The sequence below is a fragment of the Acomys russatus genome, chromosome 10, assembly GCF_903995435.1.
Source record: "Acomys russatus chromosome 10, mAcoRus1.1, whole genome shotgun sequence".
Lineage (NCBI taxonomy): Eukaryota > Metazoa > Chordata > Mammalia > Rodentia > Muridae > Acomys > Acomys russatus.
Window position 1 is genome coordinate 13088462 of NC_067146.1, and position 280830 is coordinate 13369291.

The following is a 280830-nucleotide window of genomic DNA, read 5'->3' on the forward strand; positions in this document are numbered from 1 at the left end:
CACCTGGCTGCTTTTTTGTAATGGGTCAGGGGACCCAAAGTTGGGTCCTCTTGAGCACTTTACTGATGGCCATCTCTCTAGCCCCATAAACTGGATATTTGATTAAAAACAATTCAGTGGTAAATCATATCCTTAGTGCATCCCCTGGGGAGGAAATGTTTTTAGGAGAATATATGCTGAATATGTATATGTGGAATGCTGTTTCTACTATTAAATAACTACAGTAGGGAGCCTGGATGGGAGTGACAATGAGAAAGATACTAAATTCAATTGATATAATCTTTAAAACTGATCCAAGGGTTTTCATACCATATTTTTTTATTTTCACAAGTGTTTAAAGTCTTCTATTGTAAAAACAGAAAATGAGCCAGCATGGTGGTGTACACCTTTAAATCCCATCACTGGAGGCAGAGGCAGGTGGATTGAATTCAAAGCCAGCCTGGTCTACAGAACAAGTTTGAGGACATTCAGAAGTGCAGTAGACTGTGTCCCCAAAAGATAAAACAGTTGTTCGGGCTAGGTAATTATTCCAGATTCCACTGATGAGCCACCAATTTGCATATAACACCCTAATATTAGCATATGTTTCACTCTTGTAGCTGACTGTTGTGGGCTGGCTTTGAACCATTGAGTTTTCCTGTTTTAGCCTCCCTAGTGCTGAGATTATACGTATGAGCCACCACACCCAGCTAAACCTTTTTCGTTTTGAATGTGTGTTATAGGCTCTACCACTGAGCTACATCCCCAGCTCTTAGACTAATGGATTAATCCAGTATTTAGGAGACAGAGGCAGGAATAGAGGACCAGAAATTCAAAGACAGCTTTCATTAATACACGTTTAAGGCCAGTCTGGTCTCCCCCACCCCACCCCAAAAAAAATCTCAGAATTTTGTGGCCTGAAGTATGGCTAGAATACCAATTATTCTTTTCTCTCTTCTTCTAGGAAGGCTTGGACACTTTTTAAGTAGCACGCATTCAAAATTACACATTTGTCTAGGTCTGCTTCCTCCTTGAAAGCAAAGCCAGCCAGGTGTTCTGACCTAACTGACAGGAAGGCAAGGCCTCTCCAATCCTGCCAGAGAGCAGATACTGGAGCAAGGTGGACCGGCAATTGAACAGGCTGGTAAAACAGTGAAGCTACTGGTACTGGAAACAGAACAGTGAAGAAACAGGTAAATCCACCTTTAACATTTATTAGTCCAAAAATATATTAAATTCTACTTTCTACCCCAGCTTCTTAGCTCTGGAGCAGAGTAAGTACCAGCCCCAAGTGCCTGGTGACTTCCTTGTCAGAAGGATGTCTCAAACTAGGGAACCTCCAAATCAGGCCCACAACACTCTTTGGCACTCTTTACTAAAGAATTGGGGCAGCCATCAAAATTGGCTACCCTGGGGTAATTGGACCTGTGTATCGAAGGCCCCAGGCTAGTGGTGTTCCCTCCCTCCCACTGGGGCTGCTAGCTGCATTTCTTCAGAACCAGGCAGGTAAGAGAAAGCACCAGAAGACAGTGCTCACATCAAAGACATTTAGGGAGGTGACCTCAGGCCTCTCTTCTATGTCCTGACTATGCAGCCAGCCAGGCCTGCTGGGGCTTCCACATAGCTATACCGGTCTACACAGCTGCACCAGTCCAGGTCAGCCACTATCTGTGGCCTCGTTATTGCATGCTGACTGGATGCATGGGCCAGGGCCCCTGGCCAGTGTCAAGGCCTGCCACAGGAGGGGCCTGGACCATAGGCTGCAACCGCTGCTGGGACTGCCAGATGTGATGCAACTCTTTGAACTGCTCCACCATGTGGTCCTTGAGATCAGGGTTTGAGATCTGTAGCCGTATACTGTCTGCTGACCAAGAGAGCTCCCCCGAGAACATCTCCAGCAGCAACCGGGCTGCAACAGGTACCACCTGGGGAGCAAAGGGGAGACAAGGCATGGAGAAATGTGGCAGGGCTGTTCAATACAGCTGGGCATAAAGACATCCAGAAGCAGATGGTAGACAGTCTCCAGCCTTAACAACCAAGTCCTAGTGCTTGGAGGGCCCCACCTCTACCCTGGGCCAAGGGCCCAGCCCCATGTCTCCTAATAGTCAAGCTACAGCAGAGTTGGCTAGGGACACACCTGTACAGTAATAAGCTTCTTCTCTCGGGGTTTGAGGTCAGGCCATTCTTCTCCAAAGCAAAAAAAGATCTCAAAAGGTGGTGGGGTATTGGTTTGGCCCTTCTGGAACAGGATGAGTTCTGCATCAAAATTAAGGCCTCTGGTTAGAGGTTAGAACCTATCCTGAATGAAGAACAGAGAAGCATAGGATAGACCTCACCATTGAGAAACTGCTCTAGGCTGAAGAGCTTTGTCTTGACTTCCCGTTGGATGGGGTTGGGGCGTGAGACATTGGCTAAGGCGCAGGGCCCACTCCAGAACACCTTACACTGGCATAGACGGATGGCGTACAGGTCCTGGCCCTGCAGCTGGAGGATGAGTCCACGGTCCAGGACATCTAGCAGCTGGTTTGTATAGAAACGCTGCTTATCACTGGGGATGTCCTCTGGGCTAGGGAAGCGCACTTGCTCCAGGCTCACGGGGCCAAAGAGTTCCACTTGCTCCTGGGTGGCCTCTAGTTGGCTATAGAAGAGCCTACAGCCTTGTGGGTTGCTGATGGTGAGGGCACGGGGTGGTCGGCCCCGGTACTGGAACTTGATCTCTAGGTCAGTCACTGTGGAGTAGAGGATCAGGTTGCTCTGGTTGTGGGCCCCATGGCTCTTCTTAGGCAGCCAGGTGGTAAGCCCAACCTTACCAGCCTCCCCAGTTTATCCCTGACTCAGGAAGACTGGCCTAAAAGCTTATTTTCTTTCCCTTCTTGTGTGTCAACCCTGCTCCAGCCCCACTGCTGCTCTGCCCTGCCAGCCCACCTGGCCCATCTAAATCCTTACAAGGCAGCATGTGAGGGCTGATCAGCAGGTCAGGCAAGAGTTGTTCTGTAGGGGGCTGGCTGGGAGCCAGAGGTCCAGTCTCCAGGACCTCTGGAAGAAGCTGCCCAAAGCCAGCAGGATTTCCGGAGGGAGGGGCCAGCAGATTTGGATCTGGGGCTGGGGGACCCAGCCCTACAGGTGGCTGGAGAGCAGATGGCCACTTGATGTCTTCTTTGGGTAAGGAATAGGGTGCTATGGGAGGCCCAGGCAGTACGGGTTCTGCAGAGGATAGAGTGAACACAGCTGTTAGTTCCCCCTCTAAGAGCTATCACCCATGCCTGAGTCCCAGACTTGCCTCCTCAGCTTCTCTCAGTGCCCTCCCAACCACTTGGTTTGGTTTGGTTTGGTTTGGTTTGGTTTGGTTTGGTTTGGCTTTTCCAGACAGGGTTTCTCTGTGTAGCCTTGGCTGTCCAGGACTTGCTTTGTAGACCAAGCTGGCCTAGAACTCAGAGATCGGCCTGCCTCTTGCCTCCCAAGTGCTGGGATTAAAGGCGTGTGCCAGTACAGCCTGGCACCTTTCACTTCTTACGCTAGACACCCCGCCCCCAACCACACCACCTCCCAGCCCCACCTGTGATGCTCAGGCCTGGTAACATTCTCTGGAGCTGAAGGAAAGACACACACAAAGGAGGAAGGAAGGGAAGATGGGTTATTATGTTGGTCAGAGGCTGAAGGAACAGTGCTCAACAAATTCAAGGCAATCAATCCCCCAGCTTCAGCTCAGTGGAGGCCAGACACTGCTGCTGGTCCCAGATCTGCCATCCTCAGTGGGTTGTGAGGATATCCCCGTCTCCAAGTGTGCATTCTGCAGGCAGTAGTCCCTGCCAAGCCCAGCTGTTGTGGGGGTCAGGCAAACAACATGTAACACCATATTAAGAACAAAGCTCTAGGAGGGACAAGGTGAGCACTCTGTTCTTCTCCTTTAGGATCATCAAATGACAACCCAAAAGGGGCTGGAGAGGACAGTGGGCTGCAGGGGAAAGGGGTGCTCAACTATAAAGTAGGGCAGGGCAGCAGAAGCTTGGTGAGCACATCCCCTTCTCACCACTTGGCCCTACACACCTCTTCCTCTTCCTCCTCCTCCTCCTCTCCCAGAGGGTAATCATCAGTGGGCTGGGATTCTGTATGGCGAGGGAGAGAAAGCAAAGCAGCAAATCAGTGACAAAACAGGAGCCAGGGCAGGCCTTGGCTCTACCTGAGCAGCAAGAGGTTGCCCAAACTCCTGGGATTCCAAGTCATTCATGAAGTTGCTCAAATGTGAATGAGTCACGGGAGATAGCATAAAGAAGCACCAAAGGCCTCCCCTGAAGCCAAGAGCCCAGAACAAGGGCAGCAGTAAGGAAGAAGAAGCACCAGGGGCCCTTGGAATATGACCTAGCACAGCCCGTCCAGCACACCCTGGAGCACTCGGCTGGAAGGTCCTTAGGCTTTCTTGCACCAAGCAGTCACGGCTTTCCAGGTGGTCACACAGGGCCAGGCATTATACCTGTGGGAGCAGGGCCATTGGAGCAGACCTCGTAGATCTTGTAGGGCTGTGGTGGCATGTCTCGAGGGCCATCATAGAACAGACGAAAGTCACGACTTTTGTTAAGGGCACAGCGCAGGTTGGCCTTCCACTTGGCTGGGTCAGCCTCATCCACCCCCTCTGTGTACTTCCCTGTCTCTTTAGCCCAGGCCTGTGAAAGGAAAGGCGGACTGCAGATTACAGGAGACCTTACCTGTCACTGCTGAGCATTTCGGCCACCAGGCTAAGCCTTGCCAAACTGAAGGCCTTGCCTGTGTTAGGTGGATATAACCAGGCCTTGTCCAGCCCTCGGGGTTCAAACTCAATGAATTCCATGTGCCTCACTGTTGCTAGGAGGGCAAGCGCTACCATCACAAAGTAACATAAGAAAACATGGTCAGTAAGAGCTTGTGACTTGGATCCAGGCTGGGTTGGAAGCCAGGCAGGCCAAATCAAGCTGCCTCTGTTTTGGATCCTCTTTGATGGTTCCAGAGAAGACTCAAGGAGTCAGCACCTTTAAGGCATTCCAAACTGCGTCTACATGTAGGGTATACTTCAATGATCAGGGTTGCTATTCTTGTTTTTCTTTTGAGACAGGGCCTCATGTAGCCTAGGCTGGTTGCAAACTTGCTAAATAGCTGAGGATGATCTTGAACTTTTGATCCACAAGTCTCCATCTCCCAAGTGCTGGTATTATCGGCCTGCACCACCAGCCCAGATATCATCAACATTATTGTTATTATTGTTTGTTTGTTTTTTGGTGTTTTGAGACAGGGTTTCTCTGTGTAACAGCCCTGACTGTCCTGGACTCTGTAGACCAGACTGGCCTTAAACTCACAGAGATCCACCTGCCTCTGCCTCCCAAGTACTGGGATTAAAAGCATGCGCCACCACGCCTTGCTTTTTGTTACTATTGTTGTTGTTGCTGTTAAGAATGGAACAGAGCCTCACACTTACTAAGCACATCCTCATAACCACTGACCCTCACCCATAATTGATCTTATTATTCTTCATGGCAATTTGGTGATGTCAGGCTTACAAGTGTTTCTTTTCTTTAACCTAGCAACTTAATCATGATAGATTACATAGAATATAGAAATATCCACATAAGTTGCAGTAAGGATCACGTATAACGGCTAAAAATATGGTTTTAAAGTTTTTTTGGGTTTTTTTGTTTGTTTGGTTGGTTGGTTGGTTTTTCCAGCAGGGTTTCTCTGTGTAGCCTTAGCTGTCCTAGACTCACTTTGTAGATCAGGCTGGCCTCGAACTCACAGCAATCCTCCTGCCTCTGCCTCCTAAGTGCTGGGATTGAAGGCATGTGCCACCACACCCAGTGATTTCAAAGTTTTTAAAACCAGCATATCTTTGATCTAACAATTTTTAACTCTGGACTCTAGATCTTATCTGACCATTCATAGAAAACAGTGTGAAGAATCCAAAAACTGGGACCAGGTGACTGAGTTATACTGAACTCTTCCCATAGGCTATTCAATGGTCATGAAGAGTAATGCAGACGTATATTGGAAAGGAAAGTTAATCCTGACATTGGGTGAAAAAATACAGGTTATAAATCAGTATGTGTGGGCCACCAAAATGGCTCTCCACACAAAGATACTTGCCACCACGCCTAACAACATGATTTTGATCCCTGGAATCCACATGGTTGAAGGAGAGAATCAACTCTTGTAAATTGTCCTCTGACCTACACACACACATACTGTGGTACCTGCACACTCCCCATAAATAAGTAAATAAGAAAAATTAACCATATGTGTGGGTTGAATGCCTTGGTGCATGTCTGTAATACAAGCACTTCAGATCGGGGGCAGAAGAATCAGCTACATCAAATCAAGCTCTGAAAGAGGAGCACTCCTTCCTTGCTGTGGGAGTACAAACTTGTACGGCCACTTTGGGAATCTATCTGGCACTTTCTCAGAAAACTGAGAATAGGGCTTCCTCAAGACCCAGATCCCACTCCTTGGAATATACCCAGAAGATGCTCCACCACACAACAAGGACATATGCTCAGCCATGTTCATATCAACCTTATTCAGAATAGCCAGAACCTGGAAACAGCCTAAGTGTCCCTCAGTAGAAGAATGGATAAAGAAACTGTGGTACATTTACACTATGGAATACTACTTAGCTATTAAAAACAAGGAAATCCCGAAATTTGTGGACAAATGGATGGAACTAGAAATGATCGATCATACTGAGTGAGTTAACCCAGAAGCAGAAAGACTCACATGGTATATACTCACTTATAATTGGGCACTAGCCCAAAAGGGATATCCCATGAAAGTCTTCACTACCAGGAGATTGGGACATCATATTAGGTGAGAGAAGTAAGGGAGAATGGGAAAATAGAAGGATCCAAAGGGTTCTAGAAACCTACAAGAAGAGCATCATGATGGGTGGATCTGGGCCCAGTAGGGTCTGCTCAAACTGCTGCACCAACCAAGGACAATACATGCAGTAAACATTGAACCCCTACTCAGATCTAGCCAATGGATAGGACAGTCTCCACAGTTGTGTGGAGAGCAGAGACAGACACTGACATGAATTCTGGTGCCCCATATTTGACCACTTCCCCATGGTGGCACTCAGAGAAAGGATAAGCAGGCTAATAAGATGAGACTTGATACCCTATGACCATATAGTGGGGGAGGAGGTCCCCCTCGGTCACAGACCTAGGGGAGGGGAATAGGGTGAAAGTGGGAAGGAGGGAGGAACGGGTGGATACAAGTGAGGGGAAACATTTGAGATGTAATCTGAATAAATTAATTAAATAAAAAATTAAAAAAAAATCAAGCTTTGAGGCCAGCCTGGGTTATATAAGAATATTTCAAGAAATATAAAACAATAAATAAAGTATGGGGATGGGGCTGCCCCTGAGTATCAGTCAGAATGTGTCATAGCATGAGCTAGGATGGCCTTGATCCAAAGATTTCTCTGAAAAGTTAGCTAGGCATGGTGGCACATGTGTGCAATCTCAACACTCTGGAGACAGAGGTAGGTGGACTGACACAAGTTTAAAGCTATTCTAATCTAAATAGTGAGTTCCAGGCCAACCAAGACTGCATAGAGAGACCCTATCTCAAAACATATTAAAACATTCTTAGATGTGATTAGATTCCAAGTCTGCTTATCACATACCTATACAAAAACCTTAAACATTAAACTGTATGTTCTATTGTAAAACTATTGTAGTAGGGCCTGTGCAGGCATAGGAGTTGTTGGGCATGGTGGTACATGTCTATAATCTCAGCATTTGGGAGGTTAAGGCAGGAAGATGACAAAGCAAGCCAGCCTTGACTACACAAGGGAGTCTGACCAGCAGGGCATTATATAGTGAGACCCTGACTCAAAATCCAGACCAAAACTAAAAGATTTGGTGTTTAAGAGATGAGTTGGGCCAGGCAGTGGTGACACACACACACATGCATGTACTAAATGTGTAGTCCTGCGTAACCATAAATTAAGAGCAAGGAGTGATACAAGAGTTATAGGGTGGCCTCAACCCTAATCCTAACCTTAACCCTGTCCCCACCTTGCTCTAGGCTACAAATTAGAAAAGCTGATCTTGTGTCCCTAAGTCTAGGTGTGTGATCATCTGAGCACTGTAGATGGCAGAGTGGACAGGTTCCAGGAGATGATAGAGCACCTCCCTACTGGAGGAGGGTTCTGTACTAGGGAGGTGATGCTGCAGAGATCCAGGAAGCACCTTATCCAAGGCTTACCTTGAAGATGGTGTTGTCTCCATCCTGGCTGGGACCGTGCCGTGTGGCATGACGCCAGGGGATATAGAAGAGTCTCCTTTCCCCGTTGACCCACTGAAGTCCTGGGTACTGGCAGCTGTTCACCTGGGCCACCAGCCAGGGCTTCAACCTCACACGGCGGGGTGGTGGGGGAACTCCTGGGGCTGCCTGGTTCATGGCAAAGGGCTCTGCAGGAGAAAGCAAAGCGTAACTGTAAATTGACAGCAAGATGCTGCTATCTATGGAGGTGTTTGAGGTCAAGGTTGCTTTCCAGACACAGCGTGATTTCTGTTGTGGGGAGGGAGATTTCTCTGACACCTTCATTTGGTAGACCACCCATTCTTTCTTTCTTTCTTTCTTTTTCAGACAGGGTTTCTCTGTGTAGCCTTGGTTGTCCTGGACTCAAATTGTAGACCAGGCTGGCTTCGAACTCACAGCAGTATGTCTGCCTCTGCCTCCCTGAGTGCTGGGATTAAGACATGCACCACTACACCGGAAGGACCACCCATTCTTTTTTTGTTTTGTTTTGGTTTTGGTTTTGTCTTTCAAGACAGGGTCTCTCTGTTAGCCTTGGCTGTCCTGGACTCGCTTTGTAGACCAGGCTGGCCTTGAACTCAAAGCAATCTGCCTGCCTCTGCCTCTGGAGTGCTGGGATTAAAGGCGTGTGCCACCTGGCTAGGACCACCCATTCTTGAGGTGCCATCAGTACCCAGCTTCTGCTTCACAAGAGAATTGTCCAGTTGCCTTATTTCCCAGGTCAGGCCACCCATCGCTGCGGAGGCTCCCTTGCATGACCGTGGGCTTCCAGGGGCAACGTGCACTTTGCTGGGATGGGCTATTCACAATGCTTTATCTGTCCTGTCCCTGCTCGGCCTTTCCCTCTGCTTTTACTCAACTTCCTTTCCTGAAACTGCCCTTCCCCATCCTCTAAACGAGAATCCCATCTCAGGCTTCTAACAAAAGCCAGCCGTGGACAGGAGCAGAGTGTGTGAATGCAGTTAGAGGTGAGTTCATACCTCGCTCTTAGCCATGGTTTGGCTTTTTGGCTAAGATCGTGTTTAGCTCTGGTGTCTCTCCTTAGTTCTCTCAGGGATGAAGCATTCCTCCACCTTGACCTCTTCATAGAAATCCCACTAATCCACTCAGATAATACGGGCACCCAGCTTATATGGCACCATTCTGAAACCATCAGTGTCCTTGCTTTTGGTCCCTGCTTTTTCTCTCACATCCCACTCAGTGCATAGAAAGCCTGAAGTGGTTGGGCAGTGGTGGTGTATGCCTTTAATCCCAGTACTTGGGAGGCAGAGGCAGGAGGATCACTGTGAGTTCGAGGCCAGCCTGGTCTACAAAGTGAGTCCAGGACAGGCAAGTCTCCACAGAGAAACCCTGTCTCAAAAAACAAAAAACAAAAAACAAAAAAGCAAAACAAACAAACAGACAAAAAAAAAAAAAAAAAAAAGCCTGTAGTGTTTACAGACCTGTGCTGCACACATGGTGGCAGGAAGTGCAGACCAAAGCCATCCCCTCTCAACAGAGCCTGCAGGTCTAGAGCTCCCTCGTCACCACCTTCACTCCTGGGGAGCTCTCACCTTCCCTTACCCATGTTCTTGATCTTGAACTCATGGACTGTGGAGCTCAGAGACAGAAAAGAGGGAGGCCACTGTGCTGGCAGCTCCTTAGAAGACACTCTCTCTCTCTCTCTTTATTATGTATACAGTGCTCTGCCTGTATGTACACTGTAGGCCAGAAGAGGGCACTAGATCTCATTATAGATGGTTGTGAGCCACCGTATGATTGATGGGAATTTGAACTCATGACTTTTGGAAGAGCAGACAGTGCTCTTAACTTCTGAGCCATCTCCCCAGTCCCTCAAGACAATCTTTTATTCAGCAGGTTAAGGAACAAAATCCACCAGGCTTACTCAGATTTTGCATCATGGAGCCTAAATTTCCCCTGAAATTCCCACCTAGTATCTTTTGGGTTGTGGCTACTACATGCCACATCCAGGCTAGCAAAATGTCCCTCTACAGAAGTCAGAATAGTGCATAATTCAGCTGTCAGTGACCCGTGAATGGTAATGCCAGCTTCCGGTGAAGACAGTGGAAAGGCTTCTAGCCCTGCCCCCAAGCTTAAGAAGACAGTGGCTTAGTTCCTCTTTCTACACCAGCCTCCACCCTGCCCTAAGGGAAATGAAAGTGGCCTGTGGGACAACTCAGAAATCTGACTCACTGAGAGGACTTGTGGGCTGATGGAGGGAGGGGACATAGAGAAAATTTTTAAGAGTCCCTGCACACCCCACCCCCATTGTCTAGATCATTCCCTGTCTATCAAGCCCACTGACAACACCTATGTCTTTATTTGTAGCTCCCAAGAAGCTTTGATCCTAGAATGAAGGGTGATGTTGACCAATAGCTGTCAATTCTGACCCTAGAAAGGTGGACATGAGGACAGGCAAGTTACCCTGACCCCCACACAAGTCAGGCCTGTACCTGGCCAAGGTTGGTATGAATAGAGAGACCAGGAGACTCAACGCCCGCCCCCCGGCCCCCATGCTCCACGCTTCAGGGAATAAGAAGCCATGGGCCAGTGCAGCTCTCTGTCCCTGATGTTTAATTCAGAGAAAGGCTTTGAAATTGTGACTCTGGCCTCAGTGTTAGGATGTGGCAATCCCTTCAGGTGGAATAGGGACATAAAGGAAGGATCCCCAGAGCAAGCTAGACCACCCAGGCCAAGAGAGGGTGTATTCATCTTGCCACAGAAAACTCCACCGCAGCTAGGTCCACAGGATCCTGCACCTGAGCAGGACTAAGTTCAGCCTCCATCTGACAGAAGCTCCCACCTGCCCAAAGAAAGGCTTAGATCTGAGTTAGATCCTGGGCCTTCCAGTTCTCAATTGCAGTGTCTAATATCGGCTGCTCCGATCTGAGTCTAGAGGTTTGGAGTAAGATGGATGCAAAGCCCAGGCTGAGATCTTTGGCTTTGAGCCCGGTAAAGAAGAAACCAACAGAGCCCCCACCATCTTCGCTGTCAAAATGGGTATAGACTGCTGAAGACCCGAGGACGTATCCTACCTATGATTAGGACCAGAAGCAGCCCTCGAATCCCTGCTGGCACGGAGAGTCCCCACAGCTCACCCCAGAGGTGAAGTTCCAACAGAGGCTGCCTCAACAGTGAGATCACTGAGAGCTCCCGAGGGCTATTGGGGAGATGCTACCATAACGGAACTAACTAATAGAGGCAGAACTTGCAACTCCTCCTGTTTTTCGAATTGTCTGGCTCTAAACCCCACACCCAGTTCAAGGAAAACTCAAGAGGTTACCTGCACCAGGTATGAGCATAAACCCCGCCCTCTCCAGGTGAGCGACAAGCCCAGGGCCCTACCCCCTTCAGAGCGCAGACAGGCTGAGATTCTGGGGCAGCAGGTGCGGCAGGAAGAACCCCTCTCAGCTTCCTCCCAGGGGCAAATTGGGGGAAGGCCAGAGCGCAAGGGAAAGCCCCGAAGTAGGACTTTTAGTTAAAAGGGATGGTCTCCTTCCTACCTCTTCCCTAGTCTTTAGCCAGAAGCTTAAGAAGTAGCGACCCATACCGTGCCACAGATCCTCATCTGAGGACCTTCAGCTTCTCCAGCCTCTATCGGCCCATCCCACATCCTTTCTGGTCCTGTTCCTTTATCCTCATATTGGAGTCCAGGCCAGGCTGGTCCCTCGTGATCATCCTTGAAGGCTCTACCCGGGGCATAACGCCGGGGGACCCTGGGTCAGTAGTCCCTGGCATCACCGCGGGGACGCGGGGCTTAGTGTCCGTCTGTACCTGATCCGCTCTTCCCCTGTTGTGGCAGGAGGAGGCCAGGAAAGCCTCCTAAGCACCCGCTCGGGGTTCTTTAGGGGGCCGAGAGACACCTTGGGTCTAGGAGACACCTGCACCGAGGTCGGATGCTAGCCCAGGGCATCTCCTTGCTTTAGTTTCGGTCACATTACTAACACTTTTCCTCCACTGTCAGATTCTCAGTTGTTTCCTTCTTAAGTTTAGCGGCTGGCCTTCAAGAAACTAGACCAAGAATTACGCCCCCCCCCCCCAATTCGGAGTCCTTTTTGAGTCCAGAGGCTGTGCTTCTATTTGACACCGTCTCCCCCAAACTATTCCCACAAGTTCCTGTCGTTGGCTTTAAGATCCGTGGGAGGGAGACTGCTTTAAATCTCTACCTCTTTAGTGATGTGTAGCCGGCGAGGAGAGAAAGGCTGTGAGCCCAAAGGGTCGGGGTAGGAACCTCGCTCCTCGGTGGTCCCTGCCAGACTGTGGCCCCGCACCAGAGCGCTTTACATCCTTAACCCTGGCGAGGCGCGAGGAGGATGTCCACTCGGCCCTCGAGGCTTTCCCCGCGTCGGCCAAACGATGGCGGCCGGAACCGGCACTCAGAGCTGTCTGGGCGTGGAGCGCCTTGGCGACCTTCGCGTTGGCCTGGCGCTCCCTGCCGTGGAGTCCACCTGGGAGGAGCGGGATCCCGACTCCGCCGGTCCTCCTGGCAGGCGCCCAGGGGGCGCAGGCCGCCGTGGGTTGGAGCAGTAGCTTGGCAGTAGCCCCGAAGGTTTCCCACCGCCCTCGGAGCGCGGAGCCCAGCACAGCTCACAACTCCGGGACCTACCTGTCTGCCGTACGCCCGCGGGGAGCCAGGAGCCCTGGCCCGGGGCTGCGGCCAAGCTGAGCCCTGGCCGAGCTGCGCCTCCCGCTGGTAGTCCAGCCCGCCCCTCACTTCCGTATCGTGCTGCCTCCGCCCCGCCCTGCCCCACCCCACTCCTTGCAACCACCCCGGACCCCCCACGCCGACCCAGCCACCGCCCAGCGCGAGGAGCACCCGGCCACGGCCAGGACTAGACCGCAGACAGCTCGACGCCCCTCACGGGTCTGCTCCGGAAATTCGGAGAGAAAAAGTCACCCATCACCGGGTCCCTAGGCACGCCATAGCCTGTCACCACCCAGTCTGCGCCCGCCTGGAGCTGGAGATCCGCTGTGCACAGGCGTCAATGGAGCCGCACTCCAGGGCGTTTTAAGGCGACGGAGAGCCCCCTGGCCCTCCGCTTCCCATGGCCGCAGGCTGCAGAACCCAGAGCTCCCTTTCAGCATACCTTGGGCCACTCTGTCTCCTCCGTCTTACCACACATCTGGCCGCTGCCTCCGACTCACCATGACTCTGCCAATCCAGCCTCTACCTTCACTCTGGACTTGCCATTTGAGCGGTTCTTCTTCTTCTTCTTCTTCTTCTTCTTCTTCTTCTTCTTCTTCTTCTTCTTCTTCTTCTTCTTCTTCTTCTTCTTTCTTCTTCTTCGTCTTCTTTCTTCTTCTTCTTCTTTCTTCTTCTTCTTTTTCTTCTTCTTCTTCTTCTTCTTCTTCTTCTTCTTCTTCTTCTTCTTCTTCTTCTTCTTCTCTTCCTCCTCCTCCTCTTCTGTTCCAAAAACGCTGCCAATGCCTGCCTCAACTTTTTTTTTTTTTTTGCAGAATTTATTCCCGTGCTATCAATTTTTGTTTTTTCAGTTTCTTCTGGGATATCTTCTTCTTCTATGCCACCTCCTCCTCTGGCTTTGGAACAATCTGTTCCTTTTCAGTAAGGATCATCCGGATGTGGCAGGGGGAGCTCATGTGGGTTAATCCGGCCATGGTCTCTGTAAATTCGTCGGCGCATTTTAGGCGCCTTGTTCACCTGGACATGTTCAATGACCAGGAAATCTACATCTAAACCCTTAAGTTCAGCATTACTTTCTGCATTTTTCAGCATGTGCAGCAGAAATCCAGCTTTTTTTGGCCACCGACCCTGAGTCCCGCCCCACTGTTTGGCCTGGGCGCACCTCCCAATTCCACCATTATACCACCGGAATGGCACACACTGCTTCTTTAAAGTGACATCTTTCAGGGTGGCTTTACGGATATGCATACCCTTGATGGCGTGGACAGTTTCCCCGGGTGTTCTTAAAGTGAACACGAAGATTTGAACCTCTTGATTTGCATGATTTTGTAGGGTTTTCTGGGTCAAGTGAGTAGCGAACCATCTTCGCAGGCCACCTCTGGCCGCTTACAGGAAGAGAGTGCCTGCCTCAACTTTCATACATCCTGTTCACGCAGGAACAATCTTCACTCTCTGACTTCCACTCTTCAACTTTTGGGTTAGCATCACATTACTGGGTACTCTAGGCGGTTCTTCAGGAAAGTTCTTCTTCTTGAGTCAGCTTCTGGTTTGTTGTGTTTTAGTATTGTTTGTTGGTTGGGAGGGGGGCATGGCTATCAAGGGACAACTTCCCCCGAGCCATATTCTCTCTCTCCATTATGTGTGTCCTGGGGATCAAGCTCAGGTTGCCTTGCTCTGTGGCAAGTGCCCTTATCTAACCAATGACCCATTTCAGTTTGTGATTTTAATGTCTAATTTCCACTGAAATTCAGCTCAGTCGAGGACCAGTTCTGTGTTGTATCATTCATGATCTATAGTGATTTTTATCCTTATATTTATTTGTTACTGATGATGATGGGACCCAGTACCTTGCACACGCTTGGCAAGTGCTCTGCGTCTACCTGCTCTGCCCTATCTTAATTATGAAGAGTTATTGTTTGTTTGTTGGATTTTTAATTTTTTAATTTATTTTTAGGATTTAAAAAGTTTTATTTTGTTTTGTTTTTTCGAGACAGGGTTTCTCTGTCTAGCCTTGGCTGTCCTAGACTCACTCTGTAGACCAGGCTGGCCTCGAACTCAGAGTTCCAGCTGCCTCTGTGTCCCTAGGATTTAAAAAAAAATTTTTAAAGATTTATTTATTCATTATGTATACAGTATTCTGCCTGCAAGCCAGAAGAGGGCATCAGATCTCATTATAGATGGCTGTGAGAGACCGTGTAGTTGCTGGGAATTGAACTCATGACCTTTGGAAGAGTAGTCAGTGCTCTTAACCTCTGAGCCATCTCTCCAGCCCCCTAGGATTTTAAATTTTTTAAAGGAAAAGGTTATGTGGCCTATGCTGGTCTCCAACTCCTGGAATCAAGCAATTTTCCTGACTTTGATTCTTTGAACAGCTGAGATTTGGTGTTGCATCACAAGCAGCTTAAATATATATAATTTTACCATCTTAATTATTTTAATGATTTTTTTATGTGTATAAGTAGCTTGTCTGTATGTATGCCCACCATGAACATGCAGTGCCTGCAGAGACCAGAAGAGGGCGTTGGATCCTCTGGAACTGGGGTTACAGACTGTTAGGAGTGGATTTGTGATTACTGGCAACTGAACCCAGGTCTTTTACAAGAACAGCAGGCTCTTAACCACTGAGCCCTCTCTCCAGCCCTAGAGATATTTTTAATAAAGAGATATTGAGTTGATTGTTAAATTAAAATTTTTACTATTTATTTTGTCTGTGTATATGTGGGCGTACATAGGCATGTGTGGGCCGAAAGACAATTTGTAGTCAGTTCTCTCCTTCACCATGTGGGGCCCAGGGCTTGAACTCAGGTCATCAGGCTTGTCAGCAATCTCCTTTGCCTGCTGAGCCATCTTACTCGGCCCCCATTGTTCACTTTTAGATAGCAAATAAAACACATTCTAGACACACTGTTTACCCTCCACACTTTAGAACCTTGAATTTCTGAAAGATACAGTGGCATTACCTAGCTGATCACAGTTTTGGCTTCTCCCGTCACCTCTGCTGCCTTCCCAGGGATGTCTGGGTTGGACTTCTATGAGGGAGAGAAGCCTACAGGCTGGTTTTGTGTTTCCTTCTCTCTGTATATCTCCCCCTCCCCTCGTTGTAGCCTGAATATAAAATGGAGATATATATTATTTGTATCTACCGAATACATCACCATCTCATGATGCTAAGCACTCTACCACAAAGCCACATCTCTTTCTTTTTCATATTTTAAAACTGTAAATCAGGGGTGGATCCAGCCATGGCAGCATGTGTCTAGCGCTGCAGCAACTGAGGCCTCAACATACTGAACTGCAAGCCACCCTGGACTGCATAGAGACAAAAGGGAAATAAACAGTAGGAAGGGATGTGGTGAGCCAGGTGTGGTGGTGCACACTTTTAATTCCAGCACTTGGGAGGCAAAGGCAGGCTGATCGGATCCCTGTGAGTTCGAAGCCAACCTGGTGCTACAAAACTACTCTAGGACAGCCAAGGCTAACACAGAAAGACACCCGTCTTGAAAACCAAAAAAGAAAAAGAAAAGAAAGAGGTATGTGAGAATTGGTTGGTTTTCTCTTTTCTTCTTCTTCTTCTTCTTCTTCTTCTTTTTTTTTTTTTTTTTTTTTTTTTTTTTTTTTTTTTGTCTTTGTGTTTGTTTTGTTTTTGGAGACAGGGTTTCTCTGTGTAGCCCTGGCTGTCCTGGTTTTGTAGACCAGGCGGGCCTTGAACTCTCAGAGATCCACCTGTCTCTGCCTCCCTGAGTGCTGGGATTATAGGCATGCGCCACCACAACTGGCTTCACTCATTCTTTTAGATTTTTTTTTTCAAATTACATTTATTTGTGTGTGTGTGTGCATGCTTGTGCATGTATGTGTATAGGAACACAAACATGCATGCTGCAGTGCAAGTGTGAAGGTTGGAGGACAGCTTTCAGGTGTTGGTTCTCTCCTTCCATCATGTGCATCCAGAAGATGTGGCGCATGCCTATGATCCCAGTTGTCAGGCCCGGGAGCCAGCGACCTTACCTGCTGAGCCATCTCTCCAACCACCACCCACACTTCCTCCTCCTCCTCCTCTTTCATTCTAATGAGACAGAAAGTTACTCTCAAGCTAATGTTGAACTTGCAATCAATTCTCTTATCTCAGCCTCAAGAATGCTAGGATTACAGATGGCTTGTTTCTTTTTCTTCTCTTTCTTTCATTATGTTGTTGGTTGGTTGGTTGTTTCAAGACAAGGTTTCTCTGTGTAGCTCTGGCAGTCCTGGAACTTGCTTTGTATCCTGGGCTGGCCTCATACTCAGAGATTTTTCAGGGCCTGTGCCTCCCAAGTGCTGGGATTAAAGGCATGTGTCACCACTGCCCAGTTTATTCCCTTAAAACAGAGAACATCTTAGTCAGCCCTGCTGGTCCATAGCTGAAATCCCAGGTATAAGAAAGGGCATCAGAAGTTCACAATCACCCCTGCCTCTGCAGTGAGTTGGTGGCCAGCTTAAGCTACAGGAAACCCTGGCTCAAGACAAAACAACCAGCAGGCTTCCAGTGGGGGCACATACCTGAGATCTGAACACTTGGAGCACTCAAGCTAGAGGATGACTGAGAGACTAAGAACAGAAAAACTTCTACAGAATTGAACGCTGTCCTGCTTTCATCAGAGGCTGGTTACATTTTTGCTGTGGTGAGGACCTGAGCCCAGGACTTTGTTCATGGTGAGTGTGAACATCCCCTTGTCTCCAGAAGGAAGACAATATTTTACTGTGCTAGCAGCACCGGCAGCAGGGCTCTGGTTAGACTCCACTCCATTCAGATCCCATCTTCCCTCGCCGAGGAGCTCCGTAGCCAAACACTGCCTCAAACAAGACATGCTTTGGGAGGAAGGGAGGGTAGTGTTCATCCAGTGACCAGAACGAAGGGTCCTCCGGACTCCCTGCAATGTCACCAGCAAAGGGGAAGTGAGGCCCCATTCTGCTGCTTCAAATTAATCTCAGTTCTCCTTGATCAGTCAGGGGCCCAGGAGGGTGCAAAGAGAGTGCAAAGAGACATGGCCGCCACAGACCCAGGAGCTCATCCAAAGTCCCGGTGACTTCCCACCAGTGACATGGCCCTGTCACTCACTTCCTCTGAGCGTTATGATAAGAGATACCTTTGTTTTGGGCAGAGCTATGGTATGAGTAGAGGCACAAAGAGAGTTAGAGGAAGTCATGCCAGCAGAAGGAACCGAAAGAACCCAGTGTGTGAATAACGGAAGGAGGACCGAAGCACAAGGAGAAGTTAAACAGCTCCCACTACCTCGAGGCCAGCCGGCTTTAGACAGGGTCTGGGAGATGCCAGATGCCTTTGCCGCCCAACCCCATTTTCTCTGGCCTGCGGTTTGCAGGTTCTCTGGGCTGGCCTGTTTGTCAGACACACCAGATCCCTGAGAACTTGTGAGCTGGACCTCAGGCTGTGAGTCCACATGGGGAATCAAATCCCAGGAATTGTGCTGGGGCCCGCTGCACATCTGTGAAGTGAGAACGTCCCATCCCTGTCACAGATGGAGGGTGTAGATTATCAGGCACCTTGTACCCACTAGGATAAAGCGATAAACAGATCTTGGAGCTTCGTCTTGGAGCTTCTAGTCTGGTGTGAGACGACTGGGCTCCAACCCTATCCGGTAGCACACTGCGTGGAGCTTGGCTTGGTGTCAGTGGAGAACTCAGCGCTGAGGCAGATGCGCCCCAGCTGCTCTGTGTTGGAACTTTCCAGTGTGCTGTGGACACTGCAGTCGGAACTTCCTCTCTGTTTCTTACTGACTGCCACCTCCCCAGAACCCTCTGAGGTATTATTTGGAAGTCCCCCCACTCAGCCAGTACTGTCACATGGGCCCCCCAGACCTCAAGTCCTCACCTTTGCCAAACCCACACTCAGTCAGTCTCTCTTTCCACAACCTAGGGCCTAGGAAGCTGTGCAGATACCCACTCCCATCCCAGGCACTGTCTCTCTGCTCTGTGTCTCACTAAACAAGCTACTTCCCTTTCCCTTGCTGGCTACCTCTTCTCTTCCTGGTGTCCTGCGTGGCCTCCATTTTGACTGAGCCTTGGGTTTGCCAGGTCAAGCTGGTGCTAAGCCTTCAGGAATGCCCCCACCTACCCTAACTCCAGCATTTCCTGACCTCTTGTGCCAGGGCTTTCAGTAAGGCCTGCTTTTCTCATCATTCCCTTTAAACAGCTGAGGTGAACACACCTCACTCTCCCGTGGGGTTCCTCTCCTGTCACCCTTCCCTGGGCCTGTTGTAGTGTGAGCACCCTCCCCACCTTTGGTCTGGTTAGAAAGGCCAGCCCTCCCACACTCCCTGGTCTTAGAGTCTGCTAAACTCAGCATAAGAGTCACCCCCAAACAACTTCCCTCCCCACCGCTGGACCTTGTCGTTGAAGGGCCAGGGCCTCTCTGTTGCCTCCAGTCTAGCAATCTGGCTCATGAAGCAGGCACGTGGCAAGGAGGGAAAGGAAACGGAGGAAGTCTGGCTGTACATGTTGGCCTTCTGGGACTCCTGCAGCGTTCATGGTCCCCACAGGAACCAGCTGAGGGCCCTGGGGAGCTCTCAGGCCAGGCCCACTCCTTTCTTTGGCACTTACAAGGAATAGGAGGGTGCCAGATCTCACTAAAGTAGACCTAGAGCTGAGTTCTTTGATGGCCAATGTCCTGCATTCTCGATGATCTTTGCAGTTCTCCAAGCTGAGGGCCCCACGACTGTAGTGTTGGACACACTAGAGCCTCGGAGGAGCTGAAGGGCTTAGAGATAGGAAAGGAAAGCGCTCTGCCCCTATGGGACAGTCCTTCTGACATATCCTTCCCTGTTTCCCAGCCTCCTTTTCCTCAACAGCACTTCCAAAGCAGGCGTGGTCCTGCCACCTTCCCTGCACCCCAAACCTACACCCTCACCAGGGGTAAGGAGGACACTGATGAAATTAGATGCTGGGTTTTGAAGTCAACTGAACCCTGAGTGACATTTTTATCACTTTAGAGTCAGACAGATACAAGATTATACTGAGATCATATGCCAGACACCTGTTAAGCACATCTGACATCGTAATGTGTTTAATTGTGGTCAGTCAGTCACTAGGCAGTAGAGCTTTATTTGTGGCCCCTTTACTGAAAAAGTAAACTGAGTTCCTTGTGAATTACCTGCATGAACTTTGGCACCCTCCTCACCTTACTGCTCTCTCTATGTGGGGTTAAATTTTATTTATTTATTTAAAATTAATTAGATGGTATTTTTTTAAACTCATCAATTCACAGTAGATTTTATTTTATTTAGTTTGAGGTGAGGGGAGAAAGTGTCACTATGTAGCTCTGTCTATCTGGAGCTACCTATGTAGACCAGGTTAACCTCAAATTCACAGAGACGTGTCTCCCTCTACTTCCTGAATGTTGGGATTAAAGGCATACACCACTACTATTATTTTTGCTTTTTGAGACAGGGTCTCTCTTCATGGTTCTGGCTATCTTGAAACTTACTCTGTAGACCACACTTGAATTCATCAAGATCTACTTGCTTCTGCCTCTTGAGTGCTAGGATTAAAGGCCCAGTTAAAATAATTTTTAAAAGTTTATTTACTATTACTGTTATGTGTGTTGAATGTGGGACAAATCGAATCAGAGTTCACCTGAAAGAGGGAGTGGGGATTGAAAGTAGGGTACAGAGAAATAAAGTCAAGTCAGGAAATTTCTGATCAAGACTCTCTTTAATACCGACGAGTAAGACTTTTTTCTTTTTTTAATTATGTATACAGTGTTATACCTACAGGCCAGAAGAGGGCACCAGATTTCATTATAGATGGTTATGAGCCACCATATAGTTGCTGGGAATTGAACTCAGGACCTCTGGAAGAACAGCCACTACTCTTAACTGCTGAGCCACCTCTCCAGCCCCCAGAGTAAGACTTTTTATAGCAAGGTCAATAGGATCTATTCTGATCCCTGTCTCCCTAGGTCCCAGGCAAGAAGAACACAATAACCTGAGTAGCTCTCTGTAGGAACTTCCTTAATCCTCAGGTGTCTCTCGGTAGGGATTTCCCTACTTCTTTCAAAGGTAAATAGTCCAAGGATAGCTGGAACACAAAGACCTGGTGCGGCAAAGCTCAGCAACTGGAAGGTCACAGAGTGCAGCCTAAGCATGGGATTTCTGACATGGCAGAATTTAGCACGGCTCCCCACAGAATGTGTGTATGATTGTGTATGTGAGTGTGTGTGAGTGTCTGTGTGAATGTGTCTGTGTGTGTGAATGTGTATGTGAGTGTGTGTGTAAATGTGGGTGTGAGTGTGTGTTAGTATGTGTGAGTATGTATGTGAGTGTGTATGAGTGTGTGAGTGGGTGTGAGTGTGTATGTGAGTGTGTGTGTGTGAGTGGGTGTGAATGTGTGTGAGTGTGTATGAGTGTGTGAATGTATATGTGTGTGAGTGTGTGTGTATGATATGTATGTGGGGAACTGCAGGTGTGCTTGAGGTCAGAGGACATCTTTCAGGATCTAGCTCTCTTCTTCCAGCATCGATTCCAGGCATCACACTCAGCCCTCAGGTTGCTCTGCATGTATGTGCTGAGATTTCCTCAAGCTTTTGTAGCAAGTATTTTTATCCCCTGATGCCCTTCGATAGCCACCCAGGGCCTTCTATACCCACAAAAACCCAGGGCCTGACATGTATTAGACACCACTACATGAAGCTTCCCACCCCACCCTGTGCATTCTCATTACTGTCTTTGATGACCTACTGCTTGTAGAAATGTCACCCAGACCTTTGCCTTCATCTTCAAAGCCAAGGTGTCCTCTCTGTGGATACACCTCTGGCCTAAGTTCAGTACTGGGGATCAAACCCAGGCCCTTGTGGATAATATGCAAGCATTGTACCACTGAGCTAAGCCCTCAGCCCCCAGAATGTGCCCTTCTATAGTTATATTGAGTAAGGACCCTCTAATGACTTTAACTTAACTGATTACATATGCAGTGACCCCATTTCAAAAGATGGTCATATTCTGAGGTGCTGGAGGCTAGAACTTTGACGTGAATTTGGGGGATGTGGGCACAACCCGACCTATGGCAATATTCTACACATCCTGCTGTCACTACACCTGAGGCCATATTTCATTCTCATGCACAGAGCAGGTAGGCATCTGCTTGCCCTTCACCTGAAGACGCTGAGACTCAGAAAGAGGCAGTAGTTCACCAGAAGGTGCCCAGCAACGGGGAAATGAGACACTGTACCTAAAGCCAAGTGCGCTGTAAGTGTCGGCTCTCACTGCAGTTATCTGATGCTAGCTGCTTAGTCTTAGCTATTTTCCAGTCTCTCTGCATCTCAGAGTTATCATTTGGAAAGTGGAATTGAAAGACTGTCAGCAACAATACACACTTCCTGGGATGAAGACCAGGCAGGCCCAGTGCCTTGTACACCGCAGGCACGCCCACGTTCTGTAGGTTCTCAGCTGCTTTAGTAATCACCCTTCCTGGATGTCTTTGTCAGTGTTCTATTGCTGTGAAGAGACACCATGGCCATGGCAACTCGTATAAAGGAAAACATTTAACTGGAGCTGGTTTACAGTTCAGAGGTTTAGCCCATCATTGACATGGCAGCAACCACATGGTGGCTTACAACAATCTATACCCTCTAATGCCCTCTTCTGGCATGTAGGTGTACATGTAGATAGAGCACTCATTTAAAAAAAAAATCTTTGTTTAAAAAAATCCAAAAATAAATAAATAAAGGAAAAAAATTCCTCCAGCGGTTTCTGCTGGATGTGTCTGAGTTGATGATGTGCCCTTTCTGCTCTCATTAGAGAAACATTCACTTGAAGGCCTCACCAGAGAGGGGACACCTTGTTCTGCCCGAGATCCTATTTATCAGGAACTACAGCTGGCTGCCTCAACAGCACCTCTCTGGCTGATTTCTGCTGAGTGTTTTTCTATCCATCAGCTGGACTGATCTATTTATATACTTAATAAACTTACTCATTCACGATGGCTATACCGGAACATAGCTGACATAGTTGATATGCTCTACAAGATGCCATTAAAGGCGTGGTGGTACACGCCTTTAATCCCAGCACTCAAGAGGCAGAGGCAGGTGGATCTCTGTGAGTTCGAGGCCAGCCTGATCTACAAAGGGAGTCCTGGACAGCCAAAACTACAAGAGAAACCTTGTCTCAAAAAACCAAGAAAGAAAGAAAGAAGAGAGAGAGAGAGGGAGAGATGACTTACTTATAGGACAATGGTAAGACTGGTGGTGGAGGGAATGCCCTATGACACTCTGAGCATCAACAACTGGCTTAACAAGGGGAATCTGTGTCTTGTGCATCTACAGTTCTGCAGTTATTGAGTTAATGTGCAGAGATTTTGGGATCTCTGTGCGCTTTCTTCTCTGCTTTTTCTTGCTTACAAAGACCATTCATAGCCAGGCATGGTGGTAAACACCTTTAATCCCAGCACTCGGGAGGCAAAGGCAGGCGGATTGCTGTGAGTTCAAGGGAGGCCAGCCTGGTCTACAAAGCGAGTCCAGGACAGCCAAGGATACAGAGACCCTGTCTTGGGAAAAAAAAAGGGGGGGGAGGGGAAGGGCACAGATCCAAGCAATGAGGAGATCTGCCTGAGACCTGCATCAGGGAAAAAAGTAAAAAAGCTTGGTAGTTTCTCTTGTTTCTTTTGTTTGGTTTTCAAGACGAGGTTTCTCTGTGTAGCCTTAGCTGTCCTGGACTCACTTTGTACACCAGGCTGGCCTTGAACTCACAACGATCCACCTGCCTCTGCCTCTCTGAGTGCTGGGATTACAAGTGTGTGCCATTGTGCTTGGCTGTAATTTAACTCATTTTGAGAAATGAAATTAAAAAAAAAAAAAAATAGTAGAGGCTGGAGAGATAGCTCATCAGTTAGGAGAACTGGCTGCTCTTTGATTCCCAGCATCCGTACCGCAGCTAACTCCAGTTCCAGAGATCCAGCTTCTGGCCTTCTAGAGTACCGGGCACTCTCATGGGTACAGACATACATGCAGTTAAAGCACACACACACACAGAATAAAAATAAATAAATTTCAAAAATTAATTTAACAAAGAAGCAGTACATAGGTGCGTGTGTGTGTTTGTGTGTGTGTGTGTGAGAGAGAGAGAGAGAGAAGAGAGACAGACAGACAGACAAAGACAGATAGAGAGGCTGAGAGGGAGATAATATGAAGCTACATTTTTTTTTTATAGAAAGAGGAAAAAAGAAAAATAGTTTATAGTAACGAAGATTTTTTTTATGGTAAAAGGTAAAAAGAGCAACTTTTTTTTCAAAATGGAAAAGGAACGATAAAAAGAAAAACAAAAAATGTAAAGCCAAGTTACAGGAAGTTTGAGTACATTACACAAGGTCTATGGGGGATGGGATGGAAGATGATATATATTTGATGATTAAAGGTTACTAAAATGCCTAAGGTTAGCTAATCAATCAAGTTAATATTTATAAAAACTGGCTTAAAAGAATAAATATGTCTAATAAATAGCTATTTGGGGAAACTGAGTCATAACAAAACTCAAGGCTGCTTTAAAACTGTTTTTGTTTTGTTTTGTTTTGTTGTTTTTTGTCTAAGGTTTATCTAATAGTTATGCTGCTGTTCCAGTTACAAGTCAGATGAAGTTAACCTAGATGTTGAACACAAAGCTTGAGGCTATACCATTAAGGTTAAGGGGATCAAAAGTGGAGCCAGTATCTGTCAGTTAGGGCCCAGATTGTGAGGGGACCCCTCTGACAAGTCACCTGTCCTCTTAATCAGAGAGTCCAGGAGGTCATGGGAGACTGGACTCTAACCAGTGTGTGGCTCTTCTGGAAAGATCAGAGTATGGCGTATCTGGATAGCCAACTGAGCTCAGTCTGTTATGAAGGACTCCATTCTCTCTTCCCCTGATCTAGGGAACCTCAGATCTCATAAGGAGGGTCCTAGAAGTACCCTACCCTAAGAACATCCTAGCCTTCAGCAAATGACCTAGAAGTTATTCCCCCACTCTAGGATAATTCAGTACTGTGTTTTTCTTCTTGTGATAGGACCCCATGTTACTGCCTGTAAATGAGTTATTGTACAACTGCATGTAGATGAAAAATCCTGGCCCCCCTGGCCCCCACCAATCAGATACATTCATCCTCAAACCCATGCCCACTGCCTTGCTAGCTGGTGTTGGTGCCATTCCCCCACCATGACCATCTGAGACTCCATTTATTCTAAGTAAGAATCACTGCTATATGCTCAGGGCTTGACCACCGGTCAAGGCATCAATGGTGAAGCTAGCTTGGCAGCCGCCGAAAACCATCTCATCTCTGCAAGCTTGGTGCTGACCGCTGGTGAAGCACCCACTGGGCTTGCCTTATAGCTGGTTTCTGATGTCAGCTGCCATCCTCTGCCATGCTTAGCACAGCAGCTAACCAAAGAGCTGTAACACTTTTGGTATCATCAAGGGATTGTGGAGCTCCAGAGTCTCCATAGCTGTCTGATACAGCAATTTCATTCTAAAGGAGATAAACTGTAACACTCCATGGGAGACAAAACAAAACAAAACTCTTTCCACACCCTGGCCTAGTGCATAGGCCTCACCCTGAAGCACTCTGGCAGTTCCTGAGGGAACCAGACCTTTGATCTTGAGGTCTTTTTGTTCTCCTCTGGGAGCAAGCAGCTCCTGGACCAGTCCACCAGATGTGGAAGCCAGGCCACCCGCCTGATGCTGAACAGCACCAGTGCACATCCTGTCAGGAGGAGAATCAGTGGAGACTGGCATGTTCCCTATGCCTCTGAAGGAAGTCACATGATCAGCAGGACCCTCACCCACCCCTGCTGATGGCACAACTGGTATAGGGAGGCTAGGGAGCTAAGGGGCTTATAACTCACTGAGGCTAACCCCAAAAGGATCTCAGCTGACTTTGAAACATTAAAAAAAAAAAAAAAAAAAAAAAAAAAAAAAAAAAAAAAAAAGTCTATCTGTAGCCACTTACATGGCTTTAAATATCCAAAAGGAAAGTATAACCAATATAAAGACACATAACAGGCTTTAGCCAAAAGTCTGTCAAATCCCTGAAAGGAACTAATTAGGTTCACTTATCAAGATTAGGCCCTGTTTTCCAGGAAGCATTAAAAAATGAGAAACAAAGGGGCTGAAGAGATGGCTCAGAGGATAAAAACACTGTCTGCTCTTCCAGAGGTCCTGAGTTCAATTCCTAGAAACCACATGGTGGCTCACGACCATCTATACTGGAATCTGATGCCCTCTTCTGGCCTGCAGGTGTATATGCAGATGGAGCACTCATACATAAAATAAATCAAATCTTTTTGAGAGACAGAGAGAGAGAGAGAGAGAGAGAGAGAGAGAGAGAGAGAGAGAGAGAGAGAGAGAGAGAGAGAAATTTGAGACAATAAACCAATTGACGACTTACATCCCCAACAAAAGATACCCCAAACTACCTGTGTCCCCCAGGAAAAGCCTTCCTCAACCATTCCTGCCTCCATAAATAGTTAACCAGGGTTGTTTCTTCCAGAATTCAACAAATTGTTCCTAAGACATCATACCCCACATTGGGCTGCTTTAAATTTGTTTTGTGCCTGTGGTCCTTGCAACCTTGTGACCAATGTCCTCTGGACTGTAGACTCTGCGACCTGAAACACTGCTGATTAAGGAATGTCAACCCTTGACCATATGACCACCTGCCTCTACCCAGGGCTGCTGGCTCACCTAAAGTAACACCATACGTCCTACATCTCCTACATGAGTCGTGGGGAGGGGATCTATCTAGTCCTTTCATGGATGTCCCTATTCAGCTCCAAAGCAGCCAAGAGCAGTTACAACCCCAAATTAGGTCTCAGATCTTTGAGGGGATGATGTTATGATTAAACAAACAAAAAAACCCAAACATGCCAGGTGGTGGTGCACACCTTTAATCCCAGTGCTCAGGAGGCAGAGGCAGGAGGATCTCTGTGAGTTCAAGGCCAGCCTGGTCTACAAAGTGAGTCCAGGATCGCCAGGGCTGTTACACAGAGAAACCCTGTCTTGAAAAACAAAAACAAAACAAAACAAGACAAGACAAGAGTTCTAAAAGGCAACAAATTATTAATTCATAATTAACTAACTTATGTTTGTATTTGTCCCCAAAGGGATTAAACCAATAGACTAGAATGCCTTATAATAACATCACATCAACAACTTAAGGTCCGAATTAAATGTATGCTACACAGGCGAGCTGTGGTGTGTTGTTTGATGGCTCTGGAAACAGGCTTGTGTTGATCCTCCCAAGACCTGGTTCCCAACACAAGCAAGTTTCTGTCAGGTGTCTTTTAAAGCCCCTTGTCTGGTGATGGGGCTGCCTCACCCGTACCTTGGTGACATGGAGGAAAGAGAAAAGCAAAACAGGCCCAGAGTTAAAAACCCTGTGCGTGTGAGAACACCTAGGGGTAAGCCCTGTCCAACAGAGGTTGCTCACCATCGTTTGTCCCACAGCATAAAGGCGTCTGCTCTGGGGAAGAGAAGCTGAAAGGCAGATGTGTGGTGCTCATCCACTAAGGCAAGCTTAATGCAGAACTCCTGGTGATTGCCTCAACTTCCCCAGCAATTCCTGCCAGATGTATGTCTGTAAGCCCCTGCTTGAATGATGTTTCTCCCTGTCATTCGTTCCTTTACATGGCAGCTTCATGTGTGGGGACACTCTGCCTGCTCTGGACTCTGTCAGGAACTCTAGCTTGCTGCTTCAACAGCAGTTCCCTGGTACATTTCTGCTGGATGCTTTGAATACTCGGTCTGATATTTTGCTCTTTCTCTATATATCATGTGTTTATGTATTTAATAAACTTGCTTATTCAAAACCAAAAGACTCCGTTGTAGATGATTCTCTGGACCACACAGACCACGGATAAGGCATTGATAACAACCATGGATGAGGGCTTATATGTTCTGCCCAGCCGTCCTGTGTGATTGGATGATCATCGGCCGGTCTCTAATGCAACCTGTCTGGCTCCCTGGGATCACAATCCAAAATACATTTGTTTGTGGGCCTTTCTCTTGGTCTCTGCCTTCCGAGGATGCAGGCTAAGACAACACTTACAACCACACTGACAGAGGCTCTAGTTATTTATTTAAAAACTGGGTCTCACAATGTAGCCCTGGCTGACCTAGAAATTGCTCTGGGGACTGGGCTGTCCAAAACTCAGAGATCCACCTACCTCTTGCCTCCCAAATCCTGGGATTAAAGGTACGCGTCACCAATCTGGTCAGACAAACTACTTTTATATTTCTATTTCACAGAGGAGAAACCTGAGAGGAGATGTTTCAGCATCTACCAACAGCACTTAGGAGGTCAGGACAGGACCACTGGGCACAGGAAAGGCTTCTGTGCAGAAGTCAGGGAATGAAGCACTAGGGACCTAGCATTCAGTCAAGTTCTGTGGCTCACACTTGATTGGGCTTTGAACAGCTTACCCAGGATGCCTCTGATGGTTCATGGGTGAAATGGGGCCAGAGGCACCCCACCCTGCATGGTCGGAGTACAGATTAGAGATCATGAAAAAAGAGGCACAGGCCAGGGCCTATTTCATCATGGGTGATGCTTCCAGATGGAATCTTATCATCATCATCATTATTATTACTATTAAATTTTGGCTTTTTGAGACAGAGTTTCTTTGTGTAGCCTGGCTGTCCTGGAACTCACTCTGTAGACCAGGCTGGCCTTGAACTCAGGGAGATCTGATGGCCTCTGCCTCCCTAGTGCTGAGATTACAGGGATGCTCCACCAAGACCTGGCTGGGATTAATATTGTCAATGTGCACAGATAACTTCTGTGGAAGTCAATTAGAAGTTAGGGCCAAAGACAAGAAAGACTGGGTTCAGCAGGTTAAAGTGCTCACAATAAAAACCTGATGATCTAAATTGGGTCCCCAGTGGAGGAAGCAAACAGATTCCCACAATCACCCTCTTAGGTCCACACATATACTGTGATGCTGTGCCTCACACACACCTACCCCTCACCCCCCCACACACATAAATACATCTTTAAAAAAGACAGAAACCAGTCACTGAAAGTGATATGCCTTGTCTGAGAGCACACAGAGTTAAGCAGGAGGCTTAGGCCTGGTATGAGCTCTGGCACCCCTGTTCCTGGGGGGTCTGTGACCCTCATCCCATTACTCTCCCAGCACATGCTAAGAGGCACCCAGTACACAGAAACAATTTTCCTGCTGGCGATATGACTCGGTTGAAAGCATACTTCCTTGCACTCATGAAGCCCAGGGGTTCCGTCTGCAACACTAAATGTAAACTTCCTGGTTTCCAGTCCCTGTGACCTCTGCTCCCAGAGGATGCAGGAGAATCAGAAGTTCAAGGTCAGCCTTGGCTACATACGGAGTTTGAGGTTAGCCTAGACTGGACACGCCTCAAAGATTTTCTTTTCTTTTTTTCTTCCCTGCTCCTCCCCCCTCCCTCTGCCCCTCCCTCCCTCTGTCTTTATTACTTCCGGGGATGGACAAGAGCTGCTAGTTCTTAGTCCTTTGGCTTCCATTGACTGGCTTTTCCTTTGCTGTGTGACCCTAACTCCAGGTCACAGGCTCGAGGTTGAGTCACAGTCTCCCTCCCCTCTGCTGCAAACTGCTTAGCCCCAAGAGGACCCCACATATCTGAGGAAGAGACCCTGCCCTCTTTTTCACTCAAGCCTTGACTCCTATGGGAGACCCTCAGTTCCCGCCCTGTCCCAGTGCGTGTGTGTGTGTGTGTGTGTGTGTGTGTGTGTGTGTGTGTCGGGGAGAGGGTGGCTTCACATTCCAGGTCTTCAAGGCCAAGAAAGGGACTTCTTTGGCTGGATTCACAGCTCCACCCTCAATGTCCCTGTGCCTGTGAATGTGGGCCCCATCCTGCCTTCCCAGCTGCATGGAGTTGTTTCCCAGTCCTAGCTCTGTGGACAGTTTCTCTTATTTCCCCACTTTGGTATCCTCCCTTGAAGTATGCCCAGGGACCAACTCTGCTGCTTATTGAGGCTGAGCTGTGAGGCCTGCCTGAGTTCAGTTCCTGGAACAAGAGCTCATTTGGCCAGAGAAGGGAGGCCTAGGCATTTGGGGGGCATGCTTGGGTCTGGGGTAGAAGTGGTGAGGGGGTCCAGGAAATAAGTGAAGAAAGGGCACCCCCACACTCCCCCCCACCCCCAAGACAGGGTTTCTCTGTATAGCCCTGGCTGTCCTGGACTCACTTTATAGACCAAGTTGGCCTGCCTCTGCCTCCCGAGTGCTGGGATCAAAGGTGTGTGCCACCGTGCCCAGCTGCCCAGCTTGATTGACACTAACCGTCTGACAACCACTCTTCCTGCGGGGGGGGGGGGGGGGAGAGGAGAGAGAGAGAGAGAGAGCACTGTTTATTAGACAGGGTCTCATTCATGTATCACAGGCTGGTCTCAAACCTGCTACGTAGCCTATGATGGTCTTGAAACTTCTGATCTTCTTGCTTTACCTGGGAAAGCTGGGATTGCGGGTGTGTGCCACCACACCGGTTCACACTCATTTCAGCCCCCTGGAGGCTTCCTTCAGTGGCTTCACTTGCTCTTCACTGGACTGTTCTAAAGTGGATGAATATAAACAGGAAAGCAGGGACCCTGAGGGGAGCACTTGGAATTGATTGCATAGGGATTGGGATTTATTTTATTTTATATGTTTGAGTGTTTTGCTTGCATGTACGTATCACACCACGTGGGTGCCTGTTGCTGGAGAGGTCAGGCATGGGCATTGGACTTCCTGAAATTATTACAATATAGACTATAGTGAGCAGCCACGTGGGTGCTGGGAACTGAACTCTATCAAGTTCTCTACAAAAGTATCAAGTCCTCTTAATCACCGAACCATCTCTCTAGCTCGTTGCAGAGGGTTTTGAACCTAGCTCAGCCTGCTGTTCTATAAACCCATGAAGTGGAGGAAAAGTCACTGGGGTCCCCTGGAAGATGAGCAGTCTCGGTCACCCACCCTGAGCCCAGCTTCCTGCGTAGCTTGGAAGATTGCAGTGGGTCAGGACCCGCAGGGCTCTGAAGGGCGAGAAGCCCACGGTAGGATAGGGGAGCAGACACCAAGGGGCGGAGAGCCGCCAAACCCTCCCTGAACAAAGACTAGGTGGGCGGTGGCTTGAGCCTCCGCACCCCGCCTCCCGCAGCGCCCGGGCTGAGCAGGGACGCACAGCAAGGCCGGCGGAGCGAGCATGGCGGGGGCCCGGACAGCCGTGCTACCGCTGCTCATGCAGCTCGGGAGCCTGGCGCTGGCCGCGTGCGGTGAGTCGGGCGTCCTGGGTGTGCCCCCATTTCTGGCTTAGCCCAGCAGACGGTTAGACAGGGCCAGACCACTCTCCAGCTCTGCCTGGGCTGCGCGTCCCTGGCCGGCCTTGGTGCTTTCTCTCCGTCCTCCCCGTCGGTGGGCGAGTAGGGTGGGGGAGGGACGGTTAGCTAGGGGTTCCTGGACTGGGCCACGTCCTCCTGCCATCCGGCAAGAAGTCCGGAGCAGCGGTGAAGCAGAGGCTGTCTTGGCATCTGGGTGTCTGAAGTTAATTATTTGTATTGAGAAGGGGATGGGGAGGGGAGGGGGGAATGCTCTCCATGGGAACTGACTTTGTCTTGTCAGACTGTAGTCTCTGGAGTTTGCACGAATAGATGGTCTCTGCAGGAACAGGGTAGGAGGAGGCTGGGGGGCTGGGGTGGGCGAAAACAGTTTCTGGGGAACAACGAGGTTTCCAGGATGACTTTCTGCAGATCTTCCAGGGAAAGGGACCGGGACCCTGTCTTCATTTGGAGGACACCCTAACTGTCCTTGCCAGGCCCCCCATGCCTGCTTAAGCAGAACTGGAGGAGCTGGTTGGGGTGCTGGGGCTTTGGGGATAGGGCAGAGGAGGGACATGCTTGGGTGGAGGGTTTCAGATACTGAGATCCTGTCCGTGAGCGTCCTTTGGATGGAAGTTGGGCAGAGGGACCATGTCAAGACTGTCAATTTCTGGGCACAGGTTCTCCTGTACAAGGCAAGAGATGAGAACAGGCTGGGTGGGATGCTGATAGTGTAAAGGTAGGGGGGCCAGGACCGCTGCTGGGGAGAGATGTAGGGCAGGATAGAAAGCTGTGGTGACCGATGGAATCTTAACTTGCTGCTGGGAGCCTTGTTCTGTGTGTGAAAGAGGCAACTGAAGACTCCTCTTCAGGAGGGAGAATTTTCTTCAGCCTTTGTGAAGACTGTGGGGAAAGGGGAGGAGGGGGTGGATTTTGAGACAACTGAGAGACACCAGAGACTGGTGGGAACTAAATGGGGTACAGAAGAGTAACACTGAGCCCCAGATTTATGCCTCGGGTAACTGAGTTGGGGTGGTGGGAATGGCCCCTCCCTGTGGTGGCAGTAAAGAACAGAAGGTGAAATCCCCCTGCCTCGCAGGCCTACCGTCCCTGGGAGAAAGACTTTCAGCTATCCCAGCTTGTTTGTCCTGATGAGTTGCCACTGTGGGCCACTGTGGGAAAGAAAGGTCTGCCATCTCCTTCAGCCTCTTCCTTGGTCACCCCCTTTGCCGAGCCTCCTCTGCCCTCCCACGCCCTGGGTGTCTGTGGGAAGCAGCCTTTGCCTCCGTCTTCCTGACTTAGGAGTGAGCGTGAGGGGGAATGTAGCTGTGCCCCACCCTACGGCTAAGCTTAGAGACACATGCTTGCTTCCTGGACATATGTTATCTAGAACCAGGGACAGGCTATCTTCACTGTGCCTGGAGCGTTGTGTCCACTGGAGGCCATGCCAGCACAGCACAGCTGGATTCTGCTTTCCAGAGCCCACGTCATCCAATATGGGGGTTCCTGGCTTTAGCCACACACTGTAAACAGTGGGATGGGGAGCACCTTTCCTCCAAACAGTTCTTGTACTGACAGGTATGGATGAGTGGACACTTGTGTGTGTACATCCCCAGATCCCCAGCTGTTTAAAGAGCCCTCCCCTGCATTTCAGCCTGTGCTGGTTTCTTGATACTACCTTAACATCTCAGATCCCTACGCTATCTCTCTGATCCACAGTGGATGGATGGTCTGGGCACCCCATCTCCATGACAAAAGATCCCCACAGAGTCAGAGCAGGCTGCAGGGGGGCCTTGGTCTGAATAATGCTCTGTATCCCTTGGGAAAAATCGCCCCCCCCATAGTGGAATAGATTGACAGGATGGGGCCCAGGAGACCCTTGTCCCCTGTACGGTTCAGAGAACAGAACCTAGGAGACCTTACCAACCTTTGCCTACAGGCCAAGATGGGTTCTTGTGCCTTTTAGGTGGAGAGGTCTCCAGAGAGCACCCTAGGCTTGCTGACATTCTTGCCGATCAGCAGCAGGCACCCTCGCACTCCTTGGTTCCTGCTGAGGCCCACCAACAGCAGCGGTGCCCCCTGGAAGAGAGGCTGGAACGGCTGGAGTCCGAGGTGACAGACCTCAGAAAGCAGGTATGTGGAGGAAGGCTGGCAGGGGTGGAAGAAAGAGAGGGGCTTGGGTTTGGAGGTTCTGGGGACACTAAAATAGAGGATTTGGTTGTTTGTTTGTTTGTTTTGTCTTGTTCGAGACAGGGTCTTTGTACATAGCCCCGGCTGTCCAGGAACTCACTATGTAGACAAGGCTAGCCTTGAACTCACAGAGATCCACCTGCCTATCCCTCAAGTGCAGGAATTAAAGGCATGCACCACCATGACCAACCTTTGTTGTTGTTGTTGTTTTTAGATTTATTTTTAATTTACATGTATGGGTGTTTGTGTGTATATACTTACAATGTGTGTATGCCTGCTGCTTGTCAAGGCCAGAAGCTGGCATTGGGTCTCTCGGAACTGGAGTTACAGACTGTGACAGCCACCACATAGGTGCTGGGAACCAAACCCATAAACAATTGTTCTCGTAGCCACTGAGCCATCTCCCCGGCACTTGTTTTGTTTGTTCGTTTATTGTTTTGACAGTGCTTGATACTGAACCTGGGTCCTCACACATGCTAGGCAAGGACTGCACCAGTAAGGTAGAGCCCTTAGGCTTTTGTTGTAAAAACACATAGAGAGGTTATTCTCTGAACTGGTCCTAATGCCTCTTTTTTCCGAAATGTAGAGCCTCCAGGGTATGTAGTGTTGGCCCAGGCTTACACAGTCTTTCATGTCTTTGGCAAAGAGAATGGAAAACTGCCTAAGCATAAGACACTACTAGGAAATGTTACATCTTTAAAAGCTGAGCAGAGTGATGCAAGCCTAAAAGACTGAGGCAGGGGGATTGGCATGAGTTTAAGACCTGAGTGAGCTTTATAACAAGTAACTTCCAGCCAGGGTTTCACTCCTGACTCCAAATTACTCTTTAATTATTGGGGCAGGGGAACAACTCCTGAGTTTCTGTGTTCAAGGAATAGTTTTACGTTCCCTGAAATATGCTGATGGGAGGGGCACCCACCTCTGCTCAGGAATCCCTCTCATCCTGCCTCAGTTTCTCCATCTCACAACTGTCCACGAAGGAAGCTGAGCTGAGCCTGCCACCTCCCTCCCTTTCCCCAGAACAGGGACTTGCAAGCCAGGCTGTTGCGGATGGAGTCTTGTGGGTGCTGCTCAACTTCCCCCCAGTGCTGGGGGCTGGCACGCACCTGTCCTGAGGGAGCTCGCTGGGAGCCTGATGCCTGTATGGCCTGCGTGTGCCGTGATGGGACCGCACACTGTGGCCCCCAGCCCAACGTGCCCCACTGCCATGGTCAGTATCATACCACCCACCCACTGGGGCTGTTTTAGGGCCTAGAGAAGGCACTAGGGTCCCAGATGACATCACTGTCTCCACCTCAGGCTGCAATCACAATGGCCAGTCTTATGGTCATGGGGAGACCTTCTCCCCAGATTCCTGCACCACTTGCCGCTGTCTGGTGAGTACTCAAGACCAACCTGGGTATCACATACCTGTCCCTGTTACCTGTCTGCCTCTCTCTAGCCACCTGTCACTGACATGCTGTACTGGTTATATTATGGAGTCTAACTGCCCAGACTTTCATCCGTGACATGGGCATTTCAACTGGCTCTACTTTCTGGGGCTCAATCTTCACATACTTCTTGGGCTCCCAAAGCTTCTTGGTAGAATTGCACTAGAAAGAAGGTGGTCTGTATTCAGGTACAGAAGTGGGGAGAGACATGTGGCAGGAGTCAGTCTAAAAAGGCCAGAAGAGACAGGGTACTGGCAGCCATGCAGTTGGGATTTCCTTCTGTGGACCGTCGGATACTGCCGAAGTCCAAGAGAACCAAAGCGTGGCATGCCTAAAGAAGAGTGTTAGGAGTATCCACCTGGAATGACATAGATGCAGGGACCTGTTGGAAGGCTGCTACAGCTGTTGTCTAGGCACAGGGCCAGAAAGGGCAGGGGATTACAGGCAGGGTGTGTTTCTATAGAAACAGGCAGGGGACGGAGACTACTTAGATCCTAGGGAATAACAGAGCTCAGAATTGGGAAGATAGAAACACGGCCGTGTCAGTGACTTGATTGGGTGGAGGGAAGGCAGTGGCTCCCTAGGAAGTTGGTTGGTTGGTTAGTTGGTTTTTGGGTGTTCCAGACAGAGTTTCTCTGTGTAACAGCCCTGGCTGTCCTGGACTCACCTTGTAGACCAGGCCGGACTCGAGCTCAGAGATCCCCTTGCCTCTGCTTGGATTAAAGGCCTGTGCCACCACCGCCTGGCCATCTATAAAATTAATATGCCCAAGCTGGACTCAACATGTAGCCGTCTTTTTGTCTCCACCTACTGAGTGCTGGGATTACAAGCATGAGCCGCTGTGTGTGTGTGTGTGTGTGTGTGTGTGTGTGTGTGTGTGTGTGTTGGCACATGCAAGGGGACTCACCTTTTTAAAAAAATATATTTTATTAATTTATTCATATTACATCTCAATTGTTATCCCATCCCTTGTATCCTCCCGTTCCTCCCTCCTTCCCATTTTCCCCTTACTCCCCTCCCCTATGACTGTGAGTGAGGGGGACCTACTCCCCCTGTATATGCTCATAGGGTATCAAGTCTCTTCTTGGGCTCACCTTTTAAGATGCTTCTCTCTCACTGTTGTAAATAAAGGCGGGTTGTACACTGTCTCAGAGTTAGACCCTTGACTGTCACTTGCTGGAAAGATGAAGGAAATGTAAAAACAGGCTGTCTAGCCCTTTGATGTAGTCCCAGGCTTCTGGGTCTCTTACTTGAGGACGCAGGCCTGGTTTTGAAGGCTGCTCGGGGTCCATGGGGCTGTTGAAACGTGACACCAGAAACCTGTGTCATCTTCACCTGCCACGTAAGAGACTTAGGGTCTAGCCTCTGCCACTGTCAATGCCCACCTCTGCTTGGCATTACCCGAGGCCTGGCCATGCCTCTGGGCATCTGGGTCTGGAGCCTGCTGGACCTTTAACGCCTACAGAATACCCCAGCATGGATGATGGAGCAAGTTCAAGGGAGGGCTTGGTGTCTGCTCTGCAGGCAGGAACTGTGCAGTGCCAGGGGCCTTCATGCTCTGAGCTCCACTGTCTGGAGAGCTTCACCCCACCTGGAGAATGCTGCCCCATCTGCCGGCCAGGTGACCTCCCATTTTTACCCACCTATCCCCACAGCCTCAGTGGGTCCACACCTACTAGGGCCATGCATTCCTCTGGGTAATGTCCACCCATCCTGATCTCTGGTGACCCCTTGTCATCCCTTCAGGCTGTGAGTATGAAGGGCAGCTTCATGAAGAAGGGGCCAGCTTCTTGTCCAGTTCCAACCCGTGCCTCCAATGTTCCTGCCTGGTGAGTTGATGCAACCTCTGCCCAGGCATGCTTCCTTGGACCCTCTAGTCTCCTCCTCAATGTCAGTCTCTGTTAGCCCTGCATATGCCTTCTGGGCCTGGTGCCATTGAAATTCTCCCTCCATCCCTGACGGATACCTGCCTGCCTCGAACCCGCTGAAACTCACACCCAAAGGTGTTACAGACTTTGTCCATTCTAGAGGAGCCTGGTTCAATGTGTGCCTGTGAAGTGCCCGCCAAGCCCTTGCCCTGAGCCAGTCCCGAGGCCTGGCCACTGTTGCCTAGTCTGCCAAGGTGAGGTTGCCCAGCCTGACCCTTTCACTTGTTCATTCATCTCTTTAATGTGTATGAGCATTTTGCCTGCATGCACGTCTGTGCACCATTGTGTATGCAGTGCCTGTAGAGGGTGGGTGCTGAGGATTGAGCTCAGGTCCTCTGGAAGAGAAATGAGTGATCTTAAACACTAAGCCATCTTTCCAGTGCCTGTCAATTTTTTTGTACTGTCCCCAGCAGGCTGTCAGAGCCTCCAGAGCCATCCATTTCATACTGATGTTTGACCAGTGGGCAGCAATGATAGTCCAAGAACAATCTGGAGTTACAGTACCTGAATTCATGTTTTCCCACTGTCTTATCACTTAGTGATTACCTGACTCTGAGTCACTGTGCCTTAGTTTCTCCATAAGGTACATGTGATATACCTCCTAGTATGTGCTTTGGGCTCCCAGACACAGAATCTGCCTTCAGGGATTACCATTTGATGGTGACCCTGAGTGAAATCAACACTATACAGTAGTGCTGCAGAAGCAGGGACAAGGTCAAACCTAAGAGAGGAAAGAGACTAAGTCCATCTGGGTACAAAAGGAAAGCAAGCATTCCAGGGGTATCCTCGCTGGAGTGACACTTCAGATAAAGCTGGGGGAGAGAGGGAAAGGAGACAGGGGCATTTGAGAAAAGGATGGACTCAGCTTTGGGTGTATTTGTTAGTGGAGTCCTATAATAGGAATGATGACCAACGTTTAAAGGGAAGGTGAAGAGGGGCCTCCACAGTGGGGCAAGTGGGTTGCTATGCATCTAGACAGGACATAGAAGAGCAGGCTGAGGAGCAGGAGGACCTCACCCTGCCTGGGGCATTGAGAGTCCCTGGGAGTCTAGACTCTAGACAAAGGTAGGAGCATGAGAGGAGTGGGGAGAGTAAGGCAAGATGGGGCCCAAGATAATTCCCTTTAGGCTTGTTCTCTGTCCTTAGCCCCAGGCTGCACAGAAGGTAACTCTCACAGGAACCATGGCCAAGAGTGGACCACTCCTGGAGACCCCTGCCGGATCTGCCAGTGCCTGGTGAGTCCTGGGGCTGCCCTTGGACCATCCCTCACCCTGCTCTGCCATTAGGCCTGCTGGATGCTTGATTTAATTCCATGGGCCACACCCATGGGCACTGAGAGGAGACAGAGTTACAATCAACTTCACGGTAGGTCCTGTGAGCATGCAGCTTGGTGGGCTTGCCTGTTTGCCTGCTCTGTTCAACAGGCTGGTAATTTTAGCTCAAGAAGCTCATGGATGCGTGGAGAAGCTGATAGGGCAGGACACACTGAGTGGCCAGAGCTCCAGAGAGAGGGATATAGTTGGCCTTGCAATGTCCAATCTGGTGACACCGGATCTCTTAAAATGTGGCTGGCCAGAACTGCTTAGGGCTAGATGTGCAGGCAAATGCCTTTAAACTCAGAGATAGGAAATTCATGAATATGAAGCTAGCCTGGGCTATATAGTAAGACCTTATCTAAAAAAGAATGGAGGACGGAGGGAAGGAAGGAAGGAGGGAAGGAAGGAAGGAAGGAAGGAAGGAAGGAAGGAAGGAAGGGATAAACTGGATGAGCTTACACGTGCCTGTGATCCCAGATCTTGGCAGGTTGAAGCGGGAAGCCCATGAATGCAAGGACAGCATGAATTATACAGTGGCACCCACTCACAACTAGCCTCCCTCAAAACAAGTACAAACAAGCTCAAAACAAACAAAACCCCAACAAAATGAAGAGAGGGGCAGTAGGATAAAAAGAAATGCAAAATAGCTCATTAGTAATCTGTGCTAATTGTATGTAGAGATAATAGTTTGCATGTGATAGGTAATAGATTACAATGTTAACTTTTAATTTTCTCTGTTTCCTTTTACATTTCAAAAGTTGGCCTTGAAAAAAAAATGGACGAGGCCTATGTGGCTTGTGCTCTCTTGTTCTTCAGCAGCTTGGATCTAGAACTCCGTGGGTGGGGTGGAGTGGTGTTCCCCAAAGTCATGAAGGGTGAGTGAAGGGGAAGTAGGGAAAGATGCCCTAGGAATGGGCAAAGGGGAAAATTGGAACAAGTTTTAAGGGCCAGCTTTCTAAAACAGATGCCGTGCCTACACTTTCCACTCCAGTCCCACAAGCCAAGGAGCATGGGACTTCTCTTGTCTATTTTTCCAGATAGGTGAACTGAGTCACAGATAGCTAAGAAACATATGAGGTTGTAGCTTTCTAAGGCTTCTGTAACTAAGAACTAAGTGATTCAGAACAATACTAATACATTCCACGGTTCTGGAAGCCCAAAGGTCAAGACCAAGGAGTGGCAGGTTTGGTTTACTTAGAGGGCTGTGCCTTTCCTGGCTTCTGGTCATGGTTGGCATTCTTTGGCTTCCACAGCCTCCATATTTTTTAATATAGTTTATTAATTTATTCATATTATATCTCAATTGTTATCCCATCCCTTGTATCCTCCCACAGTCTCCATATTTTTAATTTTTATTTTTCATTTATTAAAAAAAATTTTTGAGGCAGAGTCTCATTATAGGGATCAGATTGGCCTTATCCTCACAGAGATCTGCCTGCCTCTGTCTCCCAAGTGCTGAGATTAAAGATATTCCCCATTACAGCTGGCATTGCTTTTCTTTAATTATGTGAATATACATGTGTCTGGGTGTAGATTTGTGCATGTGAGTACAGTACCCACAGGGACCAGCGACAAAAGTTTTCTGGAGCTGGGGCTCCCGGTGGTTGGGGGCCTCCCGCTTAGCCACCCCCCACCCCAGCATCCAAATCTGAATTCGTCTTGTGACATTCTCCCTTTGAGTGTGTCTGAGTCTGAGTTACCCTTGTTATAGGGACATTAAGACCCAATGGGCTTTCTATGCCCGCCAGCTTTGGATAATGACACAGAGACTCACATTTGTTCACAGTAGCCTTAGACCTTAGCTTACTCTTGCTCCTAACTAGCTCTTGCACCCTGTGTTAACTCCTTTATGTTAATCTATGTCCTGCTCGTGACTCGCTACCTCTCCTCAGTTTCATATGTCTTACTTTCTCCGTGTGTCTCACGGAGAGACACCTTGAGAATCCTTGAGCCTTTTCTTTCTCAGAGTCCCTGTCTCTACAGGAAGTTCTGCCTGTTCTCTCTTGCCTCAGCTATTGGCCATTCAGCTCTTTATTTAACCAATCAGAAGGTGTCGGAGAACAATGTTTACAAAAGACTGAGGGAGGTGATGCTGAAGTCAGTCCTGTGCTCAGCACTCTGCTGGGACAGAAATCAGCATTTGAATATACAAGGACAATCTTTACACAGTGCACAAAAAGATCACCCAACAGGACACCAAGTAGGGGGACCACCTACTCCAGCAATACCTCATTAAGAAACCAACTTTTTTCCAACTCTGTTTCCCATTCCGAGCTGCCAGGTGAGGGGGGGGGGGCAGGAATAGCCCCTTCAACCTACAAATTGGGAGGGTTGTGCATTGCATTCCATAAGAACACCCAGTGAGTGCTTGGCTTGGAGCCTAACACCATTTCTCTCTCTTGGCTGCCTCCCTTTGCCAGGAGGGCCACATCCAGTGCCGCCAGCGGGAGTGTGCCAGCCTGTGTCCATATCCTGCCAGGCCCCTTCCTGGCACCTGCTGCCCAGTGTGTGATGGTGAGTCAGGAGTGGAACAGTCTCCAGAGAGGCCAGAAGTGCTCGTGGCCTGGACTGGGGTACCTCTGAGCACCTTTCCTCAACAGGCTGTTTCCTAAATGGACGGGAGCACAGCAGTGGGGAGCCTGTGAGTTCCCAGGACCCCTGCTCCAGCTGCCGCTGTGCTGTGAGTATGGCTGACTAGCAGGGGGAGCGGGGGCGCTGGCTTTCAGGACTTGCCTGTTCCCTGCTGACTGGGCCCTGTTGGCAGAATGGGAGTGTCCAGTGTGAGCCTCTGCCTTGCCCACCTGCACCCTGCAGATATCCGGGCAGGATCCCTGGGCAATGCTGCCCTGTCTGTGATGGTGAGTGGGGGCGGGGTCACTGTTCGCCATGCAGGGGGCAGACACCATTCAGGGACAGGCTCTGAAGGAGCCAGTGAGCTTTGCTTTCCTTGTAGCTATGCTCCTACCCCATAGCTGAGTCCTCACCTCACCTCTCATGGCCCACATCTCCGTGGTGGGATGCAGGCAGAACCTCTTAGGCGATCTTCCTCAAGACAGGAATATAGGCCTTGGAGTGGTATGATGCTTCCTGCTGAGCATCACTAGTCCTGTCCCCCAGTCTCCTGTCCTCCTGTCCAGGCTGTAAATACCAGGGACATGAATATCGGAGCCAGGAGACCTTTACCCTCCAAGAGAATGGCCGCTGCCTTCGATGCCTCTGCCAGGTGAGCAAGCCTACCTTCTGCCGAGTTCTGCGTTGGTTCTTAAGGACCTCTCACTTGGCCTTCTTCCTAGGCGGGTGAAGTATCCTGTGAAGAACAGGACTGCCCTGTTGCCCCCTGTGCCTGGTCTGCCTCTGGCCCCCAGCTCTGCTCAGGTGCGTATGTGTGTATGTAGGGGAGCAACTGCCACAGGCACTACTTCCATGGAGTGGGGTTCAGGGGAGAACTTTACTCCAGTGACGAGGGTCTACTAAGTATTTCAGAGTTTGTTCAGAGGCTATGAAGCAGGGCTCCCACATGCCCCCACGCACACCACCCCCCCCCCGCCCCATAGGCTGGGAAGGACAAGGATGGATGAAGGTATTTAGGTTGCCATGGTGACAGACCTACTTGCTGTAGCCTGTGTGCTCAATGGTGAAGAGTTTGCAGAAGGGATCCAGTGGGAGCCGGATGGACAGCCGTGTACTGCCTGTTCCTGCCAAGATGGAGTGCCTATATGCAGGGCTGTGCTTTGCTCGCCAGTACCCTGCCAGCACCCTACCCAGCCACCTGGTGAGTGCTCAGCCCCATCTTGTCTTTCTTCTCTGGCTTTGACCAGCCCACCCTGACCAGCCTGCCCCACCTAGGTGCCTGCTGCCCCAGCTGTGAGAGCTGCACCTACCATGGTCTGGTGTATGCCAATGGGCAGAACTTCACAGATGTGGACAGCCCTTGTCACTCCTGCCGCTGTGAGGTACATTCCCTGCCTACAGCTGTCCTCAGAGCCCCGCCTGGGCCCATTCCATAGCCTCTTCCCACTTCCCAGGATGGGACTGTGAGGTGTTCGTTGATCAACTGTCCTTCCACAACCTGTGCCAAGCCCCAGAATGGACCAGGCCAGTGCTGCCCCAAATGTCCAGGTGTGTGTTTACTGTGTGTTTTGTCTGACTGGCCTTAGGGCTCAGACCCTGTTGTGGAGCCAACAGATATCTTCCAAAGCGATGGCTTTTTCAGAAGTGTCTGTGGTCCCACACAGCTAAAATCTCTCTGGAACTCACAAGGGTGTGGGTGGGAAGAAACTCAGGATTTGTTCTCTTTCTGTGTTACCAGACCACCCTTCCCTGTCAACCTACATTTCCTCTCAGGTGCACCCGTGTAACACAGGTTCCTGCAACGGGGGTGCGATGGGACACAGTCCCTGTGTGCATGGCACACACTTGCATAAGCTTTTCTTCTTAGCACCTCAGAGACACACGTCCATCTCCATCTGCAAGTAAAAGAACTCAAGATTTTTTTCTTTCTTTCTTTTCTTTTTTGTTTTTTGTTTTTTGTTTTTTGTTTTTTTTTTTCGAGACAGGTTTTCTCTGTGTAGCTTTGGCTGTCCTGGACTTGCCTTGTAGACCAGGCTGGCCTCAAACTCACAGGGATCCGCCTGCCTCTGCCTCCCGAGTGGTGAGATTAAAAGCATGCGCCACCACACCTGGCCTGGACTCAAAACTTTTATACCTGTGAAAGCAATATATATTGCACAGCCCCTCCCTCCTCTCCCTGCTTGGAGACAGCCTCCAAACTGACTTTGCTCCATTGTTCTGGTGGCTCTGGATTCTGGGACACCTAGCACTGTCTGTCTGCCTGACCACCTTCCTGTCTTCACTGTCTGCTACCCAGACTGCATCTTGGAGACCCAGGTGTTTTTGGATGGGGAGCGCTTTCCTCATCCAAGAGACCCCTGTAAGGAGTGTCAGTGTCAGGAAGGCCAAGCTCACTGCCAGCCTCGTGCCTGCCCCAGCGCCCCCTGTGCTCACCCCCTGCCCAGCGCCTGCTGCAGGACTGACTGCAAAGGTGAGGTGGCACGACTGGGGAAGGAGTGGACCTGGCTTGGCGGACTCCCCTACAGGTAGCTACCCCTAGGGACAGAGGCCCATAGCTGCCCCTCTTCAGGCTGTGCCTTTGGAGGGAAAGAGTACCCCAATGGAGCTGACTTCCCACATCCTACTGACCCGTGTCGCTTGTGTCGCTGTCTGGTGAGTTTGTGACCCAGAGGAGAGGGGAGATGCATAAAGGGTGAAGGTCACTTCATACTAACTCGACTTGGCTCCACCTGTCTGTCCATCTGCAGACCGGCAACATACAGTGCCTGGCGCGTCGCTGTCCACCTCTGTCCTGTCTGAAGCCAGTCCTGCCTCCTGGAGACTGCTGCCTGCAGTGCCGAGGTAGGCACCGGATCCCCAGGGCGCTCCTCCACTTGCCTTTTCCTGCCCTGCGTGACCTGACTCACTCTCTGCAGATGCCCCCGCTGACTGCCCACGGTCAGAGGATATGGTCCCCGCCCGCCACCAGGAGCACTTTTTCCCATCGGGAGACCCCTGCAGCCGCTGCCTCTGCCTGGACGGCTCCGTGTCCTGCCAGCGATTGCCTTGTCCTCCTGTGCCCTGCGCCCACCCGCGCCAGGGTCCCTGCTGCCCCTCCTGCGACGGTACCTCCTTTGTGGCACCCTTGGAGATGGGAGTGGCAACCCTCCTCTCTGCAATTCCCTGTCCCTCTCCCAGCCTTAATACCCCTGCTCCCCACTTACGATGTGCTTTCACAGGGGTCTTCCTTCCTCCAGGAGGGCAGGAGGGCGGGAAGGCGGTCTCTCCCTCCTGGGTACTTTAGTAAGAATGTCCACTAGCATGGTCTGGCCACCAGCCACCACGGTCCCCCAGTCACTGCCCTTCCCCCTAGGCTGCCTGTATCAGGGGAAGGAGTTTGCCAGTGGGGAACGCTTCCCAGCACCAAGCCTCCCGTGCCTCGTGTGCCTTTGCTGGGAGGGCAACGTCAACTGTGAGCCCAAAGCTTGTGCCCCTGCACAGTGTCCCTTTCCCGCCAGGGAAGACTGCTGCCCTGCCTGTGATAGTGAGTGGGGAACTGGGGTGGGGGTCGGGATGGGGAACCCTGCTGGGTCTAGGAGGGGTGCTGACGACAGAGCCCAGCCAGCCTCCTCTTCACTGCTCCAAAGTAGATCAAACTAGTAAAATAAATTTAACACTAAGAAAAAGGGGGGGAGGGGTGGTGGCGGCACACACCTTTAATCCCAACACCTGGGAAGCAGAGGCAGACAGATCTCCGAGTTCGAGGCCAGCCTGATTTACAGAGTAAGTTTCAGAACAGCCAGGGTTACTCAGAGAAACACTGTCTCTAAAAACCAAAAAGAAAGCAAAGGAATGCAGGGCACGGTGGCGCACACCTTTAATCCCAGCGCTTTGGAGACAGAGGCAGGTGGATTGCTGTGAGACCCTGTCTGGAAACCACACTCCTGCCCCGGGAAAAAGAAAGAAAGAAAGAAAGAAAGAAAGAAAGAAAGAAAGAAAGAAAGAAAGAAAGAAAGAAAAGGAAAAGAGTGCTGGTGCCTGTATTTTCTCCTGTCCTTGAAACAATCTGGGTATGTGAACTCGAGCAGATTACCGAATGCCATCAAGCCTAATTTTTAACTTCTGTGTAGAGTTCTCCATTCCCTGTGGCCCATGTAATCTTTATTTGTGAGACAGGGTCTCCTGTAGCCCACACTGGCCTCCAACTTGCTGTGTAGCAGAGGACAGCCATCGTCCTGTTCTTCTATCTCCCAAATGCTGGGATTTCAGGCTTCAATCAGCAAACCCAACTTATTCTTTAAAAAAAAAAAAAAATCTATTACATGTGAATGTGTGTCAGATTCTAAACAATTTTATGTATATGAGTGAGTGTGCTTTATGAGAGCTATCATTTGGAGTTTAAGAGCCAGCAAGCCCTAGTGACCTTCTGGTCTCTGTTTCCACCTGCTAGGCTTGCAGGTGTGAGGGAAGTCCTCTTTGGCTTTCTGCTTGGGAACTGGGAGCTGAAGTTAGGTCCTTGTGCTTGCTGCAGATACATTCTTTTTTCTTCTTTCTTTCTTTCTTTTTTTTTCTTTTGGTTTTTTGAGACAGGGGTTCTCTGTGTAGCCTTGACTATCCTGGACTTGCTCTGTGGACCGGGCTGGCCTTGAACTCACAGCGATCTGCCTGCCTCTGCCTCCCAAGTGCTCGGATTAAAGGCGTGCGCCACCACTGCCCAGCTGCAGATATATTCTTAGCCACTGAACCACTTCTCTTGCTTCTCGTCCACTGTGTAGCTGAGGCTGGCCTTGAACTCCTGGTCATCCTGTCTGCACTTTGCAAGTGCTTGGATTATTAGATGTGTGCTACTATAGGCTGTTCACCTGGCTGGTTGTATGTTGCTGTCATTGCTTGTTTGTTTTTTAGATCTATTATTTTAGATTGTGTGAATGAGTGTTTTGCCTGCATGTATGTCTCTGTACCATGTATATTGCCTAATGTCCTCAGAAGTCAGAACTGGGTGTCAGACTCTGTATAACTGGAGTTATAGGTGATCATGAGTCATCATGTGGGTGCTGGGAATTGAACTCAGGTCCCCTGAAAGAGCAACAAGTGCTGTTAACTGCTGAGCCATTTTTTTTTTTAAAAAGGGATTCAAGCAAAGTGTCATAGAGGAGTATAGGACAGACTGTTGCCCTCCTTAATCATCCTGGGTTTGACAGCGTATTTGGAAAGGGGTTACCCTAACCCTGCACCACTGTATCCCCAACTCTAGTCTGTGAGACTTGGTGCCTTCTGTGAGTGGCTGACTGAGCATCTAACTTTTTGGGCAGAGTCATGTGGGTTTTCCCTATAGATGGACACTAGGAACTCTAGCAGGGTACAAAGGAGAAAGCCCACCCTTTGGCCAGTCCTAACTTCAAACCCCACCCTACTAAGGCTCTTTTACTAGAGCCTGGACCCAGCCTCACTCTAAGACCCCCAAGGTGCCAGGTCTTTTTTTTTTTTTTGGTTTTTCGAGACAGGGTCTCTCTGTGTAGCCTTGGCCATCCTGGACTCACTTTGTAGACCAGGCTGGCCTCGAACTCACAGCGATTCGCCTGCCTCTGCCTCCCGAGTGCTGGGATTAAAGGCGTGCGCCACCACGCCCGGCTTTGTGCCAGGTCTTTTGAGGCCTTGGCCTCCTGCCAGGTCAAGTTGGGGTGGAGGTAGGGAGATGACTGCTTCCTCTCTCCCTTTTCTGCCCTCTTCTTTGGCTCCCCTCTCTGACAGACTGTGAGTATCTGGGGGTACCCTACCTGAGCAGCCAGGAGTTCCCAGATCCCCGGGAACCCTGCAACCTGTGCACCTGCCTTGGAGGCTTTGTGACTTGCACCCGCCAGCTTTGTGAGCGCCCAGCCTGCAGCCATCCACGTATCCTACCTGAGCACTGCTGTCCAACCTGCCAGGGTAGGAGGGCACCTGCCTCATCCCCAGGGCCTAGGTACAGGAGGTTTGATACGACTGAACACCACAACTCAGCCCTGAGCTAGATACACACACACACACACACACACACACACACACACTCTCTCTCTCTCTCTCTCTCTTGCCCCTCCTTAACTCCCACATGTATGCTCTGCCCTCTTCTCTGTCCCTGCTGTCACCTCACACATCGGTCCTTTGTATTCTAAAATTTCTTTCTCCTCTTAAATTGTCTTGCTGGCTTCTTCAAATGCTACCTTCTTGAAAACTGTCCTGTGGCTCCCATTGCCCTTTGGGTCACCAACCAGGAGGGGCAGCATCTCCTGCCCACTCTCTCTGACCCAGCCCACCAGGCAGGACATTCTCCTCGGTCTTCCTTCCCCATTCCACACCCACTGTGTCTTCCAGTCTCTTCATACATGCAAATCTCTGCAAAATCCTGTAGCCTGAGTGACATCCTTCCTCCCTCCCCTCCCCTTCCCTGTCCCCCTCTGCTGTACTACGTCTAGCTAGATTGTGTGTGTGTGTGTGTGTGTGTGTGTGTGTGTGTGTGTTCATGCATGTGACAGGGGAGGCTCAGATGATAGTGGCCCTCCCACACGCACACACATGCACAAACACACTTCATTTTAAGGAGCATGGCTATCATGCATGTGTTATGCTCATTCCCATTGTTATCACATTTATTCACCTATTTATTGGTTAGGGAGCACAGCACAGCCTGCATGTGGAGCTCAGAGGACAACTTACAGGATTCCATTTTCTCCCTTCAACGTGTGGGTCCTGGGGATCCAATTCAAATGCACTTGGTGGCAAAGGCATTTACTGGCTAAGCCATCTCCCTGGTCCCCTTCTTCCCATTTTTTTTTTTTGAAGGATGAGAAAAAGGAGACCCAAAGAGGTAACATACCTTGGCTGGCCACTCAGCTAGTAAGTAGCAGGGTCAAGATGTACATCCTGGCATTTGGCTCCAGGACCACAGACTTTCCTAGCCAGCCTGCTGCCCCTTACCCCACCCTGTGTAGTTAACCCAGGACTGGCTCAACATCTCTTGCCTTGTAAACAAGGCAGGACACATAAACAATCCCTGCCAAATACGGGAGAAGAATGAGGCTTGGAGAGATAGCTGGGGCATGTGGGTAATAATGGGGCAATTTGTTCATTCCATGTGCATCTATTATATGCCTGCTGCATACAGTGTTGCACGATGGGCCCCCATAGACAGTGCCTACTGCTTGAAACTTGATCAAACAAGCAAGTGGCTCCCTAAACCTCCACACACATGAGTCCTGCCCTCACCCATATCCGTGACAAACACCTGCAGAACCCCCACAGGTGGGGTTGCGGTATGTGTGCAGAAGACCAGATCTCAGACTCAAAGCTTACACATCTGTCTGTCTGGGACACAGGCTGCCTCGCTCATGGGGAGGAGCACCCCGAAGGTAGTAGCTGGGTGCCTGCCAGCAGCCCCTGTTCCTCCTGCATGTGTCACATGGGCATCGTCACTTGTGCCCAAATCCAGTGTGTCAGCGCCTGCATCTGGCCCCAGCAGGGGCCCAGTGACTGCTGCCCACGGTGCTCTGGTACTAGGAACCTGGGGTGGGAGGGAGCCCTGGGTGGGAGATGGGCAGCCACACGTCCCTGCTTTTATTCTGAGATGAGTGGCAGGGGTAGGTGTGTAGGGGCTCCAGGAAAAATGGCCTTCATTTAAGAGCTGGAGGGTGGAGGAACCCACCCACTTGGCATTGCTGCCGGCCTGAAGGCTCCTTGTTCTGTTGTCTCACTTCAAGGCTGTGAGCATGCGGGCAGAAAGTATGAGCCTGGGGAGAGCTTCCAGCCTGGAACAGACCCATGTGAAGTGTGCATCTGTGAGGTAGGAGAGGGCAGAGTTTGGGGCTGGAAGTTTAGGGCTCCAAACTTCATGGAACAAGACCACAGGGCACGATTGAGACTCAACTTGGTCAGTGGGACCAGGCCTGCATTTAGACAGGGCACAAGCCTGAGTAGGGAGGCTGTGGGTGGACCCCTGGCTGGTCTTTGGGGTGATGGTGTTCAGGGGTAATGAGCAACTCACATGGAAAGTGTGTAATGATGAGGGCTGGGAATGTAGTTCAGCTGGCAAAGTGCTTGCTTAGCATGAACAAACCCCTGGGTTCAGTCATCAGTACCACAAACACAGCGTATGTGGCATATGTTTATAACTCTAGCACTGGGAAGGTAGCGGCAGATGGGCCAAGAGTTCAAGGCCAGCCTTGGCTATGTATCATGTTTGAGGCCAGCCTGGACTACAGGAGACCTTATCAAAACCAAAAGTAGCCAGGCGTGGTGGCACACAGAATTTGGGAGGCAGAGGCAGGCAGATCGCTGTGAGTTCAAGGCCAGCCTGGTCTACAAAATGAGTCAAGGACAGCCAAGGCTACACAGAGAGACCCTGCCTAAAAAAAAAACAAAAACAAAACAAGACAAAACAAAACAAAAAAACAAAAGTAATGTGAACAGTGTTATAGGTTAGGAGACTGACAGTGGAGTGGGGAGGATGGTATGAAGAGTGACAAAGGGTTAGAGGTCACATGACTGTTCCAACCCCAGTAACTTGAAAAAGTAAGGGAAAGCATCTTGGGATTAAGGGACATTCACGTAGCATCCGAAGACAAGGGCGCAGCAGACGGGGACCCTGGTGCCTGAGAGCAGCTCAGTTTCCATGGCCTTTGACTCACCCCTGCTCATTCATTCATGTTATAGCTGCAGCCTGAGAGGCCTCCCAGCCTTCACTGTCACCGGCGGCAGTGTCCCAGTCTGGTGGGCTGCCCACCAAGCCAGCTTCTACCCCCTGGTCCCCAGCACTGCTGTCCCACCTGTGCCCGTAAGTCCTAGGATACGGGGTAAACTAGGAGGGCAGGGCTGCACCCCCAAAGAAATACTGGAAGAGTCAGCTAGCTCTCCTCCCACAGCCCTTTCCTGACTCAGACAGACAGTTGTGGAAGCTCTTGCCTGAGTGGGTGAAGCTTGTTCCACTCCAAAGTGAGAGCTGCTGGCTGGGGCTGCTGGCCTCTGCAGCCGGGTGCAGGTTGTGGAACATTCTGGCCAGCAGGGGGCACTGCAGGGTAGCAGTTATCTGCTGGCTCTTTGACCTTAGGGACATTGAATGGCTCAGCTGTGGGAACAGAGAGAGCCAGCAGTTTTTCTTGCAATAGATTTTTTTTGTTTTGTTTTCGTTTTTGAGACAGGGTTTTTCTCTGTATCACCTTGGCTTCCCTGGACTCACTTTGTAGACCAGGCTGACCTCGAACTCATAGAGATCCACCTGCCTCTGCCTCCCAAGTGCTGGGATTAAAGGCAAGCACCACCACCGTCTGGAATAAGAATTTTATAAAGATGCCTCGTAGGTGGTACACACCTTTAAGCTCAGCACTCAGGAGGGAAAAGCAGGTGCATCTCTGGGTCCCAGGACAGCCAGGGCTACACAGAGAAACCCTGTCTCGGAAAAACAAACAAACAAACAAAAACAGAAAAAGAATTGACGAAGACATATGAGAGTAAAGGGAGTTACACTTTCGTTACAAATACTGTAAAACAGCGTGGATGTTTCCTAGATATAAGGCTTGGAGTTTGCTCAACCCAGCCATCCATCTTTGTTGTGGAAGCCAGGTGTCATCTGTGGAAGTACAACATCATAGGAGTAATGGCTCGCCTTCACTATGCACACTCACGCCTTCCTACATAGACAGGGCTCACACTAGTGGAGATTGCCTGCCCCTCTGCTCTCTTCTCAAGTTCTTATTGTAAAGACACTCAGCTCTGTGGTGACATACAGTTTACCATCTAAGCCATGTTTAACTTACAGCTCAGGAGTATTCAGTACATTCATAGAGTAAAGCCATGAAGAAGATGTGTCTTTATAGCACTTGCTAGGATGAGCGGCAAGGGGTAAGAGGAAGACTCCTTTATTAAGTGCCTAATGCATACATACTACACACTACTTGGTGTGTCTAATAAACTGCATCTCATTGAATTTTCACAACGACCCAGTCAGATGAAGTGGTATTGTTTCTTTTCACACACATGGGGGGGGGGGAACTCAGAGTAAATTAATTTGCTCATCCATTGATGGAGCCATGACTGGAACCTGGAATGCCTCATTACGTCTCCATTTGGCCAGATGATATGAAGGGCCATGCTCCACGCACAGTGGCAGCTGCTGAGCTGTCTGTTTCCAGCCCCACCCCACCCACGTTAGTAGGATAGCAATGTTCTCCCAAGAGGCTATCGGTGCTTTGGCAGCACATGTACTAAAATTGGCTTGGTGAGGAGCAAATATCGTTGTTCTGAAGATTATCATGGCCTCTGTGCAGGGATGACATGCAAATTAATCAATCAGTCACATTGAGCTAACCTTTAAAAAAAAAGTTCAAACTTTTCTTTTCGGGTCCTGGGGATGGTCTGTCTGGGCCCAAGACTTCTGAGGACAGAGCTGAGACTGCAGTTCCTGTCCCCTGACCCCCTGACCCCCTGACCCCCACACTGGGTTCTTGCCTTCACAGAGGCACTGAGTAACTGCACAGAGGATCTGCTGGGGTCTGAGCTGGTGCCACCGGACCCCTGCTACACATGCCAGTGTCAGGTGAGTCCCTCCCGCTGCAGGGACTCTCAGGGCCCCCCTTTACCGCTCTGTGAGCTGAGGCTGAACCTCTTTCCTTCAGCAGCTCCTGAGCTCTTCCTCATTCTGACATTTGACCTGAATGTCATCTCCTGCCTACACCCTATTCCCAACCCTGACCCCACAACTCCATGTCATGTTTATTATGACCACAATAGGATCTGACATGGCTCTGTACTCACCGGACCTGTCCTGAGCTCAGCTGTCCCCCGTGGGAGCGCCACACACCCCCTGGCAGCTGCTGCCCCTTGTGTAAGGGTAAGTGGCCAGACTTGGTCTCTCCATCAGGGAGAATCCTGGGATGGAGGAGAGAGGGGAAGGCGTTTGTGGATGCCCAGAGGTCTGCAGTCAGAATGCAGCTTCCATCCCTTTGTGGATATAGAGCAGCTATCCACTGGGGTGGAGAGAGGACCCACGAGGCAGAAGGGATAGGAATGAGCTTGCATCCTCAAGCCAGGCCCACTGTAGGCACTGCACTCTGCAATTGGGAGTTGGCCCAGTGGAGGGTTCCAAGGACTGGCATTTTGGTTCTCCAAGACTATAAACAACCAGTCTAAGTGCAAGGCCCAGTACCCACCAGACCTACCAGGTTTTTCCTGATGCTTGCTGAAGAACTTAACACCCTCAGGGTGCTGGTGGGATGGGACTGTGAGTTCCAAGAAGAGAGAGCACTGCTGGAAGGACATCCACTTCTCTTTCTTAGACTGTGGCAGAGACTCTCAGCAGCAGAGTGGTGGATGGAGAATTGGCAGGCCCCGAGCCACACATGTATTACCTGAACCTGTCATGTGACCTGGGGCCAAGTGGGTGGGTATAGGGTGACAGGTCTAACACACCAGCAAATATGGGTTGTTTTAAAGCAACACCATGACTATGGCAACATGGGGAGGTTTTTGTTTGTTTGTTTGTTTTTTGGTTTGGTTTTTGTTTTTTCGAGACAGGGTTTCTCTGTGTAACCTTGGCTGTCCTGGACTCACTTTGTAGACCAGGCTGGCCTTGAGCTCACAGAGATCCGCCTGCCTCTGCTTCCCGAGTGCTGGCATTACATGCATGCACTACCATGCCCAGCTTGACTATGACAACTCTTATAAAGGAAAAACACTTAACTGGGGCTTGCTTACAGTTTCAGGGGTTTAGTCCATTTTTGTTATGGTGAGAAGCATGGCACCATGCAGGCAGACATGGTGCTGGAGAGGTAGCTAAGATTTTTACATCTGGATCCTCAGAGAGCGTGAAGAGTCAGAGTCACTGGGGCCTGGTTTGAGCTTCTGAAACCTCAACCCCCACCCCCCTGTGATACACTTCCTCCAATAAGGCCACGCCTCCAATAACACCACTTCCTGGGTCCCTGGTGGCCATTTTTGCTTAAAGCATCACAGCCTGGTTTCTGCATATCTGTCTTTAGTGGGGCCCTGTGGAGTGTCACCTCAAGGAGGGCCAAGAGCTCTCCTGTCCGAATTACTGGCTAACGGCGCCTAAAGCTGGCACCTGCCATGAGCAAAGCCGGGGTGAGGGATGTGATGGTGGGAGGAGGGCAAGTGAGGAAGGGTAAGATAGGTAATTCCCTGCCTCATGAGCACACCCACAACAGTGCAGATGGGAATGAAGCCCAGGCCTCAACTCCTTGCCACCACAACAATGCCTCTGCCACTCACATGGCCAATATTTCCTGGGGGATGTTAGACCTGACTCCCCACTCACTTTCCCCCAGATCATGTGACAAGGGCAGGTAATGCAAGTGTTGTTGGGATCCTACCAACTCTCCATCCGCCACTCTCCTGCTGAGAGCCTCCACTACGCAGGACTTCCTGCAGCACTGGTTTGTTTGAGTAGGGCACTGAAACTCTCTCTCGTTTCCCCTCAGCTTCTACCCAGCCGTGCATGCATCAGGGTCGCCAGATGGCCTCTGGGGAACACTGGGTAGTGGACGCCTGCACCAGCTGCTCCTGCTTGGCTGGTACTGTGCACTGTCAGAGCCAGCGCTGCAGGAAGCTCGCATGTGGCCGGGTGAGTTCTTTGGTTCAAGGTGGTAGGTCGGGGGCACACAGGGCACTGCCATCCCACAGCAAGGAGAGGCTTCTGGTGCTAGCAGAGCCAGAAATGATGCTGTTCCTGAAGTCACCACCAGATGGTGCCCTGACCCGCTCTCAGTGAATCTGGGTTCAAGGGGTCAGAGGGAAGTTGGGAGGACAAAGACTTGACAGGGGAGTGTCCTGTGACTGACCATCGTGTTTGGGTCTGCGGCCAGGACGAAGTCCCTGCCCTGAGTCCCGGCAGCTGCTGTCCCCGCTGTTTGCCCCGGCCAGCTTCCTGCATGGCCTTCGGAGACCCCCATTACCGCACCTTCGATGGCCGCCTGCTGCACTTCCAGGGCAGCTGCAGCTACGTGCTGGCCAAGGACTGCCAGGGCGAGGACTTCAGGTATGATCCTCTCTCCCTTCTCCTTGACACCTAAACCTGGCGCCTCTGGTCTCTGGCACCTGGGCCCTTTCTCCCCATAGTGTGCACGTGACTAATGATGACCGGGGCCGGAGGGGTGTGGCCTGGACCCAAGAGGTAGCAGTGCTACTGGGAACCTTGGCTGTGAAGTTGCTGCAGGGCAGGACAGTCATGGTGAGTCAAGGACCCAGGGAAGGTGAGTGCTGCACAGTCCACCTGTCTGGCCCAACACAGCCCTCCCTTCTCCCTCTCTTTCCCAGGTGAACCAGCACACGGTGGCCTTGCCCTTCCTTCAGGAGCCACTGCTGTACATTGAGCTTCGTGGTCACACTGTGATCCTGCATGCCCAGCCTGGGCTTCAGGTGTGGCCGGAGGACACGACGGTGGGGGGAGGGGGTGTTCTGGAGCCTTAGCACTCTTCTGCTTCTATAACTACCAAGACAGGTGTCTCTCCTGCCTGGTGGAAAGAGGAGGCAGAAGTGAAAGAATGCAGCTACAGCCTCAAAAAGGAGTCAGGGTCAGAGAGACTTCAGTATTGAGCCTCTTTCCAGTCTTGGCTCAGCCACTGGTATACTGAGACTCTGGGCCACCATCAGCCTTAATTTGCTTGTGTATAAAGTGGGAAGTTGGTAGGGATCCAAAAGCTATCAAGTAAGGTCTTCTGGGTGGCCTCTGAGGGCTCGCCCAACTCCCATATGGAAAAGCGACTTCAGCCAGAGCCATAACTTACACACCCATGCTGTGTGCACTTGATCCAGACTCTAAATGTGTTGTACCTTCCTTAAGGCCACAAGACAGTGATTCTCAGAGTGTGGGTTTTGTTCTACCTGGAGCCCAGTTGAAAGATGCCCAGGAGTCGTGGGAGGCTCTCTCTTTGCCATCAGTGCTACGGCAGGCTGCAGAGCAATGGATACAGGCTAGGGACGTGGCCCTTCAACAGGCAGTGTGCACACATCCGTCCTGCAGCAAAGGGACTATTCAGTTAGCACATGAGCTCCTCGTGGTCTCTCCCGACCCTTCCCTAGTCCCAGGCCTCTCGACAGGTGCTGTGGGATGGGCAGTCTCAGGTGGAGGTGAGAGTTCCCAGCTCCTATCGAGGCCAGACTTGTGGTCTGTGTGGGAACTTCAATGGCTTTGCCCAGGACGACCTGCAGGGTCCAGACGGGAGGCTCCTGCCCACAGAGGCTGCCTTTGGGAACAGCTGGAAGGTGAGTGGCTTGGGAGCAAGAAGCTGGAACAGGCTAGAGGAACTGGGCACAGAGCCCTGCTGTGGCAAGGGACCCAAGATAGATTTTTGGATTTTCCTGGAAGTTGGGGGTTTAAAGCTTCTCTTGATTAATAGAAGAGGCAGGATGGCCTGTTGGAAGCCTGGTCACCTGAATCCCTAAAGTCCATTCTGTCACTCACTGGTTGCGGGAACTATTCCAGCCTTAGTTTATCTATAAAAAGAAGATAAGGTGACCATAGATGGTGCTTTTCTTTGATGTTCTATTGGGGTTTTTGTTTGTTTTTGATTTTGTTTTTTATACAGGTCTTGCTAGGTAGGCCATACTGGGCTCCAACCTGTGACCTCTTAGCCCATCTTCATTAGAAGCGGGAGTACAGGCTTGAGCCACCATGACGGCCATTTTTGCTTTTTTCTGTTTTGTTTTGAGACAGGGTCTCATGTAACCCAGAATGTCCTTGAACTCTCTTTGTGGCCAGGAATAACCTTGAATTGCCAATCCTCTTGCCTCTGTCTCCCAAGCACTGAGATTATAGGCATGTGCCACCATTTCCAGTGTTTCATGCAGAGGACCAAAGCCAGGCCTTTGTGTGCATAGACAAGCACTCCGATGGTGCTGCCAGCAGCCCTTGCTGTTCTTGAAGGGGCAGCTTTGATTCCTTTTCTTTTCTTTTCTTTTTTTTTATGAAAAGTCTCACTATGCTGTAGGTTGGCCTGGACCTTCTATCTATCCCACAATCCTCTGCACCAGCCTTCTAGTGCTTGGGCTATAGGTGTGTGTGTACTACCATGCCTTGCTCTTTAAAAAAAAAGTTTTCATTAGCACATATTAATTATACATAATGGACTGCTTTGACATTTTCATAGATGTATATAATGTATTTTGATCACCTCCCCCATCACCCTCTCTAGATTTCTCCTATTCCCACTAATCCCCCTCCTCTTCCCAGTTGGCATCTCACTTCTACTTTCTTGTCTTATTGATATTTTTCTCTGACCCAATGAGTTTCATTTGTTGTTTACAGGAGCATGACATGTCCTGCTCAGAGGGAGATTTTGCCAGTGATATTTTCACATCATGGTTGTTCTCCCCATGTAGGTCCCCGAGGGCCTGGGTCCTGGCCGGCCTTGTTCTGCAGGCCGAGAGGTGGACCCGTGCCAGGCAGCAGGCTACCGTGCCAGGCGTGAGGCCAATGTCCGATGTGGGGTCCTGAAGACCTCACCATTTAGTCACTGCCATGCCGTGGTACCACCCGAACCCTTCTTCGCTGCCTGTGTATATGACCTGTGTGCTTGTGGGCCAGGCTCCTCAGCTGACACCTGTCTCTGCGATGCCCTGGACGCCTACGCTAGCCACTGTCGCCAGGCAGGGGTGACTCCTGTCTGGAGGGGCCCTACGCTCTGTGGTAAGGGGGCGGGGTGATACCAGTTTGCACTGAAGGAGGGCACAGTACAGAAAGGAGGGGAAGCACAAGAGACTCTAGTCTCAAGGGAGAGAGAGGGCACAGGGAGCCTGTAAAGTATGGCTGAATAGCTAGAGAGATGCTGGGGACCTCTGTGACATCGCTTTCCCCTCTGCCTGCAGTGGTGGGCTGCCCTGTGGACCGCGGCTTTGTGTTTGATGAGTGTGGACCACCGTGTCCCCGTACCTGTTTCAACCAGCACATACCCCTAGGGGAGCTGGCAGCCCACTGTGTGAGGCCCTGCGTTCCAGGCTGCCAGTGTCCTGCAGGTCTCATGGAGCACGAAGGCCACTGCATCCCACCTGAGGCCTGCCCACCAGTCCTGCTTACTGGGGACTAACCAGCTCCACAATGTCCAGTCCCAACCAGGAGTACCCTCTGGTCGCACACTGAGTTAAGGATACCCTCAGCCAGGACTTATCTGGCCAGAAGTCACCCCTCGGTGAGCAGAGACCTCCAGGCCAAGCCCTGGAGACAGTGCCTCGCTCAGGCAATGGAACCCTGGGCCTGTCCTCCAGGCGGCCACAGTGTCAAAACACAAGAATAAACTCCACACTTGCCCATGACCTCCTTGTGTGTGTACTTCTTCCTGACACTGGTGTCAGTGACTGGGATCCTTGGAACATGGGGCCCAGCGGTCAGAACCCTTGATCCATCCTTATGCCTGTGTCCCTGGGCCTCCCCAGCTGGCCTCTTCCTGGTGGTGTCTGGGAAGGTTTGAAGTGAAAAGGATGACCCAGGTGTCTTGGTCCCTGCCCTGTGCTCAGTCTGTGTGGTAGGCATGGCCTGTGACTCTTATCTGATACCCTTTCTGGATCCATGTGGGATCTTGCAAGGGCCTTACAGTAGAAGTGCAGCTTCCTGTGCATTTGTGCACAAACATGAGTGTCTAGAAACACATCGTGTTCATGCACAGCTATGTGTGTCACAGCCCCAGCATCAGGTGGACATGTAGACAGTAAAAACAGCCTACCAAGATGTCATTGTAAGGGAGGGCACATGGGTTTTGGAATAGAAAAGGTCCCGAATTTGAGTTCTCTTTGCCATATATGAGCTGTGTGACATTTTAAGAGTTTTAGGAATCTCGCCAGATGGTGGTGGCACTCAGGAGGCAGAGGCAAGGGGAAATCTTTGAGTTCAAGGCCATTCTGGTCTACAAAGTGAGTTCCAGGACAGCCAGAGCTACACAGAGAAACCCTGTCATAAAAAACAAAACTAAAACAAATAAAATCCCTCAAACAAAAAAACCAAAAAAACGTTTTAGGGGGCCGGACATGGTGACACACACCTTTAATCCCAGCACTCCGGAAGTAGAGGCAGGCAGATCGCTGTGAGTTCGAGGTCAACCTGGTCTACAAACGAAGTCCAGGACAGCCAAGGCTACACAGAGAAACCCTGTCTCGAAAAACCAAAAAAACTAAAAATAAAAAATTAATAAAAATTTAAAAAGTTTTAGGAATCTTGATTCTAAGATCAGGGGACTCTTGTTACTAATGGCTCTAATATTCTAATAAAGGTAAGTGAGGGCTCAGTGCCCCAGGAGAGATGCAGCCAGGCCCTTCATTATTTATTTAGGCAACAGAGCACTGAGTTGAATTGGAAGCTACTCACCCTTCCAGTTCAGGCTGGCTGCTTCTCACCCCACCCTCACCCCCGCTCTCCCTCTCTCCTTCCATTCTTTCCTTCCTTCCTTTCTCCCTTCCTTCCTTACTTCTTTCTCTTGTGTTTTTGAGACAGCGTTTCACTGTGTAGCCCTGGCTTTCCTGGAATTCACTCTAGACTAGGCTGGCTAGAACTCAGAGATCCATCTGCCTCTGCCTCTTGTGCTGGGTTTGAATGTGCATGCCACCATTGCCTGGCAACCTAAGGATTTCCTGTAATACTTCTCAATACTTCTCTCTTTGTGTTTTTGAGACAGAGTTTCTCTGTTTAGCCTTGGCTGTCCTGGACTTGCTGTGTAGACCAGGCTGGCCTCAAATTCACAACGATCCACCTGCCTCTGCGTTCCAAGTGCTGAAATTAAAGGCCTGTGCCACCATGCCCGGCCCAATACTTCGTTTCTTAAAAGAACTTGTCATCTCCCAGTAGTGCCAGCCTGGGGCCCAAACCTTTTACACGTGGGTCCATGGGGCCTAGTTGCCAGAACTTCATCTGTATTTGCCTCTTTCCCTTACTTACTATAGTTTGCCTCTGTCACATGACTACAGCAACAGCACCCATCTGCATCTGCACGGAAGAGGAGTGGGTGGGAGGACCCTGGACAGGGCTTAGCAGGTGGGCGGAGCCTGTACCACCACTGAGCTCCCACCCTCACACTCACTCGCATGTTCACACCCACCTCTTACTGAGTGTCCTTGGTCCATGCTTTTCCAGAGTGTGTTGTCATGTCTCTCCCAGTGAGGGAAGCATTGTCATGAATTAGAAGCTCCCTAGAGCCAGTCCCATGATGTGTGAATGAGGATGATCACATCAGCTACTACACGGAGCTGTGAGGAGGACCCACATGCAGAGGTGTGTAGGTGCTGACACATGTTCTGCTGCCAGAAGCTGCTGCTGTTACCGTGACAAAGCATGCTTACATGGTGACCATCTTACACAGCTGGAAAATCCTTGTAAGGATGTACTCCAGTCAGTTCTAAGAGTTCTAAGTCTCAGCTTGACACAGCCTACAGTCACCTGGGAGGAGCGTCTCAATGAGGGATCATCCTCATCAGGTGGCCCCGTGGCATGCCTGCGGGAAGACACAGCCTGAAAGTGGACGGTGCTGTATTTCTTTTCTGTGCTATTGACTTCAGATGTGGTGTGACTCAATGTCTTAAGCCCCTGCTACTGTGACTTCCCCACGGTGATTGGACGTAACTTGGAATTGAGAGCTAAATTGAATCCTTTCTCCCCTGTTTTTAAAAGATGTATTTATTTTTATTTTATGTGTATATGTTTGCCTGCATGCACATAAGGACACTGTGTGTGTCCCTGAAGCCCACAGAGGTTAGAAGAGGGTGCAGGCTCCTTTGGAATTGGTTTTACAGATGGTTGTGAGCTGCCATGTGGATGCTGGCGACTCAACTTGTGTCCTCTGCAAGGACAGCAAGTTCTCTTAGCTACTGAGTCAACTCTGTAGTCCCCTTAAGTTGCTTTCGTCAGGCCATTTCACCACAGCAACATAAATGAGGCTAGGGCGATGTGTACGTAAGACCAACATTCACTAGGGCTGCAAACAGGCGCACGTACTGAGGTCTCTTGTGTCAGGCTCTGCATTCCACCTCTGGTCCAAGAAACCGATCCTGGAGCGATCCCAGTGACTCCAGCCACTCCTGCATGAGCCTGGCCCTGCTCGGGTGTCAGGGTCCTGCATTATTGAGAGCAGAGCTTTTGTTCCTTGTCCTCTGCCTCTCTCCAGCCCCCTGTAGCAGATGCAGATGTTGAGAAAGAACACCTGTCCTGTTCTCTTCCCCATGGCACAGGCAACCTCTCCTGGGCACCCGAGACTCCCCTGCAGCCCCAAGCAAGCCTTGACCCTGTACCAACTTCTCTTCCAGCGTCCTGCAGATCAAGGCCAGCTCCAAACTGCATTACAGCAGGTGAGGAAGGCCAAGTGCTGCTTCCGAGAGCACAGACAGGGGCCTGACTCCACCCTCGATCCCCACTCCAGGTTCATGAGGCCTGGGACTGTCCCCCAGGGCTGGAACTACCCATGCTGCTGCTGGAGATGGAGCAGAGCCTGCGGGCCCAGGAGAAGGTAGGGGCTGGAGCAGAGGGAAGCAGGCGCAGAGGGCAGAGGGAGCTATCCCCTATGCCCTCGTTTTCTGTCCTCCTACAGCTCCTCTGGGACTTGGAGCTGCTGACCGGGGTAGGGCTGGGCCTCTTCTGGCCCCCGTGGGCCGGGTTCTGCAGCCAGAGGGACCAGACTCAGCACGCACGGAACCAGTGCAGCCAGTCCTGGCACAGGACTCTATATGGGGACTGTGAACGGCTGGTGAGCGGGGTGAGTAGAGGTACCATGTGACACCAAGGTACTCAAGGGGGTGAGAAGCAGAAGGGGCATTTGAGGACTTAGAGGCTCAAATGCATGCTTTGTGTTTCCTGTCAACTCTAAGATTCTGATTGCTCAGCTATAAATGTGAATGGTTACAGAGCCTTCTAGATCTTTCTTCAAAGGCCGTTAGGAGAGCCATTGGAGTCACTGGAACAAAAGGGTTCCTGCCATGCCCAATAAACACCATTTTCTCTTAACTTGAAGACTGCACATCTAAGAACTGGCTGGTGAAGTCAACTGTGGGCGGAGTGAAAGCCTTCCCACATGGCTTCCCAGAGGAAAGGATGCCACCTGGCAGGTCCAAGAGGGCAGAGGCACTGGTGCCCAGCATAGTCCTGAGCCAGAGATGCAGATCAGCCTTTGACATGGGCTCCCCCATGCAGGGCTCAAGCTGGGCTCTCCTTTGGAGAGGTGACTGGCACCAAAGCAGAGCTGGGAATTAGGAATGGCACCTCAGTCTTGTCACTGAGGTCAGGTCAGTGGCTTCTCAGGGCTGAGGCATCCTGTCATAACAGAAGGTATGTCAGTAGTGACCACTAAGAAAGAGAGTTCAGGCAGCCTTGAGGAAGAGGTGTCATAAAAAACATGAATGCCAGGAAGCAGGAAACATGAGGGCCTGCTCAGAGCTTCCTTCCACACTGGGGGAAATGCTACCCTGTGGGTCTGGGCTCACTTGATCCTTGCAGAGTTCCAAGCTGAACCCTCCACCCCAGGTTGGGGAAGCCCTGTGTGAGAACCATCATCTTCTAAAGAGGTAAGTCTTGCTCCCCGGGGACTCCACATTCTCAATATCGCCTCACAGTGACAGAGAACCCATTTTCCATCACAGTCCTCCTATTGTCCCTCCTCCTACCTCCGATTCCGCCTAGACCCTTACTCAGCTGTACCCACAGTTGCCCTGCATTCAATTCAAGGGAAGATAATCCAGCTCCCAGGGCCTACTGAGCGCAGGATTTAGGGGAGGCTCCCCTGGATTCAGAGTTGGGTTACCTGAAGGGACTAGGGAGACTAGCAATCAGGCTGCCTCCCCACTGCAGCCGCTGAACTCCTGCAGGAAGCAGGCCATCTCAGATCTGAATGAAGCCAGGAGTAATGAGGGCCCGAGGCTGGAGGGCCCCATTATACCTACAGAAGCTACACCTGGTGCACCAACAGGAGACAGTCAAGAAGCCAAGGGAGCCGCCGCCCCTGGAGCTGGTAAGCCAGACTAGCCTGGGAGGCAGGGACAGCCTCATGCTAGCTCACTCTTCACCTGATACCTTTTCACTGGGTGTCAGAGTCAAATGGGAATGGCAAATAGGGTTTTATTTGCATTGTCTTTTTTTCCCCCTGAGACAGGGTCTTGCTGTATAGACCATCTTAACCCAGAACTTGCTGTATAACCCAGCCTGTACTTGAATTCACAGTCCTCCTGCCTCAGCCTCATAAGTGCAAGAATTACAGGTGCACCACTGTGCTTAATGGAAGAAGGTTTTATTGCCAACTTCCCTGTCAGCATGAGCTGTCTCAGACACTGTGTCCAATGGGATTCTGAATTGAATTGGGGCTCAGGAGCAGCAGGAAGAACCAGCAGTTGGCGTGCAGGGAAGAAGGGACAGAATTGCAACCCTAGGCTATCCACTTGCCACCCTGTGCCAAGCACAGGGGCTACACAGAGGCACAGGAGGACTTGGTCTAGTCTTTGAGACCACAGCCTTGTAGAGAGCAAGACGGCAAGCAGGCAGATAGGATTTGGTGGGATGGACTCCAGCCTGCTGTAAAGGGAATTGATTCTCAAATTGTGTTAAATGACACACCTACCAAAGCTATATACTTCCAATTGTTTTTATCACGTCAAATAATGCTTTTTTTGATTGACAGAGTTTTTTTACAAGTATGTTATCTCTTGGGAAGACAGATACAAATTACACTATATTACCTGGGGTTGGAGGTGGGATGGGGCTTTCTAATAAGTCCGCAGCTTGGCAGGAAGAGGGTAGGAGGTTGTTTCTCCACTTTTTGACAATGATTTCTAAAGCTTGAGAATTGTATAAACCTCCTTCTGCTCAAAAGCCCCTTGAAAGCTGCATGTATTGCCATAGAAAACAAATGCCTGCAGTTACTGTTGTGAATATTCAGTTTGTTTTCTTTGCAAGAGAAAGATGTGATGGTCTTGGCTGGGCGTGGTGGTACACGCCTTTAATCCCAGCACTTGGGAGGCAGAGGCAGGTGGATCACTGTGAATTCAAGGCCAACCTGGTCTATAGCCAAGGCTACACAGAGAAACGCTGTCTCAGAAAACCAACCCTCCCCCCAAAAGTGTGTGTGTGTGTGTGTGTGTGTGTGTGTGATGGTCTTGCAAAGGAACTTGATTTAGTAGCTATGAAGTGGGGAGCCTTGAACCAGCTCTGTGTGTACAGAGGGGCTCTCCTTTCCACAGCTGCAGGGAGCAGTGGCAACGCTTCTCTTAGATTTCTTTTGTTAATTATTAAGACTTGGAAGTTTTAAAGCCAGACTCTGGCTTAAATTTTCTTTGTCTCTTTTGATTTTGTTGTCAGAAACAAAGAACTAAGTAGAGTTTTCCTTCATAACAGGGAGAGTACTGCCCAAAGGGAGGGCTCTTCTGTGAGTCTGGGCCGCCCACACCAGGACTCAGTTGTGGAGGGTCCTTATGCAAGAGACCGCAGCAAACAAATGGGCCCTTCTTGTGGTGTTCTTGGGGGAGGAAGTGTGCAGGTTCCTTAGGTCTCTTTGGCCTAAGAAAACAAGGAAGCTGGGGATGGCTGTTTGCAGACACAGGTGACACATGCATGGTAAGGCATGGGAATGTAGGTGCACGGATTACGACAACTTGAGGCTCAAGCACCATCTTTGGGACTTCTCTCTTCGGGTCCACCCAGGCATCCTCATTCTTTGGTTCGTGTTGTTGTTGTTTTGTTTTTTTAGAAAGAGGGTTTCACTGTATAGTCTGTACAGCTACTGGAACTTGTGCTGTAGACCAGGTTGCCCTCAAACTCACAGATCCACCTGCGTCTGCCTCTGCTGGGATAAAAGGCCTGTGTATCACGCTGCCCAGCTTCAAGCATCCTCATTCTAATTTGGATGTAAGAAGCTACACACCAGTAGCTATCAGTCAGTGTCTGGCTTTTCACCCTCAGGTTGCTTACACCCCACCAGCAGCAGTAGCTTGAAGGAGCCAGGAAACGCAGAATTTAAGGTGAAAGGGTCAAAGGTTCTCTCAAGGCGAGTCGGGGGGGGGGGGGAGCAGAGGTGGGGGGAGTCTGCCTGGGAGAAGGCTGCCAGGGTGAGGTGGGGGGGCCTCCTACAGCCAGGTAAAAGGGGAAGCCATTGCTGAGACCTTTTACACCGCAAAAAATGGGTTTGGCACACTCGGGGATCAGCAAGAGTGGGTGGGTAGTGGTGGTGAGAGTGGTGTGACGTGGACACCACTGGAGGAAGAGCACTCATGGAGCTCTCACACAAACTTTTTTGTGTCCAAAATGTTTTTCCTTCCTAGGACCCCGGGGACCCCGGCAAGGTGGAAGAAAGGAGTCAAGCAGAACCAAGCATTCAGAGTTCTGATGGACAGGGACTCAGAAGCCCACAGGAGGAAAAGCCAGACCAGGAAGGCCCAGAGCCCTTGTGCCTGGCTTCCCATGGCTTGCCAGCGCTCCAAGATCGCTCCAAGGGGCCTGGCTCTGGCTTGAGCGAGGAGAGACCAGCACCTCAGATACTGCTGACCAAGTCTCCTCAGAGTCACCCAGAGGAGACATCACAGGTTCAGCGTGGGCAGTCGCCTCAGGGTTATAAAGGAGAGTCAATCGGGGGACAAGAGGAAGCAGCTCTTCAGAGTCAAAGAGAAAGGAAGCGGGCTCAGCAGGGCCCGGAGTTAAAGACCCCTTGGTTTAGGGAATGCAGTAAATCAGAATTCTCAGGGGAAGTTCAGGGAGAAGCCACAGAATGGCGCCAGAAAGAGGGCAATCCTCAGGGTCATTCCAGGGACCTCTGCAGGTCCCCAGGAAAGCCTATTCCCCAGTGTGTGGAAAAGAGGATACCAGGACCACAGCTGACACAGACAGTGACCACCCAGGAAGGGGTGTGGGCTCCTCTCCCTGTCGAGCCTCCCGCTCTGCCAAGGCTCCACCACAGCCCAGAAGGCGGGATACTAGCCTCTGGGGTGCATGAGAGGCAGCGGAGGTTCCCTGGTGCGCCCAGGGAGCAGAGCGGGCCTGGGGACCCTAAACCCTCAAAGGCCCTGCGGCCAGTGCCCGGGAGCAAGGGGGAGGTACTGGTCAGTGCTGAGCAGGAGGCTATGCGGCGACTGCTAGATCTATACAGCGCGGCCAGACAGCGGCGACGGCGGGACCAAGAGCAGCAGCGGCTCCGGGTGCGTCGTACGAGCAATAGGGCTGCGGGGCGGTGGAGGCATGAGAGGGGGTCGCCTAGGCAGAGCCCGGCTAACTGCTGCCTCCCAGGTCCTGGAACGACTCCGAATCGTTGGGAACCACCACCGCCGAGTTCACCCGTTGGGGTTCCCTTCCAATGCGGCTCAGATACCACCACAGGCAAGAACCTGGGCAAATGCAGCGTGGCCATCATGGTTCTGTCCTCGGAGGGGAAGGCAGCATCCAGATGCTTCTGGAGGGGCTCAGTGAGGGAAGGGCGGGTGCCGGGCGGCACCTTGCTGGCCTCATCCGGCTACTCAGAGCTCTTGCCAACCTAGGATGTCACTGGGCGGCGACGAATCTTGCGGGAGCTTCTGGAACAAGTGCGCCGTGGCAGGACTCAGCAGCTGCGGGCACTCGGGTCCAGGTGAGGTATGGGCAGGGAATGGTTGGCGGCCCTTTGTCCTGACATCTGATTGACAAGCCACTGTCCTCTAGGAACATCCAGAACTTTCAGGATCTACTGTCCCCTGACGCGGAGAAGCCTCCTCCTGGAGAATAGCACCTACCCCACCCACCCTGCTCATGCCCTTGCTGGTCCCAATGGAGAGATATGGAGCTGATGGTTAAAGAAAAGGCTAAAGGGTGGTCCCAGGCAAGAGGCAATTTCAGAACGACCCAGAAGGAAGCATTAAGGCCAGGGAGAACAGAAACACCCACTCGTGTGTGTACACACACACACACACACATGAGAGGGGGGAAGAGGGAGAGAGAGGGAGAGAGGGAGAGAGGAGGGGGGGGAGAGAGAGAGAGAGAGAGAGAGAGAGAGAGAGAGAGAGAGAGAGAGAGAGAGAGAGCGCAATGAATGAGGCTAGACCAAGAATCCTGTTATTTCCTCTTTCTGCCCCTAAATCACTGCCAGGCCCAAGGTCAGAGGGCCAGATCTCGGGGGTCCAGTAATGCAAAGGCCCCATTCTTACGGAAGAATGACTCAATGCGGCACATCTTGCAGGAGACCAATTCTTGCTTTGTTGCAGGGCCTGGGAAAAGATGTCAGATACTAGGAATGGGTTTCTGAGGGTCTCAGAGCACAGGAGTCCCCATAAAGCCCTAGGACTCTGTTGTATCTACTTTGCATAAACAAACAAACAAACAAACGAAAGGGCTTCTGAGGAGTGAGGACTACAGGAAAATACATGTGGGTGCTGGCCAACTGGACTTGGGAGTGATGCTGGGGGCCCCTAGCTGTTTGTCACGGTCACCCAGTTCTAAGATGTTCCACCAGGGCCTTTTTTTTTTTTTTTTTTTTTTTGCATCTAGTTGACAGACCACTCTCTCCCCTGGGCCACCAGATCAGAGGGTGCCTCTAGCTATGTTTGTCACAGGGACAGACTGTGGAGACATGGGACTCCCTTCTACCTCCACCCCACTTCTGGGACTTCCTCTCGCTTTTGTTGGAAAGCTGCCCTGCCCGCTTACTTTTCTCTCAAGGGAAAATGAGGGAACTGTTGCTCTCAACCACCCACCTTTTCTGCACACAGTCAGGCACTAGGACACACTCCCTAGAAATTCCTGACACTCAAGATCCCTCATCAACCCAGTGACCCTTACAGTCTTACAGTCTTCCCCATACTTTTGAACCAGCTGTCTCTGTCCTAGCTGATGACCTAATTCAGCTTCACAGAAGAACAAGCTCGGGCACTTGCCTTCCTGCCAATGCTAGCCCTACCATCTGGCCCACCTTCACCCCTCCCCTTCAGGTTAGAGCCCACCTTTGCTTTAAATACCTCTTACACTCTAATGACTCCCTCTGACCTGGCTCCTGAGGGTTATGCTTCCACACTCTGCTGCCTCAGTGACAGCTAACCTCCTGTGGCCAACAGCCCTGTCCCCACACTCCAGCCCAATCCTTATCTTACAGCAACTACAACAAAACCTGTGGGTTGCCATTGGTTGCCCTTCCTGTCATATTTGAACCAACAATAAGCTCCATTGAGTCTTGTCCAAAACACCCTTGATTTCAGCTCTGCTAATTTGAATTGCATCTTGCCAAGATAACACAAATGTCTAACTCACTTGCTAGAAGCTTCAATTTCCTACATCCGGTATCACTCACCTGCTTAAACCCTCACTAGTGCCCCCTCAGATTAGGATAGAATCCAAACCCCTCCCCCACATCATTTAGCCCTTCAGCCTTAAAAGCCTCAAGAAAGGCTAACAATCCGACCTGAAGTATATGCCCCTGCCTACCACCGCCCCTTTGTTTCACAGGGCTCATCTCTCTTAGATCCATTTCCTTGCCCACGGTCCCCCAGAATGTCTGCTCTCCAGCATATGGCAGGAGCCCCATGTTTGTGAGGTGACTCATTTATGGGAAGTTGGGGCTCACCGAGCTGCCAGCCATATGTGAAGTTGGTGGTGATGGGGAACAGGTACCGCCTCTCCGGCAGGTCCAGCTTTCGCGTGTTGAGATACTGGAAACGGCCCTGCAAGTCATGGGAGATGCCTTCATACAGCAGGGCTTTGGTGTCAGACGGAACCGGGTACATTTCTGACTGGAAAAGAGGCTGAGGGGCAGGGCTGGGGGCCTTAGAAGGGGCTACTTTGGAGACAGCTGGTGGTGAGACTGGGGCCTTTGGCATCAGGGTGGGTAGTTTGAGGGGCAGACGGGCTGCAGCCTTAGCCTTCTGCTTGGCCTTCACCATCGTCCCGTACTTGCGGTGCCATTCGCAGCGCACCTTCATCTCTTTGAGGTATTCCTCCTTCCAGAAGTTTTGTCGCAGGGTGTCCATGTTGAGCTGCCTCGACATGGTGAAAAGGGGTAAGAACTTTGAGGTGCCGACCACTGAGTGAGCACAGCAAGCAGGCAGCACGTGGCTGCCCTGGGACACTCACCTGGCAACCAGGCCTCACCTCACACAGGGCCAGGATTCTACCTGCCATGGCCCTCTGCAGATGCCCCATGCCACCCTTTCTGAGGCAGCGTAGGGGCTCACTAACACCTTGATCCCCTCACTCTGTCTAGATCAGTGGCTCTCAACCTTCCTAATGCTGTGGCCCTTTTATACAGTTCCTCATGCTGTGGTGGCTCCCAACCATAAAGTTATTTTTATTGCTACTTCGTAACTGTAATTTCCCTGTGGTTATCAATCATACTGTAAGTGTTTTCTGATTGGTCTTAGGCAGCCCCTGTGAAAGGGTCACGACACACAGGTTGCTGATCTAGAATGACAACCCTACCCAACTGCTTCTGGGCTCAAGCTCCATCCTTCATCCCCAAAGCCAGTTCCTTGATCCAGGTGACCAGTCCTCGAATCAGGCCTCCTGGCTTTATTAGTCGTCACCTGGCTCACTGGTAGGGTTCCCATATTTGCCTCTAATATCCCTCAACATTGCACCCTTCATGTATCCATGCCAGTACCCATTTGGAGAGAAGAATATTCCTTTAATATCAACAATGACACTGCTTAACAGCGCAAGGAGGAGGTAGTGGAGAGAGAAGACAGTTGGACTTCCTTTCCTTACCCACCCTGGACCTGAACAGCAGAAGCCCCACAGGGTAGGAGCCACTCAGTGAAGAGGAAGGGAGGGGCTGGAAACCAAGGCTGGAAACTTAAATAGAGGATGGCAAACTGGGAGAGGTCTGGTAGTGAGAGGTGGGCTGAGGGCTGAGGAGCTCTAGCGCAGGTCTTCAGCAGTGAACATGCCCTTGGCCCTACGCAGGATGGAGTCTTTGGCTGCATCATAGGGATGCTCCTTGGATGGGATCTCCAGGACAGCGGGAATGGACCGCTGGTGGGCGTCCAGGGCATGTCGAACCATCTCTGCAATGTACTGGTTGATGAGAATGATGCCGATGTCATCCCTGTTTAGAAACTGCCTGTTGGGGGAGGAGAAGAGAATGAAGTGACTTGGGGGCATAAGGGCTGGAACCTTCCTTCCTTGGATGAAGCAATTGCACGCAGCAGCTCAGGACCACACTGATCAGGGTGCATGTCAGTGTGTTCTATGTGCCGCCTCTGTGCAGGAAAGGGGAGGCAGAGGGAAATAGGTATGCGCCTCTTTTCCTTTGTTTACATGAGAAGACTCTAGAAACATGAGAACCTTTCGACTATTATTAAATTTTAAGACAGGGGGTTGAAGTCCTCAAGACTTATGCTGGTGAGGGCAAGAGGTGGGCCAGGAGGCCATCTGCCACAAGCCAAGGACAAGATGGGAAGAGGAAACCCAGCAATGGAGGAATCACAAATTCCTCTCACATGATCACCCCCCCCCCCATACACACACACACATATACAGACAGGCACATTCATTCAGCTGTTAACTCACTAAGAATAATTTACTGGGCACTTACTTTGTGCCAAGCATGGAATAGGTCTGACTTGGTGATCTTAGGATCCCTTCCTGTTGGAAACATGAAAAATTCTTGGAAGTAAAATCTGTCTTCCAGTGACAACGAAGGTCACTTTACCATACTGCTTAGCGATCAGCTGATGGCAGTCTCCCAAGTCAGAGCCTGCCACATGTCATGCAGTGGGAACCAGTCTCAGCCAGCATCCCTGGGCTGGGCTAGTTAGGGAAAACAGGTGAGGATAGTTTATTCCTGAGACCTGGCCTTGAAAACGAGTGAGGGAATTCTGGTCAACAGGACACTTCCTAGCTTAGAAGGAATGCTTGCACCCACTTTTTGAAATTATGATCTTTGACCCAGGCATGAAGTTAGGGCTTGAAGTACAAGGTGTTTGTGGAAGGCCACACTTCCCAGATGTTTTGCCCAATGTGCTCAAGACAAATGGAAACCCCAAAGCAGACTGTAGACAGCTGCATAAACAGAGCAGGTACTAGGTTTAAAAATGCAAAAGGGAGCTATCAAGACAGCTTGGTGGGTACAGATGCTCGCTACGCAAGCCTGGCTACTTGAGTTCTATTCTGGAAGCCCATGGAAAGAGAAAACTGATTCCACAAAATTGTCTTCTGCCCTCCATATGTGAGCACTGACAAACACACGGACACATACCACATACACAAACTCAGTAATTAAACAAAAAGATAGAGTTGACTTGGGTTCTGCCTCTTATGGCTGATGTGCCCTAACCTATCCCCCCTTTATTTTTCTCACCAGTAAGTGGGAATAAACACAACTTTACAGGACGATTGTGAGCCTCTAAGATTAATGAAGCGTGTACCCGTACACACACACACACACACACACACACACACACACACACACACACACACACACACACACACGAGCCCACTGTACAGACCTACTTGGATGTGGTTTGTTTAGGGGACGACTCGAAAAGACTGTAAGGTCCCGAGAATGCGCCAAAGGTGAGCGTCAGGGACCCCGGAAGAGGCTGAGCCTGCGGGTCCCCACCGACTGGAGGCTTCAGGCGTCCAATTACCGCAGGGACAGATCACAAGCTCCGCTCCCCTTCTACCCTGACACACAGTCATGTGACAGGGAGTTCGTGGGCCTGCCGCAGGCCGGGCCCCACTGAGCCCTAAAAGGGAACTTAGGCGGCGGAGGACCCCCGCTCCGGATGGCTGACGGCTTCCGACACCATCCCGATCCCCATCACCCGCCCGACACCCGGGTTAACAGCCGCCAAGTCTCCTTGGCCTTGTAACAAGCGGAAGGACCCCTTTAGGCCTCACAGGCTACCGTACCTGAAAGTGTCTTCGATCTCATTGATGGTGGTATCCTTCTCCACTACCAGGAAATTAGGGTGACGGTTCTTGTTAAGCTCCCCTATGCCACCCAGGAGGAAACCGGTCACCGTGTCCTCGTCTCCAATCACCGCGATTAGTTTTCCCCTGCCCGCCATTCCGTCGGCCAGGCAGCCAGCTTCCCAAGCACCTGTGATGCCCCACCCCCGCAGCGGCCCCTCTTTCCTGTCATGCGCAGGTCCCCGCCTCCCGGGCATGCGCAGTAGCAGAAACACGACTCACGCAGACCACTCCTGCGCCATAAAGGCCAGAACCATGGAACTACGACTCCCAGGAGGCACAGGCCTCTTACCGGCATTCTGTCCTTTATTTCTTCCTTCTTGGAAGAAAAGTTTTTTGAACCTAGAGTTATTAGAGACTGAGACTTCAGGAGACATTCCCTAACCCCCTTTCTCTTCTCTCTGTTTTGAGACAGGGTTTCTCCTTGTAGCCTTGGCTGTCCTTGGACTCGCTTTGTAGACAAGGCTGGCCTCGAACTCACAGTCATCCGCTGGCCTTTGCTGGGATTAAAGGTGTGCACCACCATGCCCAGCTATATACTCTCTTTTTTGTGTATGTTGTTTTGTTTTGGCTTTAAAAAATATTTTACTTATTATTATGTATACAGTGCTCTGACTGCATGTACATCTGCATGCCAGAAGAGGACATCGGATCTCATTATAGATGGTTGGGGACCACCATGTGGTTGCTGGACCTCTGGAAGAACAGTCAGTGCTCTTAACCTCTGAGCCATCTCTCCAGCCCTTGTTTTTGGCTTTTTGAGGCAGGTGTTCATGTAGCTCAGACTGGTCTCGAACTTGCAGTGTAGGAAAGAGTGGCCTTGAATTCCTGGTCCCATTACTTCTGCTTTCTGAATGCTGAAACTATAGGCCTGCACCACCCCATAAAACAGTGTATGTACAATTTGTTTGGTTTAACTTTTTTGTTGTTACATTTGTTATTTTGAAGGTGGGTGCAGGGCAGCTGGAGTAGCGTAGGGCCATGTGTGGAAAGTCAGAATACACTTTGTGGGAGTCACTTCTTCCACTATCTGTACCTTGGGGTCATCTGGTCAACCCAGGGCTTTTGTTTTGTTTTGTTTTTTTATAGGTTTTCACTATTTAGCCTAGCCTAAATCTCAAGTGCTAGGATTTAAAGTTTGTGCCACCATGTCATACCACTCTCCCTTTGTTTTGGTTTTGCTTGGTAGTTTTGTTTTTTTTGAAATCTGCTATATGTAGCCTTTGCTGGCCTGGAACTCAGAATGTAGACCAGGCTGGCCTTGAACTTGTGGTGAATGATCCTACTGCCTCGTCCTCCTGAATCCTGGGATTCCAGGGATGCACCACTATTTCCTGCCCCTCCTTCATTTGTTTTACACAGTCAGGCCTCCAACTCCCCAGTGCTCGCCTCAATCTGGGATTAAGGTAACTTCCTAGCCAAGGTCAGAATCTGTATGCACACACATTGACTATGACATGGTTAACAATTATTTGATGTATATTTAATTACTAAAGAAATGGACAAATTAGTGATGGCACCGCAGTGCTGTAGAGAACCAAACAAGCCCTCACGTTAGCTTCTAACTTCAGAGACCTACATAGAAGCAGCCATAGCTGCTTAGGAGGTGGAAGCGAGAAGATGCCACAAGCTCAGGCACAGCTTGCACTATAGAGTAAGACTGTCCCAGGGCTAGTGAGATGGCTCAGTGAGTGAGGGCACTGGCCACACAGCTGAGTTCAACTGTAGAAGCCATGTGGTAGAAGGAGAGAAGCAAGTTCTGCAAGCTGTCCTCCGACCTCTCTACATTTGTGTTATGGAACATACAGACACACATACAGGCACACTACATAACTAAATAAACATACTAAACAATTGTTTTTAAAAACCCACCTCGAAAAATAAAAAACAAGCCATGTAGTGATGGCACACACCTTTAATCCAGCACTTGGGAGGCACAGGCAAAGGGATCTCTGTGAGTTCAAGGCCAGCCTGGTCTACAGAGCTAGTTCTAGGACAGCTAGGGCTACATAGACAAACAAAAAGAGTGACATTCTTGAGGGCATGAACTCTGATATGAGCAGGTTGGAGGGAAAGGGCCACTGTTGTAACACACAAACACAGGCTGACAGGCAGACAGACAGACAGACAGACAGAGAAGGGCTTGGATTTAGAGTGCCTGACACATCCTCATGCTCTATCTAGTTGTTGTGTATATGTACGTCAGTCAGTTTGGGTTGTCAACTTGATTGAACTGAGGAACACTGGTCCTAAGCGTCAGTGAGACATACCTTTGGTCTCCCAACTCACACACTGAATGTGGGTGGCACCATCACATAGGATGGGGTCCAATCCCCTGCAGGGATAAGGGGAGGGTGAGAAAACGCTGTGAAAGAACAGAGACGCAATAAAGAAAAGTCCAGGAGGGGCCTTGAGGGCAGATCCAGAGCGAGGAAAGTACTTCTGGTCACCTACAGTGTGACGGGGACAGGAGACACAGTTCTATCCCGCCATCTGCAGGAAAGGATAGGATGCATTCAGGCACCGGTGTAGGCTTCTCAGGAGAGAACGAAGTGTTTTAAGCATAGCCATAAGCATTATTTTGGTGTTCTGTAGTCACATCTCAAAGGGTCACTGAGGAGCTTAAATGATATCATAGGGTGGCTCCTGATGTGCACAGGGTAGGCTTGCATCTGAAAAGCGAAATCCTAAACCACGAGAGGAGCCTGAGGAAGTGAAGATGTTTTTACTGTCAACATCAGTTTAGTCTTCATTGCTATTTTAGCATTTTTGTTTGAAATAGCGCTACATAAAAGGAGTCTTGCCTCTATGTTGGCAATCTTCACAAAAAATGTTAATAGTGCTGGGATTCTTGACTCCCAGACTTCAGCCAGACTCTGGGGGTGTGGAGGCTCCTTTCTCTTCCCACACCCCATGAGTCTTTCCATCCTGCCTCATTTTTAGGACAGGAAGGGAGGGACGAAACCTGGAGAGAGGATGCGGAAGCAGACAGGCCCCTGAATGAAGTCTTGGGTCTTGGTGGCAGCACTGTGGGAAGACTGGGGACGGCTCTATTATGGGAATCCAGCTGGTGAGGTGAGCTTCTGGCCTGCTTGGTTTGCAACTTGTTCACGTCTCGTTCATGCCTGTTTTAGAATTCTCAGGGTTGATGGGCTTAGGCTGGCTGTGGAGGTCAATGGTATCTGGTCACAGAGCAGGTAGTAACTCAGGCAGAAGCGTGCCCCAGGGAAGTGAGGAAATCGGTAGCTGTGACTCAGGAGAGGCCAGAGAAGGATCAGGAAAGCCTCCCGTGTGTGGGAATGAGAAATGAGTGTGGAAGGGCAAAGGTGTTCCAGGCAGGGGCCAGAACAGAAGCACAGGTACCCGGGAAACCATAGAGGGGGCTTGAGCAGAGAATTTAAGTGGGGATTGGGTACACTGCCCAACGACATGTGGGGAACATAGGTATCTGGACTCAGGGGAGCATGGGAACGACCAGAGCCGCAGGGCCCTGGCTCAACACCAGAGGGCCATGAGGCCCTTAGTGGGGCCCTTTCTAGCAGTATGGAACATGGAGGGCAGTTCAGGGCCAAGAGATTAGCTCAGAAGCTGCTATGAAGTCTGGGAGGGGATCTGAGCTAGGTCAAGACTTGCAATGAGGGGATCATTGGCCCAAGTCCTACCTAGGGTCTGGAGTGAGGTTCAGAATCTTTATTTGGTTTCTGGTAAAGAGCATTACTGCTTGACTCAGTGGTCACAGTTCTTCACTTGTTTTTTGAGACAGGGCCTCTCTACATAGCTCTGGCTATCCTGGAACTCATTATGTAGAAGAGGCTGGTGTCGAACTCACAGAGATCCACCTCCCTCTGCCTCCCAAGTGCTGGGATTAAAGGCATGCGTCACCATCACCTGGCCTTGTGGTCACAGTTCTAAGAATCTAATTTGAAGACCATCTTTCAGGTTGGGCTCAATATAAGTGGCCTTCCAACCACACTTAATACTGTCCACTCCCATCTGCCATCTACCAACCTTCCAGCTAGTGGGAGATAGTCTCCACTGGGTCCTCTTCCAGCCAATGTCCCAGACCTTCTGTCTTCCACAGGCCTTTACCCTCAGCCTGGGGTCAGGCCATCTCACCTCTGTGTGTCCCTCTACTTAGGGTCAGGAGGCAACGAGGGGCAAACACACACACACACACACACACACACACACACACACAACTTATAAAGAACAGCCAAGCCTCTGCAACAGCTACACTTTATTTGGTGTTTTCCATATGTGCAAAAGTTTCCCAGAAAGTTGGGCCCCACAATGTGTGTAAAAAAAAAAAAAAAAAAAAAGACAATGGGGCAGAGCTGTGCAACCATAAAAAAAAAATAATAATAATAATAATAAGAGAAATCAGTCCCCTGGGAAGCCTGGCTTGGGCAGAGTATGGCACTCAGGGCCAGTCCACATGCCACGTGTTGCTTTTCCTGGGTTTGCTTTTCCTCTGGTTACTCTTTCTTTTCCAAGTCCCTATCTCTAGGGTTGTGGCCACCAGACAGGCCTGACAGAGTCCTCAGGTGTGGCAGTTTGGGAGAGCGATTTCTCTCATGCACAGATACCCCAAGTCAGTGCTTGCCCAGTGGCTTCAGCCCACTATGATCCCCAGGGCTACCATGGGCCTCCCAATACCTGTCTAACCCCTTACGTCACAGTCTCTGCCCTGAGCCTCACTCCAGCATGCCCTCAGGCCACATATGAGGGACACTGATCTGAGACAGGTAAAGCCCCCTCCACCCCTCAAGTGCACAGTGGGGTGGGGATTGTGCCACTCACATCACATCTAAGGCAGATGTTTTAGTGTCTAATTCTGTGAGTGTGCATAGGTGTATGGCACATTTGTGTAGGTGAGAGTTTGACAGGAAGTAGGGGCCTGGGCTGGGGGAGGCACTTCTGGGGCTCAGGGCACATTGACCTTGAAGGGGCTTCCAGGGACACTTTCATCTCCCCATTTGACAATGAGGATGTAGTCTCCTTTCTCCTTGACAGTGTAGGTGACGTTGTATACCCGGTTGCCCATGTGCTTCACGTACACCTCTTCACAGGGGGTCTTGGGCCCATGCACACCCACCATCATCATGTTGGTGCCTGGAGAGGGAGGCAGAGATGGATGGCTCACACCAGGGCCACGAGCGATCCACATCCCACTCCCTGGACAACTTCCTGGCCCCTCCCTGCTCCCCCAGACAAGCCTCTTCCACAGAACATGCCTGCTTTGCTACAGTCCACAGTGAATGAGTTCTTCTGACCCACAAAGGCCTGGGACAGACCGGGGCCCCTTGTCACCACCTTGCTGGCATCTGAGGAGAACTTGGGGACGGAACTATAGCTGGCGCCGCGGCTCGAGGAGGACTTTGTCACGGTCTCCACCAGAACTGTGGATGTTTCGTGAAGGCTGTGGCCTCCAGACAACCGAGGACCTGAAGGGTAGAATAGGCGGCCCAGGGCCTGGTCAGAAGGGCTTCCTGTCCTTTCCCAGGACACTGACAACTCTTTGGGATGGGTATTGGGCAACACTGCGTGCGCTAGGCCCCCTCCTGCCTTCAGCTGCAGCCTTTGAAAAATGCAGCCGATTTCAAACAGGCAGCAGCTGACCAGCTCCAATTCCTGTAATCCCTGGGCCTGAACCACCTCTGGCTCCACTTCACTCTTCCCAAGTTTCCTCTGGGAAGTCACAGGGCAAAAGCCTGTCTTTAAAACAGGGCAAGATGGGGATACAGCTCAGTGGTAGAGCACTTGCCCAGCATGAAAAAGGCTTTGGGTTCAAACCCCAGCATTGAAAAACAATTGTTTGTTTTGTTTTTTGAGACAGGGTTTCTCTGTGTAGCCTAGGCTAGCCTGGAACTCACTCTGTAGACCAGGCTGGCTTCGAACCCAGAGATCCACCTGCCTCTGCCTTCTGAGCACTGGGATTAAAGGCGCGCACCATTACTGCCTGTCAAGATTTGTATTTTTAAAGATGCACGACTCCACAGAATGGGATGCTGCCTAGCCAGGCCCACCTCCATTACAGTAACTTGTCTGTAACCGAGGGCAGACTACAGCCAAATGTGAATGACCATTGAGGCCAGCCAGGATGGGCTCCATGACCCCCCTCCACTCAGAGTACTCACCTGTGACCTTTGCTTTGAAGGGGCTGCCCACAATGTGCTGAGGGCCCCCATACTTGATGGCAATGAGGTAGTTACCAGGGGCCATGGGAGTGTAAGTGACCACATGGCCCTCAGCACACTCCCGACAGTCCAGCTGCACCTTGGAAGGGCCGTCAATGGTGACTGACAAGGCCCCCGAGCCTGCATTCTGGGTGTTCACAATGAACTCTGATGACACACCTGAAGGGCAGAGGGAGCGAGGCCAAAAGTAAGAAAGAACGCTGGCAGCCCAGGGTGAGGCACTGCAGGCCACTACTGCAGGCACTCCTCCCACCCAAATCTAACCCTGCTTCAATTGCTCACCAGTAGTGCCTCCTTCAAGCCCGGGCCCGTAGGCTGACACTAAGCCTGGGTCCCCAGCTTGGCTCTGCTCCCCAACACGGATCTTGAAGGGGCTTCCAGGGATGTGGGCACCATTGAACTTGACATCAATTGAGTGAACGCCATTCTCGTGGGGGATGAAGCGGATGGTATGCTTATCTGTGAGGCGGGAGGTTGGTGAGTGAGCCTCTGCCTTTCTCTACCCCTTCCCCAGAGATCCTGGCCTGGCAGGAGATGTCAGGAGAAGGGCCAGCTCACCGCTGTCCAGTTCGGAGACATAGCACTCCTCCACAGCTCCTGAGGGTGTGTGGACCCGAGCATCAATCACGCCACGTGCCCCGTTAAGCTGAACTGCGAAAGATGCCGGCTGGTTCACCTTAAGCCCTGTTTCCTGCAAAAACCACGGAGCATATTCAGAGTCCTGGGAAGCTGAGGCTATACCAATCCTCTCTGCTGCTCTTTACTGCATGGCCAGCCCAGTGCCCCCACCTCTCCAGCCTAGCCCCTGCCTGCCAGCCCAGAGCGAAGGGAGGACTGAGAAGGCGAAGGCTGCCATTCTCTGCATCCACCTGCAGTGTGCTAGGCACTATCCTAGCCATGCTGGGTACCACAGGGGATGAGAAGTGATGTATCCCTGTCTCAGCTGAGGAAGCACAGGCCAGACACTGTGTGATACAGGCCTTGTAGCGGAGCATGACAGTGTTGGGAGGGCTGCAGGTACATAAGAGCTTGGGTGTGGCAGGCTGAGTGTAGATTGCCTCAAGAACATTTCTTTAGGTGGGGTGAGCATGGGGGGGCCACTGGAGAGAGCACAAGAAGGACTTTGCAGGTAGGAGAATGGAAGCCTGGGCTAGTGTGGAGGGGTTCACCGATGCCTGATAGGACTGCCTTATAGGGAAGCTAAAAGGATGTGGGGCAAGGCCCTCCCCTTGTCCATACATAACAGCTCTTTGACAGCATGTCCATTTGCCACCATGGCTCGCTGAAAGCCTGCATGGTATACATTCCGTGTGGCAGAAGGAAGGAGACCTTTCTAGATGTCACATCAGGAAAAAGTACAGCTGGTCACAGCGGTCAGGAGAGGTGCAGCCCCAGGTCCTGTGGCTACATGTGCCTGCTCAGGAGTCCTCTGCAAACTGGCTTCCATTAATTTTGTATTGATTTTATGTACTTAGAAGTCATTAGTTACAAACGTTCAGAAGAAGGTGTAACAAATGCCGTGACAAGAAATGCCAGCTCTCAGGAAGGACGGGGAGACAATGCTTGTGAAAAGCACAAACGGCATGGAGCCAAAATAGTGGCATTCACTGGGGTGCAGACATACTCCCCAAAGGGCCCTGGCCCATGCTGTATACAGTGGGAGAAGGGACTGCAGCCAACTCATCTGTCAAGGTCACTGCTAAGTAACTGGCATGTGGGCCTGCCCACCTAGACTCCTAACTGTCTCTCAGGCCCCGCCCCTGGCACAGACCTGGAGGCTGGTGACGGTGAGACGGCGAGCGTCATCTGAGAGGGAGGCCACAGGCACCACAAAGGGGCTGTCTGGGATGTGCTCATCATTGAACTTGATGGAGACCTCATAGTCACCTGGGGAAGGAGGCCAGTCAGCAGAAGGGGCAAACTTCCCCCAGCCCAGCCTCATCCCAGGGCAAACTCATTGGATCAGGGCTCAGCTCTGAGTGGGTGAAGGGACTTGGGGTGGAAAGGGAGTCCCACAGCCCATTGGTCAGCAAGGAGAAACCTGGGAGAGATGAGGGCGGTGGGGGCAGCCCAGTCCCCACCTGAGTATGAACATCTACCTGGCTCCTGGACAACGTAGGAGACACCACAAGAACCGTCTTTGCGGTCTTCAAATGCAATCTCTGCCTTGCTGGGACCTTCCACAGCAATAGACAGGCCCCCAGCACCAGCTTCTCGGGTCCAGATGCTAAACTCAGCTGGGAGACAGCAGGGTAGGGGTGGCATCTGAGTGCTGTTGCTTGTCACATTGGCTGCCATGGCATCAAGCTCCCCCTGGCTTCTGCCCCTTACCTGGCACACCAGCTACACCTCGCTCCAGCCCTGTGCCTCCAGCTCGCACCTTGTGGGCACCACCTTCACCCAGTGGACCCACGGTGAACTGAAAAGGGCTTCCAGGCACGTGTTGGCCACGGTATTTGACCGTGACTGTGTGGGGACCCATCTCCTGGGGCACAAAACGCACACTGTATGCGCTGTCCTCTCCCTCAACAATCTCTGCAGCTTCCGTCTTGCCAGATGGGCTGGTCACCTGCGCTGTCATGTCCTGAGAGCTGGCCTCACCTGAAGGGTTGGAGTGATGTTAGGCCAACGGGAGGCTGTACCTGGGCTCCACGATCCCCTCCCTCCTCAGTGAACTCCCTTCCCTGCTCAGACCTGTCTTGGCCATCTAGGCCAAGGTGGACAGGGATGAGGCCCCAGTCTCCCCGTGAGGACCCCAGGTCCCGGTGCTCTCTGCTCACCTTCTTGCTGTCGGGTGATGCTGCCGAAGGAGCCTAGGCGTTCCCGGCCCAGGAAGTCACCAAAAACAGCAGGGAAAGGGTCTCCGCCAACCTGGGTGGACTCCTCCACCCGGACTTCGCGCTTGGTCTCCCCACCCCGTGTCTTACTGATCTCTGTCCTCTCTGTGCGGGTGTATGTGTGACTGCTGCGTGTGAAGGTGCGCGTCAGGCGCTCCTGGGCAGACACCATCTGAAACCAGTTTCCTATAGAAAGTGCAGAGCCAGGTGACAGGAGGTGAGGAGAGAGGCAAGCAGTAGAGAGGCCCCAGGGTAGGCTCCTCATGGCTGACCCTGCTCCATTCCGGCCTTTCTCTTCCTCTGCAGGGTCTACCTGGGATCTTGAGGTTGAGGTCACAGGTGCTACCAATGGTGGCAATGGAAGGTGCCTGTCTGCGCCGGGTGATGCTTTCCTTCATGCGTCCCTCGCCAGTCACCTTCACAGTGAAGGGGCTGCCTGTAAGTGAGAAAGGGAGAATCAGGTCCACGGGTCACCTGCTTGGTCACCAGGTTTGTCCCCACTAAGCCCCACAGGGCCTTACCAGGCACATGTTTGTCAGCAAACTTGATGTTGATGATGTAGGTGCCCGGTTCGGTAGGGCAGTAGGTGACTTTGCACGTACCGTCCTCCATGTCCTCACAGTTAATGTCCACCTTGCTAGGACCTTCAATGCTTAGCCCCAGACCTCCATATCCTAAGGGGAAGAAAATGAGGAAAATGTCTCCTCGAGCCTAGTACACCCATACCCACCCTGCTCCCCTGCCCCATACAGAAGACTGCCTAGAACAGACGTCAAACGAGTCTAGTGACCACTGAGGAAAGCGGCTCCATGAGAGGCAGAGACGTGAGCTGGGGGTTTGTCATCATCAAGGCCCACTAAAGAGGCATTCTGGAAAATGCCATACTGCAGTCCTCTTGGATTCTAGTGAGTGGGGACTAAGAAGCTCAGGAGAGCAGAGCTTTCTCTTAAGTCTGACAGAGCTGACTGGAGACATTCACTTTCCCCCAGTGGGCTCCAGACTGAGTCCCAACAGGTCCAAGAAGCCCAGGGGAGGAGGGTGTGGAAAGAGGGACAAGGATCTGTGGAGTGCTAACTGGATAGGGGACTCTGGGGTGAGACGCACCTGCATTGCGAGTGTCCACAATGAACTCTGCCACCTGGAAGGTGTGCCCCTCCGAAAGGCCCTTGCCCCAGACGCGAACTTTGCTGGCATCGCCGATCTCTGAAGGCCCCACCAAAATCTTAAAGGGGCTGTTGGTGACATGCTTGCCACTCTTGCGTACACTCACGACATGTTCACCAACCTCCTTGGGGGTAAAGGAGATCCCTGTGGAGAGAGGACAGTAGGCAGAATATTCCTGAGCCCTCCCCCACGCAAGCACCCCCATGAGTCTCCGTGCTCACCAATGTGTCTGTTGGGCAGGCGCTTTAGCAGGCATGGCTCCTCATTGCCCGAAGGAGCACGGATACTGGCTGTCAGCTGGCTGAGGTCACTCTCAGTGATCTTCAGTGACACATCCGTGGAGGTGCCCACGTTAAGCTGAGATGTTCTCATTGAGTCGTCACCTGTGAGGTGGTTGGGATAGGTCAGGCTGTTGGTCCCAGACAGGCTCTAGCACCCGTGGTCCACATTCATCTTAAGTACTAACGACCTCCGAAGGACCAGCATCCCTGCTCGCTGTGCCTGCCTCAGTCCTAGAAGAGCTAAGACCCTCCTGGGGCCCTAATGTATTTAATCCTGAGTCACATGGCGTGACAAAACAAAACACCAGACTAGACTCTCACTATATATGGCTCTAGTCACACTGCTAATCTGTCTCTGAGTTGTCTCAAGGTATCAAAAGAGTGTCAGCATTCTATTTTTGTTTGTTTTTGTTTTTGGAGACAAGGTTTCTCTGTGTAGCCCTGGCTGCTCTGGACTCGCTTTGTAGACCAGGATCTGCCTGTCTCTGCCTCTGGAGGGCTGGGATTAAAAGGTGTGTGCCTGGCTATTCCCTACCTTTTTAAGAGTAAGTTGAAAACTGAATGATGTGTTTTGTGGGTTTATTTTTTTGTTTTTGTTTTTGTTTGTGTGGGTGTATGTGTGTGTGTGTGCGTGTGCGCACACTTTTATTTTGAGATAGGCTTTCTCTATGTTGCTGTGACTGTCCTTGGTTCCTTTTGTAGACCAGGCTGGCCTTGAACTCACAGAGATCCTCCTGCCTCTGCCTTCCAGTGCTGGGATTACAGTCATGTGCCACCAAGCCCAAATGATGATAGTGTCTTTTAAAGCATGGGGTGGTGAATGTTCCTTGCCTGTTGTGGAGTGCAGCGTCCTTACATTTATCCCAAGATGTTTTCCACCCTCCCCAGCAGTCTCTGTCCAAATGTCCCAAGTGAACTGACTTGAGCACGTGTGTGGCAGGTCGTATGCCCCTGAATGTCCACCTCACCTGTGATCTTGGCTGTGAAGGGGCTCCCTGGGATGTGCTTGTCATCGAAACGCACAATGATGCTATAGTCTCCAGGTGCTGTGGGTAGGTAGGACACGGTGCAGGTGCCATCCTTGTTGTCCTTGCAGGTGATCTCTGCCTTGGATGGGCCCTCCACAGCCAGTGACAGTCCCCCTGTTGGTGACAGTGGGCTGAGATCAGAGGGTCTGCCCTTGTGCCTGCTCCTAGCAAGCCCCTTCAACTCTCTTGACATCTCTCCTCACCTTCTCCAGCATCCTTGGTGACAATTGTGAAGGTGGCAGGCTTGTTGACCATGCCATGGCTCAGACCTGGTCCATAGGCACTGACATGGCGGCTGTTGATGGCATCCACATAGAACTGCAGAGGACTCCCTGGGTAGTGACAGATGGAGCTGCATCAGCACAGGGACAGGGGCTTCCTGTACCCACATCAGCCCCCAGCATCTTCAATGGCCTTGGCTGCCGAGCCCTGTGTCACTGCCATATGGACCTGGCTCTTAGAAGCCCATCACCCACCAGAACACACATTCCCCCCACCCAGGACCCCCTTGGTGCCTGTGCATGGCAGGTGCTTATATATTTATTTAAAGGAGGAAGGCAAAACCAACAAACATGGTGTCAGCTCCTCTTGGCATGGTCTCATTCTCCTGCTCCCAACTCACCAGGGATGTGGTTGCCATCGTATTTGATCCCCATCTGGTGCAGACCTTTCTCTGTGGGTGCATATCTCACCGTGATGGTACCATCCTTGTTGTCAGTGATGTTGGGGCGTGCTGTTTTACCAGAGGGCATCCGGACCTCGCCTGAAAGGCAGACACACATGCAGGACTCTGGTTTCTCCCACCACACGCCCCAGCTGTCTCAGGGCCTGCTCTTGTGTGGCTCTCCTTCCCCATTACCTGTGAGCTCCCCTTTCTGCACAGTGAAGGGGATGACCAAGTTGAAGGGCCTCAGCATGGACTCCAGTGGCTCCACGGGCACCACGGGCTCCTCTGTGGCCTGTAGTGGGTAAGAGGAGGGAGCATTGGCAGGGAAGGCTTGGGAGTGCGGCCTGCTTTGTGCCTGAGGTCAGAGCGAGGAAAGAGTAAGAAGGTTCATAGTGAAACCCGAGTGCCAGGAGAGGTGCATCAGCTGCAAAAGAGGGGTGCCATCAAAAGACGGGGTGCCATACCCAGATCTGCCCATCCTATGCCTATTCCCTGAGAGGCCCCACCACGGCCCAAGCCTGCAGAAGAATAGAAGCGCAGAATGAAGTGGGGAGCAGGAGGATGGCGAGGCCTGCGCAGAAGCTCTAGTACCCAGTGTGTGGGGCAAGCGCCAGGCCGGAGCGGGGCATAGGGCTGGTGTGGCTGCAGCACTTCCGCGGGCTCCTCCACATGAGGCAGGGGGTCACATGCCTGGGGAGCAAGGCACAGGGCACATAATGTGGTGGGACCTAGATCCCAGAACTGACTCAGAGTGGCCCAGGACTGAAGAAGACAGTGAGCGCCTCCAGAGAGCAAGGACACCTCTGAGGTCAGAGGTGGAGCAGGGCCACCTCCCTGCACTTTGGGAGGTCACAGGGACTACAGAGCGTCAATTCTAGGTAGAGTACGCCGGCTTCAGACATTCATCAGCCATGGGGACAAGTTCTCTGATTCCTTGAGGATCGCTCCTGGGATCTCCTGCAGCTACTAAGAGGCATACTGTGCTCGCTCCCATCCCCATCCTCCAGCCCATCATGACCATAAGCTTACCAGCACGTGGAAGGGGCTGTTGGGGATGTGTTCACCCCCAAAGCGGATGGTGATGACATATTTGCCCGGCTCGGGTGCCGTGTAGTAGATATCGAAGGTACCATCGTGGTTCTCAACCACATCCACATCAAGTTCGGCCCCGTCAGGCGTGGACACCGTGCAGGTCACCTTCCCCTTGCCTGCTGCCTTGGCGTCCACTGTAATCACAGTCTCCTCTCCAATCTGGATTCTGGGGCCCAGGCAGGCACCTACCACATGAAATAAAACAGCCAGATGAGGGGCTGTGAGGCTGTGTCCAGCTCCCCTTCTCCAGCTGTTCCCACAGCCTCCAGCCCTAGCAAAGGAAGAGACAGAACAGCACTCACCCAGGCCATGGCCTCCAATGGACACTGGAAATAGACATGAAAGTTAGGTCATGAAGGCTCAAGATGAGCTGGTTGGGGCAGGGGCTGGGGCTGGGTGCTGGGGCTGGGGGCTGGGGGCTGAGGCTGGGGGCTGGGGCTGGGGAGCGGGGCTGGGAAGCAGGGCTGGGGGCTGGGGAGCGGGGCTGGGTGTCGGATGGGCAAGTGGGATAGGCCCTTTGCCAGCATTACCCTGGGTATGGGCTCGGGGTCTGAATGTATTCTGAGGGGGTTGGTTCATGAGAAGGGATGCAGAGTTGGTGCTGACCTGTAACAAGGCACTTGCTGGCATCCCCTGTAGGCAGGGCATGGATACGGAAGGGTGAGTATGGGATCTCATCGCCGCCATACTTGATGGTGATGGTATAGCGACCACTCATGTCTGGCAGGTAGGACACAGTGTACGTGCCGTCCCCATTGTCCCGGATGTTGGCCTTCTTTGGTTTACCCTCAGGATCCTAGAGGAAATGGAGATGTCAAGTCTGCCTATGTCCACACAGTCCAGCTGGGAGGCGGGCTGTGCTTAGACTCACCAGGATCTGGACAGTGAGCAGCCCCTCCCCAGCATCCCGAGCATCAATGGTGAACTCCACAGGAAGGCTGGCAGGGATGCCGGAGGCGTTGAGGCCGGGGCCGCTGGCCCGCACCTTGCTGGCATCATGGGCTGGAAGCACTTTGATCTTGAAAGGGCTTGGAAGACAGAAGGAATGGATAGTTGTCAGGGAGTTGGCACTTGGGAATTGGGAGCCTTCCTACACATGAGCAGAAGGAATGACTCTGCAGGGCAGCATAAAGGGGCTGGTTCCCAGGGCCAGGTGACATCTTGAGTCTTGGAGAAGGTCACAGAAGGACCCACGGAACATAGCATTTTCCCCCAAAGGAAGCTGCTGTTGCTTGTTTTGTTTTTGTTTTTTGTTTTTTCAAGGCAGGGTTTCTCTGTGTAGCTTTGGCTGTCCTGGACTTTGTAGACCAGGCTGGCCTCGAACTCACAGAGATCACCTGCCTCTGCCCCCCAGGTGCTGGGATTAAAGGCTTACACCACCATGGCCCAGCCTGCTGTTGTTTGTTTAAAGAGGAGAGTCTGTAGGCTTTCTAGCCTCTTTTCCTAGATGCTGATTTGGTGCTGAAGCTCCTGGGGTGATAATATCTTCAGGGCAGGATGAGCAGTCCCAGGAAGGAGGGTTAGATAAACAAGGATGACTCTGCCCAAGGCCTAGCCCCAAGAGAAGCTCTCCAGAGCTCAGCATGGATTGTCCAAGTCTGGTCCTCACCTGCGTGGCACCTCCTGGTCAGCATATTTGACAGCTACTGTATAGGGCCCATCCGTAGCAGGTGTGTAGTGGACAGTGTGGGTGCCATCCCCATTGTCACGCACCTCCACGGGCTCAGCTACACCTGGGTAAAGGCGTGTGTCAATAGGGCCTCCTGGAACCTCGCTCCACTTTCCCCTCTCCGCTCAGACATTCCATACCTGTGGGGCCCAGCACAGCCACCTGCAGAGGAGCCCGGCCAGCTTGACTGCAGTCCACTGTGAAGGTCTGAGGTACCCGAGCCCTGACGCCGGTCCCTAGCCCTGGTCCTGAGCACTTCACCTTCCCAAGGTCTACCACGTCCTTCACAGGGACTCGGAATGGGCTTCCTAGGAGGATGAGAGTACAGAGGAGGAGGAGATGGTGGTGGTGGCTAACCTCTACCCATGACCTGGCCAAGTCGGCCTTCCTGTGCTGAGGGTCTATGGAGAGGGCAACCGAGAGAGGCCAACATGGGAAAGCAGTTTTGAATGTGCTAAGAAATAAAAACAAGAGCAAGCAAATTTGACTGCAGATGAGTTGGGACAGACTTCACGTCCTTAGACTCAGGCTGGGAAGAAAGCTCTCCTAAATCATTAAAATGTTAAAAACAGAATATTTTAAAAACAGCTTGTGTCTTTCGACATCGTGGCTGAAATATGAAGAAGATATGCAAAAGTAATAAGGAGAAAACAGTGTCTTGTTTTATCAGAGCCAGTTCCTACAATAATGGAAAAGGACATGGCACATGCAAGCAGCTAGGCTGTAGGACAGCAAGTCTAGTCAGTGGGTCTGTATGACCAAAGTCTGGTGCAAGGGCCTCTGGGGATGAATTGGAGGGTTAGCACATCCTGGCCCCTCTGCAAATCTCCACCTCCACTTTCACTCCCAGTTTTCCTCGTGACCTCAGCATCCTAGCACCTTCTTCCCAGATTCCACCCCACCCTCTTTGCCCACCTGGGATGGGCTGTCCCCCAAAGGTGATGTTGACATCGTAGTCTCCAGGGGTGAAGGGGATGTACTCCACTGTGCAACTACCATCCTTGTTGTCCTTGCATGACATCTTAGCTTCTGAGGGGCCCTCAATGGCTAGGCCAAGGCCTCCTGTGCCAGCACCCCTAAAAAGAACACTCCTGTCAGCTGTTCCAGAGCCAGGGAAAGGTATGGAAGGGGTTGGGAGACAGGGAGGAAAAGAGAGGGTTGGGCTGCTGGGCGCCCAATACAGGGAGAGGAATGATCTTGGGTCACCTCTGAAATAGAATGAAGTGGGGTGACAGACACATGGGAAGGGCAGACCGAAGAGATCAAGATGGACATGACTCTGGGTCAGTTAGGCAAAGAGAAGAATACCTTGTTTCCACAGTGAAGCGGTTAGCCTTGTTGACCGAGCCGCCCTCCAGGCCTGGACCGAAGGCCCGGACTCTGGTGGGGTCACAGCCTTCAGTCACACCCACTCGGAAGGGGCTCTTGGGCACAGCTATGTCATCGTACAGCACGTCCACCACATGCACACCTGGAAGCCGGTCACAGAGTCAGTCAAGAAGAGCAGACCCCGCCCCACCTGAGCGCCCTGCAATCCGCTCCTCCTCACACACACTCCTTACCCTCCTCGTAGGCTGTGTACTGCACTCGGTAGGTGCCGTCCCCATTATCTGTCACATAGGTGTCTGTCTTAGCGCCCGAGGGGTTGAGCACACGGGCTGTCACATGGTTGCCACCTGTGGCTGTTAGAGACCTCGCATCCACAGTAAACTCAGTGGTCACCTCCCGCAGGACACCTAGATCCAGGGAGGCATGCTCAGCCTTCATGCAGCCCCTCCTCATCCCACAGCTGTTCCTTCAAGTGGAGCCTTGTGAGTCTCAGGCCTTTCCTTCTGCCTTTGCTCCCTTCACTAGTTAGTACCACCCTCTGCCCTCAGTAGTGCTCTGCCAGGCTGAGGGCCATGCCCTCAGCTCAGTCCTAGCTGAGCTGGGCTCTCACAAGCAGGCCACTCGTGTAACCAAGCCCTGATTCTTGATGCCCCCTAAGACACAGCTGTCCTGCTGTGCCCTTTTATGCACTCTCAGCTTTATTGGGTCTGAGATGCCTTAAACTGACTAGTTCAAAGCTCCAGGTGCCATTTTGTCACAAGAGCAGAGACTAATCTTCTTCCTGGCCTGTTGGATCCCCTTGTTCCTTTTCTGGGGGGTGTTGAGCCCCTGAAACATCCATATTCCCATCCCCTCCCCCAGCTCTCCTCCCTTCTTCCAGACCTAGCCCCATAACTTGACATGGTGTGCTGCTCCTCTCTTACCATGTGGCTCCACACCAGGCCCAAAGACCTTGACGCCACTGGTATCAACTGCAGGCTGCACATGGACACGGGTAGGGAACTTGGGTATGGGGTGGCCGCCATACTTGATGGTGATGGTGTAGGTGCCAGGGAAGGCAGGGCTGTAGGTGATATGGTAGGTGCCATCCGCGTTGTTTTGAATCAGCACCTCAGCTTTGACACCAGCATCTGACAGGATCTCGATGGTGAGCTCAGCCTCACCCGCTTCGGAGCAGTCCACGGTGAAGGTGGCTGCCTCTCCAGCCTTGCCACGCTCCAGGCCTGGCCCACTGGCCCTCACCTTGCTTGGGTCGAACACAGGCTGGATGGTGGCTTTGAAAGGTGAGCCGGGGATGTGGGCTTCAGCAAACAGGATATTGATGGTGTACTCGCCTGGCTCTGTGGGCAGGTAGCTGACAGCACAGGATCCATCACCATTGTCTTGGCACTCAATCTTGGCTTCACAGGGGCCCTCAACGGTCAGCCCCAGGCCTCCAGTGCCGGCCCCTTTGGTGTCAATGGAGAATGGTGCAGGAGTGCCTACAAGCCCACCCTTGAGACCAGGCCCGTAAGCGCAGACCTAGGAAGATGAGCACATATGTTAGTTCCCTGAACTTAGCTTCTCCTAAGCTCCCAGCCTCTGTGTCTGCCAAGGGCTTTACAACTCCAGGAAAACACAGTGACAAAGAGATGAAGTAACAGTGGGACTCAGCTCAGGTCAGATTCCAAGGCCAGGATCTTAACAGCCAGGCTGTCTTGAAGGCAGGTCCTTCATAAAGGATGTCCCTGGCCCTGGGTGTGCCTACTCTAGGCATGTGTGTCCTTCTGGCCTCTGCCTATAACTCATCCATCTTTTCTACCAGCCCCCAACTCCTGGATCCCACCAGCCCCCATACATTTACCTTGGAGGGGTCAGGGGGCAGGACACCTTCCACAGCAAAGGGGCTACCAGGCACTGGGTGACCATCATAGGTGATGTCCACCTTGTATGGTCCTTCTTCAGGGGGCATGTACCGCACAGCCTGGGCTTCTGCTCCACCACCAGGCTCCAGTTTGCAGGGGATGGGCCTTCGGGACGGTGAGGTCATCCGCACATCTAGTTGGCCCTGACCACCAGCGCCTCTTGTATTCACTGAGAATGCCTGTTCCTGTCCAACAGCTACCTCTGTACAGAAGGCAAAGGAGAGCGTGAGTCAACTCCTGCCAGTCACCCACATACCCCTCAACCACAAGGTGGCTCTTCACATACTGCTGTTAAGGCCTTGAACTTTGACTTTGCTGAGGTCCAATGGGGGTGCCACATTCACCACAAAGGGACTTTTGGGGACAGGGTCCCCACCATAGGTCACTGTTACTGCCATGTTGCCCTATTGAGGAAAAGAGAAAGTCAGAATGGGGTGACTTAGACACAGCTTAGTAACAGCCCCATGGACACTGCAGCTCATTGATCTAGAACAAGAGTGGACAGGAGGTAGGAGATGACTAAGGGTCCTCAATGGGTCTGATGAGGCTGAGGATGTTTTAGTCAGGCCCCACCAGCAGCACAGAGGGAGGCACGAGGGGATTAGACATACCTGCTGGACAGCAGTGTACTTGACTGTGTATGAATAGTCATGGTTGTCAATAATTTCAAAGTCCCGCACGGCCTCGCCCTTGGCTGCCCCAGCAAAGTGCACATCCAGCTTGGCCTTGCCGGCCCCCTTGGTCAGCACAGTAAAGTGAGTTGGCTTTCCAACTTCCACACCTGGAAGACCCCAAGAGATGGCAGTGAGGGCCTGGAAACCAATAAACCACAACCCCAACTTATACCAGCTCCATATTTGCCCAGACACCTACCTGTGCGGCTCAGCCCAGGGCCCTCAGCCTTGACCTTGCTAGCATCATGGGATGGGTCCACCTTGATGTGGAAGGGACTGGCAGGGATTTCCTGGATGTGGAAAAGGCTTGGTCAAGTTTGTCAGGGGACAGTATTAAGCTAGATGCTGGTCAAGAAAGCACCATCTGTGTTGGCACACACACAAAGGACTCACTCCACAGCTTTGATGTGACTGCATTCTGTGCCAGAAACAACTCATTTCCTTCCCAGATCTTTAGCATGCAAGCCCATGGCTACCAACAGCTGAGGGCTGTAGTACCTGGTTGGCAAACAGCACCATGATGGTGTAGTGGCCAGCCCCTGGAGGTGTGTACTTGACTGTGAAAGTGTCATTGTCATTCTTGATGATGTCAAAGTCGATGTCGGCTTCCACAGGCCCCACCACGCCAGGTGCGCACTTGATGCCAATGCTTACATCACCTGAGGTGGGGGAGGGGAAGGAGGAGAGGGAGAGGGAGGGTGGGAGGGCATGAGCAAGGCTCGAGAACTTCTCCCATTAGAATCTCCTGGAACTGTGTTCAGACAACTGGCTCCAGTGGATCCAAGCCCTTTCCATCCAGAACGTGGCCAGAAGGAGTTGCGTACCTTGCCCGGCTTCACTGCAGTCCACTGTGAAATAGGTGGGTTCGTTGGCCTTAAGGCCTGTCTTCTCCACTCCAGGGCCATATACCTTTACCCGCTCAGGATGGCTGCCTTCTCCCACATTCACCTGCGGGTAGGGGTTTCGTGCTCAGTGAGTGAGCCTTGGTCAAGGCTAACCTTTCCCCACAACTCCCCACCCCCCGCCCCAGCTTGGCCAGTCTTAGCCTCTTTGTGGGGACCTCGGAGACAGAAAGGTGCAGAGGGTCTAGGAGAGCCAATATGTGCTGCATGGGGCCCACACTCCTCTGGGACCCCTGGTAGTGTGCAAGGGACAGGGCTGGTAGACATACCCTGAAGGGGCTCTTGGGCACGTTGACACCTCCCCAGGAGATGATGATAGTATGCTTGATGGGCTTGGTAGGCACGTAGGAGCAGCGGAAGGTGCCATCTCCATTGGGGATCACCTTGATGTCGATGGGGCAGCCATCTGCATCCTGTGGGCATGAGGCAAGAACCCGTCAGGGAGCAGAGGAGGCCACAGGGTCTCTCAGTGCGCCCTCTGCTGGAGCAGGCAGACTCTGCGCTCCTCCCTTCCCATCCAGCCCACTCAAGGTCCAGGCACTGGTATCAGGCCGTGGGTCTAGCGTCATATGCTTTGGTGGCCGGTATCTACCCCGGAGGCCAAAGGCTTGGCACGAGACCACCTGTCACAGGCCTGTTTCCCGGCTTATGTGTTAGTCAGAGAGAGGCTGGGCTAAATCAATGTTCCTAAAATTGATTAATATGCTTTTTAAAGAACAACTTTCTCCTTGGAGCTTCAAGACCTTTAGGGGGCAGTGGGCACTGATTTGTTAAACTGACTTGAAGTCAGTGTCATCTATGGTAAAATCATCTTTCAATTTCAAATTGTTGATTCAAAGATGAATTTTGGGGTAACGTGTTTTTAAGATTATCGTCTGTAAGAAAATATGGTTTTAATTTTCCATAGAACTACATGTGATTCCATCCTGCCTTTCTGGGGTGCTACAATCTCCCCTCTGGGGCCCCTGTCTGGGGTAGTAGAGCACGGGGGCGGGCAGTGATGACCCACCTGGGCATACAGCTTTAGATCTCCTTTGCCGGCAGCACGGGCATCAATGGTGAACTCGGCAGGCTTGTCCACGATGCAGCCAGTGGGCTCCAGGCCAGGTCCAAATGCTTTTACCTGTTCCGGGCAAGAGAGGAGGGCTGGGTTGGGGACAGTGCACCCGAGCCCAGTCCAGACAGAGTGTGGGAGCTAGGACCCCACCTTGTCTGGGAAGCAGTCTGGTGGGGCTGGCTGAATGTGGGCTATGAAGGGTGAGTCACGGATGTCCTCGTCATCACAGATGACATGCACGGCATACTCCCCGGGCTCAGTGGGCCAGTACCGCACGTCACAGGAACCGTCACCCTTGTCATCACACTCTATCTTGGCTTGTGAGGGCCCCTCGATGGAGAAGCCTGGGGAGAGGTGGGACGAGTCAGAGAGAGCACAAGAGGCAGCTAGGCCTCTCAGGCAGGTCCTCCATGTTTCCTTCTGCCCCCACCTGAGTTACCCCTCTGCCCCCACTCTGTGTATATCCTGACACCCTTCAGGGTTTTCACTGTCTTCCCCAGTTACTCTCAGGATTGGTTCTTTATCACATCCCTTATGCTACCCGGCCACTTACCCAGAGTCCCCACTTCTGTGCCAATGGCTTCCACCACAAAGTCAGCTGACTTGCCCACCTGGCCAGTCTCCAAACCAGGACCCCATGCTCGCACTTTCTGGGTTCCAGCCTCAGGGCTCACCTGGACCTCAAAAGGACTAGGAAAAGGAAAGAGTCGACATCAATATCAGTAAGTACTACTGCAAGAGGCATCCCTCTTCTTTCAAATCTCCAGGGAGCAACTTCCTTTCCTTGTAGCTGATGACCCAGGCAGGAAGACCCAGACAGGGAGGGGGCATTGTGCTTACCTGCGGGGAATGGCATAGCCACCCCAGGTGATGGTCACCACATACTTTCCAGGCACTACTGGGTAGTACTCGCACTCGAACACACCGTCCCCAGCCTCCCGGACTTTCACTGGCTCCTCTGTGCCCTCTGAGGAAATGAGGGTCCAGGAGTACAGGTCAGACATCTGGGAGTCCCAGGTTCTTAGGCTTCTCAAGGAACCCTTGGGGCCTAGGCCCATCTGAGGGAGGTGCTACTAGAAGGCAGAGCTAAAACTTATGGTGGGACCATGCGTCATTCCTGAGCACAAGAGCGCAGTGTAGCACACAACTGGCTCCAATTTTCAGACTGGGAAACTGAGGAAGAGAGGAGAGTCCATGGGCCTCTAGTCACTGTGTCTCTCAGGATGGGGTTGTGTGTCCTGGCTGTTACTGCCCTCAGGTCACTGTCCAGTCCCCGAACCCTGGGCCCTGGCACTCACTTGGACCCTTGACTGTGACCTTGAGTTCTCCACTGCCAGCACCCTTGGTGAACACCTTGAAGTCAGCCACTTCTTTCACGCGGACACCTTTGGGCTGCAGGCCCCGCCCAGAGGCACGGCAGGCATTGGGATTACAGGCTGGGGAGAGGAAGAGATGGAAGGATTGGGTGCTGAAGGGCTCTGAGCGAAGGCCAAGTGCCTCATCAGTGACCACCTTACCTGGCATGGATCTCCTAACTCCTCCCCAGCACTGGGCATGGCCTCATGCAACCCTGCCCCATGCTTTCTGTGTCCACCACAGAACTGGGACTGCTGGGAGCAATGCTTGGCACTGGGCAGAGATCTGGCTGCAGGCCCAGGTCAGAGCCTTTCCTCAGAGCCACTTGAGACAAAGACATGGCAGATTCCACACTGAGTGGGCTAAGAGACAAGCTCTCAATCCACACTTAAGGCTTTCCACCTACAGCCCTAGGACTTCTCAGTACCACCATAGCTGCCTCACAAACTGTGGCATGCCACAAAACATCCAGCACTGCCATGGAACAAGACGTGTTCCATGTAGCATCAAGCCTTCCACTGTGCATGGGCACTGCATGGAAATCAGTCTGGTACAATACAGAAAATGGCACGGAGCACATGGGGTACCACAAAACTAACAGTGACACATAATCTAGGCCTGCCAGAGAACACAGCTAGTGGCACGTAACTCAGACTCTACCACAGAGTACAGAGTGGCTCAGCCACCAGGGCCAGGTACAGGACACTGATAGACAGTGGGACAGAATCTAAGTTTTATGACAGAAACTACCAGGCAAACAGAAAAACAAAACTAAACCTGCCAGAGAACACACAATGGCTTGGCACGCCAGCCTGTCACAGAATGTCACAGAATGGGAGCGATCCACACCATGTGGGCATGCCACAAGCACAGGTGAGGCCAGCCAGCGATGGACATGCCTGGCCCCACCTCCACTGGCGAGTACTAACGTGGTGCCACTCTCTTGACTTGGTGGATGATGGGTACAGAGGGGGTGGGTGGCAGCAAGGGTACTGAGTATAGGGAGAGAAGCAGTTGGGGGTAGGTTCACCAACCAAGGGCCTCACATGGGTGAGAGCATGCCCTGTGTGCTTGCCAGTGTAGCCCTGTGACTCCTCTCCCAACCTTGCTGTATGGCCCACACTCTGGTCTCTTTCCCTGTGTTCTCTGACCTTCCTCTTACCCAAACCAGCCTCCTTGGGGTGGATGGAAGATAAGGGAGATTTCCCACCCCCGGCAACCAAGTCCTACCTAGTTGCTCCTGCCTGTCTCAAGCCCACAGCTAGCTGTCAGCCCCACCTCTACCCCTGTGGATTAAATGCTGCATTTCTCATCAATCCTCAGACCTGTAGTTTGGTGGTAAGCTTTCTGGGTCTGGCTTTGGTGAGGCAAAGCACCCTTACCTTCTGCCACGTGGACAGGGAAAGGACTTCGAGTGATAGGTGCACCAGCAAACGCCACATGCACTGTGTGTGGCCCCTCCATCACAGGCCTGTACGTGCAGCGGAACGTGTTGTCACCCTTGTCCTCCAGCGCCACCTCTACTGTATCCCGCCTCCCCTGCGGGTCCACGATCACCACGGCAACATCACCAGTGCCAGCCCCTGCAAAGGACAGGCTGTCAGTACCCACTCTGGACACACACATTTTCAGGCTCCCTCATCCTGGAACCACCCCACAGCCACCCAGGACCTCTGTCTCAGCCTTGCACCCGTGCACTATCAGAGGCTACCTCTCAGCCCACCCTGGGCTAATGCTTACCTGCAGTATATATGTCAAAGTAGGTGGGTTTGTTGGCTACATTGCCCACAGGCTCCAGGCCAGGGCCATGGGCTGATACTTTGTTGGCATCCCCGAGAGCCATGCCCACATTCACCTCGAAGGGACTACGCTCAATGTTCTGGCCAGCAAAGAGCACAGTCACCTGAGGGCAGGGGCAGGAGAGGGGGTTAAAGGTTAGCTTCTAGGAGAGAATAGTTCTGAGGGAGTGAAGAGGCAAAATGAGTGTGAGAGGTGGATAGTGGCAGTGGGGTGTGGACTGAGAGGGACAGCAGTGAATAGCCAGAAAGCCAGGAGGGAAGCTAGGGAGCTACCTTGTGTAACCCAGCAACCTTGGGCACATAGGAGACAGCATATGTGCGGTCCTTGTCATTGTTGGGAACCACTTTGGCCTGTTGGGAAAGAGATAGAAAAACCACACGACTGTAACCCTTACTGATCCCACACTCCCAGGACTCCCCCCAAGTCGTCTCTGGCTGCGATCCCCTACTAATCCCCTCACCCCAGCACTCCGCTATACCTCCTCAGTGTGCCCCTCGGGGTCCTCGATGTAGACCAGCACCTCGCCCACACCAGCATCTACTGTCTGCACGGTGAAGTGGGCAGGCTGCAGCACGGTGTTACCCTGGGGCTCGATGCCTGCACGCAGAAGCAGAGCCCAGATCACTCAAACATCCTCCACCTGCCCAGATGCCTCGGGAAGGGCCATTAGGCTCAAGACCTACCAGGACCATAGGCAATGGCTTTCTTGGGGTTCAGCTGCTTAGAACGAACAGGGGCACCAGGTTTGAGCTTGGCTTTAGGAAACTGGGACAGATAGGTCATGACAGAATGCTCATCCACGTTGGGGTCCACGATTTCTTCAGGGGCAATCACCTGACGTTAGGAAGAAAGGATGCTTGCACAGTGCCCTCCCAGCTCCCACCAGCGTCCTTGCCAGGTGCTCTCAGGGTTGTTACCCCTCCCACCCTACATCCCACTATGCCATCTGCCAGGGTACCTGGGGCACCCCGAGCCAGTCGTCTGCTTGCTGCATGGCCTCTCTGGCATTCTGCACAGGTTGGTTGGGGTCCCAGGCTTCCCAGTCAGGGCAGAGACCTCAAGAGATGGTGGAAGAACATAACAGGGTAAACCAAAGACTTAGCACAGAGTGTTTCTTCAGCCAACAGTCCCAGAGGCCATGGCTTCGATCCTTTCTGGCCAGCTCTAGGCCCTTCCCCAGCCAGGTTCCCGCTATCCCCTGACGTTGCAACCCATCGCCAACAATGAGGCCTTTCTCTCTTCCGATGATGCAGCCTGGCACCAGCCCTACCAGCCAGCCTCCTGCTGGCTGATCTAGCAAAGACCCTGAGCACCAAACCCCAACAAAGACCTCTCCCCTTCATGCCAGCTGCCTCAGGGTGGACAGGCAGTGAGAGCCCTATTTCCCACAATTCCATGATGTATCTTTTTACAGGTACCCAAAAGTCCTACCTCTCTAAGCTATTTCACACTAGCCTTAGGGATAACTTCTCTCTTCCCCAACTGCCTTTTGGGGAAACTGAGGCATGGGGCAGCTGCTGGAAGATAGATTTGTTCGGTATGGACATTGAGGGGCCAGCCTCCCAGCAGGGAGAGTGCTGACGGAATCCCAGATGCCCCTGTGAAGGGCTGGTGTAGGTCAGGGGTAGCTTGGTTCAAGGCAGAGATAGAAGGGTTGACAGCACTGGTGAAGAGGGGGCTGTGCGCGCGCATGCACGTGTGCAGGCTGAAATCCATGACTGGCTGGAACAGCTGAGCTCACTGCTGGCAGCCACACCAGCTTTGGGCAATGGCTCAGCAGCTGGGAATGCATCCCAGGCTACATGCCCCCGCCTCCCATCCCTGCTCCCCAGCTGACCCCAGGGCGGGGGAGGATTCCCCCAAGGGGCTGACGCTCCTCAGGCCAACTGCCCCCTCGGTAGATGACAGTCAGAAAGGAGTTGGTTGGGTGCGGCTCTGGCCTGTGCCTTTCGGTCCTTTAATGGCTCTGATCTGCTTAGGCCTAACCAGAAGGGCAGGCCAGGGTCACCTGCCACTGAACAACACAATGACACCATTCTGGGCCTCAAACCTTTCTCAAAGCCATCCCAAGGGTCATACAAAGGGTCGCTTCTGGCTCTAGCTTGCGATTTCTTGCTGTCAAGTCCCACCGATTTCCTTTCTTTCTGCTCGAATAAAGGAATGAATGGTGTCCCGGTGACAAAGCAGAGCCCTGGGCTCTGGGGCCACTTCTGGAGTGTGTTCTTGGACAAATTACTAGCCCTCTCTGGGCTTCTAGGCTTGCCTATAACATTTTATAGGTTTGGAACTGGTCTGAAACCTTTTCTTGTGCCTACTGAATCTAGCCCAGCAACCAGGACCGGCTTGACCCCAGCAGTGACTTCAGAGCGAGGAGCAAAGCCCACAGGTGATCCTGACCCATTGGACCCTGGGGCAGGCCTCAGTGTCTACAAACTGTCTCCCACTCTCCCACAGGACTAACGGATCTGTGGTATGCCCAGTGTCCTACTCACCAGGGGCACAGTTGTCCACCAGGGCACCCAGAGCCTTGCCATCCTGCCAGTCTCGGTTAAAGTTGGTGATGGGCAGCTGGGGGACCTTGTTCTGGATCCAGCCTAGGAGACGCTGCTTGGGTGTCTGTTTGCGGGCATCCTCATCATCTTCATCCTCCCACATGGGCATGGAAATGGAGTAGTGAAGGATCAGGGTCCAGATCAGGCCCAGGATCAGCTTCAGGTTCCCATCCACGATAGCCTTGCTGTCTGCAGAGCGGAGGGAACAAGCCAGCTCAGAAGGGCACCTTATGGTGGTACTGTCCCTCAGTCACCTACACCTCCCGTTTCTCCTCCCTCTGGGACCTCTCTTCTCTTTCACTTACTCCCGTGGACCTCCCAGATGCCAGGTCTCCTTCTTCTGGTCTCATCTTCGGAAACAGGCTGCTTTCTTCTCTGGTATCCCCCACTTCCTCTACCCCAAGACCAGCCTCAGCACTGGGGTCTGCTCCCCACCTAAGCAAGTGTCCTACTAAAATGCAGGCCTCTTAGGGCCAGACACTGGTTTTGAGTCAGGGTCTTATGTAGCCTGGACTGTGGGCTTGGATCCCTGATCCTCTGGCCTCTGAGTCCTGGCAGGTATGAGCACCGTACTTGTTTTATACAGCAAGTGGGAATCAATTCAGGGTACCCTGCATGTCAGGTAAGCACACTACCAGCTAAGCCATATCCCTGGGCTTCTTGTTTTGTTAGAACTGTTTTATTGACAAATAGGCTGTGCATATTAGAGAATACAATCTGATAAACTTTGGCAATAAGCATGCTTTTTTTTTTTTAGTTTTATATAGATAAGATCAACTGATACATTTATCTTTTTGTTCTAGCTTCCTTAACTCTAAACTCTTTTAGTGTGTATGTGTGTACCAGAAATCAATGTCAGGTGTCTTCCTTAATCACTCTCTACCTCAGTTTTGCCAGACAGGACCTCTCACTGAACTTACCAATTTGGCTAGACTTGTTGGCCAGGATTCCCCAGGGAATCTTCTGTCTCCACCTCCCAGTGTTGGGATTGCAGGTGTACCAGCATTTTACGTGGGCATCTGGGATCTGAATTCAGGTCCTCAGGCTTGCCTGGCAAGCACTTTATTGACTGACCCATCTCCCCTGGATTTTATTTCTCCAATGGTGCTTGAACTTTACAGGGCCTCGGTATAAGTGGACGGCTATTTTGAAAACTTAAGTTAAAGTTGAGTAGGACCAGCTCAATCCTGCCTATTGAAAGCTAAACGAGCTTCTGAAACATACAGCGTCTGTCTGGGAAGAGAGAAGTTCGGTGCTTGCTCAGCTAAAACTTGGGAGTCATGTCATCGCCTAACACTGAGGGTCAACGGCATTTCACAGAAGGTAGGGGAGACATCACAACATCAGAACTCAGTTTGCACTTTGGACACTTTGGAGCACTTCTGACAGACTATAGATTTTGGAAACCAGCTTCTTTATATAGGGTAGTGGAGGTCTGAGATCTATCAGCTTGTCCCTGAGGCCTGCTTGTGGGAGGCTAGAAGGTGATGGGAGGCTCTGTCTTGTTTACTGATGTTTCCTGAGAGACAGAGAGGGTGAGCCCGGTGGAGGCTCCCTCTTACGCATTGTTTTCTGTTCTCTTCCTCGGATCTTGGGGCACTTGCTAGGGGACAAGGGCCTGGGGAGCCCAGTCATCCTCCACTCCACCCCCACCCCACCCCCACCTACCCCCAGGGCAGAGGAATCTGTCCCCCAGGCCCCACTGCCACTGATTCATTCTTCCTTCCCCCCTGCACTCCCCACAAAGCCCAGCCCCTTCCCCTGGCTTCACTGCTGCACAATGGTTTGGCAGCTTTCAGATTCCATGACACACCGCCTCCCTCCCGGTGCTTTCCCTCTCTCAAACACAGGCTCACAACACTTTCACACAGTCTGGACACCCAGGGAACCCTCAGCCTCTCTCACAGCTGCCCAAGCCCACACCAGGCTCCCAGACTCAGAAGGCTTCTTCACAAACTGGAGCCAGACCCTTGGGAGGGAGACCTTGAAGCTGCAGTGTTGGGAGGGGATGGAGCTACAGAGGGAGGTCATTCATGTTTGCTGAAGAGAGAGGTTTCTCCCTAGCAACTGGCCCTGGGCCAGACAGCAAGTGGTCCCCAGCTTGGGGCAGAAGGGGGTGGGGCAGCAGGCCCAGAGCTACACCCTGGAAGCTGTGACCTCCTTCTGCTTCCACCCTCTTAGGAGGCCAGGCAGGGGAGAGGGCAGTGCAGCGCAACTCAACCCAGGTTTCTCCCGCTACAGCACCCAGCCACCCAGCCAGCCCCCGGGGATTACACCAAGGGGCAGGAGGAGCCAGACAGCTAGCTTGTGACCCTCTACCCCTAGCCTAGAATAGAGGGGAGGAGACAGGGCTGGCCAAGGGAGGGGCTGGGACAGCTGCTGTCCCCTCCAGCCCCTCCCTCAGCTATTGGCTCTAAGAGAAGGAATAGCAACTGGAGAACAGCTGTGGGACAGAGCTGCCTCCTAGGCCTCTTTGTTTGGAGGGGCTGAGAGGGTGGTGGGGGTTGTACCCCGTGATGGGGTAAGAAGGGCATCCAGCTCTTTCAACCCAAGCCAGGCCTAGAACTCTTCTTCCAGGTGAACTTCTCAGTTGTCAGCAACCTTTCCTGGCCCTGCTTTTCCTTCTAGTGAGAAGTGGGGAGTCTCTGTGCACCCCACCCTCAGGCACCCAGATGTTCATTCAGTCCTGAGACAGTATCTGGCGGAGACCCCTTGCCACTTCTTGATAGGCTGGGGAAGCCGAGTAAGAAGGAAGACCCCCCCCCCTCTTGTGGCATGCCCATTCTCCTAAAGATCTCTAGCTGGCCTGTAAGAGCCCTTTCCCTCCAGCCTCAGGCCCAACCCCAGCTCCGGTGCTGAATTGCTGACAGCTTATCTCATCAGCACAGGGTGAGCCACTAGGCCCAAACAGGGCTCTATTCCCCTTCCTCTCAGCGGGAACCCTGGAGCTTCCCTCCCACCCCCAAACCAGAGCTGATTTCTTCCCCCTCTACTCAGAGCCGGCCCCTTCGCAACAGAGCCAACAGGGCTGGAGCCAGGCACCGCCACTGGGGGAGGGGAGAGGTGTGCAGGGGAAGGATGAGGCCTGGAGAGGGGCCCACCGCCCCCGCAGCCAGCAGGGAAGGGAGGCTCAGCCATTTCCTATGATGTCTTACAGAGGCTGCAGACTTTCCCCTGAGACCCCACCTGGGACAGTCGGTACTGCCTTTTCAAACCTCGGCGTGAAGGGAGGTGGAGGGGGTGGCAGTCCCAGGACTGGTTTGTCTTAAGTCCGCCCCTCCCCTCCACACCCACCCAACACTCTCCTAATTCTTAGCTCCATCCACCTCACACACCAAGGCCCCCTCCCCCACCCCTTGTCCTCAGGCTTGTCCTTCTGGAAAGCTCAGAGACATCTGCTGTGTCACGGAGACAGGGCTATTTCCAGGCCAGAGCAGGAGGGTGGGGTGTGTGTGGGGGTGGGGTGGGGTGTAGTACTGGGGCTGGAAGAGGTAAGGCCCTGGGAGAAGCCTGGACAGGGCAAAGGGCCCCAGACTGATCTCAGCTGCTAATTCCGGAGGCCTGGAGATGGTCCTGTGGGAGCCTAGTGAGTAGGCAGTCATCTAGTTAAGTAGTGAAGTCTCTTGGGGGCAGCCTGTAGTGGTGGACAACAACACCTGGCAGGCACCATGTCCAGTTCCCCTTCTAGGGTCAGGGGTGCACCCTTCCAGCCTCTCCGTATATCCTAGCACTGGCTTAGAGTTCACCCAAGGTCCAAATTGGAAAGCTCCGTCCTAGCAGGGCAAGGCTGTGAGGTGTGGGGCAGCCTCTTGCCTCTCAAAACCCACCCTGGGCTTCTGGACTTCCCAGGACTTGTGTGTCTCCCCAACCCCCACTCAAAACTGACACACCTTCCAAATCTGGTTACACTCAATGACTTCCTCTCTTCTTCAGCCTTCCCCTCCCTCTAGGGCAGCTTGACCCTTAGCTGCAGCCAATCCCTGGCCAGGAGGTGGGTTGGAACAGGGCAGGACAGGCAGGAGTCCCCCTACCAAGCGACGGAAGCAGGGCAATCAATGGTTAAAGCTTCCAGCCCGTTGCTCAGCGCCTTTTTAGGTTTCTGAGGCTGGGCCCTCTTTGCCTTAGTCAGGCCTGATCCCAAACGGGTAGCTCACGCCTGCGAACAGCCTCGGTGGAGCTTCGGGCCACCAGTCTCCCTGGCCTCAGGGGGCCCAGAGAACCCAGAGGTGGTTAGGACCTGTCTTAAGTCTTCTTTACCCAGCGGCAGCGAAGGGGATAGGAAGCCATTTACTTTCATTGGGAGCGGCGGGAGACGCCCCCAAGGAATTAACAATGGCACCAGCTCTGTTCCTTGCAAGCATGTGTAAGGGTTGCCCAGTGGAAGGAAAAGGAGATACTGAGCAGGTTGGTAAAAGTGTGCGTAGGGAGGCTGAAGCTGAGAGCTTCGGAAAACTTCGCAAGGGGACTTCTCAGGGGTGCCAGCTGTCCCTAGAGAGGTGTCTAGGGCTGCAGCCTGTACTGGTGAGGAAGAAACTCGACCAGGGTGCTCTTGTGACAAGGGAATCACTCTCTGTCGGGGCTCTCAGTACCCGCACCTGTGTGCCCTGTCCCTACCCCAGCTGTGACCGTTCCCTGTAGCCCGCACTGACCGATGGACACGAGCTTGATGTGTTCGCGCTCCAGGAACTCCAGGGCCACAGACACGTTCTCCAGCTTCATCTGGCGGAAGTTGGGGCGCGGGTGGAACTTGCGGTACATGCGCTTCTGGCTGAGCACTTCGAGGAGCGCGATGAGGCGCAGCCCGTCGCTGAGGTCGCGCTGCAGGTCGGTCAGGCGTTTGCCCACACACTTCAGGTGCTCGTTGCACCACCGAGTGAACGTGTTTTGCTGGATCTTCTTCCACGGCGCGTCCTCCGCTAAGTCCTTTTCGGTGGACGGCATCTCGTCCGCCTCGTCGGCTAGGCCGAGGCCGGAGGCATCGGAGTAGCTGCTATTGTTCATCATGCTGGCGGGTGCGGGGCTGGGGTCCTGCGGCCTGAGGTTGGGCTGTAGGTGCTGTTGGGGCGCTGTCGGGGCGGGACAGCAGGACACTGCGCTTGGAAACTTCTCTAGCGCTCTGGCTGGCGGGGCTCGCGGGCCTCCTAGGCTGGCTGAGCAGCTGGGCTGTCGGGCTAGGACTCTCTCTCCCTCCTGGGGCGGAGCAGTGCTCGGGAAATGCAGGCTGGGCCCGGGCAGGGGGTTTAAGAAGCCCCCGGGCTGCCGACCCCCCCGCCGCGCCCGCGGCCCCGGGGTCCACGTCAGAGCGCCGGCCTCCCAGGAATGCCGCCCGGCCCGCGGGTGGGGGCCTCGCTGAGCCCCACGGCCCCGCCTCCTCCCGCCCCTCCTCCACGCAGTCTGCAGCAGGAGAGGGATGGGGTGGGGGTGCTGGCCCTGAGCTTCCCCAGGCACACTCTGTACCCCAAATCTAGTCTCAGTCATTTAGGGATGAAGTACATATATTACACACCCAGACTGGATTAAAGAAATTAATGGGGAAACTGAGGCAGTGGTTAGGCCTAAACATACTGATCTGGTGTTGACAGAATTTTCTAGAGTTGGTGACAGGGCTGTTGACTCAGCCTAGGAGTCCTGGCTTCTAGCCTGGTGTATTGTCCACCTGTGAACTCAGAAAGGAAGTGTGTGTGTGTGTGTGTGTGTGTGTGTGTGTGTGTGTGTGTGGAGAGAGAGAGAGAGAGAGAGAGAGAGAGAGAGAGAGAGGCGGGGGAGGGGGAGAAGGAGGAAGCAGGGACGCTCACCAGGAGAGACTTAGTTCAAGGGGGCTTCCTTTACATTTTACAAGTAGAAAGCCCTTAAACCCTTACTTGGAACGCAAACCCAGGGGCACAGGGGAAAGATCAAGATTCCTGACCCTGACTCAGTGTCCCTGTCACTAGCCCACTTAGACTCACCCACCCAGAATGAAGCTGAGCTCAGGAAAAGGGTACCCAGTGAGTCACATTGTGTGCTGCCCGCCCCCCACCTCTGACTCAACCAAGCTGATGGAGGAAGGGAAAGGCTGCCCAGGTAGTACTAGGGAGCCCCCTGGGCAACAAGCCCATAAGGGCCACCCGGCAGACCCTCCCAGGGAAAGTAGGATTATGCCAAATAGCAGGAAGAGCCTGGCAGAGCAACCAAAGGAAATGTGACTGGGGCAAGTGGGCAGGGCCAGGGGCACAGTGGGCAGGAAAGGAAGGAAGGTAGGAGGCTCAAGAGGGTCAAGCCCACTAAGGCATGGGGGATGCTGACAACAGAAACTGAGACAATCATAACAACCTGCCTGCCACACACAAGGGACAGAGCTACACATGCATTGCGTATTAAGGAGGTGTCAGATGTCCTCTGCTTTCCCACCCTTCAAAATGAAGGAAGTGTGGCTTTGAAGGGGGACAGTCCTTAATTCAAAGCACATGATAGCTGAGGCTTGGGATGATTCTTCGACCTTATAGGTAAATCGTTTAACCTTATTCCTCTCCTCCCAGTCCTAGGGAAAAGGAAGGGGTTAATAAATGTCTTTAGGGTATCTTTCCCCAAGGGCAGAGCGAAAGCACTGCCCATTATGGACTTCAAAAGGAGTTTAGGGGCGTTGAGGGAGGTGCTTATGATTATGTCTCCATTTTTTTTCCCCCTCCTTACCTAATGAGGAGGCCTGGTCCTTAGGTAGGGGGAGGGGAGGAGAAGAGGAGTGAACAGAGAAGAGGAGGGAACAGAAACAGAAAAGGGACCTGTAGTGCATGATGTGTGTAGCAGGGGGTGCCCCTAGGGGCCCTGACAGTGACAGGAGAGGTATAAATAGCTAGGGCCCTGCAGCTCATGTTCTGTTGGCTGCCTGTGACGAGGTGCTCAGGAATGCCACTCTCCTGTTGGCAACACCCCCCCCCCCATCTCCCAAACTGTCATTTCCCTAATCCACCTTCATTCCAAACCCGGAGCAGGCCCAGCACTGAGCTCTCCTGTGGAGGGACTGCCTAGTTCTGGACACATAGCTGGGTCTCACAAGGGCAGTGGGTGTGTGTGTGCGCGCGTGTGTATGAAGGCAGACTTCTGACAACCAACTTGAGTAAGCTCTGCAGTGTTGTCTTTGTTGAAGAAACCAAACTATAGATCTGAACAGACTAGACTACTCTCTGAGCCACTGGAGAGGGAGAAGGGGGGTAGAGTGCGAGGAGCCAATCCATTACAGTCAGTCCCTCATGGCTCTCAGTCCTATGTTGTGGGTGGTATGGGAATCTCCAGGAGGAGTCTTTTGGGGTGGGAAAGCCAGCAAGGGGAGAGGGGCCTCCCAAAGATAGTGTCCCTTATGTCTCTTATGGTTTCTTCAATTCATGATCTCACTCCAGGAGATCCACGTGCAGGCCCCACAGGAGGGAGCGAATGGTCAGCAGAGCAGGGCACAGAGCGCCAATGAACGATTCCCGTCACCCCTCCTCCCCGAAACCTGAGCCTGTTGCTCTCCAGGATAAATCGGGGCCTGACTCAAGCCCCAGAAGCCTGTCCCAGTCAGGCTGCCTGCGCGCAGGCTGGTGACTCAGCCCTCAATATAGCCCATGAGTCCAGGCCCCAGCCTCAGCCATGCAGGCAGAACGGACCGTGCGCAATGTCATCCCAGGGCCCGCCAAGAGGGGCCCCCACCCTGAGAACAGCTAGTATGCTCCTCCCGCCAGCCAGGCAGAGGTCCCAAGAGGGGCTTTACAGGTGGTTTCATCAGAGTCTGAGAAGTGTTGGCTGGGACCGCAGGCTGTTTATAGCCCCCTGACTGCCTGTTGACCTATCTCAGGAGACCAAGTTGCCTGGCTTGCGTCTCACCTGGGCCTGCTGCTCCCATCAAGGGACACTGCCTCTCAGCCAGCAACAGTGGCCATTTGTAACTTGAGTTGAAGCCACTGAAATGAGTCAAATGGACCATGTTTGAAATTATTGGGTTTTGGAACCAGGGACATTGCTATGGCCACCTGGTTCTAAGACACCAGAGCAGGGATTCTGACAGTCAGTCATACTGTGTCTTGGTCTGGATGTCAGGCAGGGTGGTAGAGGGCAGAGACACATGGGTGCAATCCCAGTCTCTTTACTTCTAGCTCTGTAACCTTCAGTAGGTTACACAACTTTTTTGGGCCTCTATTTTCTCATCTGTATAATGGAGTTAATAGCATCCTCAAAGAATGTGAAAGATGAGAAGAAAAACAAAACAGGCAAACATAGATGGTGACTAGCATGGAGCCTGGCACTTATTAGGGGACTGACAGATCTCTGCTGCTACTGCTGCTAAGACAATAAATTCCTTCTGGGGAGTAGAGCTGTTCCTCACAGCGATGCTGGTTCCTCTCATTTCTTCCTTTCATCCCAATACTTATCCTGCCAGAAGCAGCAGTACTGTGCTCTTTAAAGACATCTTTCCTCTCTCCAACAGCAGCTGGTCCTTGGCGGTAGCGGCTGCTGTTACTCTGCAGGGGGACTGTAGGGCAGCCTGGTCTGCAGGCAATGGGTAGAAAGCAAGCAGCTATGCAGAAGGCAGTAGCTAGAGCTTTTCACTCTGACTGTACCCAAACTGGTGTGCCTGGCTGCAGGACTGTGGTTTTGAAGACACATTACTCAACTTAAAGCCAGTGCTTCTCTCTGTCTTTTTAAGCTAAGCCGTGTGACATCTAACAAAAAGAGACCCGTTTCACGTGCTCTGGGAACACAGGGTCAACAAGCTCCAAAGGCACTAAGTCTAAGCCAAACAAAGAGTGAAAGTGTTTTGGGTTTTGTTTGTTTATTTGTTTCCCCCTGACAGGGTTTCTCTGTGTAGGTTTGGCTGTCCTGGATTCAATTTGTAGACCAGGCTGGCCTCAAACACAAAGATCTGCCTGCCTCTGCCTCCTAAGTGCTGGGATTACAGGCGTGGGCCACCACACTCAGGCTTTGCTTTGTTTTTTTAATGTGTGTGTGTGTGTGTGTGTGTGTGTGTGTGTGTGTGTGTGTGTGTGTCTGTGTATGTGTGTCTGTGGACGCTTATTGAGGCCACAAGAAGTCAGATCTCCTGGAGTTTGACTTACAGGCAGTTGTGAGTTGCCCAACATGGGTGCTGGAAACTGAACTCAGGTCCTCTGAAATAACAGAAAGCACTCTTAGTTGCTGAACCATCTCTAGGGCAAGGATCTAAAATAAGGAGAGGGTCAGATGTCCTAAAGGGAACAACTGTTGTTTGTGGGGAAAGGTAGGGTACCTTTTGTCATTATTCAGGCTTATGGTCCAGGTCTCTTGACTAGATGGACTGACTACCAGAACTCGCCTTCTCTTCTAATTCCAAGTGATCTTGGTGGTCCGCAATATCATCTGAGCTACAAGCTACTGTTGCCATAGCATATGTGGCCCACAGAGTAAAGCCAAGCTACGAAGAAAACTCTCAAAGGAGTGGAGCTTCCAAGAAGACTTGAGACCAGCCAAGCTGCCTGGAAGAGGTTTAGAATACCTGAGGCACCTGGAAAGGACACTCTCCAAGCTGTTGAGCTGCCGGCAGGCTCCAGGTTCCCAGCTTTATGAGCTGCCACCCATGCTGGGGTGGGCTTTGGCGATGCAGCTGTCTTCAAGTCAATCCTGCTCCTATAAGTAACCCCAATTGAGCTCTTTGGTTCCTGGGGGGGGTCAGTCGGGGGTTCCCTATCTATGTGTTGTGAGTAAATGTGTGTGTTGCATCTCCCCCAGGAAAGGTTTGCCACACACACAGCAGAGGCAGACAGAGTGTCTCAAGGTCATAAAGGGCCATCTTGTTCACTGTAGCTTAAGGGAACAATTGGGGTTCTTGCCTGTGGAAAAATAACTCTTGAGACCAGCCAATCATAAAGGAAGAATTTCACAGGAGTGAAAGAGGAAGCTGCATAAATTATCCCAGCCATGCTGCTATCTCCTTTAAGACACATTCTTACTCTTCTGTTCACCCTTGGGCTGCAGGAGGCTGGCCTTTGAAAGACTGTATCACATCAGTTCACGGATCATTTCAGCAGAGGAGATGCCACTAGGATACAGGCTGATGGGAGAGAGAAGGGCACCAAACTTTCCACATTACCACAGATCTGACACAGCACTCCTGTCAGGGCCCCTTCTCAGGGCTCAAGCTTTTTAAAAGTATTACTTGTGTCTCGGGTGAGTGAAGGTACACACACTACGGTGTAAGTGCAGAGGTGAGAGAACAGCTTTCAGGAATCCGTTCTCACTCCACTGTGGGCTCAGAGAATTGACCTTAGGTCATCAGGCTGGCTCAGTATCCTAGTTAGCTTCAGCTTTCAACTTGACACAGCCTAAAGCCACCTGAGGGAGGACTGCCACCAGGCTTGGGGTTGCCTGTGACCGTGTGTCTGTTATGTGGTGTCTTGACTGCTGATTGATGTGTGAGGGCCCAGCCCATTTTGGGAAGTTGGGTTTGGGTTGCACAAGAAAGCTAGTAGAGGGAGCCAGGGAGCAAGTCAGCAAACAGCAATATTCCATGGGTTCTGGTTTGACATCATGTCCTGTCTTCCTTCAGTTGTGACCTAAAGTGTTAAGTCCCTTCTTCCTCCTCCATGCCAGGGTGGCAACAACTTCCTGTTGTTGTCTGGACCTGAGTACAATTTCCCCTTGGGTCTCCTGTCTTCTATGAATAATCACTTCATGAAATTCTTTTCAGTCCAAGCATCAAATGTCTTATTTGCTGCCAGGCTCTTGACTAATTAAAATGTCTCTACAACTGAATCTCTTGGGTTGAAAAGCTAAGCCACAAAGATCCCCATGAAGATCTTAGGGACATAAACTAAGAGGTCATTGCTACCCATTCCGCTCCCCCTGCTCCATATGCAGGGTACCCAGTTCACTCCATTTCTGTGTTCATAAGAGTTCCTTACGATAGGATTAAATAGGTATAGATCAATCTCTGTGATTCAGCTGGCAGCAGAAGGAGCCAACCTCATTTCTGAAAAGTCATATATAAAAGGCAGACTCTCGGGTGGCATGCTTGGTTGAAGGGCAATTGCTCTGTTCAGCATTATGTGAAGCATTTATTGAAGAAAAAGCCACACAGCATCTCGTGTAATTAGGTTGACATTTAATTACAAGTAACCCAGGTTCTTACACAAGGCAGGCGGTTGAGAGCCAGCAACTCCTATAATGCTTTCCAGTCTGAGTGGCTCAGGCAAAGGAGACAGGGACACATGGGTGGGGTGGGGGCTCTGGCACAGTGTGTTCTGCCCAAAGGTGAGGGTGGTGGCCTCTGGGAATTTGCCCTCTGTGCTGGCCCAGGTCTGCCATCACTCCATGTAGCAGTATTCTGTATCCTGCGGTCTCATGTTGGGTAACACATACAGAGCTACTGCTGCAATAGCCAAGAATACCACAGGCTTCCACATCCCAAACATGTTCTGTGGGGACCAAAGAAAAACAGTGAATTCCCAACCTTCTTTCTGAGCCCTTCCTTATGCCAGAAATCACCTGCCTGCTAGAGGGCATGCCTCAGGGACATTATTATGGCTTAGCCTCTCGCACCTCCTGGGTAACCATGGAAACTGTGTGGTCTTTTCACTCTGGCACCAGTAGGTTTGTGGCAGGATACTGTGTGTACCACCTAGGTTATTCCTGAATCTGTACTTGATTTGTCCCCGTGGGATAAGACAAGCCCCTGACGGCTGGGATGGCCTTATCACCTCTGAGAATGTGAGCGAAGCTGGCAGGAAAGAGGAATGTTATGAAAACACAGGGTCAAGATAAACAATCAAACAAACAAGACCCCACAAACGCTCACAGGCTACAGCAGTGAACTACACCTAACAGAGAAGAATGGAGAACTTGGCCTTTGAACTCCAATCAAGTGTGAGTACAGATCAGGGAGAGGATACTTAGTGCGCACAGTATCCAAAAGTTTTATTAACAAGACATGAATAAACTAATGGTATTAGTTACCAAGAGAGCTACTGAGGTTGAAGGTCCCATAAGCAGAACAGGATAACAGTATAATCTGCTGTATGGTGTGTCTTTCCAGTTACCTGGGGGCGAACCAATCAAAGGCGCTCAGAAGGGGAAGAGATCATAAATAAGCTCTGGGGATATAGTTCAGTTGGTAGAATACTTGCCCAGCATGTATGAAGCTCTGGACTTAATCACCAGAACCCCCAAACTCAAGTGTGGTGGCACACACATGTAACCCCAGTAATCCGGAGGTGGCAGCAGGAGGATCCGGAGTTTAAGGTCATCTTCCCCTACATATAACTTGAGGTCAGTATGGGCTACAAGAGACCCTGTCTAAAAGCCCACAAAGCAAAGCAGGGCAGGGAGGTGGGGCTAGGGAAGGAGCAGTCAAAGATATAAGAAACAGAAAGAAGATTTGGATTTTTTTTGTTCTGAGACAGGGACCAGCTCAGACTGGTCTCAAATGTCTCATCTTCCTGCCGCCCTGACTGACGTGGTGGGATTACAGGTACACGTGCTCCAACTCTGCCAAGAGTCTAACTTCAGACAGAACTGTTAATATCAATACTTATAGTCATATCCACTATGTCCTGGTTGTATACACTGTAGTTTCTCATATATAAAATGGCACATAAGTGCTTCCTCAGAGGATTGCTGCAGGGATTAAATCTGTCCATATATGGAGTGTGACTAGGAAGTGCCTGCCACACAGCACATGGTATTTAAGTGTGTGTGTGTGTGTGTATGTGTTTAGTACTTTAAAAATTAATCTTTTTCAATTAAAAAAAATTTATTACATCATTTGTTTATTTATTGGGAGGATGTTATGCATGGAGAGGTCAGAAGACAGCTTGTAGGAGCAAGTTCTCTGTTTCCACCGTATGGGTCCTGGGGACAAACTCAGGCAAGCCCTCCTGCTCCCTGAGCCATCCTGCTGGCAGCCTCTAAGGCGCTTTACGTGTGTTAACTCATCTGACTCTCACAGAAACTCTATGAGAAAGGCAGCTGTAATCTACCCTTATTTACCCGTGACGATGCTGAAGTGTAGATCACGTGTTTTGTTCCCTGGGACAAAGCTAACAGGAAGGGGTAGACTCAGTCAAGCTCCTATCACTACGGTGCCTAAAGATCTGGGCAGAAGCTGTACACTGAGGACCCTGCCTGGGCGCAGGGCTCAACAAAAGGCTCCCAAGAGAACCCTTAACTGCAGCTCCTTCCCTGTATTCTGATGGGCACGGTGGAGCCCGGCAAAAGCCTGTGGCTGAATCCCTTGCACCTCAGTCCACAGGGACTCAAGAGACCTCTGGAAGTATGTGGGGAGGGACAGGTATAAGGAGAGGTCCGCGTCATGAAGGGAGCTAAAGACTTCCATGAGAAACAACTGGAAAGGCCTAAAAGAAATAAAAGAGAAAAGCTGAAGGTTGTGAGAAGATTAAAAAGAAAGAGGAGGAAGCTGGGAGGGGAGGCAAGATGGCTCAGCAGCTAAAGTCCCTTGTTGCTTAGCTTGATGACCTGAGTTCCATCATTGGGACAGACAAGGCAGAAGGGAAAAACAAAACAAGGCAGACTCCCAGAAGAAATTGTCTTCCCACCTTCATATACCAGCTCCCCAAATAAATGTCATATTAAAAAAAAAAAAAAAAAAAAAAAAAAAAAAAGGACATGGCCAGGGCTGCCACCAACAAGAACTGCCGCTCTACAACTGTGAGCTCAGCCAACCATGCCTTGTTTAAAGAGGCGGAAGAGGAGGGGAGAGGAGATGTTGCAGAGAGAGTGTGAGAAGTCAAAAAAGAAGCACTTACAGGCTCCAGGAGGCAGGTGGAACCTCAGGTTCCTACCTGAGACCATCCAACAATCTTCATCCTAAACTGGCAATTCTGTCATCAGACTGGATTGAGTGAACAGGGCCCATGGAGAAGTGCCCAGGCCGCACCACTCAAGTTCCCCAGGGCATTTACATCCCTAATCATTGGGAACTTTTCACCAACATCGCATCCTCTCCAGAAGCCTGGTTTGTGAAGCCAATTACAGTGGAATCTGATCCCCCAAAGGAACAACAAAACAACTGTACATAATTTCCTGAGATTTTGTTGTAATTTTTCTGGTAACCAGAAGTTTAAGCTTCTGGGAACATCTAAGATGACATATATAGTACCACAGAGACTCAGTGCTACTTCCATCCAGGTGGAAGGACCAATTTAGAGTGCCCTCATGCAAAAGCTCCTGAGAGGATCAGCTCTTTAGACCTCCTCTCTCACCCTTAAACACAGGGCACAGTTTCCTCTGGGTTGAAACAATGGCAAAAGCTTGGCTCTGGGGTTAAACAGGGACAGAGCTCAGGTCTGCCTTGCAGGCAGACATCAGCTCATCAGAAGGAACTGGGCAGCTCTGCCATAGCAACAGAGATGTGCTTATCCAAGACAGAAACTCAAACTGTACATCTGGTAAGCACTCCAGCTACCTGTGCATTACATATATCATGACATGCTCAAAATAGCTTGTAGGCTTTGCAGCAAAAGAAAAGGCCAAAGCTCAGACCTGAGCATCCGCCTGCTGTGTAATGAGAGAAGGAAGAAGCTGAGGGGAGAGAGGAAGAGTACCAGTACCTGGGTTAGGACGATGTCTCGGCCCACCAGCACCAGAGCAGAGCTGATATGACCACCAGGCCTACAAGAGGCAGGGAGAAGATGGGGGGATCAGGGGCAGGGGATGGCTGCAACATGTCAAATGAAAAGCACAGGAAAGACCGGGAGACGAGTGGTTGTATGAAGAGACACAAACACACAAATTCAACAGGTAATGAGGATGAGAAAACAAAGGGAAAAGAGAAAAGAATCAAAGGTTAAAACCCACATAAGCTGGAGCAGTAGCATTTCTTCTCTGCTCCCAGAGCCTCGAGAGGAGCAGAGGGGTTCCTCATATTGGCGGCCTGTGACAGTTGCAAAACTGAGTTAAGCAGTAGATAGGTCCAAATTAGGCATCCGGACCGGTTTTCTCTCTAGTTGTGTACAGCTCATATCTTGTCAAGCAGAAGTTACTTGCACCTAGGTCTTCCTTGAGTCAGACACTCTGGAAAAGTGACGCGTCAAAGAGTACAAGTGGGCTTCCTTACAGGAATTGAGTTGATACTTTTCCTGGATCACTCCAGGAAGAGCCAGTCTTCAGCCAGGCCACCTGGCAGCCTTACTTTTCACCCATTTTAGTGGTATGCGGAGCTCTGGTTCCTGTGGTCCCCTAGGAATCTAATGCTCCTTGAGACAAAACGTACTACAATAAGCCAACAATGGAGATGGCTAGTTCTTTTGACAACAGCTTATAGAGAGGAACTGAATGTGTATGCAGTAATATGAATGCTGTAACAGTGTCTGCCAGATTCAGGACCCACTGGGGCAAAAGGACATATACACATGTTGATATCAACAACAATGTATTTGGCTTTCAAGTACAAAAGTCAAGCTTAGATTTAGAAAAGTGGTCCCTGGGGTCAAGAAATCCATGAGCTCTGAACCAGCTTGTAGCAGAATAAGTTTAAAAGAAATGCTGATCTCAGAAAGGGTAGAGTGACTCCTGTTTACAACCTATCTAGCAACACTCTACCTCACCATTAACAGAGAACTGTATACTGGATCATGAACTAGTAGTTAAGACTGAACTGCTAGAAAATTCTAGATATCTATAAAGTGCATGGGATAACCTATCACAAGAGACATTTTCTGTACAGTAAACTGGGGACTTAGTGACCAACTAGCCTCAGAGCAGGAATTCACACATACAGAGCTGATACATACCAATGGAAATGCATCAGTTATTAGAAGATGAAAATACTTCTGTAAGGAGCTAACTTACTCCTGTCACCTGCATATACCCCAAGACAACTCTCCTCCAGTCTCTCAAAGATCCAGGAACTAAAGGGTTAGAGCAGTGACTGGTGGTAGACTGGCCAGTGCCCCTGCTGTGTAGACTGCAACTTTGAACATCATCTCACCCATGTTCACTCCCGAGGTCCAACTCTCACATCCTACCACGTGAGATGCAAAACCCAGTGGGTGACACAAGCCACAGCACTAACAGGATGAGTTAAATCTCATAGAGTATCATGGAAAAACAGAATGAAGTGACTTGCTGAGGCTGGCAGAAATGTGTTGCACAGGAGGTACACCGTGGAGGCCCTTTGCATCAGGGAAAGGGATGAGGAGCCACTGCTGATACAGGGAGGTGATTGGGTGTCACAGTGTAAATGAAAGGACAGATGACCTCCACTTTGGTTCCAAGAAGAGACAGTCATTGTACACAGTGCTCCACAGCACGTCCAAGCCTGCCATTTTCCTCAGAAAGACTGCCCTCTTCAACCCCTTACCCAGTCCTGTGCCCATCAGCTGCTCCCGTGCCCCCTACTCTTTTACAAGGGTAACCCTGCAGGTCCAGTCCTGGGCAGCTGGCACCCTAACCCCAGGCTCATTTCCACTTGGTGCGGGCTTTGGCTGTGGTTACCTTTTTGCTCTCAGAAAGCTCAAGGGCTTTGCCCTTCTCGGCAGTCTCAGAGCACTCCTCCTCCTCCTCATCTTCTTCTTCATTGTCTTCCTTGTCCTCCCTTTCTTTGCACTCTTCGTAGTCTCCCTCCTCCTCTTCTGTTGACTCTTCCCTAGGACCTGCTGGCTTAGCAGCCAGCTCACACGGTTCTTTCTTGGCTTGTTTTTCATTCATTTTGGACTCTTCCATCTCTGTTTCCTCTTTCATTAGCTCATCTAATTTCCTCTGGCTGGCCTTGTAGTACAGCACCACCTCCAGACTCTGTGGGGTGGAGGCAGGCAGGGCGGGATGCTGTTATCTACAAAGAGCCTAACCCTCAAGACAAGGCCATACCACCTCCAGAGCACGCTACCTGTAACACATCCGAGTTCCCCTGTGCAGGACTGTATTTTGGAACTACAAGCTAATCTTCCCAAGAATAATGTGTAGGGCATGAGTCACATTTAGTTTGTTAAGCCACTTCAGGCAGATAACCATAATTCAAGGTTCTTGGGCTCTGCTCCTCAACTGTTGCTTCCTAACCCTTCCTGGCAATTCTTATCACAGCCGAACCTCTTGAGTAAACTCTTTTCTCTCCATCTGGTTGGCCTTTCCCTTGCTCATGTAACCCAGAAACAACAGGAGTCCCAAATATGGGCTTAGGCCAGTGAAAGCAGATGTTGGTAGCACCCAGCAAAGTGTTCAAGCTCTTATAAGGATGGAACTCTTGGGCCGTGGGCGGTGGTGGCACATGCCTTTAATCCCAGCACTCGGGAGGCAGAGGCAAGTGGATCTCCGTGAGTTCGAGCCCAGCCTTGTGTAGAGAGTTAGTCAAGGACAACCAAGGCTACACAGAGAGACCCTGTCTCAAAAAACTAAAAAAAAAAAAAAAAGAAGAAAGAAAGAAAGATGGAACTCTTGTAGACATTAGCGATACAAAAAGCGTAGTTCCTCAAAGTACCTTACTTGGCAGGAATTGTTAGTGGAAGTGGTGTTTCTTCCCAGGGGCTCCTCACCCACCTGACTCTTGGCTACTAAGGCTGCAACTCACCTTCTCTTTCTCAAAGCTGCTCTCTGATGTCTCTGAGCATGCCTTGCTCACCTTCTTATTTTTAACTCCATTGGCATTCTTGTTCATATTCTTATTGCAATTCTTCCCCCTGGCTTCTGAGCTAATGGAGGGCCTGTTTTCCTTGAGTTGGCGGAGTTCTTCCTGGCAGCACTGCAGCTGCCCCTCCAGCTGCTCCTGCACTGCCAGAAGCCGCCCCTGCTCATCCATGCTAGCCTGGTATTGCAGCTGCAGCTCCCGCAGCTTAGTCTGCAGCTCTTTGATCTGTTGGTAGTGGGACTCAGTTATCCACAGCAGTCCCACCCAGTCAACCCAGGTCCTCCTTAAGGAATCACTGCCTCACAAATCTCCCTGCTAAAGCTCACAAGGAAGTGGACAATAAGACATTCAAGTAGAGCCGGCCGTGGTGGTGCACGCCTTTAAACCTAGCACTTGGGAGGCAGAGGCAGGAGGATCTCTGTGAGTTCAAGGCCAGCCTGGTCTACAAAGAGAGTTCCAGGACAGCCAGGGCTATTACACAGAGAAAGCCTGTCTCAAAAAACAAACAAACAACAACAACAACAACAAAAAAAGCTCAAGTAGGCAATGAAACCTAAGCGATTTCACAGCTAGCTTCCCCTAAGTTGAGGTAACTGAGGGTCTGCTTGATAAAAAAGAATTTATTAATCCCAGCACTTGGGAGGCAGAGACAGGTGGATTGCTGTGAGCTCAAGGCCAGCCTGGTCTGCAAAGTGAGTCCAGGACAGCTAAGGCTACACAGAGAAACCCTGTCTCAGAAAAAAAATATTAAGTCAGTAAATATTACTATTATATTTTTGACCATGACCTGTCTGGGGAACAATTACAAGACAGGCACTGCTTCTGAACCTTAGGCATTTGTTATTATCTAATTCTCTTTCCAGTCTGTTCCTCTGATAGTTACTTAGAAAACTGTTGCATATCCCTGGCAGTATACAAGGCACCTGCGACTCCCTTCTGATAAGTTATAACTCTGTCCCCTAATCTCAGGTCTTGTCTTCCTGGGCTGATGGCAGCACATGGTCTGTTCAATAAGCACTAGTCAGTCTAGGCTCATGTAGCCATCACTCTTTGGGTCTGTCTCCCAGGCACGCATGCAGTGACTTGCACAGTGGGCAGTGAACCATGGCTGGTCAGAGCCCTGTCCTCAAAGTGCATATAATCTAGTTGGGGGAGGGAAAAAAGAAAAGACAATGCACTCAAAATAATGGAAGAATATTAGCAAGTAAAAAAATGCAGCTCTATTCAAGTGCTCTGGGGCACAAGGTAAAAGAGAGACTAGAAACAGCAAAGAGGGGAAAGTAATGCAAGGAAAGCAGGCTGCTTGAGCAGTGTGCCACAGCACAATGAACGCTGGAAAGATGTCCTCCGCCTGAGCAATGTCCATCAGATGCAGCAGACTGCCTGGCCTCCTGGGGTTTCCCTGCACCCCACTCCCTGCCTTGGTCTCTAAAATGGCTCTAGGGATTTCAGGAGGGAACTCTGCTGCTGGCAAGTTACCTCACTCTTGTCACTCTGGGGCACGGCAGGCTTCTCAAGGCTTTCCATGCACTCCTTCAAGTCCCTCTCACAGCACTCCAGCTCGGCCTTCAGCTCCTTCTGCTTGGCCAGCAGCCTGCTCATCTGCTCCTGCAGCTGGCCGTGGGCCTCCTGGCTCACCTGGTACAGGGCCTTCATTGCCTGCAACTTGGTCAGCACCTTGGCCACTGTTTCCTCAAAGTGCTGTGGAGAGTGGGGAAGCAATGCGGCACCCCAAGAAGCACTTGACCTCTGTCCTACCTACGCTTTGCTAGGCCTTTCCTGGAACTGCCTAGGGGAGACTGTGTTTCTTCCCCCATAAACAGCATCCTATGTTCAAAGCCCTGAACCTCAGGGGTCTTTGTCTGGGTGAGGCCTCTGACAGGAGTCAGGGGAAGCAGGGCAACTGCGGGCAGAATCTCACACACTTCAGGAAGTCTTCCAGGCCAGCTCTGCGCCTAGTCCCATCTCACTCCTTACGGTCTGCCCCAGGGGTTAAAGATAGGAACCCATCTTTCCCTTCTGACCAATCATCTGGCAATGGTTACCTCCAGGTCTTCAGGCTCGGCTGGGTCCTCATCAGGACCACTGCTGATGTAACTCTTGTAAAGGGTTTCAGAACTAGCAGAACTGCTGTAGCTCTTCTTACAGGTGACACTTGTGCTGCTGGAGCGGTAGCTCTTCTGATAGGCTTCGTTGGTGCTGGTGCTGCTGTCATAGCTCTTGAGGAAGCTCTCGTTGCTGGCCTGGGAGCTTATGTAACTCTTCTCATAGCCTTCATTTTCCTCCACGGTGCTGCCGTAGCTCCTGTTGAAGCTTTCATTGCTGGGGGCTGTGCTGCCTGAGCTCTTCCTGTAGGACTCAAGGCTCTTCTTTATGGTGGGGGACTGGGTTTGCAACAGCTGCATTTCCTCCATGCAGAGCTGGAGCTCAGCCTGCAGCCTCTTACGCTCCTCCAGGAGCCGCCCGTGCTCCTGCTGCAGGAGCTCCTGTTGCCTCTGACTGGTGTGGTACAGCACCTGCAGGGCCTGCAGCTGGTTCATAAGCACCTTGGACTAGGCGGGAGGCAGAGGGAGCAGGAGACATCGACATTACTAGGAGACACTTCAGCCCTTTTAGCTGCCCCTTCCGGGCAGGTGTGAGTGTTCACCTGAGAGACGTCTACACACACACACACACACACACACACACACACACACACACACACACACACACACACACACACACACCTCACCTTCACAAGGCCTTGTCTCTGACTTAACCTACAGGTGACTGCTATAATAGCTTTCTGCTCCTTTGGAAAAATCTCCCCAGGGAAGACACAACATGATTTTGGGTGTCCTGTTTCTGTCCGCTGGCATAACTTCCTCCTTGAAGTAGTGTAGGTGGGTCTCAAGAACACCCTGGCTCCCTACCACACCATCTTCTTAAATCAAGTGCACTCATTATCGTGATCCGTAGGCTCAGTCCTCTCCCCCACCCCTTGTGGTAAAACCAGCCCAGCAGCAGATGTTTAAGTATGAATTCTTTCCTTGGAAGGTGCAGGCTTGGAATCAAGGTCTTGCTACTTGCCAGTCCCTGTACCATCGGCTTGGATTCTGTATCTGGCCTTGAGGTATGTTTTCCATACCTCAAGTGGATATTCAGCATTAGATATAATTGATTAAGGAGACAGTTTATACCCAGTTTCCCAGTCTCTGGGATATCTGACACCCCTGGACTGGTCAAGAAGCCCCATGGTTTGGACTTCTGCTATTTATTCCCCGGTTCTCCCTACTCATGGTAATAGCTGGTACGCTCAGCCTGCACCAAAACTCTTGCTTACACTGAGGCCTCGGGTCAGACATATCCCCCAGCTCTGAACAGAGCTGTATAGAAATTTCTGCCTACCTTACCTCATAGGCATGAGCATCTGGTGGTAGTGCTTGAGAGACAGTGAGTTTTCTAGTCAGACCCTGCAACCTGGTTTCTGATAGCTCCACCAAGGCTCAACAAAATAGCGTGGTCAGTACCACAAACCTGCCTGCTGCAACTGCTTTCCTTGGAGATGACTGGGCCCAGGTTTGTTCATGGGGGCTCAAAAGGTTATAAACTCTGAAGATGGAGAAGTTGACTTTCCAGCTCATACAAGAAAGATGACACATTTAGGGTCAGTCCAAAGGAATCTAAACAAACACTGAATTAATTGCACATGTCTTAAAAATGCCATGCTGACTGGACAAGTACTGGTGGCCAGACTTCTGGGCCACCTGAACTCTCTTCTAGATGCCCACTGCATGTCAGCTCTTAAAACTAATTCATTCTGTAATCCCAAACATCAAACCGGAGCATGTGCTTCTCATGAGAGCCTCGGGGTGTCTAGCAAAGCCCCAGCTTACTGGAGCCCATAGAGGACCCCGCGAGTGAAGAGCAGGGCCACAACCCCATTCTGACCCAGCTCTTGCCCACAGCCTCTTTCCCAGGACGGCCACACTGCTGTCCTCACGAGAACCACACCTCTTCCTTCTGCCATGGTTACCTTGTTCTCACAGTTGGAGGACCTAGGCCCTTTGGCATCGTGAGGGTTTGCCAAAACTCCCTGGAAGTTAGTCTCTTTGAAATCCCGGAGTTCTCTGTGCGCCTCTAACTGCTCCTTTAATACGCTTTCCTGGTTTTGTACCAGTTTTCTCTGCTCGTCCTGCATGTTTTGGTAAAGCAGCTGCATTTCACACAGGTCTTGCAACTTTGAAAGCAGCTCCTGACTCTGAGTAGGGCAGAGGAAGGAAAAGCGACCATTACAGGGAAGACGCCCCTCCTAGGTCCCAGCCCTGTTGGGCTCTTTACTGCTTCACACAGCCCTTCTAGGGACAGGGACTCTTTCCACGGAGCTTTGCTAAACTGAATAAAAAGTATTCCTGTGTGTGGATATATTTTAGAGTTCACAAAGTGATTTCAGGTGCACTTCCTCCAGATGGGCCAAACATTTAACTATAGGATGCTGCACAGACTTCTTCAGAATATAAAAAGGTTTAAAGGCCTTATGAAGAAAAGCCCAAGTCAGCTCTGTGGGGAGAATGGGGAGAACGGGAGAGGTGCTTGGCCAAGAAAGGAAAAGGCTCACTTCCCTCCCTTTTATTTTCCCACAGGCAGCTATACCTGGAAGCTTCTCAAAGCAGCCTCCCCCATCAATGGTCTCACCCTGGCAACGAGTACCTTCTGCAAGAGGCCACATTTGGGCTGTGGGAATATGAGCCTGTGCAGCTCTTCCTGAAGCTGGCCCTGCTCCTCCTGCAGTCTCCTCTGATCCTCCAAGAGTTCACACTGCTCCATCTGCAGGTGCCCCATCTCCTGCTGGCTGGCTTTGAACTTGTCCTGCAATTCTGTCAGTCTGGACAGCAGTGCATCACACTATGGGTGGGGAGGGGTGCAGGGCATGGTCATTACGTAAAGTATAGTTAGAGGCTGGCAGGGCACTTGTGTGCTCCCGGCTTCCCGGGATTTACTAGGCCCTATTGCTTGTCTGTTTAGCCACCCTGAACTGATTACCCTGTACAGACCAGACCTCTATGCTAACGGGTGACCCCACTGGGTAGTTTTGAGCAGTCTGTTCTGTACTCTCAATGTCTATGTGCTAAGTTTCATCTGTGAGTCCCTTCAGAAGATGGCTTGAGAAACAGTGATCTCAATGGCCTTCTCTGTCTCTGGCCCTTTCCTGTGGCACACTTATCTCCATATCTCCCCGCATTTTAGGGAACTCCAGTTCAAGACACTCTGTCAATTGTTTTCAGCCTTAATTTATTTTCCTCATCATAAGGACTTAATTTTGACCTAATTTTTTCTTAATTTTGTTTTCCTTTTATTCCCCACTGAGACTGGAGATTGAGCCAACAGCCTAATGAATGCTAGGCCACTGCTCCACCGCTGAGCCACACCCCCAGTCTTATATCATTGTGTAAAACCTTTAGAAAAATATGAGCTATTGCTGAATTGGGGCTAAAATTACATCATCTTATGATTCTCAAAACCAGGTATTTTAAAATCAAGCAAAACCTAAATGACTTGTGCACCACCAAGGCTTCTACGTCTTATAAGCATTACCAGTGAGAGGGGTATTGAGCACATCATGGATCCAGTAGAACTCTCTATTGAATGGGAGTGAAGAAAGCAGGCCAGATGCAAGGCCTGGGAATGGAATAGTAACGAGACTGTGACCTTCCCAATTCTCTATGTCATGAAGGCCTGTCCCTAGGGACACAGTCTGCTATTGAGAGAGGCAGGAGCCAGAGTGCTCTGGCAGAGTGTGACCAGTCTCACCATCTCCCAAGACTCTTATGCCTTTCCTCCGAGGGGCTCCATTCCCTTCCAGGCCCTCTCAGCAGTCAAGGGCTGATAGTGCTCACTCAACATGGTAAATGGCAATGGCTGACTGATAGCGTATATGTCACAGAAAAACTTTTTGTTTTGTTTTGGTTTGGTTTGGTTTTTTGAGACAGGGTTTCTCTGTGTAGCCTTGGCTGTCCTGGAATCACTCTGTAGACCAGGGTGGCCTCGAACTCACAGCGATCCACCTGCCTCTGCCTCCTGAGTGCTGGGGTTAAAGGTGTGTGCTACCACACCCAGCCCCATAAATCAACTCTTATGTACCACTGCAAGAATTTCTTTTATATATATTTTTGGCTGTGAGCCTAGCCTTAAACAGCTGAGCCATCTCTTCAGGCCCAGAATTTTTTTTTTTTTTTTTAAGTGAGACAAAAATATTTTTCTATACCAAGCCAGGTGGTACAGGCCAGTACTCTGGGCATGCTCGGGCTGATTCCATGTGGAAGCAGAAGGCCGCTGTAAGGCCAAGGGTGATGTAGTCTACACAGCAGAGTCTGTCTAGACCCTCCTCTCCATGGCCCCAAGTCTGACTACATCATAAAAGAGCACTAGTATTCTGGGTGCACACCACACCCCTAAGATCGCTTGCAACCTAAAGTGCAATTCTGAAACCTGGCCTCATTTTTTTTTTTTAACTTTAGCTAAGCATATATGGGCCTGTGTGTATGCTCCTCCCTACAAATCATGAGGCATCAATACAGCTATAATACTAAAGTGGAAATGCATATATACATGGGATCATAAGAAAAACAGACGTTCATACTGACTGAGATCAAATGCACTGACCTACTAAGCCACGGCTCTTACTCAGGCTAAGTGCAAGAGAAACTGTTTTAAGGACATTAGACATGGGTCTGACTTTGGCTGGCTGACCTCGTCCCTTGCCTTTGAGCCTCCGCTCTCCCAAGCTGGTGCCACAAGACTCAGCCCTCTGAATGGCAGTTACCTGGTCTCCCTTGTCTTCACAGGCGGTCTTGCTGGTCTTGAGGTCTGTCAGCTCCTGCTGTGCCAGCAGGAGGTCCTGCTCCAGCTGGTCATACATGTGTTTCTGCTGCTCCAGCTCCTCCTGGCTGGCCTGGTACAGCCCCTTCATCTCCTGCAGCTGCACGTGTATCCCTGTGTTCTGGGCAGGGGAGGCGGGGCCATCGTCTCACCTCACTCTGGCTCTGCCTGGCCCTGACCTCGCCAACCCTGACTTCACCCCACACCAGGGAGAACCAAATGGTCCTATCCTTAACAGGCCGGACACCCTGACCTTGGGAGACTTCCTCATGAAGGAAGCAATAGATTCCTTTCTGATTTAAAAATAAAACTAAGCTGTGGATATCTCAAAAACAGCCCTCTCCACACACCTTCGGTCCACCTCACCAGCGATTCCTCCACAGAACTCCCACCAGGCCCACTCTGTGCTTACCCTCATGGAAGGCCCTGCCTGGCTACGTGCTCCTGGCCTGACCCTCCTTTTACCTTATCATTTTTCTCCTGCAAGCAATCCACCATGTTTCGGAGATACTGCAGCTCCGTCTCGTGGCCCCGCAGCTTGTCCTGCAGGTGACACTGCGCTTCCAGCAGCTTTTCCTTCTCACACACACTGCTATGGTGCTGGGCTTGCAGCTTCTGGAGCTGGCACATTAACTCCTGCATTCAGGGGACTCTGGGTAGTGGGGCTGGGCTTTATGACCATGCTTTTCTCCTGACTCAGCCGCTGAGCACCTGGGAATCTACCTCTTCCTCTCACTAGCCACTTGCCCTCCCACCTGTGCGATACTTGAAGGTCACAGCTATCGTGGTATTTTTTTTTTTTGGGGGGCTCATTTGTTTACAAGCACATGTAACCCCAGGCTATGTAGCTGGCGCTGGCCTTAAACCCCTGAGTCTTCTGCTTCTCCAGTCCTCGGTTCCGTCATTATACATGTATTCCACCACACCAGGCTCAAAAAAAAAATGGTTGTTTCCCTTTTCTTTTGTTTTAGTGGTAGAGGTTGAACCTAGGATGTCATGCATGTTAGGCAGGCAGTCTACCGAACGCCATATCCCCAGCTCTGAAGTTACTATTACTTGCATTCCTCCTCAGTCCAGTGCCCTTGCCCCCTCGGCTGTCCCTTCACCCTTGGCACTGTTACCTTCTCGCTTTGGCTCTCTACGGGTGTGGCTCTGATGATCTTGAGCTGCCGGAGCTCAGACTCAAGCTGCAACTGCACATTCAGGAGCTCGTTCTGCTTATCCTGGCTATCATAATACTTTTGCTGCAGGGCACAGAGCCTGCTCTTCAGCTCCTCATTCTGTAGTGGGGAGGACGTGGGGAGATCAGTTCCTCTCAAGACACAGCAGGGCCCTATGTATGCCTCTGTGATAGGTCTCTGGTGCAGAAACCTTGAGAAGAAGGTGCCTGGAGCTATGGCTGGGTTTCTTCAGGGATGGAAGGCAGGGCAAGAATGACACCTTTCTACACGTCATCCTATGTGGTTTCTACACGCAGGGCTTTGGGTGATGCTGTGGGGTTCTGGTCATAGGATAGGAGTCAACAGAGGTCAGCCTCACTCCTGATGTCCAGCCTCCCTGGAGGCAGTGACTCTGAGCCTTGCTGCCTGGCCCCCAGCAGTGTTTACCTGGGTGACATCGTGGGAGGTCTGAAACCGGAGCATCTCACTCTGGGCACACTTGAGCTCCCTCTCCAGCCGCTTCTGCTCCTCCTCGCTGGTCCAGCGATGATGCCGTTGCTCTTCCAATTCACAACACAAGTTCTTATACTGTGTGGGAAATGGAAAGGGGCCGAGTTGTGGTGGATGACACACGCACACACGTGCACACACACAAACACACACGAAACGGGGAAGACACATCACTCCTTTGACTAGAATATGGTGTCACATAACAATGCAGACTCATGCTGAGAAATTTGTCTGTAAGCTACTGAATCACTGTGTGACCACAATAGAGTATACTTACATAAACTTAGATAAATATGGCACGTGTGTTTGTGACTGTACTTTATGTTCCTAGGGTGCTAATATACACTCTGAGATTGAACTAAGAGCAAAAGAAAATGATGCTATTAATACAGGGCACCCTGGGCTTTTGTTGTTGTTGTTTTTTTGAAATAGGGTTTCTCTATGTAGTCCCAGCCAGCCCTGATGGCATTCTGTTTTATTTTGTTTTTGGTTTTTTGTTTGTTTGTTTCTCAAGACAGAGTTTCTCTGTGTATCCTTGCCTGTCCTGGACTTGCTTTGTAGACCAGGCTGGCCTCGAACTCACAGCAATTCACCTGCCTCTGCCTCCCGAGTGCTGGGATTAAAGGCGTGCACCACCACACCCGGCACATCCTGTTTTATAATGGATTTTTTTTTTTTTTTTTTTGCTTTTATTTTTAAGGAGGAAGACTTTTAAACAATAAAGACACAATGTGGTAGAAATACAAACACTAGTAGTCACTTTTCATCAAGTCATTGTACTACATAACTGTATGTTATACTTTCACACAACTGGCAGTTTCACACACAGTAGGTTTATTTGCACTAGCATCAGCACACACTTGTTCAGTAACACGCTGCACTGCAACGTCAGTAGGGCTCAGGACTTTTTAGCACCTATATAAATGTATGGGACCACTAGCAAATATCTGGTCCATTTTTTTGATTGAGATGCCATCACATGACACATAACCGTATTACTATCAGCCAGGCAAGACCCCAGGATACCACGTCCTGCCACAGTGCGCGCTCCTTTGTGATACCACGCCCTGCCACAGTGTACGCTCCTTTGCAGCAGCCCGCACGCCAGCCTCCATGGCCTACCTTCTTCTGCATGTCCTGCACCTGTTCCTCAGCTCCCAGCAGCTGCTGGCGCAGAAGCTGCGTCACAGGGTCAGGCTCTGGGAAGTCCAGTTCTGAGGTCTGAGACTCAGTTGACATCACATTCCTCAGCACCTGGGATTCCAGCCATCGCTCTGTTGCTCTTCTTGTCCTGCAATCCAGAACCCAGGGCTATAGTGGGTGGAGCTCTGCCTGGCATCACGAGCCAAGGTGCTCAGGCCCAGTGCTCCCAGGGTTAGGCCAAAGCTACCAAGGAGCCTTTTATTGTGCTTTGCCTCTCAGATAAGCATGTTTAGAAAATTACACAAAACCTCCGGCACCTCACTGCATGGGTATTTGAACTCTGGAACATCCTAGGATGGCTGACCTAGTTGGTTTCAAGGCTGGTTCTGGTATCAAGACGTCCCCAGCAGCTGGCGGCATACCTCAGCAGTTAAGACACCTCCAGCCCGGAGGCTCTACGCCATTGGTTATCAACCTGCAGGTCAAGACCCCCTCGGGGGTTGCCTATCAGATACCGTGCAATATCAGATATTTACATTACTATCCATAACAGTAGCAAGACTATGGTTACGAAGTAGCGATGAAATAATTTTACGGTTAGGGGTCACCACTCCATGAGGAACCGTGTTAAAGGGTCACAGCACTAGGAAGGTAGAGAACCACTGCCCTACGCCATTAGATTGAATCACACCTAAGTGGACAACAGAGGGATCTTGGTTGATCTAATACAAAGCAGAGCTAGCTGGACTCTAATGCCAAGAACAGAGGAGAGCTGCATTCTGTAGCTCATGGAACTACAGTTCTGATGCAGCCTGCTGGCATCCTGGGCCTGCTCCTGGGAGGTCTGCATACCCTAGGGAGTCCATGGGGACAGCGGCTTTCCAGAAGCACAGTACCCACGATCCAGCCTCTACCTTACCTATCACTCTCCAGCTCAGCAAGCTGCCCTGTGAGGCTGCTGTTGCTCTCCCGCAAGGCCTGGTACTCCTCGTTCAGGAAGTGGTAGCGCTCCCGAAGCTGGTGTAGTTCTTCTGCAGAAGACAAGGAGACAGAGATGAGATGAAATAGGTGCTTCCTCAGTGTGGACAGAAGCACTGATGACCAACCCCAAGATTTCCTGAATGAGAACTCAACAGCAAAGAGCCACACAGCTTCTTTTTTTCTGAGGCACAGAAGACAGACTCTGGAAATTCATCCTTAAAGCCCCAACTGAAATGTCATCTTGAGCGTTTAGGAGCTCTTGAAGGTTTTAAGTAAGTTGGATTCATTATATTTAAGTTTCTAGTATTTATGATTACCTCCCCATAGTTTTTTGTTGTTGTTTTGTTTTGTTTTATTTTGTTTTGTTTTGAGACAGGGCCTCGGACAGCCTAGGCTGGTCTCTGACTTTAAACTTCAGATCTTCCTGCTGGGATAACATGTCTGAGCCACCAAGCCTGTCTTTCGATGTGGCCCTGGGGATCAGACACGGAGCTTCGTGTGTGCTAGGCAAGCACTCTATCAACGGGGGCATGGTCGGAGCTCCCACAATGCCTGTAGTGCAAAACCTGCGAGATGTGATGTGCCAGCTGCTACGTCCCAGATCCGCCTTTCAGAGACAACCTGCACATTCTGAGTGCCCTTTATTTCCTTCATCTTCATATTGAAGACATTGGCCTTGATACAGATAAATATTCTTTGTGATTTTTTTGTCTGTCTGTTTGTTTTGGTGGGAAGGACAGCTCTTGGGATAAAACCTAGGGCCTCACTATGCATGTCAGCAAGCACTGCCACCACTCATTTTCCCTTACCTGCTGAGCGAGAAGCCCATCCCAATCTAAAATGCTTGTTTTCCACAGGCATTAGAAGAGAGAAGAGGTCTGGTTGAAATTCCCCAGTTGCTATAAATACCCAAGTTTTATCTCTTTATGAATAAGAACCAACAGAGCTGGAGAGATAGTTCAGCCTTTAAGAGAGGTGCTGCTCTCACACCCTCAGGGATGGCTCGCCTGTGCCCTCGGCATCAGTGCCAGCTCCACAGTGTTGCCCATGTGAGGTGCAGGGCCAGCTCTCCCAAGAGCTATAGCCAGTGAGGGGACAGGTAGGCCTGGCTGTCCCACTCCCATCTGCTCAGGGCCAGTTCTCCCCATGGCCACATGTGGTGAGGGGGAAAGGGGGTAGGGTGTCATCCCCACATCCATGCCACCTCGTGGCAGAAGAACGGTAGGGCCAGCTCTCCCGTGCTCTTGTCCTCAAGGCTGGCCCACCCACACCCCCTCGACTAGGGCCAGCATGACTGTGCTGCCCAGGAGAGGGACGGCCCCACTGGGAGAGCTGGCCCGGCCCTTCTCAGACTGCAGCATTTGGAAGATTGGGTCCCATGCTTTTTTTGACTGGGTGGCACAGCGGAGTTGGCGCTAGAGGCAGCGGTGGGGGTGAACTGGCATGAGGACATGAAAGCAAGAGAGCTAACCCTGCTTCCTGCTGATGGCAGCATTGGGTGGCCTAGCCATAATAACAGTGCTAGAGAGCTTTTCCTAATGGTGAAGATAAGGGAGAGCTGGTGGGCTGACCAGCTCTGCTTCCACCCTGGCCCAGATCCAGGGCTCTGAAGTGGCCCACCCCAAAATCTCTATCATCTGTGAATGGTTGGGACATGTGAAAGGGCCAGTCCTGCTGTTGCAAAGGCACAGGATTTCCATGACACAGGGAAACAACAGGATAACTGGGAGAAGTCCCAATGCGGATTCAATACAGATACGTCACAGAACCAGAGATCTTGGACCAAACTAATGACCGTTGCAGTGAACCTTTGTAAGAAGAGAAGATGTGTGGACACAGGGACATACTGTGGAGCACACTGTGATACACTGCAGCTTCCACAATGAGATGTCTTCCTGTGCTTTGCGTTATTGTTTATTTGCTTGCTTGTGTATTTTTTATTTGTGGGAGGAGGTTGCAAGGGTGAAGGGCAAATATGAGGGGATGGGGAGATTAGCAGGATTGGGGTTCATGATATGAAACTCACAAAAATCAATAAAAAGATAAAAGAGAGAGGGAGAGAGGAAGGGGAGGAAGGAGGGAGGGAGGAAGACTGCTTTCTACTAGAGTGAATTCATGAATTCAGGTTCCAGCACCCATCTGGCTCATCATCACCTGTAACTCCAGCTCTAGAGAACCCAATGCCCTCTTTCCCAAACATGTGGCAGACCCACAGGCACAGACACATGTGTGTATAAATAAAAGCAAATAAATATTTAAATGAAAGAACAATATTACTGGGGCTGGGGAGTTGGCTGAGTGGGGAAAGTGCTTGCTTGTATAAGCATGAGAAGCTAAATTCAGATTCCCAGTATCCCCACTAAAAAGTCAGGAATGGCAGTTTGTACCTATAACCCCAACACTGAGGGTATGGAGACCAGTGGATCTTGGGGCCTCCCTAGTGAGCCAGTTTATCCAAGGTGGCAAACTTCAGGTTCAGTGACAGATCCTGTCTCAAAAGAGATAAGGTAGACATTGATAGAGGTGCACACGCACATCAGCCCCAGGCTTTTACAGTGCATGTAGAGGCCAGCTTCTGCACAGGGTGCTTCCCTGACCCCAACGCATATACATTACATGCACACAGAATCATAGCACTTAGAATACTAACACCACTGACATTTAATGTACACTAGCTGACCAGGCGGTGGTGGCACACATTTTTAATCCCAGCACTTGGGAGGCAGAGGCAGGTGGTTCTCCGTGAGTTTGGGCCAGCCTGGTCTACAAACTAAATTCCAGGATAGCCAGGGTTGCTACATAGAGAAACTCTGTCTCGAAAAAACAAAAACAAAAACAAACAAAGATACACTAACTGCTCTTAATTATAAGATATTTTACTTTCCAGAAGATTCAACACCCCTGAACCCCACTTTTAATGTTTCTTCTTTATTCCAACCAGAATTTCTTAGACAGGTCCAGGCATGGTGGCATATGCCTTAGATCTGAGCATTGGAGAGGCGGAGGCAGACAGACCTCTGTGAGTTTAAGGCCAGCTTGGTCTACATAGAAAATTCTACAACATAGCCAGAGCTAGAGCTAGAGAGAGAGAGAAAGAGAGAGAGAGAGAGAGAGAGAGAGAGAGAGAGAGAGAGAGAGAGAGAGAATGTTCTTAGACTAGTGAAGATTACCATGCGAAGGAAGAACACCTTTAATGAGAACTGGGCATGAAGCACTGGACTTGATGGCTTTGACCATCATTTGACCCTTGAAATAGCCCCGCATAAGATCTCCTACTTAAATAAACCTCTAATTTTCAAATAGTTTTAGACTAACAAAACAAAAGAAGCCAGTACAAAGCTCCCTGGGAGAACTCTCACCCAGGCTCTTCAGCTATAAAGCATCTCATGCTACCATTGCCTACTTGTCCTGACTAAGGAACCAATTACGATGCATCACAACGAACTCCACATATCACTCAGGTTTCTCTGTTTTCCTTGGGCCCATTTTCTGTCCCACTGTCCCATCCTGCTATAAAACTGTATTAATTTCTGGCAGTGGTGGCGCACACCTTCAATCCCAACACTCAAGAGGCAGAGGCAGGAGGATCTCTCCGAGTTCGAAGCCAGCCTGGTTTACAGAGTGAGTTCCAGGACAGTCAGAGCTAAAACAGAGAAACCACCCTGTCTTGAAAAACAGGACAAAACAAAACAAGACTATATCAACCAAGTAGGGTTCCATATTCCAGATGTGGAAAAGAGGCTTGGAGAGAGATAATAACTTGACTAAGCTAATCCTGGGACCTTGGCTGGAGCTTTCTGACTCAGATTAGGTCCACTCCAGCTGAGCCCTCTCTCCTGAGCCACCCCCTCCCCTAGCACTACCACCAGTCCAAAGGCGCTTCTGAAGAGCTTAATACAGCTGGGAAAGCTTGCAATTTTTTGAGTCCCTTGTTGACTTTCTCTGCTTGACCTGGCTGAATATAGGGCCTCCATTATACCCACATCATAAATCCAGGCTAGAATAAAGGCAAACCCTCCGATGTCATGAAGCCTAGCAACTAGCTGAGAGACGGTCTGAAAACAGGGCTCTGACCTTCTGAGTACCACGTGCATTACTAGAAATAACCGCCTTCCTCTCCAGCTGTCCTGTGCTCTGATTTGTTGCCTCCCAACGTGTCTACTCTGGGGAGGGCTAAACAAACCTAAGAATTAGCATGCTGGATCTAAGATGCAGGACTAGAGACCTAAACAGGTTCAGACAAAGAGCCACCCTGCCACAGCAGCAGGAGGGGTTTCCTAAGGTGAGAGGTCCTTCCTGTCTACCCCAGACCTGGAGGCTTTCCCAGAGTCAAGTCAATGAGTGCCCAAGAGCCCTCTGTTAAGAATCTCCAGGGTACATCTCTATGGCACTAATTCTTACACCACCATGGACTGGTTATGTAATTGCTGAGGTTTTCTCTCCAGTCTCCAAGTAAACAGGAAGGGTTTTGTTTTTCTAGAGAATCTAACACTATTCTTCCACCATCTTCCTGCTTGTGATGTCCTCTCTTCTGCTCAACCCAGTGAACAGGCCAGAAGGTCTCATACCTTGTATCCCAGAGAAGTTCGAAACACTTATATCAGATGCTTGAGTCGTCTTCAACTCCATCTCTGCACGGAGAGAGGCAATTTCCATCTCATAATCCCCTCGAATGCGTTCCATGTCATCGAGTTCATTCTGCAGGCGGCAGATATCTTCCTGCAAGGATGCGATGTCACTCTCATGTTCAGTTGCAGAATCTGATGCAGCTTGCCGTAGATTCTGGATCTCCGCCTGGGCCAAATGCAACTCCTGTTCTATTTCTTTAAGTTCACTTTCTTTCTCATGCTCTAACAGGGAAATCTCCTCCCGTAGATGTTGCAGCTCACCTGCAAAACCCAAAGGTTGGCGGTCAAGAAGATGCGTGAGTGGGAAGAGCATATTCTGGAAGCACAGAGTTCAAGGGAGACTTAACTACTTGTCTGGAAACTACTGACAACCCAGCCTTTACCCCACCAGAGAAGTAGAGCATCCTATATTATAGAATAAACATTCTAGTAAAATGTAGCAGAAAGGCAGACTTTGAGGCCTTACACATCACCAGCAATGTGCCCGGGGGAGGGGGGTGGGGGGTGGAGGGAGTGAGGGGAGTGGGGGGGGGGGGGTGGAGGGGCTGGGTATAGTATTAAATGCTGTAAGAACAAAGTACAGTGGCATATGCATGGAAATGCTATAAGGAAACCTATTAACTTTGTATGCTAATCTAAAGAGTAATGTATATATATATATATATATATATATATATATATATATATATATATACATACACATACACACACAGATAGATAGATAGACAGACAGACAGACAGACAGACAGATAGATAGAAAAGTAAGTATTAATGTGCCTAGAGAATCACTCGATAGTTAAAAACCAAACCCACTAGGTATGGCAACTCACAGCTGTCATTCCAAAACCTGAGAGGTGGAAAAGGGAAGATGAGAAATTCAAGGTCATTCTCAGCTATATTGTGAATCTGTGTCCAGCCTAGGCTAGATATTCTCTCAACAAAACAAAACAAAATACCTAATGGGTAGTGTTTTATCAGTGACCTACATCCTTCTAAAAATTCCATGGCTAAAAAAATTTTCAGAGGATTTTCACTTATCTATCCTGGGAGCTTAGGGAATACAAGGCTTCAAAGGCTCCCCCTTATCCCAAATTCCCTGTCAGCACAGGGTGCAACACAGCACACATTTAGAATTCAAGGTCAAATTTTAAAAGTTCACCATAAAATAAACATGGAATAATAATCTACATAGTGATTGATAATGTCAGCTGTTTGAATCATGATGCAGTTCACCAAAGGGCATTAGTAGAAACCAATGTCGGTGCCACTTTTAGACCTCCAAAAGCAGTAATTCAAAACAAATCTTTTTGCTAACTAGAAAGATATGAAAGTGTTTCCATGATATTACTAACTAGAAAGGAAAACAACTCAGACACTATACAACATAAACACTTTAAGATAAGCTGGGTGTGGTGGCACAAGCCTGTAATCCCGGAACTTGGGGAGGCAGAGGTAAGAGATCACTGTGAGGCACTGTGAGGCACTGTAAGGTCAAGGCTAGCCTGGTCTACAAAGCGAGTCCAGGACAGCCAAGGCTCCATAAAGAAACCCTATCTCAAAACAAACAAACAAACAAACAATTGAAGATACAGCAAAAAGGTCTAGAAAGATCTATGACCCAACCATAAAAAGCAGTTGCTTCTGGGCTAGAGAGATGGCTCAGAGGTTAAGAGCACTGCCTGCCCTTCCAGAGGTGCTGAGTTCAATTTCCCCAACTACATGGTGGCTCATAATCATCTATAATGAGCTCTGGTGCCCTCTTCTGGCATGCTGGTGTAAATGCAAGCAAAACACTGTATATTTAATAAATAACTCTTTAAACAAACAAACAAACAAACAAAAAGCAGTTGCTTCAAGGCTGGGAAAATGGTTTAGTTGGTAAAGTGCTTGCTACGCAAGTGTATAAGGGTCTGAATTCTGATCCCTGGCACCCACATAAAAACCCAGACAATAAAAACCCAGACACGGGGGTGGGGGTGGAGGGCTAGAGAGATGGCTCAGCAGTCTTCCAGGGGCCCTGAGTTCAATTCCCAGCAACCACATGGTGGCTCACAACCATCTATAATATGATCTGATGCCCTCTTCACAGGTGTACACACAGATAGAGCACTCATATACATAAAATAAATAAATAAAATCTTTAAAAAAAAAAAAAAAAAAAGACACACAGGGCTTTGAATCAGTAATCCTAGCCCTTGGGATTGCAGAGTTGGGGTGGGAGGCACACACAGATCCCGGAGCTTACAGGCTCACTGGCAGAGCTCTGAGAGAGTTCAGAGAGACTGGACCAAAAAACAAGGGGAAGAATGTCTGAGTAAGACACCTGACCTCGACTTCTAGTCTCCATATTCACATGCACACATGTACATTCACGCAGTCACAGAAAATCCATTCAAAAATAGCAGTTGCCTCAGAGGATAACGTGTGACAGGTATGTTAATCTCAATCTCATACCTGCGTTGCTTGATTTTCACAAGTTTCTACATTTTACACGTGGATTATGCATATACTTTAACATTTGAAACAAATGTGCCAGAACTCTGTGGAACATCTGCGGTTTCTGTTGTTTTTTTTAAGACAGTGTCTTATTCTGTAGCATAGGTTGGTCTCAAACTCACTTGGCCTCAGCCTCCCAAGTGATGGGATCACAGACATGAGTCACCACAACTAGCTTTGCATCTCAGGTTTCTGGATGCAGGAGAGTTAAAGGCATGGGTTCCAGTGAGAATTCAGAAGTGGGAACAGGATCCAGGGGTTGAAAAGAACTGGGCTTCACAAGGTATGCTCCGTCACATCCCCTGCTCCTTCTACCAGCCTCTCCCCCACCTCCTCCAAATCTTAGGGTGTAGTTGTACATGCCTATAGAGCCAGCACTCTAGAGGCTGAGGCAAGGAGCCTAGGAGTTTGAGACCAGCCTGTGGTGAGCTGTATGGAAAGAAGGGAAAGAGGGAGAAATGACCCATTTTGGATATATGGCAGATAACCATGCTAAGTGGACAGGGCACCCCAGGAAGAGCTCTCTAGGCCGCCATCAAGCATGTGCACTAGGTTGGGTAGTTTCCTGGATTTTGCTTTTGTTTTAAATTCCTTTACTAAGGGCTGAATCCAGCATCGCATGCGTGCTCGGCACTGAACTACCTCCCTAGGCCCTGACTTCCTATTTGAAAGGAAGTAAACAAAACCAGCATGCTCCCTGATTTCATAAACGTCATGGCCAAGAGATAGGGAGACCAACTACAATACTCCACAACACAAATATACTCCACAGTACAAGAGTTTCAAGAGCTAGATCGTCTTCAGTTCAGTCTAGCTGCAGGGGGAAGCATGGGAGTCAACTGGTCACTAGGATGAAGTGAGGACCCAGGGCTGGGCTGGGCATTCGGGGAGGGGTTGGGAGCGCAGACTAGTCTCCCTAGCATATTTGTAGCTGTTCAGGTCCTGGCTCCATAAACTGCCTTCTTAGATCATGGGATTTGGGGTAGTGATGGGTGGCGAGGCGCCAGGACCATCCTGGAAGGTGGATGGGACAGCATAGTGTGAGTAGGAAAGGCAGGGACCAGGTTCCAAAGAGCTGGCGCCGGTTGACTGCGGGTTGGGGCCTTGGGGGCTCGGTGGAGGATTCGGGAGTCGGCTTGTGGGGCAGAGAAGACAACTCGCACTTACTGGTTATGGCCTGCATCTCGGCGGCCCCCCACAAGCGGTCTCCCAGGGGGCCCTCCCGCCTCCCGGCCAGTGCCGCCCCTTGGGGGGCTGTGGCGGCCGGAACCGCCTCTGAACCCCAGGTATCTCTGAGGCCGCGAGCGCCCCCACTTGGAGGAAACGGGCAACGCGCGTGCTCGCAAGGACCAGGCTCCCTCAGGTTCCTCCCGCGGGCGGGGCTTGGGATGGGTTTGAGGCCAGCAGCCCCTCACCTGGGAATCATTGAAATCTAGTCACAGCTCTTATTTTCCCTTGGTCTTTCAAATTTGCAGACTTCTCCATACCGGAAAGGAAAGAACGTTCGTTTCCAAGCAAAGACTAATACTTGGCTCGGCAAAACTGGACCTTTTCCTTCATCATATAAACAAGATCTTACCTTAAAAAGCAATCTTTTCCCTTGACCTCACTTCGCCTTCCTCTATTTCTCTGTAAAATGACCACCACTATGATCTGTACTCAGTTCCCCATTTAGCTTCCTATTTTCTCTCCAGTTCCAACCTCATCTGCCATGTCTCCCGGCTCTCCATCTTGCCTGCCCCAGCGGCCCCTTCTCTTGCCTTCACTGCTTCCCACGCAGTGGGTCCTCATCCGCAGTGGGTCCTCATCCGGTTGAAGCCATGTTTGCGCTTGGCTTTCAGGGCAGAACGGACTTTGGTGTTCCTTCTATCGCGTTTCTTTTGCCATTCCTCCTCCTATCTTGGGACTCTTGTTTGGAGAGTGTCTCTATGGACCCTTTCTCTCACCTCTGGGACCTCTCGCTGTGACTGAATGTCCATCTCCCATAGATAATAATGCTGTCTGCATGTTAATGCTTTACAAACCCCATTTCCAGCCCTTGTTTTTCCCCATGCGCCCTTCCAGATTCACACATCCAGATGTCTCCTTCATATAATCACTTGGACATCAAACTCAGCCAGCAAAACAAAAAACAAAACAAACAAACAAAACAAAAAACAAAAAACAAAAACCTCTTAAATTACTTCTCTAGTCCCCAAGCAAATTTCTTGTCAAGCTTTCCCATGCCAATTAGTTATCAATATTTACCCAGTTTCTCCTGGCAAAGTCATGAAGTCTCCAGCTTTAAAATATATTCTGAACCATCTCCATTTCTACTGCCTTAATTCAAGAAAACAATCAATTAAATGAACTACTAGTATGTTTGACTCCCCCTGAATTCTAAAGTACTCTTTTGAAAATGTGAAGTACTGGGTGGTGGTTTGCACACCTTTAATCCCTGCAGAGGCAGACAGATCTCTGACTTCTGAGTTCAAAGCTAGCCTGGTCTACAGAGTGAGTTCCAGGACAGCTAAGGCTACACAGAGAAACCCTGTCTCGGAAAAAAGAAAAAAAAAGAAAGAAAGAAAGAAAGAAAAGAAAAAGAAAATGTAAATCCAAGGTTTACAGATGTTTCTCAGTGGTGAGCATTTGACAAAAGCCTTGGATCCAACCCCCATCACTGGAGGAAAAAGACAAAGCTAAGCTAAAAATATAAAACAGATCAGTCACCCCAGTCTTAGTTTTCCTTACATCTCTCTCACAACGAAAGCTAGCTCAGTCGGCCAGTTGACCTGAAGGCCCATGCCACCAGATCGCCTTCTTCCTCACACTGGCTCTTACACACACTTCACAATGACCTTGGTTCTGTGCCCCCGGCACATGAAGCTCATTCCCACCTCTGGACCTTGCAGCTGCTGTTCTTCTGCCTGGTTGGTTCTTCCACCAGATCCTGAACGGTTGGACGCTTCTCATTACTCAAGTCAAGCGCCATGTTCTTGAGGAAGACTTTTCCTACCTAACTCCTACCCCACTCCCATGCACATATCACATATTTATATTGAGTTCATAAATGTACTGCCTTTATTGCCACCTGAACTTTCATTGTTTATGCTTTCCTTTAGAAGTTATTTATTTATTCTTAATGAAACAGGGTCTCATGGACCCCAGATAGCCTTGAACTCACTATGTAGGCAAGGCTGGCATCAAATTCCTCATTTTCCTGCCTTTACTCCCCTCATACTGAGATCACAGGCCTGGGCCACCCTGCCCAGCCATGGAATCTACTCCTCAGGGATTTGGTCAGTCATGTTTTTTGTTGGCCCTTTAAATATAAAGGTTCTCAACAAACAGTGGACAAGAAACGGAGACCCTGAAGGATAAAAGTGACCTGCCCAAGATAAGAACATTTGTACCCGGTAAATAAGCCCAGGAGTTTAGATGGTGTGAAACCAACACCCACACTCCCTCCCTCCTTGTGGTATGTGTCTCCGCCATTTTCCTCCTCTTTGTCACACTTCTTGCATCGCCCTTGGCTTACATCTTGTACCCTCCTCGGCTGCTCCTCCTCTTGTATGCTCACTTGCTTTCTCCAGGACAGTTTCCAGACAGCTTTTTTCCCCTCTCCATTTATACTTTTCATTTGGCTTGATCTCAGCTCTCCCTACAGAGTCCCTGCTGTTTTCTAGGGCAGATCCTCAAAACCTTCCGGAAGCCCAGAGAAGTAACAAAAGCTCTCGCTTTATTTGGTAGTGAGTGTGGTAGGATGTGGGACGCCTGCCTGCCTCACTGCCTTCCGAGACAAAAGGACCTGGGCTTTGGAATAGAGAATTTTGGGGCCGCAAACTCATGTTCTTATGTGTTTCTGTCAAAGACACATGGAGTGCCATCAAGCCCTGTGGCGCCCTTGGAGGGACCAGAAAGAGAAACACAGCCTGGATCATAACCTTGATCATACACCCCTGGCCCTGGACAGAAGAACAAAGTAAACAGGGATGTGGGGTAGAGGAGGAAGCTGGGAAGAGAAAAGGGAAAGAAAGAACCAGAGAGAAAAGATGAAAGATAGGAAGGCATTAGGGTTAGGGTTAGGGTTAGGGTTAGGGTTAGGCGGGCAGGATTGCCATGTGAAAATGGAAAGATATGAAATTAAGGAAAGAGGATAAGGGGCAATGAGAAAAGAAAGGGGTGAGATAACAGAGAAAAGAGGGGAACAATACAGAGTTAGGCTTGTTCAACCAGGATGGTCACTTAGACTTGGGGGGCAGTTACCTTGGAGCTGCTGGATCTGCTTGGTGAACACTTCTGCTTGCTGGGCACTGGCCAGCCGCTCATCCTCCAGGAGGCCTGCAGTGAGAGGAGCATCTGGCTTGGAACCAGGGGAACATAGAGCCTTCAGGCCCAGGCCCCCTGGACTATCACAGATGCTCACCTTGAAGCTCCAGGGAATCATCCTCATGCTGCCCAGCAAGCTCACGGGTCTCCTCCAGCTCTGCCACCAGCTGGAGCACCTGAGCCCTCAGCTCATCCAGCTCTGTCTCTGTGAGGCTCAGGCCCCGATGCTTGCCCAGTGACAGAGAGCCCAAACTGCCTCCTTTCTGTACTTGATCATGTTCTTCTTCGACCTCTTCCTCTTCCTCCTCCTCCTCATATAGAGCTGGAAGTAACACCTCCCCTAGGAGAGACAGCCATGCCAGCAGAGAGTCAACACTGTTTCCAGGGTCCTGCATCTCACCACCCTGCGTCCTGGGTAGTAGACTAGTGCCCCCTGGTGTCCCTCAAGGCTCCCCTGGGCACGACCTAAGTCATGGCCAGGCTCTGGTGGGTCAAGTTTGGAAGCACGCTCTCCCGCTTCCAAGCACCTAATATTAGACACCAACTGCCTTTACAGCAGCCTTGTGCTGGCTCAGCAACAGGAAGCCTGTATGAGGGCACCTGACACTTCCAGTCTGATTGCTGGGTAGCGGGTCAAGGAGTCCAGAAAGGGTTCAGACATTCAGACATCAGCTGCGTATTTAGGCCAAATGAGGCAAGTTTGGGACAAAGACAAAGCAAACAGAAACACATCCAGGTTGCTTGCAAGACATTATTAACCTTTTCCTAATAAGAAAACACTGGCTTGGTCTGTAGGAAGAGAAGGGAAGCGATAGAAGGAACTGGCGTGGGGTTGTGTGCGAACGTACGTTATCGAATACTGTTTCTAAATGTTCTGCCCCTATCGTTTCCCTGTTGGATGCCATGAGGTCCACCTCTTTCCTGCTGCCCCAAGTTGGTTTTCAGGGTGAGTCTGAGGCTGAACTCATGGATAAAAGAAAGTCTGCCATCTCAACACATTCTTTAAAATGACTTATTTATTTAACACATAAGAGTGTTTTCTCTGCATGTATGTCTGTCCCTCAAGTATGTGCAGTGCCCTTGGAGGTCAGAAGAGGGCATTGGATCCCTCAGAACGGGAGTTATAGACAGTTGTAACCTGCCATGTGGACGTGGGGAATGAAACACTGGTCAACTACTAAGCCATCTCTCCAGTCCTGTTAACAGTTTGAAAACTGAATTGGTACTGGTCCTCATTTTTGGGTTGGTGAGCACTCCTTCTTTTACTGCAATGCAGTTCTTGCAAATAGCAAAATCTTGTCTTTGTTTTTACATTCTGAATCTCTGGTCTTCCCTTCTTTAATACCAATAGCGTACGGTTCATCTGAGTCGTAGTTCCCCTACCCCCCATGTCTTCTAGTCTCTGGGGGAGGCCTGTACTGAACTGTAGAGGGGTCTGGGGGCACTTCACAGGAAGTCCTGGATAATGTGTTGGTACCACCTACCCTGTCACGTGGGTGTGGTGTTGAAAAATTGGCTTCACCTAGCTCTCTCCTAAGCACTCCCTTTCTAAAGCTGCAAGGCTCCATTTAGAGTTGACAGTGGTAGCACCAGAAACAGTCCACATGCCCATGTCCTGGCTTTTTAAAACAAGAGACAGCTTGAGATCTGGGTCAGCAGGCAGTAAGAAAAGCCCCCTGCAGAAAAGCTGCTTCCAGGCTCTGTTGGGCAGGACCTCTTTCTGTCTGGCAGCTCTCCTGCGACACATAACCTGGTTAGCTGGGTGATTGGAGCCCCATAGGGATGTGCCCAAACTTCCATCAATGCCTGAGCCCAGGGGAGGCATGGAGCTCAGCCACTAGGAAGGAGGGGCCTGAGGTGAAGAGAGGGAAGGGCCAAATTCAGGCTCAGAGCTCTGGGGTCGAGGAGGGAAGGAGAAAGGGAAGTGAGTGGTGCAAAGCCTTTTCCAGAAAACTCACCCTCCATAGCTTGCATCCCACGGCGTTCCAGGGACCCCCAGCGTTGGCCTTTCTTCCTCTCACAACCCTCAGATACCTCATAAGAGCCTAATGTGGTTACTGTGGGCCCTGTGAGTAGGGAGAAAGTAGACACTGCAGGATTCGAGAGAGGATGAGGCTGAGGGGAAAGAAAGGGCCGTGTGGTGGGTCCTTGTATGGGAGCCCCGGAATTTGTAACCCGACTGAAGGCGCCGGACTCACTCTGCCCAGCTCTGTGGTTCTACCTCCTCTGCCACTTCTCATGCTCTGCCTATGGAAAGGACTCCAGCCCGGAGCTGCCCAGCCTCAGCACCCCTGTTCCAGGCTATTCCTGGCTCCTCTCCCTCGCCAAGACAGAAAGGAGGGTGAGTGTTTAGCTTGGGGCACAAGGAGAAGAGGGCTGGGATGGGAACTAGGAAAAGAAGGGTTTGGGAGGATGCAGTGGATCAAGGCAGGGAAGGGAGGGGCGGCAGGACTAGGAAAGGAAGGGTTCCCCTCCCCTCCCTCACCAGACCTCGCCCACCCCAGCCTTGCCGGGTGGTCAAGAGCTTCTATAAACTGGAAGGGTGCAGGCTCTAGAGCCATTCCCCCTCCCTCATCGCGAGCTGAAAGCACTATCGGGCCGAAGAGACCAGGTGGGGAGAGCTTTGGGCGTGACCGCTAGGGAGGGACGCCCCAGGTCAAAAAATGGAGAGCGGTGTCGGGTAGTGGGAGTCGACTCAGTACCCGAAGCACCTGGGGGTCAGGAGGAAGGGGAGCTGTGGGAGAAGGAGCGTGGGGAGCTGAGGGAGAGGCGGCTCTGACCTGGGCTGGGGCTGGGGCAGCTCCAGCCCGCGGCTCCCGCGCCGGCCCCGCCGCCTGCCTCCATGGCCGCTCCCGCCGTCGCCGCCTCCCGAGCAGAAGCCGCAGCTGCCGGGCTGGGGACCGAGAGCCCGGTGCGCGCAGGGAGGAGAGAGGGCGGGCTGAGGGGGCGGGGCCTGGCCTGGCCACCTGACGCGGGAGCCCGCCTGCGGCCGCCTGGAAGCCCTCCCCGTCCCCAGCTCCGGACCGGGTAGGGACCCGCACAAGAAGCTCAGCACCTGTCATCAAAGTGCTCCCAAGCTCGCCCGAGGTAGCTTCGGGTCGGGTCTGCTGCGCATGCACAACAGACGTGAGCTACGGAGTCTAAAGGATGCTCCCAAGAAATGACAAGATGGCTTGTTTCTGGCTGCAGAACCTACCCCGGGGTCAGCCTCGCATAGGGACCTCCCTGCGCTGCGTCTCAGGGCCTGGTCCTGCCCGGTGATTAAGGCCGGAAAAAAAAAAAAAAAAAAAAAAAAAAAAAACAGAAATGAACTGTTTCTTGCAAATGCGGAGACACGCGCGCACCTCCTTGGTCTCCACGCAGTGCCAGCATCCCTGTCGCCGCAATTCACTCAGCCCATCCCCTCCTAGTGGCCTCGCGTGCCCCAGAGCTACTGCAAGGCTGGCTGGTAGGGAAGTTGAGACCTGGATGTGCCAACTGCAAGGCAGTGTCTCTCTGCTCCATCCTCGCCCCCCCCCCCCCGAATTCCCACCAAGCCAGAGCCAAGGGTCCATCCAGGCAGTCTCGGTGCTCCAAGTCCTGACCTGTCCCCTATCCTTTGAGCCACACCCCCTGTGACCTGTTCAGTGTGGGCGCCACTGATCTTCTCTCTTACAGAAGGAGATGTAGGAAGCCACGGGGTGGGGTGGGGTGGGGAGGGCTTATTTCACCTTTTTATCTATTTATTCAAGAGAAGATCCTGAGGCAGATCTGGCATTTCAATGGGTCTCATTTAGGTCAGAAATGGATACACAGGAACGGGCTCCCGGGTCATAATTGTGGGGTGATTTCCAAGCTTGGTGCACACACCAGCTCTTTCTCTTGTATTCTCACTCCTAGGATTTGCACATGGATTGGTTGTGGCCAACTCCCTAGGCTGCCAGGCTCGCAAGCCCTCCATGTTCCACAGCAAAGAACCACTTCTTTGCCTGCACGTCCCCCTGTTTATCAGTAATTTCAGCCCTGGGGTGAATGTTACTGGCCAGACAACCTACCCCTTCCTTATTAGAGACCTCTGCTGTGCTTTTCTGACTCTCTGGGCAGCATCAGAGTACATCCTGCTGTTAAGGCTGGGGAGCATCCTAGTCGTCTTTGTATCTTCGGCATCGTTTGGAATAAATGAGTAAATGAGCACGGACCTTCCAGCTGCATTAACAGTGCACTCATCATTCATCACAGAATTTTTTGCTTTGTTTTGTTTGTTTATTGAGATAGGATTTCTTTTGTTTAACAGAACCCTTGCTGTCCTGGACTTGCTTTGAGGACCAGGCTGGCCTCGAACTCACAGAGATCTGGCTGTCCCTGGGATTAAAGATGTGCACCACCATGCCAGATTATTACAGAATTTGAACTCATGCATTTAAAACGTATGTTTCTTATGAACAATAATGTCAGCCAGGCAGTAGTGGCCTGTGCCTTTAATCCCAACACTTGGGAGGCAGATGCAGGTGGTTCTCTGTGAGTTTGAGGCCAGCCTGGCTGACAGAGTGAGTTCCAGGACAGCCAGGGCTACACAAAGAAACCCTGTCTCAAAACAAAAGAAGCGCAAACCCAAAATGATAAAAAGTCAGTAGTAAGCCCCCTCTCTCCCCTTCCCCCAGCTGGTGACTGGAGGAATGGAGAATGGTGGGTTCTCACCTTCTCCCTAGAGGACAAGCTCCACTCTAGACCCATGGCTCTCGTGATCCAGCCGTAGAGAAGAACCGCTGGGCAAGCCTATTGTTTTGTGGCTCATCCAGCCAGACTTGGGCAGCAAGGCAAAATGTGTTAGAGTTGATGAAAAGTGGCTGTCTTAAGAGAACTAAAGGAGACAAATTCTGGAAACTCGGTGGCCCTGCCTGGCGCAGCTTCTTCCCATCCTGGGTCAGCAGCAGGTCAGACTAGCAGTTGGCAGTGGGCAACTGGAAAGAGAGAAGTTGATCTGGGGGAGTGTTCAGGGGAGACCCGAAATGGTCTATTAGTAGGAGGCAAACCCGATTCAGATCAGGATGGGGTTGAGATGAGGGTGAAGTCAGGGGGCAGAAGGAAAGAGCTTAGCAGGTGTGAGGAGGGGGTGGGGCTGTGGTTCAAGGCTCTGTCTCTGAAGGGCCAGGCATGGCAGGTGTGTCAGCCAGGTGATCAGCTTAGAGGGATGATCTGGATTGTTCCTCATAATCCTAGGGTTTAGGACTCAGCCTCACCCCCAATCCCATCCCGGGAGATCATCCCTTCTGAGGACCTATGTAGCTATTTATCCCCCTTTACCCTTATTTCCAAACACTCAGAGTAACCATTAAAGCGTTTCTAAAATGAATGTTTGCAACATGCAGAAGAGTAAAGCTCAAAGACTAACATAGCAAACCTGTGCGCACTGGTTTGTTCATATCTTTTCTTTTTCTTGCAATACTGGGGATTAAATCTTGGACCTTGTACATGGTAGGCATGTGCTCTACTACCTAGCTATATCCCTAGCCATTTTAAAATTTTATTTGAAGTAAATTATATGTATACACACACACACACACACACACACACACACACACACACACACACATATATATATAGAGAGAGGGTATCTCTGTATAACAACCCTGGCTATCCTAGACTCTCTTTGCAGACCAGGCTGGCCTTGAACTCACAGAGATCCACCTGCCTCTGCTTCCTGAGTGCTGAAATTAAAGGTGTACACCACCACACCCAGCTAAATTTTTTATTTTTGTTAATTCTTTGAGAATTCTATACAGTATCTGTTGATTCTATTCACCTTTCCCCTCTTGTCCTACACCCACCTTCTTCACCCTCACCTCACTACCCCCCACTAGCTTTGAGTTGTCTTCTGGTATTTCTTTTATTTTATTTTTCAACTGAGGCCAATTTGTATTGTACCCCTACACCGCTGGGAGCAGGGCCTGCCTTGGAGTGTGGTCCATCTGCCAGCAGGGTATGAGCATTAATGAAAACTGGCTTTCCCTCTCCCACAGTAATCTTTCTTTTTAAGTTGACTTATTTCAATGTGTATGAGCATCTTGCCTGCATTTATATCTGTGCACTGCCTGTGTAAAGCACCCAAGAAGACTGGAAGAGGGCATTGGATCCCTGAAGGTGGAGCTACAGATAGTTGTGAGTCGCCATGTGGGTTCTGGGAATTGAACCCAGGTCTTTTGGAAGAGCAGCCAGTGCTCTTATCCACTGAGCCATCTCTCCTAGACTATTAGTATCTTGCTAAGTTTGATTCTGAGACAGGTAAGCACAAGCAATAGTGTGGCAACTTGGGACCCTGTTTAGTTTTAATAACGCACCTTCCTTCCTCTTGTGATAATGCACATAGCAGCCTAGTTCTTTTACCTGCGTGTACCATTCATACATAACCCTCCTCAAACAGTGCACCTCGAAACCATGGACCCCATACACTAATCTTTGAACAATAGTTTAAGTTTCTTCACCTCTAACAACTTAACAACTTTTTTAAAAGATGTATTTATTTATTATTTATTTATACAGTATACTGCCTGCATGTGTGCTTGTAGGCCAGAAAAGGGCAACAGATTTCATTATAAATGGTTATGAGCCATCATGTAGCTGCTGGGAATTGAACTCAGGACCTTCAAATATATTCCCAAAGAGGCTAGAGCAATGTCTCAGCTGTGAAAGGCTAGGCTTTCAATAAGAATAAAATTGTAAAAAGACAAATGTATTACCAATGCATATGAGTAGAATATTTAGAAAGGATGTGGCTGATATAGCTTTCGGGTGTGTGCCCACATAAAGGGAAAACTGTCCCTGAGTAAACTTTTAGGGAGAATCTCTATTTGTCTCTTATGCCTGTGTATAATTGGGTACCTCTACAATTAAAATCAGATGCATTATGGGAAGGGGTATGTGAGAAATAATTATATGACCTAATCTATTAATCAAAACAGAAAGTTACTCTATGCACTTTAGTAACCAAACTCCTCTTGAACCCTGTAAAAGGAAGCCTCGAGTCACAGTTAGGGTCCTTGGATAGTTTCTCACTCCTGTGGACCACTAATCCCTTATCATGTATTTCTTTCTGGTCTATATGGTTTGCTTTGCTTTTGAATAATGTTTCCTGCTACTCTGAAAATCTGTGCTGGTCATTATTTGAATTAGAAGCTTAGAACCTGGAGCACCCACCCCTGACCACCAGGAACAATCCCGTGGCTTGAAAGTTTATGTACATACTTACAAAAAGTATGTAATTTTGATTTGTGTGGTTTAGACATCTGCCTTCATGTGCAAACCTTAAATCTTTAGGTATCCGTGGTGTTTCACAGCTCAATTCATCCTTTAGTGGGCATCTGCTGCTTGGGGTTTTCCATTCAAAGCAAATGCCACAACTGGCCATGCTATCTATGCCTTCTTGGCACGCGTGCGACTGTGTCCCAAGGGCAGATAACTAGAAGGGAATTTCTGGGCCATAGAATAGGTGCCTCTAAAGTTTACTAAGTGTTGCCAAATTACTCTGTAAAGTAGTTGTGCCAATTTAAATGCCACTATGTGTAGATTTATTTAACTTCTTTACTTCCCAACCACCACTGATGTGGAAGCTGCTCATGCTAAGTCCTTGTATATTCTTCTACAATTCTTTTTTCCCCCCATCCTCTATTTTTGAAATAAGGTATCACTGTGTAGCTATGTCACTATGGAGCTCACTAGCTAGCCTAGAGCCCACTATGTAGACTGAGCTGGTCTCAAATTAACAGAGATCTGTCTGCCTCTGCCTCCCAAGTCCTGGGATTAAAGTATATGCCACCATGCCCAGCCATTATTTACAATATCTCCCTCCCTCCCTCCCTCCCCCCCTCTCTCTCCCAAGACAGGGTTTCTCTGTGTAGCCTTGGCTGTCTTGGAGTAGCTTTGTAGACCAGGCTGGCCTCAAACTCACAGCGATCCGCCTGCCTCTGCCTCCCAAGTGCTGGGATTAAAGGCGTGCGCCACCATCACCTGGCTCTTAGTCTTTTTCTTAAAGTGCCTGTATTTTATACTCCTTAAATGGAAAGTTGGTGTCTTAGGATTTCATTGCTGTGAAGAGACACAGTGACCAAGGCAGCTCTGATAGAGGCAAACATTTAACTGGGGCTGGCTTACAGTTCACAGGGTTAGTCCATTCTCATCATGGTGGGAAGCATGGCGGCGTGCGGGCAGACGTGGTGCTGGAGAAGGAGCTGAGAGTTCTGCCTCCTGACAGGCAGGCAGCAGGAAAGGGGCTGGCTTCTGAAGACAACCAAGGAGAGGTTCTCATTCTGCACTTGGGCAAGCATGACCGTAGGAAACCTCAAAACCCACCCCAAAGGGACCCACGTCTTCCAACAAGGCCACACCTACTCCAACAAAACCATACCTCCTAACAGTGGACGTAGATTTCTTTTCTCTTGGACTTTTTATTTCATTGTTTGTTTTGTTCTGAAACAAGGTTTCTCTGTAGCTTACGTTGGCCTGAAACTAGCTACGTAGCCCAGCCTGGTCTTATACCCTGGAGCTGTCTCTGTGGGTAAACTACTTACTGTGTAAGCCTGAGACCTGCGTTTCAATCCCCAGTGCCGACTTAAAATGCCAGGCATGGCAGCATATAGGGTTAACTCTAGCACTTGGGAGATGGAGACCCCTGAGTCCCAGGGGCTTGCTGCCCAGCTGGTCTAGCCAAAATTGCAAGCTCCTGCTTCGGTGAAAGGCTCCCATAAAAAATAAGATGGTGAGCAATAGAAAAAGGCATCTGACAGCAAGCAACATCTGGTTTCCATGGCAAGCACCTGTGCTTGCAAAGTGTGTGTGTGTGTGTGTGTGTGTGTGTGTGTGTGTGTGTGTGTGTGTGTGTGTGTGTGAATGCCTGTGCGGGTGTGTGTGTGTGTGTGTGTGTGTGTGTGTGTGTGTGCGTGTGAGTGAGTGAATGCCTGTGAGTGCCCGTCCAGCTACCAACGACAACTAGGCACTTTTCTTTCTGGCTGATTTTAAGATCTTTCTTTCTCTTTGTTTCTATAGTTGTACACTCATGTGAGCTCAGGGTTCTTCAACCTGAGGACTTATGTCTGTTTTGAGTCTGGAAAACTCTCAGTTTTTAAAAAATTACATTGCTTTACTTGCTCAGCCTCTTAGCACATCTCATTCTCTCCCTTGAGTCTTTTAACTGTTCTTTCATAGTTTCTTGTATTATTTTCCTACGTGCTCACATTTCTGAATGATTTTTATTAGTTCTACCTTCCAGTTCACTAATTCTCTCTGAGTCTAATCTGTCCCCCTCTCCCCTGAACTCTGGTTTTTGACAGTTTTGTGTCTCAGGCTGTTCTGAAGCTCCTGGAGTAGATGATGGCCTCGAGTGTGACCCTTTGTGTCCAGTCCCTGATGCTGAGAGTCAGACATGCACCCACCACGGCTTCGTAGGTGCTAGGCAAGCTCTCTTCTGAGTGAGCCTCCTTCCCAGCCCTTTTTAAGATTCGTTATAATTTTATGTGTAATGTCTGTTTTGCCTACATGTAAGTCTGTGCATCTTGTGTGCCCGGTTCTTGCAGAAGCAAAAAAAAAAAAAAAAAAAAAAAAAAAGGTGCTGGGTCCCCTGGAATTGGGTCTATAGACAGTTCTAAGCTATCGTGTGGTCCTGGCAATCAAACCCAAGTCCTCAAACTACTGAGCCATCTCTTCAGCTCCCTGCTGCTCATTTCTTGGTGTTTTGTTTCATTCTCTCAACAGTCCCTTTATAGTCACGGTGCCCTGTTTTCGTTACAGTTTACTTTCTTGACTTTAATATTTGAAATGTACTTACTAAGTAACAGTGCTCATGGTGTGTCACCCCAGCTCTCAGAGCACTCTTGTTTGTTGTGTTCCATCTTAGAAGGGTTCTACCTTACTCCTCACGGAATAATTGTATTTCATCTGGGAGTCACCCCAGAGATGATGACAGGGCCCTCTCAGTGGGGCATGCACACGATGGACCAATGAGGATTCTTTGTTGTTGTTTGTTGATGTTTCTTTGGAGATAGTGTTTCTTCTTTTTTTTTTTTAAGATTTATTTATTAATACATATACATATTAATGCATGCCAGAAGAGGGCATTAGATGACATTATAGATGGTTGTGAGCCACCATGTGGTTGCTGGGAATTGAACTCAGGACCTCTGGAAGAGCAGGCAGTGCTCTTAACTTCTGAGCCATCTCTCCAGCCCCGATAGTGTTTCTCTGTGTGGCCAACCCTGGCTCCTGGAACTTGCTCTGTAGACCAGGCTGACTCAAACAGAGAGTTCCCAGCATCTGCCTCCCAAGTGCTGGGATTAAAAGAGTGCAGCACCACCGCCCAGCTTTTTATTTTAATTTAATTTTTTTTCCAGTAGGGATTTTAAGGAAAGCAGGTCTACATGGCAGGTAAAGAGTCCAAAGCATTGATTAGGGGGAGCACACATGCAAAGTAGGCTGCTGTTTACCCTCTGGACAGCCTTGAGAGCAGAGGCTATTCTGTCTGGGGGTGTCCACAGTATGGAGGTGGGGTACAGAGTTTACAGCGGAAGGAGTGGTTGCAGATGGTAAGTTTAGTGTCTGTTTACCTGGCAATCTTTTCATTGTATTTTATTACTTGACAGTTTCATACATGTATCCACTATGCCCTGATCATATCTACTCCCCAGTCCTCACTTCCTCTCCTCACTCCCCATAGCCTCTGCCCCAACATGTCCCCCACTTCTTTTGGTTTTTCAAGACAGGGTTTCTCTGTGTAGCCTTGGCTGTCCTAGACTCACTTTGTAGACCAGGCTGGCCTCGAACTCACAGCAATACACCTGCCTCTGCCTCCCGAGTGCTGGGATTAAAGGCGTGCGCCACCACGCCTGGCCTTTTTTTTTTTTTTTTTTTTTTAAATAACTCATTGAGTTGAATTAGTGTGGCTGGTGTGTGCGTGGGTGTGGGGGGCTGCACTGGAGCATGAGGCGCCCGCTAGGGCCTCCGAGCCAGAACAAAACCGATTTCCCCTTCCTCAGAAGCTGCCAACTGCCAACAGCCTCTCAGCTAGGTGTGGGGCCAGGTGAGTCCCTCCTGGACTGGCAAGGTGCCTGGGAGTCATCTAATCTGTAGGAGACACACACCGCTGGTTGTATCATAGAGCTCTCTATGCGTTCTACATGTCTTGTTTAGAAAAAATAGGAGGAACTGGGATATCCAACATGTAATATTTTGTCTATTTCTTTAGGAGGTTTTTCGCATACTCACTTTCTCCACCACCACCACCATCCTCTCTCTCTCTCTCTCTCTCTCTCTCTCTCTCTCTCTCTCTCTCTCTGTCTCTCTCTCCCTCCCTCCCTTTTTGGAGGTGTATGTGAAATTCCCCCCACAAACCCTGGCTTATTGAAACATTTCCTATGGAACAAGGTATATACAGACCGACAACTAGTCAGCAAAATCCTTTAATAGCCTCTGGCAAGAATAGGCAGTGAGAAAAGACAGGGCTCGTCCGGGATTTGAACCCGGGACCTCTCGCACCCTAAGCGAGAATCATACCCCTAGACCAACGAGCCACTGGTAGTTTCCTCTGGCCAGATGTGTCCTCTTTGCCACATCGTTAACCACAACTGTGGTTCCTAGGACTAGCTTCTCTGCTACTCCTCTCCCGCTGGCTCCCAGCCCAGGCAGGCAGTGCTCCAGCAGGCCTTGCTCCTGGCCTCTTTCCTGCTCTCTTCAGCCACTCCTCTGCCTGGGCCTCTACACAGGGCTCATTCTAACAAATGCATTGGTGGCAGCAGAGTGGAGACTCTTCACACCTTTGCTACCTTACTATTTCTCCCACCATCTGCTGGGAAAGGCATCAGCTGCCTCTACCTTACAGGGTAAGGACTAGGGGAGGGGGCGAGTAAAGTGCTCTGCTACGGAAGTGGGTTATAGTGGTAACCTAAGAGTCGGTAGGGGTGTATTCAACAGAAGAGTGGCCCTTTACTGCCTGCTGTGGGCCAGGCACGTGCTCTGCGCTTTGTTGTTGTTTTGTTTTGGTTTTGTTGTTGCTGTTTTTAAGACAGGGTTTCTCTGTGTAGCCTTGGCTGTCCTGGACTTGCTTTGTAGACCAGGCTGGCCTCAAACTCATAGTGATCTACCTGCCTCTGCCTCCCGACTACTGGGATTAAAGGTGTTCGCCACCATGCCCTGCTTGTGCTCTGTGCTTTACCAATTTGTTACTTTCGGGACAGCCTGGTGAGGCCCTCGCCTGTGCTCGCCTGCACGCCACTGCTGCGGGAAATGCTGCTGCAGCCATCTGCATCTAAACCCGCTTTAAATGCAGGGCACACAGCTTTCCAGATTTTCTAGAAACCTAGAGACAGGAATACATCCTCACATACTAAAACCACATTCCCCTATACCAACTAGCCCTGCCAAGCGATCCCATGAAGCTGCCAAGTGTCAACTCAGAACAGGGGAGAGTTTCTGAAGCCAGGCTGTGGCTCAGGAGGCCAATGCCAGCACTGATTACATAGTATGTTTCAGGTCATCTGGGGCTGCATGGTGAGACTGCCTCAAGAAGAGGAGGAGGGGATAGTTGATAAATACTATATACAGGAGCCAAATATGAGTGACCATGACCCAAGAGCATAGAATCAGGTTGCCCCAAATGTCATTTTCCAGAGCGGTTGACAGTTTTCAGGCAGTTTTTTTAGTTGTAGTCAGGAATGCAATAAATTAAAGCCCCTTTCAAACGCATCGATGGGAATATTGCATCATGTAGGTGGCTTAGAACAAAATGGACAATCTCTCCTGTGCTTTCAGCGGCTGTAGGGTAACATTCTTAGTTTTTGGATGGTGGAAACTGGTGGTCTGTGAATGCATTCCAAAATGTTCCGTGGGATAGTCGTGAGATCTACTAGGTCAGACATGGAGGTGGGCCACGAATGGCTATTAATATGTATAAAGATAGCCCAAGATAAATTGGCTCCAAATCGGCAACATTCCAACTCTCCACTCTGATTAAATTCTTCCATCTAATGCTAGCCCCACTGAGCTGTTTTGGCATCTCGCACAATTATGAAAGTCTACACAGCTGAGCAGTCTCACAGGACCTTTAACACAGGCTTAGTTTGTTTCTGAGAGCTTCCATTCACACGAGGATGATCTGCCCACAGCCTAAGTAAGGGAGGAGTGGAGGGGGGCTTGACAGGTGAGAAGGATCCCCAAAGAGGGTGAGGGGTAAGATCATGGCTCAGGTGCTAGAGCTGTGTAGAAAACTCAGTGGTGTCAGCTGGATCTATGCCTCACCTAACACACATGGAACCCTTGCTTGCCTTTGGCAGGGGTTTCTGTGATGGGGAGCTCTGTGTGTGTGGGGGCCAGGTATCTGTTTTAGTGGTCTTCAAGTCTAATCCTGTGCCTGGCTGGCCTTTGACAAGCCTGACGGCGGCAATGGCTCTCTGCAGATCAGTATGCCAACCTCCCTGAATTCTCCATGCAATTGTGCCCGTAGTCGCCACTTAGGAGAGGCCTATGGGAGGAATAAGTGAATGAATGAAAGTCTCAGGCATGGGCGCACACAAAAGAAATTACAAGTGGAAGCAGATGCTCAGGGGAGCCCTGAGCAGAGCCCCACCCTGGGAAGTGATCTCTTTGAAGAATAAGCACACTCCTGCAAATAGCCAGCACTCCTTGGCTCCTGGGCTGTAAAGTTTTATTATTGCCATTTAGGAGTGTCTGTACCATATAGGTGACTCTCCTGATTAGTCATGGCTGGAGAGAGAGAGAGAGAGAGAGAGAGAGAGAGAGAGAGAGAGAGAGAGAGAGAGAGAGAGAGAGAGAGAAGAGAGAGAGAGAGAGAGAGAGAGAGAGAGAGAGAGAGAGAAAGGGCTCCTCTTTTCTCAAAACAGCCTTTTCCTGTAGCTGTTCCTATGCTTTCAATGAACTTATAAATAATAAAAGTACACTCCACACATGACCTCAGGGGGCATTCTCTAAATTGTTTTTCCTTGGTGGGTGTGTCAGGGACTGCTGTGCTACTTACTGAAATGCCACGTAGGTCACAGCCCTGCTTGTTGGTAGGGGAGGGCTCTGGCTTTGGAGCAGGCTTGTTCTTCTCCTGATGGCCTCTCTGGAGAGAGCACCATTCCGGACACTGAATGTCCGCCACCTCATCACAGTGGCTTTGGCAGTCACGAATAGCCTTCCATGCTTTCAAAGGCTTCCTGCAGGGGATGGAGGGCAGAGTGTGTGTGGTGTGCCCTGGTGGAAATCCACCAACACCGCCTTCAGTTTAGTGCCAGATTAAAATGGCTGTGCCCTCGATCCATGCTGCCAGGCCCATCACTGTTCATGTGCTTCTACATTAAAGAAGCCATGGATAGAATTTTCTAGAGCCCCATGGATTTCCGGAACTCCACCTCACCCAGTGCTTCCAAGGCTGTACCTCTGGAGCTCCCTCATTTTCTCCCAAGCATGAGGATGGCTTTAGGTCAGGTGAATCCTTGGGGAACCCCCTCAAATCCAGCAAAGTGTGTCAGACCCTCCTGATTCTAACCACATAGCTGGAGGATATTGTGGGTCAAGAGTCAGTGGAATTGTCACAACGCAGACTGGATTAAAGGCCTGTGCCACCACGCCTGCATGGAGACCACTTTTCAAGAAAGGAAAAGTAAGCTGGGCGGTGGTGGCACACGCCTTTAATCTCAGCACTCTGGAGGCAGAGGCAGGAGGATTGTTGTGAGTTCGAGGTCAGCTTGATTTACAAAGTGAGTCCAGGACAGCTAAGCTACACAGAGAAACCCAGTCTTGAAAAACAAGAAAGAAAGAAAGAAAGAAAGAAAGAAAGAAAGAAAGAAAGAAAGAAAGAAAGAAAGGAAGGAAGAAAGAAAGGAAGAGAGAGAAAGAAAGGCCTGGCGTTCCATTCCTAGTATCACCATTGGGCAGCACAACCAATTCTCTGTAGCCCCAGCTTCTGACACACTCTCCCAGCCTCTACTGGCACCCACACGCACATGTGCACACTGGGACACACATGCACACTGATTTTTTTTTCAAGAAAGGAAAAGCATTCCCAACAATGAGGGTGGGCTAGTGAGCCAACAGACAGTGCCTCCAATTATATCATGGCCTTCCTCCTTTGCCTCATGCCCTCTCCTTAGAATCTCCCATCTGTTCCCTATTGCATGGCTTCAGGGTCTCTGGAGAGGTGTACCTCCGTCTGGTGTCGATGAGAATGTGTGCACTGGCAATACTCTTTTTGTCTTAAGCCTCACTGGGCCATCTGTCATATCTCAGCTGGGTCTGGGTTCCTCCTCCGTTGGGTCCGTTCTCTCCTCCCAGCCCCTCTGACGTGGGAAGGGACTGTCTGAGCAGGTATCTGGATGTCACAGTGGCCAAAAAGGTGTCTACCTCTAGCCTTACATCAGGAGTAAGAGAGGCTAAGGTGCCTTGAGTCCATGGTGGTCAGAAGCCATAAGCTGAGACTGACTTGTAGAATGCTGAGTACATTGTCACAGGCCATGTGGCATTTGGCTCTGTCCTCTGGCCCTGCCCAGGTGGGTTCTGGAATTATAGGATCCTATTTGTGGGTGAGCATCTGTGTTGTGTGATGTGTGTGTGTGTGTGTGTGTGTGTGTGTGTGTGTGTGTGAGAGAGAGAGAGAGAGAGAGAGAGAGAGAGAGAGAGAGAGAGAGAGAGAGAGAGAGAAAGAGAGAGAGAGAGAAGGGGGGGCTCCATTTAGGGCTGAGCACTTAATAGTCACTTATTCTCAGCCCTTTGGCTGAATGAGCTTCTTTATTAACTGCTGCTCACTGCAGAAAAGAAGCTTCTCAGGCTACAGTTGAGGGCAGCACTAACCTGTGCATATAAGTAAATATTTAGAAGGCAATCTGACAACATGTACATTTAGTAAAACAAGAGTAGTTTTGGCTAGAGCCCATGACTCTCACACTATGGGCTTTTAAAAAACAATCTTTTTTTTTTTTTTTAAGATTTATTTATTTATAATTTGTACAGTATTCTGCCCACATGTGTGCCTGTACTCCAGAAGAGGGCACCAGATCTCATTGTAGATGGTTGTGAGCTACCATGTGGTTGCTGGGAATTGAACTCAGGACCTTTGGAAGAACAGACAGTGCTCTTAACCTCTGAGCCATCTCTCCAGCCTCTTAAAAAAACAATCTTATAAAAAGATTTACAGTGTCAGGTGTGAATCCCCTCCTGTGAACCAGGCCTAAAAGCTAAGTAGGAAGTAACTGGTTACCTCTATAACTTTTATGCCATTATTGTACCAGTGGACACATCTTATCACTACTGGATAAAGTTGACACACCCCCTCCCCCTGCCATGGCCTGTATAGCACCTGCTGGCACTATAAAAGCTAGACCGAAGAGAAATTTTCAGGTTAAGTTCCAGCTTTATTTCTCTTACAACAGAAGTGTTCAGAAATAGTGCCGTACCATCTAGTCATGGTGGGTAACCAAGAGCAATGGCAATAGCTCGCCTTGTTTCAGTGACCGCTGTGATCTCCCTGACTAGTAACTTGTATGGAAGTATCTCCTGCCTGGCACCGAGATGTTCATTTAATAATCATATAGTCTGGGGGAAGTATTGTTCACTGTGCAAAGTGTCTATGTCCAAACTCCTTCTAAAAATCATATTTTAAAGTTTTTAAAAAGTTATGATTATGAGTGTTTTGTCTGTGTATATGTACGAGCACGGTGTGCATGCCTTGTGCCTCTGGAGGCCAGAAAAGGTCTGTTTGGAACTGGAGTAGTCAGGTGTAGGCCACCATGTGGGTGCTAAAACCTGGGTCCTCTGTAAGAGCATCAAGTTACCACTGAGTCATCTTTCTTTCTTTTCTTAAAGATTTTATTTATTACAGTGCTCTTAACCTCTGAACCATCTCTCCAGCCCCTGAGCCATCTTTCAAGCCCTCATATTTTAGTTTGCTGTGGTGGTTTGAATAAGAAATGGCCTCCATAGGCTCATGTATTTGAACACTTGGCCCACAGTTGGTGACTTTTAGGATGTAGAACCTTGCTGGAGGAAGTGTGTCTCTAGGAGAGCTTAGCCACTTCCATTCCCTCGTTCCTGTCTGAGGCGGGGCCTGGTGATGATGTCCATGTCCTGACAGTGAGCCCTTTATTCTGAACAGTTTTCTTCTCTTCTGTTCTAGTGTAAAAGAAGTCTAACCTAAGAAGTGACCTAATCTGGCTGACTGCGGGATCCCAGCAGGAAGACCTCACTGCAGAGACTCAGCTGGACATAGTAATGGCTTGAGCATACCCTGAACCCCAAGGCAGGGTGGAGTGGCTTCTGACCTGTCCTATGATGGGCTATTTAAAGTATTCCCAAGAGGGCTCTTCCCTCACCCTCCTCCTGCTTCCTGAGGCTGAGTTCTAGACTCTTTGGATGGGGACACTCAGGTAGGCATTTTCCACAAAGGGCTGGGTGAGATGCAGAGGGGCCTGAGGCCACAGTAGAGGTAGGATGAGGTATGGCAGCATCTCTAGTGAATATAGGTCAGTATCTTCCAAGCCACGGACACCAACCCTGACCCCGCAGCACTCAACCTTGATACCCAGGTTTCTGACCTCAATCTCTTATCCTCAGAAGACCACAATCAGCTTTGGGATCATGAAAGGTTTAGGTGAGGACTGAAAGATCTTTAATCCTGGACTTTGTCTTTGGGAGGCTTAGGGTCATTTTGAGTCCCAACGTGTCTTTAAAGGAGGGTGTTACGGGGAGGGGTAATAGCAGAATAGTCTGGAAGAGGGACCGGAGGTGATGGTGAGGGCATCCCAAGCGCAAGATGTCAGGAGAGGAGGACTTTTACCTGTTTCAGAATATCTCTTCGGTGGGGCCCTGGGATGGGCCTCAGTACCACATTGCTCCTGTCTGGGCCTTCCACCTCCAGGCAGCTTTCATGGGATTTGTCTTCTTTGCAGGGACCCCACTCAATGCTACAGTGCTGGTGGCCACACTGTATTACAAGAAGTTGCGGCAGCCCCTCAACTACATTCTGGTCAATGTCTCCCTGGGGGGTTTCCTCTTCTGCATCTTCTCTGTCTTCACTGTCTTCATCTCCAGCTGTCACGGATACTTCCTCTTTGGCCGCCATGTTTGTGCTCTGGAGGCTTTCTTGGGCTCTGTAGCAGGTACTGCAGGCAACTGGGGCTAGGGAGAGGGCCCTTAATTAATCACTCTGAGTAGTTTGACCGAAATGCAATGCGTGAGCATTAAACTCCATTCTGACTCTCTGGACTTGTTCTGTATGTCACTCCAGCCCAGGGAATGCTGTCTACCCTCTTCTTTTCATGTGTGCCACAGGTATAGTGACAGGATGGTCACTGGCTTTCCTGGCTTTTGAGCGCTACATTGTCATCTGTAAACCCTTTGGCAACATACGCTTCAACTCCAAGCATGCATTGATAGTGGTGCTGGTTACTTGGACCATTGGTATTGGGGTGTCCATCCCACCTTTCTTTGGCTGGAGCAGGTGAGTGTAGGGAAATGGTCTGGTGTGGGAAGGGAAATTGGGTATAACCTTTTTTTTTTTTTTTTAAATTAAAAAAATTGTATTTACTTAGAAGCATTCAGAATACCAACAAAACAGCTGCAATTTTTTTTTCTTTGCAATCACTGCGTTGGGTATAACTTTTTTTCTTCTTCTTTTTTTTTTTTTTTTTAAACAGGATTTCTCTTTGTAGCCTTTATTGTCCTGGACTCGCTTTGTAGACCAGGGTGGCCTCGAACTCACAACAATCCACCTGCCTCTGCCTCCCAAGCGCTGAGATTAAAGGCACATGCCACCACTGCCCAGCTCTAACCTTTTATTTCTTTGATCTGAGTTAGTACAGTGAGGAAAGGAGGTAGCTGGAGACATGAACGCTTACTCTGCCGTTGGAATGACTACAGTCTCTTTTGGCATTCTTCCAACTAGAGAAGCTAGTCCAGGAATCCCAGCTCCCACTCTGGTAGTTCTCAGGAAGAACCCAGAGTGAATGCTTGGTCCTTTCCAGGTTCATCCCTGAGGGCCTGCAGTGCTCCTGTGGCCCGGACTGGTACACCGTGGGCACCAAGTATCGAAGCGAGTACTATACCTGGTTCCTCTTCCTCTTCTGTTTCGTCGTACCTCTTTCCCTCATCTGCTTCTCCTACTCGCAGTTGCTAAGGACTCTCAGAGCTGTGAGTGGCTTTTGAGAGGGTCAGGGAAGAGTGAGTCAGGAGGCTCCAGGAGAGATGGTGTGTGTCCACCCCAGGACACGTCTAGAATATCCATGCTCAGATAGGAGTGCCAGGAGGCAACTAGAGAAGGAGGAATGAAAGATTGTGGAGTTACAACTCAGTTGTTGAGTACTTAGTTAGCTGGTGTGAGGTACTGGGTTCCATCCCCAGCACAAGAAGCAGTGGGGGAAGGGGTAAAAGACCAAGACCGGAGAGAGGAGGAGGAAGGGAGCGAAGATATGATCTTTCCTAATGACAGAGCTGAGACCCACCTCCATGATGCTCCACAAAAGGGAATGCCAAACAGCCAGAAGAGCCAGTGAGAGTTCCCCCTACATAAAAGGGTCCAGAGGTCCGGCAGTTGAGATCAGGAGAGGGATATGACCCTTGTGCTCAAATTCCAGGTGGCAGCTCAGCAGCAGGAGTCAGCAACGACCCAGAAGGCTGAACGGGAGGTGAGCCACATGGTGGTGGTGATGGTGGGATCCTTCTGTCTCTGCTACATGCCCTACGCTGCCCTGGCCATGTACATGGTCAACAACCGTAACCACGGGCTGGACCTACGGCTTGTCACCATCCCTGCCTTCTTTTCCAAGAGCGCGTGTGTCTACAATCCCATCATCTACTGCTTCATGAATAAGAAGGTAATGCTGCCTGTCTATATTCCCATGAGGTCCTGGTGCACTAGACTGTGGTTCTTCCTTTATCGATGACTTTGGAATTCAGGGCCCTGGACTCCACTCAGGGCCTATAGATGAGGGAAGATACAGAAAAGTCCAAACAGGCCAGGATGCTCTTCGTAGGCACATGATTGGAGAGTATGGTTGAGCCAGAAAAATCAAGTTGTCTTAAAGTGGGATGGAATGGGAACGACCCCCATACACTTTATTTAGCAACACAGATCTTTCACGTTAGGCAAAGATGCTCATCACTGAGTTATGCATCCCTCCTCTTAGGTCTTCTGTCTTGATGAAACAGTAATAACATCAATAGTAACAGACTTCTGGCCTTTTTTTTTTTTTTTTAAAGATAGGGTCAACCTGTATAGCCCTAGCTGTCCTGGAATGCTTATGGAAACTAGGCTGGCCTTGAACTCAAGAGATCAGCTTGCTTCTACCCCTACCTTAACTCTGCTGGAGTTAAGAGGTGTGTACCAGCATGTATGTCTTCTGCAAATTCTTGGTCTAGCCATTCTAAAATCTAGCATACAGGAACAAGCAGTTAAAGGTGGACTTTTAGTAGTCTTCAGGATAAGGATGACATTCATTTTTCCTTCCAGTTCCGGGCTTGCATCCTGGAGATGGTGTGCAGGAAGCCCATGACAGATGAATCCGACATGTCTGGTTCTCAGAAAACAGAAGTTTCTACTGTTTCTTCTAGCAAAGTTGGCCCTCATTAAAGACCCTCAACTGGCCTGTTGACGTCAAACAGAAAGCCACACTAAAGTCTCTACCTTCTCCATTAAAACCCTAACCACTAAAAGCGTGGGGAGAGATGGGAATACTGGTACTGGGGAACCAGTTCCATTTTTCTGTTATTCTCTTCCTGTCAGTAAGGCCACACAGGCCATTTCAGGTCACGGTTTGTATTGAGTGGCATCTTCACCCGTGGAGAAGTGTAAGAGAAGGGCCGTTTCCCCAGTGTATGAGTAACACTTTCCTTTTTGGTCATTTTTTTTTTTTCCTCCCTTGCTGGGGATCTGAGATGCCATCAGAATAAGGTAGAATAAATAGAAAGAAAAGGTGGCAAACATCAAACACCTACCGTGAGCTTAAAAGATCTTCCCTATGTGGTCTCTCTCAGTTGCTGCAGCCTGGGCTGTGGCTGCCATGGCCAGAGCTGCCCCAGCTCACCCAATCTGGCAAGAATTATTCTAGGTGTTTCCCTTTTCATTTGGCTAAACAAATGTATCCATTTAAAGCTGTGGATTGATTAAAGTTAGTGGTTTAATAACCTGATGTCCTCAAAATAAATGTGCACAATTCAGTACCACTTATGAATCAAACCCAAGTGCTAAGAACATTTTACCTTACACTCCCTAAACCTGCTGCTCTCGCAAAGTGAGCCCCTTTGAAATGAAAACCAAGATAAATGCGTGTTCAGCTACCCTCAAGGAATGCTGGGTGTAAGTATCGGGCACTGGAAAACAGGAGGGTCATAGCTATGAGAAGAAACCAGAAACCCCAGGAATAGGAAAGGACTAAGCGTGAGAAAGGCCGTGCTTTCTCTTGGGTTGGGAGAAATGGTGGGCCGTCTGAGAAAATTCCTTCTCTGTGACATTTTACAACACAATCCCATATCTTCCTTCCTTCTCTGGCTTCTTTGTTAATTTTTATTTCATGTGCACTGGTGTTTTGCTTGCATGTACGTCTTTGTGAAGACACTGGATTCCCTGGAACTGGAGTTACAGACAGCTGTGAGCTGCCATGTTGGTGCTGGAAGAGCAGAGAGTGCTCTTAACGGCTGAGCCATCTCTCCAGCCCCTTCTTAGTTTCTTGAGACAGGTCTCACTATGTAGCCTTGACTGGCCTGGGACACAATCACATTTCAAAGCGAATGAAGGACACATATACCCCTGATGAATGTAAACAGTTTTATTCACAAACAGACAGGTACCTGTTTGCATTACAGAATATAAAACTTGGTTTACACTCTATTAAAAAAGAACCAATACTCAAATTCAAGAAAGCTTAGCATTCAGAGCATACCCTATGGACATGCAGCCACTGCTTACTGCCTCACTTGATTTAAACCAGAATCCCAAACCCCAACACCATGTAGGCTCATGGAGATGAGAGCACAATTCTTGCTGCTGAGCGCCCCATGTCCAGAATACGCTGTCCTAGCACACTCAGCTTGCTGGTTAACTGTGTGACTTTCACACCAGGTTAGGCTCCATGCACCCAAGAGCTCAAAGGCCCTCCTGTCACACAGTGTATGACGCACCCTTTCTAATCCAGGGTTGGTGGCATGAATTATCTCTGATCTTCTTAACAATGAAGAGCTGAGGACCTGGAAGGCAGAGAATGTTCATTACGCCTACACCGGGGTTAGAACTTAGCATGTATCTGCTGTCAAGAGCTTGATGCAATGGCTGGGGTGGAGGCACACCACACAGAGCTCTTTACCACACCACGCAGCCCACTTCAACGGGATTGTGGAAGACCAAAGGGTAGGTCTAGGTTCAGATATGACCATCACCCAGCACCACCTGAATGTATTATTCAGAGATATAGGAAGTAATAAAGATTATACGGACATATTTACCTTAGCAACCTGAGGGTTAAAGACTTGGAATACAATAATTATTAAGAGGACCATCAGCAAGAGACCAAATATGGGTGAATGGAGTTAGCAACAGATGTTTTTTTTTTTTAAATAATGATGGCAACCTGATGATCCATGACCCTCCTCCCTACCCTACCTTTCTATGTCAGAGAGAAAGGGAGATGATACAATGGGGTGTGAGGCGTTAAGGACAGGAAGGGTGGGCAGTGGTCCTCAAACCAAAGAGCCCCTCTGTACATCCTTCTATCTTGGAGTCAAAGCTCAAGCTCTGGTAAACAGAGGCCTGGGAGAGAGTGGTTTGCATTCTGAGGTATGAGGATCCTTGGTCAGATCAGCAGCATGAGGTTTTTAGAAACCAGCCCACAAGATAAAAACACTGCAGCCAAGCTTGTAACTAATACTGCTATTAGCTATTGTCCACAGAGAAAAGGAAGGGGAAAATCCCCACTATGTCAGGAGGTTAAATGCTTTCATGTAAGGTGCCCAAATCATTTACCTTGTGGTTTCTTAATTAAATTCCCATTCAATGATAATCTTTTCTGTTAAAGGCACTTTCAATGACATGATTGGAAAAGAATCAATTTTAACTGCAGTAAAAACCAAGTTGAATCTTAGGAAAGGGCTGGCTGGGGCCCACGGTGACGTCAATAGGTGCACACGAGGAATAACATGCAGGCCCTGTGCTCGCTCTTCCTTTCCTTTCCAGCTGTTCTAGCTGGAAACAGCGCTGTAAAGAGCTAGAAATAGAAATAGCCCTGTGAAGAGCTCATACACACTTCTTGATTGACTTTTCAAGACACTGGCCCTAATTCTTCCTATCACAGCTGTGCTTGACAAAATTAGCAAAGACCTAGTCCTAAAGGGGGAAAAAGAATGAAGTCAAGTTGCGTCAAGCTGTCCTACAGCATAGGAGCTACCCTTGCCCAGACAAGGGCAGGCTCAGTGGCCTGTGCCAACTGAACACTTACTTGTGAAATAAGACTTCTCAACAGGCAATATAAAGCATTACCTCTCTAAACATAAATCACGGGGCACATGATTTTCCTTTTTTCCCTCTCCTGAACATTTCTTATTGATCTCAGGCTTAAAAAAAAAAATTACTTAAGTGAGAATTATAGAAAAAAAATGTGTGGTAAAGGGTTGAGAAAGTAAAGGGCTAATGTTTGCCTACAAGTGTGGGTTAAGGATCTTGATCCTTCATATTATACTCCCAACTAGAGAACAATATAAAAATAAACACACCATGTTATACATTATACAAAGTGTAAACCTACAACACAAGTGTACTAATCAGTTGTTCCTCAGAAGCACGGCTCCTCCAGTCCCTCAGAAGTGGGAGGGACGGGGTGGGATGACTTTCATTATCTCAATATTCCTTTTCACGTCTTAAAAAGTTTGTAATAACAGTCTCAGTAGCGCAAACAATTTTGTGTGAAACCAGAGCTGTAAAAATAAATTACTTTTGAAGAAATGCAGGTTCCTCTGTGCAGCTTAGAACTCATCGTGCCGCACCAAGGCCTCCCCGAAATCTGTGGCCTGGCTGCCCACAAATAAATCATACTTGTCCACAATCTCCTCCTTGGTCAGCTTGCCGTCCTGGAATTAGAGCGAACAGTTCACTGAGGTCAGATACACCTGCCATCCAAACTCAGAAAGACCACTATAAAATAAGACCAACATGAGACCGTAATAACTCAGGGTTCCAGTTCCCCTGCATGTGAGCATACTGCCCACTATCTCTCCTTTCTACACACCAGCGCCTTTTTTATCCATCAAGTCACTAGTGAGCTGGGGATATAGTTCAGTGCTAAAGTGCATGGCTGAGGTCCTGGCTTTGACCCCTGTACTCAGAAAGCCAGACAGAAGGGTTATTCAAGACTAGCCTGGACTACAGAGGAAGATTCTACCTCAAAGGAAAAACTTAAAAGTGAAATGATGGGCAACCCCCTAGAAAAAGACTTTGGACCTTGCTAGACTGTTCAGGCCTGAGCGACGTACCTTGTTCTGGTCTGACTCATAGACTAGGTGCCTGGCTTCTGCCTCTGCGTGGTCGTAGTCTGAAGGGAGGATCCAGTCTTTGGTCTCCTCCTTGTCCATTTTCCCATCCCGGTTCTTATCTCGAAACTCAACAAACTGTTCGCGCTCTGTCTTCACCCACTCTGGCTCATCAGCATCTCCATCATGACTGTACATGTCACCTGTGTGCACACACACACATACAGCAGAAGAGTGAGCCTTGTGCCAAAGGCTGCCTCATGCTAAGCTGGCTTAGCCCTTCTTGGCAGCCAGCAGCAGCCATGGAATTCTTAGGCTAAAGAGACTTTAGACTTTAGTACTTGTCCTGTGGATTAACTGCTGATCTTTCAACAGGAGCATTTTCGGCTGCTGATGGAGTAGCAGAAAAGCAACGAATCTGTATCTTTTTTTAAAGCGGAAACACAGAGGTGAAGCTGAACACGACAGTGCACGTTTGTTAAGCCTAGCACTTTGGAAGCCTGAGGCAGGAGTTCAAAGCTAGCTTGGGCTATATGAGAACTTGACTCAAAATAAAAAGATAAGTAAGCTGACTAATACCAGGTGAGATCTCCTTGGTTACTGCATTGTATTTTATTCCAAGTGGCTAATTATATTGGACCACTGGTTTAAAAAGGGAAAAGGAATATAAGAGCAAGAGCACATTACAATCAGGATGTGACATGGAAAAAAAAATGTTTTTTAAAAGTTAAGAGTTCTAAATTCTCAAGGAAACTCTCTAATTATTAGCCAACACCTACATAAGTGCACTATGCCAATGGTCTTCAATCAGAATATGCAAAGAGGGACACTCTCAAGAGTATACTGAGAAGGGACAACCATAAAAGAATCAAATTCTTAACTCCACATATGTAATTTTTTTTCCTTTAAAAATTCAACTGTGCTAAGAGCATATATAGGGGGAGGAGGTCTCCCTCAATCACAGACATAGGGGAAGGGAGAAGGGGAGAAGTGGGAAGGAGGGAAGAATGGGAGCAAACAGGGGAAGGGCTAACAATCGAGATGTAATATGAATAAATTAATAAAAAAAAATTCAACTGTGTAGCCAGGCGTGGTGGTGCATGCCTTTAAGCCCAGCACACGGGAGGCAGAGGCAGGCGGATCGCTGTGAGTTCAAGGCCAGCCTGGTCTATAAAGTGAGTCCAGGACAGCCAGGGCAACACAGAGAAACCCTGTCTCGAAAAACTAAAAAAAAAAAAAAAAAAAAAAAGAAAGAAAGAAAGAAAGAAAGAAAGGAAGAAAGAAAGAAAGAAAGAGATTGCTCCAACTGTGTGAGAATGTGGCGTGGCTCTTAATAGCTCTTCAGGCTTCTACCCAGTTCCCCCTTTATGCTTCTCCCTTCTTCACTTGCAATGAAACTTAACAGAGGATAAGAAGCTCTAGAGATGATTAAAAACACTGGTGTTAGTCCTGAGAAAGCTGATGGCCAGGAAAATTGGTATCAAACCTGTTCCCATGTCAGAGGCTTCTATTTTTTTTTTTTTTTAATTTAATGTGCATTGGTGTTTGACCTGTTTGCATGTTTTTGTGATGGAGTCTGATATACTTGAACTGGAGTTACAGACAGTTGTGAGCTGCCACGTGGGTGTTGGGAATTGAACCTGGGTTCTTTGGAAGAGTAGTTGGTGCTCTTAACTGCTGAGCCATCTCTCTATCACACCATTTTTGTGTGTGTAAAACAAAAACAAAACAAAACAAAACAAAAATACCCAAGCAGTGCTTGGTGATGCATGCCTTTAATCCCAGCACTTGAGAGGCAGAGGCAGGAGGATTGCTAGGAGTCTGAGGCCACCCTGGGCTAAAAAATAAGTTTAGGACAGCCACGGCTACACAGAGAAACCATGTCTCGAACTCCCCACCCCCCAAAACATTGCAACAACAACAAAAACCCCAAACCAAGAATCTGAATTTTATCTATGAGATCATTAAAAACAATTTTGATGATGGATACATCACACATTTTGGCATATAACTCAAAAGCCGAAAGAACAAAGCAGCATGGCTGTCCCAAAGGCTTCAGTACTTCCTCTTCTTAGAAAACAAAGTTTCTATTTTTAATTGTGTGTGTGTGTGTGTGTGTGTGTGTGTGTGTGTGTGTGTGCACGCGCGTGCAGGTGCCTACAGAGTTCCGTATTGGATTCCCTGGTGCTAGAGTTATAGGTGGTAGTGAGATGTCCGAAGTGGGTGCTGGGAATCAAATCTGGGTCCTCTGCAAGAGCAGGTTAACCCTGAGCCATCTGTTAGGGGTAATGACATACAACTGCCATTTACAAGTAGAAAATTAACAGATACATTTTTGTTTTATATGATGTTAACATGCATACAATAAGTACCATTTTGTTCCTGGTTTTGAGATAGGAACTTAGTCCAGATAAGCCTCAAAGTGGAGATGTTTCTACCTCAGTCTTCCAAGGGCTGTGACTGCAGGTAGGTACCACCTGTCCAGCTACTCAACTGAATTAACATCTTAAGAGTAATTTAATCAGGGGGCTGGAGAGATGGTTTAATGGTTAAAAGGTGACTGTTCTTCCAGAGGTCCTGAGTTCCATTCCTACCCACCAAATGGTGGCTCACAACCATCTATAATGTGATCTGAAACTCTCTTCTGAAATGTAGCTGTACACGCAGGCAGAGCACTGTATACATAATAAATAAATAAATCTTAAAAAAAAAAAAAAAGAGTAATTTAATCTGTAAGACACTTAGCACTAAGCTTTACTCTGGAAAGCAATTATTCTGAAATTTAAATTTAAACACATAATACACTTGCAAGTAATTATGTCAAGATAATTAAAGCTTCCAAAACAAAACAAATCAAGAAAAAATACAAACATGTTTGCAAAATATAAATAAAATCCAAATAGTAGAGAAGAGCTTATATTTTTATTTTTTTCAAGACAACACTGTTTCTTGTCCGTTTTATGACTGGTAAATGGAATGAACACCCCTACAAAATTAAACAAAAATCACTGTAATCAAGGAATGGTCACACTGCCAAGCAAATATTGGCATTTAAGAAATTATATAGGGGGCTGGAGAGATGGCTCAGTGGCTAAGAGCACCGCCTGCTCTTCCAGAGGACCTGAGTTCAATTCCCAGCAACCACATGGTGGCTCACAACCATCTATAATGTGATCTGATACCCTCTTCTGCAGACAAGGCACTCATATGCAATAAATAAAATAAATCTTTAAAAAAAAAAAGAAATTATATAGGGTTGGAGCACAGCTGAGTGGTAGAAAGCCCTAGTATCATGTCAAAGCCCCAGGTTTCACCTCTAGCACCTAACACAAACACATAAAAATATATGTGTTTCCAGTTTAATAAAAGCGTATAGATAATGCCCGTATGCATTAATATAAAATTCAAAGCACTATTTTCCCTTTAACAACTAATAAATACAAATTAACAATTAGCTGGATGTGGTGGCACACATCCTTAGTCTCAGCACTCAGGAGGTAGAGGCAGGTGGAGATCTTAGTATGAGGCCAGCCTGGTCTACAGAGTGAAGCTATTAACATCAACTGGGTGCTTACTGTATTCTAGGCATCAAGACCAGCATCCTACTTTGCACTTGTTTTCATTATGAAAACTTTCAAACGTACACAATGGTAGAAAGAAAAAATCATATGTCTACCACTTAGCTATTATCAAACTCAACAGCTCCAAGTTTTTGCCACATATGTTCATCTATGACACCCCTTCCCCCCCCCCCGTGAATTATTTTAGGGCTAATGCTAGGTACCACCAACCCCCATACCCTTTTGAATATACCTCTAAAACTGGTGGGCTTTTTCTTACATAACCACGATGCCATTACCAGTTTATAAACTCAATCCTGTGCATCATCCAATATTCATCCCAAGTTTAAACTTTTGAATTACTTTTTAAAAGCTGATATATTTCAATCTCACAAAATCTTACTGCCTCAGGCTACTAAGTGCTGGATAACAGGCAGGCACCACCCAGTTTATAATGGTTTAGATGTCTAATTAAATATTTTAGAAGGCAACTTAAAAATATGTAAGTGGATGGTGTTTGTTAAATTTTCTCTTAGGTCTGGTCTGGTAGGGCACACTTGTAGTTTTAGCACTTGGAAGGCAGAGCCAGGAGGATCACCACAAGTGTGAAGCCAGCCAAGACACACAGCAAGACCCTGTCCCAAAGAATAAAAACAAAAACAGAAGCTAAACTATACCATATAAGCACATTTTAAAGGTATATGAGTAAAAACGACAAAAATTATTTCAGTTCATTTAAAAGTATTCAGTCCGGCAACACCCAGACTACCCCAAAGAGGATGATTAGCATCAAAGAACATCCTTATGGAAATAGCTTCAAATGTGACAAACAAGCCACTAGGCAAAAGGTCCTCATTTCTACCACAGACAGAATTCTGCCTTTAAAAAAGGGCAAGCTTGGATGCAGGTAGGGTAGACAGCCAAACTCTGCCAAGACAGGGTAAGCAAGTCCTCAATAGTTCCTGCCTCACAAATATGTCTGTTAGATATATTGGCCAGAAGGCTGAAGAAGATGCTCCAACATTATAGAGAGTTTTGGGTGACTATCCAGGTAGAAAACCGTCTCTGTCATGTTTCATTTGGAAAGCTGCTAACCTGCACTCCCAGCATACTCAGGTAATCAAGTTTATTCCTTCTCAAGTCTCTGATGTAGCTGAAGACCAGGTAGCTTAGTTTTACAATGAAGCTTAGTTGTTTAGGGGTTAAGATGTTTTTAGGTCTAGATAGGTGTTCTAAGTTGATAATGACAATATGTAATAGAGATTGATTTACATTCAGAAATTCAGATGTACCAAGATAGAAAAGATGTCTTCTTCAAGGCTGTCAAATACAAATAGCCAAGACACTAAGAATGTAACCTTTATATAATTCCTCATTGTGTCATGGTTCTTCCTGCTATAGGTTATCTATTGTATATATGTGTAATAATATAAATATCTGTAAAAAATAATAAAAAAATAAAAATAAAAGTATTCAATTCATCAGATAAAAACTAAGAAACTGAGTTTTTGATTCAGACTACCTTTTAAAAGTCTTTTAAAAGTTTAGAAATAATCCCAGAGACAAAGAAACCCTGTCTCGGAGGGGGGAAAAAAAAGAGTGCAGAAACATATGTGCTGGAGAGATGGCTTAGCCATTTAAGGATAGGCTCACAACCAGAAAGAAAGAAAGAAAGAAAGAGAGAGAGAGAGGGAGGGAGGGAGGAAGGGAGGGAGCAAAGGGGGCTGGACAGATGGTCCCTCAGCTTTTCTTTATGGTCTCTTTCTTAAACAGGGCAGAAACTGGGGCACGCCTACAAACTGGAAGATACTGTTGGGGAAAGAATCTGAGGTCTATAAACCCAGCATCCCAGCTGCACAGGTTTGCAATAGTTATTGACTTGCAAAAGGAAACTACACACATCCTTGATTGTTCTGCAGCTTCAGAATGTATTTCCTTTGCCCCTGGACCTGTGGGATACAGAGGAAAAACTGTCTCTCCTTATTTGGCCTCAATGCTTGGCAAGTGATGTTACTTAACTGTGGTAAGCCCAAATTTCTCTGCTTCAGAATTTTTAATAGAGAATTCAGTTTTTACTGTAGCAACAAAATGCCAAAACGAAGAATATTTAATAGTTAAAACATCAACTTGGGTTAAGGAAACAAGGTGCTATTGTGATGAAGCTCAATCATTTCACAAAAATCTGTCACTGTTCACTCCACTTTCTCTGGCAGGGACGATGAGAGAATAGGTGAAGGAGTGACGCTGCCCAGCACTACTTAATGACACTAACGAAGGCAAGTCTCAAGACTGCCTTTCTTTAGGGTTAATACTTTTAATACCAGAGGTGATAATCAGAGATTGAAAAACAAAACAGAAGCTCACTAGAAAATTTACTATGAGTAAGTACAAATAAGTGCAACAGAGCTGTGAGGCCAGAGATAAATCTATGTATCTGTAGCCACAAGATTCTCAATAGAGAAAGGACAACATCTTCAGCAAATGGCTCTTGGAAAGTTGCATGTCCATCTATAGAAGACTGACCAAACCACACATAAGCTCTAAACTGTGACATCAATAGAGGAGCACAAGGCATGCCACCAGAACAGGAGGGACAGCTTGTCTGAGATGCTAAGACACAGACCACACAAGTAAAAGCAGACCATGAAATCATACAAAACTACAAAGCTTCTGCATGTTAAGGAAGCAATCAAAGCCACAGAATGGGAGAAAACAGCACAGACTGTTCACTTGATAAGGCATTAATAGGAGGAACAGATGTAAACACTCAAATGGTTACAAATTCCAAAAGGTGTACCAGAAAAAAATTATGTATGTTTCAAAACAGGGTGCCATTTGTAACAAAGACACTTAGTAATTATAAGGCAATTTGCTAAATTATTCTCAGGACAATAAAACAAGTTTCACAGAGGAGTAGGGACTAGATATGATTATCACACATTATACACATACATAGAAATTTCAAAGAATAAAAAAAATATTTTCAGTCCACTCTCAGGTTTTATTTGTAGCCCCCTTCCTGCTCCCTCACAGAGACAACTGAAAGGGGAAATGGCCAAAATAAACACCCTAAATAGAACGGAGACTTATCAGAGGACTCAAGACAGAAAGCGTACGTAACACAGTCAGGGAATCCTGGCTGGTCATCCGCCCGCTAGTCTTTTTTGTTTCACAGTCCAGACTGGCCTTGAAATCCTCAACTTCCTGCAGTTACCTGCCAAGTGCTGAGATTCCAGGACGGTATCACCATCCCTGGCTTTTCCAACAATTTATTTGATATGCTTTCTTTTTAAATTATTACTTAAAATTATGTGTGCATATACGCATCTGTGCATCTCTGTGAAGGTATGTGCCTGTATGAGTGCAGGTGGCGTCGGAGAGCAGAAGAGTCTCTGGAGTGGGAGTTATGGGCAGTTGTGAGACATCCAGTTTAGGTGCCGGGAAGGAAACTCAGGTCCTCTGGCTAAAACTGGGATATGCCACTCTCCCCAGCTCACGTTACATGAGTCATCACATCTGTTAGGAGTTGACCGATGTGGTAAGCCACTTCTGCGAATGACCACAGCCTGCAAAGCACTTCAATACTCAGGGACACTAGGACACTCACCGATATACTCTTCTAGATCAATGAAACCGTCAGCATTCTTGTCTATATCCTCCATTGTCTCCTAAATAGCAAACAACAAAAGCACTGTTAGTTTCTATTTGACCTGTGCAGGTGACAGTGCGGTGTGTATACTTAAAACCAGAAAAGAGCACAGCCCTGTAACTGCTGACTCTTGGGAGGTCAGAGAGGCAACGCTCATCCCCAAGCTGAAGGTCAAACCAGCCTACACTGCAGAGCCCACGCTGGAGATATGGAAGGATACCCAGTCTCCAAGCCAGCTCGCCATCTAACTGCAAATGCACACAAAAACAGAACACCCCAAACCCAAACCAAACCAAAAACAGAAAGAAGGGTACTCAATTTTTCTAGTTAGAGCATCATTAAACGTTAGCAATTTCTTATGCCTCTAACTATAGCTGTGAGTCTTTTGGGGGACACCACCGCATGACAAAGGGCTGTAGCCCTCGTCATACTGAACTCGTACTGATTAGGGCGGTGATTCTACATTGTCAGTAAGCTGCCTTCTGTGAGGATTCCCAAGTATCATGTCATTACTTGGCCTCTGAACAACAATCATAGAATATGAAAGAGTAAGATTTCCTCTTATTCTTAGCTTTATGAAATACCATGACACGGAGAGATACATTATTTGATGGACAGTGTAATGATAAGCGCAAGGCACTTAAAAACAGTGATGCTGCTTGGCTTCTGCATCTACCACAGCACAGAAGCCACCACTCCTAGCACATAGGCAATAGGAGGCGTGGCTGCTGTTGGGAACCCTTGGCCTTGCCCACCTGCACAACTATGTCTTTCATGTAGTCATACTCCTCAGGGTGCAGGAAAGCTGTAAACTCCTCCTTTGTGGCAATTAGGTCTCCATCCTTGTCTGCCATTTTAAACCTCCGCTCATCTCTAACCATCATCTGTTTATAATTAAATCCATCATCAGGGTCTGGATCGTCTAAAAAACAAAAATTTAGGTACAATCTTAAAAGGCTTTTAGAAAACACAAAAGGTAAAGGGATCAGACTGATTTAAAAAACAATAAACCAAACAATGAATGTCCAGGTGAAGTTAAACCAAGCATGAAGAAATGGCCTTTGGTTTCAGAAGCAGAAGTAGAGAGACACTTGGTCTTGTTCAAGCTTCAGTGATCACACCTCTTAATCAGGTCCAAGCTGAAGGTAAAGGGCTGCCATTCAACATGAAACTGGCCCCTGCTTACCCAACTCAATTATGTGCTCAATTACCCCCACTGATGCATCCTAAGGCGAACAGAGGCTTGACTTTCTTCATTCTATCTGGGAAGCAGTGGAGGTTCTAATCACCTCCAGCTGTGTGGCCTTGGGCAAGCATCTTTTTTCTTTTTTTTATCTTATTATTTTATGTGCATGAGTGTTTTGCCTACAAGTATGTCTGTGCACCATGTATACGCCTAGTGCTTGCAGAGGTCAGAAGAGGACACCAGATCTCCTGAGACTGGAGTTACAGATGGTTGTAAGCCTCCATGTGGGTGCTAGGAGCTGAACCCAGCCCTCTTCAAGAAGAACAAGTGCTCTGAATTGCAGAGGCAACTCTCCAACTCTTGGGCAAGAAACTTAACTGTATCCCAGTCTCCTAATCTGTAACATGACATTGTACCTGCCTTAAAGATAGTTATAAAAAGAACTAAACAAACAAACAGCTGGTGGTGGCAGTGGCACACACCTTTAATCCCAGCACTTGGGAGGCAGAGGCAGGCGGATCTCTGTGAGTTTGAGGCCAGTCTGGTCTACAGAGGGAGTTCCAGGACAGCCAGGGCTACACAGAGAAATCCTGTCTCAAGACAACAAGCAAAAAAGACCAAACTAAAGGCCTGAAAAACATCTGGTGTATATATAGTTGGCACCCAATGATGACTAACAGCTATTGCCATTTTTTTTTTAAATCGAATGTTAAACTTCCATTTAAATTCTAGATAGCCAGGCATGATGGCGCATGCCTTTGATCCCAGCACTTGGGAGGCAGAGGCAGGTGGATTGGTTTGAGGCCAGCCTGGTCTACAAAGCGAGTCCAGGACGGCCAAGGCTACACAGAGAAACCCTGTCTTGAAAAACCAGAAAGACTCTAGATATATCAAAGGTCTTTTGTCCCAATTCGTTTCAAGGACACTTAGACTTACGCAACAAAAACATCACTATTTTGAATGGTGCCGCTAACTCTACCTACCCTCACCAAAATCTTCTGAAAATTACAAGTAAAAAAATACAGACTGATTCAGAGTTACAGAAAGTAGGCCAACAGTTTATTAAGGACAGAGGCAGAGGGGAAGTTAAAACCTAAGGAAATTTTGGAAAATGACAGATACATTCTAGATGTCAATTATATTTTGATCAAGCTTTTATTAGAAAATAAATACTAAAATATGGAACTGGAGAGTTGGCTCAGTGGTTAAGAGCACTGTCTGCTCTCCCAGAGGACCTGGATTCAATTTCTAGCACCTACATAGCAGCTCATAACTGTCTGTAATTCCAGTTCCAGGGGACCCAACACCCTCTTCTGGCCTCCTTTGGCGCATACCCATACATGGAAACACATATACATACTTAAAAGTAGAGTAAAATCCTCTTTTAAAAAATCAAAATATAAGGCTGGAGAGATGGCTCAGTAGTTAAGAGCATCACCTGCTCTTCCAGAGGTCCTGAGTTCAATTCTCAGCAACCACATGGTGGCTCACAACCATCTATAATGTGGTCTGATGCCCTTTTCTGGCATGCGGGTGTACATGCAGATAGAGCACTTGTAAACATTAATAAATCTTAAAAAATAAATAAATAAATAAATAAAACCAAGTGGAATGTAGAGTAATCTACATGTTATTAGGCAACAGCTAGCCTTCACATAAGCAACTAGGAGACTAACATTCAATTTCTGTAAGCTCAAAAACATAAAGGAGCTAACTGCAGAAGACTATGAAACTAGGCTGCTCTATGGACCAAAAGATGGAGGTGTAAAGTAGAAGACAGCACATTAAAGTAAGAAATTATTGTTCCTGAAACACACTAAATAAAAAGGCACGATGCTACTTATCTAAAAGCTCAGCTGGGCCCTTTTTTAACAATAGTGCCATATTGCTGACGTCCGCTCTCAGAGGCTAACATTGCTTTCTATATTTTAAACACATTTAAACAAATAAACAAACACAAAAAAGGTATAACGACTCATGCCTTTCAATCCAGCACTCTAGAGGCTAAGGGACAAAGGCAGACAAACCTCTGTGAGTTCAAGGCCAGCCTGGTCTATATGGCAAACTCCAGTGCACCCAAGGCTACATAGAGACCCTGTCTCTAAAAAACAAAAACCAAAGAAACAACCCCGCTACAAACAAAAACTGAAGCAGCTAGACAAACAATAAAACCCAAACTTAAAACCTGCCCTATCCTAAAAACTAAATAGCTTGACGGTTCTTTGTTGATTGCCAAAAATTTAGTAAACAGCACTAATATTGAATCACATAAGGCCGTGTGACTCTGCATAGGGAAACTCAAAACCATAATAGGTCAGAGATAGAGAAGGAAAGGAAAATACTAATTTGTCCCAAATACTAAATTGTCAGTTTAAAACAAATATCAAGTTTCAGTAAGTTATATAACTGTGTATTCAGACTAGATTCCAAGAGCCCTCTCTGTCCCCTCCCTTGCAGTAAACATGATGACTAGAATCAAGTGTCCTGAAGTAACACACTCCTTACAGAAGAGGAAGACAGACTACTTTAAGCAGCACCAGTTTGCAGTCCTTTGCTGGCTTTGCTTACAGCCTCTGGTTCTACTCTAAACAGGGCCAATCTTGGTATTTTTTATTTTACTTACGAGAGAGACAGTAAGTGCATACAGTACAAATGCTCCTTTTGTGGAAAGTGGGATCACTGAACAGCCTTTAGAGCTGAGATGATTTATACACAAACTCTGACTGAATCAAGGCACATTCTCACAAAACTCCTCAGCACTTGTCTACCGCTGAGGGCTGATCACCCATAGTCCTCCTGAGAAAGAGGCCTTATAAAGACATCATTCCGTCAGCCAGTGCTCAGCCTTGTGCTGTGTCTCAGGCAGCAGAAATACCCATTGCATTGAATCATCAGCCCTGTGAGGCAAGAAGCTCTCAACAGATTTTTATGTACATAATTGTATACAGTTGAAGCAGAATTCTGGACAGCAAGGGAGTAACTACGCCTGAGTTGAGCTTTATTAGCACACCATTTTGTTGAGATCACGGATAGTCTAGTCTAGCCTTTGCTTCATATTTATAATTAATTCTGATTAAGTCAGAAGGGTGCTGGGTCTCAGCCAGAGAGCAAGAAACATGGAATGCTTCTCCATCTGTGCTGGGTCCTTAATACACATGTTCTTAATTGGGTGGATATGTTTGGCTCTTGGCTAAATGTCAAGCCTGGAGAGACTGCCACTTCAGTCCTAGGAATGAGAACAGGCCCAATACAGAAATAAGTCTCTTCACTAGAAATGCACGCAGTCCTGTAATTAACATGGACAGCTGGCTATCTGGTGGAGAAACAGACCTTTTTACACTGCTTGTTAGTCAGTGGTGGGAAATGTTTCCTGCAACCCTAATTTGCCTAATTCCAGAATAACATACAAAAAGTGCCATTTATAATTTATGTCTCAAGTTGAGACTATATACAACACAGCGATCTCTACTATAAAAGTACCCTGCTCATCAGCTCAGTAAGACTGCCACCTGGAGCTCAGCAGCAGGCAAGCAGAAGCACCAAGTCAAAGAAAATTATTAACCAGTGGCCCCAACAAAGAGGCTACCAAATCAATAACAAAGCAATCAAAGCAACATTTGCCTTGAAGCATTTGCAAAGCAGGCTCATATAAACTCATGTGCCAGAGAAAACAAATGGGAAATTTTCATCTCTAAACTTCAGTAAGCACGACATACTGAGAGCTATCCTATTTGAATTTTATTTCATTCATTCCCAATAATTTCCTCTTATTCTCACCAGTTGCAAAAGAATCTAATTTGATTTGAATTTCAGGCCCAAAATTTGAATAGTACCATGGTAAGAGACACCTCAAGACAAGGCCTCTTGCTCTGCACCACTGAAACAATGCAGTCTTACGTATGAAATCTACTCTTTTACCTTTATGAGATACAAAGAAAAAAAAGGCAAAATAGATTTGCAGCGCTCAAGATGTAGAGGCTCCTTAAGAGTATCAAAATTAAAAATTTTAATGTACAATACACAAATTTTAAATTAATGAAACAAAGGGGAGTCAACTCAGAATCACACTACTGAAATCCAGCACAATGTTCCCCCTTTCCTGTCGGACCCATTTGTTTCTTTGACTCAGGACCACAGTCTCGGCCAGCCTGACATCTGCCCCTTACCCAAGTAAGTGCCATAAGTCACGTTTCTGTACTCATCCCAGGAGATTAAGCCGTCTTGGTTCATATCAAACTCCTGCCTCTGGTTTTCAACATTGTCATATATGTATTTCTTCTGGGCGTGCTTAATCCATGATTTCAGCTCCCCCTCCGTCACAAACCCATCTTTATCCGCGTCTATTTTATCTACAATCATTCTACAAGACAAAACAGTTGCGTTTCAAGGGGCAGGTCAACAAGGCTGTTCCCCCAGAGCATAGGGACCTACCTAGCGCGTAGCCGTAGGTGGCATTTTTATACTCCTCCCAGGACACAAGGCCATCCTCATTGAGGTCGTGCCCCTTCCACTGCCGCTCTACATCCTCGTGAATCCAGCGCTTCTGTGCAAACTTAATCCAGCCTTTGAGTTCATCCACAGTGACAAACCCATCCTTGTCGTCATCTATTTTACTTACAATCTTTCTGTAGAAAATGCAGAGAAATCCAGCAACAGGTTAAAAAGCCACAGTCCCTGGACGTAGCCAGGAGTGTGCTGTGACCATAGAGGTGTTGCCCAGGCTAGCACATGAAAAATGGGGCGGGGGGGAAAAAAAGAAAGAAAGAAAAAAACAAAAAACAAAAAAACAAAAAAAGGAGAAGCTTCCAAAACAGACAATGAAATACCTTTTCTTTGTTGGCCTGTTCCAGGCTTGTAACAAGCCACCTGGAAAAGGTGACCAGATCCATGCCAATCTCTTAAGCTGGGTGAGCCTAATCTGAACATCTGCTCCATTTGGGTTCTCACTTTTGTATCCAACGTGATGTAAATCTTTATATGTTTTTCTTTACTATGTCTCTAAGAGAAGGTGCACCTACTGGTGAATACTCACAAGCAGTAACAATGATTCCCTTAGAACTCAAGATATCTAAGTCAGAATTTTAAAAATTAGTTGCTTTTAGAAAAAAGTTGTACTTTTGTTAAAACATATAAACATTTTTTTAAAAAAAGCTCTCAGGTAGGCCTTTGTCTCAAAAAAAACAGTCACATATATTTTATGGCATGGTAACTGTAAAAAACAATGAATATAGGAGGTGCTAATCTTAAAAATGTCAGTAGCTTTTATGCATTACATTAAATTGGATTTTTATATATAGCCATGAAAACAGAACTCTGAGAAAATGATATAGAAGGGATACGTATTCCTGGTTATAAGACTGTTAATAAGCTGAGAGGTTATTAGCAAGCAGATTATAAAGCAAAACAGGCTAAGGAAGAAATGGATCTACTTCCTTTATAAGCTCTTTCTCCTAGATATGTCATTTTAATTAAGGATCTAAAAATAAGTCAATGGACCATGAACGTGGCTCAGGAGTACAGTGCTTACCGGCCGGTTGTGAGGGGCTGAGTTTGATCTCTAGCACCAGTGATGTAAAACCACAAAGATGTCACTTCCTACTCATTGAGCCTAGGCTATGTAGAGCCTCACAATAAGCAGCCGCCTTAAAATGGGAACCCTGTATCAAAACTTTCAGCAGAAGTGAACAGTCAGCATATTTCTATGCCTGATGGAAAAACAATACACGTTGGTCACAAATGTCCTTTTAGTTCTTGTTTGTCTCATGACTAGAGCATGAGAAAGTGATTAGAAATCAAAGTTCTTACTAACAAGACTCTAAACAGACTCACACTGATACCGCATTAGCTCTACTACTTAACTCTTCCCCTCAGGGAACCTACCCTCTAACTTCAGCTCTAAAACAGATGGAGGGACGCACTAGACAGAATCTCCTCAACACTCCCCTGCCTGCATGGATGCAAGGTAAATTTTTTTTTTTGTTTTGTTTTGTGTTTTTGAGACAGGGTTTCTTTGTGTAGCCCTGGCTGTCCTGGAACTTATTCTGTAGACCAGGCTGGCCTTGAACTCAGAGATCTGCCTGCTGCTGCTTCCCAAGTGCTGGGATTAAAGGTGTCCACCACTACTGCTTGACAGACACAGGGTAAATTTAATCAGAGAATTTTAATAGCATCAGCAGATTAAGAAAACTTCTGCATTATCTCTATGGTACTTGCTACCAATGGTGTCGCTACTAAGAAAAGTGGGCAAAGTATTAGAACCCTCCTAATCCCAGAAGTGCGCCCCCAAAGACAGGATTTCTCTGTGTAGTTCTGGCTGTCCTGGAACAAACTCTGTAGACCAGGCTGGCCTCTAACTCAGAGATCCACCTGCCTCGGCTTCCCAAGGGCTAGGATTAAAGAAGTGCACCATCACTCCCTGGCTGGCACACCCTTTCTGAAAGAGTTAGTAAATATTTTTACTTCATGAGCCACATATAGCCTGTTTTACACGTACATGCAAACAACTTTCTGAAAGAAAATAAGGATTGGAGAAATGGCTGAGTTTTGTTCTTACAGAGAACCCAGGCTCAGTTCCCAAAACCTACATCATAGCTCACAGCCATCTCTAACTCCAATTCCAGGAATCTGATGCTTTCTTCTGACCTCTGCAGACACCAGGCATATCTATGGTGCACATACATGAATGCAGGTACAACATTCATATACATAAAACAGATCTAAAAAATTTTAAGCAAAAACCTGGGAAGGAACTGTAGCACGCATGGAGCTCTGGGCTCAATCCCCAGTACCACATAAACCAATGCAGTGGCACACACCTATACTCTGAGCACTGAGCAGGTAGGGGCGGAGCTTCAGAAGTTCAAGCTACAGAGTATGTTCAAGGGCAGCCTGAGACTGTCCAAAGCCTGTCACAGAGCACCCCGCACTCTTAAATAAAGCCAAGTAGAAAAGAGCTAGGCTTGAAATTTCTAGCACTGAACTAAGCATGGTTGAACACACCTTGAAACTCAGGGAGGCAGAGACAGATGAATCTCTGAATTCCAGACCAGACAGGGCTATACAGTGAGACCCTGTCTCAAAAAAGAGAACAAACAAACAAATGAAATCCTAGTGCCCAGGAGATGTGCCTGCAATTTCAGGATTAGGAGGCAAAAGTAGATGAATAACCCCAAGATGGAGGTCATCTTGGTCCATACAGTAATACCTATTTCAAAAGGTTCAAAAGTCCAAGATAACCCAAAGCCAAAAAAGTTCTACTTGTTAACACGCTTAAGCGAAAAATATACACTATACAGATAGACCATGTCTTGAAAAGATACCTCCCTAAGAAACTAGAAATTATGTATTAAACTTGTCCTGAAAATGCTTATTAAGGAGTTCAAAAAATACGGCTGGAGAGATGACTCAGAGGTTAAGAGCACTGTTTGCTCTTCCAAAGGTCCTGAGTTCAATTCCCCACAACCACAAGGTGGCTCACAACCATCTATAATAAGATCTGGTGACCTCTTCTGGCGTGCATGCAGGCAAAACACTGTATACTTAAAAGATTTCAATTAATTTTTGTAGCTATACATACAGCAATGATTTTCTCCTTAATAATTACTCTCATAAAATGACAGAGGGAAAAGGGTGACTCTGTGATTTGCAAATTTTGATGAACAGTTTACCAAATCAATGGTTTTTTGTTTTTTGGTTTTATTTTTTTTAATTTTCGGTTTTTTGAGACAGGGTTTCTCTGTGTAGCCCTGGCTGTGCTAGACTCACTTTGTATACCAAACTGGCCTCGAACTTACAGCAATCCACCTGCCTCTCTGCTAGGATTAAAGGCGTGTGCCACCACACCGCTGCAAATCAGTGTTTTAAATGCCATAATAAAACTTATCTGGGATTCTTCTCACTTGTGGGGAAGACATTCTCACTATGTAGTCCAGGCTTGAACTAGCCATCCTTTCCCTTAGCCTCCCCAAGCATTGGTTTGTGCCAGCATGCCTGGATTCACCTAAGATTCTTGCTTCCAAGGTAGTCACTCCATAAATGAAGGATGTCTGTTACTCTCTCTAATTTGGGGAAAGTAAACTATTTAGTTCATTTATAAACTATAAAAAAGAAAATGGCTCCATCAAGTTTTTCTAACAGTATACAGCCTACTCAATGTGCTGAACTCTTGATATTTATTGATAAAATTGAACACTTTCCCCCACTGAAAACCGCTAGCATCTCTACCAACTGCAAAGCCAGAGGAGGCTCACTAAAGTCCTACCTATCCTAAGTGACCCCAAGCCTAAAGGTCATCCATTAGTTAAGAGTAATTCTGCAGAGAATTATTCAAACCAAAAGTTAGGCTGCACATATACAGTATTGACAGGTTTGACATAAAGGACCAAGAACACCTTCATCTACTGCTCATTTCATCCTACACTGCTAGCACAGTTATAAGGTTAAAACTGAAGGCAAGCATGGTTTCTCAAAGGCAGAGAAGCAATCTAACGGAAAATGGCTTTCTGATGTATGTTTCTGAGTCTATCTTCAAATGTTGCAATATAGTTCATTCTACACAGCAAAATCTTTTTACTACTTCTATCAGTGCTGAAGAATAAAACAGTGCATGCTTTAGTCAGCAGATAACAAAGAATTAATTGATATGTAAGTGTCCATCAAAGTAAACTCTAGGATAAATATCTCAGCATTGCCCATGATAGCAAAAAGTTGCAGTGTGGTGCAACTTGCTACACAATCTCCTGAAACAGTCTACAAAGATGTACCAGTGGTGCTCATTCAGGAGAGTATTTTCTATTTTCACAGAATTGACCTGCATTTTCTTAAAAATCAGGGTTTGGGAGGGAGGGAGGACGAGAGGGAGAAAGGGAAAGAGGGAGAGAGAGGGAGAAGGAGGGAGAGGAGAGAAAGAGAGAGAGAGAGAGAGAGAGAGAGAGAGAGAGAGAGAGAGAGAGAGAGAGAGGAGAGAGAGAGAGAGGAGAGAGAGAGAGAGAGAGAGAGAGAGAGAGAGATATGCTTAGAATTCCAAAACAGTCCGGATTCTACTAAGTGTAGATTTAAAAAATAGAAAACAAAAACAAAAAACCCATGTGTATGTGTTTCACCTACAGGTGTTATCTGTGCACCACTCATGGGGGCCAGAAGAGGGCACTGAACCCCATGGAAGTCAAGCTACAGGTGGCTATGAGCTGCTGGGAACCCAGCCCAGGTCCTCTGGAAGAGCAGTCAGTGCTCTCACCCACTGAGGCATCTTTTCAGAGCCCCTAGTGAAGTCTTTCTGTTGAGAAGCTGCTTAGGGCCACAAAACTTGACTAGAACAGCATCACTGAAAGCCAGTCCCATTCTGAAAATGAGGCCAGTATTTGCTATGGTAATTTTTGTCTTACTTCTTCTGTTGTTTTCTGAGGTGCTGGGGATCAAGTACAGGTGCCTGAATATACAAGAAAGTGCTCTCCCCCATTAGGCTATACGCCAGCCCTAGTTTTGTTGTAGATGATATCACATTACAATGCAAAACGTTGGACACCCCTGCTAAAGACATGGTTGGTTTGACTTTTATTAAGACACTGGGGAAATAATAAACTTTACAGAAACAGGTAGTTTATTAGGTAGATCTTACTTGGCTTGGGTATCAATGAATAAATTACAGGAAGTTTTTCAAAATTGGTAGCAGCAGAACTAAGAACTCCCATGAAATGTTCTGGAAACAAGATGATAAGCCTAAGCTGGATACAGTACTACTGGTACATTAGGAAAAATATTTTATTATCTTAAAGTTATGTGTAAATAAGTCTGTGTTGCCATGTGCACGTGAATAAGGGCATCATCTTTGGAGTCTAGAAGGCATCAGATACCCTGGAGCTGAAGTTACAGATGGGTAACTCTTGACATGAGTGCTAGGTACTGAATCTGGGTCATCTGCAAGAGCAGTGTGTGCTCTTAACCACTGAGCCATCTTTCCAGCCCTGCTGGGTACTTTTATGAAGATGATTTTGCTTTGTAGAAGAATGATGTACATATTGTTATTCAGTGAGGAAGTGTATGAAAGCAGGGATCTTTTTAGATTTTAGTGGTAGCAATTCTGTTGTTAGTACTCAAAAGACAGTGCTCAAGACAGACTTATTAGTGACTGAACCAGTAAAGGGGGAAAAAATTAGCTGATTTATAAATGGTGTTTCTCAACCTAGAACCTTCTGAACCCTGCCCCAGCCAAGAGCAGGCAACTTACCCAAGCCTTTCCTTGCTCTCTTCTGGTGTCAGCTGATCGAAAGTCTTTGCCTCTTCTGCACCCAAGAAGGCATCGTGGTCATAGTCAAAATTCTGAGCATCGTTGTGAACTTTGTCACTAAGCTGAGGCTCATGGTGTACTCGGTCCTTTTTTTCTGTAGGCTTGCTCAAAGCAAAGGCTGTGCAGAGGGACAGGCACATAAGAAACTGCCGCAGGTCCATGATAACCTACCTTAAAGGAAAATGAAAGGTAGTTAACACAGAAGGCAATAAGCTTGGTAACAAGCAAAAAATCAAAACATGTCTCAATTAAATTATTAATCTGGCTGGGCATGGTGGCGCATGCCTTTAATCCCAGCACTTGGGAGGCAGAGGCAGGCGGACTGCTGTGAGTTGGAGGCCAGCCTGGTCTACAAAGTGAGACTAGGACAGCCAAGGCTACATAGAGAAACCCTGTCTTGAAAAACTAAATAAATAAATAAATAAATAAATAAATAAATAATCTGATGTGTATACATATCTAAGTATTTTATATTACCCAAGTATTATTACTTAATCCATATAATAAGTACAGCATGCTATCAGACCTCCAGTTACTATGATGGGACATTTTTACCAGTTTCCTTTATGACTGTGGGCTAATTGGGAATTTATAGTTCAAACAAGTACTTTGTAAAAGGTTTCTCTTCAAAGAACATCAAAAAAGCGTAATCTTTTTAATCTAAGATACTAAGTCAAAATTGAAAGGACAAGACTTAAATCCTTTTTCTAAATCCTTTGGTTTTTGTACTTATTAGTGACCTGGTCTTTAAATATGCTCAATATTAGAATTACCTAAAATAGTTAAGCTCCTCCCCACGCCCAGTTATTTTATGAATTGTTGGTTGAATCCTGGTACTGGTGATGATCATTGGAGCAGAAACCAGTGACACACTCAGTGGCTTCCTTGCTCCACAGCACCAGGTCTGTCACATAGCCTAATCGAGTCATAAAGCCATTTAGACATCCATTCACAGTAACGGCCGTTTATCCATCTGCATAGTTATGTTTCCCAGACTTACTCAGACACAAAGGCCACCAGGTACTAGTCAAAGTACAGATTTCTGAGCTTTGTGTACATGTGTCTATGTGTTGCCATGTGCACAGGCCCCCCTCCAGACACTCAGACCAGTTGCAGGTGAATCTAAAGAGCACAAGACTGGAACACTACTGAAAAATGGGACAAAAATTCCAGAGACACTGGGCGGTGGTGGCACACGCCTTTAAGTCAGCACTTCGGGGAGCAGAGGCAGGTAGATCTCTGTGAGCTGAGACTAGTCTGGTCTACAAAGCAAGTCCAGGACTGCCAGGGCTGTTACACCAAGAAACCCTGTCTTGAAAAACAAAACAAAACAAAACAAAAATACAAAAACCTGTTTCATATACTGTACAAATAATTTCTATTACTAGAGAGGCTACAGTCTCAAGAAAACAACAACAACAAAACCTTAGAGTTAATCAAAGGCACTAGTTTTTCTATTTTAATTGTGGAACACGAATGCTGAATGTCTATGCTCCCATTACATCGGTGAAGATAATTTCACAATATGTCTTATTTCCCCCATTATGCCTAATCCTTGGTACCTCTGATGTGCCTTTATTTGGAAATACAATCTTGCAGATGTAATCAAGTAAAAATGAAGCCACACTCATTTAATGTGGTTCTAAAGACAAATGTCCTTATAAAATGAAGGGAATTTGAAAGAGCGCTGTGCTATGACAGGCAGAGACGGAAGTGACACCCATGTGAATCAGGGGCAGCCAAGGATTGCTGCCAGCTACCAGAAGTGAGGAGAGGTAAGGAAGATCCTCACAGAGAGGATGGCCGACTGACACCCTTGAGTTTTTAGCCTTCTCAGCAGCTAGAAGATGTAAATTTCAGTTTAAAAACACCAGTGAGGGGTAGATGAGGTAGGGTAAAGTGCCTAAAGCTTGGTAACTGGAATCTGATCCCCAGAACCTACATAAGGGGGAGAGAAAGAGGTGACCCACGCAAAGCTACCCTGACCCCCACAAGTACATACCCATACCACTCATGTAAGTAGGAATTAAAACAAAGTGAAACTACCCCGTGGTTTGTTGCAATCTGTTACAACATACACAAGAAATGAATACAAGGTTACAGTGGTCAGAGACTATACATCTTCTGAAAGCTAAATTATCATTTTACCCTAATCTGAAAATTAAAGCCCAGCCATGGACCATTTTCCTTTCCGGAGAACATCACTAGTGAACCTAACTAGTCTAAGCACTCACATTTATATGTAAACACTTGCCTAATCAGAAAATTAGCTCAGCAAAGCCTCTAACTTAGAAGCTGTTAATCCAACTTCATCCCCAAACCACTTTTATCTGGTTCTGCTTCATGTTTTGGGAAGTAGAACAAAGGAAGAGAACTGAGTTAGGGAATAAGTTAATTAAACATGCCAATATATTATACACCCTTCAATACATCCATTTCCCCTAACCCTCAAATAGCAGCTTAATGAATTTAAATTATTAATTTGGATTCATAGAGCGTTCTGGATTACAACACAGCCAATGGTGAACACACTTAAATAAAAGTCCATAAAAATAAAAGAAGCAGCCAGGCAATGTGGCACATGCTTTTAAATCCTAGCACTCGGAAGGCAGAGGCAAGAGGATATCTGTGAATTTGAAGCCAGCCTGATCTACATAGCGAGTTCCAAGATAGCCAGGGCTACATAGTGAGACTCTGTCTCAAAAACAAAACAAAAAACCCAAACCAACTAAACAGCAGGGGGCGGGGGCGGGGGCGGGGTGTCGGTAATTGAGAAAAAGAAAAGAGGCTGGCTCATCAGTTAAGAGCACTGGCTGCTCTTGTAGAGGGGCAGGGTGGCTCCCCTGGACTATAACTCGATGCTAAGGAATCTGACACTCTCCTGACTTCCCCATCACACAAACCAGGATTTCCCAGACAGTCATTACTTCAAACTTACCTTCACCCACACTACCCATGCTGCTGCCCAATTCTGTTTCCTTACCATCTACAGTCACCCTGAAATCTGGGTTTCTATCTTATCACTAATTAAAGTTCCTAAAAGGGTCACATGGACCAGGCAACTGGCAAAACCAAGGACCTTACCCAGTCTTCTTCTGTGCAACAGACGGTAGGAAATGTGTACTCTGAATAATGTCTGTTAAAAAATGATGTTCTGGAACTGGAGAGATGGCTCAGAGGTTAAGAGCACTGGCTGCTCTTCTAAAGGTTCTGTGTTCAACTCCCAGCAACCACATGGCGGCTCACAACCATCTGTAATGAGATCTGGTGTCCTCTGTACATGCAGACAGAATATTGTCTGCATAATAAATAAATAATCTTTTTTTAAAAAATGATGTTCTGAGCAAGGCTTTGTGGCGCACACCTTTAATCCCAACTTTGGGAGGCAGAGGCAGGCAGATTTCTGTGAGTTAGAGGCTAGCCTGGTCTACAAAGCAAGTCCAGGACAGCCAGGGCTTGTTACACAGAGAAACCTTGTCTCAAAAAACCAAAAACATGTTCTGGAGCTGCGTGGTGGTGATACATGCCTTTAAGGCCAGCATTCTGGAGGCAGGGGCAGGCAGATCTGAGTTTGAGGCCAGCCTGGTCTAGGGCTACACAGAGAAATACTATGCAGTGGGGGAAGAGCAATGTTCTGTAAAGAAGATGGCTTGGTGGGAGCCTATGTAGCTCAGGCTGGCCTCAAACTCAGAGATCCTCTTGCCTCTGCCTCCCTAGGGCCAGCAAATAGACCAGAGCGTAATTCTGTAGCATCCACATAAAAAGCTCAGGACTGTAGGGAGTGAAGACTAGGTTGGGACTTCCTAGTCAAAGAGCCTTTTTCAAAAGGAACAAGGCAGTGGGAAGTGATAGAATAGGACATACAAAACACACACACACACACACACACACACACACACACACACACACACACACTTCTCTGTGCCCACACATACCAATTCCTATTAGAATCCCTGATTAAAGGCCTCTTTGTTTTTATGAATAGACACACAACCAAAACATACATCCCCCCAAACTTGACAGTATTAGATTTATCTGAATCTATTCATAAAAAGAAACAAAACAGTAAGTATTTATGCAAGGCATTTGAAAACACATCTGTGAGCCGGGTGTGGTAGCATACGCCTTTAATACCAGCACTCGGGAGGCAGAGGCAGGAGGATCTCTGTAAGTTTGAGACCAGCCTGGTCTATAAAGCCAGTCTAGGACAGCCAAGAAAAAACACAAAGAAAATATATCTGTGAAGTTCATTTATTTTATTTTATTTTATTTTATTTTGTGAAGTTCATTTCTAAAGCATCTTTGTCTTTATAATCAAATGGCAGAAAAAATGACATTCCTCATAATGTACATAAAATATGAGCTCTCATCATGTGACCTACAAGGGTGACCCAACCCTATGAAAGGCATTACTCCATCTCCCACTTCTCAAATGATCTGCAAAATTGCATCTCAAATTGACACTCCTCTTCTAAAATTAGGAAAATAAAAGGTCAAGTGCAGTGGCGAGCGCCTGTAATTGCAGTATTTGGGAGACCGAGGCAAAAAGACTGCTTTGGGCAGCAAGATGCTCAGCAGGTGAAGTCACTTGCTGTGCAAGCGTGACAATTCATGAACACCACATAAAGGTGGAAGGGACGAAGTGACTACACAAACCTCCATAGCACACTGCGGCACGTGCATGCTGAAGCCTGCTCTCTTATCTGTGCTTGATACCCACCCCTGCCACAGAGTTTAAAAAACAAACAAACAACAACAACAACAAAAGCCTCATACATTCTAGGTTTGCCTGGGCTAGGCAGAAACACAGTCTCCAAACAAAACATAAGGTCTGGGCAGTATGGTGACTACTCAAGCATTTAAAATGTGGTTCATGAGAGCTAAGACTTGTTTAAAGTGCTACATTATATAAAGATGAATATACTGACCCCGTTTCAAAAAAGTACAAAGTTTCTTTGAAAGTTGTAACTTTTTACCACCCACCTTACCTATCCTTTCTGGCAACTCAAATGTCTGTATTAAATTGATCCCTTCAGAAACACTAATTCTGAGAGGTTCCACAATGATTCTGGTTGACCAAAGACCTACTGCTCAGAGCCAGCAAGTGGGAGAAATCGACATGGTAGTAGTAAACTTCCAGTTCTCTCTGAGTTTGGATATCAGCAGAAAGGGCACTTCTCCATCACGGAGCAGAGGACTCGGGGGTTAAAGGCCTACTTTATTTCATGGTAACCAAGGTAACAGCTCGATAGCATATACGTAGCTGCACTAAGACATGGGTTGTGAAATCTAGAAATAAAAATGACTGTTATCTATTTGGCATTCTTTTTGTTGTTGCTGCTGTTAAGATTTATTACTTATACAGTATTCTGTCCACATGTACTCCTGCACGCAAGAAGAGGGCAGCAGATCTCAGTATAGATGGTTGTGAGCCACCATGTGGTTGCTGGGAATTTCAGGACCCCTGAAAGAGCGGACAGTGCTCCTAACCGCTGAGCCATCATCTCTCCAAACCCTGATACTTAGCATTCTTCACTTGCAAACTTTACTGTAAGAAGCACTGATAGACTGTCACACGAAGCCAAGCTATCCCTCCTCTCTGGAAAGGCATGATAAGGACAAGCCATTCTGCACTCGTCTAATGACAGCCCATTTGCACTAGTTTTAATACATTTCAGTACATCAAGTGGAAGGAATGCAAGAGGGCTGAGCGTATGAAAGTGTAATATTTGACTACAGAAGCTCTGAGAAGGGCTGAAACTATTACATAGGCACCATCAGTTCTACAATCAAAGCAATCAGGCACAAACTCAAATTTTCTGGCCACACAATCAAGTTACTTATGGGGCTAGAGAGATGGTTCAGTGTTTTAAGTGTACTGACTCTTCTTCCAGAGGATCTGGGTTCAACTTTCAGAACCCAAGTGGTGGCTAACAAATGTCTTTAACTCCAATTCCAGAAGATCCCATGCCCTCTTCTGGCCTCTTTAGGAACTGCACACACATGGTGTACAGACAAATACCCATAAACATTAAAACAAAACAAAACAAAACAAAGGCCTTTAACAACAATAAAAACCCCAACAAAACAAAAAAAAATCACCTTACCTGTTAGAAAAAGGTTTCAGAAATTCGGGACAGGAGAGGGTTCTTTCGAATGAAATTTTAACATATATTACTCACTGTCTAACTTATTCTAGCCAAATATACAGGGGAAACAGCATTGGTGTCTAGTATTGGATTCTGCTGTGTATTTGTTTAACATGCATAAGAGAATGTGTAATTATTTTAGCTTAATCTTCCTTCAATGTCAGAAGCCTAAATAATTTTAAGATCTTAGATTTTTTTAAAAAAGCCATCAAACAAGATCCTAGATGAAGAGACCTAGCTACTCACTAAGGCTGATCGTTGGAAGAATTCTGCACTGATTATCCTGAAGCTTACATGCATTACTCCTCAACAGTAAGCACAGCTGTACCGTTTTGCTTTAGTTTCCTCATAGGCTCTATTTTTTTTGCTTTTTAACATTTACTTATGTGTGTATACAATCATCTGGGCATATGTGGGCTGAAGTCAGAGAACAATTCTGGGAAACCGGTTTCTCACCTTGCACCATTTATGTACTGGTTATGAAACTCAGGTTGTCAAGCTTGGCGGCCAGCACCTGCCGAGGCTGGACCATCTCAATTCCACACACCCTTTTTTACAGGTGGGGGTAGAGGGTCTCACTGTGTCTTATACTGGCCCAGGACTCCCAAAGTGACCTCTAGCTTGAGGCAACACTCCCACTTGGGCTTTCCAAATGCTAGGATTGCAGGCATGAGCCACCACAGTCACCAGATCCTGTGATTTTGAAACAGTTTCTACATAAGTTAATGTAATTTCTCTCTATATAACTCCTAATATAAAGTTTTTCACTTTTTAAAACTCAATCTATTTTATTGGGCTAACTGGGTGATATCTGGCAGCCATGTGGCTTTGCTGTGCTTTCCAACTCCCAATTCCCACTACTGGATCTGGCCAAAAGCCAGGCATAGGCAAATATGTTCTGTTCTTCCAAAGGTCCTGAGCTCAATTCCCAGCAACTACATAGTGGCTCACAATCATCTACAATGAGATCTGGTACCCTCTTCTGGTGTGCAGGCACACATGCAAAACCTTTAAAAGTATTTAGTGTTATTTCATCTGTTTAACTCTAGTGCATGTTACAGCCCAGCATTTATATTTAGTTCATAGAAAAGATGCTTGTGGCTGGATATGGTGGCACACGCCTCTAATTCCTGCACTCAGGAGGCAGAGGCAGGCGGATCACTGTGAGTTCGAAGCCAGCCTGGTCTACAAAGTGAGTCCAGGATAGTCAAGGCTACACAGAGAAACCCTGTCTCAAAAAACCAAAAAGGAAGGAAAAAAAGAAAGAAAAGATGCGTGTGGTGTACTCCTTTAATCTCACAGTATTTGGGAGGAAGAGATGGGCTAATCTCTGTGAGATTGAGGCCAGCCTGCTCTACATGATGAGTTCCAGGTCAGCCAGGGCTATATAGTGAGACCTTCTCTCTCACACACAAAAAAACAATAGCAAACCCACGAACAAACTAACAAAAAGCTAATAGAGAGAAAATCTAGATCTTAAGCAAGCATGTCCCGTGACTATTCCTGGCTATCCCTGAAACATTCCCGGCACATCTGTTACAAAAAATCTGAGCTAATACTAACATACTCTAGGTGAATGGCACCAAACAATGATTGAGAATGACAACGAGATGACTACCGCCCACTCACAATTTTTGTGAGCTCACAACTCCTACTTTTGATCCTATAAAATGTTGGAGACCCTTGAAACACTGTCAAACTCACATTGGGACTAGTCAGGCTCTCGCCTTTTACACAGATGGCTATGGGTTATCTCTGGTCCCTCACTTGGACTTCTACAAGTTCTTTAGCGTTGATTATCGCTTGATACTTAAATCTAACTGAATGAGGCCAAATCAGTTTTCAGGTAGACCAAAGACTAATTTATCAGCCATTCCAAGTTCAATTAAATAACCTGAGAGCAATTAGTCCCAATTTATTAATGCTGACTTGATGGTTCATGACGGGAAGTGAATGCAATTCTCAAAAAATCCAGGGCTTTATACACTTAGGAACTTGGATCAAAGAACCAAAAGTTTTAGCAGAAATCCACTGAATTTATCCACTCAAGCACAAGAAACTTTACAGAATGCAAACCACTTTTAATTACAGCAACTATATGAAATTAAAATTAAATTCACCTCTGAATACAGCACGCCAAAAATCAGAACTAGCACTTTGGGAATGACAAGAAACAAACCAACCAACCTACCAGTGATTATTTAAAGGTAATTATCTCCCCAATTAACATGTGAAAAATATTTTCCATTAACGACGATATTCAGCCAAACAGAAAACCATGATGTTCCTTTCTAATTAACAAGAAGTTTTTTTTTAAATAATGACATTGTGTTATCATCCGTTTTGTTCCCCACGTTCCTACACCCTGTAAGACAGCAAACACTTTCTTGGCACTTGCAACCCATTCTCGGGATGTGGCCTTGGGGCGGGGTGGCAGCTCCCAGCAGGCCGGCGAGAAGTGGCAGGGAACGGATACAAACACTACCCAATTCTCTCCGACCTTCAGGAATCAAACAAAAGTGACCCTCTAGCCCATGGGACACGGAATTGAGGGAGCCGGGGCGGAGAATAAGGACTCGCGAAGCCAGGCACAAAACGGTGCCCAGGAGGGCGCAGGGCCCGGGAGCTGGTGTCTGCGGAGCCACAGCCCTTTCCGCGGAGCTGCTTGGGCGGCGGGCCGGGGGGGGGGGGGGGGGGCGGCTGCACGCAGGGGTCCAGAGAAGAGCCTCAGGCCCATCCGGGCGCACTGGGGCTGGGGTGAGGAAGACCCACTACCCACGGGGAACAATGTCGACGGACAGAACGAGGGCGAATGAGGATCCACCGCGCACCACGGGGCTTACCTATCCCAGTAGCTCCACGCTGCAGGAGACCGTGGCCGCGGCTCACCCAGGGGCTCAACTCCCGCGCACAAGCACCGCCCAACCGGAAGTGGTTCATCGCCCCGCCCTGTCGATGGCATTTACACCAATCACCAGCAAGACCACTACCGACGCGCTGCTTCTCCGTGCGGCCATTGGTCCCACAATCGCGCCGCCGGGATTGGCTGGAAAGCGCCACGTCCCCGCGAGCGCGCCGAGTTGCGTGGACCGGATTCCCGCCCAGCTCGGGTCGTCCATCGTGTGGGGGACGCTGAGGTTTAATTCCTTGCTGTTGGGCGTGTGGGCGCGGCCGGCTGACTGTGGCCCACTGGCCGCCACGTCCGCCCTCAGGACAGGCGACTCCCAGGGTTTCAAGTGTGATTCTGATAGCTTTCTTCCTGCCTTTTTGCGGCCCCCCCCCCCGCCCCGGGGGCCGGAATAATCCCGCTGCAACGGCTCCACCCTCCGTGAACCAGTCCAACTTCTGGCTCTTGAGGGTCCCAGTTGATCTACGAGGAGATTTCGCCCTGCCGACATTGTACCTTTCAGCTTCGTTTTCCTCCCACCACGCTGGTTCGCACCTCACCGCCGAAGCCAATATGAACTCGGCTTTCCCTAACAGCCTTACATTTAACACCCATGTGGCCTGAAAGAAGTATGTTTTCTCGATTTCCCAGCTACTGAAAGCCATTAGTGATGAAAAAGTCATGAAACATTGTTATTTGGAATGTCTTAATGGAAGGTGTAGTAGTAAAAGTACCAGTGCCCAGTTAAGGTGTTCGCTCTAGGAATCTTTCCTCGTCCCAGTAAGCAGATATTGCACATGTTTTCCTAGCAGTTTGCTAAGTAACGGTGCTTATCTTTCTGTCTTTGATTAGATCGAGTGCCAGAATATGCACCTGACTTACACTTCAAGTGCTCATAGCTTACAGCCCAGGTCCAAGTGAATGCTCAGTAATACCAAGTGAACTGAAAAGAAGTCTGTTGCCTTGCAGGCCCTTGATTTAAAAAAAACATAGGAAATTAGCAATGTTTTGTGGGGGGACAGGGGGAGTTTGAATTTAGACTTTGTGCAGGATTCCAGGCAGTCACTCTACCTCAGCCCTGTGAAAATAAAACATGCATTCACTGTGGGCTGCTGTATTCTCAGAATACAAGGGAAGAATGGCACGCAAAACCTCTAGAGTTTAAGTCCAGTCAAAACAAGTCCTAAGCTCATGAAAGACTTAGTAAAGCAAATTAGCTTACCTCAAGATGACAAACGGCTGGCAACTACTGTTTGGGGCATTCAAACTACAGACTCTAAACATAACTCTCACCTCAAAGAGTATGTCAGCCCGTCTGTCTCCTACCCCCGTACCCCTCCCCCCAGCCATATATGAATGACCAAGACCAGGAGCCCAGATTCCATGTACCAAGGTAGTAACAATTTGATGTTTTTATAGTAACAGAACAAAGAAAATTACTCACTTTTCGAATACATCAGAGAATGGGTTACAGCAAGGTGGGCAAACCTTGGTTATAACCCTCAGATAGTATCTGATGGCACATTTAGCTCTTGAGTTGTGAAAGCTAGTGATCTGCCAAGCCGTCCATCCAAAGGAATTAGTGCTCTGTCTCTTCAGTCTGCATGCTTTGCCTAATGGTCAAATCAAGCTGTTAGGTCAGTTACAGAGGAGAGAAGTAAAAGGCTCCTAAATAAATGGATACTAACAAGGCTAAATATGGCCCAAAGTTAATTTGGCTCTCGATGTGCAGCATTCTAACATCTTCACATCATTGAGTGCCTGGTCAGTTAACAAGCCTTGAAGAGGGCTCAGTTTAAAAGTGCAGCTGCCTCTGGGAACTCTTGTCTACTCCCTCTCCCCATTAGCCAAGCACCACATTTTGTGTATGAGGAGGGGACACATAGTATTTACTAAATATTATTAATGATCCATATTGCTAGAAAATGCTTACTAGCATCTGATGTAGATGAGGCTGAGTAGCAGGCAGTTAAAGTTGTAGGAAGATGTGCTGTACTATTTTATATAGAAGGCTTGGATATTTATGTATTTTGATGTCAGAGGGGATCCTTGAGCCAACCCCCACAGATTCTGAGCATCAGCTATATTTACTTTCCACTTTTAACTATTTCAAGATGACACGGTTTTCTTGTTCTGGAACCCTTGACTGCTAATCCTTACATATGTAGCTCCACAGTCTTCCTAGCACTGATGAATCATACTTCCGGTGTCCCACCTGGCATTTTCTTTGTCTAACACCATCTTATCAATACATCAGCCTAGACATGTCCCATTTAACTTCTCTCAAATTGTGGTGAAGGGAATAGCCAGTTAAAGCCATTTAAAAAAACAACTTCTGGATCATATCATTAAAGTCTACTGGCCATTATGTTCCAGATCTATTCTTTAAGTCCTCTGTATTTGGCATAATGTGACATATATTAAGAGTCACACAGCCAGCCAGGCATGGTGGCCACACCTTTCATCCCAGCACTTGGGAGGCCAGAGGCAGGCAGATCGCTTTGAGTTCAGCCTGGTCTATAAAGTGAGTCTAGGACAGCCAAGACTACACAGAGAAACCCTGTTTCAAAACATACACACACACACAAATTAAAATAATCAAGAACATTGTCTGGCCCAGTGGCATAAAGTTAACAGGTGAAGGAAATAGGCATTTAAACAACTAAAAATTAAAAAAAAAATCAAAACCCTAAATTGACTATAGACCCTGTGTTTATAGTCACTTGTACTCTGTGATTTATCTTTTTATCATTGGAGTTTTCAAATTTATTTTTCAGTTTTTCTTTTTGAGTTTTCGAGATAGGGTTTCTCTGTGTAGCCTTTTTTTTTTTTTTTTTTAATTCTAGTGAGCTTTGCTTGATTGGTTGGTTGGTTCTGGCAGGGTTAACTCATATCTATCCCCTCAGGTGGAGTAGCTAATTCTAAACTCTAGGAAAGACTGATCTTCAATATTCAAGTAATCATAGCTCTTATCTGTTGGTTACTGACCAGATCTGTTTTATTATATTGGTATTAAGCCATATATAGTTTGGGAAAGTAAATAGGAAGCCACATTGTAAAAGAAATTACATAACAATATAGTATTACTATAAAATTTCTTTTAATAAGATTGTGTCGGGGCTGGAGAGATGGCTCAGTTGTTAAGAGCACTGTCTGCTCTTCTAGAGGTCCTAAGTTCAATTCCCAGCAACCACATGGTGGCTCACAACCATCTATACCCTCCAATGCCCTCTTCTAGAATGCAGGTATACATGCAAATACAGCACTCATATACATAAAATAATTAAACCTTTTTAAAAAAAGATTGTGTTTCATGTACCAAATATTAATATCAAAGATAGAAATTAAAAATTAGACTTGTTAGAAATCACAAATTTTTTGTTTTGTTTTGTTTTTTTGGTTTTTTGAGACAGGGTTTCTCTGTGTAGCCTTGGCTGCCCTAGAATCACTTTGTAGAGCAGGCTGGCCTCGAACTCACAGCAATCCACCTGTCTCTGCCTCTCAAGTGCTGGGATTAAAGGTGTGCGCCACCACGCCCAGCTAGAAATCACAGTTTTAATTGAAGGACGTAGCTCAATAGTAACCCGCTCACCTAGCATTCGTAAGTGTCTGGGTTCAATCTAAAGGGAGTCAGAGTGTTAAAGTCCTTGGAGGCATAACTAAATCTTACCTTTAATGGCAGAAATGAAAATGGGACTTTATAAGGAGTCACTGTAGATTTGTCTATTTCTTTTTTATTAGCAAAATCTAAATAGTATTTAATTTAAAATAAACTAGCACCGGGCATGGTGGTGCACGCCTTTAATCCCAGCACTTGGGAGGCAGAGGCAGGTGGATCACGTGAGTTCGAGGCCAGCCTGGTCTACAAAAGCCCAACCTGGTCTAGGACAGCCAGGACTGTTACACAGAGAAACTCTGTCTTGAAAAACCTAAAAACAAACCAAAAAACCCCAGCTTGTTGTACTGTAGAATACTTTAATTACTCATTTAGTGAAGAAACTTCAACACTTAAAGTATAAAGCATCATGGGTGTTGTAGGTATTAGAGGTTGATGCCTTTTGTGTACGTGAATGAAAAGAGTTAACCAAGAGCCACAACCCTAATCCCAGCACTCAGGGAGGCAGAGGCAGCCTGGCCTACAGAGCGAGTCCAGGACAACCTCCGCAAAAAGGTAACCAAATCTTCAAGTGTGTCTAGCTGGAATAACCAGAGATAAAGTTACATTGCTCAACGTCTAAGCATGTTATAGGGCCTTTTTACAGTGTTTAGTTGGCGGGATACAGTTAAATTTTTTTAATCAAAAGGTTTATTTCTTCTGGATGTAATAATTCCTCTGCAAGAAGTGCTCTTAACCACCGATCCAGCTCTCCAGCCCTACACTTGAATCTTTTAAATATAAAAACTAGTTTTGAGTAAGGTAGGGGTTCTGGGTAAACAATCATAGCCAAAAACAAAAAAAGATGAATGACTTTGTGCCTTTACTAAAACTAAAAGCAACACTATTGTATTACTTAGTTGTATACCAAGTGAAATATAAATATCATAGGCAATTTCTGAAAATACCTAATTATAAAAGGGTTTATGTTGGCTTTTGTGCTTAACAATTAGGTTTTATTATGAATTTATTTATCAAAGGTATCTTCCTTACAACCCGGCTACTTTAAGCAAGAGGGAAAGGAGGTTAAGGGGAACAAGAATAAACCTTCCGGGAATCAGTTCCATCAGGCGAATTCCTTAGCGTCTCCGGGCCTGTACGCAGGTTCTCTCCCAAAAAGGAGCAATCCGCACCACCGCAGCCTGCTCTCCCCGCCGCTTCTCCCAGTGCTCCAGCGACCCCAGGACTCTCTTCCCGCGCTCTCCTCCCCTCGATGGTCGATTTGCAACAACAGCCTGGTTGGAGTCTCCAGTTCTTTCCCCAATTCTCGACCCAGGATGGCTCCTCCCAGTCCATCGCTATGTCCATCGCAGTGGGGTACCCAAGGTGTTTCCAGGGGCAAAGCCCGCTAAGACTGCCTTCACCTGAGGCAAAGGCCGCATGGCGGCATCCTTCCACAGGTTTAGAAACAACAAAGTGGGAGGCCGGGTGATTGTGGTGCCTCTCAGGAGAGTTCGAGGACAGCCAGGGCTACACAAAGGAATCCTGGAGAGGGAGGAGGGAGGAGAGAGAGAGAGGAGAGAGAGAGAGGAGAGAGAGAGAGAGAGAGAGAGAGAGAGAGAGAGAGAGAGAGAGAGAGGAAGAAGAAGAAGAAGAAGAAGAAAAGAAGAAGAGAACAGAGAGACAGAGAGAGAAAATATTATTTGAGATACTCGACTGTCAATAGACCTACCTGTTCTCCAGCATTTCTGAAGCCCACACAGACGTGTTATGTTCTCAGATGAAGTTTAACATTTGTTTCAACTGAGAAGTGTGAGAGGTGCCTGGATACAGTTGTTCTCAGTCAGAATTTTCTGTGATGTCCTTTTTGTCTTTCATTTGATGAGTCACCTGGTAAATCATTTCCTTATTCTCTGAGGAAGACTGTAACTAATTTTGAATTTCTGATTAAAATGTAATACTGAGATCACCCAGATCGCAAGTCCCCTGGGATGACCACCAGGACTGACGCAGCAGCATAGGAGAGTGACCCGGAGCTTCAAGGTTAATGGGTTTATAAAGGGAAAAGACCACAAGACCATGAGGGGGAGGGGGTTGTGGGTCACAGGAATGTCAACTTTTTGGCAAGGTGGGTGGAGACTGAGTCTGGAGGGGAAGTTTTGTTTTTTGTTTTTAATCTCTGAGGAACACTGGGAGCTAGTTGTATGCAATGGCTCTGGTGGAGTTTCTGGAGACTCCTGGCAGGAAGATGGGTCACGTAGAGCATGACTTCTCATGCAGAACATGGCATTAATTTTTTGCCCTTACAATCATAGTTAAAGGTTCTTTATAGTAATGTATGCTTTTCTTTCATAAACGTGGTTCATAGACTCTTTACTTATTTTTGTAAAGAATGTCAAATACTTAAGACACTTTTCATTAGTTCTTTGAGAGTTTTGTACATGCTTTGATCATGTTCAACCTTCACTCCAAGGCTTTCCCCAACCCCTTCCCTCCCTATCCAACCAAATTTGAGTCCTTTTTTTTAAGATCCCCCTCAAGACCAGTTTGTGGTGCCTAAATATCTTGAATGTGTGGTCTTCCCTGCCTGTGGTTGTCTTGCCAGGGGCTACACTCTTAGAGAACACGGTTTTCTCCTCTCCCAGTAGCTAACATTTGCTAATGACTTCCCAGCTGGAGGTAGTAGCATTGTGTGTCCAAATCCCCTTCATGCTGGGCTTTGGCCTGGATTGGGTCTGCACAGGTGTGTGCCTGTGATTGCAACCTCTGTGAGCTCATATATGCAGCTGCCCTGGTGTGACCAGAAGACACTGCTTCCTTGAGTCACCCACTGCACACTCCAGGAGGTAGAAGCAGGTAGATCTCTGAGCTCAAGGCCGACCTGGTCTACAGAGATAGTTCGAGAATAGCCAGGGCTACACAGAGAAATCCTGTCTCAAAAACAAAACAAAAAACCACACACACACACACAAATATAAATAAATTAAAGAGCCTGTGGCTGTTACACTCTTCCCACTCCGTCTTCCCAAATGGCTCCTGAACTGTGGAAGCAGGGATGGTATTATAGGGCTGAGATTCCTTCAGTCTCTTATTCTCGGAACCTTGGCCAGTCATGGGTCTCTAATCGTCAGCATCTACTACAAATAGAACCTTCTCAGGCGGTTGCTGATCTGTATGGGCATTCCAAACAAAACGCACATACATTTGAAAATCCAAGGCAAACACCCACTAATTAGAAGTAGGCATGTGACATTGTCTTGATCTTTAAGACCCTTTTGGTATAAATCATAAAATTTATGTATGTATTTCCTAAGAAGTATACTAAGGCAGTTTAATGTTGCGTGCATATATATATTTAGGATTTACCACTGGATAATCGTTATGGTTGTTAATTCCTTGGGAAGACCAAGTCTCCCTCTCTCAGCAATTGTCAATTGTTCTTCCTCTATGGATGGGACCCCGGCAGATCCCCCAAATCCGTGTTGGCATGTCAACTGGTATCACTGTTTTGAGCTTGTCTGGATGACCATTTTGTTGAGGCCAAATACTTATTTTATTGGAGAGATGTTTTCCAAAATGGGGAAATTTTAGGAGAAAGTCAAAGCTTTAGTTAATTTTTGGCAATTTATTAGTGCTAGTTTTTAATCTAATAGGCCAAATTTTATAAATAAATTTAAATGTGTCCACTAAAATGACTCCTATGATCATTGTGTAGTTTAGTAGAAATGTCCCAAGTTACTGTTAAGGCATTGGCTATCTAAAAAGCAAAGAGGTTTTGTCCAGTAGAAAAATTTTTTAAAAACATAAAAATAAAATCTAATCACAGGTTTTGAATGTCTCACGTAGTAAAAGGATAAAAACACAGTCCTTGATTTTCAAAGCCATTTTTTGTTAAACAGTTGCAAACAGAATCAAGCATTAATTTATCTCAGGTCATTGAATATTGACCTTAAAATTTTAATAAACTTTTTATTATACTCAATTTAGTTATAGTCATATCCGCTTTGTTTTATTTTTATACTCTTTCTACAATATAATTCAGTCTTGTAAAATTATTTTCTTTCATTTCAATTGTGGAACAGTCTTTGTCTTACCATATAAAGTCCTTTCTCAATCAAAGCATTCTTTTTAACCTTTTGACCAAAAATATATCTTACTTATAACCATTATATCTCCTTTTCTAATTTAATAATTTTATACCTTTTCCATCTTTTTTTTGTTTTTGGTTTTGGTTTTGGTTTTTGTTTTTTTTTTCCAGACAGGGTTTCTCTGTGTAGCCTTGGCTGTCCAGGACTCACTCACTTTGTAGACCAGGTGGCCTCAAATTTACACAGATCCTCCTGCCTCTGCCTCCCAAGTGCTGAGATTAAAAGCGTGTGCCACCACCACCTGGCAGAGAAGAATTTTTAATTAGATCATTAAAAATAAAAACAAAATCACCCAGGAAGCTGTTTCTAAAAAATACATGGTGTCACAGTTAGCTTCAGCTGCCACCTTGACACAACCCAGAGTCATGTGGGGAGAGGGGACTCAGTTGAGTTACTGCCTCCATCAGAGTGGCCTTTGGGAATGTCTGTGGGATGTTTTTAAAATTGGTAATTAATGTAGGAGAGCCCAGACTAATGTGGGGAGTGCCACCTTTAGGCACGTGAAACTGGGCCATTTAAGAAACAAAGCTGAGGACTGGAGAGATGGCTCAGAGGTTAAGAGCACTGGCTATTCTTCCAAAGGTCCTGAGTTCAATTCCCAGCAACCACATGGTGGCTCACAACCATCTATAATGAGATCTGGTTCCCTCTTCTTTCCTGAAGGTGTACATGCAGGCAAAGCACTGTATACTTAATAAGTAAATAATAAATCTAAAAAAGAAAAAAGAAAAAAGCCTTTTCTCCCCTAAGTTGGTTTGGTCAGTGTTTATCAAAGCAGCATATAATCTAGGATAGAAATTGATTCAAATAATCCCTTTCTCCTGGCTGGGATGCCTTGTCTGGCCTCAGTGGGAGAAGATGCCCTTAATCCTACTGTGATTTGAGGTGCTAGGGTGGGTTAATATCCTTTAGGGGGCTTCCCTTCTCTGATAAAGATAGGATAGAATGGGGGCAGGGCATGAAGGTGGGACTGGGAGGAGAGGGAGGGAGGGAGGGGGCCTGGGATCAGGCTGTAAAGTGATTAAATAAAATTTTTAAAAATTGAAAAGTCAACTTACAAAAAAAAATAATAATAAAATTGATCCAATTAAAACAGGCTGCCCATTCATTATCTGAAAGCGTAGGACTTTGGTTTTGCATACCAAAATGCCAGTTTTGGAGTATTAAATGTTTCTCATTGAGAAAACTATAAGACTAAATTATTGTTGGTTAGCAATCCCTATTTATCCTAACACTTGATAGTTGAAAGTTTGTAATTATCACACATAAAACTGGCTGCAGTGTTGGATGGTGCTTGATCTTCCAATATTTCCTTCTTTTTGGAAACATTGGCTCTCTGTGTGTTCTTTTGGGAACATGTGTTTTGCACAAGGGTTAATGTTCTGCTTTGGGAATGAACAGTCTCAGATTTTACCCTGAGACTATCTTTTCCCACTGTGTATCAGAGTTAGTACCCGGGATATTTACAGAAACTGGAATGTACTCAAAACACTTGCTGATCAAACCCTTATATGTGTCTTTCTGGACACGCCAATACGTGTCTTCTGATTAAGAAACGAGTTGTTAGTTGAGCAAAGTGGGACACCTCTTTTGTAGGTCTCAGAAGCTATCTGATGATGCTCTCAGTTTTGTGTTGTGAATGCTACAAGTAATATATCCCAAAGGAAACTAGTACGGTTTCTACAGTTCACATGATTTACCTAGTGATCATGAAGCAGTTAGGTCACATTTATAGGTGAGCAGCAAATCATCACTACATGAATGACTCTTTGGTTTGATTGGTTTGTGTTTTTCTTTTCTTTTTTTCTTTTTCTTTTTCTTTCTTTCTTTTTTTTTTTTTTTTTTTTTTTTTTTTTTTTTTTGTTTTGTTTTGTTTTTTGTTTTTGAGACAGGGTTTCTGTGTGTTATCTTGGCTGTCCTGGACTCACTTTGTAGACCAGGCTGGCCTCGAACTCACAGTGATCCACCTGCCTCTGCCTCCCGAGTGCTGTGAATAAAGGCGTGTGCCACCACACCTGGCTCTGGTTTGATTTAAGACAAGGTTTTTCTGTGTGGTCTTGAATGTCCTGGACTCACTTTGTAGACCAGGCTAGCCTTAAACTCACAGAGATCTGCCTGCCTCTGCCTCTCTGAGTGCTGGGATTAGAGGTGTGCACCACCACACCTGGCCTATGAATTCCTCCCCCCCCCACTTCCTTTAAGGTTTATTAATTAGGTATTAGGTATACAGTGTTCTGCCTGCATATACACCTGCAGGCCAGAAGAGGGCACCAGATCTCATTATAGATGGTCATGAGCCACCATGTCGTTGCTGGGAATTGACTCAGGACCTCTGGAAGAGCAGCCAGTGCTCTTACTTGCTGAGCCATCTCTCCAGCCCTGTGAATGGCTTTTAAAAGGGCTAAAAGTGGCCCAAAATAATTAGACTCTGGGCTTGCAATTATACTTGAAGTTCTAATGAAGTAATCAGCTGTGTGGAAGGTTCAATTTGAAGGGGCAGCTTCCTTCTGGGAAGTTTGGATGACAAAGCCATCACTGAAGGAGAGCTTCACAGGGTGAGACTCAGGCTGGGCAAGGAGGTCTTAGGCAGTAGAACGGAGTCCTGTGTAAGGTAGAGCAGAAGGTAAAATGCTCAGGCCAAGTAGGGAATGAAGGTGGCTGAGAGTGGAAAGCACGGCTGACAAGGGTTTTTTGGGACCACAGTTAATGATTAGCAAACACACAATATAGTGGTCCAACTCTCTAAAGAACAATCACTGGACAAATCGGACACCCTCTCACATGTGCACCAATCTGCATGGAAAAGTACTAAAGTTTAGACTTTGACTTATACACTTTATTTCCTCTCTCTGGTGTATTAAGAAAGCCAAGGCTACACAGAGAACTCCTGTCTCAAAAACAAAACAAAACAGAACCCCAGAATTAGAAGTAGCCAGGGAGAGAGGAAAAGGGCTTAGGAGTGACCACCAGCTACACCCAAGGCCTACTAGTCCATTCTGTCTGCTGTGACCAGCCATGGTGGTCTTAACTCCAAAGGATGCACGCATCTGAGCATCCTTCCTCTGAGACATGATCGAGCACTGCACAAATGCAGTATTTCCCATGTGCCGGGCACTGTTCTGTGCACTGGGAATGCAGCAGTAAGCAGAAGAGGTTAAATTTTGTCACGGTGCTTCTGTTCTGATCTGTAGGAGCAGGTGAAACACACTCAAAGTTTAAAAACAAACAAAGATGGCAACATGTAGAAAGGAGTAAAACGCAGCAGGGAAGGCAGTGAGGAATGTTTAGATCACTGTGGGTGTGGTCCGGAATGGCTGATTTACTGAGCATTCACGAGGTATGTCAACTGGGTTATGTCCATATTTCAGGGGCTGTCAACCCAAAAGGAAGTGTGCCAGTGTTTGTAAGAGTGAGGCAGTAGGGCTGGAGAGATGGCTCAGTGGTTAAGTGCACTGTCTGGTCTTCCAAAGGTCCTGAGTTTAATTCCCAGCAACCATCTATGGCTTACAACCATCTATAATGTGGTCTGATGCCTTGTCTGGCCTGAAGGTGTATGTGCAGGCAGAGCACTGTATAATAAATAAACTGAGACAGTAGGAAGCCTAGTAATTTTGATCAACATAAGGAAAAGTTGGCAGAACACTGTATAATAAATAAATATTAAAAAAAAAAAAAACAAAGACTGAGACAGCAGCCAGCCTAGTAATTTTGATCAACATAAGAAAAAGTCGCCCTATCTTTTTTTTTTTAAAGATTTTTTTTTTAAAGATTTATTTATTATGTATACAATGTTCTGCCTGTATGTGCGCCCACCTGCCAGAAGAGGGCACCAGATCTCATTATAGATGGTTGTGAGCCACCATGTGGGTGCTAGGAATTGAACTCAGGACCTCTGGAAGAGCAGACAGTGCTCTTAACCTCTGAACCAAGTCGCCCTATCTTAACACTTTGTTTTCCAGTCATTGTTCCTAGGAGGGGCTGATGACTTAACACAGTTGGTAGAGTGCTTGCCTAGCATGTCTGAGGCCCTGAGGCCCTGGGTTTGGTCCCCAGGACCACATAGACTGGGGGGAGTGGTTGAAAATGCCAAAATGCCTGTAATTGGGCTGGGGAGATGGCTCAGTGGTTAAGAGCCCTAGCTGCTCTTCCAGAGGTCCTGAGTTCAATTCCCAGCAACCACACAGTGGCTCACAGCCATCTATAATAGGATCTGATGGCTCCTTCTGGTGTCCATGAAAACAGAGCACTCATATACATTAAATAAATCTTAAAAAAAAAAAAAAAAATCCCAGCACCTGTGAGGTGGGAAATGTGAGGTGCTATCTCAAAACCCAAACAGAAGATTGTTCCTCAGCGTCCAAACCAGGGCAAGGTGAACAGGCCTGAGAGCTGGGAAACAGGCAGAGGAAGAGGCATGAGGTTGTTCCAGAGTGATGTGAGCAGGGAGGAAACTACAGTTCTCTCCTCGGTTTACGGCTTTACTTTGTTAATTAGATAAATAGACGCTGACGGGGCATCTCTCGATGACGGGCTTCTTGCCTAGTTCTTCTCAGCTTTCCTCCCAGGTCTCCTCTGTGTCTTGCCATACATTTTTCTGCCTCTCTTCTCTGACCTCTCCCACCAGCTTCTGTGGCCTCTCCAGTTTGCTCCTGTCACTGGTCCCCTGGGCTTGCTTCCCTTGCTGCTCTTCTCCAGGCTCCAGACTTTTGGAGAGGGCATCCCAATCTACCTGCTACCCTGGGCCATGGTGTGCAGGTTGCTGTAGTGCAGGCAGGCGGTGGTGGGAACACATGGAGAGAGAGGCAGAACAGATGAAGAGGTGCTTCTGTTGGTGCTGCAGTGACTCTGGTTTGCTCCTTGTGGCAACTTCTTCCTTCCCTCTGTCCGGATAGAGCCCCCTGAAACTGACCGCCGAAGAGAAGTGCTGGCTGTGGGCTGCATAACCTCTCACCAATGGGAAAGGAAGCATCATATAGAGTTTCCTGTGAGGGCCGGAGAGAAAAGTGGTCAATATCATATAGGTTACCTGAAAAACTCTTTTGTGACTGCATAGGCACACTAATGGGGCTTTGCCCCCTGACCAGGGGCTTTTAGAAACTGCAGACAACTCCAAACTGTAAAGATGTCATTTCTTCTGATATACACATATATGTATATGAAGTATTGAGCCCCCACTTAATTTTGGGGCTGTATTTGGTTGTGGCTCACTGAAACACTAGAAAGTGAAGCCACAGGAGGGGGCACTTGTTCTTATTCACATTTTAATTTTTATTTAGTTATGTGTGTGCATGTGAGTGCAACTCTCTGTGGAGGCCAGAGGTGTCAGAGCTGGAGCTATAGTTACAGGTAGTTGTGAGTTGCCTGAAGTGAGTACTAAGAACCAAGTTCAGGTCCCCTGGAAGAACAGGATGTGTTCTTAACTGCAGAATGGTCACTCTGGCCCCTATTTACATGTAAAAAATTTCAATTATTAATAAATAGTCTCCTGGAAGAGTTAGTATTTCACTGATAATACCTAAATTTTTTTATTACATTTATTTGAGGGGTGTGTGTGTGTGTGTGTGTGTGTGTGTGTGTGTGTGTGTGTGTTATGTGTGTGTTGTATATTGTATGTAGATCATGAAAGTAGAAAGATCATAGGAAGGCAGGGAGACATCTTGAGAGGAAATGCAGAGCAATGGAATGCAGATGATGGGAAAGTAGGATCGAAGACAATTTGGAAAGAGAAGGGGACCAGCAGTGGGGGTGGGGTACAGGAGAACAAAGTACAATGGCGCCCGCCTAGGAAACGCCATAGAGATTGCTTGCATAGTGGCTGGACCTCCTTTTAGGGCTTTGTTAGACACAGGGCGTGGAAGGTGCTTCACACTAACCCACCTCATTTAGGGCTTTGTTAGACACAGGGCGTGGAAGGTGCTTCACACTAACCCACCTCATTTAGGGCTTTGTTAGACACAGGGCGTGGAAGGTGCTTCACACTAACCCACCTCATTTAGGGCTTTGTTAGACACAGGGCGTGGAAGGTGCTTCACACTAACCCACCTCATTTAGGGCTTTGTTAGACACAGGGCGTGGAAGGTGCTTCACACTAACCCACCTCATTTAGGGCTTTGTTAGACACAGGGCGTGGAAGGTGCTTCACACTAACCCACCTCATTTAGGGCTTTGTTAGACACAGGGCGTGGAAGGTGCTTCACACTAACCCACCTCATTTAGGGCTTTGTTAGACACAGGGCGTGGAAGGTGCTTCACACTAACCCACCTCATTTAGGGCTTTGTTAGACACAGGGCGTGGAAGGTGCTTCACACTAACCCACCTCATTTAGGGCTTTGTTAGACACAGGGCGTGGAAGGTGCTTCACACTAACCCACCTCATTTAGGGCTTTGTTAGACACAGGGCGTGGAAGGTGCTTCACACTAACCCACCTCATTTAGGGCTTTGTTAGACACAGGGCGTGGAAGGTGCTTCACACTAACCCACCTCATTTAGGGCTTTGTTAGACACAGGGCGTGGAAGGTGCTTCACAATGCTTGTTGAATGAATGCCGGGGAGCATGGGGAAGAGAAAGCCTGGGGCCCGGGGAAGTTTATCCTCACCCAGCCCTGCAGTCTAGCTCCGGCTCCCTCTTGGTACCCCACCACCATCAGTTAAAGACACCACGAGCTAAGGGAGGAGGGAGGGAAGGATCACGGGAACAACTGAGCTCTATGAGGAGCCCCCATGCCTCCCCACACAGCAGGAAGCGAAGGCTCTAGTTCCGAGATCAGCATTTTAACAGTCTGTCCTTCCATGTCACTGTGGGAGACGCCGTAGTTGCTGCAGAATTTCACTCAGTATCATCGGAGGCAAAGACAACAAGAGACAAGAGTAGAGCTGAGGTCACCGTGGCCAGCGACCCATGCCCTGACCATAGCATTGGGAATCACCCTGAGGTCAGGGTCCTGATTCTGAGTTTGAACTGCAGCCTGCCTGTGAAGGCCACCAGATCGACCCCACCACCACCGTACCTCCAGTTAAGGACAGCCATGGCCTGCTGCAGGCAGCCAGAGTGCCGAGGAGCGAGAGGGGCTGTGGCCCAGAGGGGTTCTCTCTCTCCCACTCTCCATACATGAACGCATCCCTCCAACTGAGGTCGCGGGTACAGGGGACGCTGTTTTCACTGGGAGTGGCTTTCCCTAATTAAGAAAAGGAATGTATTTGCACTCTGGCTCACAGAACATTCTGGAAGCCAACAGTTGTAAGGAGAGGCATGTCAGACAACCACACACATTCTTGTTCCTTTTATCCTTAGTGGCAACCCTCTCACGATCCCCATTTTACAGGTAGAGACTCCTAGACCCACAGAGGCTGATTAATTTACTAATGGCCACATTGCGGTGAGGCAGAGCCGCTGTGCAAAGCTGAGCAACCTGGCTCCAGAGCCCATGTTCTTAACCACTATATCGTGTTGAGCAAAATAGCCTCAGTGATTGGAGAGAAACGTCATGGTTGGGACAGGCTAACTGAGTAAGCCTTCCCCAAGGAGACTCCGTCAACTAAACTGACGAGGGCCTTGAAACCAGAAGACCAAAGCCAGAGCCTCATCCTAGACCCTTTGCCCCTGGCTATTCAAAATTTAACCAAAACCTTGGCATCATAATATTAGGAATGCATGGCTTCAAGGCCTTATGCCCATGTCTAATGAATGAATCAGAAGCAGCACTCTAACAAGACCAAGGGTCAGCTGGTGCACCTGCTAATGAGGCCCCTGGTTGTCTACGCTGAGTGTATCTACCCGTAACCCCCTCCGCAGGCTGGCCCTGAGCTCTTGTGCAGCCGAGGTAGATCTTGAGCTTCCGATTCCTCCTTGCTTTGCCTTTCTGGGGCTGGGACTACAGGAATGCCCCATTAGTTGCCTGTACATGTGAGTGTGTCTGTGTGTGTGTGTGTGTGTGTGTGTGTGTGTGTGTGTGTGTGTGTGTGTTCGTTCCTGTGCGAGTAGATACAAGTGACCTGATTCCCCTGGAGCTGGTAGTTGTGAGATCCTCTGGAACATGCATTCTTAAGCACTGAGACAATCTCTTCAGCTCCATTTGTTCTGGAGCTCCAAGTCAGTCCCTCCTCCCTACAAGGCAAGTCCTTCACTGAGTTATCTCCCCAGCCGCCCCTCCCCCCCTTTCCACCCAGAAGGTCCAAAAGAGGGCTGATGTCTGGCGTGGTTCAGTAGGAGACAGCAAGGGACCCAAGAGCCTGGCACATAACTTTCCTTTTTTGCCCAGTACTCGGGCCCAGCAAGAAGACGGGGTCTAGAGAACATCCCACTGTGGCTCATTAAAGTCAACCTACGAACAGCCCATCATCAGGTGTCCTGAAATGCTTTTTGGTGTTAAGGAGCTTACTATGTAGCCCAGGCTATCCTATAACTTGTTATATAGACCACGCTGGCCTCAAAGTTGAGGTGCTTCTCCCAACTCAGCTTTCCAAGCACCCGGATGACAGGTGTGTACAACAATACCTGAGTGGATACCCTAAAATTCTAAATCTTTTCTCTCCAGTCCCAGCAGCAGTCATTAGAAATATCCTTGAATATTCTGTTTTTCCTCATCCCCAACTTCATGGGATATTTGAAAGGGTGCGCATTTGTGAACGTGATGAGAAAAATTAGCTGACATCATGTAAAGGTCATGGCATGTGAAAAAGCAGTCACAGGTCAGGAGGAAGTGAGGTTCTGCTTGCCTGTCAAGACTTACGAGCTGGCAGCCCCGCCTCCGTCTTCAGTGTTGAACGCAGGCTTCCTTTTGGTACATCTTTCTTGCCCACTAAATGTTGGTATATGCTGTACTTCCATTTTTTACAGAGTATATTTAAAAATTCAGATTTAGGGCTTCTTTTGGGAAAAACTGTCTTCTTAATGTTGAAAACAGAGGGTCAGTTCCCAGCAGCTGTTGCTGGTTTTTTAGATTTCCTTATTATATTTTATATGTATCACTATTTTGCCTACATGTATGTCTGTGCACCACATGCATGCCTGGTGCCCATGAAGGCCATAAGAGGGTGTGGGGTCCCCCAGGACTGGAGTTTCATTCACCTGCGAACTGTTTTGTAAGCTGAGAATTGAACCTGGGTCCTCTGCAAGAGCAGTGACTGTTCTTAACCACTGAGCCATCTCTCCAACCCTATCAACAGTTCTTTTATTAACCATGAGGTAAGTGTCAACCACTCCTTTTGCCCATGTTCCCTCAGACCTTTAACCCATTTATTCCCCTCAGGAGTTTGTAAAAAGCCCTGATTTGTATCCTAGTTCCCCTAGGATCTAGAACCCCCTCTCCATTTCTAAACATGTCATGATGTGGCTGTCTACCAGAGAATTAATTTGTCAATGGTCTTAGGTCCAGCTGTTTATTGAACTCCCATTGTGTCCCCAGCGCTGTGCTTGCCACTTTAGATGCCTGAGAAGCATGGCTGCAATTTAAGATTCATTGAGAAATAAGCCTTAAGCCTATAAGGGAACCAGAGAAGTGTGTGAGGTTATGAGGAGGAAGGTAAGTCTCGCCAGGAATGTGCGGTATAGGATTTAGGACAGGTTGGGGTGAGAGTAGCTCCCCAGGGGAAGGAAGTGGGCGGGAGGTGACCACAGTTTGAGGAAGCGTGGTTGAAATCTGAATGCCACAGATGTGGCTGCAGTAGAGGCAGAAAGTGTGTGATCAGGTGAGTCAGGAAAGACAGGGAAGCCACTGAAGGACCACATCCAAAGGACTCGGGTAGACTAGAATTTGGCAACAGGGAGCCACTGCTGCTTCTTGAGTGTCACATTTTCTCGCATGGCCTCAACTGCCCCATCAGTCCTGATCCTATCAGATATGGCCTCTGCTCAGACAGTACCCTCCTGAGTGTGAAGGACCGACTACCGTCATATACTGCTGGCCTCCCAGCATGAACTTTGAATGTCGTCTAGAAAGCACTTTCTCTAAGTCTGGTGTGTACTGGGTGACTCTGTCTGCTTGAGAAGGCAGTGTGCATGACTGGCACTGCAAGAGCCTCCGGTGCATGCTTTTGAATAAGTCAGTGAATCAGTAAATTAATATTGCAGGTGCGAGGGGAAAAGGAGTGGCTAGGGCCATTCTGTGGAACTGGAAATGAAGAAGACAGAAACATCTCAAAGAAATAGATGGTTGGGATCTGGTGCCAAATTGCCTTTGGCGGCCAAAAAGTCCAGAGTGATGATGCCAACTGTGGCATGGAGATGTTATGGTGCTCCCGACTGGTATGCAGAAGGTCCCAGGGGGTGTGGTGGGGTATCTGAGTCCTATGCCTACAGAGGACCTGACTCTCCCCAGCATACAAGCCTGCCTTACCTGAGCAGCTGTACTTGATCTTCACCTTTTTGCCCCTCCTGGAACTCCAGTCATTTCAGGGTCAAGGAAACAAAGACCAAAAGTTAAGGAGAAGAACAGTTTTGGTTGTTGTTATTTATTTTTGGAGAAATGGTCTCATGTATCTGAGGCTGGCCTCAAACCCCCTATGTAGTCGAAGATGACTCCTGCCTCCTGAGTTCTGGAATGACAGGCGCGTACTACCACCCGCGCCTGGTTTGTGCAGTGCTGGAGATCCACCCTAGGCTTTGTGGCTAGTAGGGCAAACGTTCTACCAACCGAGCTACATGTTCAGCCCTGAAATCATGTTCCAAAGCTTATCCCTATTAGACTTCTCTCGATGCAAAAGATTTACAGACAGATATAAACATGAAAAAGGCCAGCTGTGGCTGCACTCAGTGGGTGCGATGCATATCGTGTTTCCAGAAGAGAAAAGAGAAAGGAGTTGGCATGGAGGGAGGTCGGGAACAGAGCCCCTGGCACTGATTTGTCTGAGGAGGAGGGGGTGTGACCCTCTCTCGGATCTTGCATCTCAGCCATGCATGCTGTTTACTGTTCAGGGGTGTGTTGCTGCTAAGGAGCAAAAACTGATAACTGCAGCCTGGAGAGGTGCAAAGCATTATCACATGGGGCTTCGTTTTGGGAAACTGAGGAAGCTTCATGGACAAAGCAACTACTAAGATAACAGGGAAGCAGAAGTGATGCTCTCTAATGTTTTCTCGGACCTCCCTGACCCGTTTTGCACATGCGCCTTAGGAAGTTTAGCTGCTTATCTGGTCTCCCTCTCCTCCTACCCTTCCAGCGGCCACAGCTGCAGTGACCATTCCCAGGTGTAAGTTGGATCACAGCATATGTAAAATGCAAACAAGGCTCCTTCCATGGAGACTCTAAAACCCTCCATATGGTTTCTCAGGCCCTGCTTGGCTGGGCCTCTGTCTGCTTCTACAGAGCCTAATGGCATTCTTTTTTGTTTGTTTGTTTCTTTGTTTGTCTGGTTTTGGTTTTTTGAGACAGGGTTTCTCTGTGTTAGCCTTGGCTGTCCTGGACTCACTTTGTAGACCAGACTGGCCTCGAACTCACAGCGATCCGCCTGCTTTATTATTTATACAGTGCTCCTGCAAGCCAGAAGAGGGCACCATATCACATTACAGATGGTTATGAGCCACCATGTGGTTGCTGGGAATTGAACTCAGGACCTTTGGAAGAGCAGGCGGTGCTCTTAACCACTGAGCCATCTCTCCAGCCCCTCCAATGCCATTCTTGATCTTTCTCTAAACCCACTAAGTTTCCTCCTCTGGACAAAGCCTTAGCCATTTGTTTCTTCAGGCTGCCTGACTCTTCAGCCTCCCCTCTGCGTGGCTAGTGCCCTGGGAATTGAACTCAGGACCTCTGGAAGAGCAGTCAGTGCTCTTAACCACTGAGCCATCTCTCCAGCCCTAGTGCCTATTTCTCTACTGAGGCTTAGCTTTCTCTAACCTTCCAGAATTAAAAGTCAGAGATTGGTGGTTGGCTCCCTTTAACCCTGCTCCCTTCTCCTTTGGAGACAGAGCACCTAACTTTGTGGGGTGTTAATTGTGTGGGGATAGGTTAGCCTAGGTTGGTCTCAAATTCATCTGCCCCAGCCTCCTGAGTGCTGGAATTATCTCAGACTGAAAATACTTAACTTTGCCTGGGCTTGTGCCTAAAGGAGAATATTCTTCTCAGGCTTCCTTGCGACTGGGTTGGGCTGTAGGACTCTCTGTGTGAAAGCCAGTAACTTAGCATGAGATATATGCAAAAGGGATCTGTGGTGGTTTGTAAACACACACACACACCACCCACTACACACACACACACTACACACACACCACACGCACATACACACACATACTACACACACACCACACACACACACTACACACACACACACTGCACACACTAGGCTGAGTATCTGAACACTCAGTCCCCAGTTGATGGTTCTGTTTGGTGCTACAGTCTTGTAGGAGGAAGTATGCCACAGAGGGCAGGCTTTGAGATTAGAGCCTTATGCCACTTCCACTCTTTGCTTTGTATTTGCATTTGAAAATATGAGCTCTCAGCTTCCTGTTCCTACTGCCACACCTGCCACTAGCTGCTGTCTAGTTTCCTAGTCATGGTGGGCTCTGAGCCCTCTGCAGCTGTAAGCCCAAATAAACCTCATTTATGTAAATTGTGTTGGTCACAGCATTTTATCATGATAATAGAAAAGTAGCTGAGTTCAATTCCCCTTGGATAGTAAATTGACTTGGGATTGTGTCTATTTCTATTCTCAGGCATGAAGATCCTGAATTCTGAGGCAGCACTGCCAACATAGTGAGACCCTGTTTCAAAACCAAACAGAACAAAACAAGGTCAGGTAGGTCCTGTGGCTCATGCCTGTAATTCCAGCACACAGGAGAATCAGAAGTTCAAGATCATCTTTCCAGTTACTTAAATTTCATGGGGTGGGGTGGCTCAGGGGTTAAGAGCACTGGCTGCTCTTCCAAAGGTCCTGAGTTCAATTCCCAGCAACCACATGGTGGCTCACAACCATCTATAATGACAACTGGAGTGCAGGTGTATATACAGGGAGAACAATGTATACATAATAAATAAAAAGTCTTTTTAAAAAATTTCAGACCTGCTTGTGCTACAAAATCAGTGATTTAAGAATTTGAAATGTGGGGGGGGCGGGGAGGGGCTGGAGAGGTGGCACAGAGGTTAAGAGCACTGTCTGCTCTTCCAGAGGTCCTGAGTTCAATTCCCAGCAGCCATATGGTGGCTCACAACCATCTATAATGTGATCTGATGCCCTCTTCTGTCATGCTGGCAGAGCACTGTATATATAATAAATAAATGAAAAAAAAATTTTGAAAGTTATTTCAATATACCTTTGCTCTGTTAGAATTCAGCACTAGGTCACAATGTGACCCTGTATGTAAATATTTTGTAATTATAGTTTTCTGTATGTTATATACAATAATGATCTTTTTCCTTTTCTTTTTGGTTTTTCCAGACATGGTTTCTCTGTGTAACCTTGGCTATCCTGGACTCTGTAGACCAGGCTGGCCTTGAACTCACAGAGATCCACCTGCCTCTGCCTCCCAAGTGCTGGGATTACAGGTGTGCGCCACCACACCTGGCAGTGATGATCTTTTTATACAACTGTTAAACTTTTCCCAAGATAATTAGTGATGCACACTAATATTTGAGGTCTCACTCACATCTGCTTCCCCATCTGCATGCTAAGTACTTGAATGCTTATGAGTTCATTTAATCCCAACGGTTTCCAGGTCAGGCTGGTGCTGTTATCTTTTAAGTATTACAGATATGAAAGCGGAGGCGCTGGTCTGTGGTCCGTCAAGCACTCTGAGAGCGCCTCTGCTTACTGCCCCAGCTCTTTTCCATTTGCCTTTGAGCTGCTCTAACTGGTTCCTGTTATGACAGGGTTTGAGGCCCTATATTCAATTCCCAGTAAGCTGGGGTGTGTGTGGGCGGGGCCAGGGGTATGTCTTCCATAGCCTGGAATGGTGGCGCAGGTTTTCTTATAATTCCAGCACTTGGGAGGTGGAGGCAGGAGGGTCAGGAACTCAAGATGGCTCTTGATTACCTAGGGAATGTGAAGCCTGGGCTGTCAGAGATCCTATCTTAAAACAACGCCCCTTCTCTTTGAGACTTCAATTTTCTCTCCTTGTGCACTTTACTAATTCGGTTTTGGGTTTTCTTCGCGGTAGCCCAAGCTAGTCTGGAACTCATTCTGTAGCCTGGGGTAGCCTCAACTTTGAAACAATCTGCCTGCCTCGGTGCTGGAGAGAGGGATGTGAGTCATCACAGCTGGCTTCCTGTTTCTCATATCACAATGCATTGTCTTTGAGTATAGGGGCATTTCTTCAGGTATGGAGAAGGCAAGCCTGAACCCCGGAGCGTCCCAGGACACTCAACTTTAGGAGCTACCTTAGGCACTTCTACAAAGTCCAGAGAGGCGCTCAGACAACAGGGAAATGAACTCTCCGTACTCGGGAGGGCTTAAAGCACGGTTATATGCTGACGTGCTTATACCTCTATAGAGTCAGCTACGGGGTAGGATTTAGTTTTCACTCTTCCATGCCTGTTGCTCATTTTCATTGCTGAAGAAGTATTTTCATTTCTGCACACCTCCTCTAGAGTCAGGCCTACCCCTCTTGCTGTGTTGGAGACTAAGACAGTAAGACTGAGTGCCTTGTGACATCACATCCCTAACAGTGCTCCTTTACCAAGGGGTCTCGCTGCTGGGACCTTCTGGGCTACACGAGGGTGGCATGTGCCAACCTGGTTTAAATTCATGTACCTGTGCTGTTTCTGTTGATGAAAATCTGTGAGGATCAGGGATAGGGCCTCACTCTCCCCCTGGGCCATCAGCTGCATGAGACTCTCACTAGACCGGGGGCCTTGAGGTTTCTTTTGCACTGCCTATACGGAGAAGGAATAAACAAGAGGTTAAGCCTTGGGCTCTCTGCATTTTCCTAACACCAAGTTCTAGCTAGACTCTGAAACGTAGGGACTCAGACTCTCCCATCTGCTCATGGAAGCAGTTCTCTTTGTTGGTGTTTGATTTATCCTTTGGTAAGGTCCTGGCTGCATACTTGCCAACATAGACTTAGTATGGTTAACTTGTTAATATGAATTTTAACAGCTTAAATGTGTATATTAAGAGAAGTTAATATTTAAAAATTCCTCGGGCTGGAGAGATGGCTTAGTGGTTAAGAACACTGGCTGTTCTTCCAGAAGACCCAGGTTCAATTCCCAGCCCACATGGCAGCTCACAATGGTCTGTAACTCCTGTTCTAAGGGATCTGATACTCTCACACAGACATGTGCAGTCAAAACACCAATGCACATAAAAAAAATTTTTTTTAATTCCTCTAAGAAAAGACCTATATGCAGTTGCTTTGTAGATGTTAGTGCATTTGTACCTGTTTATGTATGTGTGTGCACATACAGGGACACATGCACACACATGAGAGCACATGTAGAGGCTACAGGTTAACACTGAGTGGTTTTTTTCCTCTATCATTTTCCACTTTATATTTAAAGACAAGCCTTCTGCTGCACCTGGCTCTCACTGGCTCTGCAGGACTATCTGGTCAGTGAGTTCCAGAGATCCTTCCCAATGGCACCCGTGAGTCACCTGACCAGGAGACTGCCTGTCAGGAAGTCTGACTCACCTGAAGACATACTAAGGAGATGGGAAGGGTAACTATCCCATTAATAAAGCAATGGACTTTCACTTCCTAGAGGCTCCCCATCCTGCCCCCCACCCCCCAGGCCCCCCAGCTCCTCTCATCCCCCCACCCCCACCCCCCTACAGATGCTTGCAGAGCTTCGCTGTTAAGTATACTCACTCCTCTATATTGTGCCTCAGAGAGTGCCGCCTTTCCTTTTCCGGCTTATCCAGTTTCTAGACACCAAAAGCCTATGCACAAAGCCCAACACTCTCTCATGATTTCTCTGAAGATTCTACCCACCAACCCTTTCTTAAGCTGTTTGCCAACTACCGTTGTTGAACACGCCTGATTTCTTGGACCATAACTCAAAAGGCACGAATGAATGAGACCCTGTCTAAAACAAGCAACACACCCCTTAGTTCCAAAGCCATGTGTTGTAGTATGTGCCTGTAATCTAAGCACTTGGAGGCTAAAGGCAGGGGATCTGGACTCTCTGGCCAACCTGGGTTCTATAGTGAGACCCTGTTTAACAACAGAACTCCTACAATTATGTTAACAACAACAGCAACCCTCATTCATGGGCTAGGGAGATGGCTCAGTGCTTGTGAAAGAATTTAAGACCTGAGTTCAGATCCCTAGCGTACATGTAAAGACCCATGCACAGCTCCAACCCTAGCAATGGGGTGGAGGGGGGGGAGCAGAGGCAGAAGAATTGCTGGGGCTTGCTGGCCACCTGCCTAGCTCTAGGTTCAGCAAAAGGAATAGAGGAATATATATGACATCTTCCTCTAGCCACTGCACACCCATCACAGTGCGCACAGCCACCCTCTCCATACACACATGCACACACCCCAGAAAAGTCTTTTTGAGCCTGGCATGGTAGAACATGCCTGTAATCCTAGTACTTGGGAGCCGGAGACAGCAGGCTCAGGATTTCAGGGCCAGCTTTGGCTACATAACGAGTTTAGGGCCAGCTTGGACTACATGAGACCCTGTCTCAAAAGGCCAAACTAACAGAAAATGAGCATAAATAAAACCCTCCCCTCTTGCTCATTTCCACTGAATTGTGGTCATGGCTGATGGCTGCACAACCGTGTCCACTTGCTGAAGCGTACATACTTAGAAAAGGGAGTTCTGTGCCCATAAGGGCTGCTGTGTCTGGAGTACAGTTAGAGCCGAGGGCACTCCTCAGCACACTCAGCAGTAGCTGCTCGGGTCACCCCTTTCCAACTCTGGTCTTGGCTAAAGGCTGGCCATGGGGGGTTCTTACCTCAGACTTTCCACATGGGCTGCAAAGGTTCTTGGGGACCAGGCAGTGAGTGACAAGGATGCTAGGGTCCTTGGTGGTGATGGACAGACCCTTCTGCAGAATTTGAACCAGGCGGATCCAAAAGTGGAAGACAGTCTCAGGATGGTCAGGGTGGAGCTTTAGGTAGTAGAGTTTCTCAGTGACTGTCCTCAACTGCAGGACGCGTGCGTGGTAGTCACAGATCTGGAGCTCCACAAACTTCAAAGGGAGAATGCTAAAGGCACAGAAGACGACACCTAGGCCTCCCCATCACTGCTGATGTGCCTCAAGGGTGGGGGCTTTTAGGGGTAGGAAAGAGTCCTTGGTCAGTGGTGCTCAAACTCTGGGGAAAGCAGATTTCCCTGGGGGCACTCAGTTAAGATCCAGACAATATTGAATATTCAGATTCAGTATGTCTGGCCTCTGGCCCTGGGACCTGCCAGTCTTACCCGGCTGTGATTTCTCAGGCCAGCGTTCCTGGAGTGGGGGTGGGAATCCTGTGCCACAGATGTAGCTCAAGAGTAAGGTGGCCGGAGACATGGAGTTTTGCCATTTCCTTCTTGAAAATACAAAAGAGAGCTGCTCCCACCTGCATAGCTTGTTCATTCATTAACCTTGCATGGTCCCAAGAGGGCCCAAACCAGCTGCTTCAGGGCCTGGCTTAGACCTGGTAAGTGAGCAATGAGCAAGCAGTACATGTATACCAGCATCATGATGGAGAGCCCTGGCACTAGGGCATGGAGGGATGATGGGGTTCCCTGGACCTCTGGCACCATCTAGAGATCCTTAAGACTGTTTGCAGACTGTGTGAGGAGGCCTTTGGTGGCTTGACTATCAAATGTCCCCAGAGGTTTATTTGTTTGAACACATGGTCCCCAGCTAATGGTGCTGTTTGGGAAGGCCATGGAGCCCTTAGAAGGGGGAGTTTTGCTGAAGAAAGTACATTACAGGGTAGGGGGAGAGCTTTGAGGTTTTATAGCCAGGGCTCACTTCCTGGTCTGTTTCCTGTTTAGTACAAGGTGATCAGCCAGCTTCCTGCACTCTTGTCACCAGGCCAGTCTCCCTTGGCTTTCATGATGGACTCTATGCCTGGAACTGTAAGTCAAAATAAACCCTTTCTCCTCTGAGCTGCGTTGTTGTTGTTGTAGCATTTTATCATAGCAACAGGAAGGAAACTGAAACAAGGCTCAAGAATCAGGAAAGGCAATTCTATCACAAACATCATGCTGCTATATGCTACAGCCCTGAATAGGACATAGTCGATAGCGGAAAAACTGCAGCCAGTGGCTTGTGATACAAAATTGAGTCTAGCTAGTTGCACACCCAGGACTGGAAAGAACATGCCTCTCCTGGTCTGACTGCCTCGTTACTCCTTAACCCGAGGCTCAGAGGTCCCTGCTAAATCAGAAGAGTGAGGCAAGAAGGCAAGTGCACTAGGAGGCAGCACTCCACTCCTGTCCATGTGAAGTGTCCCTTTGCACCAAATACTCTGTCCTTCCAGTGAAAGACCTGTCTTACTTACCTCACATGACCTGTGTGCTATATGCACGCATGTTTGTCAGATGTGTGCTTGTCCGTGCATGTGTTTGTGTGTGGAAGCCAAGGGTCAGTGTCACAGTCTTCCTCTATTGTTTTTGGTTTTGAGGCAGAGTCACTCTAGAGAGCTCTGGCTGTCCTGGAACTCACTGTGTAAACCAGGCTGGCCTAAAACACACAGAGAGCCACCTGCCTCTGCCTCCTGAGTACTGGATTTAAAGGTGTGTTCCACGACGTCCAGTTTGAAATTTTAATTTATTATTTGTTATGTGCATGGGGATTCTGTGTGCATGTGTGTCTGTGTACCACATGTATGCAGTGCCCACAGAGTCCAGAAAAGAGCATCTGATCACAGGAGACTGGAGGTGCAGGCAGTTGTTAACTGCCACCAAGAGGAGCCAGTGATTCTAACTACTGAGGCATCTCTTCGGCTTCTTTCCCACCCCTCCCCCCTCCCCAATAGGTATCCCCCTTCACAGGGTTTCTCTGAGTAGCCTTGGCTGTCCTGAAACTCACTCTGTAGACCAAGATGACCTCCAACTCACAGAGATCCGCCTTCCTCTGCTGGAGACTAAAGGTGTGAGCCACCACCACCCACCCTCCACCACAATTTTGTTTTGTTTTATTTTGTTTTTTTGAGACAGGGTCTCTCTGTGTAGCCTTGGCTGTCCTGGACTCTTTGTAGACCTGGCTGGCTGCAAACTCACAGCAATCCACCTGCCTCTGCCTCCCCAGTGCTGGGATTAAAGGCATGTGCCACAACGCCAAACCCCTCCACCATATTTTTTAAAGAGACAGTTTCTTTCTTTCTTTCTTTCTTTTTTTTTTAAAGATTTATTTATTTTATGTATGTCAGTGCTCTATGTTCATGTACACCTGCACCCCAGAAGAGGGCATCCCACTACAGATGGTTGGGAGCCACCATGTAGTTGCTGGGAATTGAGCTCAGGACCTCTGGAAGAATAGACAGGGCTCTTAACCGCTGAGCCATCTCTCCAGCCCAAGAGACACTTTCATTTCTTTTCCTTCTTTCTTTCTTTCCTTCTCTTTTTCTTTTTTTGTTTTGTTTTGTTTGTTGTTGTTGTTTTGTTTTGCTTTTTGAAACTGGGTTTCTCTGTGTAGCCTTGGCTGTCCTGGATTCACTTTGTAGACCAGGCTGGCCTCAAACTCACATTGATCCACCTGCCTCTGCCTCCCAAGTGCTGGAATTAAAGGCATGCACCACCATCGCCCAGCTTCAAGTGTCATTTCTTAAGTGGTATCCACCATGTTTTTTGTTTGTTTGTTTGTTTGTTTGTTTTGTTTTGTTTTAAGTAAGAGTCTTTCACTAATCCTGGGGCTCATTATGCTAGTTAGGCTGAAAGGCCAGCAAACCCCAGGGCTCCACCCATCTGTACCTCCCCAGTGCAGGGATTATGCATGTGCACAACAATCCCAGTGTTTTTTAAACATGGGTTCTGGAGATAAAGCTCATGTTTGCATAGCCGTCACTTTACTGACTGAGCGATCTCCCTAGTCCCCCACCTGTCTTAGGTTACTGCAATCCAGAGCAGTTAGTAACTGGGCATGATAGTACATGTGTGTAATTCAAACGCTCAGGAGGAGGAGGCAGGTGGGTTAAGAGTTCAAGGCCAGCCTTGACTACATAGTGGGTCCATGGTTAACCTGGGCTATAAGAGATTTTGTTTAAAAAACAAAAAACAAAAGCCTGGTGCAGTGACGCACACCTTTAATCCCAGCACTCAGGAGGCAGAGGCAGGCAGATAGCTGTGAGTTCGAGGCCAGCCTGGTCTGCAAAGCTAGTCCAGGACAGCCAAGGCTACACAGAGAAACTCTGTCTCGAAAACCAAACCAAAACAACAACAAAAATCCCAATTAATGTCATTGCAATGACTTCTCAGTTCCTCCCCATTTGTTTGTTTGTTTGTTTGTTTGAAGACAGGGTTTCTCTGTGTAGCCCTGGCTGTCCTGGACTCACTTTGTAGACCAGGCTTGGCCTTGGACTCATAGAGATCGCCTGCCTCTGCCTCCCAGAGTGCTGGGATTATAGGTGTGTGCCACAGTGTCCAGCTTTATTCTCATCTTTTTTTTAAAATTAATTAATTAATTTATTTTTATTAATTTATTCTTGTTACATCTCAATGGTTATCCCATCCCTTGTATCCTCCCATTCTTCCCTCCCTTCCATTTTCCCCTTACTCTCCTCCCCTATGACTGTGCCTGAGGGGGACTTCCTCCCCCTTTATATGCTCATAGGGTATCAAGTCTCTTCTTGGTAGCCTGGTATCCTTCCTCTGAGTGCCACCAGGTCTCCCCCTCCAGGGGACATGGTCAAATATGAGGCACCAGAGTACATGTGAAAGTCATACCCCACTCTCCACTCAAGTGTGGAGACTGTTCTGACCATTGGCTAGATCTGGGTAGGGGTTTGAAGTTTACGGCCTGTATTGTCCTTGGCTGGTTGCCATAGTTTGAGCGAGACCCCTGAGCCAAATCTGCCTACCATAATGTTGTTCTTGTAGGTTTCTAGGACCCTCTGGATCCTTCTACTTTGCTATTCTCCCATGCTTCTCTCATCTAGAGTCCCAATAGACTGTCCTCCCCTCTGTCCCAGTTTCCTGGTAAGTGAAGATTTTCATGGGACTATTTTTCCCCATCTTAAACTTAGTTACCAGGTAGCCTCCACTTTGATGTGCCCTTTCATCCTCTCATCTCTCATGCCCATCTGTGTGGCTTACCTCTTCAGGATGATGCTTGGGGCTGTGGATGGCTTGTTCCATGTCTGGCTCTGCCCATGATCCCATTTGACTCTGGCCATCAGGAGGATGTTCGGAAGGGGAAGGCAAGGCACGGAAGAGGTCACTCCAAGGGCCATTGTGTTGGAGGCCTTGTAGATTTCTTTCCAGTTTCTGTTCCTTCTAACCTGCAATGCAGTCCCCAGGCCCAGCCTGAGCATTTGGCAAAAGCAGCAAGATGTTTTAGCCCAGTTTTTCCACTCAGCACTAATTTTTGTTTTCGATACCTCTGGTTGGCCTAGGACTCACTGTGTTGACCAGGACTAGAGAAATCAGCCTGTCTCTGCCTCCCCAGTGCTGGGATTAAAGGCGTGTGCCACCATACTATGGTAGCCACTTAGCTGCTTTGTGAGAGGAAGGCTCTGGTGTGTTGTGGAGTGTTTAGCAGTGTCCTTGGCCTCTGTGCCCTAGATGCCCACAGTAAACTCCCAACCAAATTCTGACAACTGAAATGTCTTCAGACATTGTCAAATGACACTTGGAAATGACTGCTTAACCATTGTTTTTTGACAAGTGTTTTAACCTGTATTGGTTTAAAAGCTCTAGTAGAGCTTTTCTTTAAAGTTATTTAAACAAAACAAAAACAGGGTCTTACTCTATAGCCCAGGCTAGACTCATCCTCCTGCCTCAGTCTTCTGAGTGTTGGCATTATAGGCTCAAGCCATCTGCATAGATTTCTCTAATAGGACGTAAAGGACCTGCTAGCACAGGAGCGAGGAGTTCCTGAGCATCTTCTCTGTGTCTGTGCACCCCCCCTTGACAACTTCTTGACCTTGCTTAAGAACTTTCAAGCCGGGCGGTGGTGGCGCATACTTTTAATCCCAGCACTTGGGAGGCAGAGGCAGAGGCATGTGGATCACTGTGAGTTTGGGGCTAGCCTGGTCTACAAAGCGAGTCCAGGATAATCAAGGCTACACAGAGAAACCCTGCCTCAAAAAAAAAAAAAACAAAAAACAAAAAAAAAAAAACCCAAAACTGTTCACCCAGGGTTGGAGAGATGGCTCAGAGGTTAAGAGCACTGGCTGCCCTTCCAGATGCCCTGAGTTCAATTCCCAGCAACCACATGGTGGCTCACAACCATCATAATGTGATCTGATGCCCTCTTCTGGCCTGTAGGTGTACATGCAGGCAGAGCACTGTAAATAATAACAACAACAACAATTTTTTTTAAAAAAAAATACAAAAATAAAAATAAAATTAAAAAATTTTTTCAAAAGAAGGTTCATCCTCATGGTCCTTCCATTTATTCTAGGTTCTGTCTGGTCTACAAGGAGCCCAGGAGGTAAAATGAGATAAAAACACATCAAGTGCCAACTAGACCGTGTGCTTTGCCATGTTTAGACAGATTTGTACAGGTTTCATGCACAATGGAGCAGTGAGCAGGGACTGGCCTCTGAGCCCAGGTTTTTTTGGGTCCCTAGGTCCTATTCTTTGCCCATCAATACTTCTGTTTCTAATCTTCCTCAAAGGGCGTCTCCTTTCACTGCCTTAACTTGGCCTCAGGTGACAGACCTGGATGAAAATGATGTAAATTGGGGGTTCTAATGTCTAATCCCCAACTCAGCCAAAAATGCTTGATCTCTCTCGATGGGTGTACGCTTACAGGAGAAACCCTGGTCAGCCTCCAGTCTCGGGCCCTCTAGCTTTCCCGCCTCAGTTTACCCTCCACTGCAGGCCCGAGTCACCCAAGATTACCTGGACAAAGTTGCTTTCGAACACCACGGAGTTAGGAAACAGGTTGAATTCTGGAGAATGAAGCATCTGGCAGAGTAGTCCTTCCTCCACACCGAGGTCCACTCCAGGGTTGCGTTCCCCATCCACAGCCAAGAGGCCCCTGAGTTTTTCCCAGGCATTCAAGGAAGGGAAGGTTGGATAAGATCTTGTAATTTTTATTGTCTTCTTTGATTTCCACCAAGGCTTTCTAGGTGGATCTGATGTCATCATGTCTGCACATGTTCAGGGGCCCTCTGAACAGTTGTCCTGGGATCTGTCTCTTCCCTTCTGACCATGGGCAGCTGGCCAAGGCCTGGGGGGCAGCCAGTCAGCTCACAATGATGAATGGATGACATCATGAAAAACCACAGCAGGCCTGCAAGAGAGGGAAGTGAGGGGGAGCCTCAGGCAGAAACTGCCTGAGCTCATGTTGCTCACTTATGCACTGATGACCCAACTCTTTCTCTGGGGCCCACGTTCACAGAACTTGATGGAAAAGCCCAAGGCAAGCAGGAGCCAAGGCCTTTAGGAAGTTCCTGTTACTTACTACCCAGAAGAAAAGCCCTTCTTCCTGTCAATCTCTCTGTCTTTTTCTGTCTCTGTTTCTCCCCTCCCTCTCTGTTATTGGGGATTGAACCCAAGGCCCCACACATGCTATATTTAGTGCCCAACCACCAAGCTATATCCCCAGCCTACGCAGGCCTCTTGAACTTGCCATATTATTGCCTTGGCCTCCTATGTTCCTGAGAGTACAGGCCTGTAGCACGTGGTTTGAGTTCCCCTGTTTACATTTGATTGATTGTTTGGTGTGTGTGTGTGTGTGTGTGTGTGTGTGTGTGTGTGTGTGTGTTGGCTTCTCACCACTGAGCCATCTTGCCGGTCTCATCCCTTACTCTTAGTGTAAACTACTCTAAACAGTTCTAATTTCCAGAACCTCACATGATACAATCCTGTCCTGCCCCACCCCCATGCCCTGGTTTACCATGAAATCAGCCTCCTCACACTTTGGCTTAACATGACATAAAAGCTCCCACACCCTGGCTTCGCATGATATGAGCCCCCACCCCTACCCCGAACCCTGGCTTACGTGCAAGAACCATTTCTGCTTCTAGGAGATCACGGCTGGCTGGTTGCAGCTGCAGGAATTTTCTCCCTTAGGACATCAAAACTGAAGGGGCAGGAGAATTAGTTTCTTAAGACAAGGCCGACTGGGAGGGTGCCAGCAGGGAAGGACTGCTTCACACACTCATCTCATCATTAGTGTATGTCCCCAAAAGCAAGAGGAAGAAAAAAAAAATCCCAAGTTTGGTTTAGCAACCAGATCCGCAAAGCAGAGGCCTGGATATTATTCCTGTATTTCATCATAAAGTAAGAGAGAGGCTGAGGGTCCTGAAGATTCCTCAACCTGCTCCCACCAGCCCTCTCCCATGGCCACAAGGCTGTGCCCAACCCCCTGTTACAACTCTCAGGGTAGCAGTGAAATGCTCAACTCACATTCCTTGGTTTCTTTGCTTACTACATGGGAGAAAATGTCCCCCATGGTAAAATTTTCTAAGGATGGAGTCACAGACCACACCCTGTGGTCTGCATTCCCCTGGAAACGGAAAACATGGTACAAACATAATGGCTGTCAAGAAGCTGCACTCCCTTTTCACAGTTAGCACTTAGCCTCAGCGCAGCCCACTGGTTTGGATACAGGGCTGAGCAAATTTAACCACTGAGACATTCCAAAGTCAACTTGCTTTTCCTCTTTCCCACCTAGCCTACTTCCATGGTGTTCCTCGAAGGCAGCTTTAACACCTCATCTAGGAAGTTAATTGTGACAATGCTTTTGGCTCTCAACAAGATGCTAAGGAGGGCTGGAGAGATGGCTCAGCTGTTAAGAGGACTGACTGCTCTTCCAAAGGACCTGGGTTCAATTCCCAGCATCCACATGGCAGTTCATAACTGCCTGTAATGCCGAGATCTGACATCCTTACACAGACATACATACAGGCAAAACACCAATGCACATAAAATTAATTAATTAATTTTTAAAAAGATGCTGAGCAAGCATATAAATTGTGTTTAAGGTGTCTTATCTTTTCCTCCTTGATGCCACTGGCCTTCCATGGCTCAGAGGCTAAGAGTACTGTCTGCTCTCCCAGAGGTCCTGAGTTCAATTCCCAGCACCCACATGGTGGCTCACAACCATCTATGACACGAACTGCTGCCCTCTTCTGCCATGTAGGTGTACATGCAGATAGAGTACTCACATACATAAAATAAATAAATCTTTAAAGAAAACACTTTGAATCATCTAATTCATTTAACTATGCTTATATCCTTCAATATTTCTCCATTTCTTTATGTTAAGCACAATATTGCTTAGAATTATCAATAGGAAGGAAGGAAAGAGAGACACCAAAGAAATAACCTCTATATTTTAAAAAAATTCTTACAGAAATTGAGGGAATGGCCAACCAATGGCTGGCCCAGTTTGAGACCTATACCATGGGAGAAAGCCCACTCTTGACACTGTTAATGGTAGTCTGCTATACTTTCAGACAACAGCCTGGTATAACTGTCATCTGGGAGGCTTCACTCAGCAAAAGGTGAAACAGATGCAGAGACCCACAGCCAAACATTAGGCAGAACTTGGAGAACCTTGTGAAAGAGGGGGAGAAATGATTGAAGGAGCCAGAGAGGTCAAGGACACCATAAGAAAAACATGCAGAACCAGCTAACCTGAGCCCCTAGGGGCCCACAGAGACCAAACCACCAAACAGAGAACATGCTTGAGGTAGACTTAGGCCCTCCGCAAGTGTATAACAGTTGTGCAACATGGTCCTCATGTGGGACTCCTAACAGTAGGAGCAGGAGCTGTATCTGACGATGCTGCGCGCCTTAGGGCCTCTTCCCCTAAATGGGCTGCCTTGCCCAGCCACAGTAGGAGAAGATGCACCTAGTCCTGCTACAGTTTGATATGCTGAGATGGCTTAATATCCATGGAAGGCCTCCCTTTTTCTGAACCTTTTCTGGGGAAGGGGAGGGAAATGGGGGAAGACTTGGAGGAGAGGAGGTAGGGAAAACTGCAATTGGGATGTAAAATAAATTCAGGATGTAAATTAAATAAATTTATTAATAAAATTTTTCTTGGTTGGGCAGTGGTAGCACATGCCTTTAGTCCCAACACTTGGGAAGTAGAGGCAGGTGGACCACTGTGAGTCTGAGGCCAGCCTGATCTACAAGATGGAGTTCCAGGACACCTAGGAGTGCATAGAGAAACTCTTGTCTTGAAAAACAAAACAACAAGGCTGGGCGTGGTGGCGCACACCTTTAATCCCAGCACTCAGGAAGCTGAGGCAGGTGGATCTCTGTTAGTTTGAGGCCAGCCTGGTCTACAGAGTGAGTCCAGGACAGCCAGGGCTACAAGAGAAACCCTATCTCAAAAAACAAAACAACTACTTTTCTTTTAGATGCTTAGTCTATCCATTTGATTTTCCTTTCTGCAGTATAGAACTACTGACATTTACTTGGGCATAGGCTATCTGGAATTTAATTGGGCATAGGCTATCTGGAATTGTGTGCCTTTCCTTGCAGCTAGGCAAGGCCATGTGACTTACTCTACTGAAAAACATATAAGTTCAAGTGAAATTTCTGAGAGGAATCATTGTAGGGACACCTTCTTCCATGGGCATCTCCTTCCCTACCACTCTCCCCAACACACACTGGAATAACCCTCCCATTCCAATACTGAGCTGTGAATATCTGTTTATGAGAAAAAATAAATTATTGATTTCTTTACATGTATTTATGATTTTGTGTGTGGATGTATACATGTGGTGGTGCTGGAGGTCAGAGAGAGCCTGCTCTCTTCTGCCACCATGTGGGAGACTGAGACTGCAACAAGCACCTTTACCTGCTAAACCATCTCCAACAGCCCAAATTTGGGATTTTTAAAAACTAGATTGAGTCAAAACCTAAACCTGGCTGAAGCTAGTAATACAAAATCCCTGCTCATTCTTCAGGAACAATCTTACAGCAAATGATAATGCTATTTACCAATAGTTCTAGGTGATAAAGAAAACAAAGTTATTTTACAGGATATCTGAACCTTAGCATGGCAAGCTTGTGGCTTCTGGGAAATGTAATGTTTACTCCCACACTAGAAATTGCTGCTTTTGTGTTCTTTATGTGTTGGGTGATACTAGCATTAACTAGCAATAACTATTCTTTGCATGTTTTATGATGATAACCGTGGTGACTTCTGGAGGGACCCATTCTGACACATGTTCAAAGTAACCAGAATATCTGGGTGTCAGTTGGTGCCGGACCCAGGCTGTGCCACTTAAGGCATGCTGTTTAAAGATTTGTTGCCGGGTGCTGGTGGCACACACCTTTAATGCCAGCAGTTGGGAGGCAGAGGTGGGTGGGTCGCTGTGAGTTCAAGGCCAGCCTGGTCCACAAAGTGAGTCCAGGACAGTCAAGGCTACATAGAGAAACCTTGTCTTGAAAAACCAAAATAAATAAATAAATAAATAAATAAATATTTGTCTTCCTTCCACATATCCTTTCTTTCTCCCCTCCCCCCCAAGACAAGGTCTCACTATATAGCCGTGGCTGTCCTGGAACTCACTCTGTAGACCAGGCTGGCCTCAAACTCACAGAGACCCACATGCCTCTGCCTTCCCCAGTGCTGGGTGCGCCACATCGCCTGGCTTGCAAGAATATTTTTTAGAGGTTAGTAAGAAGGGAACATGGGAGTTGGTGTTTAGTAGGTACAGAATTTCTATTTAGGAATGTGAGCCAGTGCTGGAAGGGCATGGTGGTGATGGCTATGCCGCTGTGAGCGTGAGTAACATCACTGCACAGCGCCAAAATGGCTAAAATAGTATCTGTTGTGATGGTGTTTTAACTACATGAAAGATGCCTGGACTCTAAAAGATAACCCCCCACGAAAGTATGACACAAAATCACCACAGGTGGTGGGTTTAACTCCTAGTAAAGCATTTTCCTCATGGTGTGAAGCCTTCAGTTTCATTTTCAGTACACAAAAAGATTATTTAAGACATTTGTTTTGAGGTAGGATTACACTCTAGCCCATGCTGGCCTGGAACTGGTTTTGTAGCCAATGAGCTTGCATGCTTGGCACTCTTCCTGCTTCTGGCTCCCAAGTCCTGAAATTACAGGAGTGAGCCTCTGTGCCCAGCTCTAAAATATATGTATTTCTATTTTGTTTGTCTGTTATCTGTCTTTTGAAACAGAGTTTCTCTGTGTAGCCTTGGCTGTTCTGGAACTTGCTCTAGACCAGGCTGGGATCAGAGGCATGTGTCACCACCTCCCTGCTGTGTTTCTAAAAGTCTAGAGGTCCCAGGGTGTTTGTGTGACTAAGGAACCTTAAGCATCATCATCTTTGAGGGCAAATCTGTTCCCTTTAAAGCTGTCAAAGTGTAAAACACTCTTTGTTTCACAAGCAGGACATAGACTCTGAGAATATTAAAAAATACAAAGCTGGATAGGCATGGTGGTGCACACCTTTGATCCCAGCACTTGGGAGGCAGAGGCAGACAAATCTTTGTGAGTTTGAGGGCAGCCTGGTCTATAAAGCGAGTCCAGGACAGCCAAAGAGAAACCCTGTCTTGGGGGAAAAAAACTAAAGAAAAAAATATAAAGCTCGTACATGTGCATCTGTGTGGTATTAGAGATTGAATAATTCAGGACGTAGCAAATACTAGGTAATTGTTCTATCACCATCTTACGTCTCCAGCCCTTAGGCAATAAAAAAATTTTTTCAAGTCCAGCTTACTTCTATTTTTTTGGAGAACATTGTGACAACTGGGTGCTGTATGTGTGAGTCTAGATGTGTAAAGCAAAATACTGCATTGGGGGTTTGGTTTGAAGTTGAGTCTCAGGTATCCAGGCTGGCTTGAGCTCACTATGTAGATAAGGATGACCCTGAAGTTTTGATTCCCTGGTGTTTAGCTCCTGCACACTGGGATGAACAAGCGCATCCGCTGTAACTGGCCTCATGCTCTGTTGTTTCACAAACTGTTCCGTGTAGTCAGCACTACAGTTGTGTTTGTGTATTTTCGTCTCTTCTCACCTAAGAGCACACTACAATCCGCCTAAGCAACCAAAACTGTTGTTTCATCTGGCTTATCGAAATCTGTAACCAGCCCAAGAGTTCATCTTTTATTTATTTATTTGTTTTAAAGATTTATTTATCTAGGATGTATACAGTGTCCTGTCTGCATGTACACCTGCACACCAGAAGAGGGCACCAGATCTCATTATAGATGGTTGTGAGCCACCATGTGGTTTCTGGGAATTGAACTCAGGGTCTTTGGAAGAACAGCCAGTGCTCTTAGCCTCTGAGCCATCTCTCCAGTATCCACTTACTTTGTCTTTACCCAGTAACGTCTCTTCCTTAGGATACTGATTAGTGAAATCTTGAGTGAGCTGTCCTGCAGGATGCTCGCTTTCTGGGTTTGTCTTGTTGGCTCCCTGTGGTGATATTTAGGCTAATTCTCCCGCTACTAACTTGTTATGAGCTAGAAGAGTTTTAAAATTCAAGACAATTTTTTCCTCCCTCCCACCTCTTACCCCCCAAAACAAATATTTTGAAATTAAAACAACCACCATTTCTTAGAAAGGCCTACCACGGATCTCTACAAGTAACTGCCCTCTCCCCTCAACTAATCCCAAGGAAAATACCCAAATGACTTGTGTAGCAAAAAAGAAAGGATTTCAAATAACAGGAGAAAATACTTCACAAGAATCTTCCCTGTACTTTGGTGGAAATTAAAATAATATGAAAAAGGATAATGGAACCAAAATAGACAGGAAGAAAAAAGAAAGAAATAGAAAAAAAAAAACCTCTTAAATTCTCAAAGTCAAATCAGGAGCTACAGCTGGCATGATAGAAGATGAGTCAGTGATATGGATGACAGACTTGGCCACAGAGGTGGTGAGGGGACACAGCGACTCGCGGGACATCAACCGATGTGACATTTATGCCGACCCAGCATGGCTAGAGCTCTCTTTGAAGAGAAAGATGAATGGAATGGAACAAAACTAGACAAAAATAGGAACGGGGAAGGAGCTATTTCTGAAACAAAATAAAACCCACTTGATATAGAAACACAACAGAACTTACCATGTTCCAAGGAGACGGATATGTACACTAGAGAGGCAAGAATGCCTTTTAAGAAACTCCTAAGTTACTGGAATAAAAAGAGAAGCATCCTACTGCAAATATCCAGAGAGATGAAGAAGCCAACAGTCTGCTACTGAGCAAAGAAGACAGGACGGCCTCAGACTTTTTAGCACCTTTAGATGACACAAAACAATGGAACAGTCTGGAAAAGAATGTTGAGGAGAAAAGAATGTGGCTCCAGAATTCTGTGGACAGCCTGAGGTCCGTTTAGTTGTAACGGTAGCAAAAATAATCTTAAAACATTAAACACACTAAAGTAAAGGAACACATGAGCTCATTGGGAAAAAAAATTAGTGGGGCTGGAGAACCGGCTCAGTGGATAAGAGCACTGTTTGTTCTTCCAGAGGTCCTGAGTTCAATTCCCTGCAACCACGTGGTGGCTCACGATGGTCTCTTCTGGTGTACATGCAGATAGAGTACTCACATAAAATAAAATCTTAGAAAGAAAGAAAGAAGAAAGAAAAGAAAACAAACAAACAAACAAACTAAAAATGTGGCCGGGCAGTGGTGGCGCACGCCTTTAATCCCAGCACTCAGGAGGCAGAGGCAAGTGGATCTCTGTGAGTTCGAGGCCAGCCTGGTCTACAAAGTGAGTCCAGGACAGCCAAGGCTACACAGAGAGACCTTGTCTTGAAAAAAAAAAAAAAAAAAAAAAAAAAAACCCAAACAGCAACAACAACAAAAAACAAAACAAAACAAAAATTTATTTATACAGTATTCTGCCTGAATGAGTGCCTGCAGCCAGAAGAGGGCACCAGATCTCATTATAGATGGTTGTGAGCCACAATGTGGATACTGGGCATTGAACTCAGGGCCTTTGGAAGAATAGCCAGTGCTCTTCACCTCTGAGCCATCTCTCTCTAGGCCATGAGCTGAAATTTTTAAATACAAAATCTGAAACTGAAACTATGAGTACTCTATTTCACAAATGTTAAGTGTCAACATGGTTCACTTAGTACAACTGTATTTATCACTAAAATTCACGATTAGGGACAATAATAGATCAACCAATGAATCATGGTTTTCATTTATTTATTTTTATTTTATGTGCACTGGTGTTTTTCCTGCATGTATGTCTGTGTGAAGGTGTCTGATTCCCTGGAACTAGAGTTACAGATGGTTATAAGCTGCCATGTGGTTGCTGGGAATTGAACCCTGGTCCTCTGGAAGAGAAGCCAATGCTCTTAACCAATGACTCATCTCTCAAGCCCAGAATTGTATAGTTTTCTTTTTCTTTCTTTCTTTCTTTCTTTCTTTCTTTCTTTCTTTCTTTCTTTCTTTTCTTTCTTTTTTTTTTTTAAGACAGGGTGTTTTGTGTTGCCTTGGCTGTCTTGGATTCACTTTGTAGACTAGATTGGCCTTGAATTCACAGTGATCCACCTGCCTCTGCCTCCCAAATGCTGGGATTAAAGGAATCTACCACTGTAACTGGTTTGAATTGTAGTTTTCTTAAGACTGGTGTCATTAAACAAGTAAGCAGAAACACAAAGCTCTTCTTTGGCACAACTGTTAGTGTCTATGAACAACCCCAAGCCCCACAGACAGCCACTATTTCTAAATTACAAAATAGGATATATGTATGTCATAAACTTGACTTTAATGAAAGGATTTGCTTTCAGAAAGAAGAAATAAAGCAGAGCCATAATTCACAAATTTATTATTTACTTGGTGTTTTTGAGACAGGTCTTCATATAGCCAAGGCCAGCTTCAAACTTGAAATGTAGCTGTGGTAGGTAGTTTAACTATGCTCCCCACAGGCTGAAGAGATGGCTCAGCAGTTAAGAGCATAGGCTGCTCTCCAAGAGGATGTGGGTTCAATTCCCAGCACCCACATGGCAGCTCACAGCTGTCTGTAACTCCAGTTCCAGGGGATCTGACACCCTCACACAGACATACATACAGGCAAAGCACCAGTGCACAGAAAGCAAAATTAAATAAATCACTAAAAAGGATATTCCCCGTAGGCTCAAATATTTGAACACTTGGGTCGCAGTTGATGGCCTAAGGGGGAGTTTATGGCTGAAGATATTCTGCCTGTTTCACTGTCCATACGGCCATGCCTACTGTCATGATGGGCCCTTGTGCTTCTGGAGCAACAAGTCAGAATAGACTTTTTCTTCCATAACTGCCTTCGCCATGAAGTTTTATCACAGCAACAGAAAAGCAGCCAACACAGTCGCCGAAGATGGCCCTGAACTACCCCTGGCTTACGAAGTGCTGGGAATCCAACGCAGAGTTTTGTGTGGGCTGACAAACACCCTGCCGACTGGCCAAGCCCTCTACCAACGTCCCCCACTTGGGTTGCTCTCTGCACTATCGTATTTCTCTGTAGGGAACCAGCTTTCACTAAAGAAATGGCAGGTTCCAAATAAGGGCAGAAACAGTACTAGAGAAGACTAGAACATTTTGAATACCAGAAAGAAAAAGCCAGGTATGGGGTGTAGGAGGTGGGTTATGCCTTAATCCTACCACTTGGAATGCAGAGTTTACTGAGTTCAAGACTAGCCTAGAATGCCGGGCGGCGGTTGTGCATACCTTTAATCCCAGCACTCGGGAGGCAGAGGCAGGTGGATCGTTGTGAGTTCGAGACCAGCCTGGACTACAAAGCGAGTCCAGGACAGCCAAGGCTACACAGAGAAACCCTGACTTGAAAAACCAAAAACCAAAACAAAACAAAAAAACAAAAAAAGTAGTCTGGAGGCCGGCGTGGTGTCGCACACCTTTAATCCCAGCACTCAGGAGACAGAGGTACTCAGATCTCTGTGAGATCAAGACCAGCCCGGTGTACAAAGCAAGTCCAGGACAGCCAGGGCTATACAGAGAAACTGTCTCAGAAACAAACAAACAAACAAACAAACAACAAAACAAAAACAAAAACAAAAAAATGGGTCCCAGTTGGTGGCACCAGGAACAGGATTGCAATGGAAACATGAAAACCAAATTCCGTGAGTGTTGACTAACAGAAATGTTTGCAACAACTTTACCACCCAAACTGGAAACAACCCAGATGTCTGTGGACCGATGAGTGAATAAATAGACTGTTTCATCCACAGTGAATCCCGTTCTGAAGCAAAACAGGAGCACATCGATTTATACAGTGTGTGAAGTGAAAAAAGAGAAAGCAAGACAGCCCATTCTGTCACAGAGCTGTTCATCTTTCCCCAACAGGGAACATTCTCCACAATCTGTCAGCATTTTTTCTCTCCCCATTGAACTCTAAGGTAAACAGAGTCCCAGAACTGCTTGCCCATACCTGGTGAGAAACAAAATATCAAAGTACAAAGTTTCCAGATACTTCTTTTGGCATCTAGCCAGTCAGTACACTGTTTGCCAAAGCCATTTCGGTTGACTTTTTTCTCTTTCACCCTCCTTGAGGTCACTCAGTCATTCAGATGACAGGAGGCAGGACTTCCTTTTGTGTGTGTGGGGGGGGAGGGGGCAGGGCAGGTGTGTGTCTCAGGAAGGAACCAGGAAAAAGACAGAGAAGAAGGTCGAAGAAGGGGAGGTTGTTATGAGGGAGTTACCATGAGGACAAAGATGGAGCAGGAGCTGCCAGGGTGAGATTAGATGGCAGATAAAAGAGGAATAGCCAGGCTAGCATAGACAGGTTAGAATGATCAGTATCTGCTCAGCTTATTAATAAATCTGATAGGTCTCTGTCTATTATTGGAAGCTATGGTAGGAACTACTTCTGACAGGGACTCTATTGCTGCTCGTTGATGATCACTGCAGCCTTGCCACGCCACCGAGGAAGAGGGTACAGGCAGACCTGATGAGACCTGATAGGCTGAGGTCAGGGTTAGCGAAGGAGGGCTCCCCCTCTGCAAGGACTAGGGGAGGGAGGGAGGGAGGGGGCTATAATCGGGATGTAAAGTAAACAAATTTTTTATTTAAAAAAGGTAAAGAAAAGGCAACAGAATTTGGCACTAGCATGAGCTATATGAGATCCTGTTTTGTTTTGTCTAATAGATTGAATTTGCTATCCAAAACCAATGAAGTTCCCTTACAGACTGATAGCAGCGGGGAGGGGGATGGGCTCAAAATAGAATGGAGTCACATTGTCTTAGTTAGTGTGACTGTTGCTGTGATGAGACACCGTGACTAAAGCAACTTGGGGAGGAAAGGCTTAATTTCACTCACAGTTCCATATAACAACTCATCATCAAGGAAGTCAGGACAAGAACTCACGCAGGGCAGGACCTGGAGGCAAGAGCTGATGCAGAGGCCATGGAGGGGTGCTGCTTTCTGGCTTGATCCTCATAGTTTGTTCAGCCTGCTTTCTTATAGAAGCCAGGGCCACCAGTGCGGGGACAGAACCACCCACAGCGGCTGGACCTTCCCCGTCAACCGCGAACCAAGAAAACGCCCTACAGGCTTCACCTAGAGCCTTGTCTTAAGAAAGCATTTTCTCAGTTGAGCCTCCCTTTTCCCTGATGTCTCTAGCTTGTGTCAAGTTGACATAAAACTACCCAGGGCAACCATTATTGTTAAATTAATAAGATGTTTGGGGTTGGCAGGCTCCACTAAAGGACCTACATGGCAGGTCTTGTGCCACCCAGTGGCATGTTTGGTCTGCTTTAGATGAGCTTGTGAAAATGTGTAGGATGGGTTTGCAACTTACAGGACGCGTGAGCAATTCCAGCAATCTCCTTTTACTTGGTTCCTATTTTCTGGGCCTGATCTGGGAAGATGAGCAGGGAGAGGGGGTACTCAGGGAGGGTGGGCTTCTGCTTTTTTCACTGGTGCAGATCTTCAGGGAGGCTCTGGAGTAAGGGCAGCATCAGGGCTGCAAATGCTAGTGTCAGGGGCTGACTGAGAAACAATAGCAGAAACTGAGTCACCTGCCAGAAGGGTCGAGATGATCAGGACCCCTGTCCCCACCCATCTGACTCAGCTTAGTTTGTAGCTGCTGAGACTGATTCCCGTGGTACACATCTCTCTTGGGTACATTAACCCAGCAGCGGCCATTGTCCCTACTGTCTGCTGGACTTGGAGAATCACCGGCTGCCCACAGCTTAGTCTTCACTGGAAGCTGTACTTATTAACAGCTCACACCGTTCTGGGCTTAGCTTTTTTCACTTGTGGCATATCTATATGTCTATATCTGTAGGGTATATGTTAGAGATATACTCGATATACAGACATAGCAGGTATAGCATGCCACTTGGGACTCTTGGTGGTAGACACCTTGAAAAATGCCAAGTGCAGGGCAGGTGAGGTGACTCAGCAGGCAAAGGTGTTCACCACACAAGCTTGGCAACCTGAGTTTGATTCCACTGAACTCACAAAGTGGAAGGAGACAACTGATTCCTGAAAATTGTCCTCTGACTTCCAACATATGCATTATGACATCTGTACACACACACACACACACACACACACACACACACACACACTGGTGTGATGACACACACTTTTAATCACAGCATTTGGGAGGCAAAGGCAGGCAAATCTCTGTGAATTCAATGCCTGACTAGCCTACATAGCAAGTTCCAGGCCACCCAGAGCTACATCCTGTCTCAAAGCAAATAATGAAAACCAAATGCACACAATTACTACACATTTTAAAAGAATGACAAACATTTGCAATGGCAGTGTCATGAGTATGTGTGTGTAAGAATCCCAGGACACTAAGCACTGCATTCTTTTTGCATCTGGTCCTTGAATGGCAGCCAGGAGAGGGATGGGTGTGAGGAAAATGCCTTTTATTCTTTGTCTAGGGAAATGTGCTTGAACACTTTAAGGGGGCAGTAAAGCTGTGACACATGCTGTCTGTCATCCCTTTGTGGCTCATCGGAAGTTGGTGCACCGTTAGGTATTCTGGCAACTATTAGCATCCTGGAGTGGTGTTTTGTTTGCGAATAGTTCAAAATTTAATTTCAGTGACTTTTAATAAAAACCACGGCAAGACAAAGAAGTGGATTTATTTATTCTAAGTTAGGTGGGAATCCCAGACAGTGGGTCCAGGAGAGCCCTCCCTGAGACGCTCTCTCGGTTTCTGCATTTGTGGTTGTTTCTATTCAAGTAATCACTCCTCTAAGTTAGTGACCTTAGCCTTAATAATCCTATTTCTATGTTATTGCACTCATTTCTGTGTGTGTAAGTGTGTGTGTGTGTGTGTGTGTGTGTGTGTGTGTGTGTGTGTGTGTATCAAGGTGTGCATGTAGAGGTCAGAGGACAGCTTGCCATTGTTACTTCTATAGTTCTCTCTTTCCACCATGTGAGTCCCAGGGATTAAACTCAGGCTGTCAAGCACTGAGCCAGCCGTCTCTCCAGCCCTTAAACATTCATATTAAATGGTGAAAGCTTACCACTCAATGCTGTTGTTTCTGTCTTGGAAAACCTTGGTTTTGGATTTCTCCAGCCTGGCCCCTTGTGGTTTGTTTCTGTAAGTCAATGGCCTAAGGTTCTGAGCAGTCTCCTGTGAACCTTGGTTGGTGGAAGGCATGGATGAAAACTGCTCCTTTCTCTGCACTCAGTGCTCCCTGCTGCTCTGCCTGCCTTCTCTCATTAGCACCAGGGAAGTCTTCATTAACCCTCTGCTATTTTTCTAGAGATTTCCAAAAAAGACCGTGAAACTTTAACTTCTGTCACTGAGTTAAAGTGCGCTTGTCTTGATGTTATTTCTTCAGGGCATTTCCTCTTCTCTGAATTCTACCTCAGAACCTGAGGAGAGGCATCCTTGTTTTGTTCTGGAGACTGTTTGTACAAAATGCCACGTACTGGAGGCTGTTAATCGACTCTAGATGACAATGTTTTGCTACTTTTCTCTGTCAAATGCCATGTTTATTGGCCTTTACATGCTCTACTAATCCCATGTGTGATGTTATTTTCATCTAAGGAATAGTTTCTGGGAAATCGATTTCTAGGAGAAAGCCAGGAGGACAGTGCTGGGGACAGCCAGGGCTGGTAATGGCAGAAATGCATTTGCCTAAGCATCTTTAATTGGGTTTCTGGTAGGATCCAGGCACCAGGGGATATATAAGTGAATTAGCCACATATGGCTGCCATATGGCTGTCTGCTGCACAGCATCTCTTGCCTGGGAAGTTAGATGTCACAGGGTATAGGCACAGGAAGGGACAGGCCAACCTAAGCTACAGTGGGTGTGTTGGAAGGTGGCTAGGGTCGCTCAACACTAAAGGGAGGTTAAGGAAACTAAGTGGAGAAAACGAGAAACAATAAACTGAGAAGATGGATGTGAGGATGTAATATTGAGGAAGATAATTGCCAATCCTGACTTATGATATAAAATTCAGAAAGGGAGCTTGGAGGTAGCCAAGTCCCCATCATGGACCTGTAGGCTAAGGAAAGAGAGTGGTTACTATAGCAGGGCATGGGTAAAAATATCCTAGAGCAACCTTGTTTTTTGTTTGTTTGTTTTTCTTTTTATGAGACAGGGTTTCTCTTGTAGTCCGGGCTGTCCTAGACTCAGTTTGTAGACCAGGCTGGCCTCGAACACACAGAGATCTGCCTGCCTCTGCCTCCCGAGTGGTGGGATTAAAGGCGTGCGCCACCACGCCCAGCTGGCCTAGAGTGATCTTCTATGAGCATGGGGAAAGGCTTTCCACTACCTGCGTGGTCTCGACTTGGCCTGACTGCTGGTCAAACTACACGGAAATAGAGGCGGCGAGCCTTCCCGAGTGGTGACACAGAGCTGCCAGGGACCAAGTAGAAAGTTCTCAAATCTAGACCTTCCATCTGTGGGAAATAGTTTTAATCCTCACCTTCCTTCCCTTCCTCACACACTTGCCTCTCACTCGCGGATCTTGGCACCTCTGGTTAAGTCTTTACTCATTGTTTGCAGTATTTTACAAATAGTTGCAAATGGAGCACATCCATGAGTTATATTTCCTTTTTCTACCTCCCCCCCCCCTCCTTATAGTTTTTCATTTGCTTGTTTTTAATCCTGATTTTTGACATGCCCCTCAGCTTCACTGTAGGTAGAAAGTGCCTCAACCCGTCAGTCAGAAGCCCTCTGCTGGAGAACCAAAACCCCCTGTTCAGATGTAGCCAATGGTCTGCTGATTCCCCACGTGGGGGCGGAGGACCCTGTTCATGTAGCCAATGGTCTGCTCCACGTGGGGGGCGGGGACCCTGTTCAAATGTAGCCAGCTGATTCTCCACGTTGCGGGGGCGGGGAGGGGGGGCGACTGCTGCTGAACCTCTGACATGCACTCTGGTGCCCGTGTTTTGGTCACTGCCCCTAGGCAAGATGCCTTTGCAGACATACAGAGGAAGGGATGCAGGCTATCCTGATGAGATCTAATAGGCTCTCGCCAGACAGTTGGGTGGAAGAAACGCCCCCCCCCCCCAAATCGAAAGCCTATGGGTGGCTGTGTTATGTTGGCTGTCCTGGACTCGCTTTGTAGACCAGGATGGCCTCAAACTCAGAGCAATCCTCCTGCCTCTGCCTCCCGAGTGCTGGGATTAAAAGGCGTGCGCCACCACGCCTGGCATGGCACCTGTTCTTAGAGTACATTGTTCAGCTCAGGAGACAGACCTGGAAAAGATAACTACAATATGGTTAAGAGTGCTACAACCCAATGTGTGTGTGGACCACACTAGTCACAGAAAATTCCATCAGTCAGGACCAGTACTTGGGAGGTATAGCAAAAGCAAGGGGGTATACTGGATGGAGTGAACATGTATGACGTGCCTTAGCAATATTTAAAAACAATGCATATTTAGGAAACCACAAGGATCCTAACATGATGGATATATAGGAATCCAGGGGAACTGTACAAATTGAGAGCCTGAGGGTATCAGTGGTGTTCCAGGCATCTCATGGCAAAGAGTTTGGTTTTATGAAGGAAGCTCTGGCAGGCCTATAGATAGTGCTTCAAAAAGGTTGCTCTTTTGAAGTGTGGAAGAAGAATGGACTTTGGAAAAGAGCACAGGTTCGTCCAAAGGGTGGGATGTGGCCAGGCACGTGGCACATGCCTGTAATTCCAGAACCTGGGAACAGAAGCAGTCTGAAGCCAGATCTGTCTATATAGCAAGTTGCAAGGCAACCTGAGCTACAGAGAGAGACCCTGCCAACACCAAACACACATACAAATGTTGGAAGCTGTGGAATCAGACAGACTGCATTAAAACACTGGCTACTTGCTCCTTATGTGACCTCATATAATCTCTCTGTGCCTTCGTCATTCACAACATGTGCTGATGTGTCTGGTTGTGGTGTGGCCTGCGTGAGAGAACTTTGTACAGATAGTGAGTAGCCAATGATGCCAGCTGGTAATGTTATGGTGGTAGAAGAGCTTGACCAACGGGGTGCTACAACAGTCCAAGTGAGAACTGACAGCAATGTAAACCCCCGCAATCGTGGGCTTGGAAGCTGTGGAAGAAGTGGGCATGGAAGCTGGGCCTGGTGGCTCATGCTTCTACTCCTAGCACTTGGGAAGGGAAGACAGGAGGGTTGCTGCAAGCTCAAGAATAGCCTGGGACAGAGTGAGACCTTGTTTTTTAAAAATGGAGTGAAGATAGGCATTCCTTAAGTGTGTGTAAACACAGGGGACATATGATGTATTCCCACAAGGTTGCTTTTAAAAGTTAAATATGTATTATATGTTAACAATGATACTGGAGCAGGCTTACTTTGGGAAGTATGGTCACCTTTCATATTAGTCTCACCTGGGTCCAGCATCAAGACGTCCTTCTCCAGCGCTGACAACGCCCAGCTTATTTGATGGCAAGTATGTCTGCCCTAGTTTACTTTCTATTGCTGTGACAAACACCATGACGAAAAGGCAACTTGGAAAGAACATAGTTTATTTCAGCTTACATTTTATGGTCTATCACCAAGCAAAGCCAAATCAGGAACTGACACAGAGGCCATGGAGAAATTCTGCTTACTGGCTTACTCAGCCTGCTTTCTTTCTTTTGGTTTTTCAAAACAGGGTTTCTCTGTGCAGCCTTGGCTGTCTTGGACTCTCTTTGTAGACCAGGCTGGCCTCGAACTCACAGCTCTCTGCCTGCCTTTGCCTCCCGAGTTTAGCCTGCTTTCTTATACAACCTGCAACACCCATAGTGGGCTGGGCCCTCCCACATTAATCATTAATCAATAAAACGCCCTACAGAAATTTTTAAAAATCTAATATAAGCCAATGTGATGGAGGCATTTTTCTTGTTTGTGATTCCATTGTCTCAGATGAGTCTAGCTTGTGTCACGTGACCATGAAACTAACCAGCACAAGGCCTAAAGGAAAGCTGGTTTGCTTGTATTCGTTATGGAGGCAGGAAGAGAGCCACAAGCATCAGACTCCCTCTCAGCATCTTGTACAACTCAACCTTGCCATGATTTAGTCCTCAGGTCAACCAAGCCTGCTGGGAATGGGTCAACTGTGTTCTTCCTCCTGGAGCCAAACACACATGATGTAAGATACAAGAAGGCAGGTCTTCCAACCTTTACTTGGGGACTGAGTGGTGCAAATGTTCTGTAAACAGTTAATGACCTTCCTTTGTCTTTAAAATAGAGTTCAGTAGGCTGCCCTCAAGCTTTCTCCAAAGACAGGAAACTTGTTCTTTCATTTTCTCTCTGATGAGCTCAACTTCACACAGCAAACAGAGCAACAGACAGAGGAGTCATAAACACCTATTGGATATTACTGTGGTATTTTCTGAGTAAATATCCTAACTGCCTAGAAGGCGGGAGCAGCTTTGTTTTTTTGTTTTGTTTTTTCCGAGACAGAGTTTCTCTGTGTAGCCTTGGCTGTCCTGGACTCCCTTTGTAGACCAGACCAGGCTGGCCTCGAACTCAGAGATCCACCTGCCTCTGCCTCCTGAGTGCTGGGATCAAAGGTGTGCGCCACCACTGCCCGGCAGAAGCAGCTTTGATTATTCCCTGTACTATTAGGGAATATTTGTTCAAAAACCTGCAAAGATAAGATCTCCCTCCCTATGTGCTTTCACTATGTGCTAGAGGGGGAACAGTCAAGGCAATCTGTTGTGGTTAATTTACATGTATGGCCTACACCAACAGAGCCAACAAATCTAGGACCACGGGGGCTTGTGGAGACCAATGCACCAACCAAGGACCATGCATGGAAACGACCCAGGCCCCAGGCTCAGATGTAGCCAGTAGGTAGCTCAGTCTCCATGTAGGTCACCTAGTAAGGGGACCAGGGGCTGTTTCCTACATGAACTCTGTTGCCTCCATTTTAATCGTTTTTCTTGGGTGAGGCGGTCTTGCCAGGCCACAGAGGAAGAGGATGCAGGCAGTCCTGAGGAGACTTACTAGTTTGGGAAGTTAGTAGGAAGGAAGGCTCCCCCTTTCTGAGGACTAGGGGATGGGAGTAGGGGAAGAGGGAGGGTGAGACCAGTAGAAGATGAGGGAAGAGGCTACGATCAGGATGTAAAGTGAATAAATTAATAACATTTTTAATTACATAAAGACATAAAAACTAAACACAAAACAAAAACAACAAAAAAAAGAAGTATGGTCTAAAAAATGTTTATTATGAGGCTAATTATTGTTATGGAGAGATTTTCTAACCCACTAGCAATCAATGAAAACACAGACACCTGTTGTATTTAAGAATAAGCTTTTACCTGGGCCGAGGCAGATGGTACCTCCTAAGTTATCCTCCAATAACTCCCAGTCTCCATCTCTGCTTCTAATAATTTCTGTTTGGGCTACCTCCCATCCATAATCCCAAAATACTTGCTAGTGTTGTCCATATCTTTCCATGAGGAACCTCAGAGTCTCTTCTCTGGGCCACGTGGGCTCTATTCCTAGTCCAGGGCGGATCTCCTTCTTCTTCCTCCTTCCGGGCTCCCCTTTTCCCAACACCCTCTCTCCCAAAGCCCGAGGAACCTTCACTCCGCCCCTTCCTTCTACCTTGCCCAGGTATATTTATTCAGCCAATCAGGGAGGCTCAGGGCAGTGACAAGATCCTGCCAGCACTTAGCGTCAGAAAACACCGGAACAATCTCCAACAGTGGGAGTCAGAACTTCTGTCATGGGGAGTCGCCACACCTTTACCAGAAGCCACATCTCCGTTAGTAATTGGCTGCTCACGGCCAAGGATGTGCTTTTCCCCTAACACAGGGATTTAAGAGCTGAACCCTCAGCCGGGCGTGGTGGCGCACGCCTTTAATCCCAGCACTTGGGAGGCAGAGGCAGGCGGATCTTGTGAGTTCGAGGCCAGCCTGGTCTACAAAGGGAGTCCAGCCAAGGCTTCACAGAGAAACTCTGTCTTGAAAAAAGAAACAAAAAAGAGATGAACCCTGGATTTCTTACTTGAGAGGGTGAGGTTATCTCCTAGCTGGTTGGGGTCATTCTCAGGAGGCCTTTATGCCAGTGTCCTGCCTGTTTCCCACCATCCCTTTGACAAAAGCAGTTAGATCTATCCCTAGGGACCCTTTCCTTGGCACTGGACATCTGGGCTTGGCTTAGATGCTTCAGGCTTTCAACAGGGCAGTTGGTAGCTTCTGCTAGACTTGAGAGGAAAACCAATTGCACACTGTCTGATTAAAGCAAGGTAGCATTACTTAGAAGTGCACAAGGGACTGGCCAGGCGACTGCCTCCCCCTAAGTTGGGGTGTCGGAGAGTAGACCCTCACTGGCTTTTGAGGTCCTTTTTATGGGAGATGGATTAGGGTTAACAGAAAACAGCTGTTGAGAGCATTGGCCTGGACAGAAGAGCTGGGGACTCAGGGCTCAAGGCTGCCTGTGAGGCAGGTGAACCTGGAAGGGAGTCATCACAGGTGCTCAGGAGTTTAGCTAGGCAAAGGGGTGAGGGGTTTACAAGTTCAGCATAGGTTGAAAAACGTGGCTTGCAGGATGCAATAGGTTTAGGAGGCAGAAGCTTATCCTGGTAAGGTTTGGAAACCTGGTAAAAGCGTATAACCACCTGGCTCCTTAACCACGATGTGACTCCCGTTTCGGTTTCACAGTGCTTCCCTCTTTATTTTTTCTGAGGAGTCAGCTGTGACTTCCAGCCAGTCCTCCCCCGGCAGCCCAGCACCTCCCCGGAACACAACCTGCCACAACGAGGACTCCCTTGGAGGTTTATTGGTGGAAATAGAGGAGCAACTTGGCATAAGCACCGTCTCATTTCTCCCACGGTTACTTGGCTCACTGTAGGAAGAGCACTATAGGAGGTGGAGCAAATGCATAGAAGACAGGCCTGACACCCGGGTCCGGCTATGTGTTAGGGTCCCAGAAAGTTCTCTCCTAGAGAGCTGGCTACAGGAGCCTGCAGAAAGATCTCACTTGAGTTGTCTTGCTCCCAGAGGCTGTGGGTTAAAGTGGCTCTCATGGGCATATTAACTGAAGATACCACCAGCGAGGAAGTCTTGCAGCTGCTGGACTTGTCTATATCGGTGGCAGAACCGGAGTGTCTGTGGGAGTCCAGAGGTGCCCAGACCATAGAAAGCAACAGAGAAGAAGGAAGGAATCGTTAAAATCCACTTAAGGGCTGGAACAATGGCTCAGTGTTAAGCGTACTTGCTACTCTTCCAGAGGGCCTGGCTTGGGCATTAAACTGTCTGTGACTCCAGTTCTAGGGGATCTGATGCCCTCTTCTGGTCCCCACAGGCACTATGGGCAAAATGGCCATACACATTAAAAAAAAAAGAAAGAAAGAAAAATCCTGCTTAAATAAACTATTTTTTAAATGCTGGAGCAGTTACGTGGTTAAGAGCTGTATTTCTCTGCTGGAGGACTGAGTTCCAGGCCAGCCAGAGTTACACAGTGAGACTTTGTCTCAGAAAAAAACAAAAAACAAAACAAAACAAAACAGTCAGAGCATGGTGGTGCATGCTCTTAATCCCAGCACCAAAGAGGCAGAGGCAGGTGGATCTTTGTGAGTTCAAAGCCAACTTAGTCTACATTGTGAGTTCCAAGAGCTAAATAGTAAGACACTGTTTCAAAAACAAAACAGAACCAAACAACTGAAGAAACAATAACAACAACAACAACAAAAAATCCAAAGCAAACAGGAGCCAATTTGGCAGTCTGTTAACACACTCCTGTAATCTCGTACTTGAAAAGCAGAGGGATCGATAGTTCAAGGTCATCTCCTTTCTCAAACAACAACAACAACACCCCAAACAACAACAAAACAACACAGGAAAGCTCCTAAAAGGAAAAATCAACTTAAGGAAATGGAAAGAGAAGATGATGACTTTGTCTCCCACTAGGGAAAAAACTGACTATTTTTATTATTTTTATGTGTATGGGTGTGCTGTTTTAATGCATATCTGTTCACCACTTGTGCGCCTGGTGCCTGAGGAGGCCAGAGAGCCTGTTGGATTCCCTGAAACTAGAGCTACTGGCAGTTGTGTGCTGTCATGTGAGTATGGGAATTGAGCCTGAACCCTCTGGATGTGCTTTTTGAGGCTGAGGCAGGAGGCAGGAGGATTACTGCAAGCTCAAGTCTATTCAGAGCTATAGAATGAAATCTTGAGTCAAACAAAGCAAAACAAACAAGCAAACAGCAAAACAAAGGGGGCAAAACTGGGGACGTAGCTCTACAGATAGAGCAGTGTCTGACCAACGTGCTCGAAGCCCTGGGTTCCAGGCTGGCACTTGGGAGGTGGAGGCAGGAGGATCAGGAGTTAGAAGGTAGCCAACTCTTGGAGGAGGGGAGGGGACGGGAGGAAAAGGAAGAGGTGAGGAGAGAAAGAGGAAGGGATATGAGAAGGAAGAAAGGGAGGAGAGAAGGGAAGAGGAGGAGAGGAGAGGAGAGAGGAGGGGAGGGAAGGAGAGGAGAGAGGAGGAGAAGGGAGGAGGAGAGGGGAGAGGGGAGGAGGGGAAGAGAGGAGAGGAGAGGAGGGGAGGGGAGAGGAGAGGAGGAGAGGAGAGAAGGTGCTGGTTGAAGGTATCAAGAAGATATGATTAGGCATCAGACATTTTAACTTCAAAAATGAGGCTGTTTTTACAATCTGAAAGGACCAACTTTTCTATTCTAAAAGGGGGTGCCTTGTGCTATAGGGACTGTCCAGAAAGACAGATTTTATAGTGGGACATACACACCCCCCAAAACAAAACAACAACTCTTCCCACTGGAAAATAATCACAAAGATTCAAAAAATCGAATTTCATGTGGAGGATAGCCTGCAGCTTATACTTGCCCTGCCAAGGGTTCAGCCTCTGACTGCTTGTTAGGGGAATTAGTTGAAACTTGGAGCTAGGTGGAGTCTTTGGACAATGTTCATTTTACACAAGAGGTAGGGAAGGCTAAGCAGAGCCTCATCCCGGAGACCTCTGTGAGTTGGGATCCTGTAGTCAGTAGCTAACGGATTCATTAGCTCACATTTCTTGGGATTAATTTACTCATTTCCCATTCCTTTTACTGCCTATCTACCATATGAAAACAACGAAGTGGACATTTGCATGCTGAGAGCCACAGAACCTGTTTTCGAGCATAAGCTTGAAGCCAAGTTTAGGGGACAAAGGCATGAGGCTAACTATCTAGAATAAAGAGATATAGACTGATAGAGCCATAGGACCTGTGCATTTAGGCTAAGGCGGCAACAGATACTGGAACTGACAACACAGGATTCACCTGTCTCCTGAGGGCTGGTTTCTTTTTGAGAGTCCTAAGAGACTGCCACTGGTCTGCTCAGCTGCCTGCAACATCGCCGTCTCGCTGGCCTGGGAGGAGGTCGGCAGGCTGCTTTCAGGCTGTGTAGAGAAATGCACATCAGGAGGCCCTGCTGCCAGCTGAGCATCTGTGCTGTCACCAGCAGGTACTTGAAGGATTCTGTGGGACTGACTTCAGTTTTGCACAACAGCACCTAAGGACTTGTTCTATAAGCATTAAGTCACAAAGTTGTTGGGCCAGTAATGGGAGCACCTTTGATGTGCTGTGGAGGCCATGTTGTCCAGAGGGCAAGATATGGACCCTAGAGCCCCTGATCTCCAAAACCAGAGATTACCAGAACACCAAACCCCTGTTTCTTAATGGAGGTAGGAAAAGAGTTCAGTTTTAAGATCTCCAATTTGGAGCACTCTCTATCAGGCTTTCCACCTGTGCTTCTGCCCTAGGAAGGTCCGAGAAAACCTCATGGCCCACAGGAGCTCAGTGTAGTGGTGTGTGCTTGCAATCCCACCACGTGGGAGGCTAAGGCAGGAGGAGAGATGAAAGTGTGAGGGCAGCATGCGCTTCATAGTGAATTCCAGCCCATCCTAAGCTACCAAGGGAGATCTGTTCCTACAACAGCATACGCACACAGTAAACAAATAAACAAACAATAAGGTAATAAATTCAGAGATAGAGCTGGTAAAACATTTGTCTAGCATCAAGCATGCTGAAGGCCTTGCTTCACCCAAAATAAGAGGAGGGGAGCTGAGACAGGGGCATCTCGAGTTTGAGGCTAGCCTGGGCTCTGTAGTGAGAGCCGTCCCATCTTTACAAAAATGCAGAAAGAATAAAAGTCTATAAATGCACATATAGCTATGTCAGAATTTACTGAAAATCTGAGATGTCGCCTTTAACTTCTCATATTAAGAGTCATTCAAACTGGGCGTGGTGGCCCACGCCTTTAATCCCAGCACTTGGGAGGCAGAGGCAGGTGGATTGCTGTGAGTTTGAGGCCAGTCTGGACTACAAAGTGAGTCCAGGACAGCCAGGGCTACACAGAGAAACCCTGTCTCAGAAAAAAAAAAAAAAGACATTTAAATGTGTTCCCACTGTGGTGATGAAGTGATGGTCAATGAGGCGGAGTGTCCGTGATAAAATGTATGTATTTTTAATATCAACAACATTGCATTTAGTAACATACATATTTGTCCCTCAGATCCATGGGGATTGGTTCCCCCCTCCAATATAAAAGTCCACTATATTCAAGCCTCCTTATTTGGAATGGCATAGCTTTTGCACATGCCTCACACAACACAGTACTATGTAATTAGCTGTTCTACCATTTTGTGCAGGGAACAGTGAGAAGGGAGCAGGCGTTTACCTCTGAATATTTCTGATCCAAGGTATTGAGTGGATTCATGGCTGAGGGACCTGCATGTATGAAAGGCCAGGTGTCCATTTGCATATGGAAGCGTACGAGTACATGTGAGTACATGAGTACAGTTTCTGTTATTTTCCTGCAGGCCTTGGAGGGGGCGCCCCCACTTACTGTTGCTTCAGTGGAGGAGTTGGGTATCTTGGGCACCAGGCAGTGAGTGAACTGGATCCTCGGGTCTTTGGTGGTGATAGACAGACCTTTCTGCAAGATTTTCACCAAGCGTATCCAGAACTGGAACACTGCCTGCGGATGTTTCTCGTGGAGCCTCAGGTAGTAGATCTTCTCAGTCACTGTCCTAACCCGAAGGATGCGCTGGGTCCGGTCATAGATCTGGAGCTCCACATACTTTAGGGGGAGAATCCTGGGCAGAAGCAGGACATTTGTGTTTCGGATCCTCCCGCGCAGCTGCCGGGAGGATGCCGGCGGGAGCCAAGAGTGGGAGTAGCTGCTGGGGCTGACTCCCCTCTTATTTATTTGCAGGATTTTTGTTGTTTAGTAAAGACTCCCATGAGGGGGTATGCCTAAATCCCAACACTTGGAAGCTGAGGGCAGGAGTTTAAGTTCAGCCTGGGCTACGTGACTTTGTCTCAAAAGAAATATTAAATAAAAGGGATCTGCCTGCGCCAATTACCACCACTGCTCTTGATGCAGAATATCTCACTTAGTGCTCACAGAACCCTTGCATGGGGGAAAGATAAGTGTTGTTAATTACTCGCTCCAGATCTTGTAATAGAGGTTTGGAAAAGTTCAGGGAGTTGGGGAGGGGGCTCCCGTAGATGAAAGCACTTGTTGTGCAAGCGTGAGAGCCTGAGTTTGAATCACCAGAGGTCGTGTTTTTTGTTTGTTTGGTTGTTGCTTGGCTTTTTAAGAGCCAGGAATTGTCATACAGGCCTGTAACACCAGGAGCTCACCAGCCAGCGAGCCCAGCCAAACCAGTGCTCTTCAGCGAGAGACCATCCCAAGGGACTAAGACAGAATACGGTAGAGCAGGGACATCCAGCACATCCTCTGGCCTTGCACCCTGACACAAACACACACATGCTTGTTTCATACCCAACAAAACACACACACCTATTTATGTTTGTTTGTTTGTTTTCGAGTAGGGTTTCTCCACTACACAGAGCCCTGGTTTTCCTGGACTCTCTTTGTAGACCAGGCTAGCCTTGAACTCCCAGAGATCTGCCTGCCTCTAGCTTCCCAGTGCTGGGATTAAAGGCATATGCCAGAGTGATGCTTTCTGTTTTTCTTTTATTTCCCTTGAACCTCTGTCTCCACCTCCTAAATTCTGGGATTACAAGTTTGTGCCACTGTGCTCAGTTTATTCAGTGTTACACCTAGGGTTTTGTGTGTGCAAGGCATACACTCTTACCAACTGATCTACACCACTAAACCTTTTTTCTTACTTAAAAAAAAAAAGATTGTGTGTGTGTGTGTGTGTGTGTGTGTGTTAACACCACAAGTGTGTAGATATCTTTGGAAGTTAGAAATGTGTATCAGAGTCACAGGTGGTTGTAAGCTGCCTGCTGTGAGTGCTGGAAACTGAACTCAGAACTTCAGGAAGAGCAGAGAGTGCTCAGACCCATTGAGTCATCTCTCCCAACACACCCTGCCACCCTTTTTTGAGATGTGTTGACAATATCTTCTCTTCAATCTCAGTATCTCATTGTCCTATTTGACTTTAATATCTCCATCTTCAGGGTGGCAAGATGGCCCCAAGGGTGAAGGTGCTTGTTCGTTATCAGCCCTAATCACAAGAGTTCAGTCTCTAGAACTCACATAGCAGAAGGAGAGATACAGCTCCCAAAGGTTAGAGACAGAGAAAGATGCTGGGGGAGAAAAGAAAAAAAATTTTATGAGGTCTTATCTTTAAAAAAACAAAACTCCATCTTCTCTTTGAAAATCTCCCGCATCTGCACTGAAAAAAATACCAGAATTCTAGGACAGCCTGGTCTATATATTGAGCTCTGGGAAAGACAGGATTACGTTGGGAGAACCTTGTCTCAAAAAAACAAAAAACAAAACAAACAAACAAACAAACAAACAAACAAAAACCTACTGAGCTGGAGACAGGAACAGTGCTGCACTCTTTGTACAAGTAAAAGTACATCACGCCAGGAGATGGATGGGCTCTGCAGATCTCATGGGGAGCGCTGCCCTTTCTTCCCATCTGAGGTGCACGTGCTCAGTATGCGTATACCTACCAATCATCCCACAGCTCCGGCCCCTCCCTCCAGCCTTTCTTTACCTGCTGAGAGTGATGACAGGGGCACCAGGTGTGCTACAGGTGGAAAATGGACCGTGAGGCCAGGTGACATTGGCCATCAGGAGGACATTGGGGAGTGGCAAGGAGGGCACCGAAGAGGTTACTCCAAGGATCATGGTGGCAGATCTTTCGTAGGCATCCATCCAGGTTCCTTGCTTAGTGACCTGGAAATCAGCCGCAGATCCATGGGTCAGAGATAGAGTGGACTAGGGGAGGGAGGACGCAGATTCCAGACAGGGCTACCTCAGCTTGGTGAGCTAGACCACTTCCTGCTACTGGTCCCTTTTGTTGCTCTCCCTAGACACCCAGACATAAAGTTTGTGAACAGCAACAACCCTGTTGTTGTTTGTACTGCTTTGCGTAGAGAAACACACATCTAACTTTGAAAAAAAAATACACTAGCCACTTGGGAGCCGAGGCAGGAGAATCAGGAGTTCAAGGTCGTTCTTGAGTTCATGTGGAGCTAGAGGGTAGCCTGGGCTACATGAGAATCTGTCTTAAAACAACAAAGAAACAAAAAACCAGAGAGATGTTTAGTAAGGAAAAAAGCTGAGTGGCATTGGAAATTTTACACTTCCTTCCCTGGGTCAGAGAAACCAGCGCAGCTTTCTAACGGCCCGGAAAGGGAAGACAGGATGGACGTTGGACAGGAGAAAGGGAGTATGAAAAGAGCTGTGGAGAAGGAAAGACCAGGAAGCTTCCGTGGAGGGAGGCTGGAGAGCTTCTGTCAGAAAAGAGGGGGCAGCTTGCTGCAGGCCTCAAACATCAGAAGGACTTCTGTTTCTCCAAGTCTCCGGGGGCTGTGGCAGGACAGAGGGCAGTAGATGCCTGTCACTTGGGCACTGCCTCAGCTCAGGGCAGAAGAGCTCCAAAGCTGTGACCGCCAAGGAGCCATAAATAACTTCTCCCAGAGTTCTAGCCCTGTTGACTGTACATCCCATGGGGGAACTGAGGACAAGGGACCCTCCCCCCAAAGGAGGACTGAAATTAATTCCTACCAGCCTGGCCAAGTAACGCTTCAAGAGAAATGAATTCTGATTTTGAGGAGAGAAAAGGGGACATTTCTTAGAGCCCCTGCTCCATGGCATAGAGTCTGTAGTTCTCACAACACAGAGGACCACACCCACTGAAAGTGCTCAACAAATGCTGGGAATTGGTCCCACCTGGGATGGCCGCATGGTGACAGTGATGCAGAAAACAGGGGAGAGAGGAGGAAGTGGAACCAACCGAGGAGTGAATCATTTCACATGAAGGTCCCCGGTCATGTAGGGCCCACTCAGAGCCTCTCAACAGCTTCAGAGTTAGAGCGAGCAGATCAAAGGAAGAGACCAAATCCACTTCTAAGTACCAGACATAAAGAGGGATGTGACTAGAAATCGAAACAGTCTGGATCCCACTTTACTGATCCCTTACCCCAGGCTTGCTAATTCATAACCCAGGAATATAGGCGTCTGCCCCCTCAGCACAGGGAATTGGAGCACTGGGAACTTTGGACACTGTTTTCCCAAACTGGCACCATGGTGGGAAGTGGTCCGTTGCTGTAATAGCCTCAGATTTAACTCTTAGACCCACCTGGAAAGGTTCCCACCATCTCTCTGGCATTTTTCGTTTTCTCTTGGTGGGTTCCTGACATCAGCTCCTCCCTTCTGTCCAGTTTCTCCACCTTAACCTGGGTGCTTTCAAGCCCTGCTGCCTACTCTTAAGCTTTCCAAAGCCTCGGCAGTGCGCGCAGAGAGTGGAGAGGACGTCTGCCATCTGGCAAGCCCTTTTCAACTCCCAAAGTCCAGAGAGGATGCCCTGGGTGTCTGTAATCACGCACTGCTGGCCCATGGTCTCTGATGGAGCTTGCTTAGACAGTTACCACTGATGACAGTTAAACCAAGATCCTTGAGGCTCCTTTCAGGGCTAAAGAGACAGCTCAGCCATTAAGAGTGTTATTGATTTTACAGAGGAACTGAAGCTCAGTTTCCAACACCCATGTTAGGCAGTTAGTAATCACTTATAAATCCAGCTTTCAGGGGGATCTGGTGCCCTCTTCTGGCCTCCCAGGCCAGTACATTCATGTGCACAGAGACACAATTAAAAAAATTTTTTTTCTTTCTTTCTTTTTCTTTTTTCTCTTTCTTTATTTCTTTTTTGTTTGTTTGTTTGTTTTTTAGCCTAAGTAATAGCCCTGGCTGTCCTGGACTCACTTTGTAGACCAGATTGGCCTTGAACTCACAGAATCCCCCGAGTGCTGGGATTAAAGGCATGCGCCACCATCCCTGGCTTTATAAGTAAATCTTTAAAAAAAAAATCCTTTAAAAAATATGCTTAAATTGGGTGTAGTGGCACACACCTTTAATCCCAGCACTCAGGAGGCTGAGGATGGAGAATCTGTGAGTTTGAGGTCAGTCTGCTCTACAGAGCTCTAGACTAGCCAAGGCTACATGTTAAAAAAAAAAAAAAAAAAAAAAAGCTTCCTTTTTGTCCAGGAACTCTAAGTCTTTTCACGTGGTCTTCAGGGATTTCCTTCACACTGTAACAGCCACAAAGGGAAGTGACCTTGGGACCTAGACCCTCAGGTTTGCTCTGGCTTTGTTTGTGCCTCCCCCACCCTTGGGTCCATCTTTAAAGTAACCATCAGAACAGGATGTGGGAGGGAAGGGAAGACCTTTATGCCTAAGGTGCAGGAGGTACCTGGATAAAGGTGCTCTCAAACACCACCGAGTCAGAGAACAAGTTGAATTCTGGAGAATGGATAAGCTGACAAAGGAGACCCTCTTCTACTCCGAGTCCCACTCCAGGGCCTGGGTCCCTGACCGCAGGAGGGAGGCCCCTAATTTTGCTCATTGGTTCTTAAAAAAAAATGGGCTAGGGAACATCTCTGGGGCTCCACACAGACCCAGCCCAGCTCCAAGGTGTTGGTGGGACCACTGCTCCCCCCACCTCCCAGCTCCAACTCCCTGCTTGCTTATGGGTGAGCATGTCCTCCGGGGCTGGAGGGGCCTGTCAGCTCACAATGGCAGGAATGACATCAAGGCATATGACGGCTAACAACAGGAAAGGGGGAAGAGGACAGGAAAGGTGTCCAGGACTGTGGGGTGACTGCAAACCAGCAATAAAATCCCAGATTGTGTACGTTCGCCCTGACTGCAAGTGGCAGGAGAATGACCTTCCCAAAAGTTTGCTAAGACAGTGAGCTGGCCAGGCCTCCAGTGGAGGTCTCTGGGAAAAGAGCAGGCTTTGGTCCTCTCTCATCACTGGAAGCCTCACACAAAAAAAACTCTTTGTAAATTTGAATTGTTTAAAAATTTAAGTTTAAATTGTGAAAGTCTGGCCTTGGGGACCTGCAGAACAGCTCACCTGGTAAATGCAGTTGCTGCCAAACTGGAGGATAGGGGTTTGACCTCTGAGATCCACATGGCAGAAGGCGAGAACTGACTCTCTGAAGGTGCTTCATTCGCGTGCCCAAACACACATGCACACCAGAGGTCAGTCAGGGCATCTTCACTCAAGGGCCTACACCAATGGAGACGTTCCATACAGGTCACTGTTAGCTACCGAATCAGAAGGGTGGAGGAGGGGGGCCATAAATTGGGAATCCATCCTTACATGTTCCAATCTAAGACAGACATGCTACTTCTACTCAGAACTGATTGAGCAGAATTAGTTACATGGCCTCATCCAACCACAAGGGGTCAGCAGTGAGCTTCTAGCCAGGAGAGGTAGCAGTCACCTGCAGTCCCAGTGCAAAAAATAGGTCCAGGCAAGAATCCGGGCTACACAATAAGACTGTCTCAAAACAAACAAATGCAGGAGTGTATGGAGAGTACCAATGACTACCACTAGTGGTCTTCCTGGTGGACAATTCAATTTATACCTCTCCTGCTGGTAGGACACGCTTACTACATGTCCCCCCAAAGTGGGGGGGGGGGGAGCAGATTAAGCCCCATTTACCTACAACACCAAGTTCAGATTTAACAAGCTCCAGGTGAGGCACACGTTTCTTAGCATGGCTGAGCTCTAAAAAACCTATAAGCCATGCTCCCACACATCTAATGCATGATGGGAGGAGGTGGGTTCATAGCTGTTGGGAAGATGAGGAGAAATGGGGGGGGGGCTTTGCGCAGCCTGATGATTGTGGAGTACCAACCAGCGGGAGTGGTGAGGACACCTTCCCCGGAGGAAGGGGATGCACTGCTTAGGTGCCTGCTTCCTTTTAGAGACCCAGACAATTGTTTTAAGCCACTGAGATGTTTAGTGGTCTTGGTACAGTATAACCTAGTATGTCCTTGACTGATAAAAACATTGGAATTAGCGGGGCAGGGTGGTGCACGGCTGTAACCCCACCACTCAGGAGACTAAGAGAGGAGGCTTGCCAAGGAAGTACAGCCTAGACAGCAAAACCCGGTCTCTGAATGAGTATGCGTATGTGCACACAAAGCCAGCCAGCACTGAGCTGTATGACATTAGCTGATGTGGAAGGCAGGTGTGTGCCCCATGCTTGCTTTCCAGTTGTATGTCTTACTTGTACTTTTATTTATGTGTGGGGGGGGGGCATGTCTGTGTGGGGGGGGGCATATCTGTGGGGGGGGCATATTTGTGTGTGGGGGGGCATGTATGTGGGGGGGGCATATCTGTGTGTGGGGGGCATATCTGTGTGTGTGGGGGGCATATCTGTGTGTGTGGGGGCATATCTGTGTGTGGGGGGACATATCTGTGTGTGGGGGGGGGCATATCTGTGTGTGGGGGGGCATGTCTGTGTGTGGGGGGGCATGTCTGTGTGTGGGGGGCATGTCTGTGTGTGTGGGGGCATGTCTGTGTGTGGGGGGGCATGTCTGTGTGGGGGGCATATCTGTGTGGGGGGGCATATCTGTGGAGGTCAGAGAGTTGGTTCTCACCTTCCACCATGTGGATCCCAGGGGTCAAACTCAGGTTATCAGGCTTGGCAGCAAGCGCCTTAATCCACTGAGCCATCTTGCCAGCTCTCCAACTACATTTTTTTCCCCATTTCCATTTATTCTGTGTGTGTTGGGGCGGGGTGGTGTGCCAGTGTACTACAGTGCGTGAGTAGACAAACTGTGGGAATCACTTCTCTCCTTCCACCGTGTGGGTTTCAGAGAAACTCAGGCCATCCAATTGTTTTTGCTTTTAGCTTTTTCAAGACAGGGTTTCTCTGTGTTATCTTGGCTGTCTTGGACTCGCTTTGTACACCAGGCTGGCCTCAAACTCATGGTGATTTGACTGCCCCTTCCTCCCGAGTGCTGCAATTAAAGGTGTATGCCACCATGCCCTGTTCAGGCCATGGGATTGTCGACCAGTGCCTTTACCTGCTAAGACCTCACACTAGTCTTCCAAATAATTGACTGCACTACACTAATGAAATCAACTCTTTGACCTCAGCAAAGTCAAGACTAGTTTGGAGTGTGCCCAGAAGGAAGGTGTGATGATGTATCTTTAACCCCAACAACCAAATCACAAGTTTGAGGCCAGCCTGGACCACTCAGCAAGACCCAATAAATAAATCACTTCTTGGCCCTTTGGCTAAGAAAAATGTACCATGCACCTAGACCAGGGAGGCTGGCAAAATACTGACTACCGTGCAGCAATAGAATCCCTAAACCAAGCTTATCAGTCAGTTGCATTTAGAGTGAGCACCAAGGAAGCAAGGCTGGCTGAGCAGAGGACGTTGTGTTCCTTTCTTCTCTTCTGGCAAAAGTAAATCAGATTCACAAAATGACATACACACAGAGATGAGAGACTAACCTGAGGCAGAGCAACTGCTTTCACATGTGGGGCAGGGGACAGAGTGATGAAATGGGGGAAAGATCCCTCTTTGCTTGTCATAACGGCATGCACCTTTACTGCCAGCAGTTGAGACCAATGGGGCTCTGTGAACCTGAGGCCACACTGGGTCACCTGTCAACTGCTCTGAGCTCTGGGCTATATATTAAGACTGTTTCCAAACAAAATACCATATTCCACTGTTGAATAAAGGTGACGCTGCTCAGATGTGGGAGAGGGGCAGAAGCAAGCATAGCTAGGGAGGAAGGATCCTAAATTCAAGGCCAGCGTGGGTCACTGGTCAGGGATGCTCTTCGTCTTTTAGGCTCAAGGAATGGCTGGGAGAAAGCAGTTTTGTTTTATAGAGATGCATCAGTCACGAGACCAAATAGTTCTGGGGGGATTAATGCCACATCTGCCTTAGAGACTAGTCTCCTATATAAAATGTTATATTACCTGCAAAGGACCCAAGAATATCCTAACATATACTTATCTCTAGATTACTTATAGTATCTACTACAATATGAACACTGCAGTTGCTCTACTTTATTGTTTAGGGAGAAATGACGAGTGTCTTATCATGGACAAAAAAAAATAGTTCCTTGTGAACATAATTTTAAAAAAATCTCCAGGGCTGATTTGGTTCCAGTGGTGTAGAGCTTACCTGGAATGTGTAAGACCCTAAATTCAACCCCAAGCACTAATAATCAAGAGCTCCACCTACAGTTGGCTGAATCCACAGAGGGTCTTGCTCAGGCTCAGGTAATGGCCTGATACAGGGCAGACCTGAAAGGTCCTGTTCCCGAGTTAAGTTTATGTTTAAACCCAGGGCGACGGTGGTACATGCCTTTAATCCCAGGCATGTGGGAGGCAGAGCCAGGTGGTTTCTGTGAGTTCGAGGCCAGCCTAGCCTCGTCTACAGAGTGATTCCAGGACAGCCGGGCTACACACAGAGAAACCTTGTCTTGAAAAACGTAAAAAAAAAAGAAAAAAGTTTATGTTTAAACAAAATGTTTTGTTTGAGCTCAGTCTTGCTATGCAGCCCTGGCTGGCAATCCTCCTGCTTCAGCTTCCTAAAGCTTTTTGCACTTTCTTCCTTCTAAGTTTGACAATATTAAGTTTAGATAGAAGCCTATAATTTTAGCATTTGGAAGGTAGAGGCAGGTGGATCAGGAGGCCAAGGCCAGCCTTAGCTACATGAGACTATCTCAAAAGTAAAAATGGCCAGATGTGGAGGTGCACACTTTTAATGCCAGCACTGGGGAGGCAGAGGCAGGTGTCTCTGTGAGGCCAGCCTGGTCTAGGCCAAGGCTGCATAGTGACTTCCAGGACAGCCAGGACAGGCCGGCATAGTGAGACCCTGCCTCATAAGTAAATAAACAGATAAACAAATAGACCTAGGATAAACTCACAGATCTAGGATTTAAACTTTTCCTTAATTTCAAGGGCAGACATGTCAACATGACACATAGTGAAAATATATATATTCACATTTATTGCATTAGAAAAATTCACTTAAGCCACACAGTGGCTGGGACACCCACACCCTGGGCAGGCCTGCTCATCCTATAGCTCACTTTAGACATCGCATACAAACACATGCATACCACACTGGAGGAAGAACGTAACGTACAGCTGAGACCTGGACACTGGGTACTCCAACCTCTCTCTTCGTAGCCAACCCACAACCCCATAACTGCTGTAAAACAGCTCTCATAGAAGAGACTCAGTAAGCCAACCAACCAGAAGATACTTATGTCCGAAAGAGTCCTTTAGGGCAGAGGGCTAGAAAAACAAACCAGACCAAAATACTATCTCCCCAACAGCCGAAGCTGGAACGCCTTCATCTCAGAGCCAGGCTGCAGAGGAAGCAATGGTTGGGTGAGATCTCTACCCAACAGCCACAGACAACCCACCCACACCTCCACGTTAAACAGGCTCTTTGGCAGAGTAAGAGATATCCAAAAAAAGGCCCTTGGAGGCCGGTAACGGCTCTTTGGAGACACTGATGCTGCCTCTTAGAAGACAGAGCGGGTGGTTGGCCATGCTGAAGTTAGTGTACCACAGTCTGGCTGGCACCTGGGGGGGGGCGGTTTACTGCACTCCTCTGGACGGATGGTCTGGAAGGCTCTCTGGAGGCTCTGCATTGGCTAGTGGACTTCTCGGGGTCCAGGAGCTCCCAGGCAGTGGGCTCTCCAATAAGCCCCCCAGGGACTCCATCAGTCTGACGAAGACAGACAGCAGAGTCAAGACAAGTCCCAGCAGGTAGAGGCTCAGCATATACTTCATGGCTGCGATGCCCAGCCCCTCTGCAGGGAACTAGAGCTGCCTTCTGCTTCTAGAGCCTGTGGAGACAGAGGAGGAAGAGTCCGTAGTTTAGTCTCTGGGATGCGCATGCAACCTTCAGCCTTTATTTTGCCAGGAGCAATAGAAGCTCTGCCCTCCCCTCCAGGGAGACAGGGACAACATCATGTTTGCTCCCAGCATTCAAATACCTTTGCACTGCAAACTCCATGGCTGCAGAACAAATCACACATTATCGGAATAATTTCAAGAGCACTGTTTGGAACTGTCTGCCTTTACCTTTTGTCACTCTCTCCAGAATCCTGTTATGTAGCCCAGGCTAGCCTCAAACTCAAAGCAATCCTCTTGTCCGTGCCTCTTAAGTGCTGGGATTACAGGTGCATTCCTTACACGGGGCTACTTTTACTTCTCCTTAAGATCTTTTCTACCAAGCACAATGTACAAACCCTATGTAACAGTGCTAGTACGTATCTTTACATAAGGGACAGATGGAAAGAAACATAAAAAAGAAAAAAAAAAAAAAAAAAAAAAACCCAGGCTGGAGATAACAGCTCTGAGGTTTGTACTGCCTTTCTTGTGGACATCCAGCACTCACATGGCAGGCCACACCCATCTGTAACTCCAGTCCCAGGGAATCTGACACTTTCTTGCGGCCTCTACAGACAACACACACCTGTGATGCACAGTAAAGAAGCATACAAAACATGGAGGCAAAACACTTATTATATAAATAAAAATTGTACATATATGTGTGTATATATATATGAAATGCAAGAAAATGCTGGGTGTGGCTGCTGGTGCACACTTGATATATACAGTGAGTTAAAACTGAGCCTGGGCAACTTAGTGAGACTCAAAAATTGTATACAGAGGACTGAAAATATAGCTCAGTGGTATAGAGGGCTTGCCTAGCCTAGCATGCCACAGCACCACATGAAGAAATAAACAGTAAGAAAATACCCGAGAGCAGCAGCCGTTATATAAGCTTCTCCTGTATCACACAAACTTACAAACTTAGTTTACAAACTTAGAGGTTGGCTGTTCTGGACTCACTTTGTAGACCAGGCTGGCCTGGAACTCAGAGATATGCCTGCCTCTGCTTCCCAAGTGCTGGGATTAAAGGCATTTGCCACCATGCCCAGCAATTATAAACTTTTTGAAAGTCATCGGGTGGTGGCACATGCCTTTAAAATCCCAGCACTCAAGAGGCAGAGGCAGGTGGATCCCTGTAAGTTCGAGGCCAGCCTGGTCTACAATGTGAGTCCAGGACAGCCAAGGCTACACAGAGAAACCCTGTCTCGAAAAACCAAACCAACCAAACCAAACCAAAACAAACAACAACAACAACAAAAACAAAAAACAAAAAAACCCAACAAAACTTTTTGAAAGTCGATATAAATATAAATCATAAGGTATCAAAAACCTATAATCCCAGCTATGAAGGAGGCTGAGGCAGAAAGGATGCATGTTTAAGGTTAGCCTGAGCTACAGAGAGAATGCAAAGCTAATTTGGGGGATATAGTGAAACTTTGTCTCAAATTAAACATAAGGTCTGGGTATACAGCCCAGTGATATAGCCTTACCTAGTGCATTCAAGATTCTAAATTCAATCCCTAGGGCCTCAAAACAAAAAGCAGCAACTACTTCAAAACTGAAAATCAAATCAAGTTAATTTGTCCAAACATAACTTGATTCATTGTCAAATAGCTCAGGCATTCTGGAAGGTACTTGGGCCACACTGCCTTCAGGAGGGCAGTTACTACACAACACTCTAATGAGGTGTTAGATAGGAAGGGGTTAGGGTGAGAGTGCTTTGGGGACTGATATAGGTGGCCTAAGGGGTTCATAGATCAAGTAAAGAGGGCCTAGCCGAGGGAGGCTGGGGGTGTGGGGGAGGTGGGGTAAGGAGCAGACAGACCTAACGGGAGAGCAGGCAGCCCGACAGATGGGGCGAGGGATCCAGGACTAGTCCTCCCGTCTGGAGGCGTCCTGGGCCAGTTACCTCAGGAGGAAGAGTCGGGAGACCGCTACTCGCTAACGCAGTAGGTCGTGCAGGCGTGCGGAGGAAGCTCGGCAGGGTAGCAACGTGGAAGCACCACGCAGGCACTGCGCTGTGTGCGAGTTAAGTAGTAGCAAAGATAAACCGACCCCCTCGATGCCCCGCCCCTTCTGCCGAGGCCCCGCCCCCAGTGACTGCGCACGCGTACTGAGACTGCAGGCGTTCTCCGAGGGTCACGTCCGCCCGGCCGGCCTGCGTCAGCTGACGGGTCGCAGGAAGCACGCGGCTTGCGGTTGACCCACCGCGGACCAGAGTGGGTCTGGCCTGAAGATCGACCCCGCTGACTTTCTTATAGAAAACCAGGAGCCCAAAGTCGTCTTTACCCCATCCTCCCAGTCGCTGGAAGCCGCACTCCTCATGCGGCGGGTAGTGGGTGAAGGCCCAGCAGGGGTACTTTTTTTTTTTTTTTTTTTCATATCCTTGTCTGGCCTCGAACCTTCTCGAGTGAAAGTGAAATACTCCTGGTGTCGGGCTTGGCTATAAAAGGCATTTGGACAAATCACTTTGCCCTCAGTGATTCCGGTCCCCAGTGAGGACATTGGCTCTTAGATTCTTTTTGTTTTCTTTCCTTTAAAATAAGCTATTTACTTTTTTTAAGGTGCCTTTAGCGTGAACTAGAGTTTCATACCTGGAAACTGAGCCGCCTTACCCGCCAGCCCCACCCAAGACAAAGCAGATGTGCTGTCCCAAAAGGGGGAACCTCGGAAAATATTCCTGAGGAGGCTGAGAGTGGGAAATACCCCTAGAATTACAGGCAGATCTATGGCGCCTGGGCTGCCTTCTCGTGGTGAAGAGTGGACTACTGTCGAAGGCAGGGATCACTTAAAGAGGGGTTCTAGGACTGGCGAGCCAGTGTACCTGGGCAAGAGCCAATTCTGTGTGGGAGAAGCCCTCGCCTCTAAGCCAAACAGCTGAAGGGAGGAAACAAAGGTCCGCCACGACCTTTCCCCTACTTTTCCAGATGACTAGTCTGCAGAGAGGGCGGGGATGCCCGGAAGAAGAGAGACGTGCTGACAGGCAGACAGAGCTCCATGGAAATCAACTTTGCTGAGCAACTCACATCAGTTCAGTTCATCACTGTGCATAGTATCTGTGCCCCTTTACCCAGAATTCTACTTCTGGGAATTATCCCTCAGGTAAACTCTCACCTGTGGATGTAGGGTGGAATATGGAATTACCACAGTGCTGTTCCAAGCTGTGCAGATCTGAGGAAGCCCATCAACAGAAGCTGGCTCTATAAACCATGGGGCATTCATACAGGCATTGCCATAAGCCAAGAAAAGCGAAGGCAGCCTGTGCACACTTAACACAATCTCCACAGTATGTTGTTAAGAAAAGGTGAGTAGAAGGGCATGGATGTAGAGTGCTTATCCATCACCTACCACACCCATAACTCCAGCCCTTGGGAGTTGGATAAAGGAAGACCAAGACAAGTTCAAGTTTTTCTTTTTCGGTTTTTCGAGACAGGGTCTCTCTGTGTAGTCTTGGCTGTCCTGGACTCGCTTTGTAGACCAGGCTGGCGTCGAACTCACAGCGATTCCACTGCCTCTGCCTCCAGAGTGCTGAAGCAACACTGTCTTAAAACATGGCTTTAAACTAGGTGTGGTGGGGCATGCCTTTAATCCCAGCACTCGGGAGGCAGACGGTTCGCTGTGAGTTCGAGGCCAGCCTGTTCTACAAAGCGAGTCCAGGACAGCCAAGGCTAATACAGAGAGATCCTGTCTTAAAAAAACAAACAAAACAAAACGACAATAAACCATGGCTTTAATTCCAGCACTCAGAAGGCAGAGGCAGACAGTTCTCTGAGTTCAAGGCCAGCTTGGTCTACAGAGTGACTTGCAGGGCAGCAATGCTTCACACAGAAAACCTGTTTTGAAAAACAGGAAAAAAGCCAAAACCACTGGTATATGCTATAATGTAGATGAGACTTGAAAACATTATGCTGACTAAAACACAGAGCTGAGAGGAGGCTCAGCAGTTAAGAGCAGTGGCTGTTCTTCAGAGAACCCAGGTTCAGTTCCCAGCACTGTCGTGGGCAGCTCACAACTAGTGGTGTCTGGCCTTACCAGCATTGCACACATGTGGTGGACAAACATACACATGCAGGCAAAACAGCCACACACATAAAATAATAAAACAGACACCAACATGTATAATTCCATTTAGGTGACATCAGAATAGGCAAATCAAAAAAATCTAAATAACATAGATTGGTGGTCACCACACTAAAAGGTGAGTGTTTTCTTTCCCACTTTGGTTTCTGGTTTTGTTTCTAACTTTTGTTTTGTTTTGTTTTTCGAGACAGGGTTTCTCTGTGTAGCTCTGTCTGTCCTGGAATCACTCTGTAGGAATTACAGAGATCTGCCTGCCTCTGCCTCCCAAGTGCTGGGATTAAAGGCATGCGCCACTACACCCAGCATGGGGTTTCTTTTTCCGGTGGGTGATGAAATGTTCTGAAATTAGTAGTGATGGTTGCACAAATCTGTGGGTGCGCTCAGAACCACTGAATTACATGCTTCATTTAAAACCTGAAACTTGACCTGCACATCTTTGTTGGTAAAGTTTGCCCAGCATGCTCAAGCCTTAGGTTCAATCCCCAGCATTTTGTTAATTGGTGCACGCCTGTAATTGTAACACTCGGGATGTGGAGTATCAAATTTTCAGGGCTTTTTTTTTTTTTTTTTTTTTTTGGATATATAAAAAGTTTGGGCCAGACTCGGTGGTGCACACCTGTATTCCCAGCACTCGGAAGGCAGAGGCAGGCGGATCACTGTGAGTTCAAGGCCAGCCTGGTCTACAAAGCGAGTCCAGGACAGCCAAGGCTACTCAGAGAAACCCTGTCTCAACATTTCCTGAACCTCCCCCCCCCAAAAAAAAACAAGTTTGAAGGCAACTTGGGGAATATAAGACCTTATTTAGCTTCCACTCCTCCTCCTCCACTATGTGCGTTTGTTCACACACCAAAAACTGAAATTTGTTGCATGTAGTATGTTGGAATAAAGGTCAGATTATTGATTTTTGAGTCTTGTTGTATAGGCCAGGCTGGCCTTAAACTTGTCATCTCTACTTCAGTCTCCCAAATGCTGTGGCTACAGGCATAGGCCACCCTGACAAAAACATTACTTTTTTGGAAAAGAATACTTTAAGGACATCTTCAGATAATAACAACAGAGCCACCACTGGCCTTATGAAGGAAACTTCTGATGTCTTCAAGAAAGAAGAAAACTAAGGTCAAAAGGAAATGAGCTGCCAAAAAAAGTGGTGAAATGTTTAGAAAACACATGTTATGGTGACTCAAAACTATCTTTAATACCAGTGATTAGTGTGGGAAAGCAAAGATAAGATGAACTGACGAAACCCTGGTAAACATTCAAATGGAACCGGGAAACTGGGTGTTTGTTGAATCTCTACAACTCCAGCACTGGAGAGGTGAGGCCTGAGGGTCCGCTTGCCTTTAGCTTCAACTGCAGTGAGTTCAAAGCCAGCCTAGGGCCTTTTGTCTTGGTTAATCTGGATGGCATTTCAAATCCTCCTGGAAACAACCCCCAGGCAAGTCTGTAAGGGAGTTTCTAGATTAGGTTAATTATAGAGGGGGTCCTAGCCTGAAGGAAAGAGAGCCCAGCACCAGTGTTGATGGAATGTTACTGGCTGCCTCATGCTCCTGCGGCTAGCCGGTCTGTTCTGCTGTAATGAACTGGTAGCCGCAAATTCTACACCAAAGTAAGCCCAAATTGCCTTAGTCAGGGAGCCTCATTACAGTAATAGGAAAGTAGCCACCACACAGTGGGGTTGGGGATGCCCTAGGGGACAAAGATAAAGCTGAGCCAGTCTTTTTATTTGGGAGCAAAGTAGATATTTCACTTTGAAGATTTTTTTTTATGAAGACATTTTTATGTCTTCAAATAAAAATACTAGCCAGATCCAGGCATGCCTTTTGGGAGGCAGAGGTAGGCGAATCTCTGTGAGTTCTAGGCCAGCCTAATCTACAGAGTCCAGACCAACCAAGGCTACAAAAAAGAACCCCCCCATCTGGGGATGGGGGTCGGGTAGGGTGGTGGGTGGAGTGGAACTAGCCAGGCGGGGTATGGTGGCCTTCACCTCCCAGCACTCAGGGGAGCTGAGACAGGTGGATCTCTGTGAGTTGGAGGCCAGCCTGGTCTACAGAGTGAGTTCCAGGATATCCAGGGCTACACAGAGAGGAAACTCTGTCTCAAAAAACAAACAAAATAAATACTAGTCAGATTCAGTGGCATTTAATGCTAACACTTATAAGACAGAGGTAGGTGGATCTCTGAGTTTGAGGCCAACCTGGACAGCCAAGACTATACAGATATTCTGTCAAAAAAATGGATTTGTTTAATTTTATGTGCACTGGTATTTTGCCTGCATGTATATCTGTGTGAGGGTGTCAGATGGTGGACTTACAGATAGTTGTGAACTGTCATATGGGTGCTAAGAATTGAACTCAGGACCTCTGGAAGAACAGTCTGTACTCTTAACTGCTGAGCCATCTCTCCAGCCCCACAAATAAATTATTTAAGATAGATCTCCTTCTTGCTCCCTATCCTGAAACTCTAAAGTTTGGGGTTTTTGTTTGTTTGTTTTCTTCTTTTCCAGACAGGGTTTCTCTGTGTAGCCCTGGCTGCCCTAGACTCACTTTGTAGACCAGGCCGGCCTTGAACTCACAAAGATCCACCTGACTCTGCCTCCTGAGTGTGGGATTAACTGTGTGTGCCACCACACCTGGCTGAAATGTTCAGTTTTCAAGCCATTATGTAGAACCCAGCAAAGTTTCAGCCGCCCACACTCCTGTTGCTCTAACTACCTGAGAACCCGATGCAGGCTGTCACTTGAGTGAGTATGAAGCAAGGTATGGTGGGTCACATCCTAATCCTAACACTTAGGGGCTGACAACCATGGAGAGTTTGGGGCCACCTCCAGCTACTCAGCCAGAACTGGAATGGGCAGGGGTTGGTAGAGAAAAGAAGGAAGGGAGAAAATAAAAGAGGAAAAAATTCAACATTAAACAATTCTCCCATCAGTTTCTGCCCTGACAGGAGTATGTGTGACCCAGAACAGAATGTAAGGTCTGTTCACTGGATCCTCAGCGTCAGCCATGTTCAGAAAATGCTGGATGAGTGAGTCAATGGGTGATTGTTCACTCACTCCTGGACCCTACCTAAAAGTCCTTTCTCACGGTAGCCTTCCTAAATGGCCTTTCTATTTCACTACCAGAAGCCCTCCCCAGCTCCCCTCCTTGGCCTCACTCGGTCTTCATAGTGCTCCGCAGCACCAAACCCATCCCCTTTATTTGTTGACAAGATTGTATCTTTGTGAGAATGAGGATTTGGATTGTTCTGAAGATTGCTATATACCCAAATTCAGAACAACGCCTGGCACACACTGGGTGCTTATATATTTGCTGAATGAATTATTTTGTATAAATGAGATAGTTTCATAAAATTTTGGAAATAAAATAACAGCTACTGAATGACTATCAGTGTTTTGTTCTGGTGTGGTTTTGTTGTTATGGTTTTTATGGGTTTTTTTTTGTTTTGTTTTGGTTTGTTTTTTTGAGACAGGGTTTCTCTGTGTAGCTTTGGCTGTCCTAGACTCACTTTTTAGATCAGGCTGGCCTCAAACTCACAGCAATCTGCCTACCTCAGCCTCCTGAGTGCTGGGATTAAAGGCGTGTGCCACCACTGCCCAGCTGGTTTTTATGTTTTTTAAGGCAGAGTCTATACAGCCAAGACCAGCTTGAAATTCATATAGTGTAGCCTAGCTTTGAACTCAAGTCAATCCTGCTGCCTCATCTTGGGGTGCTGGGGCTATAGGTGTGACCCAGGACACCCAGCTCTATCAGCATTTGTTACACATTTTAACAATGATCCTCTCTGAGTCATACAATGATAATTTTTCTTCTAAATTACTCCCCTGCCCACACACACATACACTGGTATCTAATACAGTTATAATCTGAGAAAAAATTAAAATTTACTAAGATTTGTAAGTTTGCTGCCTGAGCTCTCTGTCTTTTCCCCCCCTTGATGTCCTGGGTATTGGACCAAGGTGTTGCACATGCTGGGCAAACATTCTGCCGCTGGGCTCTGCCCTCATGTCTGCCTTAAGTCTTGCCCCAGTTTCTTCATCCCAACTCATGTTGTTCTTTCACTGCATGAAACAATGAGGTAGATGCTAGTGGGAGTGAGAGGAAAGGCCATGGCAAGGTGTGGAGAACATGGGAAAGGGGACCCAGAGAAGCGCTCAAAGATGGGCAGAGGGCACCGCCGGCTGTGACCTCGCCAGTTTATCTGGGTCAGTAGCCTCAATCCAGAATCTGGCACTTTTGTAACTAAACACAAGGCTGAGGCAAGTCACTCCGGCAGTTTTCTCATCAGAGCAGTCTGGCATGGAGTGGGGACACCCCCCAGTGCAACAGGCCTCTGCTCCCCAGGCTTGTCGGAGAATCTTGGTGAGCACCACAATGTAGAAGAGAATCTAGGGTGTGAAAATACCCTGTGACCTGGTGAAATGGCTGGGCGGGCAGAGTGCTGTCACCAAGCCGCATGGCTTAGATCCAGCCTTTGGGACGTACGTGGTGGAAGGAAAGAACTGATTCCCTCAAGTTGCCTTCTGATCCCCACATGTTCACTGTGGCACACATGTGACCATGCACACTCACGTGCATGTACACATAATAAAGAAAAATGTAAAAAAAAAAAAAAAAAAAAAAGGCTGGGCATGGTAGCACACGCCTTTAATCCCAGAACTCCGGAGATAGAGGCAGGTGGCAGAGGAGGCCAGCCTGGTCTACAAAGGGAGTCCAGGACAGCCAGGGCTACACAGAGAGACCCTGTTTGAAAAAGAAAAAGAAAAACAAAACAAAACAAAAATGAAGAAAAATGTAGTTTAAAGTAAATAAACCACACCGGTTATCCCAGTACACCGGAGGCCAAGGCAGGGAGATTTTGAGTTAGAGGCCAATTTGAGCTACGTAGTTAGATATTCTTGAGGAAAACTGAGATAGAAAAAGAAAGGATCTTGTTTGAGCAGGTGTGTGTGTGTCCATAAGCACATGTATTTAAGCAGATGCCAGTAACTGGAGTCATGGATTTGGTTTTTGACAGGCTCTCACTGTGTGCCCCACCTGAGCTAGAACTCACTATGTAACCAGGTTGACCCCAAACCCTCAGACGTCAGACTGCCACTCCCTCTTGAGTACTGAGATTAAAGGTGCGTGCCACCGTGCCTGGCAAACACGAGGTGTCTTTGTTTTTTTTGTTTTGTTTGGGGGAGGGTTGATTATTTTGTTTTTTGAGACAGGGTTTGCCAGTGTAGCCCTGGCTGTCTTGGACTTGCTTTGTAGACCAGGCTGGCCTCGAACTCACAGCAATCTGCCTGCCTCTGCCTCCCGAGTGCTGGGATTACAGGTGTGCGCCACCACACCCAGCTGGGATGTCTTTGTTAATTGTTCTTCAGTATATTTACTTATTTTAGTGCATGGATGTTTTACCTGCATGAGTGTCTGTGCACTGCATGTGTGCCTAACGACCTCAGATCCCAGAAGAGGCATCGGATCCCCTAGACAAGAGTTGCAGATAGTGGGTACTGGGAACTGAACTCATCCTCTGTTCTTACCTTGAACCATCTCACCAGCCCAGAACTTTTTTTTTAATCTTTTCAAAGACAATCTCATATAGCTCAGGCTAGCCTCAAGTGCAACATGCATCTGAGGCTGGCTTTTGAACCCCTCATCTTCCTGCCTCCATCTCCTAAATGCTGGGGTTACAGGTGTGAGCCACCATACCTGGCTGACTTCAAAAACCTTATAAGAGTCAAATTAAGGTTTAATAATCAGTGATCTGCAAAATCTTACTTGTCAATTAGACAATTGAAATTCAAAAAGTTGCGCATGGTGTATGTACTGTAAACCCAGCATTTTTGAGTCAGAGGCAAGACTTCTGTGACTTCAAGTTCAAGCTGGTAGACCTTGTGGGAAAAATACAAAACAAAGAAGAAAAGAAAGCAACTCAACACAGTAGCAAATTCTCCCAACCTCCTCCTCCTCTCCTCCTCCAAGACACAGTTTAGCTTAGCCTGACGTTAGGTTTCTATGTAGCTGAGGCTGTCCTTGAACTCAGGATCTTCCCGCTTGTACACTCTCTGCCCCACCCCCACCCTCCCCCAATCCCAGGATCACAGACATTAGCCACAGTGTGCAGCCTTTTTCTTGTTTGTTTTTGAAATAGGGTCTGTAAGCTTAGCTGGCCTGGAGCTATGCCGCCCAGACTGGCTTCCCGAGTGCTGCGAGCACAGGCTTGCACCAGACGTGAACCGAACCACTTTACCAGCTGTGCCAGTGTGGAAAGTGACAAGGGTGGATTTGACAAGTTTATAGGTTCCGGTGTTCTACTCGAATGGGGCTGTCACCTCTTGGTATCCATGGGAAACCACACACGTTGGTTTCATGGCATTGCAGCTGCCAGAAACTTCAGGTTCTCAAGTCCCATCCATAAAATGTCATGGGTTTTGCATGTAACTTGTGCACGTCCTTTTGAATACCTTAATTTACATTAGTTCTGAGACCTCCCCTTTGCATAGATTACACCTGTATCATATAGTGCGATGAGAAAGCTAGGTAGTGACAGTAGCTATAGTGTGCTGCTTTTAGGGAATAATACTGGGGGAGGGGCATTGGCAGAAAGCCCATACATGTTCAGTATAGGATTATGTGTTTCCAATCCAAGGTTCCTTCAATCAAGGCCACAGGAGGCTGATATTATAAAAAGAAAAAAAAAAAAAAAACCCCAAACAGATGAGTGAGGACAACAGATTAATGAAAAGCTTAGGAGAGATCCAAGTGGAGTCCTGCTTCTTCGTCTCAGTGGAGGCTCCTGCACCGTCCCTCTGTGTGGGTAACAAACATCAAAGGAATCTATGCAGACAGAAGAGAGCTCACTGTGAGCGTCCCCGTGCACATCCACTCAGCAACTTTGGATGGATGGATGTGCAGACCTTTCATAGCCTTCTTGCTCTAAATCACCAAAGTGAGAACCTAGGCGGAGCTCTCCTCTCATCCACTTGCCTTAGCATCCACAGCTCTGACATGGGGGAGCCCAGGCAGCTGCCAGAGAGCCAGGCCTGTGCTGAGCTATGCACGGCTTGGCGAGTAGTTATGGAACTACAGGGTAAACTAGGCATCTTGTTGTCAAGAGCAGGGAGGCGTAAGATGTGGGTAGAAGTCCTTGGGGTGCATGGGGATTTCTTGCTTTTGGTGCTGTTTTCACTCATAATCACCACACTAAGTCCTTCTCGCACACATGTGTCCTGCACTGACACATGCCTGAACTTGACTACATTCTCTCCTTTCCTAGTTGGTTGGCAGTTCTCTCCCAGACGGATGCCCAGACATTCCTCCTGCCAGCTGGCTGACTCTGTGACTCTGCTCCAAGTTGGCTAGCGGAGGACAGAGGGTTGTCCTGCTGCCTCTTGAGCCAGCCAAGAAGGACAGAAGCTGCTTCTGGGAGGGGCATAAAGAGAAAAGAAGGAAGCCTGGCGTGGTGGCGCACCCCTTTAATCCCAGCACTTGGGTGGTAGAGGCAGGTGGATCGCTGTGAATTCGAGGTCAGCCTGGTCTACAAAGCAAGTCCAGGGCAGCCAAGACTACACAGAGAAACCCTGTCTTGAAAAACAAAAACCAAACCAACCAAATAAATAAATAAATTAAAAGAGAGGAAAAAAGGGACTAGAGCGATGGCTAAAGCAGTCAAGCACTTGCCCCACAAGCTTGATGAACTGAGTTCAGTGTCCCAGAAGTCACGTAAGGTGGAAGGAGAGAACCAGCTCTAAGCTGTCCTCCGACCTCCACATGCACTTTGATGCATGCCTCACCCACATCGTACACAATAACAGTATTTATTATTAAAGGATAAGTTGGCGGCGACGGGGCCGGGGGAGAGGGTTTGGAGAGATGGCTCAGTGGTTAAAGAGCACTGCTGCTCTTCCAGAGGACCTGGGTTCGATTCTTAGCACCCATATGGCAGCTCATGACTGTCTCATGCCCTCTTCTGGCCTCTGTGGGTTCCAGGCACACACACACAATGCACAGACATACATGCAGGCAAATCATTCATACACTTAAAATAAAAAATAAATGTCTTCTTTTTACAAAAGGACATCTTGGAGATTTAGCTCAGTGGCAGAGCACTTGTTTAGCAAATGCTTGGATGCTCAGCTGGGGGTGGGGAGATAACACCCCCCCACTCTTTTTTTCCCCTTTCCTGACAGTCTTCCCTTTATTCTTGGCTTAGTAGAGAAGTCTATAGACATTTCCTAATTGACATCCTCAGAGAGAGTTCTGTAGTCCTTCTTAAGTGCCACATTCCATCCCCCTTACTCCTTGACCCTGAAAGGCAGACAACACCATCCAGTGTTTCCGGCTCAGGTCTCCTACCCTGGATCCCTTCTCGTAATGGTATCTCTTGGTTATGTCACTATTTAGGTCCCTCTCAGCTGATGCGCATGTTTTGTCTAAAGAGCCTTTTTACTGCTCTTAAAAGTTATTACAGAGCAAACCAAGTCTCTTCAGAGCCTGGAGACGCCAACTTGAAAATCTGGCTGAGCAGGCTAATGAGCTAACATTCTATTTGGCTAATTAAGTTATACATCAGTATATGGCTTTATGCGGAGGGATTTTCTTCTTCCAGAATCTGGCATAAACTCATGTTGTCCCTTGAATCTTCTCTGCACAATGGAAGTCAGAAGAAACACAGGGCTTCTTCCTTTAATCCTGGCATCGTACTTAGGAGTTAGAGGCTAGCCTGGGCTACATAGCTCTAGGCCAGTCTGGGCTACAAAGTGAGAGTAAGTGACAGAATAAGGCTCTGTCTCAAACAAAACAATAAAGGCCAGCTTTTTAGAGACTCAGGATGGGAGGATTTTTCAAAATAATGGATAGTAGATCCCTCTGACTCAGGAGACTCTGGATCTGTCTGTTAGGACAGGTGTGTGTGTACTACAAACCTTGGTACCTGTCATGGCTCAGAGCTGTTGACATTTTTATTGTCTTTGTGACTTCTTGTGTCATGTAATGTTTGAGCTAGGGACATTGGCTTTCACAGCTCATGGTACAAGTCTCTGAATCAATAGCATATGACTGTTGGTGGCTTTTGCACCTGAGACCAAGTGTCTCAGCTAAACAAGAAGGCAAATCTCCACTTCCCTCATACCTTCCTATAGCAGGGGTGCCCTGTGAAAAATCACAAGTGTTCCCTGAGGATGAGAGTTTATGAGGCTCTTGAAGGAAAAGATAGAAATTCAAAGTTTTAGCTAGGTGATGGTGGCACACACCTGTAATCCCAGCACTTGTGCAGCAGAGGTGGCAGATCTCAGTGAGTTCAAGGCCAAGTCTGGTCTACAAAGCAAGTTCAGGACAGCCAGACCTACACAGAGAAGCCCTGTCCTGAGAGAAGGGAGGGGGGAAGAAATTAGAAGTCTTTCCAATATCTAAAACCAAGTAGCTAAGTGCAGTAACCAGTCCCACAGTGGCCAGTCCCCAAAGTCACATCACCCGATTGACTAAGGAGGAATATTTTTAAGGTGCCAGACAGGACAGAAAAAATGCCAATATCAGCAGATCCCAAGTCTTGTACTCAGCGCACCAACCTACATCTGCGGGGAGATCTGCAGGGAGCAGGTGGTAAGGCAGACAGCAGGCCCTCCTCTGGAGAGCCAGTTACTTCTCTCCCCAGCACCATTGTCTACTTGTTGTTGGATTCTGTCCTCCCCATTCCCAGCAAAAGCACACCGCAGCTTCCAGGGCAGCGAGGTCCCCTGTGTGAGACTCTCAGTTTTTCTGTCTACCTTCCTCAACTGAGGACACGTGATTGTCCCATCAAGCTGTGCAGCTAGCTGTCCCTTTCCTGGCCTCTTCCCCATCCAAACAGGTTTAATCTGGTTCTGCAGCTGAGCGCTCTTGAAACAGGACAGATGGAGAACGTCCTGACCTCTTTAGAGCACTTTATGCTCTAAGAGAAAGCACAGAAAATTAGCTATTTTGGAGGAGAAATTTAGGATATAAGATGATAAATTGGGGGAATTAGTTTTGGCCTCCCTTCCCAACATTCCTCCTGGTTGTTGTTGTTGTTGTTATTATTATTATTATTATTGACATAGGGTGTCCTTGAGCCTCTTATCTCTTGATTCTACTCCCCAAGTTTTGTAATTACAGACATTTGCCACTATACTCACCCAGTACCCTAAGCTTTTACTTACATTTGGGGAGGGGGATATTTTCTTTTCCTATTTATTTATTTTTTGTTTTTCACTTTTTGAGACAGAGTTTCTCTTGGCTGTCCTGAAGCTCTCTTTGTAGACCAGGCTGGCCTCAAAATCACAGTGATCCCCCTGCCTCTGCCTCTCAAGTACTGGAATTAAAGGTGTGCATCATGCCTGGCCTTTTCCTTTTTAAAGACTGAGTCTCAGATAGCCCTGACTGGCTTCAAACTCACTTTGTGTCCCAGAATAACCCTGAGCTTTTGATCCTTCCGACTCCAACCCTCGAGGCTGCGATTACAGGCTTGTGCTACCAAGTATGACTTAATGAAGTGCTGGATGGACCCATCCCTCTTTTTTTCTTTTTCTAGTTTTTTCTTTTCTTTTTTCCTCCCAAGACAGGGTTTCCCTGTGTAGTCTTGGCTGTCCTGGACTCACTTTGTAGACCAGGCTGGAACTCACAAAGATCCCCCTGCCTCTGCCTCCCAGGTGCTGGGATTACATGCCTGCGCCACCACGCCCGGCCATTTCTTTTCTATCTTTACTTACTGTTTCCTTCCCAGTCCTTTCCCTAAAAATCCACCTTTTCCCCATGGATAGTCTTTGTAATGACCCTGCCTCATGAACTGATTATCTAAAAACCAAATCGAAGCCTGGCGTGGGCATGGTGGCACAAGCCTGTAAGCCAAGCGTTACAGAGGTTGAGGTAGAAGGATTTCAAGTTCAAGGCCAGCCTGAACCTTTCACAAACAAGCAAGCAAATCTTGGCACTGATGGCTGGCCCAACACACTTGTCTAGCTGTCTTAGTAACTTTATCTCATAGAACCTGGGGCGCACACCAGAGTCATCTGGTGACCCAAATGGTGGTTATAACCACGATGGCAAAAGCCTTGTCAAGCTGGATCCCTCCAGCTGGGGGAGACATTTGGAGGCTGTCGGGCTCGGTGTCTGTCCAGGTTATTTACAGTTGTAGAGGCTTGGTAGTATCACCAGCCTTAGGTGATAAAGCTGTGTATCTTATCACTCAAATTAGTGCATGACTCACACGCAATAAAATGTTTTGAAAAAAAAAAACTGTTACAACTCATTTAAATTCATTAAGATTCATACAAAAATTGACTCATTGTTTTAAAATTTAGTTTTTGTATTTCTTTATTGTATGTTTATGCAGGTTTTGCTTATATGCCTGAATGTGCTCCATGCCCAATGCCTAGTGTTGGAGGTCAGAAGGAGATATCAAATCCCCTAGAACTAGAGTTATCAGTGGTTATGAGCCACCATGTGGCTGCTAGGAACCAAACCTAGGTTGTCTCCAAGACAAACCAGTGTTCTTAACGGCTGAGCCATGCCTCTAGCACAGCACATAAACATATTTGCTAACTGCCATTTATTCCAATGAGCAATCAACCTGCCAAGGTTGTGTTGATTGCTCACTGTTTATTTGTTTTTTCTTGTATCCAGAAGTCCACTGCCAGATGATGGCAGGTAGTAAGAGTGGGGAGCTGTAGTCAGAGCTGGGGCAACTAGCTAGGGGATCCCAAAGGTGGGACTCACCAACCTTTCCCACTTGCTGCCCTCACCATCCCACAAGAAGACAGTGTTGAATCTCTCAGTCTATCCAAGCCTCTGCAGAACATAGTGGTCTCCAGACAGCCGGATGGCTTCCAGACAGACAGCCTGATGGCCTCCAGACAGACAGTCCGATGGCCTCCAGACAGACAGCCCGATGGCCTTCAGACGGACAGCCCGATGGTGAAGCTCAGCTCTGTACTTACTGACTGGGTGACCTGGGTGAGTTCCTTTTCCTTCCCCAATCTCAGTTTCTTTTCAGTTTTCTCTTAAAGAGGACAACAGTGTTCACCCTGGAAATGGAAATGGCTTTGTTTTAAGAGTTTTGTTAGTTTGTTTGGGGTTTTGTTGTTGTTGTTTTGTTTGATTTTTTGAGACAAGGTTTCTTTGTGTAGCCTTGGCTGTCTTGTACTCACTTTGTGGACCAGGCTGGCCTCAAACTCACATTGATCAGCCTACCTCCTGAGTGCTGAGATTACAGGCATGCAGCATTCACACCGGCTGGCTTTCTTGTTTTAAATTTTGTTTGTTTGTTGGTTGGTTTTATTTTTGTATTTTTTGTTTTTTGTTTTTGTTTTTCAAGACAGGGTTTCTCTGTATAGCCTTGGCTGTCCTAGACTCACTTTGTAGACCAGGCTGGCCTTGAACTCACAAAACTTACAGAGATCTTCCTGCTTCTACCTCTGGAGTGGTGTGGCGAGAGGCATGCACCACCCACCTGGCTAAGTTTTATTTATTTATTTATTTTTTGGTTTGGTTGTTTGTTTAGTTGTTGGGTTTTTTTTTGTTGTTGTTGTTGTTGTTCTGTTTTTTGTTTCTTGTTTTTTGTTTGAGACAAGGTTTTTCTCAATATCCAAAGCTGGCCTCAATCTTCCAGCAATCCTGCCTCAGCCTTTCAAGCTGGGATTACAGGTGTGTGCTACCATGCCCAGCTATAAAGCCACTTTATTTACTTTGAACAGAGCAAGTGTAGATTTTCTTTTAAAAAGAAAGGTAAGAAGGAACTCCCAAGAGTGGGAGAGACTCCAAGGGAAGAATACCCTAAAGTCACTTTAAATAATTAACAAAAAATTAAATGTATTTTGTGTATGTAAGTATTTTGCCTGCATGTATGTCTATGTTCTAGGTGCATGCCTGGTGCCAACGGAGATCAAAAGAGGGCATCAGATACCCAGGTACTGAAGTTAAGGATGGTTGTGAGCCACAGTCTTCTGCAAGAATGAACTACTCCTAACCATTGAAACATCTCTCTAGCCAGGGGCAGCTCAGCCATTAAAGGCTAGGCACACAACCAAAAGTGTCTCTCCAGCTCCAGCAAGGGAGATCTTAAGACCACAATGCCAGCTGTGTTGTGCAAGTCTACAATTCGAGCCCTTCGGTTCTGGAGGGAGGAGAGTCAGAATTCAAGCCCAGCTCCATCTACACCTCCAGCTGAAGGCCAGCCAAGGCTGTGAGACCCTGTTGGTGGGGGTAGGGTTAGGGTACAGGCCGGAGACACAGCTTTCGCGCTTGCACAGCCACAGCCGCGTAACATCTTCTTGGGTACAAAGGGGTCAAGAGTAGAGAAAGGGTGAGAAGACTGAGTTGGAGAAACAGGTGGTATTAATGGCCACTCCATCTTATTTAATGATGACACCATCATCCCACGAGAGACGGCCAGAATGACCTCAAGCTCAGTTCCAAAAGACCAGAGGAAACAGAGCTCCCAAGAGAAGCTCTGTATCAGCATTACTTGAGGAGTCAACTCAGGATAGGCCATGTTCCTGGGTCTTCCAGGGGCTAAGTTTCCTGTTTTCACACAAAACTCCTTTAATTGCTTTAATTAGTCCTCATCTGTGAAGCCATGTTTGGAGGGCTTTTTTCCACTTTCTTTTATTTTTTTTCCAGTTCTAGACAATAATTTTACCACTAAACTACATGTATCCATGTTCTGGTTTGTCTTTGAGAAAATATTTAATAATCAGGGAGTCAGATTAGCAACAATATGTGCACACCCATTCACTGCAGCATTTACTGCATGTTCTGCTATTGCACTGGATGATAATGAAATCTGAAGATAATGCTTTTCTTTTCAGCTTTTTAATTTAATTACATATTTTTTGAGACAATAAAATAGGACTTTCTTTGAACTGCCAGCTCCCAAATAATGAGATGGAGCAGGGTTCTTTTTGTTTTGTTTTTTGTTGTTGTTGTTTGTTTGTTTAGTTTGGTTTGGTTTGGTTTTGGTTTTGGTTTTTCGAGACAGGCTTTCTCTGTGTGTAGCCTTGCCTGTCCTGGACTTGCTTTGTAGACCAGGCTGGCCTTGGTCACAGATCTGCCTGTCTCTGCCTCCCAAATGCTGAGATTAAATGCATGCACCACCACTGCCCGAGTTTTTATACTTATTATGAACTTGACCTTAGCTTCAATTTGTTCCCCAGCTAGCTCTTAACTTAAATTAACCCCTTTATACTAATCTATGTTCTGCCACGTGGCTTGTTATGCGCTTTATGCTTCAGCTTTTAGCTTAGCATAATTGTAGCCATTTTGGGTTTTTTGTTTTGTTTTGTTTTGGTCTCAGTCTTGATTATAAGGTGAAATTAAGTTCAAGTTTTCAGGCTCTACCTTCCAATGATTGTGTCTCCATGGTTTCATTTCTCAAACTTTGTATACTTTGTTACGTGGACACTCTGTAAAGTTCTCCAATTACAGAACCAATCAAATTATCAGGCCGGTTAGAAATGCTGTCTAGCTAGTCAAAATAATGTAATCTTGCTTCCTACACCTGGATACCTGGTGGTTACCTGGTTGCGATTTTGTTACCTGGTTATTACTTAGTTACAGTTTTGTTGGTTGTTACCTGGCTATGGTTTTGTTACTGGTTGTTACTTGGTTACAGTTTTTCTTATAAAAGGCCTGCCTTAGAAACAGACCAGTGTCCCAGTTTAGCTTCCAAGTGCACTGTGTCCCTGACCATGGTCAATCTTGGGGTATTGCATTCAGTAAGCCATCCATAGCTGACTGAGATAAGCATCTGAGTGTTTTGTGTGGCTATTCATTTTTCTTTCTATCTGTCTTTTCTTTTTTCTTTTTATTTATTTATTTTTTATTTTTGGTTTTTTGAGACAGGGTTTCTCTGTGTAGCCTTGGCTGTCCTGGACTAGCTTTGTAGACCAGGCTGGCCTCGAACTCACAGCGATCTGCCTGCCTCTGTCTCCCGAGTGCTGGGATTAAAGGCATGCGCCACCGCTGCCCAGCTGTGTGGCTATTCTTGTGCTACAATAGCCACCTCTCCTCCCTTAGTCCTGGTACCTGTTTCTTCCTCATCTTGCTGGCAACTCAAGCCTGATTCTTTTCCAGAGTCCTATCTCTCTGGAAGTCCTGCCTCCCTTTCCTGCCTTTGCTATTGGCCAATCAACTCTTTATTAAACCAACCAGAAGATGTTGGAGGACGTGTTTACAAAATATGATGAACCAAAGAATGACAATACCGCCAGGCATTTTTTTTTTTTTTTCTTCAAAGATAGGGTTTCTCTATGTGGCTCTGGCTGTCCTGGACACTGTAGATGTGGCTGGCCTCAAACTCACAGACACTTTCCTACCCTGCCTTCCGAGTCCTGGGATCAAAGGCGTGCACCACCATGCCTGACTATTTACAAGGCTACATACACAAAGAAACTCTGTCTCAAAACACCAACCTTTCTCTCTCTCTCTCTCTCTCTCTCTCTCTCTCTCTCTCTCTCTCTCTCTCTATATATATATATATATATATATATATATATATATATATATATATATATGCAGTAGCCCTGGGGATCTTTATTGTATACATAAGGTCGTTTTCCAAATTCTGATGGCTAGCAGACAGCAGGTCTCTGAGCTCCCATACATATCACAGGCAAAACAAATCAAGAATTAAAGGCACTTTTGAACTTCAGACCCAGAAACAATTAGAAAAAGTGTGGGCAAGGATGTTGAGAAATTGGAATCCTCCTACACTGCTGGTGGAATGCAAATGATGCAATTACTTTGGGAAATGTTTGCTAGTTCCTCAAAAAGTTAAACATACCATATAACCCAGAAACTATACACTGTTTTCTTAAGGGGTGCACTTATTGTCTAAATTACGCCTCAATAATAACCTTTGTATTCCTGTCTGTGCTCCAGTCACCTACTTCCCATCTCTGCAGGAAACCTATTTCAATTTTTTTTTTTTTATCTCCAGTGCAAAAAAACAACATGGAGGCCGGGGACATGCCTTTAATCCCAGCACTCCGGAGGCAGAGGCAGGCAGATCAATGTGAGTTCAAGGACAGCCTGGCCTACAAAGTGAGTTCAGGACAGCCAAAAAATAAAAATAAATAAATAAATAAATAAAAAGAAAGAAAAGAAAGAAACCACATGTAGCAACCCTGATACACCCTAGGAAGGGAAGAGGACATTTACAAACACCATTGTCCTTTCAAAATTCTTGTGGAAAGATGATCTTTGTTGGTTTGGATTGGCTTTTTTTTTTTAGATTTATTTATCTTATTTTATGTGCATGAACTCTATTCAAATACAAAACAACAAACAGAACAAGCTTTTGTATCAATTCTGGTGTGGTGAATGCATTTACTCCTAAGCTGCGGGCTTGTCATACCCTCTACAGCAACTGGAAGTAGACTTTATGTTTTATATTTTGAAAACTTGCTCAACTATTTCATAAAGTAGCTGTATAGCTGCATTTGTTTTATTTCATTTACTGTAAACATTATTATTTTGTATGTATGAGTGTTTTGCCCACATTTATGCCCGTGTACCATGACAGCCAGAAGAAGGAATCAGATCCCTTGGGTCTGTAGTTAGAGACAGTTCTGAGCCATCACATGGGTGCTGTGAACTGAACTGAGTCCTCTGGAAGAAGAGCCAGTGCTTTTAGCTGCTGAACCATTTCTGCAGCCCTATTAAATTAAATTCACTAATTTGTTCTTGAGACGGGGTCTCTCTACAGTCCTAGCTGTCCTGGAGTTTGTTATGTAGGCCAAGCTGGCCCCAAACTCACAGAGATCCTTTTCTTTCTCTCTTGAGTGCTGGGAATAAAGGCAGCACCGCTACGCCTGGCCTTTTTATTTTATGTGTATGGTGGGGAGGTGGGTATGGGTGGGGGATGTTGGGCACATAAGTGCCATGCCTGCAGAGGCCAGAAAAGGGCATCGGGTTAACTAGTGCTGAAGTTACAGGTGGTTGTGAGCCCCTCAGAGTATGTGCTGGAAATTGAACTCAGCTCCTCTGGAGGAGCAGTATGTGGCCTGATGTTGAACCATCTCACTAACTCCCCCCTCCCCCTTTCCCCCAGATAAAGTCTTATCATGTAGACTGGTCCTAAGCTATGTATCCCAGCCTGTTCTTGAACTTGAGAGTATCCAGTTGTCTCCCAGCGGCAGACAAGCACCAGAAACAGTTTAGCGACCTCGGGGTCTCCCCCAGTCTTCGACAACGCACTTGCAAGTTCCTAGTTCCTTTTCTTGCACTCGCTGTTCACACACACCCCTCTCCAAACAATGAACTTATTGACCTCAGACCACCTCCCCACTTCCTCCCCACCCCCCACCCCCCACACCCACACCCAGGATTAGTCTTCACAAACAGCTCGCAGGGAACAATGGAGTAATTTTCTCCTCCCTGTCTATTCTATATGAAGAATAGAAGGCTCAGCAAGCCTGAGTTAGTTTGGATGCATGTGCAGTGAGGCCAAACTGTGTCCCCAAACGAACCTTTAGGGAGAACCCCATGCCATCTAATGCCTGTGCATACTTTAGTGTGCATATGATTAAAACCAGATGCATTATAGGGAGAGACGTAAGAAACAATTATTGTATAGCTGAATCTATCAGTCAGAGAACTACCCAAACTACCCCCAATAAGCAGCCAAACTCCCCCTTCTCTTAACCCAATAGAAGGAAGCAGCAGTTGATGATTTCTGTATCTTCACTCATGTGACCCACTGTCCTATAATCTGCAATATTGTTTCACTTTTTGAAAAGTTACCTTGGCCAGCTGTGGGGTGCACGCCTTTTATCCCAGCATTCGGGAGGCAGAGGCAGGCGGATTGCTGTGAGTTTGAGGCCAGCCTGGTCTACAAAGCGAGTCCAGGACAGTCAAGACTACGCAGAGAAACCCTGTCTCAAACAAACAAACAAACAAACAAAAACAAAAACAAAAAATCCCTTAAAAGTTACCTGGCAACTTTGTGAATCTGAATCTGCGTGAGCTCTTACTTCAGCCCTTTGAACAGAGTCCAAGAGCCTGGAACCCCCAGCCTAGTCTCTTGTCACCTGTAACATCCTGATTATTGGATCACAGTCCTGAACACCATGCCTGCCATCTAACCTTGTTTCCTTTATTTCTTGTGTATGTGTGTTTTGTTTGCACGCATATGTACGTGCCACATGCCTTCCTGATGCCTGAGGTGTCAGAAGAGGATATTGGATCCTCTGGGGTATGAACAGAAAATGCTCCTGAATGCTGAGCCTGCAAAGTTTTCTTATTCTTTGTGAGAATTCCTTCTGTTAACTCTTGTCATGTACCAGGACTCTGCCTTTTCAAGTGATTTCAGCCACCAAGTAGCCAACTATAGCATGTTCTATCCATTTTCTTTACTCATCTAACATGCAAAGCAAAAACCCGAACCATTTAGTTTGAAGTCATTTGAGCCACAGTTGACAAAGTCAGCTCTCTGCACCTCTTGGAGGCAGTCTCTTTGTTCAATTTCTGTTAGTTTTTTGGTAACCCCAGCTTTCATTTGCCTACCTGTGTTCAGTTTGCTAATTACACTCTTCTGTGGCTGCCTGGCACATAAGCATACGCTAGCTAGAACACACACGCTTTGGAGTCTGAAGCTTTCTATCTTACTGTTTGTCTTTCGCGCTTTTTAATCTGTTCTTTAACCTGTTCACTGAAGTTATATTAGCTGTTGTTGCTGCTGCTGTTCCTCTGGTTTTGTGATGCAAATTGAACCCAGGACCTTGCACATCTTGTACATGCTAGGCATGCTTCCCACCGTCAAGTCACACCCCAGCTTGCTCCTCCATTGATTATGTGTGTGGGTACACATAGGTTTGCTCAGAGGGCAGAGGCTTACACATGTGTTCTAAGTTGTTATGGATGGAGAGGGCCTTTCTTCTAGGGCATTTCCTCCCATTATCTGCACCAAAAGAGACTCAGGTCATAACCACAGTGCACATGATGCTATGATGACATCAGGTCTTTTGAGGAGTCAGACCCTTCACCCAGCACACGTGTGGCGAACGTGCAGAAGCCTTAGGTTCTGCTATAGTGGGGACAGCTTAACTGCAGCTTCAAGGATGTCTAGCCATTAAGGAACATTCTGATGTTCAAGCGCCACAGCTCCTGAGATCCAGCTGCAGCTGGCTACCTCATGTCCAGCTCCTTGTCTGTAGGGCACTATCCGCTACACCTGGCAACCCTAGGACTCATATAGTGGGATGAGGGAACTGTGGCATATCCTCTACCTATAGAAGTGTGCGCACACACAAACGCAGGAGAGAAGGGGAGGGCGAGGGTCTGTAGTAACAGTTCTAAGTCAGATTCAGTCTGCTGCAATCCGAGGGAGATAGGAAAAGGCCACCCCGACTTACTCATGTTCCACAGTCAGCGTCAGAGCCTGCCGCTGCTGTGACCAGCTTGCTTCTTTCCCAGAGCCTTGCCATTCTCTTGCCTGGTCATCTTGGCTGTCTGATACCCAGCTGTGAGCTTTCTTATTTCCCAGTGTTACTGACCTCACGATTTTAATCCTAATTTAAAACTTTTTAAAAAATTACTTCTAGCCAGGCAGTGCTGGCATGTGCCTTTAATCCCAGCACTTGGGAGGCAGAGGCAGGTAGATCTCCATGAGGTCAAGGCCAGTAAATTCCAGCCAGGGCTGTTACACAGAGAAACACTGTCTCAGAAAAAAGAAAAAAAAGAAAAGAAAAGAAAAGAAAAAACCTATTTATTTATTGTTTGTGTGTACATGTGTATGTGTGTCAGAAATTCAAGATCATCTATAGCTACATGAAACTGTCTAAAAACAAAAAAGGGGACATCAAAAGCACTTGTTATTCTTTCAGAGGACCTGGGCTTTGTTTCCTAGCACCCACACGCTGGTTCATGACCACCTGTGGCTCCAGTTCCAGGGGACCAGACACCATCTTCTGGTCTCTTCAGGTGTCATGAACAGACATACAAGCAGGCAAAACACCCATACACATTAAATAAAAAAAAAAAAAAAAAAGAGAGAGAGAGAGAGAGAGAGAAAAGAAAAAAGAAGGAAGGAAATGGTGGTCATGATTTAGGTGTTTTGTATTGGGACGTCTATTCTATTCTCTAGTTTCTGTGTTGCCTGAAATGGAACGCCCCATGAAGAGAGGAAAGCAAACCGATAGGTGTTCTCTGCCAACAAAATAAGCCAACTCAAGCCAAATTAAAAATATATAAAGGCAGACAGGCACAGTGGCACACGTCTGTAATCCCAACACTCAGGGAGGCAGATCTCTGTGAGTTCGAGGCCAGCCTGGTCTACAAAGTGAGTCCAAGACAGCTAAGGCTACACAGAGAAACCCTGTCTTAAAAACCCAAACCAAACCAAACCAAAACTATATAAAGGCAAGGTTACTGGGGGCAACTCTCGGTCAGGTTCACTGATCTCAGAGGAGGAGGTCAGGGAAGTCGCTGACCGGGAGACAGAAATGGGGGGAGGGGCAGAGAGAGAAAGTGAGAAGTGAGAGAGTCAAAATGTCTGGATTATATAGTAAAGCACCTCTTGGGGAGAGGAAGCCCTGCCCCTAGGCTGGAAAGTTCAAGGTAGAGGGGGAGGTATGCCAGCCATGCCCCGTAACAGGTAGAAACTGAGGGATGCTGGGAGAACCTGGAACCAAGTTCCGCTTTGGTATGTTAAATAGGCACCTCAGCCACTTGTCCCAGGTCTGAATCTTGACACATACAAGCAGGTAATTGTTGTGGTGGTTTTTCCTCCTGGCCCAAACTCCCAGAATAATGACTCATGAGACTCAAAATATATTTACAAATACCTAGGCCATATAGCTAGGCTCTTCTCTTACTAGTTTATGAGTTAAAACAACCCGTTTATACTAATCTATGCTCTGCCACATGGCTGGTTACCTGTGTTCAGGTACTACGCATCTGTCCTCCTCACATCTTCCCTGGTGACTCTCCCACACATGGCTCTATCGCAGAATCCTTTCTGCCTGCCTGATGTCTCACCTTCTATTCTACCCATTTTTATGGGCCATGGGTTTTTTTTTAAATCGACAGGTGTTGCATCCATACAACACACAAGATATCCTCTCTACAGGTGATTTCTAGTGTTCAAACCCACCTGGATCCCTTTACAAGATGAGGATCGGGGAGGCAGTTTCCTGTGCTGGTTGATATCCAGTGTGTGAGCTCTCTGGGTGAAGGCTGGAGAGAGAGCTGGGTGTGGTTGCACATGCTTATAGTCCCAACACTTTTGAGGCAGGGGGGCAGCAGGGTGGGGATGGGGGAGGTCTGAGAATAGCAAACACGATTAGATATATAGTGAACTGCCATATGAGGTGATAGATATAGACATATAGATCTGAATGGCAGTCTGGGATACAAGGTGACCCTGATTCATATAGACTATATTATCCTTAGTGGGTATTTGAAGGCAGGTATAATGGCAAGTGCCTTTAATTCCAGCACTCAAGAGACTGAGGCAGGTGGATGTTTTTTGAGTTCCATATCAGAGGTATTTGAAGACAAGAAGTCTTTAAATTTAATTTTTACTTTATATGCGTATGGGTATTTTGCCTGCATTGTATGCCTGTGTGCCACTTGTGTGTCTGATGCCTACAGAGGCCATCTTGCTAACTCTTTCAAGTGGTCAGGAAGAGGAATACTAGAGACCATTGGGTCTGTCACCTTCTACCCAATTCTCCCACATGGTGGAGTTTTGTGGAACATGGTGCCTGACACACACTGAGCAAACGCTGAGTGCATTGTGAGTCAGTGTGTCACAAGACAATGCCTTGGATTTCTGAGGTTAGCTTCCCTTTCTGCTGGTGTTGGGAACAGAGTCATTTAAAACACTGATGCAGAGGAGCTGCGCATGGCCCCTCACATTTCCAACCCAGAGCTCAGGAGGCTGAGGTAGGAGGATTGCCAGGAATTCGAGGGCAGCCTGGGCTACAGACAGATCCAACGGCAGGTGGTTGGCGAGATGGATCACCAGGTCAAGGTGCCTGCCAGCCTGATTTGATCCCCAGGACTCAGAGCGTTAAGAAGGAGAGTCCTGATGAAATGGCTCATGAATAAAGGCACCAATCATCTTGTCATGTGATGGATCACACACACCAATCATCATGTCTGACAACTTGACTTCTGTTGCTAAAGCCCCAGAAAGAGAGAACCAACTGACTCCTAAGAGTTGTTCTTTGACCTCTACACACACTGTGGCACACACTCTTAGTTGTGCAAGTGAACACACACACACACACACACACACTCAATCTCTCTCTGTTTCTCCTGGTGGCTCACAACCATCTGTAACCCCATTTCCAGGGGGAATGAATCCAGCACCATTTTCTGGCCTCTGGAGTATCAGACATATAAGTGGTGCACAGGCATACATGCAGGCAAAATACCCATGCACATAAAGTAAATAAAAACTACATTTAAAAGACAGCATTTTGTTTAGTCTTTTAATTTCATAGTAACAATCTAAGAAATTGGCACGTTATTAATCATTACACGCTTTACAAACGAGCAAGCTGACCTAAATGCCCAAATCAGGTTTGTCATCCTTTAGGACACTACAATCTGTGCTCCTGTTTCTGCCACTGCATCTGGTAACTGGGCTGCCGGTGCTAACGCCGTCCCACTGGGGAGAATTCCCTGCCCAACAAATAAGTAGTTTTTTTCTCTTGGAAAGCCTTACTACCATGTAAATGTCTAGGCTCTAGGAAGCCTGGAGATCAAAGCACGGCCCCA

The 280830-nt window shown here is 48.0% G+C and overlaps 11 protein-coding genes, 1 non-coding gene and 1 pseudogene across 25 annotated transcripts; 2 read left to right on the plus strand and 11 right to left on the minus strand.

Annotated features, from left to right (window-relative positions):
• Nucleotides 1–1147: 1147 nt before the first annotated feature.
• Nucleotides 1148–12960, minus strand: Irf5 (interferon regulatory factor 5). Its single transcript, XM_051151802.1, has 9 exons — nucleotides 12869–12960; nucleotides 8209–8414; nucleotides 4451–4640; nucleotides 4027–4085; nucleotides 3536–3569; nucleotides 2926–3183; nucleotides 2316–2708; nucleotides 2117–2235; nucleotides 1148–1904 (listed from the first exon to the last, which is right to left on the minus strand). Exons 2-9 carry the CDS (start codon nucleotides 8401–8403, stop codon nucleotides 1659–1661), a joined length of 1494 nt encoding a protein of 497 aa, XP_051007759.1. The 5' UTR covers nucleotides 8404–8414; nucleotides 12869–12960; the 3' UTR covers nucleotides 1148–1658.
• Nucleotides 12961–13722: 762 nt separating this feature from the next.
• On the minus strand, nucleotides 13723–14267 carry LOC127194237 (60S ribosomal protein L17-like; annotated as a pseudogene).
• Nucleotides 14268–31083: 16816 nt separating this feature from the next.
• Kcp (kielin cysteine rich BMP regulator) lies at nucleotides 31084–56893 on the plus strand. Its single transcript, XM_051152471.1, has 34 exons — nucleotides 31084–31153; nucleotides 33162–33328; nucleotides 34406–34595; nucleotides 34685–34761; nucleotides 36340–36436; nucleotides 36562–36644; nucleotides 36844–36937; nucleotides 37890–37978; nucleotides 40480–40573; nucleotides 40660–40739; nucleotides 40824–40917; nucleotides 41197–41282; nucleotides 41353–41434; nucleotides 41679–41831; nucleotides 41906–42012; nucleotides 42085–42178; nucleotides 42927–43100; nucleotides 43200–43282; nucleotides 43378–43471; nucleotides 43546–43734; nucleotides 43983–44153; nucleotides 46361–46571; nucleotides 47888–48135; nucleotides 48343–48425; nucleotides 49295–49415; nucleotides 51094–51173; nucleotides 51368–51467; nucleotides 53074–53216; nucleotides 53458–53630; nucleotides 53711–53822; nucleotides 53909–54010; nucleotides 54692–54856; nucleotides 55973–56279; nucleotides 56459–56893. Exons 1-34 carry the CDS (start codon nucleotides 31084–31086, stop codon nucleotides 56674–56676), a joined length of 4431 nt encoding a protein of 1476 aa, XP_051008428.1. The 3' UTR covers nucleotides 56677–56893.
• Nucleotides 56894–65627: 8734 nt separating this feature from the next.
• Atp6v1fnb (ATP6V1F neighbor) lies at nucleotides 65628–67816 on the minus strand. The gene is made up of 2 exons (XM_051151559.1): nucleotides 67126–67816; nucleotides 65628–65776 (listed from the first exon to the last, which is right to left on the minus strand). The coding sequence occupies exons 1-2, from the start codon at nucleotides 67544–67546 to the stop codon at nucleotides 65667–65669; spliced, it is 531 nt and encodes a 176-aa protein (XP_051007516.1). The 5' UTR covers nucleotides 67547–67816; the 3' UTR covers nucleotides 65628–65666.
• Nucleotides 67817–68160: 344 nt separating this feature from the next.
• Atp6v1f (ATPase H+ transporting V1 subunit F) lies at nucleotides 68161–70628 on the minus strand. The gene is made up of 2 exons (XM_051151814.1): nucleotides 70410–70628; nucleotides 68161–68616 (listed from the first exon to the last, which is right to left on the minus strand). The coding sequence occupies exons 1-2, from the start codon at nucleotides 70565–70567 to the stop codon at nucleotides 68415–68417; spliced, it is 360 nt and encodes a 119-aa protein (XP_051007771.1). The 5' UTR covers nucleotides 70568–70628; the 3' UTR covers nucleotides 68161–68414.
• A 4200-nt stretch (nucleotides 70629–74828) lies between these two features.
• On the minus strand, nucleotides 74829–102282 carry Flnc (filamin C). Of its 2 annotated transcripts, XM_051151815.1 has the most exons (48): nucleotides 101628–102282; nucleotides 96919–97167; nucleotides 95385–95482; nucleotides 95110–95260; nucleotides 94905–95023; nucleotides 94699–94776; nucleotides 94367–94529; nucleotides 94009–94209; nucleotides 92569–92706; nucleotides 92111–92237; nucleotides 91824–91960; nucleotides 91421–91614; nucleotides 91223–91336; nucleotides 90483–90626; nucleotides 90136–90259; nucleotides 89810–89970; nucleotides 89511–89601; nucleotides 89249–89418; nucleotides 88924–89041; nucleotides 88577–88839; nucleotides 87657–88254; nucleotides 86967–87140; nucleotides 86713–86875; nucleotides 86320–86480; nucleotides 85545–85712; nucleotides 85345–85468; nucleotides 84607–84763; nucleotides 84342–84531; nucleotides 84038–84061; nucleotides 83673–83920; nucleotides 83235–83333; nucleotides 82836–82935; nucleotides 82599–82739; nucleotides 82180–82308; nucleotides 81917–82090; nucleotides 80889–81050; nucleotides 80608–80811; nucleotides 80025–80177; nucleotides 79817–79939; nucleotides 79447–79689; nucleotides 78998–79267; nucleotides 78766–78903; nucleotides 78438–78553; nucleotides 77225–77357; nucleotides 76949–77125; nucleotides 76607–76825; nucleotides 75704–75913; nucleotides 74829–75581 (listed from the first exon to the last, which is right to left on the minus strand). In XM_051151815.1, the coding sequence occupies exons 1-48, from the start codon at nucleotides 101980–101982 to the stop codon at nucleotides 75394–75396; spliced, it is 8181 nt and encodes a 2726-aa protein (XP_051007772.1). In that variant the 5' UTR covers nucleotides 101983–102282; the 3' UTR covers nucleotides 74829–75393. The 2 variants fall into 2 exon arrangements, with proteins under 2 accessions (XP_051007772.1, XP_051007773.1); XM_051151816.1 differs by lacking the exon at nucleotides 83235–83333 and having other exon boundaries at nucleotides 101628–102281.
• Nucleotides 102283–108030: 5748 nt separating this feature from the next.
• Nucleotides 108031–139472, minus strand: Ccdc136 (coiled-coil domain containing 136). Of its 9 annotated transcripts, XM_051151826.1 has the most exons (18): nucleotides 139409–139472; nucleotides 138587–138694; nucleotides 136726–136968; nucleotides 136566–136640; nucleotides 129765–130085; nucleotides 125135–125246; nucleotides 124195–124363; nucleotides 123010–123150; nucleotides 122524–122682; nucleotides 121868–122038; nucleotides 121347–121523; nucleotides 119234–119428; nucleotides 118560–118784; nucleotides 116590–117096; nucleotides 116024–116245; nucleotides 114488–114769; nucleotides 113419–113718; nucleotides 108031–108383 (listed from the first exon to the last, which is right to left on the minus strand). In XM_051151826.1, exons 1-18 carry the CDS (start codon nucleotides 139470–139472, stop codon nucleotides 108273–108275), a joined length of 3582 nt encoding a protein of 1193 aa, XP_051007783.1. In that variant the 3' UTR covers nucleotides 108031–108272. The 9 variants fall into 9 exon arrangements, with proteins under 9 accessions (XP_051007783.1, XP_051007776.1, XP_051007777.1 ...); XM_051151819.1 differs by lacking the exons at nucleotides 121868–122038; nucleotides 122524–122682 and adding an exon at nucleotides 111534–111640; XM_051151820.1 differs by lacking the exons at nucleotides 121868–122038; nucleotides 122524–122682 and having other exon boundaries at nucleotides 108032–108383; nucleotides 114539–114769.
• Nucleotides 138694–157389, plus strand: Opn1sw (opsin 1, short wave sensitive). 3 transcript variants are annotated; one of them, XM_051151828.1, is made up of 6 exons: nucleotides 138694–138969; nucleotides 154529–154738; nucleotides 154911–155079; nucleotides 155603–155768; nucleotides 156212–156451; nucleotides 157087–157389. In XM_051151828.1, the coding sequence occupies exons 1-6, from the start codon at nucleotides 138738–138740 to the stop codon at nucleotides 157204–157206; spliced, it is 1137 nt and encodes a 378-aa protein (XP_051007785.1). In that variant the 5' UTR covers nucleotides 138694–138737; the 3' UTR covers nucleotides 157207–157389. The 3 variants fall into 3 exon arrangements, with proteins under 3 accessions (XP_051007785.1, XP_051007787.1, XP_051007786.1); XM_051151830.1 differs by lacking the exon at nucleotides 138694–138969 and adding an exon at nucleotides 154121–154230; XM_051151829.1 differs by lacking the exon at nucleotides 138694–138969 and having other exon boundaries at nucleotides 154393–154738.
• On the minus strand, nucleotides 148091–148162 carry Trnap-agg (transfer RNA proline (anticodon AGG)). Its single transcript has one exon. It is a non-coding gene; the product is annotated as a tRNA-Pro (tRNA).
• Nucleotides 157390–158822: 1433 nt separating the features above from the next.
• On the minus strand, nucleotides 158823–188856 carry Calu (calumenin). 3 transcript variants are annotated; one of them, XM_051151832.1, is made up of 7 exons: nucleotides 188763–188856; nucleotides 179711–179941; nucleotides 173652–173845; nucleotides 169055–169221; nucleotides 168258–168318; nucleotides 161094–161293; nucleotides 158823–160691 (listed from the first exon to the last, which is right to left on the minus strand). In XM_051151832.1, the coding sequence occupies exons 2-7, from the start codon at nucleotides 179929–179931 to the stop codon at nucleotides 160587–160589; spliced, it is 948 nt and encodes a 315-aa protein (XP_051007789.1). In that variant the 5' UTR covers nucleotides 179932–179941; nucleotides 188763–188856; the 3' UTR covers nucleotides 158823–160586. The 3 variants fall into 3 exon arrangements, with proteins under 3 accessions (XP_051007789.1, XP_051007788.1, XP_051007790.1); XM_051151831.1 differs by lacking the exon at nucleotides 173652–173845 and adding an exon at nucleotides 173917–174110; XM_051151833.1 differs by lacking the exon at nucleotides 173652–173845 and adding an exon at nucleotides 173917–174110 and having other exon boundaries at nucleotides 179711–179937; nucleotides 188763–188846.
• Nucleotides 188857–200899: 12043 nt separating this feature from the next.
• Garin1b (golgi associated RAB2 interactor 1B) lies at nucleotides 200900–220764 on the minus strand. The gene is made up of 8 exons (XM_051152473.1): nucleotides 220524–220764; nucleotides 219419–219812; nucleotides 217667–217851; nucleotides 213375–213627; nucleotides 211228–211349; nucleotides 206886–206929; nucleotides 203548–203726; nucleotides 200900–200938 (listed from the first exon to the last, which is right to left on the minus strand). The coding sequence occupies exons 2-8, from the start codon at nucleotides 219665–219667 to the stop codon at nucleotides 200900–200902; spliced, it is 1071 nt and encodes a 356-aa protein (XP_051008430.1). The 5' UTR covers nucleotides 219668–219812; nucleotides 220524–220764.
• Nucleotides 220765–239679: 18915 nt separating this feature from the next.
• Garin1a (golgi associated RAB2 interactor 1A) lies at nucleotides 239680–248948 on the minus strand. Its single transcript, XM_051151560.1, has 5 exons — nucleotides 248546–248948; nucleotides 245849–246072; nucleotides 243715–243964; nucleotides 242148–242266; nucleotides 239680–239979 (listed from the first exon to the last, which is right to left on the minus strand). Exons 1-5 carry the CDS (start codon nucleotides 248696–248698, stop codon nucleotides 239790–239792), a joined length of 936 nt encoding a protein of 311 aa, XP_051007517.1. The 5' UTR covers nucleotides 248699–248948; the 3' UTR covers nucleotides 239680–239789.
• Nucleotides 248949–253721: 4773 nt separating this feature from the next.
• Hilpda (hypoxia inducible lipid droplet associated) lies at nucleotides 253722–254423 on the minus strand. The gene has a single exon (XM_051151561.1). The coding sequence runs from the start codon at nucleotides 253919–253921 to the stop codon at nucleotides 253727–253729; it is 195 nt and encodes a 64-aa protein (XP_051007518.1). The 5' UTR covers nucleotides 253922–254423; the 3' UTR covers nucleotides 253722–253726.
• Nucleotides 254424–280830: the final 26407 nt, after the last annotated feature.

Excerpts from the sequence above, each read along its gene's own strand:
- Garin1a (XM_051151560.1), bottom strand. The coding sequence starts at position 248,698 with ATGAGCAAAATTAGGGGCCTCCCTCCTGCGGTCAGGGACCCAGGCCCT. Across the intron at positions 243,965-245,848 it reads CCTGTCATCACTCTCAGCAG|GATTCTCCCCCTAAAGTATG; the intron begins GTAAAGAAAGGC and ends GCTTCTGCCCAG. Across the intron at positions 242,267-243,714 it reads ACTCCTCCACTGAAGCAACA|CCTGAAAGCAGCCTGCCGAC; the intron begins GTAAGTGGGGGC and ends TTCTCTACACAG.
- Flnc (XM_051151815.1), bottom strand. The coding sequence starts at position 101,982 with ATGATGAACAATAGCAGCTACTCCGATGCCTCCGGCCTCGGCCTAGCC. Across the intron at positions 87,141-87,656 it reads GCCTGGTGTGGAGCCACATG|GTGTCCTGCGGGAGGTGACC; the intron begins GTAAGAGAGGAG and ends CCCTGGATCTAG. Across the intron at positions 78,904-78,997 it reads AGGTGTAGCTGGTGTGCCAG|CTGAGTTTAGCATCTGGACC; the intron begins GTAAGGGGCAGA and ends GCTGTCTCCCAG.
- Calu (XM_051151832.1), bottom strand. The coding sequence starts at position 179,931 with ATGGACCTGCGGCAGTTTCTTATGTGCCTGTCCCTCTGCACAGCCTTT. Across the intron at positions 173,846-179,710 it reads GAGAGCAAGGAAAGGCTTGG|AATGATTGTAGATAAAATAG; the intron begins GTAAGTTGCCTG and ends TTTGTCTTGTAG. Across the intron at positions 169,222-173,651 it reads GACTTATGGCACTTACTTGG|ACGATCCAGACCCTGATGAT; the intron begins GTAAGGGGCAGA and ends TTTGTTTTTTAG.
- Kcp (XM_051152471.1), top strand. The coding sequence starts at position 31,084 with ATGGCGGGGGCCCGGACAGCCGTGCTACCGCTGCTCATGCAGCTCGGG. Across the intron at positions 41,283-41,352 it reads GCCTTCGATGCCTCTGCCAG|GCGGGTGAAGTATCCTGTGA; the intron begins GTGAGCAAGCCT and ends CCTTCTTCCTAG. Across the intron at positions 43,283-43,377 it reads GTCGCTTGTGTCGCTGTCTG|ACCGGCAACATACAGTGCCT; the intron begins GTGAGTTTGTGA and ends GTCCATCTGCAG.
- Garin1b (XM_051152473.1), bottom strand. The coding sequence starts at position 219,667 with ATGATGACATCAGATCCACCTAGAAAGCCTTGGTGGAAATCAAAGAAG. Across the intron at positions 203,727-206,885 it reads GATCAAGTACAGCTGCTCAG|GGAAAGCCACTCCCAGTGAA; the intron begins GTAAGGCAGGCT and ends TTTCTTAATTAG. Across the intron at positions 200,939-203,547 it reads TAACTGGAGGTACGGTGGTG|CTCTCAGGCCTGTTCACCTT; the intron begins GTGGGGTCGATC and ends CCTGTTTCCCAG.
- Irf5 (XM_051151802.1), bottom strand. The coding sequence starts at position 8,403 with ATGAACCAGGCAGCCCCAGGAGTTCCCCCACCACCCCGCCGTGTGAGG. Across the intron at positions 4,086-4,450 it reads CAATGGCCCTGCTCCCACAG|AATCCCAGCCCACTGATGAT; the intron begins GTATAATGCCTG and ends CTCGCCATACAG. Across the intron at positions 2,236-2,315 it reads CCTAGAGCAGTTTCTCAATG|AACTCATCCTGTTCCAGAAG; the intron begins GTGAGGTCTATC and ends ATTTTGATGCAG.
- Hilpda (XM_051151561.1), bottom strand. The coding sequence starts at position 253,921 with ATGAAGTATATGCTGAGCCTCTACCTGCTGGGACTTGTCTTGACTCTG.
- Atp6v1f (XM_051151814.1), bottom strand. The coding sequence starts at position 70,567 with ATGGCGGGCAGGGGAAAACTAATCGCGGTGATTGGAGACGAGGACACG. Across the intron at positions 68,617-70,409 it reads GAGATCGAAGACACTTTCAG|GCAGTTTCTAAACAGGGATG; the intron begins GTACGGTAGCCT and ends CTCCCCCAACAG.
- Ccdc136 (XM_051151826.1), bottom strand. The coding sequence starts at position 139,472 with ATGGAGGCAGGCGGCGGGGCCGGCGCGGGAGCCGCGGGCTGGAGCTGC. Across the intron at positions 119,429-121,346 it reads GTGAAGACAAGGGAGACCAG|TGTGATGCACTGCTGTCCAG; the intron begins GTAACTGCCATT and ends CCCCACCCATAG. Across the intron at positions 114,770-116,023 it reads CCCAGAGTGACAAGAGTGAG|ATCAAAGAGCTGCAGACTAA; the intron begins GTAACTTGCCAG and ends CACTACCAACAG.
- Atp6v1fnb (XM_051151559.1), bottom strand. The coding sequence starts at position 67,546 with ATGTCGAGGCAGCTCAACATGGACACCCTGCGACAAAACTTCTGGAAG. Across the intron at positions 65,777-67,125 it reads CACATATGGCTGGCAGCTCG|GCCCTGCAACAAAGCAAGAA; the intron begins GTGAGCCCCAAC and ends ATCTTTTCCCAG.
- Opn1sw (XM_051151828.1), top strand. The coding sequence starts at position 138,738 with ATGAGGCTGAGGGGAAAGAAAGGGCCGTGTGGTGGGTCCTTGTATGGG. Across the intron at positions 138,970-154,528 it reads TCGCCAAGACAGAAAGGAGG|GGACCCCACTCAATGCTACA; the intron begins GTGAGTGTTTAG and ends TCTTCTTTGCAG. Across the intron at positions 154,739-154,910 it reads TTTCTTGGGCTCTGTAGCAG|GTATAGTGACAGGATGGTCA; the intron begins GTACTGCAGGCA and ends TGTGTGCCACAG.